This window comes from Hippichthys cyanospilos, chromosome 12, assembly GCF_059441005.1.
Source record: "Hippichthys cyanospilos isolate Australia breed blue-spotted pipefish chromosome 12, RoL_Hcya_1.0, whole genome shotgun sequence".
In the NCBI taxonomy this organism is placed as follows: domain Eukaryota; kingdom Metazoa; phylum Chordata; class Actinopteri; order Syngnathiformes; family Syngnathidae; genus Hippichthys; species Hippichthys cyanospilos.
In genome coordinates, this window is record NC_142380.1 from 1,685,163 (window position 1) to 1,968,050 (window position 282,888).

The 282,888-nt window shown below is 41.0% G+C and overlaps 22 protein-coding genes across 43 annotated transcripts; 6 read left to right on the plus strand and 16 right to left on the minus strand.

The window, feature by feature from the left end:
- Positions 1–1,442: 1,442 nt before the first annotated feature.
- On the minus strand, positions 1,443–4,535 carry shisal2a (shisa like 2A). Its single transcript, XM_088429868.1, has 3 exons — positions 4,261–4,535; positions 2,742–2,878; positions 1,443–2,660 (listed from the first exon to the last, which is right to left on the minus strand). The coding sequence occupies exons 1-3, from the start codon at positions 4,437–4,439 to the stop codon at positions 2,479–2,481; spliced, it is 498 nt and encodes a 165-aa protein (XP_088285994.1). The 5' UTR covers positions 4,440–4,535; the 3' UTR covers positions 1,443–2,478.
- A 2,998-nt stretch (positions 4,536–7,533) lies between these two features.
- slc1a7a (solute carrier family 1 member 7a) lies at positions 7,534–25,692 on the plus strand. 2 transcript variants are annotated; one of them, XM_088430489.1, is made up of 12 exons: positions 7,534–7,776; positions 7,896–8,077; positions 12,048–12,127; positions 16,981–17,196; positions 19,787–19,829; positions 20,009–20,240; positions 20,328–20,427; positions 21,121–21,354; positions 21,526–21,720; positions 23,349–23,483; positions 24,308–24,407; positions 24,836–25,692. In XM_088430489.1, the coding sequence occupies exons 2-12, from the start codon at positions 7,937–7,939 to the stop codon at positions 25,100–25,102; spliced, it is 1,743 nt and encodes a 580-aa protein (XP_088286615.1). In that variant the 5' UTR covers positions 7,534–7,776; positions 7,896–7,936; the 3' UTR covers positions 25,103–25,692. The 2 variants fall into 2 exon arrangements, with proteins under 2 accessions (XP_088286615.1, XP_088286614.1); XM_088430488.1 differs by having other exon boundaries at positions 7,534–8,077.
- Positions 25,343–36,908, minus strand: LOC148414344 (sterol carrier protein 2-like). The gene is made up of 16 exons (XM_088430490.1): positions 36,769–36,908; positions 35,691–35,748; positions 35,530–35,601; positions 35,242–35,373; positions 34,627–34,691; positions 34,414–34,540; positions 34,277–34,340; positions 34,117–34,203; positions 33,874–34,024; positions 33,215–33,362; positions 32,939–33,046; positions 32,301–32,454; positions 32,056–32,152; positions 29,893–30,022; positions 29,052–29,131; positions 25,343–27,696 (listed from the first exon to the last, which is right to left on the minus strand). The coding sequence occupies exons 1-16, from the start codon at positions 36,820–36,822 to the stop codon at positions 27,601–27,603; spliced, it is 1,623 nt and encodes a 540-aa protein (XP_088286616.1). The 5' UTR covers positions 36,823–36,908; the 3' UTR covers positions 25,343–27,600.
- A 678-nt stretch (positions 36,909–37,586) lies between these two features.
- czib (CXXC motif containing zinc binding protein) lies at positions 37,587–40,085 on the minus strand. Its single transcript, XM_088430281.1, has 8 exons — positions 39,935–40,085; positions 39,773–39,856; positions 38,993–39,049; positions 38,821–38,902; positions 38,726–38,757; positions 38,554–38,631; positions 38,386–38,451; positions 37,587–37,874 (listed from the first exon to the last, which is right to left on the minus strand). Exons 1-8 carry the CDS (start codon positions 39,938–39,940, stop codon positions 37,797–37,799), a joined length of 483 nt encoding a protein of 160 aa, XP_088286407.1. The 5' UTR covers positions 39,941–40,085; the 3' UTR covers positions 37,587–37,796.
- An 835-nt stretch (positions 40,086–40,920) lies between these two features.
- On the minus strand, positions 40,921–45,449 carry uck2b (uridine-cytidine kinase 2b). Of its 2 annotated transcripts, none has more exons than XM_088430277.1 (7): positions 45,317–45,449; positions 43,168–43,327; positions 42,796–42,892; positions 42,554–42,696; positions 41,595–41,692; positions 41,468–41,516; positions 40,921–41,390 (listed from the first exon to the last, which is right to left on the minus strand). In XM_088430277.1, exons 1-7 carry the CDS (start codon positions 45,419–45,421, stop codon positions 41,254–41,256), a joined length of 789 nt encoding a protein of 262 aa, XP_088286403.1. In that variant the 5' UTR covers positions 45,422–45,449; the 3' UTR covers positions 40,921–41,253. The 2 variants fall into 2 exon arrangements, with proteins under 2 accessions (XP_088286403.1, XP_088286404.1); XM_088430278.1 differs by lacking the exon at positions 45,317–45,449 and adding an exon at positions 43,399–43,634.
- A 585-nt stretch (positions 45,450–46,034) lies between these two features.
- aldh9a1b (aldehyde dehydrogenase 9 family, member A1b) lies at positions 46,035–51,570 on the plus strand. Its single transcript, XM_088430274.1, has 12 exons — positions 46,035–46,161; positions 46,339–46,548; positions 47,556–47,701; positions 47,834–47,963; positions 48,325–48,459; positions 48,643–48,839; positions 49,080–49,220; positions 49,304–49,492; positions 49,621–49,708; positions 49,814–49,955; positions 50,365–50,477; positions 50,927–51,570. Exons 2-12 carry the CDS (start codon positions 46,380–46,382, stop codon positions 51,019–51,021), a joined length of 1,545 nt encoding a protein of 514 aa, XP_088286400.1. The 5' UTR covers positions 46,035–46,161; positions 46,339–46,379; the 3' UTR covers positions 51,022–51,570.
- Positions 46,876–54,354, minus strand: zte38 (zebrafish testis-expressed 38). Of its 2 annotated transcripts, none has more exons than XM_088430276.1 (12): positions 54,211–54,354; positions 53,880–54,024; positions 53,676–53,739; positions 53,255–53,291; positions 53,163–53,183; positions 53,046–53,072; positions 52,900–52,967; positions 52,666–52,814; positions 52,345–52,568; positions 51,853–51,901; positions 51,736–51,776; positions 46,876–47,177 (listed from the first exon to the last, which is right to left on the minus strand). In XM_088430276.1, the coding sequence occupies exons 1-12, from the start codon at positions 54,256–54,258 to the stop codon at positions 47,169–47,171; spliced, it is 882 nt and encodes a 293-aa protein (XP_088286402.1). In that variant the 5' UTR covers positions 54,259–54,354; the 3' UTR covers positions 46,876–47,168. The 2 variants fall into 2 exon arrangements, with proteins under 2 accessions (XP_088286402.1, XP_088286401.1); XM_088430275.1 differs by lacking the exon at positions 46,876–47,177 and adding an exon at positions 51,242–51,660.
- Positions 54,355–54,897: 543 nt separating this feature from the next.
- prdx1 (peroxiredoxin 1) lies at positions 54,898–58,559 on the minus strand. The gene is made up of 6 exons (XM_088430280.1): positions 58,456–58,559; positions 56,947–57,062; positions 56,636–56,789; positions 56,423–56,545; positions 55,543–55,673; positions 54,898–55,237 (listed from the first exon to the last, which is right to left on the minus strand). The coding sequence occupies exons 2-6, from the start codon at positions 57,050–57,052 to the stop codon at positions 55,155–55,157; spliced, it is 597 nt and encodes a 198-aa protein (XP_088286406.1). The 5' UTR covers positions 57,053–57,062; positions 58,456–58,559; the 3' UTR covers positions 54,898–55,154.
- A 2,409-nt stretch (positions 58,560–60,968) lies between these two features.
- On the minus strand, positions 60,969–70,563 carry gpbp1l1 (GC-rich promoter binding protein 1-like 1). 5 transcript variants are annotated; one of them, XM_088429091.1, is made up of 12 exons: positions 70,408–70,563; positions 67,929–69,058; positions 67,046–67,160; positions 65,728–65,857; positions 64,994–65,331; positions 63,949–64,024; positions 63,678–63,874; positions 63,464–63,592; positions 63,016–63,171; positions 62,763–62,887; positions 61,993–62,095; positions 60,969–61,562 (listed from the first exon to the last, which is right to left on the minus strand). In XM_088429091.1, exons 3-12 carry the CDS (start codon positions 67,103–67,105, stop codon positions 61,389–61,391), a joined length of 1,488 nt encoding a protein of 495 aa, XP_088285217.1. In that variant the 5' UTR covers positions 67,106–67,160; positions 67,929–69,058; positions 70,408–70,563; the 3' UTR covers positions 60,969–61,388. The 5 variants fall into 5 exon arrangements, with proteins under 5 accessions (XP_088285217.1, XP_088285220.1, XP_088285216.1 ...); XM_088429094.1 differs by having other exon boundaries at positions 64,994–65,277; positions 70,269–70,416; XM_088429090.1 differs by having other exon boundaries at positions 70,269–70,416.
- Positions 69,722–72,455, plus strand: LOC148414351 (transmembrane protein 69-like). Of its 3 annotated transcripts, XM_088429095.1 has the most exons (4): positions 69,722–70,502; positions 70,681–70,818; positions 71,108–71,150; positions 71,737–72,455. In XM_088429095.1, exons 2-4 carry the CDS (start codon positions 70,793–70,795, stop codon positions 72,400–72,402), a joined length of 735 nt encoding a protein of 244 aa, XP_088285221.1. In that variant the 5' UTR covers positions 69,722–70,502; positions 70,681–70,792; the 3' UTR covers positions 72,403–72,455. The 3 variants fall into 3 exon arrangements, with proteins under 3 accessions (XP_088285221.1, XP_088285223.1, XP_088285222.1); XM_088429097.1 differs by lacking the exon at positions 69,722–70,502 and having other exon boundaries at positions 70,516–70,818; positions 71,702–72,455; XM_088429096.1 differs by lacking the exon at positions 69,722–70,502 and having other exon boundaries at positions 70,520–70,818.
- A 175-nt stretch (positions 72,456–72,630) lies between these two features.
- On the minus strand, positions 72,631–77,104 carry ipp (intracisternal A particle-promoted polypeptide). 4 transcript variants are annotated; one of them, XM_088429088.1, is made up of 11 exons: positions 77,028–77,104; positions 76,637–76,667; positions 76,278–76,548; positions 75,982–76,193; positions 75,646–75,865; positions 75,371–75,523; positions 75,109–75,276; positions 74,888–75,025; positions 74,543–74,665; positions 73,659–73,879; positions 72,631–73,568 (listed from the first exon to the last, which is right to left on the minus strand). In XM_088429088.1, exons 2-11 carry the CDS (start codon positions 76,649–76,651, stop codon positions 73,344–73,346), a joined length of 1,746 nt encoding a protein of 581 aa, XP_088285214.1. In that variant the 5' UTR covers positions 76,652–76,667; positions 77,028–77,104; the 3' UTR covers positions 72,631–73,343. The 4 variants fall into 4 exon arrangements, with proteins under 4 accessions (XP_088285214.1, XP_088285211.1, XP_088285215.1 ...); XM_088429085.1 differs by having other exon boundaries at positions 76,278–76,667; positions 77,028–77,084; XM_088429089.1 differs by lacking the exon at positions 77,028–77,104 and having other exon boundaries at positions 76,637–76,994.
- A 4,136-nt stretch (positions 77,105–81,240) lies between these two features.
- Positions 81,241–117,755, plus strand: LOC148414353 (SH3-containing GRB2-like protein 3-interacting protein 1). Of its 3 annotated transcripts, XM_088429507.1 has the most exons (28): positions 81,241–81,338; positions 81,825–81,887; positions 82,406–82,471; positions 101,180–101,384; positions 102,539–102,630; positions 102,979–103,493; positions 105,845–105,908; positions 106,258–106,303; positions 106,726–106,782; positions 107,058–107,115; positions 107,907–108,082; positions 108,200–108,211; positions 108,605–108,616; positions 109,412–109,436; positions 109,523–109,586; positions 109,682–109,752; positions 109,827–109,901; positions 110,336–110,401; positions 110,477–111,226; positions 111,760–111,881; positions 112,486–112,636; positions 113,855–113,966; positions 114,198–114,353; positions 114,457–114,589; positions 114,684–114,886; positions 115,461–115,525; positions 115,626–115,790; positions 115,866–117,755. In XM_088429507.1, the coding sequence occupies exons 6-28, from the start codon at positions 103,484–103,486 to the stop codon at positions 115,886–115,888; spliced, it is 2,616 nt and encodes an 871-aa protein (XP_088285633.1). In that variant the 5' UTR covers positions 81,241–81,338; positions 81,825–81,887; positions 82,406–82,471; positions 101,180–101,384; positions 102,539–102,630; positions 102,979–103,483; the 3' UTR covers positions 115,889–117,755. The 3 variants fall into 3 exon arrangements, with proteins under 3 accessions (XP_088285633.1, XP_088285631.1, XP_088285632.1); XM_088429505.1 differs by lacking the exons at positions 81,241–81,338; positions 81,825–81,887; positions 82,406–82,471; ... (5 more) ...; positions 106,726–106,782; positions 107,058–107,115 and adding an exon at positions 112,729–112,800 and having other exon boundaries at positions 108,037–108,211; positions 108,573–108,616; XM_088429506.1 differs by lacking the exons at positions 81,241–81,338; positions 81,825–81,887; positions 82,406–82,471; ... (5 more) ...; positions 106,726–106,782; positions 107,058–107,115 and having other exon boundaries at positions 108,039–108,211; positions 108,573–108,616.
- Positions 83,137–88,754, minus strand: LOC148414354 (phosphatidylinositol 3-kinase regulatory subunit gamma-like). Of its 2 annotated transcripts, none has more exons than XM_088429897.1 (10): positions 88,447–88,754; positions 86,576–86,687; positions 86,370–86,468; positions 86,091–86,271; positions 85,871–85,987; positions 85,636–85,778; positions 85,376–85,552; positions 85,190–85,264; positions 84,836–85,006; positions 83,137–84,756 (listed from the first exon to the last, which is right to left on the minus strand). In XM_088429897.1, the coding sequence occupies exons 1-10, from the start codon at positions 88,499–88,501 to the stop codon at positions 84,483–84,485; spliced, it is 1,404 nt and encodes a 467-aa protein (XP_088286023.1). In that variant the 5' UTR covers positions 88,502–88,754; the 3' UTR covers positions 83,137–84,482. The 2 variants fall into 2 exon arrangements, with proteins under 2 accessions (XP_088286023.1, XP_088286024.1); XM_088429898.1 differs by lacking the exon at positions 88,447–88,754 and adding an exon at positions 88,042–88,203.
- Positions 117,756–118,214: 459 nt separating the features above from the next.
- Positions 118,215–121,527, plus strand: dynlt5 (dynein light chain Tctex-type family member 5). Of its 2 annotated transcripts, none has more exons than XM_088429254.1 (4): positions 118,215–118,653; positions 118,752–118,831; positions 119,231–119,355; positions 120,641–121,527. In XM_088429254.1, exons 1-4 carry the CDS (start codon positions 118,547–118,549, stop codon positions 120,827–120,829), a joined length of 501 nt encoding a protein of 166 aa, XP_088285380.1. In that variant the 5' UTR covers positions 118,215–118,546; the 3' UTR covers positions 120,830–121,527. The 2 variants fall into 2 exon arrangements, with proteins under 2 accessions (XP_088285380.1, XP_088285379.1); XM_088429253.1 differs by lacking the exon at positions 120,641–121,527 and adding an exon at positions 119,417–120,575 and having other exon boundaries at positions 118,223–118,653.
- Positions 121,528–122,190: 663 nt separating this feature from the next.
- On the plus strand, positions 122,191–128,690 carry mier1b (mesoderm induction early response 1b, transcriptional regulator). 3 transcript variants are annotated; one of them, XM_088429250.1, is made up of 13 exons: positions 122,191–122,264; positions 122,948–122,972; positions 123,530–123,678; positions 123,771–123,938; positions 124,640–124,769; positions 124,852–124,919; positions 125,096–125,168; positions 125,262–125,413; positions 125,488–125,569; positions 125,651–125,745; positions 126,062–126,189; positions 127,170–127,297; positions 127,653–128,690. In XM_088429250.1, the coding sequence occupies exons 1-13, from the start codon at positions 122,256–122,258 to the stop codon at positions 127,958–127,960; spliced, it is 1,515 nt and encodes a 504-aa protein (XP_088285376.1). In that variant the 5' UTR covers positions 122,191–122,255; the 3' UTR covers positions 127,961–128,690. The 3 variants fall into 3 exon arrangements, with proteins under 3 accessions (XP_088285376.1, XP_088285375.1, XP_088285377.1); XM_088429249.1 differs by having other exon boundaries at positions 122,255–122,264; positions 122,927–122,972; XM_088429251.1 differs by having other exon boundaries at positions 122,255–122,264; positions 122,927–122,972; positions 126,143–126,189.
- Positions 128,691–129,246: 556 nt separating this feature from the next.
- LOC148414357 (nucleotide sugar transporter SLC35D1-like) lies at positions 129,247–132,279 on the minus strand. The gene is made up of 13 exons (XM_088429252.1): positions 132,039–132,279; positions 131,753–131,786; positions 131,592–131,678; positions 131,435–131,502; positions 131,162–131,233; positions 131,023–131,091; positions 130,771–130,873; positions 130,610–130,702; positions 130,395–130,462; positions 130,242–130,320; positions 130,091–130,173; positions 129,531–129,583; positions 129,247–129,462 (listed from the first exon to the last, which is right to left on the minus strand). Exons 1-13 carry the CDS (start codon positions 132,221–132,223, stop codon positions 129,452–129,454), a joined length of 1,005 nt encoding a protein of 334 aa, XP_088285378.1. The 5' UTR covers positions 132,224–132,279; the 3' UTR covers positions 129,247–129,451.
- A 1,036-nt stretch (positions 132,280–133,315) lies between these two features.
- Positions 133,316–140,445, minus strand: LOC148414358 (SERPINE1 mRNA-binding protein 1-like). The gene is made up of 9 exons (XM_088429459.1): positions 140,059–140,445; positions 138,692–138,878; positions 138,484–138,624; positions 137,539–137,610; positions 137,156–137,230; positions 136,828–137,005; positions 136,617–136,682; positions 135,545–135,730; positions 133,316–134,675 (listed from the first exon to the last, which is right to left on the minus strand). The coding sequence occupies exons 1-9, from the start codon at positions 140,318–140,320 to the stop codon at positions 134,616–134,618; spliced, it is 1,227 nt and encodes a 408-aa protein (XP_088285585.1). The 5' UTR covers positions 140,321–140,445; the 3' UTR covers positions 133,316–134,615.
- A 161-nt stretch (positions 140,446–140,606) lies between these two features.
- On the minus strand, positions 140,607–145,959 carry LOC148414359 (3-keto-steroid reductase/17-beta-hydroxysteroid dehydrogenase 7-like). 2 transcript variants are annotated; one of them, XM_088429461.1, is made up of 9 exons: positions 145,821–145,959; positions 144,501–144,704; positions 144,330–144,422; positions 144,120–144,234; positions 143,107–143,301; positions 142,924–143,028; positions 142,791–142,847; positions 142,609–142,707; positions 140,607–141,773 (listed from the first exon to the last, which is right to left on the minus strand). In XM_088429461.1, the coding sequence occupies exons 1-9, from the start codon at positions 145,853–145,855 to the stop codon at positions 141,636–141,638; spliced, it is 1,041 nt and encodes a 346-aa protein (XP_088285587.1). In that variant the 5' UTR covers positions 145,856–145,959; the 3' UTR covers positions 140,607–141,635. The 2 variants fall into 2 exon arrangements, with proteins under 2 accessions (XP_088285587.1, XP_088285586.1); XM_088429460.1 differs by having other exon boundaries at positions 142,924–143,301.
- A 446-nt stretch (positions 145,960–146,405) lies between these two features.
- On the minus strand, positions 146,406–154,720 carry LOC148414360 (discoidin domain-containing receptor 2-like). Its single transcript, XM_088429445.1, is given in 15 exon segments — positions 146,406–147,208; positions 147,333–147,482; positions 147,713–147,947; positions 148,018–148,236; positions 148,407–148,537; positions 148,812–149,327; positions 149,410–149,546; positions 150,207–150,285; positions 150,287–150,577; positions 150,665–150,848; positions 151,112–151,214; positions 151,282–151,429; positions 152,448–152,685; positions 153,727–153,829; positions 154,645–154,720. Coding segments are annotated over 15 exon segments (2,745 nt in total). The 3' UTR covers positions 146,406–147,073.
- Positions 154,721–157,884: 3,164 nt separating this feature from the next.
- Positions 157,885–168,139, minus strand: nos1apb (nitric oxide synthase 1 (neuronal) adaptor protein b). 3 transcript variants are annotated; one of them, XM_088430292.1, is made up of 10 exons: positions 167,670–168,139; positions 166,646–166,717; positions 164,026–164,115; positions 163,892–163,950; positions 163,524–163,632; positions 162,380–162,512; positions 161,479–161,597; positions 161,102–161,263; positions 160,553–160,721; positions 157,885–160,367 (listed from the first exon to the last, which is right to left on the minus strand). In XM_088430292.1, exons 1-10 carry the CDS (start codon positions 167,772–167,774, stop codon positions 159,835–159,837), a joined length of 1,551 nt encoding a protein of 516 aa, XP_088286418.1. In that variant the 5' UTR covers positions 167,775–168,139; the 3' UTR covers positions 157,885–159,834. The 3 variants fall into 3 exon arrangements, with proteins under 3 accessions (XP_088286418.1, XP_088286419.1, XP_088286417.1); XM_088430293.1 differs by having other exon boundaries at positions 161,500–161,600; XM_088430291.1 differs by having other exon boundaries at positions 161,479–161,600; positions 167,670–168,138.
- A 7,422-nt stretch (positions 168,140–175,561) lies between these two features.
- On the minus strand, positions 175,562–177,888 carry rgs5b (regulator of G protein signaling 5b). The gene is made up of 5 exons (XM_088429496.1): positions 177,750–177,888; positions 177,549–177,638; positions 177,380–177,435; positions 176,411–176,574; positions 175,562–176,323 (listed from the first exon to the last, which is right to left on the minus strand). Exons 1-5 carry the CDS (start codon positions 177,791–177,793, stop codon positions 176,114–176,116), a joined length of 564 nt encoding a protein of 187 aa, XP_088285622.1. The 5' UTR covers positions 177,794–177,888; the 3' UTR covers positions 175,562–176,113.
- Positions 177,889–220,315: 42,427 nt separating this feature from the next.
- On the minus strand, positions 220,316–244,527 carry LOC148414363 (BMP/retinoic acid-inducible neural-specific protein 3-like). Its single transcript, XM_088430317.1, has 8 exons — positions 244,287–244,527; positions 243,929–244,208; positions 234,450–234,652; positions 233,080–233,285; positions 230,199–230,304; positions 227,475–227,711; positions 225,554–225,776; positions 220,316–221,635 (listed from the first exon to the last, which is right to left on the minus strand). Exons 2-8 carry the CDS (start codon positions 244,174–244,176, stop codon positions 220,507–220,509), a joined length of 2,352 nt encoding a protein of 783 aa, XP_088286443.1. The 5' UTR covers positions 244,177–244,208; positions 244,287–244,527; the 3' UTR covers positions 220,316–220,506.
- Positions 244,528–282,888: the final 38,361 nt, after the last annotated feature.

A 282,888-nucleotide genomic window follows, 5' to 3' on the forward strand; every position in this document is an offset into this window, starting at 1 on the left:
CATGACAAGTGAATGATTGCAAAAACAGAAATAGTAGGCGACCTGTCAAAGGCTGCAATCAGTGACATCTTCATGAATGTCATTACAACGGTACAATGCGATCCGCGCCTGTTCCGATGTTCTGCAATTAGATGAAATCAAGGCTAAAATGTACAGTAGAAGAACAACAGGAGGAGTTCATGTTCACGTATTCCAGGAAGAGGCAAGAAACAATCCCTACCGCAGCCGTGCTTGAGGCAAAACGGAACGTCGCCGCCAATCGCTCGCTTCCCAGGCAGATGCTTTGATGCTTCGGAGATCGAGGGGCACGGATAGCTCGCAGCTCCGATGCAGCGAGAATTGAAAGTCCCATCGACAATTCTGTGTAAAAGCTTTATCTTGGCGTGTCTTAACTTGCTGCGGTGACACCGTTGAGGTGAAAGATTTGGACAGCGCTAGCAGTCAGAGCTGTCAACAGTCCGGTGAGTTCTCACTGATTGCAATCAGGGAACAGGTGTGGCCTGATTCAATTAGGCTATGGTGGTTGCCACTTCCTCCGTGGGGGAGGGGCACCTTCAACTATGTTGGTATGAACAGATAGCCATTAATTGAAATGTTCACCTAAGGAATGTATACTCAATGTGTTGGTTGTTGAGCCTCACCAGTTTGTTTTGATTTCTTTTCCCTTTTTGTTCTTTCCCAAGCCCTTAGATAAAGCTATTGACGCAGGAAAGTGTGAACTTGAACTTTCTCCCAGTTGTCTGAGATTAGCGGCGCCCGACTGTGCAGTTGGGCTTTTTGTCATGTCTTGTAATGTGCAATGCTTGCTGAAGGAATACATATCCTGAAGCGAACACCAACGTGTGACCTTCTGCTGTCCCTTGCAAACAAGAAATGTCAATCTTGGTTGGTCTGCGTTACTATTTTGCAACCTAGCCTGGGCTTGTTTTAGTATCTATCTATCTATCTATCTATCTATCTATCTATCTATCTATCTATCTATCTATCTATCTATCTATCTATCTATCTATCTATCTATCTATCTATCTATCTATCTATCTATCTATCTATCTATCTATCTATCTATCTATCTATCTATCTATCTATCTATCTATCTATCTATCTATCTATCTATCTATCATAGCTAGCGTGCTAGCTAGCTAACGAGTTAGCTTATCTATCCATCCATCCATCCATCCATCCATCCATCCACAACTGATTCGGACTTCACTCTCAGAATTCATACTTGAAAGTCCGAATTCACACGTCAAAATCTTCTGTCAAAATCAGAATTCCCGAATTAAAGTCAGAAAGCTTAAACGTGAGAATCCTGCCAACTGCCCCCTTCCTCCCCCCCCACTGGGTCTACCAAATAGACTCAATGTTCAATTCACTACACAGAAAAACAGTGCCTGGCAAGGCGAGACGTGTGTGTGTGTGTGTGTTTATTCACCACTGCTCAATCGCCGTTCACATCTTTAATTACACCTCCACAATAGGATACAATACATGAACTGTATTCAGAACGATAAAAAAAATAAATAAATAATACAAAGATAATTAGACATGAACACATTGTAGTCTGGAAAATACATGGAGCAGAAAAGTAATTTGCTTGTTTCTGACAGATGGAGGCACAGACTGGCTACAAATGAATGACGACCAAAACACAAGACATAAACTGGACATAAAAACACATGATATATAGAAGTGCAACTTCTACTTATTACAACAATAAAATTCAGTGTAACAGTTATGTATTTTTTTTCCTTTTTTTTGTTTGTTGTTGTCGTCTTTTGTCAATCCAAAAATTGCTTGTCATGAGACAAAGCATGAATAAGCTTGGGCAACACGTGTAAACTTGTACTCTTGACGATTTTGGTATTACAGCTGTAAAAAAAAACAAAACAAAAAAAAACAACTCACAAACACACCTAAGGGCAATTTGGAGAGTCCAATGGATGAGAGAAAAAAAGTTGTTTCCTTCTTGGTTTCAAGGACAGAACTAGCATAACGACTTTTGTGTTTTTATTTTGTGTTAACAATTCTTCGCGTTAGTTGTTAATGTTCAGTTATATCTTACTCTGAAAATGTATGCTTTTAATCTGGAATGCCGCGTCATAGTCATAGTTTTCCCGGAATTGATTGGCTGTCACACAAGTTTTGAGACCCGCGGCGCTAAACATGTCCTATAGATGTCGCCCTATCACCCAGTCACGCAAACATCTTTGAACGCAATTGAAACGCGTCGTTTGTTACGCCGTCCACGCAGTCGATCTGAAACAAGCATTATTTAATTGTACTCGTGCGGTCCTTCTCCGTTCTCCTCATGCATGAGCTAGAAAAAAAAGCCTTTTCTCCTTCTTTGTTTTTACTTTCTCAAAATGTCTAACAGGTGAAGCTGGCAACTGTGCTGTATTAAATGCCAACGTCCAATACGAAATAGTGAGAAAAAAAATCTTGTCCTTGCTTGTATTTTTCTACCACCGCTAAAAGGTTTTATGAAGGACTCTCCACTCTTACACCTGTCACCGTCGCTGCGAAGCATCTCTGGAACAGACGCTCAGGGTCTGGAGGCTGGTTATCGGAATGCAACTTCCTGCTCATGAAGTACTTCCTGAATCCTTGGGGACCAGTGGCATGCGCCGCTCCGGTCCGGCTGGGACCCTCTTGAGGGTCTCCTATGGAAACGCAGGGACTTAAGTGGCAACCGAGGCTTTTTTATTGGATTTTTTTTTAATGACTGAAGGACAAACACCAACCTGGCGCTTGTAAGGGTATGTTGTTGTCACGCCGATTTGGTTTGGTGGTGATAAAGAGGTAGCAAAGCACGCACACTGTTATGAGGAAGGCCAGAAGGACCACGGCTGCAAAAGACAGGCCAACAAGAGCCCATATACTGAGAGGAAAGGAGAGGATGCATGATAGATAGGAAAATACACAGTACACTGCTCCACTGTAATACAATGAATTGAAATATAATAGCTTTGCTTCGTATTACATGGCTTGAGGGGAAATGATAGACTGAGCAATTGAATTATGCTTTACATTAATTTTGCGACATTACAGGGGAAGTCGGGTCAAACATTTTCTTTACATTACGTTCAATGCAAGCTTTCTCGTCTAAACGCGGTATTCTGTTCAATACCGCGGTTAAACATGATTTCAACAGCATCCATCTCCGAGGGCCAATAATTTGCCACATTATATCGCAATTCCTGATGGAGTAATCCTGGCTCACCTGTTTTCTGAATTTGGTCATGCGATACGAGCAAGCTGCTCGTTACCTGAGCCCTGAGCAAATGCGATGTCCTTTTAAGTATTCAGTAAGAGACAAAACGGCCGCCCGTTCAGATGGATAAAAACAGCTGGTCAATTACATATATATATGTAGAGTCATTGGTTGATTTGATTGATTTTATTAGTACTTTACTGTATTACCCAAAGTAATTGACTACCGTAGCGCTTAATTAACTTAGTGCCGGTCATTTGTAGACTGTCTTTTAGCCAAAAATCATAATCAAATAAGTACCGGGGATTGAATGTGAGGATTTCTTAGCTTAAACTAAACATTACCTCAAGTAATTGACCCGAGTACCTGAAATGATCAATTACTTCAGTGCTTAAGTCCCTAAATTAACAAATAATGTCAGTAGTTAATTTATCATTAATGAATTTTTAATATACCATCTATTTTAAGACCCTGCTTAAGTCAAACATTCTTCGATTGAATGTCCGAATTCTTGACCTTATACTTAACTTTAGCTCCATATTTCCTCGAGTAATGGATTACTTTAGTACTTAGTCACTTACTGTAGCGCTTAAGCGCTTAAACTAATCAATTACTACAGTGCTTAAGTACCTAAGTATGGTAATTTTTTAATGACTGAATTTTTAATTCACTATCTATTTTTAGACCCCGCTTAAGCCTATCGTTAAAAAAAATATAGATCTATATGTAGAAATAAATCCTTGATTTCTTAAGAACACGTAAAAATATGTCTTTGGGATTGAATGCGCTCATGAGAAGACAATCACGTTTACACAAATGGAGCCGTATACAACATTATTGTAAAGAACATTTTTCACTTGACTTCTCCTCGAGCTTGCTTACTTGATCCCAATGGATGTTTGCGACTTTTTAAAATGTCGAAGAACGTATCTAAGAAAACGAATAATTTACAACGAGCAAGAAAAAAAATGCAATCAATTCATCTAATGCCGTAAAGACACCAATATCCAACGCCGCATTGCAAAGCGGACAAAAACTTTGGGAATTACCTGAGCCACCACATGTAAGCGTAATCGTGCGGATAAAAGCTTTTGGGGTCGTCGCAGCAGTACTTCAAGTCGTTGAATCCACAGCAGAAACGAGCGGCGACGTTTCCCATCTTGGGGCAGGAGAAAGCGGCCACGAACACGCCGTCCGTGCTGGTGTAGTCGCCGCATTCGGTGCTCATCCTGAGACGGCAAAGCGAGCCACAGGTGGGCGCGGACTACATTGCTGAAACCGGAGCCGCGTTTGTGAACGGCGGAGGGACGCTGGTCAAATGCACGCTCTCTCTCTCTCTCTCTCTCGCCCCTCCATCCCCCAGGCACAGGGAGGGGGTCCTAGGCTTACAAGGGAATTATTTTCTTGGTTTGTAAATTGGTATAAGGGGCACGGTGGGCATCGGGAAATTTGGGGGGTACCCAAACCACCCAACAATTGATCCTTGGAGGAATCTGCCAAAATTTGATTGATTGAACACCAAAACACACATTTCATCGAAATAAGCAAAAGCTAAGGAAAGGATCCATACATATTCATTACAATACGTAGGCTTGTATGTTCAAAGGAGATAGGATTGATTTAATTCCGTATTTAATCAATCGGTGAAATATTTTATTAATGAAACATTTATTTAATGAATGAAACATTTAACGAAAAAATATGTAATTTCATATTTATTGAATGAATGGAACATTTAATTACCGTATTTTCCGCACTATAAGGCGCACCTAAAAGCCTAATTTTTTTTAAAAAGCTGATAGTGCGCCTTATAATCAGTTGCGCCTTATATATGGATCGATTTTGAGATTGGGATTCGTAGATGGGGAATGAAGTGATAAAGTAAGATTTGCCTGTTTCTTTTTGTGTTTACAGTTGAACAATGTTGGTCATAATGACATTGAGTTAAAATGCTATTGAGAGTTATTATTTGAGTTCTTATTCTTATTACTTTGAGTATTACTTGTGATTGAAAACGTTTTAAAATATGTCATTAATTGAGGGTGCGCCTTATATATGGAAAATGTTTTAAAATGCGTCATTTATTGAGGGTGCGCCTTATAGTGCGGAAAACACCCGGTATTGCACGTCCGGACTCGTAAAAACGTAAAAAAAATATCATTTTCCAAACATTAGGCGAATTTAAGATTTACTTTTGAAAAAAATAAACCTTCTTTAAATCTTGCTTGGTTTTAATATTTTTCAATCAAATAAAATCATAATCGTCTAGAGTGACTGGAAAAAAACCCCCATTAAGATTCTATTTTCGGGCCATATCGTCCCCTGAATACACATGCATATGAATATCTTATAGTTCAGAGTGAATGAACTTTAGGTGTTGAACATGTCTGGCCATCAAAATGAATGAGGAGAACACCAGGCCGAACAGCTCGCTCTAATCCCAGATTATCTCTGAGTCCAATCCAGAAACTGGGGAAAAATTGGCAGAAGAAAGGGGATTATTTGACCGCGGTTGGGGGTTGTGACCAACAACCGCTTGTTCATAAACATTACTCACGTAGTTCTTCTCAGATGCCCGCCAAGACATACAAACGCACACGTACTGCTTATAATAATACAAAAAACGTACTGTAATCCACACTGAAAGGCTAGCAATCTGGAAAATTGAACTCCCTGAAAAAGGGTCTAACAGGAAAAGTCCATTTTTTGGCGCTTTTAACCATGTTCAAATGTTGATTTCTCACCCTAAATATTCCCAAAGTATTATTTTCCTTGTTTATTCTGCGCTCTCACCACCCGTGCAGACGAAAACGGATTGAAGTTCGCTGAGAAGGGGAGCTTTTGCACCGAGTCAGCCAAGTAAACAGCAACGCTTTATTTATTGCTTCCGTTTGACTGTAGAAATGCTGAAGTGATGTGCGTTTGGGAGCGCACAGCCGGACGGTCAACGTCAGCGCTAAATAATTCACACGCACGAGGAACGAACGTTATGAATACTGGGTTCCCACGCAGACTGATTTGATAGAAGGAGCGCGTGTTAGTTAGGGCGCTACCGACACCGCTTTGCATTTTAATGGCAGAAAAACGCCTTTTTTTTGGCCTCGTTATTCACTCGGTTGGAGTGGTCATAAAGTAGTGCGGCTTGAGCTGCAAAATGGGCGTGGCTCGGTAGGGGCAAACAAGCCATTTTACTTCCTGTTTGGAAAGATCGGTACCATAAAACTCATTTAAAAAAAAATGTGGCAAAAGTAATTTATATGCATATATTACGGTGGTAAGTATGTAAATTTCATGTTACAGTCCCTTTAAATGATTGACTTAAATTCCAATAGCTCAGATCAGAAACAGGTGATTTTTTTTTTTTTTTAACGGCCTCTGAGCAGCGAGTTGACTTGAGTGGGTCGCGAATGCATTGCGGCCTCACGTACAGTATTCGGCCTGCAGACGACATCGTATTTCCGAGCCCAAACAGAGATTACCTAGCAACAAATGCAGATGTGACCTGGGATTACAATTAGAGGAATAGCAACCATCATGTGAAAGGCTGTTATGGATGGAAATTATGCGATGTTTATTTTGCGCATAATTGTTGATTTCTTTCTGTCAAGTTTCATTCATTTCTCGACAGGATATTCCTAAATTTAGAGCACTGTATGAACTGTTTATCATTGCGCAACTGCGTTTACTTTATAAAATCAACAAATAATCAACATGTCTGCTCTCTTTCTGACAAGTTATGCACCAAAGCAGGAACCAAATCATAAAAAAAGCTTTTTGCAGCGTTACCCTAAGAAAAAAGGGCTGGAAATGACCATGTTTTCAGAGGAGTCATCAATTTATCAACAAAATAATTGCCTGAATAATCACTTATCAACGTAATCGTTAGTTGCCACTCTAGCGTGCATATAAATGTGTATTGTTGGAGCTTTTATACTTGACTTCACACTTTATATGTGTGTAATATATGCTCATAAACATATGTATATATACTGTACGTGTATGTATATATATTGCATGTAAATATGCAAATATGCACAGGATGTGTATATATCTACTGTATGTATATATATGTATTAAAGTAATCGTCATTGCGGTATTATTACAGCGAGCGAACTAATGTGACACTAAACTTTTCCTGCATTTGATTTTTGTGTTTTTCACCAATCCGCCGTCCAATTGTTCAGAGAGCCCCGTAATCCGGCCTTAGATGCGAGTCGTGCAGCACGGCCTAATAGGATCGCAGCATTAACAATAGCACCAGCTGTTGCGGGGCCCTCTGTCGGCCGCCGGCAAAAGTGTAAGGGCGGGGTTGAGGCGGCGCGGCGGCGAGGGAGAGGCGATTGACGGACGGATCGAGAGGTCGTCTCCGCGATGCTGTCAGTCCCATATGGAATATCCCGGGAAGCGGCTCCATTTCGGCGCGGCGGAAGGCTCGTTTGGTTTCGGTCTCGCCGTCCCGTCCCCGTTTATTCCCTGAAATTTGCCTTTCCCCGCTCTCGTTTTGGACCCCGGTACCTTCCCGCATAGGTCGCGCTCCTAATCTACCTGGACCGAGCGCTTTGCATGTAGGTCTTTACAGGTGGCCGTCGAGCGTGCGCCGCGGGCCCTGTATGGATGAATAATCCGCAGCTGGGGGGGTCTACTTTGGCGGATATTTTCTCCTCCGCGGGGGGGCTTCGCAAAGTTGCGGTCGGGACCGAGCTGCCGTAGGAGGAAGGGCTGAGGATGGCGGTGGCGCTGGAGGAAGTGTGGGGGCGGGTGAAGAACGTCTGCAAGCAGAACGGGCTCCTCATCCTGTCCGTGCTGGCCGTGGTGATCGGCTGCCTGCTCGGCTTCTTCCTGAGAGGCAAGCAGCTCTCCGAACAGGTCAGTGGCGTCAAACGTCCTCGCGCCGACCCCGCCGAGGAGTTTTGCCCCCCCCCCCGACGTTTCTCGAGGGGTCGGATGGCTCCGGGTGCTAATACGAGGCCAAAGCGACGGCGGGCGCGTGTTGGCGCGCTGGCGCCGGTTGCCGAGATTGCCTGTCGGACGCATCTATGGATCAGGATTCCCGGTGGGGAGATTAGGCGTCAATCGCTCGCAGTGACATCAGGTCAACAACGGACCATCATGTTCACTTATATAATTCGCATAAGTCAGAACGAGCGCCGGATTGAAAGGCCGGCGCTATATTCGCAATTCGCCGAGGCTGCGCTTAGCGAGCGCCGGGAACGGCATTACTATCTTAATGTTCTGCAATTTGCAGAGAAATGAGGAGAATTCTGAGCGGGATCGCTGCAGTTTGTCCATCACTGAAACGGGAGTCCGAATGAATACGTGATAGAAAGCGAAGAATATGTCCAATGCTAATACATCCCATCGTATTCGAAACCTCTGTTAAATTCCGCGCGCGAAACCGTGTCGTGTTGACGTCGGCCTAATTAGGGACGGAAGAAAAGATTCGTATCTGACAATTCCTTGAAGCATGGCGCCGAGGTAAAAAGCTGAAATATTGATTTTATGGCAAATTTGACCTTTTCGATCCCTGTTGATTTCACAGCCCAACTGTTATCATTAATATCGCTCAGTCCTGGGGGGCGCCAAGGGTGACCCCAAGGAAAAGGCTTGGATTTTGCCACGGGAAGTGTAATTGCAATAAAATAAGTGACTGCCCTCAAGTGAAGCCGCACCGTCCTTCCTCAGGACAAAATGCAATCTCCACATCGGCCAGAGGCGGCGCCAAAAAACGAAGATCAAGCCAAACAAAGCACAAATAAAGAACGGATCTAGAACTGTTAAAAGATGAACTCCCAAATATCTTTTTTTAAGGCGCGGCCCACGCGGCCGGGCACCAGTTGGTCCACGGACCGATACCGCCGTTCGGAAAGCTCTGCCGAAGACAGCTTTCTTGTAGTACAACACCGCACAGGTGGCACTTTAGATAATAACAGTAGCCCATACGGTGCTCTGCTGACCGCGTCAGAGTCGCAACAGACGCACACAATGAGACTCGGCCCCTGATGCCGCCTCACTAGATGAAGAACACAATCCAATTTTACAGTGAGGGGCTTTGTCAAAATGCCTTGACCTTAATAGGCTACAATACTCATCAGTTGACAGAGGCAAATAAATGACCAAGGGATGGACGCTTGGAGCTATCAGCATGGGTATGACGGAGTACGCTGGCCCTGAAGTGCAACTCACACAAAACAAAAAAATAAGCAAAGAAAAACGGTCATTGCAAACAAAAAACAAAAACACTTTAAAGGAGAAAAGCACACAAGAAATCTTTTTCTTGCATGCGTCTTTTTTGGTTTGTGTCTTTTGTCTTGTAAGCTTCTTTTTTCTTGCATGCGTCTTTTTCCTTGTTTGCTTCTTCTTTCTTGCGTGCATCTTTTTTCTTGTGTGCATCTTTTTTCTTGTGTGCTCTTTTTTATTGTTTGCTTCTATTTTCTTGTGCACTCTTTTAATTGTTTGCTTCTTTTTTCTTGTGTGCTTTTTTTTCGCGTTGATTTTGTTCTTTCACGCTCTTTTTTCACTGTTTGCTTTTTTTCTTGAATGCTCGTTTTTCTTGTGTGCTTCTGTCCTGTAAGCTTTTTTGTTTGTGTTTTGCACTTCAGAGCCACCATATATCTGGCTTGTAGTTGTGCTGCTAGAGTGACGTAGGTCTTAGTTATTATATTTCACTCAGTAATTATGTATGTGAGAGGTTTCAAACAGGGCCTGGTCTTTATTTTCATTTTCAGAAGAGAAAAAATACGTGGTAAATAATGCTTTTAATTGCAGCTTTCTATTTGCGCGCAGCTGGTAACCGTGGTGGAAGTGCGGAGAACAAGGTTGTGTGCAACTTGCGTTTAAGCAACTCTGCTGTTTCACCTTAATGACACACATGGTCCAGCAGAGCCGACGGTCACGTCATCAGTTCTTGAAAAATCAGGACTTGTTTTTCTCAGTAACTTGGTCCACCAGGAAAAGAGTGGCGTATTGCAAGGCCAATGGGTTCGTTCTTATTTAATCGCTCTTTCAAGTTTAGTTCAGGAAAGCGGCGGAGACTAAAGGGACCGACGTTTCTGTTTGGTTCTTCTTTTCTTTTTGGGGGTCTGAATTTTGTCTTTCATATTTCTTTACCAAAACTAAATTTGTTATTGTCTGTTAGTGCCCACATTTTCGCAGGTTATTTACCATTTTAATGAAAATAGCTGCGCGACATGGCCATTATTTTGGTTTCTTTGGAACTTTCATTTCGATGCAGCTGAGGATTCACTGATGTGTTACGTCGCCAAGGATTATTCGATTACAGTATTTTTTGTTCTCCACAAGAACCCGATACTTTAAAAGTTCCACGAGACGAGATGTCTCACGAGGTTGAGTCCAAGAGAGCAAGACCAGATGCGTTTTTTTGCAAAATTTGTAATATGCTGTAAAATACTGCCAAATGTACATTTTCCAGCTAGCGCGCAAATGTAAACATAATCTAGCGTCCAAATGGCGACAAACTGTCTTTGACTTGAAGATTTTCTTTCATCTTACACGACTTTAAATTGAGATTTTAGACATTTTCACCATTGACAATGGTCAATGAAACTAAGTGATGACCACAGAACATATCAAAAGTGATCGGTACAAACGGCAACCGTCAGGATGTCATCACTAAAGCAAGAAATTTGCGTCTAACTGCCTTTGAGAGGTAATCCGACATGGAGCGCCTGAGCGCTGCTAGCTAGCCGCTAACTCACGCTAATACGGCGAGATCTGATCCCATCCCTACAGATTACTATTGAAAATGAACGCCAGTTTCATTTGACTGAGCAAAACGGACGATCTTAACACCAGAGGTTCTCAAAGGAGATCGATTTAAAAAGGTAAACATAGCCAAATTATTTCCGTTAAAGCCTTGTGACAGCTGAGAATGCTACTTCCTTTTCCTGGTTTTACACGGCCTTCAAAAAATGATAAAAATAGCCTCCCTCGCTGTTATTTAATGATAATAATGTTTGTATGTTCTGGTTGTGTCCGTTTTGTTTTGCGCTTTGTGTTTCGTGGGGTGGCTTCGAATCTTACCGTTGCAAAGCGAACCGTTTTTAACGGGCTTCAACAAAGGCGACATTCTCACATGTAACGAACTGGTTCACTTTTTCCTTTCAACTTGCAGCCAATTACATATGTCAGTGTATTTCTTTATAAATCGGTGGTAACAAATGATTTAACCTCCTGCACACACACACCCAGCGAATACACTTTACACTTCCTGTGCAAAGTGGAAAAATGAGGACATAGTGTATGTTCCTTCGACAAACATTCGCACGTACAAAAAGATAGCCTTTGATAAGATCCTTCTATGTGAATGGAATAAACCGTCGATATTGTATTGAGGTATTATATCGTTGGTAAAAATGTGATCACAATATCAGTCGGGATCCTTATTAGATTATTTGTTTAATTATTACATCATGTTATAATAGGATGTTACAAAGGTGAAGTTGAGGTGCGAAGTTGCTCATTTGTCATAGGAAAGGTGTCATTAAGTTACCTTTATTTTGAACCACATTTCTTGTAGCGTTAAATCTTTAGTGTTAACTTATTAGATCAAAACGTTGACCCGTTGCTCTGGCTCAAATCCGCAACCAAATGCGCTAATTAACACAGCATTGGTTCAGTCCGACCCAGCACTGGATTAGCAATTTCACCACATTAGCATTCCATTTAACCCGGCATTTTTTTAGAGCGCTTTAGCTGAACCGACGTCGTAATGCAAAGACGACGAAAAGTCAGAAATGCACAAAGAATCCGTGAGGTTAGAGTTCTGCGCGAAAAAAACCAAATGACATGTTCAAGCAGTTGTCTGTTTTTCTTGCAGGAGGTCAAGTACTTTCAGTTTCCTGGAGAACTTCTAATGAGGATGTTAAAAATGCTCATCTTGCCGCTTGTTGTTTCAAGGTAAGGTGTTAGGTCAAGCACACTTTCGTGATCGTTATTTCAGTAGCCATACGAAACTAAGCTTTGTGTGTCTTGATTATCTCCAGCTTCCTTTCCATACTAATCATCTTCATACTTCTCCCTATAACACCACTAGCAATCTTGGGACACATGGCTAACCAAAAATTTAAATTAAGCACTAAATTGCACAATAAAGACGATATTGTAAGCACTGGTGCGAGATCAAGTCTTTAACATGTCGGCATCTTAGTGACGCCGACCAATAACGGACCAGCATCTCAGTGATGCCGACCAATAGCAGACCAGCATGTTACAATGTTGAGTCCTCAACTCAAACACTTCCAAATTGTTATTTTCCTTTATTAACTTTTAAGAATTCCTTTCTTATTCTGCGCTCTCGGCACCAGCCTCGTCCAATCAGATTAAAAAGGCTTCCAAGAGGTAACACCCATGCATGAGTAAGTACTTTAAATATACTGCTTCTGGGGAGGAGAGATTTTGCACCGAGTCGACCGAGTAAACAGTAATGTTTCATTTAATAGTTTCGAAATTTTTCCGTAGAAAATGTCCAAGTGGAAAAAGGAGTGTTTGGGAGCGCACGGCAAAATCAACGTTGAAGTGCGACCGTAATTTAACCACAGGCGGAACTTTTGTTAGCGGTATGGTTTCCCATGGGAATCGATTTGATAGGAGTGTTACTGTTACTGTGTGCACTTTCTTGACACTGCTTTTGCTTTGTTGGCACTCCAGTTCATTTTAATGTCATTAAAATGCCTGTTTTGGGCTTTTTTATTCACGCCGCCTCTGATTCCTGTTACTGATGGCGACAACGTTAGCTTTTTTGTAGTTTTAATTGTGGCGGTCGGCTTTAAAGCGAGACTTTCTGCTTATCAGTACCAAAAAAGCATAATTGATAGGAAATTAAATCGCATATGCGCCAAAGGAAATATTTCATCATTATTTCTAAGCATCCATTTAATGTATCTAATGTATCTAAAAAAAAAAACACCTCTGGTTGAGAGTCTTTCTCTGGAAACTTTAGATTAGAATAAAATGAGATAAGTTAGATCAATTAAATAATTCCTTAATTTAAATCGTGACCTCACTAAGAAGCACAGGCCACACACACAAGCGCTAACTGTAATTAGATTATAAATATGCGATGAGGGAAAAAAAGACGAAGAATGACCATTTTACGCCCAAAGCGCTTAGTTGCCTGCACGAGGTCAGCGATGTCCACCAGAAAAATTTTAAAAAAAAACAAGCTCCCAAAATAAATCAGGCAAACACACCGGTAACATGCAGGCCGCTTTGTGCAATAAGCTACTTACAATATATGCACTAGCAAAGTCTGGATGAGAAGTTAATCTATCCTCCCTCCTGCGGCCTGTCCCTCTAAATCACCGTTTGGTCTCTTCCTTTTATTTATGTTTAAAAGGAATCACAGCATATGAAGGCTTGAATGTGTGTACGGCAACCTCTTTTTTTTTTTTCTTCATATCGGTCTGCACGGCTCTTGTCAAATGCGAAGCGGCCATGACAAGAAGTAATGCGAACTAAGGAGCCAGGGGAAGCGACAGCGGTCTTGTAGTTACGTTTCTAAAGACAAACACGCCCCGCCCACCCCCACCCCCACCCCCCGCGTACATTGTGTCGTCTCTCTGTGGCCGAACGCTGCGGAATGTATCTGGTTGGTGATGCGCAGATCAGCTGGTTGACACGGCTTATCTCGGGGTGAAATATCTGCCCCGGCCCTATTGCCTGTCTGTCCCCATTTATTTTCTCCTCCCAACCATCTGCGCGCCAGCCAAAGAGGAAACCAGATTATCCCACGGACGCGTAAAGCAGAATCGATGGTCTCTCCACCTTCTGCGGTTGTGCTGGCCGACTCGCAAACTACCCTGCGCGTTCCGTTCCCGTCTGTCGACGCGTGCGCTCGTGCAGCGTTTCGAGTGTGATGGGGCCCGAGAAAATCTAGGGATGGATGGATGAACGAATCAACGGACAGACGGATGGATGGATGGATGGATGAACGAATGAACGGATGGACGGATGGAAGGACACTTGATTAGATAGATGGATGATCATCTGTTATACCCTAGATGGATGGATGGATGGATGGATGGATGGATGAACGGATGGACGGATGGAAGGACACTTGATTAGATAGATGGATGATCATCTGTTATACCCTAGATGGATGGATGGATGGATGGATGGATGAACGAATGGACGGATGGACGGATGGAAGGACACTTGATTAGATAGATGGATGATCATCTGTTATACCCTAGATGGATGGATGGATGGATGGATGGATGGATGGATGGATGGGTGAATACATGGATAGATGGACGGCCGGATGGAAGGAAGGATACTTGACTAGATGGATGGATGATCATTCGTTATACACTGGATGGATGGATGAATGATGTATGGACGGACGGATGGATGAACACATGAATGGACAGACGGTTGGATGGATGAAAAGAAGGAAGGACTAGACGGATGGCTGATGCATGATCATCTGTCATACACTGAATGGATGGATGGATGGATGGATGGATGGATGGATGGATGGATGGATGGATGGACGGACGGACGGATGAACAAACAAACGAACTGAATGGATGGATGAACAAACAAACGAACTGAATGGATGGATGGATGGATGAACGAACGGTTGGACAGACATGATTATTTGTTATACACTGTATGGATGGATGAATGGATGGATATTAGTCATAACATGAGGTTGCATGCTACACACACACACACACACACACACACACACACACACACACACATGGCGGCCTTGCGTGGCCACGCCATACTACAAATTGTCCTTCAACAATGCTTCAATGCGTTCTCTATTTTTGAAAAAAAGGATTAGTGTAATGCTCTTGCTCAAAGATACACAATGGACAGTAAGCCCCATATGTTTGAAACTCTTGTGGCAGGACTACAGCTTTTATACGTGGCGTGTGTACGTGTGAGGGTAAACAACGGATCCTTTCCTTCTAAAATAACGGGACCAATAGTCAGTAGATCAAAGATGCGCAGCTGGTGGTCCACGGGCCACATGGCCTGCTGGCACACTTCCGGTGGCCGCTTATCGCCTCTCTCAGACTAAAAGTGCTTAAAATGAGGAAATGATGGTACAGGTTTCACCCCAAAAAGCTCTGTTTCCACTGATGTTATCTACTCTACTCGTTTGGTCTGGAGAATAAAGGCAAATAGATTTCTCATTGGAAACGCATGGAAATGCATTATGTCAGTGAATGTCCTCACAAGTACAGCCATACAAACGTGCGTGTGTGTGTGTGTTACTGATATCTTTGTTTTTCACTATTTCGCCAACTGTTTTTCAAATCTAGTCCATGGGTGTCAAACCTATGGCCCGCGGGCCGGTACTGGGCCGCATATGGGTTTAATTCGGCCCCCAAATTATTTTGTCATGTGAAATACAGAAACGAGCAGAATTTTTCCTCAATAAATACATACTTTAAATATTTTAAGCTTAATAGCAATGTGAATGTTTTAATAATAGTCATGTTGTGCTTGTACTATTTGTGACAGTATAGATAAAAAAAAGAATAAGAAATCCGAAGTTGTTGTTGTTTTAAAGTTATATAAATATGTACTGTGATTTTATTGGTCCGGAAATAGACGTGAAATGGATTTTTTTTTCCTCTGTGAAAAATCTGATTAGAAAGTGAGTGGATCCCCTCTGTAGTGCTGATGAAAAATTGTGGGCTCCCTCAATAATTGCAATAGATAATACAAATGATAATAATAACAATAATAGTTATTTCGATAACATGTTTACTGGTTCTGTTTGGCATTTAATTAGAATGTTGCTTTAAGCAATATAGTTGCTGTAAAATGTGATTTTGACAAAATTGACATACAAAATTGGTAGAGCTATTGGAATGTTTTGAATACATCAATCATGTAGATTGTTGGAGCAACTTTTCACACAAATTGACAATTGGCGAGCAGATACATGGAATCAGCTGGGAGCTAGCACATTTTGCTCATCAAGCGATCAAAAAAAAAAAAAAAACGTAGCTAAGAATTCTTTTCATGATTTGTTCTGGCTTCTCGGTGTAGTACAATGACATCATCAAACATCTGGACCGCAATGTAAGTGAAACTGAGGTTGTGTGTTTTTTGTTTTTGTTTTTTTGGCAAAGCTACCAATCAAGCTTAGCTTGACTTTTACCTTATGATCTGATTTTGCAGCTGGGGTCTCATCAGCAACCAGGACGAGATCCTTTTACCATCGTAAATTGGTTTAGCTATACACACAGTAATACATTGGAAAGTCTTGTCGGCGCTCGCGTGCAGTTTCTGTGCTTCAGTCTCACAAAATGCTTCCAAAAAACAAGATGGCAGGTAATCATTAATCCATTAGGTTAGCTAAAATATGATCAACATCCATTATTGTTTTTTCTTTTATGTACTGCGCAATAACAGTACACCCTTGATGATGGAGATGAAAGCCTCTTGAAAACACTTTGGTGAAGTAAGACGATAGTTTTATTCCTTAAAAAACATCTTCATACTATTGGCAGCCGTGACGTTAGAATACGGCCGTCTCTTTTGTGGTGCGCACATCGGGACTGACAACATCAAGATCCAGACCTTGGACACAAGGATATTCGCATCATGTGCTTCTATATTATATACGTACTGTACAGTACACTTAAGTGTTTAATAAACACCATATAATGCACGTATATATTAAAAAAAAAATATATATATATATATATAGCATTCTTACAGAGGTGAAGTAACTTCTAGTAAAGGTTCCTTCTCTTCTCTCTGTCTTCCTTGGAATATTTGTTCAGTCTGATGTCGGGCCTGGCCGCTTTGGATGCCAAATGCTCGAGCCGACTGGGCATCATGACCATCTCCTACTACCTCTGGACCACCTTTGTTGCCGTGGTGGTGGGCATCATCATGGTGTACATCATCCACCCGGGAGGAGCCGCGCAGAAGGAGGACTCCGAGGAGAGCAAGAAGCCCATGACCAGCTCGGCCGACGCTCTGCTGGATCTCATTCGGTGAGGCGGATCGGCGAAGCGGCGCCTCCGCGTCGCCGCGTGTTTGAATAGTAGATTCCAGCCCGAAGGCGTTTCTTGTCAAGAGAGCTGACTAGGGAGCTGAAATTTCACCCGGATGGTGACAGCACGGCAGATTTCAACACATCTTAGTCATCGCGCCACCCGGGGCGCGACGGGAAGGAAGAAAAGGAGCCGGAAACGCTCCGGATAACGCCGCGCGCGGGAACCAATCGATCGGAGATCCGCCCGTGAAGTGAATGACTCGATTGGATTACGATGGGTTTTCCTACACACTTAGACAGATTATGACTGAAATTGCTGGACTACGTGCAGTCTTATGAGGAGTGGAGTCACGGGAGTCCTTGAGCAAGGAGGGGAAATCCTCCGCTCATGTGTGCCAGCGGGTTGACGCGCTAAGCTAATTAGAGCTGCTCAAGCCCAGCGGGGTGTGTTTGAGGTGAACTCGCCACTGTGTCAGTGTGACAGTAGGTCAACGGGCGGGACGCGTATATATCCATATGAAACGCATCCGAAGAAGGGGATGTTAGGCTTCTTTTGATTATTTTGGGAGGAAAACCCTTGGAAATATCTGCATCTTCGTCGCGGAAGGAAATTGCCTCCCTCCCGATGAATGAATGAGCCCAAGGCTACGCGATTCAACTTTGCGCCGATTATATGAGCGCGGTGACGTTTGCTCGCGGGCTCTCAGCGCGTGTGTGCGTATTGTAGAGGAGCACAGCTGGGCTTTGGATTTATCCGGCAAAGCTTCTTTAAAGCCTTCATCTATCATGCGGCCGTGCTATCTTGGTACATTCACAAATGGCCCAGAGTGTCTGAGGTTGGCGTGCCAGCGTGCGTGATGAGTACGCGTAATGAGCACAGCATTCATAAATATGGGGATGGAAATAGTACATTAGCCCCGTTTGCATTGTCCCGGATGCGATACGGACTTTTGAACGAATGCCCCTATTCAAATTGCGGTCAATATGTGCTGCGGACGTGTTGATCGTGCATTAATGCACCGTTTCGTAATGCGCTCCGTTATGATGATGTGTTTTCACAAAATCGGCCTTATGTCTCAGAAAATAAAAAGGGAGGTATCGCTAAGTTCACGTATAAGCCGCGCCGGACTTTGTTTATGCAGAAAGATTGTACACGGAAGGGTTTTACATGAACTCATGGGCCGTATGTTTGTCACCTCTATTGCATCTTATCGTTTTTGTTTTTTTTTTACAGTGAGATTGCCCCCTAACGGCTAGTAAAAAAATAAGGCAGTGACACCCCAATAAACTCCAGGGTTCAAAGTATGAAAAAAAAACAAGTAGCGGATTAAAGTCTGATATACAGTGTTGCCTCAACTTACAAATGCCTCTTGTTACAAACAATTCAGGTTACGAAATTGTCTCTAGTAACGAGAGAAAATTCAAGATACCAAAGGCGACATTATTGGCATATGTAATGCAATGTAATACGATATATTTGTTCAAATTTATAATTAATTATTACGCCAGCTTTCCCACGAATGAGACATTAGTTTTTTGCATTGATGTTTACGGTCTTCCACAAACATCACATTGACATTAGGTACGGCAGGCATTGTGCATATTCACATAAAAACACATATACAACAAACCGCTTTGGGCTGCCGCGTCTGACGGAAGCACTTTGCATGACCCTGAACTAAACTTCAGCAAACTACAGGCTCCAAATATTCCCCAAAATATATATGGTTGCTCCTGTGGATATGTAAATGATAAACACATACAAATTAAACATCCTAAAAATGTGTGCCTCTCTGCACTCATCGCCAACACGCCAGCACCATCTCAAGGCAATCAAGTGAACTGCGTTCATATTGTCAACTGCCACAATTAATATGATGTCTTTAAAGGGTTAAGGAGTGTTTTTTAAATCATTTTTTTACATCAGATATTTGGTTATTATGCACTAAAGTAATTCTAATATGTATTTGTTACCATTTTTATAATTTAATCATATTCATTTAGAGGGTTTAGGAGCATTTTAGGGGCTCGGAACGGATTAGGCTTTTTACATGTAAAAAGCGGCTCTAATTATGACAGATTCAAGTTACAAAGTTACTGGTTCAAAGCGGTACTTCGGAAGTACTAGTACCACTGTATACGGTATTAATTATACACTTAATCCCCTTTCAAATATACCTAGAACACGCCGACTCCAAACTAATGGCCGTAAGCTCGGTCGTGCATCGCATTGAATTCCTTGGATGACTCGATCCCGAGGACAAACGCGCCCACTCTCGGAACGTTACGGTAGCCCTCTTAATAGAGAAAGCGCTCATCGAGTATAAGGAAGGGCACTTCTCGGAAAATGAGTCCTTCGGTTTGTATATTGCTCTCGGCCATGAATTGAAAAATGATTTCCTGGTAATCAAAACAGAGAACGCTAGCAGTGCAGCGAAAATCGTTTTAATGAGCAGGTATTGAATGGAAATCTGTTGCGTTTTCAATCCGACTACGTTTACAGGAACATGACATTGAATGGATCATTGTTGGGATTTAATGTTCATCCGGCGAGGATTTTAATACGTTTATGGTCTTCTTCTGCGCAGAAACATGTTTCCGGCGAACTTGGTTCAAGCTACATTTCAACAGGTAAGATGAATGGCATTTATTCGCGGCATGTCTTCCTGCACCAAAACATTGATGTGAAGTTGAAATATCCCCGTTGAGAAATATATTTCCAGCAGGAAATCTTCTGACCGGAAAATAGATGCTGCGACTGATCCGATTTTGCGGTTGGAATTAAGTTGCGAGTTCTTTTCTTTGTCAAGTATCGAACCCGGAGAGAGCCCGAATTTATCCCGAAACCGACCGCGGCTCAGCTCCTGGATGAGACCACCACTCGGAGGGTCTACATCTACGGCATCCAGGATGACAACGGGACCGACGTCCAGAACTTTTCGCTGGATCTGACGCCGCCGCCGGATGTCATCATGAAGACGTCGGCGGGTACGAGCGAGGGCATGAACGTGCTGGGCATTGTCATTTTTTCCGCCACCATGGGTAAGTGGCTGGCGCGTACCGAATAAATATAAACGTAGGCAAAACGTAGGAATCGGGCCTGAACCGGACCGTGTACCGTTGTTCCAGGGATCATGTTGGGTAGAATGGGACCCAATGGAAGCGCGTTGGTCAACTTCTGTCAGAGTTTGAATGAGGCGGTTCTCAAGATCGTTGCCATTGTTATCTGGTAAGAAACACCTTCTTATTATATGCCGTGGGTGTAAAACACAGGCTTGAACCCGGTCCGCAAATAACCTCCGAGCCATTCGCGGCTGCAACGTAATTGCAAAGTAATGGCACGTTTTCAAGTGTTGGGCAAAGCGCGAGCGGTGCCTTGTGGCGGCGAGGAGGCGGGATGTAGCTTATTAAGTGTTGTAAAAAGAAGTATTTTATGAAGGAATGGAAAAATGATAATAGGACATTTACATTTCCATTCAGTTCAAGCAAAATGCGATTTGGGTTATACCGTAGAGGACAGATGTCCCCGAACGTCGGTCCGCGTCCCGTTCCAACTGGTACCGGTCTGCATGGGACGCACCTGACATAACGACGTTTTGGAAGTGATTTAGTATAACTTTTAACAGCGCATACATTTGGACTTTGTTTGCTTTGGTCTTTGTTTTTTGGCGCCTCCTCTGGCCACTGTTGATATTGCATTTTGTAGTGAGGAAAGACTGCGCGGCTTCAGTGGGAGCAGTTAATATACACCCCCCCCCCCCCCCCCCTCCCCTCCCAAGCATTGTCCAAGTGAAAAAATAGTTTGACTAATTTAGTTCGCTATCATTCTATTTTCATGTTACGTTTATACCGAAGATACACCCTAATGTAAACCTTACGCAATTCTGAATACATTTATTTTTTCTAATCCCTTGATTTTTAGGTATTTCCCCTTCGGTATTGTTTTCCTGGTCGCCGGGAAGATCTTGGAGATGGATGATCCGTCAGCCATGGGGAAAAAACTGGGATTTTATGCCATCACAGTAGTGATGGGCTTGGTGCTACATGGACTTTTCATCCTGCCTGCCATGTATTTCTTTATTACCAAGAAGAGCCCAATTGTTTACATAAGAGGAATTCTGCAGGCCCTACTTATTTCCCTGGCCACCTCATCCAGGTAACGTTCTTCGAAATATGCTCGGATACACTTATGAGGGATTGCTTCTCGGGCCTGGCGGAGTGTGCGGCGCTTGTTTGACGTCAATCACAAGTTTCGTATTCCTTGTTTGTGTCAAAAGTCAGCCACGAGGCATGTGCGGACATTTTGCGTCTTTTTTTTTCATTCCAGTTCCGCCACTCTGCCTATCACCTTCAAGTGCCTCCTAGAAAACAACCACATCGACAGACGCATCATCCGCTTCGTGCTGCCTGTGGGGGCCACCATCAACATGGACGGCACCGCTCTTTACGAGGCAGTGGCGGCCATTTTTATAGCCCAGGTCAATAACTACGAACTGGACTTTGGACAAATCATCACCATTAGGTAAGCGAAATGTTTGGGAAAAGTTTAGCCACAATGCAAACGCACCAGTAAGAGTTCAATGACCTTCAATTCTCTGTACCGAGGACAAAAAATGAAGGACGAAAGTCCGGGTGCATCACATTAAGACCATTGGACACCATTCGAGGACAATTGAACTGTCAGTCACGTAAGCCAAATTTGGACGCCCAGATGTGCATTTTTATATCGGACGGATTATTCCTAACAATATTTACCACGACGGGACGAGCAAGAGTGCAGATGTCGGTTGGCTGTTAGCAGCAACGGCCACTTGTTTCTAACAGCGGCTCGTATTTTTATAGCATTATTTTCAAAAAAAAGAAGCGAGCAAACTGAACCGACGTCCGAGTTCATCCTCGTTCACACACGTTAATATTACTAAAACCGAGAGGATCACGTGAGCCGAATCAATTTAGAGTGCACCGCTTAGAGAAGACGGAAAGGTACTCCATTTGTTTGTTTATTATTTGCGTTTTTTTGGAAATGTCACCAAATCATAAATTTGGTGAAAACACGGATGCTGCGCAACTTTGAGTATCTGTGGTAAAACGAACTCAAGCTGCGTCGTGAGGAAAAGGAAAAAAGTGCTTCAAGCGCATTCAACCTTAGACTGAGGAGGCGTTCACTGATCACTCACCATGTGGGAAATTTGAAAGACACTTAAAGTGCAAAAAAAATCTAACTTTTGGATAGGAACACAAGAAAATATGAAGAAATTAGCAATATGAGATTTCTTCTGTTTTGCAATAGTTTTTACATTGTCGCCAAAGTTTCGGTGCGTCTTATACGTAGTGACATTGAAAATAAAAGTATTTGAGCGCAGAATCAAGGCCGCCTGTGTGCGTGTGTCAAGAAAGCCTTCTTGGTTCAAAATTGGATGATTTTACCCCTTTACTTTTGGAGCAAAAGCGTAGAGCGTACTTGTGGTGTTTTCTGCCGCAGCATTTGAATTAATCACATCACATATTGAGTTTTCTAAATGATTAAAAATATGATGGGATTTACTAAGTACACATATACTGTATGTAAACGTCACACAGATTATGCCTCATGTGAGCTTCTTAGTCTGATCTGATTTCTGCCAAATGAGTCTGGAAACCGCAGCGACACAAAAAGTAGTCCAGCTCTCAGTCCGCCGGCACGCTCTGGCTCCATACCTTTGCAACAGGTAAACGAGTCAACGGCGGGCCGGGGAGGAAATCGAAATCAAAAAGCAAAAAAGTACGTCCCCTGATTTAATGGCATGTCCTCATGTAATAACATTAGGCTGACTTCTGCCCATAGCTTCAGGCTGTGCCCATTCCCTGGTAATCCCTTGGCAGTAAAACCCATATGACCTGTATGACTCATCTCTCTTGTCACGCCAGAATTATAATAATTTGTCCCCCTCTTCTCGTGCTGTTTGGCTGCTGACCGCAGAGCTCCGTGTCGTCCGCGCACGAACGCCTTTTTGTGTCCCGGCAACTGCTCCCTCGCTGAAAGATTGCCTGCAGCATTTACACACACACACATATATAAATATATATATATATATATATATACATATACATATACATATACATATATATACACATGTGTGTGAGTGAATAAAAAGTGCACCTTTTTTTCAGCATTACTGCCACAGCAGCCAGTATAGGTGCAGCCGGAATCCCACAAGCTGGACTGGTTACCATGGTGATCGTGCTGACCTCTGTGGGACTGCCGACTGATGACATCAGTCTCATCATTGCCGTCGACTGGGCTTTGTAAGTTGCGTACAGTAGTCTGACGCGTAGACAAATCTCCGGACGACAGAGCACCTTTCCACAGCTCGGAGTTTGTTTTTTTGCTTTAGCCATTTAATGTATGAGTCGCCTAAGTAAGTAATGTCATTTGCATAACTGTGCAGCGCCCAAATAACTGTTTGGTTTGCACTATTCGTCTCTTGTAAACAAATGGACTCCCCATATATATATATATATATATATATATATATATATATATATATATATATACACACATCACTCGCTGTCTCTACTGCAAGATTGATGGTAATAGGGCAATTTCCAAACACTTTCTAACTGATAAAAAAAAAAAAAAAAAGACTACAAAGAAAGCAATATCTATGTGATGCTAGCCAATTCTCACCAAGGGGCGCAACTCATCATCCCGACAGTTAGACTCGTCAATCTTTACAAACGCACCCAATAGCCCTATTTCAGAGTGCAGAAGTCATCAAATTCAAATCTGTCATGGTGCAAAAAATTAGAAATACGATTGATTACAGAAGACAAAAAAAGGTCAAGGGCGCAATATCCAGTGTGCATAAAAAAGGCTGTAAATAAAGGAGCTCAAGCCACATAGTGAAGTGGGTCAAAATCCCACTACAAGACACTGATAATACTGCCAACAACGAGGTCATGATTGCATCATCAACGGAGGTGCTTATTTTGTCACACGGCTTCCGCATTTTGGACTAAACGATGTGCATGGAAACTCAGTTATTTGTAGACAAGCAAAAAAAAAAAGCCCATTTTCCGTGACCTTTACATAACATGTACAAGTCAACCGTGTTTGATTTTTCACGCAGGGATCGATTCAGGACTATGGTCAATGTGATGGGTGACGCCTTGGCCACAGGTATCATGGCTCACATCTGCAGAAAGGATTTCATAAAAGAAGGCGAACAGGTAAGAGCTTTAACAAGGTCGTATGCTAAATTACAAATTCGCAGATTCATATAAGAACGTTTATCACAGTTTGTCTGTGCGTTTCACTTCCAACAATAACTCTTTTCTATCCTATGTTTTAATTCGCTTTAAAAAAAGGCAGGTAACGAGCGCACTGCAGAAGCACAGGACACAAGCACTAAGCTTGCTTGACCTAATGGATCGAATGGACCATTTTGGGCCTCAAAACAATTGATTATCAAAAATAATTCTTGATTAGTCTGGCGATGAATCGTCGCGCCTCTAAACGTAGGCTTTATGTATTTCGTTTTCATTTGACACCATCGTTTTCCCTTTTACTGAGAACAAATATTGGCAACACTAAGGTTGGGTTAAAAAAAAACAAAACAAATGGGTCATTCTTACGTGACGTCGTTCACCTTGCCCAGGTACCTCTGATCTGCGAGACCAAGCCCATGATCAGCATCCAGCAGATGATGAGCTACCAGAACCAGAAGAACGGCTGCTACCAAGCGCCCCCGGCGGGCGGCAAGCACGACCACCTTTCGCCCGACGTGGCCCGCCTAATCCAGCTGGAGGAAGGCATTCGACCGATCGAGAAGAAGAAACACGCTCACGCCTCTCATCACAAGAGAGCCCACAGAGACAAGGACCACTGTTCCATTGACATGAACGGTCTGGAGACTAACGTATAGAAGCCGCCCGTCCCGGCGGCTCCGGGCGCTCAGCCGCCGGCCCGGCGACGACGGACCGGCATGCACCTCCGAGGTCCCGACGGAGGTGGCCGACCTCCCGGCTCGAGTGACCGAGGGCTGCGAAGTGATTGAATGCAGATGAAATAGAATACAAAGACTTTTTTTTTTGTTTGTTTTGTACGGTATTTTAAAAACGACCTGCGTATTTGTGAGTGTACACGTCAAACATGTATCGTACGGTACCGTTTACGGTTTCTCTTTTTATTAAGGGTGACTCCGTTCAAAAGGAGAAAGGAGGGAGTACAGAAATGCTTATATGAGATGTAATTATATACATATATATATATATTAAAAAAAAAAACAAAAAAACAACCCTATCCTTCTGTGGACTGTGGAAAAAACTAAAACCACTAGCATCAGTTGAATATTGTATCGACCTGTTTTGGTATGAGATAGTATATTTTTAAACAGACTTTTTCTATGTTTTAATCATGAACAAGGAAATCATGCGTTGGCTGACATTGTTTCAACACTGAAACACACATGCAGTAAAATTAAAAACAAAAAACTATACAGAACAGTAGAGTGTTTTAAACCAAACTTTTTTGCCTCGGGGGAGGGGGGGGGGGTGTTGTTGTCTATTGTGATATCCTAATAATGTGACACACCCATTCATCTTCTAGAGCTGCTTATCCTCACAAGGGTTGAGGGCTTGCTGGTGCTTATCTCAGCAGCCTATAAGCAGTAGGTGGGGGACACCCTCAATTGCTTGCCAACCAATTGCAGGGCACACAGAGACCAACAACCATTCGTACACCCAATCACACCTAAAGACAATTTAGTATGTTCAATACACCTGCAATGCATGTTTCTGTGTGAGAAGGCCACGCGGGCTCGGGGAGATCATGCAAACTCCACACAAGGTGGATTTGAACTCATGTCCCTGAACTGTGAGGTGGACGTGTGTTTTATCATAAGCACACAACCATGCACCAGAAGCCCTCACACCAGATTTGCTACAAAATAAGATACAAATTCCTATTAACCCATTCAATGCCAAAGACGTATTTATGTGTCTTCGCAGAGTCCGGACATTCCAGCTCCGTTACTTTACATTTATTCTCTAATATTAGGGTGAAGGAGCTCCAGAAATTTGATTGGCATAGGAAGAGTTAAGATACAGGATTGATTTTTCAAAATTCCAGTGTAATTTTAATCCCCAGGTGGGCTACACTTCAAGATTACATCTATTAAAGGTGAGAAAAGGCTAGCAAAAGGCTAGCAGAAGAGGACAAGCGACCCTTCCAAGTGGACAAAGGAGATGGGGAACACCTGCGGCCAATCCATGGGTCGTCATCTTTGAACCAGGCCAACCAATTTGTTTGAAATGGAGGTCTTTGGAAATAATCATCTCACTTGGGTTATTATCCCAAGCTTTCTTTACCCCTGTTGTGAGATCAGAGCGCAGGACGTTGCCATTCGCTGCGTCTCCCCCCAGTTGCCGAGATCTTGTTCAAGCACACGTCCAAGGGCTGAAGGAAACACGGCGAGCCGGCTTTTCCTTTTCATAATGCGTCAAAGTCCGCTGGAAAAATATATACGCCGTCTGGTGGTTGAGAACAGGCGACTGGGCGGCGCTTTTTTGTGTTTTTGCACTCCAAACGGATGCTCCATATATCGAGTTAGAGGAATATAAAATCATTTTAAGCCTTGTACATGACATATGACTTATTTCACATTCCAATTTATGTAATTCAAACGCAGATATGTGAAAAAAATTGGTCTGTTTTGGGTTCGCGGTTATACGTTGACTCACCCTAATTTAGGGGTTGAAAATGAGGGGAAAAACAAACAAAAAAACTCGACTCAGAGAAATGCGGTATAAGTGAATCCGTTTCCAGAGTTTGGGGTGTACTGAAAACTTTTTTTGTCCAGGTATCCAAACACACAAATGCGAGAAGAAGGCATTCAAGAAAAGCAGATCTTTTTCTTGAGGAACAACAAAAATGACAGCAAGGAAGGTGCAACCGTGTGGTTAAAATGAATGAATTAGAGCTGAAACTGATTTAGTAGTTGTAAAAAGCAATTCTTTTCATTCTTTTCCCCTATAGGAAATCAACATCCGCTGTTGTGCGCTGCTCCGCTCTCAGACGTGTCCTTGCTACACGCTATGTCATCCATATGACAACAATACTTTGTATAGTGTCGAGAAAAATATTTATTCTGGACATTTTGATCCGACACTGACCCGCAACTCACTTGCATGACAACGCTTTATGTGCTCCACGGACCCTCCGCGTCCAGCGATGCCTTTTCTTTCATTCTGCCTTCTTCGTGTTATTTCATAATTAATCAAGTCTATTCATCAATTCTGAATGAGTTTAGCCTATATGGCAGTGGTAAAAGATCCGTATTAACTTTTTATAGCAGAATTATAATTGAAATAAGCTTGAGAAAGCATTTAAATCCAAGGTTAGAATACGTAGCCATCCCAGTAATCACAACTTGGCTTTTCCTGGTGCCACCTGGAGGTTCTGCAGCTTCATGGCCATGCCCATATTCCCAGTAATCTTCAGCTTTCCCTTGAAAAACGCCTGAGGAGATATAGGTTGAGTGAGGGACTCACATTTCTTATCCTATTCAATGATTTACAGTATGATACTAACAGAGGTAGCAGAATAAAATGCACTTCAAATATATATATTTTTTACATGTGGTGGGGAGATACGTCTTTAACCCCAGGGGGACATTTTGACCCAACTGGGGCTATTCGATGTTTTTGATATGTGATATAAAAGGAAAATTACACACAAAAAAAAATACAAGAAGGATTGCATCGATTGTCAAAACATGACAACTTTAAACATGCCACGCTGCCGTCCCTTAACCCTAAATGCTTGCAAACAGGAGGTTGAGATGTACACCCTATAGGTGTCAAATGTGACCCATGTCGGGCTCATTTACTGCCATTCAAAATTGGAAATATTGCCCATTTTGGACATGTTGAAAAGCTGATGTTTTATCATGCATTTCCCCCAATTTTTAAGTTAATCCTTTCAACGGCAACTGGAGAACGGGCCGCAATGGAAATTTTTGTGTTGACACCCCGAAACCACCGGGTGGCGCTAGCAACCAACTTATGACACTTGCAAGCCTTTCAATGACTTCAATGATTGGCTGAGACTGGACTTCATAATGCAAACATCTTCAACAGTCATAACACTCTAACAAAGATATAAGAAATTTTCATAATTCAATTTTATAAATGAGTACATTTACAGCGTAGTTACTTTTGCTTTTGTCGGCTTTTTAGAATTTGTCTACATAAAGAGTGTGTAGCCCCCCCCCCCAAAGTAAAATGATACATATATATGTATGGATAGGGCTGATGCCACCGAACACTTTGAGGAGTTGAAAATAAATATTTCTATATGACAATGTTATGACCCTTTTAAGGGTGACGATAAGGCCAGGCTAGTGAAAAATCCCCGGGCACCCAGGGTAACGTTGAATGTTTTGTGTTGTGGATTTTGAAAGCTTTTCTGGACAGTAATAGGTCATGAAGGGGTAATGTTTTTTCATTTGAAGACAATATAATAAAGGAGAGCCGGCCCGTAAAATTTCCCGGTAATATTTTTGATGTATTTTTCGGGGTATTAATGGCGGCTTCTGATTGCAAACGGCCGGTGATATAATGGCTTCCATTGAAACACGGATGAGTAAGATTCCCTAATGGCAAAGCCGTGAGCGAAAGGCATACTATCAAAAGAAAAAGAAATGAGACGCGGGTGTCAAACATGTTTTAGCCTTATGGAGGAAAATCTCTTCCCAAGCGGGCCGGACCAATAAAATCCTGCTATGTATTTATATAACTTTAAAACAACAGCTTCAAATGAACGGCATATACACAGCCGTGAAAGCAAAATCAGGAGAGAATTTTGACACATACCGTTTGAGCGTTCAATTTTCCAGTCATGAGATCCAGAAGATCCTGATCACTCATGGTCAAGGTGCAATCAGCCTTTGTGCCTGAAAGCAACAATGCCTTAGCGCACACTGAGCAATTTGCCTTCGACAGTTTTTTCCCCCCCGGACCACACATAATAACTACCTACTGTATATAGTCACACCTAACAGCTGTATATACCCATACGTTCCAAATTACTAGCTAATTTTTTTTGGTGCGCATAAAATATGATCTCTCCATTAACGACAAAATAATGGGAGCCCTCGGCTTGCTTCGGCCTCAAAATGTACAAAAAATGTACACATTGAATACATTCATCATATAACTGAATCACAAATGCTACTCGTTTCGATACAAAACGCATCCATTAGATGCAAATGAGTACTTATCGATGCAAAACCTTTGCATATGCTAACATACAGCAAAGGGAAACCTGGCACACATGAAAATGCTAATGAGCTAAACGCATACGAGGCAGCACTATATAACATGCCATTATTGTTAGCATGTATGGTCGTTGGATCAAAAAACATTTCAATTGAAGCCACACCGTCCTTCCTCACTACATACTGTAATGTTAACAATTGCCAGAGGTGGCGCTAAAAACCTAGATCAAGCCAAACAAAGCACAGATGAATGAATTGTTACAGGATAAACTAAATCAGTTTCAAAACATCACTCAAATTTGGTCCCTCCTTTCTTCCACCTGTAAAAAAAAAAAAAAAAAAAAAGCCCCTCCCCCACTTTCCAATGTGAGAAGCTGCTGAGTTAAAATTTAAGAATTCTGTGTGGCGTTTGTGAAAAAAAAAAGTTAAAGTCATACCTGATTCATTGGTGACGCAACCCTTGCCGTTTTTCACATCCACAAACCAGGTGGCTTCCTTCCCATCGGGTCCGTCTTTTACTCGAAAAGCAAACACGCCGCCAACCTTCTTGACGAGCTTTTCTCCTTCCTTCAAGATGACCAAAAAAAAAAACATTGACCTTTATTCTGCGTCATCCAATTAAAGCTTTAAGAGACATTTGTATTCTGGCCTCCATTAAATTGGCCCATCCATCTAACATCAGCCAAAAGTAATCGGTCGATATTCGTCTATTATTTCATCATTTTAATGGGATGAGGGCAAATGTCGACCAAGTCGGGTAAGTCAACTTTGAAAATAGGTCAACTAAAAATATCCGCCGGAACCATGTCTGCGCCACCACTTTGACATTTATTTAGTCTGATTATATATTAGATTAAATATGGGCCAATAAGAACGAGCCACTTGGTGAAAATATTACAGAGGCAACGTCGAAGACATCACTGCCGGTTCATTTTTCACACTATTTTCAATTAAACTCACCGTTTCGAAGCATGAAATACAGAATAAAACTGAGTATTACGCTGTGAAAGTTTGTTTTGCATTTTTCTTAAAAAGTTGAAGAAAAAAGAAACAAGATTTAAACCTAGGATTTTCAGCACATTGTTTGCAATATGAATACTAGTAGACATGGATGTTTTTTGTTGGAGTTGCTGTAAGAAGAAAACAGGCACCGCAACCTAAACATAGGGCGGAACAATATGGGATCGTCACGGACTGATAGTGTAAGAACTCGCAATTACATCCCCCACAATCACAAGCTGTTTTATTAAATCTTTTAGTTTGACTGAAGCTGGCATCTCTGTTAAACCTTTCTGACTTCATTAAATGGATCTTTTTGTTCAAATGTAACAATGGTTCAGCCTTGCTTTGTATCGTAAAGATCACAAGCGGTATTACAAGAACAATGTTTGGTCCTAAGTTATCAAAGCGTGACAATACCACAAATGCATTTTAATGAATGACGAATTGCAGCGCTGTCAACACGAGAAAGACAACCAATCAATAAATGGTTGAAAACTACTGCACACAGTCAGTAAATGGCAGAAGGCACATAATGGTCTGCATGAGAACGGCACTGGCGCATCGGTTTACCTTTTTTGCTCATGCGGCGTTCAATCATTTGTTTTCCCTCAGACATTGATTCGCCGCCTGGGGCAACCATTATCATGCTCCAAAGTACAGTAAAAGATGGTACATCGTGGACATGGGAAAAGTATTGAAGTTAGCGGTAAATACATTTGGAAATGGAACCAGAAACTGTAGTTTGCCGAATGTATATTATAGACAACGTAGTGTCCTTAAAAGGCACGAGTAGAGCTGCTCATTAGCTACTCGAGGGCAATAACTTCCTGTTCTTCTTCTTCTAGATTAGCAGACTGAACGTGGTTTGTGCTTGACTGCCTCCTTCTGTTTGAAATGAGCCCCTCTCAACTGTTGACAGGTTCCATTTTTTGATAACACAGCCCCAGTGCTTTCTAAGGAAGTTCCTTCTATTTTCCATGAACTAATATTGTTCCTAATGAAAACAAACTAAAATCGCTAACCAGCTACTAAATCACAAAGAGTTTTTAAGCACGCAAATAACAAGCAATGGAGTCAAATATGTCAAGACGATCTTTGTATTGTTTTTTTTGTGTGTTTTGTTTTTTCAGAGTACTGCTGTGGTCTGCTTAGCATTAATTGAGCATACTATCTTCTTGTCACTTTCTTAAATTGGAAATGATCCAAAACTTGTTTAGGGGGGAGTCTTACTCCATTGCCACCACTGCAAAACTGCGTACGTCTGCAAGAAAGGTCCGTGTGTAAAAAGGTGGCACAAACATCGTTACAGCGGCATCGTTCCAGGCAGACCTTTCTAAAGAGGACTTACCTGACTTGGTCAACTTTCCCCCCCGCAACTCAATGAAATTAGTCAAATGTAATCAAGTAGCTGCAGAAACTATTAAACCTAGCATGTTATACGCCAATACTGCACTGTTAACTGTAAAGACCATGTGGCTAGCTCTCACAAACTTTTTGAGCTTTCTCGTGAATTCATGTGAAGTCAGAAATCTTGCAGATTGAGGCTGATCAACTCGAAGCTGGCAAAGTAAAATAGAGGGCTTGATTTGCCATCATACCTGCTGCAGATGCTTTTCAATCTCCTTGAAGACGGCGTACGCTTTAAAACCCTCCAGGTTGTCGCTGGCGCTTGTGGCCGCTGCGCTGACGCGTAAACTGAGGAAAGCGAAAATGTTTTAGCTGACTCGACCTTAGCTCAAATAACGCGCAAGTTATGGCATAAAGGTGGAGGTATCTTGTATAACGTGACTTCTGTTACTAATCATTATCAACCCTGAAAACAAAACCCCCAAATTGGAGTTACCTGGGTTCCTGCGCGAATCCCATTCTGTAAAGCGTGACAACCACTGCTCCTCCTAAGCCAATGTTGTGCTGCAAGGCTACTTTAGCCCCAGGGACTTGCCTCCTGCCAGCCTGATCTCTGAGCTGCCAGCAGAGCTCAGCGCACTGGGCCAGCCCTGAGTCCAAAAACAAAATAATATTAAGGGCTGCAAAGTTAAGAGCAGCGATGCTGATTAGTTAGGCCGGCCTTGATACGGGAGGCAAAATGAGAGAAAGAGACATCATGGGAAAACTAGGTCAGTAACAATAAGAGCGTTATTTTTGCATGACTCATCCGCCGTACCCGCCTTACTTTAATGGCTTAAATTTGAAAGTGGTTAGTTGAGTCCAGATCCACAAACACCAACAAAAACGCTAAGCCTTCAAGTAACATGGGACACACGCCATCTAGTGGTCACTGACGGAATGGTTTGTTTATTTGAAATCTTCCTAAAACAATGGCCCAAGTGGGGGGGGGGGGGGGGGGGGGGGGGGGGGGGGGGGTTACATTCTGTGTTGATGACTTGAAAAGAGGCTTCTTTTTTTTATCCAAAGTATAATTGTATGGAAATTAAGCCCATTCTTCTGATCGTCTCTGGGAATAAACTAGAAAGTATGTACCTGTAGCTCCTAAAGGATGTCCTTTGGAGATGAGACCACCGCTGGGGTTGATCACATACTTGCCGCCGTATGTGTTGTCCCCTCTGTCAATCAACTCTGCTCCTTTACCTGTAGGGACAAGAACCCATCCAAGATTATTTTAGCTCTGCAACTGTACGTATATATTTGTGAACAACATACATATTGTTTTATTAAAGACAGTCTCGTTACAGAAAAAGACACTGCGGAAAGTTTTCATGGAGACGGCTACATTTGCACGCATTTATAAAACGGTACCTTCAGGGCAGAGTCCCAGCGCCTCATAGGTGATGAGCTCGTTAGCGGAGAAGCAATCATGCAGCTCCACAACATCGACATCGGCAGGCTGCAGACCTGCCGCCTCAAAGCACTTTTTGGCCGCCAGTCGGGACATGTCGTAACCCACCTAAACGAGGTAAGGAGGTCACTGTCAAAAGTGCAGAAGTTGCGGTCTTCCCGGTGTCAAATCCAGACGTCTCAGAATTAAGACTTCCAGTTGCTCCCGCGCCGTGACGGATGTCTGCTTAAGCGTGGTGAGAATTCGTCCTGGTTCTCACCACCTATATTGTAAAGCGCCTGCCCGGTTTAAGTAACTCTATGAGATCAAAGATATAACCGCGCCTTTTTCAAAATGTCTCTCTCTCTCAAACGAACCTTTACGCTTGGAATTGATCGGGATAGGGTGTAGTTTTCTTTTATGACTAATTAGACACGGTTCCATAATTAAGAAGAGGTCAAAAACTTCCTGTTCTTCGTTGTGGTCTTCTTGATGACCAGGAGACAGTGCCAGTTTTGTTCTGACTGCCCCCTACTGGTTAAAAAGTGAACACCTAAAACCGAGCTTTTCAAAGTCAACTTACCCGACTTGCTGAATAAAACCTAAAATATATGGGGAAAAAACAATGTCCCTTTCTCACCATTTTAATGCAGCTGTTTTCATCAAATGTAGTGGACAGGTCAGTCACCATCTCTTGGGCCAGGATCTCCACTGCTTGCTTCTCCAGACGGTGGCGCCTAACAAAGTTCTCGCTTGCCAAAACGACGGCACCGGCACCATCAGACGTGGGGCTAACCGGGAAATAAAGTATGACGATGAGCTATCATTATTGTATTATTTACACCCACTGAAAAAATGTAAGGAATGTCCGTGCGCATCTTACCAGCACTGCAGGAGGGTCAAATACTCAAACACCTTCCTGGAGTTAATTACCTGCTCCAAAGAGTACTCATCTTGGAACTGAGAATAACTACAAATAGAGAAGCATTCATATCTTAGCACCGAGCTGAAATCTGGCTCTTGAATGTACATCTGACACTCACGGGTTGTTGGTGGAATGTTTGTGGTTTTTCCAGGCAATTTTGGCAAAATGCTCCGGTTTACTTCCTGTAAATGACTCAGGTTAGACGCAATCAAGCGTCGGTTTCACACGCGCTCTTCCTAGAGATGCAGCAGGTACCGTATTTTTCCATGTGCTCCCTTCCGGCGTTGCCGAACATCTGCGCGGCTGCTGGAGCGGCGACCATCCCGTAACGGTTGATCATAACCTCCATGTGCTTGTCCATGGGATTGGTCCTATCCATGTACTAGAATTAAGAAAGATTTCACAGATTTTGACAGTAAAAACACTGACCAATTGCTGAAAATGCTTATTTTTTTATTTTTTTTTTACCTTAGCTGACAAAGAGCCCCTCTCCATCTTTTCAAATCCAAGTGCGAGCACACAATCTGAAAGCCCTAAAAGCAAATTAAAATTCCTTGATTAAATAATTTTTCAGATGTGGCATAAAGCTCTTTTATGCCCACTTTACTCACACACGCATGTGTGTATGTGTGTATATATATATATATATATATATATATATATATATATATATATATATATATATATATATATATATATATATATATATATATGTATATGGTGCAGCGTTCGTGGACCGCTAACAATGTGGGAAATCTCAAACACACTTAATCTAAACTGCAATTTACAGATATGTACACAAGAAAACATAAAGAGTTTAGCAAAATGAGATTACTTCTGTTTTGCTATAGTTTTTACATTGTCGCCAAACTCATTGCGTGTCCTACACACCGTAATAGAAAACACCACAATTTGAGGCCAAAATTAAGGAGGCATCCTATACACATATGCATCCTATATTTGGGGAATTGCGGCACATTATATTTTAGTTTCTTAAATCAATACACTTGTAAGGACATAGTAAAAAGGCAAATGTCGCCGAAAAGCAAGACTTTAGAAAAAAAACATCCTACTTTCACTCACCTCCTTTGATCAACTGCCTTGCCATGAAGAGGGCAGTAGAACCGGTGGAGCAATTATTATTGACATTAATGATGGGGATGCCGGTCAAGCCCAGGCTGTGGTAAATGGCTCTCTGCCCGCATGTGGAGTCTCCTAAGAAACGGAGAGGCAAATGATGAAAATTATTAGTACACGGTCAAGAATCATCGCTGAAGAACGTGGGTGAGAATCGCCATGGTGGGGTTTCAAAAACAGCCCTAAAGCGGTGAGATGCCGCCATGTCTGATGACTATAAATGAAAAGTGTTACCATAAACATATCCCACGCAGGCTTGTTCTATGGCGGAGTACGGGATTCCTGCATCTGCCAGAGCTTTTTGACCTGCAAAAGACCATTATGCAGTCAAAAATAGGCATAGCAATCAAAGTGTATTCCAATATTCTTGTGAATGGATGGTTGAGATGAGATACCGGCTTCCTTGGCCATGTCAGGGTAGTCATAGTCGCCTCGGGCTCCCGGCTTGTCAAACTGGAGCAAAAGGTCAAAGAAAAACATGAGCATGTTTGACTAACTAGTCATAATTGATATTTCTTCAACCATCTGTGTCAGTGACTTTGAGTGGCACAAAGAGCAATTTAATGTTATTCCAATAGTTATCAGAAAATACATTATTAGCCTCAATCCTGCTGAGGGGCAAACTGAAAATAGTTTTGATTGCCTCAGGGTTGTTCAACTTCGCCAGATGTTCGCCCGTACCGCTCTTGACGTAAATACATTTTGAACGCGACCTATGGCAACCTTTTGGTGAACTCTGACAACCCTGAGAACAAAAGTCGCTCAATATTTCCTCAACTATCAACAGAAATTCCCTTTCATTTCCATTTGCGATGATATGCCACTGCCTAACCGCAAATATGGATCTTGTTGCCCCTTTTTAACTGCAAACATTACACAAAACGAGATCAAAATTGTTTAAATCCGTAGCAAATTACATGGATTAAAACACACGAGAGTCTAATCAGAATAGTGTCCTGAGTTGCTGAGATTTTTTTTTTTAACAACACACAAGTCAAGAGGGTGCACAAGGCAATGTTTTACTGCGTTGAAAATACATGATGTATTTAAGGTCACAACAACCGGAGCACACGGGAGGCAAACAATAGAAACGTTTAGAACAGAAAACGTTAAAATTTAATGACAGAACAGTTTTGCAGGGCAAAAATGGCTCAAATGACCCTTTACACACATTCTGTCCTGAACATGAACTACGGACTGAGAGCGTTGATCACGTTGCATAACTATCAAACAGCAATATTAATCTCGCGTTAATCTCGAAGATCGAACAACAAAATACACATCTATACACGTTTGGAATCATTTAATCGGAGAATCCAGCAAATTGTGTACTTGTTTTGACGTTTAAAGAACTATCTTACATCACTGCGAACTTTTGGAAAAGCTGCGCAACAATTTTGTTGCCGCACATTCACGGTCCTTGTTGTGAAAATAAAAACCGACATTGTGCCGCGCAGCTTTCATTTCTTTTACCTTCGTCATGCCGACGCCGATGACAAACACTCGATTTTTGTTCGCAGGTGCCATCGTTCGACGTTTGCTATGTGGTGACTGTGGTCCACTCAACGCAAATGTCAGCTGTGCAGTGCGCACTACAAAAGCACTTCCGGGGTTACCGCTCGTGGACAAAGATCGTCTATTTTAAGTGGGCATCATAGTGATTAAGTTTACCCCCCCCCAAACACACACACACACACACACACACACACACACACACACACACACAGACGCACAAATACATTGATAAGATCCAGGATTGTTTATTTAAATAGAGAAATCAGCCGCATATTCGTTAAAAAGTTGATCAAATTTCTCGAAGTAATGCGCAGAGTGAGTCCTCTTATCAGCAATGAAAAAGACACTGGGGTTTGGTAAACGCTTGACAGTTTTTGATATCTTTGCTTTACGACAGGAAGGAAAATGTTTTCATAGCTAACAATCTTGCTTCATTACTTAAAAGCAATTATTATATTTAGACTTTTGCTATGCGAGTCGCCCTGGTCTTAATTCCTCGCTAAACGTGGGGGCAATTTTTAATATATTTTTGAAAAGCAAAAAATAACTATAATTATAACATTGTTGGTCCCCAATACAGTGTATATCTGAAATTAGCGCGTTCGTTCAAATAGCATGAAATTTTCTTTGATCGCTTTTTCCATTCCTTCATAAAATACACCTTACAATACACAGTACGAAGATTTATTTATTATTTATTGCTGATGCCTTAATCGACTATATCAAATTAAGGCATGGGAATTACATCTGAACAACAACAACAAAAAATCTGAATCCAAGATTTGTATCTTCATTTTATTGAAACAAGTTTAAAAAGATGACTTGAGCAATGCATGTATTTATATGTTCATATAAATTGACATCTGCCACAGCGCTGAAAGCCACGTTGTGCCCCCGACAGCTTTCGAATCCATTTGGAAACTGCACAATAACTTGGCACAAGCAATATCTGCAAATAGTGTTCATTCAAATGTCATGTGACATCATCAGCACTTGATAAACTTGTGCGTAACCTCATAGATTCCCACTGATTCCTTGACTTTCTCATCGTAGTCTGTCCAATCCTGAAATGTGCATGAGAGAATTTACATATATGGTATGAAAATGTGAAACAATCGCACAAATCACACAGTTCAAACATGTCTGAGTGCAAACCAATGAAAAAAAAATCAAGGCTACTTAGAACCAAGCATATTATTTAATTTTAAGCAGTTTTTAACCAATTAGGAGTCATTTTTGGTCATTTCAAACAGAATTTATTCCAATTTTTTGCCAATCGGATTTCTTAAAATGGATCTCAATTGACAGCTAGCATGGTACATATTAGTAATCGGGTGAGAAACTCAACACCATTTCATACTGTTAAATAATATATTAGGGTGAGAAAAGCGGAGGCTTTTGTCATGCAAACATGTGGGAAACATTGCCCCCTGGTGGTAGGATGACCAAGTACTTTACTTGATATGTACGGTGGCAGGTTTTTTACATCTTATATATAAAGACGTATACTGTATATACGTCTTTGGGTTTGAATGCGTTGAAGTACTTTAGCAGGATCCGCTAAGCAAAACTTACTTTTTCTAGTAGGTTTATTTCAGGAAATGCCGTACCAGACTCTGCGCCCTGTGCAGCAAAACCAGCCTGGAGTGTTTTTTTTTTTTTTAAAGAAAAAATAATATCCGCATTACTCGATAGGAAGTACCGATGTTGAACCAATTGCTAAATGTAGCTCGAAGTATTTACTTGTGGCTGGAAGTCAACAGGCTCCAGACCCCGACATTCGAACTGCACCATGGTCTTGAACGTTTCGCTGTCCTCCGCCTTAAATCGAGCAGACGTAAAACGAGGTAAGAGACATGTTTGCAAATGAAACATAAAAAATGATCAAAAGGGAGCCTTCAGGCTGCATACTTACGTTATATGGCGTAATGGTGTCTTCAAGGATATCTGCGTGAAAGCATATTTTATCACTACACTGATAATCACGTTCAAGGATATGTTAGCTCTTACCGATTGAATTTTCCCTGGAACAAAGTTTACATTTTTGCACCATGCTGGCGCTTCCCCTGCCCCCTTTCAACGGCGCACTCTCCTAAGCACACAGCAGACAACAATAAGTCAATATCGCTTGAAGGAACAACAAAAATAAACAACAGAGCAGCCTAAACAAAATCATTCTTACCACCAGGTTTATATACTGCCATTTATCAGGAATCTCTCCGCAGTTTCCACATTTGAGCTAAATATAGAGAAAAGCATGTTACAATGCCAAAATCAAGTTCTAATGCTTAGCGTGCTCGCCGCGCCCTTTTGATAGCTCTCAAAATGCAATTTTAACGGGGCAAATGAAAGTGCTCATAAAAACAAATTTAAGGTCATGTTGTCACGGTTGAGGAATTGTATTCATTTATAATTGTTGAGTGGTTAAAAAAAAAAGAGGGGAAAAAAAAAACATCATACAAGAGAGCCTGATGTACCGCTCATCCTTTTGGAAACGGATTTTGCTACTAGTTGGGTCATGGTTACCCCAAATTAAAAGCTGTAGTTGACAAATAGTCTTTCTTTAAGCGACGTTAAATCTGCTTTCGTCATTGGGGACTGCAGAGAATTTTTAGCCCCAGGAAGGATTTTGTGAATCGCAGAATTTGGCCAATTTTGACTTAAGCAAAAGCTCTACATTATTACTCGATAATCGAAGTATTTGTTGATGAATTTGATACAGATAAAGTTACTTTAAGTTGATGAATTTGATACAGATAAAGTTACTTTAAGTACTTACTGGGTTTGTATTCGTAAACAAATACTACTTTGATCTGAGGCTTTTTTTAAACACACCTTTCTGTGCAACTGCTTAAGTGCACTTTTGCAGCATTTATTCTCGGACTGTCAAATAAATGCAAACAGAACTTGTGTTTACTAGACTGTATTCAAAATCGGCGTGCTAGCTTGATAGATAGCCTACCTTCAGAAACCAGCGAAAGTCGTCACCCACTGGTCTCACATTGGTGACATTTTCAAGAGTAGCTTTAAACTGGAGCCCGAATTTCTGTGAAGAGAATGACAAGGAAACGTTTAGATGCGCTCAACGCTGTCAATATTTAGAAAGAGACGTGACTCAACGTACCACCATCTTGATTTTCCCTGCTGCGTTCAGGAAACCTCCGTAAATTGGGAGTATCTGTTAATAACGACTTGAAGTTCGAGGTTTGATTACGTGTCATGGAATGCTTTAATATTTGAAATAAAAAAATTGGTTATCAGCGTGGTGGTGGGACACTTGTAATTCGTTTTGAAGAAAAATACAAGACAACGTACAGACAGTCAAGTCAGTTTATTAAAAAAAAAAATCTTTATTCGTCAGTTTGACAGGTACGCAGTTATAGATGACGTCAACCAAGTCTTTCAAGTATTATCCAGCAGCCATACGGTATGATATTCAGGAAATCGGATCATACAGAACACATATTAAAAAAACAAATAAAAATCAAAGCGGTTTACTGTAATGTGAAGTCCAACTGGTAACTGGCATGGATATCTGCTGTGCATGTTAACCTGAGGCAACTTTATGGAGGCATTGCGGTGGATGTTGGTGGCTTATGGCCACAGATATATTGCTGCTGTATCAACTCCCCTTTCGAGTAACCTGAGTACACTGTATATGCAGTATTTCAATCCGACTAAATTCCTAATTGCGTCTGAGCTTTATTCGGGAACACCTTGTAGCAATTCTCAATGATTGCCATTACTACACAGCAAGTGGGTTACAGCTAATTACAGTAGCCCAATTATGTAACAGCCATGCCATAGCAAGTTCACACTGGTTATTAGCATGATTGGCAAGCCCACAAGCCTGCTAATTCCCCATTTAGTGCTTCTGCTGCAGAAAACGTTACATGGCAGAGTAAACAGATGCTGTTATGTGACGCTTCACAAGACCGGGGGTAAACACTGAAAAAGCATTAGGAAACAATACCGAGATTGTCATACAAATACAAAGTGCAATCTGAGTTTGTTCAAGCTTGTCTTCAAGTCGACATCCTCATCTGGATCACATCCACATAAACAGACCCCCAGACTAATCCAGGTTCAAGTTTCATCAAACACAAAAAAAAAGGTCTCCCCTCTTTTATTCATCATCAACACGAATTTGCATAAAGCCACAGGGGATACATTGAAACCAAAGTGTCCATTAAACCCGAAGGTCATTGTGAGACTAAGAGTTGTCTTTTTTTTTTTTTTAAACTCTCCTGAATGTGAATCCCAAAATTCAATTACAATGAATGTAACTAATAGCAAAGTGTAGATAGTAATAAAAAGGCATTTTGATTTATGATGCAAATCCTTTTTCCTTTCACTCATCTTAAATACAGTGGTGCCAATAGGCGATATTTACAGCGCTGGCCCGTCACCCCTCTTCGCCCCGGGAAGAGAGGCGCGGCGAGGTCAATGCGGCCGACTGCTGGACTCGGACGTCCGTCGTTGCCGCGGGGTGCTGTGGCCGTTGGTGCAGCCGTTGTGCCGCTTGCTCGGGCCGCCGTTGAGAATGTCTTGGATGTGCTGTACTATCAAGTTGATGGCCACTGAGGACAGAAAGACCAACGCTCAAAAACCGCCGCGGCGAGTGCACGCGCTTCAGTAGAATGCAGCGTAGCTTTACCGAGGTTATCCGCTCCGCGGGGTATAATCACGTCAGCGTACTTCTTTGTCTGGTGGAGGTAAACAAAAGAAAACGGTCAAGTACCGAAAGTGCGCGACCGCCGCCGCGGGTTGGCCGGGTCACCTACCGGCAAGCAGAACTCCTCGAAGGCCGGTTTCACAAAAGTTATGTACTGCGCCAGCACTTGCTCCAGTTCCCGCCCGCGCTCACCGATGTCTCTCAAAACTGGAATCGCAGTGATCCAAAGAGAAATAAGACCAGAAATTGGTCAAAGAACACTTAACGTTCAAAATTATTCATACTTGGTTGGAAGTGAATTTTTGCTGAACGCAACGAAAAGGTGACAAACAACTGGAAGAAATTGCGTCAATGTCTCATCGCCGTGTCATTTCCAGCCAGAAAGTCAAATCAAAACGTGGTCGGGGTATTTCCACTAACTTTCATCATATTTGATCTTTATCAAGGATAACATCCATCGTTGACAGAAATTGTCGCTATGAAAATACAAGTCTAGCTATGAAAAATAAAGTCTAGCAAATGTAACTTTGTTTTTGTAATGTAACTTCTGTTTTTGTTGCTAATCAGGCTGTTAAGATGGAAATTGTAACGACTGCTCTTGAAATATGTTATGTAAACACTGAAAACACATTTGACTTACTATTGTATGATAAAACTGAAGGATTTGGATTTTTTTCAATATTGTAGTAGCTTTGAATGGGAAAACATATCTACTCCGAGTTAAAATTGTTAACTTCATTTAACACTGACATGCAGTCTCTTGAGCATTCAAAACAACCTCAAAAAAGTGTTCATTCCGAGGCAATTTTTCTTTTTAAAAACTCAATCGTTCATAAACTGGGTCATTCATCAATCAAAATTCGACTTTATATCCAAAATGAATGCAGAAATAATAATTAGTGCAATCACAAGAAGCTACAAGAGAAACGTACAAAAAAGCGGCAGCAAATGTTTTTGTCTGTGCCAATCAAGGAAATGGATTAAAATCGAGGGGAAACGCAATATCTGGAGGGTAAAGGGGCATACTGTTACTCTCGTATAGGTATAAGGCGGTTTGCGTGCACACACCTCTACGGGAGAGCCGCGTGTCGGGGTCGGTGTCGACAAACAGCTTCATCTGGAATAGGTCTCTGATCTCCTGAGAGTAGAACATCAGGATGCCTTCAAAGAGGACGACGTCGGCCGGATACACTGTGACAAACTCGTCCTTCCTGAAATTCGCAAGATGGTTCCCGGTGTCATAAACGCCGATTTGAATGCTCGGAAACCGCGCCGTGTGCTCGGCAGCGATAAGAAGCACGTGCGCTCACCTGGAATGAGTGACAAAGTCATAAACTGGGATCTGGACCGTTTTCCCTTGAAGGATCTCCCTGAGTGTCTGCATGATCAGCTCATTATCAAAGGCATCTGAAAGAGAGGAAAGGAGAGGTGCTCAGCTTTTCTTAACCCGGGCTAGGGGGCACGTGGGGGGCCGCCGCGGCACGTTTGGCCACACTGGGCCAACAGCTGTTGGATTCAATCTCTGAGCGGCTGCCTCCGGGAAAGGCGCGCTGACTGCTGGGATTTGAAACCGGAAGACGGTTTACAGGGAGGTAAAGACAAGCCCGAAGTAGCGTTGTCGCACCTCTTTCCCCGTCTAATTTGCTCTGACGATGCAACATAGGAAATCGGGTCGTGTATACCTGGGTGGTCAAAGTTGAACTGGCCCTTCAGTGCCTTAGCCTTCTGGTCGGGGGTCAGAACCTTGTAAAAGCTGTCCTGGCTGAGGATGGCCACCTGCCTCTGGTGATGGTCAATCTTGTTTTGGCCCAGCAGCTCCATTATTTTCCCACAAACGGACGACTGAAAGCAGAAATCATGATTTTGACGAGTGATGTTGCCTTCTTAAGTCATAACAATCTGGTTTTATTAACTTGCAAAGGTTTCCTGTCCTGCAGTGTCCTCGTTGACCCGGACTACTAAACGAGTCTCCTGTGAATGCTGACTGGACACTCTGACTGCCTGAGGCCGTACTGCTGTTTTGTTCATCAAATTGAGCCACACAAATGTTAGATATTTCCCATCAGACCTACTGCAATGCTGATTTACAGGGAATAATTAGCACTTTTTTACAACTAAAACCTTTCGGTATATTGCGGTGCAGGTATACACCACTTTAAACTATCCTGGATGTCAATCAAAATGAAAAATTCTGGTATTTCAGTAGGTAAATCTATTATTTTGACATTTACGGGTGTATCTGATGATGTCTATTTCCATATTAATGGAGAACTATTGATCCGTAGCCTAATAACACAGGCTTGACAGAAATTTGTCATTTATCTGCATGGTGAATGTCTTAAAGCAAATCTAAAACAATGTACCGCAGCGAGCTAGCAGTGTTTCAAACAAGCAGGTTAAGATTACATTAAAGCATACACACAACCACATGATTTTATCTGGTTTGAACAGTTCTCATTTTTAAGACGAAATTAGCCGAGTCGCGCTAATTATATATAACTATAATCTTACTTACTGTGCTCTGCAGCTGGCAGTGAGTGCACTGGCTATTGTAGGTTTTGCTTTTGTTGATTCTTCAATTACCCATAATCACGATTGTTGTTGTATTAAACACAGGCTGGATCTGTTATACCAGTTTCCTAGTTGTTAGGCTTAAAAATTTCTATTTCAAATATTCCAGAGCTGAAATGCAGCTATGTAGTCATACTGGTTTTGCCAGTGTTTTCGCAGAAAGCAAATGTAACCAACCATTATGGTCAATATATGCATAGGTATGCTAAATGCAATTAGCGTGAAGTCAAATACACAAGGAAAAAGCAAAAGTGTTAATTGCTCTACTATTTTGTGTGTTTAACTAGCAGCACGGTACTTAACTATTTATTCCACATGGGAGGTACTGCTCTATTATGATAAAAGGTGATTTATGGGCTACAAAATTATCGTATATAATTTGAGCAATACGACATATTATCACTTCGATGACTTTCAGTTTTTAAAAAATGTAATCTAAGTCGAAACAAAATCTAATTTGCTTATTATACGGCTTTGTGGGTTACATGCGAATGCGTTTAATTTGGTATACGAAATTGATTGCAGGCTGATTACACGCGGCGTACGAATAATTTTAAAATTAAACACCAAGGATTCAAAACTGGTTATCTGGCATTACGTCGTTCCATTTCGAAAAATAAAGAACGTGCGTCCAAGGCGCTGCGTACTCCCTTGATCGGAACAAAGAGCCGCGAGTGCGTTGGCAAAGGGGAAATCTTCACAGCGCAGCTGTCGAATATGGGTCATTCGTTACTCGTTGCAAAGTCGGATCTATTTCTTAAAAAAAAAAAAAAAAAAAAAGATTAAGCGCGTTTTACAATTTCGTAGCATATTATACTACTCTATTTAAAGTCAAATTCACAAATGTTCAACCGAAGGAAAAAAAATGCTTGGGACTGTTTACAAACAAAAACGCTAGCACTGACCATTGTCTTTCATAGCCATTTATGCTAGCGTGTGATGGAATTTTTTTTTTTTACCCTGTCCGCTAAGCTAAAAAAAAAAAAAAAAACGATCCCCACCTACATAAGCGTCGGATGACGATTTTAAGTTTATTATTTTTTTTTGATAATTACATGGCGTTGTTTGGCGTTAGGTTAAACCAGGTGAATGCTGGGAGCGAGACAGTTAAACAGACGATCCAGCTGTCAATCAAGCAGCACCCAAGCCACGCGGTCAACCAGCAGCCGGCAGACACATGAGATGTGACACGTCATTTAACTCGAAAAAAACGAGTGGCATTTCTATAAAGTCGCCCAATTCGCTAGATACGATGCCAACCTTTCCGCTGGCGGTGCCCCCAGAGACACCGATGAGAAAAGGTTGTCGTATTACGTCGGTATTGTCGCCCCGGTCCCGGAGGTGTGTTTCAGAGTCGCCGGCCATAGTTGCAATGTGCTGCCGAGAGTGCGGAGCTAGAAGATCACTGTGCTTGAGCTCCTCCCACAATCCAACACATTGCTTTATACGCCAATTAAATTGGCTTCTTAACATTTATTTTGAACTCATTTCGTTTTATATTGTATATAAGGTTTTCAAATTCGGCAATTAAGCTGTTTTATTAAGACTTTTTATTCAACTGTAACTTCCGGGAAAGAAAATTATATCCAATCGTATGATACGTACAGTGACGTAGTGTGTATGCCCCGCCTCTTAGAAATCCCCTTTAACAGGCTAAAGTACAATCAGCGCTTTATGTGCTTGTTTCTATTGTAGCGGTGATTACTCTATATTAAAGTGGCATTTACCAGCGATTTAATGTGACATGTCTTTTTTCTTACACTGTTTTCAACTTAAAAAAATGTATCCAATCGGAGGATACGTAAAATGACGCAGTAGCTATGTCCCGCCTCCAAGTTCAAGCTGTATAACGATGTAAACGTAATTATTTGTTTGCATTCTTATTTCGACTGAAATTGCTGTCCATAAAACCAACAGCTAACGTGTTAATATTTGACCACATTTCATTGTGATGTCCGGCTCAAAAGTATTATATCCAATCGTAACAGACGTACAGTGACGACATTTCTATGTCCCGCCTCCAAGTTGAATCAACAGACCAGGATAGCGTAAATTCAATAAAACGAACCAAGTAGTCCTGCTTTAAATGTCGGCGTAGTCTCATGGTAGGTTTTTTTTTCCCAGACAATCCAACAATATAAAATCTTAATAGGAAGCGCAAATGTGTCTAGTTTGCTTGCTCCGGGTGTCCGCTTGTTGTCATGTTGCAAAAATGTGTTACGTGCAGACCAAGTTTTGCTCTTGTGAGTCGACGGTGTAAAATTAGCGTGTATGCTTTGCAGTTGACGGTGCAATTGACAGCAGCGGACCCACCGAGTTAAACATGCTCCAGAGGATCACTGCGATTCCGCGGGCCTTACCGTTGTCGGCCGCACTACGAAGCCTCTCCTCGGGCAACGCTGGTATCACAGCCCCTCTGAACTTCTGGGGTGGAGAAAGACGGACTTGCAAAGAAAAACGCAATGGAGAAAACGTCTTTGAGCCTGCAACAGGTAATGCAATTCTTTAAAAAAAACCAAAAAAAAACTGCCTGACTTTTATTAAGCCTACTATAGTCAAAAGTGTACTTTGTTAACTGAACATCGAAATGCATGATTACCTAAAAGTTAGATGGTTGCTGCCCTGGAGCATCCTGGTGTTGATTAACTAAATTCCAAGGGGGAAAGAAATGTGTCAATGATTTTAGTGAAGCAGTTGTTGTTGCCCAAATATCTGGAAAGTGTAATCAGACAATTTCAAAACAAATTTGAGTTTATTGTTCCACATTTGCAAAATATTCAGACATCTTCACTCCAAAATCATCCCTATTCTGAGATGGGATTATTTGGGTATGTTTTACTTGAGTATGTTTGATCTGTCCAAGACCCAAGTCTGATTTGTGCGCCTTGCGTTGCGTCTACATTAACTCTTAAGTGGACCAAAATAGACTGGATTTAAATGTGAGTCTGTCTGACCGCAAAAAGCGGAGTCACAACTGGGTCATGCAAAAGGACAATGATCCCACCGCTGGTAAATCTACAAGTGATTGGCTAAAAAAAGAAATGTGTCACAATGGCACAGTCAAAGTCCAGACCTCAAGCTGTTGAAATGCTGTGCGGCACCTTCAATTAGCTCAGCAAATCTAAAAGAAGCAAAGAATACAGTAAAAGAAGACTGGGTCAAAATTCATTCACGGTAACTGACAGATAACATCATAATGAAAAGAATTCATTCAAGTGATTGAATTTTATTTGCGGGGTCAAAGAAATGTATGTTTGTGTTGTTTATCAGTTATATTTTCTGCCTAAATCCAGCTGATTTGTATAAGAATTGAACTTTGTCCGCGAGGGTTGAGTCGAGGCAACCGGACTTTCCTTGTTTGTTGAGTGCTCGACAAACAAGAAAACTGGTTGCCTCGACTCGACCTTTGCAACTTACCATGCTGCAATGAATGGGAATCTACACAGAAAAGTCAAGTTTGTTTTGAACGTAGTTTTTTTTTTTTTTTTTTTTTTTACAGGTCGCATCCTGTGCACGTTGGAGCCATGTGATTCCTCAGAGGTAGACCAAGCTGTAGAGGCAGCCAAGTCAGCCTTTGGCCCTTGGAGTAAGATGTCTGGAATGGAAAGAGCAAGGGTGATGATAGAAGCTGCTCACACCATTGAGGTGTGTTAAATTTTTGCTCCTTACCTTTACTGTAGTCTGGTCCTCCTCATTTTGTAGATGAATTAATATTAGTCAATTATCAGTATGCCTGTAAGGCTTTTGTTTCATCTATGTTTTGCTTGTCACACACAGAAAAAAAGAGAGGAGATTGCTGAAATGGAAGTAGTCAACAACGGGAAGTCCATCACAGAGGCCCGCCTGGATGTGGACTCTGCACGATTGTGTATAGAGTACTATGCAGGGCTATCCAGCACTCTTGCAGGTAAGTTTACCCCAACATTGGAGTATACCCTCTTGAGGAATTCAAGGACAACTCAACTTGATATACTCCACACAGGACAAAAATGGCCTGAAGGGGGAAGCATCTTTTTTTTTATTTAGTGGGACATTTATATGGTTGTCATCTGCATAGAAGTGAAAATAAATTCCGTGTTTGCTTAAGATGGATCTCAGAGATTGAAAATGCAATGAAAACAGAGGGGGCCCTAAAATTGAACCATGTGGAACACCGTATGACAGTGAGGCATAGTAGGACACCAAACCTGCACTGTTTATCTTTTCAATTATTTTAATTATTTTTTTTCTAATGATTGCTTTTTTTGTCTTATTTTGATTTTGTCCAGGTCAGCATGTACAGTTGCCAGGTGGATCTTTTGCCTACACACGCAGAGAGCCTTTGGGGGTGTGTGTTGGCATCGGCGCTTGGAATTACCCGTTCCAAATTGCTGCCTGGAAATCAGCTCCAGCATTGGCCTGTGGTATGGGATTATTCCAAATAACTTCCCCAGAATGTATATTTGACCTATAGATGGCAATGCAGCAAGGTATGCAGTCAATTGCAACCTTTACATAAGTTATACAGGTAAAAAGTTAGTTTTAATTTTTTGGGGGTTATTTTGTTTTATTTATAAATTGATTTTCTCTTGCGTTTCATGAAACAGGTAACACCATGGTGTTCAAGCCATCCCCAGTGACTCCTGTGACGGCGGTCATGCTAGCAGAGATCTTTGCTGAAGCAGGAGCTCCAGAGGGACTTTTCAACGTGGTACAGGGAGGACAGGAGACAGGTAGCTTGCTCTGCCACCACCCTGATGTGGCAAAAGTGTCCTTCACCGGGAGTGTGCCGACCGGACAGAAAGTGAGTTTACTGTTATATGGTGGGTGGGACTTTTTTTGTGCAGGGTTTAGTTCATCTCCTCACAAACAAAACTATGGAAATTGGGATTAGTAGCAGACGAAAATATGGAAAGTTGGACTGAATTAGATCCGTTCCACTACACTCTTTGTGCACTTTATATTCTGAGGAAGAACAATGCACTGGGACTTCAATCCTTAGTTTAAATAAACAGGTGTCATATTTTTCTGTGTGATCCCACAGATTATGGAAATGGCATCCAAAGGGGTCAAACCAGTGACTTTAGAGCTTGGCGGAAAATCCCCCTTGCTCATCTTTGAGGACAGTGACATCGAGAACGCTGTGCGAGGCGCTCTCATGGCAAACTTTCTTTCTCAAGGCCAGGTAGAATCTGCTTCTCTTTAAGTCGTGTCACTAAATGAAACCGCAAAGTTGCGTTCTTTTGCGCTTGTTTGCTTCTATCACAGGTTTGTAGCAATGGCACAAGGGTTTTCGTCCAAAGGGGTATTCTGGACGAATTTGTGGATGAAGTTGTCAAAAGGACCCAAGCCATTGAGATTGGCGACCCGCTATTAGAGAGTACCAAAATGGGAGCATTGGTCAGCCGGCCACATCTCGACAAAGTCCTGGCCTTTGTGGATCAGGCGAAAAAGGAGGTACTGTATGGCTGCTTACTGCCTTTAATGGCAAATTCAACTTTATGGGCTTGTTTTTGGCTTCGTCAACTTTAATATTTGTTTTATTGTGGGACAAACTTCACTGACGTTTAAAAACATCTTTTTAGGGGGCCACTGTGCTGTGCGGGGGTGAGCCCTTTGTCCCTTCAGACCCTAAACTCAGACATGGATATTACATGACGCCCTGCGTGCTGGGTAAGCTTTGTATATTTTCACTTCTGTTCGGAATGCAGATTAAACTCTTGTTGTTAAATCTTTGCGGTTGAAGGTTTTTGTCCACATTTGTTATTTTCCTTCTAGCCAATTGCAGAGATGACATGACCTGCGTCAGGGAGGAGATCTTTGGTCCTGTAATGTCTGTGTTGACCTTTGACACAGAAGAGGAGGCGCTGCAGCGAGCCAATGATACCACCATGGGATTAGCCGCAGGACTTTTCACCAGGTTAGACTTAGATGAACCACAATGACGTTGTAATATGGAGCGGTGGGACTGCCGCAATCATCTCTACTAAAATTAGACACAGGAAAGCCCCTCTGACATCTTTTAGAGTTTTTTGAAATCAACAAACTTCCCATTTTACAATATACGTCAACAATGTCAAAAGATGTGCATTGAATTGCATTGATGTGCAATGAATACAGCCATTTCTTTCCCTCGGCGTAAAAGGCAGTGACAAGTAGAAGTTTGCCGCCATCTAGTGGTCGACATCTAAACTTTTCCCCAAATAAACCGTACAATAAAAGGATGTGGGTTGGTTCACTGTTTATATAAGGGGCCAAGAGATATTAAGGTGAGCCTTTTTTTAATATTATTATTATACTCTTTTGAATTTGTTCACGTGTTTATTCAGGGATGTGAAGCGAGCACACCGTGTGGTTGAACACCTCAAAGCTGGTTCCTGTTTCATTAACAACTACAATATCACTCCTGTGGAGGTTCCTTTTGGAGGCTTCAAAATGTCAGGTATGGCTTATTCTGAATCGACCTATTTTTTAAATACTACTTTTAATATTAAGTGTCAAAAGCAAAGTTCTTAAATGGTAAGTCAACTCCCAAATTGTTTTTGCAATAATGTCCTATGCAGCTCCACCAGTCTAAAGATGGCATTCTGATTCATTCTTTTAAAGACAGTCATTTAAAAAAAAAAAAAAAATGAAAACCTGTGGGGCAAATTCCACCGTTCTGTGAGGTGAATGTGTTTCTTAAAATTTCCTGTCAGTCAGTGGCAAAATAGTCACCCTGAGAGAAAAACAGGTGGGTTTTGTGGCTTAATTGATATTCAAAAAACACAGTATCAGTCAGATTGTTGTGTTTTGATGACTGGGGAAGCATAGAATATATTTTCTGAAGAATATTTTCGGGTTGACTTCCCTTTTTAAATATGAAGTTGAAATATTCTCTGTATTAATCAGGCATTGGGCGGGAGAATGGCCAAGTGACAATTGAACACTACTCGCAACTGAAGACGGTGTACGTGGAGATGGGTGATGTTGACAGCCTTTTCTAGGAACCACCAATCAATATTGAAGTGAAACACTGACTGAGTAAACTATATTAATGCTTCAGTTCACATCACAGGAATTTCTTTCAAATTGGAGTGATTGCGACACGAGCACCGTCAATGAGCCATCAAATAGTTTTGCACTTATATTTGAGGTATATGGTACAAAAAGACTGAAATATTTGAATGACTGACAAGCATTGTTGCGACTGCCAAATAGATCAATGTGATGCTTGTTTTATGATATAGAGAACAGATGTTTTGCAATGTGTTTTTTTTTTTTATACCTAATTTGCAGTTTGTCTTTTTTTTCTTGACTTTTTATGAGTGAAAAATCAAATACATCTTTTTAAGGCATTATTTATTGAACTCTGTGTGAAAAATATATGTGAATACACAAATACACGCAATAATTTGCTTTTACGTGCGCTGCTCCAATTACAAATGGCACATTGACTATCATGGAAAAACCCTTGAAATGAAATACTCCCATGTAAGATTACAATGAACAATGTTAAATGTTGTATGAATAAAATGAGGAACGGTTACATTCTATGATATCTGTGCTGAGTATCTTTTGGGTAAATGTCACACTTAAAGTGCTCTTTTCTTCCTTCTAATCTTGTGTATAGCTGCTGTCTTTCTCTAAAATAGACACAAAAGGTAAGCAAAATATTCCCGTCAGTACTTTTGTGTGACAGTGCATTGAATGCAGCATACCTTTGTCACATGTTTTGTGGATTTGTTGAACTGCCCAGACTCTGTGCGAAGCCACGTTGAGAGGGAATTACTTTATATAGATGTCACATCTCCAATGACAGCAGCAGATTAACTTACCGTCTCCAGAAGACTGCATATCATCAGCAGACATTCTCTTGCCAGAGCCCTGTAATCAAATACGGAGTTAGGGGGTATGGTACTTTAATCTTGAAATTCACAGTTTAGAAATGTGTTTTAAATTGTGTTAAGTAACTACCAATTTCTGCTTGAGGACACATAATGACTGTGATTGGATATAACCAGGATTTACTTAATGCACCGCAGGTCAGCTAATACTTTGGGGGGGGGGGGGGGGGGGGGGGCTCTATTAGGACCACGTTGTGTCTGTTTAGCTCAAAAGATGTTATTTTTTTATATTTTAAGTACGTATATGTATTTGTGACGTTAGTAATTTATGGAAAAGGTATAAATGAATGACATAAAACCAGAGTAGTTTGAGCGCTAGTAAAACATTTGTCAGTGGTAGGGTATTTCAGTGACCACTGCGTATTTTTCTTTTATTGATGAAGTATTACCAATAATTTTGGCCATGTGTGTAAACTTTTCTACCTCATCACTTCCTCTCCTTGAAGTGCTCATCGGCTTGGCGTCCTCCAGATGGCTTGAATGTTGGAGCTTCTCCAGGCAATTTTTCTCAGCAGACACTCGCACTTGTAAAGTGTGGAATGTTGTCTGAACATCACCTACTGTGAAGTGCACGGCCGTGCCTTCAAACCACAGGCTGTCACATGTGCCTTCCTTGAAGCCAAGTGGCTCGTAGTCCGCTGGAGTAACTTGGGAAGAACAAGAGTATCAGATGTTTGAGACACAAAAAAAAATCATGTCTTCTGCTTGTCACGCGGTTCTGCTTGGATGTTTGTGGTAGCTCACCGTCGTCATAGTAGTAAAGCTTCATGTTCATGTGGATGTTGTTGGGAAGGACGCCGAGGTTCTGCATGAGAAGGAAGAGCTTCCTAATCAGCAGCACAGATGCTTTCTTGGTGTCTTCCATTGTGACTTTCAATTCAACACCATTGTTCCTGTGATTTCATAATAATTCACCTGATTGACTCACCTGAGTTGAAGAAAAAAAAAAAAAACAAGCAAAAACATGTCCTTCCAAACCCATATATATCCATCACTGGGCCTGTTTTGGTGTACTTGATCTTGAAGCTGTAGGACTCAATAATGTGCTGAAAAACAGAGATAACGTAATTCTAGATTATACTTAAAACTCTTGAAAAGATAGAATAATTTTTAAAATAACTTACATTAGGTTTACGGGGATTGGTGTATACCTAGATTGTGCAACAAAACAACTGTCAGTGGTGGCTGTTTTGACTTTTAGCTGAGTTTCTGCCCCTTCTTAGTAGAAATACTGCACTTACCCCAATAAACACAATCTGAAGCTGTTGAGGATAACATAAGAAAACGTGGAAAAGATATAATTTTAAAGTATTTAAAATCTTTGTATACGTACATATTGTTTCTCCAGAGCATCAAAACAGCCAACCAGCCTGAACAAAGAAAAAAAAAATTGAATAAACATTTACTGAAACTAAGGATATTCGGCTGCTTCATTATTGGATTTCAATTCATATCACTTATCTAAAAACTGTAATTAAATTATTTCACATGTATCTTGTTCGTCTATGTATGCCAAAAGTGTGGAGTGCATGGGCTTGTGGAAACTTTTGTGTGGGACGTAGAAGAAGTTCTGTCTTCTCCAAAATGATTCTTCTCCAAAACTAGTACATGTGCCAAAAGCGCAGAAGCAAGGAAAATAGTCACAGTACACAATTCATTTATTATGTTCCCTGTAGGCCTAATCGTGTTAGATCACCATGAAATAATGAATATAAGTGTGTGATCAGTATTAGAAATGGAACTATTGTGAGCACCATTTGATGACTTTTCTGGCTCCAGTAGTGCTGCAGTCCTCCCGCAAAATCTTGATGCACATATCTGTTAAAAACAGCACAGAGTAAGAAGACAGTTCTACTGTACTGATTGTTAATCATTTACGGTTTAAACTGATTCATTTTGATATTTCATGTGTGAATTCACTTATTCCCCAAGTTAAAGCTCGTAACGCTGGTGATCACCTTCTAAATATTTGGAGCGGTAGGCATCTTCGGGGAAAATGCCTCTGAGGTAGGTGATGGAGGACACCGCCACCGCCATCATCCGCTTGACAAACACAAGGGAATCCTGCTTGTTCTTGAGGTCGATCGGAAATAATGCAGCCCACTTCAAAATCCACAACACACGACCGGACTATTAGTTTATTGTAATACAAGCCACGTAACCACAAGTTGGCGCTGTTACACCAAATACGATGTTACGAATATTGGTACAGCCTCGCGTTCGTGACGTACATCGTATAATAATTCAAATATGATTAAAAACTAAACCGAGAATTTGTCTTTCTCCAACCTCAGAAGCACCTTTCTCGTTTTTCTTAATCCACGAATCTGCTGCCATCTTCGTTCCAACGTTAGCCAGGTGTTGCTAATGCTAATTAGCTGTTAGCTTACGGCTCGTGACAAAATAGGCTAATATTAGCTACTATGTATATATATATCATAAACTTACGATACTCTATCAGCTTCTGCTTTGGAAAAAAAGCTTAGGTGATTTTTGAGCCACGTTCATATAGATTAGCATCGGCTAAAATTACAGCCCAGCGGTGCGTACACCAGTGTTGGCCGAAAATAAACTAATGGTTTCCCGCTCCTTGCCCTCCTGCTAGGTTTAATTTAAAGACTATTGTCACGTGACGTCAATAGACTAGTGAATTAAACTTACATTTTTAACTTTGTGTAGAGGTCATTAAAGGCTCACTATAAATGGTTAGTTTACAAAACATTCCACTAACCTGTTAAATAAATAAAATGTCTAAGATTTAACTAAAAGAAGGTTTCTACTCACTTTTTAATTGCTGACTTCCAAACGTGTGTATGAGGAAACCAGTGTAAATCTATTTAATAAAATAAAAACATTGTTGACGAACATTTAAAGAAATAACGACAGACAAGTAAATAAATAGAGTGTAAAACTTGTAGGGCAAGGAGGCACTGAATTAATAGAATATGACATTTAAGACGAAAAGATAACCAATGATGAGAGGCATCTTCTGGATTCATTTCCACATATTGTAAAGTACACAACATCGGTTTGACATCAAAGGTATTAAAGATATATGAACCGGTCAAAACAATACACTTTGGTCTTGAGTACACACAGGACTTCAAGCTGAATAAACTGTTCCCTAGCAACTCGTCCACAAACAAAATATAAAATGTTTTTTTTTTTTTTTCCTGCAATGTTATCTATATGAAATCTCCTAGCGCATGCCGCAGATTGTGGCCTTGCTCTTATCACTGCTTGGAGAAGAAAGCTTTGCTCTTCTGGACATCGGGTTTGATAGTGTCGCTTCCTGGTTTCCAGCCGGCGGGGCAAACTGTAATAAAAGACTTAGAATGAGTGCCAGGTGGTAACATGAAAGCATTACAATGTGCCACTATTACACAACTACAATGACATGTATATGCATATCAATAATAGGGCAAAAAGATGTGATTTGATACTCCAAACTATTGAAATTCCTCACAGAGAGGCCACGATCATTTAGAACCTTTTTTCCAAAATGGCAAAGACATAACAAGACCAGTAGGTTGTGAATTAACAAGTACATAGCGATGAGAAATGCATATAGTGTAACTTTATGCATAATTCTGGAATTTTCTGATATGAATAATGATGTACCTTCTCCGTGCTTGTCAGTGAATTGAAAGGCCTGAACCAAACGCAAAGTCTCCTCGACAGAACGTCCGACGGGAAGGTCGTTGATGGTGATCTGTCTCAGGATTCCCTTGTCATCAATGATGAAGAGACCCCTGGAATCCAAAGGAAGATGTTCCTCTTCATTTTTCATGTTAGAAACGTTTACTGGATAGTGCCTGAATAAAAGTAAAACATCTCCCCGTGCAATAGATCCTTTTTACATTCCACTGTATTTATTTTGTGTTTTGAAAATGCGGTAAAGTATGTGATTAAACAGACATTAGACCAACATTCTCTACGCTCTCAGTATTATTATTAATATCATTATTATTATTTTGGTCTTGTGTGAAAAGGCGACTATTATTCTGGGTAGTGCCCCCACTTTGTCCAGCAGATGGTGCTGTTAGTAATATTTTCTCACGAGCACCCATTAAATTTGTGAAAACCTATAAATATATTTTCCTCGTGATCCTGATAAAGCTAATTACTTAATGACTACATGTTCTGGTATCAACTTAATTTCCCCATTGAGTCTTGGACTGCATATCTTACAATAAGGGAACATACAGTGCGTGACATGAGTATCAGTCTGTTAAAAGTTAAAGTAAAAGTTAATTCAGATGCAATGAACAGCATAGTAGACATCAGGTTGTCTAAAACTACGCTATAAAACCAGTTTTCTTTTTTTTTTGTTTGCCAGTATTGTTTTTTTAATTGTTTTTTTTTTTTAGTTTTCCTGAAACTTTTTCATCATATAACTCTCTTCATGTAGTAAAATTGGTCCTCCAGTTCTACAGCTAACAATCTTTTCTTTAGTCTTGAAATGAATAAACGCAGAACCAGCACGGCATTGTCAACTTACCTGTAAGAAATGCCTTCATCCTCTTTTAGAACACCATAATCAGTTGAAATAGTGTGTCTCGTGTCTGACACCAATGGGATCTTCATGGCGCCCAAGCCGCCCTGCTTACGCGGAGTGTTGGTCCTTATGAAAGCATAAACAGAAAATGTAAACATTTGATGAAGGCAAAGGCACACACACACGAGTGTTACAAGTGATAATGTGATACAATACCATGCAAAATGGCTGAAGTGAGAGTCAACAGAAGCGGCGATGACCTCGCAGCCAATCTTCCTGAATTCCTCGGCCGCATCGCTGAATGCGATGATCTCGGTCGGGCACACGAAAGTGAAATCAAGCGGGTAGAAGAAGAAGACAACATATTTCCCTGCAACACCGCGACGACAAGCGATTCAGGAGGCGGGCGGCAACCATAACAATATGAATATTCATGTATTTTGCAGAGTGAAGTCCAGAGGAAAATGGAGATCAAAGCTATACATCGCTTGAATGAGACAGTGAATGAGCGTTGGATGAAGCGTTACCTTTGTAGTCGGATAGTTTGAGGTCCTTGAATTGACCATCTGGCATCACAGCCTTGGCTGTGAAATCTGGAGCCATTTTTCCAATTTGAGCTTTGCCTGCAGCCATCTTTTGGGAACTGCACAACAGATCAAATCAAGAAATAAACTATGTGTGTCATAGGTAACTGTATGTAGAGCACAGTTTGTGTGTAAACTATCAAGTTATACATTAAACAAACTGCATATCTTGCCTACCTAATGTATACCAGTTGTATAGCTACAAGCATGTGCACAAATATTTTGAAGGGAGGTGCTCGAGCAACCCCCAAAAAAGCACCCATCATTAAAATTATTTATACAAAAATACAAATATTAGACGTATATTAAAGTGTGGTATTGATTTCTGTTATTAAACGCAATCAAAACTTTAAGAAAATAAGTTAACGGCAGTAGTATAGATGTGCAATTCTCATACGATCTCAAAATAAATGCTTTTTTCTTTCAAAATACTTTAAGAGGCGCTCAAGGGTTGTTTATTTTTTTTAATTGATGAATGAAGAAAAAAACGAGACATGGCAGTGCACTTTTTTTTATTATGGGCAAAGGACGTGCATGGATACTATAAAATGTGCAAAGATAAATGGACAATTATACATAAATATATGATTTTATGCTGTATATACATGCACATTTATTAAATGATGGATTTACTTGCCATATTTAGTGTATTTTAGACTAATCAACATCAATCATTAGTAACCAATCTGTGCTGGTTGAAAGTAGGTTATCTAATGAACAGATTTTTCATTTAAAAGTGAAAAAAATATGGCAGCCAGTTGACCCTATAAATATTATTTAAACTGCTGTATACATATATACACGGATTTGAGTGTGTATTTAACATGACTTTTTATGAGGAGTAATTTTGAATGCGAAAGCAAAACAAACGATCACCGATAGAAAGCGGGGGATCCAGACCTAAGAAATAATTAAAAAAATACTTCCCTATAGTTTGTTGATCTAAATATATACTCTGCGTCAATACTAATCTAATATAAATAAAATAAATGCAAGAACAGGTTCTCGAGTCGCCCTTGTTTAATTGGTTTCTTTTTGGGAGGTCGGCCCAACTGAAAAAGAACTTTAATTGGATTAATTCGGTAACAACAAAAACACTCATTCCCACCATTACTTTCTTTACAGTACAGTACTCTCATTTGGTATTATAAATCTTAGCTCCAAAAAGTCACCGACAGTGAAAATGAAACTAATTGTCGGAACAGGATGCCAATAATTTCCGCGTTTCGAACGAGAGCTTCATAATTGTGCTACATGAAAGTTTATAACTGCACTCCATAAATAAAATAAACTTGTTTCTCAAGTTGAACACGTTCTTCTCGAGAATGACGCATAGCTTCAATAAAATATCAATACGCAGTAATAAACTCCTAGACACAAAAAACTGCTAAATATACTCTACTATACGTGTACTAAATGTAAACTTTGTTCGCACAGTTTTGCAATACATACCTTGTTGCAGCTTAGTTTGACTTGAGCTCTTGCGCGTATTCCGCAGGAAAGATTGGGAGAGGCTCACGTCCAGCGAGGTTTTTATATAGCAAACCACGTCTCGCGTGATTACGGCTCAAAAACGGGATCTCAGTTTTACACACTTCCCCGTTCACCCAAGTGAGCCCACACAGCATGACAGTGCACATTTTCAGGAATTTCGTGCGGTTTGGGAAATCACTGCAAAGTACAAAGTAACTGTGACGAAGTAACACCAAAGAGAAGTTGAAAATACTAATTTAAGGGTTAGGGAGCGAAAAAATTGCCGGGCAAGACTTGAATTTAAGTACGGCAAACAAGCGCTAGGATTTCTTTTTTAAATTCAATACAAAATAAATAAATAACTAAATAAGAAATCCAATACAATATAACAAATATAGGATCAGCATAATCGATCATGCAAGTATGAACAATAAACAAAATACAGTAGAACATATAAAGGATAATGCAGAGAAAGGAAATCAAAAGAAATAGAACAAATAGAATAGAACAAATAGAAATAGAACAAATAGAATAATATAATAAAACAAATAGAATATATATATATATATATATATATATATATATATATATATATATATATATATATATATATATATATATATATATATATATATATATATATATATATATATATATATATATATATATATATATATATATATATATATATATATATATATATATATATATATATATATATATATATATATATTTTGGACAGGAAACCAGGCTACCATGTTGATACTATCAGTGAAAAAAAAAGACTAACCCCACTTCAAACAGACAATAAATCTTTTGACAGTGCTAAGCTGAGCCCTCCCCATGACTGAGATTAAAAAATCAGATGATTAAAGAAAAGTACAATAGTCTTGATTGAAGAACCCTTCAAAGAAATCCACCATTTAAAATGTCCTTGGAGGGACCTCCAAAACAGTATTTTAACAATAAAAATGTCAAATGATATACAGTGAAACCCTAAAATTGATACATTTGTAAACCACGTTCACAAAAACTGCACTCAGTGTAAATATGTGGAGGAACATTCACACCATTTTGCAGGTGAATTTCCTTGCTGTTTCCCGACATGTTATTATATTTAACTACATGTTAGCGGTGTTTGATTTCTTGCATCACTCCGTATTTAACCGGTCCTGCATTTCCTCATTCCATACTTGGGTGAGAGAACAACGTCAAGCTTTGTGTTTAACCTTCTGAAGAACTGCAGAACCTTGAAAAAGGACATTCTTGCAAAAATATGATTTTCCTGAGTATGTATGTAAGTATCTAAGGCTACTCTTAAGTAAAAAATGTTTGATCTATTTACGATCTCCCTCCCCTGCATCCCATCTCGCTGCTGTCACTGAATGATGTCCTCGCGTGCTGTTGCCATGGACACCGCATCAAGGGCCGGATAAGAGGGTACGCGTACAATAACCACCTCCTGTTAGAGGCATCGCATTGATCATCTGCTATTTCACAATAAGCGTGTAATTGCTGCATCCGGGTGTATCAAGGGCATTCGCATGCTTCAGTTTCTGATGCACCCTAAAAACACTTTTTTTTTTTTTTTGTCAGTGGTAATGACAGATGCAGGTAATACAAATGCAGAGCAAATATATACACTATATATATATATATATATATATATATATATATATATATATATATATATATATATATATATATATATATATATATATATATATATATATTATAACAGGAAGTGAGTATTTTTGTCACAGTGTGAGACGGAATGGATGCCAGGTCCAGACATGTATAATGACGCAATTACACCATGGAAGCGATGGCTTGGTAAAAACACGCTTTCCATCACAGCAGGATGTGACAGAGTCGATACGCCACTCAAATTACTCTCTCTCACACACAAACACTTGCATATACATATACATATATAAATGTGTAAAAGTATCGATTTTTAACGTCGTAACATGATGCTAAGCGGGTGAAAAAATTTGTAATTCACAGAATTTCTAAGGTAAATTTTACTCTAAAAAGATATTTGGTCCCTGTCACAACAAAGTAAAATATACATAAGATTTTATTGTGAAAATTTCCACTGTCTTCAAAGTGGACGTTTTACTTTTAAGCTTATACACACACACACACATATGAATTACATCAGTTGTTCAGGAAATGACCAATCAAGGCTCAGCTTGTAACGTCAGGACTAAACTCAGAATTAAAAAAAAAAAAAAGCAAGCTATGATTAGTTGTTACCTGAGTGCCTGTGATGTCATTTTAAGTCAATAGCAAGTGGCAAAATGGCCACTGCTAAAAATTAGGTGGGCTTTGCTGCTTTAATTCATATTCTACAAACAATATTAATAAGAACACTGCGTTTGGACTTGTGCGGGGTTTTTATTTTTAATGACTTTACTTGACTGCTTCGAGGATGAGGACATTGCAATGAATCCATCTGAATGAAACGTCACAGTGAGCAGCTTGAAACGTCAGCTTTTCAGGAACCAATTTTATTAATATCATTAATAATGTGTCATCGGCATCATCAATGAAATGAGTTAGTCTGTTTAAAGCAGAATCAAGTGTGCATTCATTGCCCTTTTTCTTGATGAACACTTCAGGTCCACAAAGCGAGGAAGAAAAAGGAGGGGGCGGGGTCACAGAGCAGGACTGCAGTGAAGGAGGAAACGCAGGGAAAACAACGTCTGGCAGAGCAGAAATCTCCCCCTTCACTGGGATATGATTGGTTTTTCCCTTGTGCAAGAACAACAACAAAAAAAAAAAGAATCAAAAAATTCAAAATGGTGCTCAAAAAAAAAAAAAAAAAAAGATGAGAGAAAAGGGCGAGTGGCTTGCTGAGATGTGTTGGCTGTTTGCGTTGCTTTTCTTTTTGTTCCGTTAAAGCCACGTTAGGATTTGATGCAGTCGTCTTCGTCGTCGGAGGTCTGGCTGCTGCTACTGGTTTCGGACTCGGAGGCCTCCTCCACGTGCGCCTCCGCCATGCTCCTCCAGGGGGTGAAGTGGAGGGTGACGCCCCGTGCCCTGGGCAGAATCCCGTTCTTCTGCAGGCCGTTCCGCTTCAGCTGCGCGTACCAAAATGATGCAGATTGCGGAAGCTCAACACATTTTTTTAAACTCTCAGTGCCACGGACGAGAATTTCTGTCAAGTAAAATACTAAGATTGTGTGCCAGTGATAAAAATTCGTATTCCCTGTTTTTGTTTTGTTTTGTTTTTTTAAAGGAATGGATAGATGAGCTTGTGGCCAGTGCTCCTCTTAATATTCTGCCAACCGAACACTGTTGTAATGTATGGAAGACCGAAAGTGCTGAAAAATCTGGGTCAAAGTCACGTTCTACAGAAAACGCAAAAAAGCTCATTTTTTCCTTTTGTGCAAAATTGCTTGCTTAAACAGTGATTCCTAAAAAACAGAATATGCTCCAAATTGGTTGCCTTTTCAGATGACACTCGGCACCGAAAGAGTTAACATAGGACTCAAGAGGAACGTCGCTCACCTGCTCGGTTTTCGTCTGGTACTCTCTCAGCTCGTCTTCGGTCAGAGGCAGGAAGTTGTCATCGTTTTCTGGGTACTCCTGCCAGCCCATGGCCTTCAGCAACCTGAGCAAGCACGTTTCACAAATTTCTTTCTTTTAATGGAGGGACTTGGCTTGAATAAAAAACTATTCAGGAAAGCTAACAAAATAACACACTAAAAAAACATTTGTTAACACTGAGCGCTGCTGATATAAAAGAATGTCAATGGAAACTACAAAGGCGAATGATCGAATTTTTTTTTTAAATAGAATTTGGTGGGATTTTTTAAACTTTTTTAAAGAATGCAATTTGATGAGGTAAATGATTAAAAAACAACTACAGAAAACATAACACTGCATCTTAAGTTTTATAAAAATCAAAATTTCAATGGTAACTGTAGTGTGGTTTGACTCAATATTCCACTTGAGCGTTCGAGGTTAATTTGACATTTACTTTATATTTGCATCATTGTGATTTGTTTTTGAGTATTGCAGTTTAAAAATTGTTCAAACGTGGTCCTTTTTTTTTTAAATAATGCATTACATAAATACTGCATATTGGAAAAACAAACACCAAAACAAATAAAGTAAACCACATTTTGCAGAGGTGTACACTACTGCCCCCTGCAGCTGACATGAAAAAGTCTTAGGGGATTTGCCATTTTTAGCCCACGTTGAAATATCAAGTACTGCTTCATACAAAAGATGGAACATGATCCACATAAAAGTGTGCGTGTGTGTGTGTGTGGTACCGGTGCTCAGCCTCCAGGGAGCTGGACAGATGTTCCGTGTCAGAGTCGCTGAGGGAGTAGGACAGCCCGTTCTCATGGCACACATCCTCGCTGTAGGCTTTGGGCTCTGGGGTGCTGCTTTCGCCCTGGACACAATCACGCAACAATCAGGGGTCAACACAATCTGCATAATATAACCATTTCACATCTACCGCGAGTAGCGAACAATGCAAACAAACAAACAAACAAACAAACAAAAAAAACAGTGACTGACTTCTCCCGAAGTTCCCGGGCTGCTGCTTGTGGTCAGCTCTCCGGTGCCCTCGTCCTTCAGAGCTCGCAGGAACTCGCTCTTTCGGTCCGGACCGCGGCGCATCAGCTTCAGCCTTGATGGGGCGATGTCAATGGGGGGAGTCGTACTGGAAGGATGCTGCACAGGTGACGACGACGAGACCAATCGAGTTCAAGTCAATTGAAGGTTTACCATAAACAAGGCAAATGACTCCATCAGTTTTTTTTTAACTGTTCATTAAAATTTCTTGCCAAACAAGTGAGCATGAGCATAAATAAGCAACAATAACAATGCAAACATATCTGTGACTTTATCAACTTGACTTTTATGTTTTTGAAATTTAACTTTCCATGTCTATAGTTTTGGAAGGAAAAAGAAACCCTGGATTCTGAGTTGAGTTACAGGAAAAAAAAAAAAAAAACAATCTCACCTCTTTTGGGGTGTTGTGCTGTGGTGCACTGACCGGGGTGCTGGGTTTGGCGGAAGAGGCGGGGTTGGAGAAGACGGAATCTCGGCCAGACTTGGCGATGTCTCGAGCGCCGGCTTTCCACTGGGTGCTCTTAAAAAAATAAAATAAATAATGATAATGTTAACTGGGTTAGCAAGGACACTTTCCAGAGAAATTCCGACCACGGCAGTCTTACTTTGGTGGGGGCCACAGCGGGCTTTGGGACCAGATTCTTGTACACGCTGGAGCCTGTGATGGGAGCTTTAGCGCCGTTGGCTGGCAAGGCGCCGGCACTGGCGAAGCCCGCCGAGAACGCGGTGCTGGGGTCTTCCTTAGAAACCTTTTTGATCACCAACATTTTGGACACCATCTGCTTGCCGCTCGGAGGATTTTCTTGGGAGGGAGAAAATCTTGTTAGTAAACTGCGTTACAAACTGTCAGGCTGCTAATGGACTTGGAGCTCTTACCCCACACTCCGGCATGGGGAGCCACTGCTCTCAACTGAGTGCCGGGCTTTCCAGTTGTTTCAGGGTTGAGGGAAGGCTACAAAAGAAGCAGGACAATTGACTGTTGTGGAGAAAATTCTGGCATTCGAATAGTAAAACTGTGAATTTTGCATGTAAGAATTCAAAGGAGCAGAAACAGAGAAACACACCTAGAGGGGTTTTCTTTTCTTTAAACATTGCTTAGAAGCGAGTATAAAATTGGATAAATGGACGGACAAGTGGTTATTTAAAACGCTTGCAATCTATATCGCAAGATAGAACGCTAGACAGCAAGATAGCATGACAGATAGAATGCTACCAAGCTAGTAGAATAAGTAAAACGCTAGCAAGCTAGGGCGGCAGCAATCTAGCAGGATATGCCAGCGAGCTAGCATGAAAACTAGAACGCTAGCAAGTTTGCAGAATAGCTAGAACACCAGAAAGCGAGCAGGCTATAAAGAACGCCAGCGAGGTAGCAGGATAGATCGAACGCTAGCAAGCTAGATAGATAGCGAGATAGAAGGCTAGCAAGCTGGCAAGATAGAATGCTCACAAGATAAACAGAATGCTAGCAAGGTAGATAAAATGCTAGGAAAATAGATGCTTACAAAGCTTGCAATCGAGCTATGAGTTGGAAAGACATTATATTGTTAAGCTTCTAAATCACAGGTGTCGAACTTCGGTATGCTGTATATTTTCTAACTTTCTCTGTCAAACACACCTGATTCAAATGATAAGGATCATTTTCAAGTTCCTGCAGAGCTTACTAATGAGCTAATCATTTGAATCAGATGTGTTGAGTGAAAACCAAAACACATTCAAGATACCGGCCTTTAAGGACTGGAATTTGACACCTATGCTCTAAATGAACCCAAATTGGATGAAACCTGGATTTTTTTTAATCATGCTACCTAGCTAGAGCGAGCCAGATAGCTAGACAGCTATATAGATGCACTGTACATAACAATCAAATTGGAAGGAATCTTAAGCAAAGTTGTATGCAAGAAACTCAAACAATGCTACTCACAAAGTCCTCTTCCACAAACTTCAGCTTATCATCCTTATTGTCTTTGCGTTCTTCATTGGGAAACTTGTCCTGGTATGAGGTGCCCTTACGGGGATGGAAGTTACCATTGCGCTGCCGGTGCCCTCCCTGCCTGTCCCTGTCGCCACCTCCCCGCTTAGGGTGGCGTGCTTGGTGGTGGTGGTGGTGGTGGCCGTCCTGGGCGCCTCGCGGAGCTCCATGCCAGCTGGGGGTGTCCTTCCAACACGAGCCCCCGGCTAAGCCGCTGTGCCCTCCTTTGGCCACCCCTGAATCCACAGAGTCATGTCTCAGAAGTAGCGAGGGCTGCTGCCACCCGTCACCTAAAAGTAAAAGAGGAGTTATACTGCTAACCAACCACAGAGTTGGCTTTTGCCAGCTAAAATAAATCGTAGTTCCAATTTGTATTGTTTAAATCGTAAAAACAATCTCTGTTTTAATAAGGTCATGTTAAATAACATACATGATGTAACTGCATCGGGTTCAAGTCTTTAAATCAAATATTTGTATGTTGACTTATGCACCAAGTTCGACCAAGAAGGTTTAACTCTCGGTTCTTCTGAGAATGTCTCATATTAAAGTAAAATTTGTACTGCATGAAATACCGAGTTCCCCAAATATAGGGCAAACCCGAGTGTAGGACGCGCCTTTAATTTAAATACTCCTAATTAAAAGCTCGTAATTGCTCTTCCCAGAGTGGTTTTCTTCACAATTTTCACCTGTTGGAGCGCGCAAGGACCCATTGTTGAAGAAGCCATCTGAAGAGTTGTGACGGCGGCGGCTCACAGCATTTCTACCTTCCCTGTGGTGATGGGGCTCGCCTTGTTTATCGAGGGTGGCAGCAGGGGACTGGAAGAAGGGGCAAAAAAAAAAATTGTTGCAGCACAGAAAAGACCACTCAAAACAAGTCTCGACTTTCAGTTGGGAATGAGCAAAATGTGTGTGAGTAAATAGTAAGTACGAGTAAATACAAGCACAAAGCACACATCCCCACAACTGCTTTTACATTTGTAAACGGCTACAATTGAGGATCCAAAGATACGTATCCTTGTGTCTATAATGTATGTTAATTTTAGTTCATAGTAAGGTTTTAAAATAGTATGGCAGTTCTAAGACGTTTACCTCTGAAAATAGCTCTGTTACTTCGATACAAGAATCTCCATTGCTGAGATCAGAACAAATGCTTTGTAACCATTTTAGCACTGCTGTCTGTAGTGGCTAATTTACATCATAAGCAATTGTGTATCTATTTCATGTTGCTACACCCAAATGAACATCCCCAACTTAATTTAGCAACCACTAGAAAGCTAAAAACACAAACCCCCAAAATTTTCATCTTTCTTTATATAGCATATGACCCTCTAAAACCCCCTCTGACATGACACCATAATAATTAGACAATCCTTTATGCTCCCCGTTTTAAAAACGCCGTAAAACCACAGCAGAAACAATAGCATTAAACATCGTGCTCAATTACTGAACAAACAGAGCACTGTTGACAAGCAGTGACTATTCTTGTTACTCAGTCTTGAATGCATTTTAAAATCGGTCACCCAGCTGGGAAACATCCTGACCTACAAACATTCAACGCCATATCAGCAATAAAACAACTCAACAATGCTGTGCTTTGTGCACGCTAGATGTGCTCAACTTAAATCTGACAATTGCGATTCTTGACTCCCCACTGAGATGCAAAAAAATTCAAAAAGAATCCGGAGGTTGCCCTTTTACTCATTCGCCGACTACGGACGTCAAATATCCATTTTAACAGTGTTTACTCGTTCACTGCCAATAACGTTGATCAAAGGTTTATTTTAACTGGACTGGCAGTGAATCAGCTAATGAGGTGTTTTGCACAGAATTTAAAAAATAAAATATCACATCCTTGCCTCGATCATGCTGACCTACAATAATTTTGAACAGCAATGTCACTCCCCACACTAAATAAGGTGTAACAGCACATAGTATCAAAATGAGATTTGAAGCTCTGTCTCCTTGACTCACTCTCACATGCTCGCTCAATGTGTGCACACAAACCTTGGCAGGCTGGGGCGTGGAGAAGTTAAGCCAGGCAGGGACAAAGTCATGCTGCGCCATTTAGGTCCAGTGTTTCTGGTCAGTGGATTGAGGCATCAAACCTCATGGCCAGGATCTGACAAGAGAGATGACCATCGGGAATGTCATTTGAAGGCTGGCAAGCAGCGGTTTTATGCACGGACACGTGAAATACTTTCACACCTTCGAGTCAATTTGTTTTTAATGCATAAAGGGGCTGGAAGATTCATATCGGATAAATAGAAATTTTAGCATATCTGTTCATTTGAAATGTGAAAACTTCATATTCAAGGTTTATTTTTGCTATTCAAGTTTGCATTAAACTTTAAGATCTTCTGACGACCCTGGAAAAAAATCCAATTCATCAATTGATGTGATAAAACTATCTTCAGATGATTATGATAGTTAATAGTTGCAGTCCTTATTTGTTTTATATTAATTTTAGCTATTTGTCTTTATTTTCATTTAGCTCTAAGACCTGCTGATAACACTGAGACATATTGAGCAACAAAGATGTATATCTCGTTATATTATTTAGTAAATATACTTTGATTTTTTTTTTTTAAATCAACACGATGCAAAGTTCAGTATCAGCAAAGTTGTTCAATAAAAATATTGATGGGAAGCAAATAGAAAAAACTATAGAAAAACTGTCAAAAATGGTGAGAGCAAGTATGACTATTTTCAAACCTCAAGCATGAGAAAAAAAAAGGAATAAAATCTTTTGTATTCTGCCCATGGATATGATTTTAGACATTTGAACAAGAGTTGTATTTAATTTTTTTTTGGAAAGAACAAAAAATGAGGGAAAAGATATGGGTATGTAAAAAAAAAAAAATAATGTCAGGCAGAGTGCAATATTTACCCCAGAGTCAAATGCTCTGAAGTCCACGGCCTCCTCCCTTCGTCCGTCTGACCACTGTTCTTCAGGCCTGTTGGCACTGACAGACGGGGAGCGGCACAAAGACTACCCCTCTAAAACTCTGCCAGGACAACGCAGCCCCTTTCCCAAGAGGCAAATCACTTCGTCCAGGGTGGAACACAGGAAGATGGGTCAACAGAGTTGCGGGAATGATCTGGAATTTGTGATCCAGAAAACTGGCCAAACAAGGAAGGAGACGGATTTCCAAACACGAGAGGAACCCAAACCGCTCCTGAGCGAATCCTGTCCCCAGTGAGACGCTTTAATGTCGTTCAGTGATTTAGTTGGGACATGATCAGACTTTGTCAAACGGCAAAAGATGAACTTGATGAGAGGTCATTTGTCCCACTGCCGCGGAAGAGCTCGGTAGCGATCTCGTCAAGGTGTAAAAGGGGTTTGCCCACGCACACGGACAGCAGTTTGTGTAGCGGTTCCACTCTTGACACCAGTCGAGGAGAATGAAACGAGTGTTGTCCTGCCACACTGTGGGCCAGTAGGTATTGGCATCAAGTCAACTTTTACCGAATCATTTTAGAATCTAGTGACTCATGTGCAGAAAAGAAAAGGAGTTCAGGGACAGTCTTTTGGAGGAAACCCACGGCTCACCTCATTAATAGGGTGAAAAAGACTGCCGGAGTTGGAAGGAAATGATGCTTGCTAATTCAAAGTCACATGACAATGAAAAAAAAAAGAAAACCCTGTGTTAGCTACATTGCCGTCATTTTCCTTTCTGGTTATTGAAACAGAGAGCAAGAAGGGTGATTCATTATAAAGGTGTCTTTGTCGACGTGTGATTCACTTTCACATTTGTAAAATGCCCATTTAGCTAGGAGCAGTTTTCTGGAAGATGAAAGTTGAGGTAGCGCTAATATCATAGATATGCGCGCTCGAAAAAATGGTAAAAAACTCCCATATAGCCTTGTCAAAAAATATCTAATTCTTTCCTCGCAGAAAAACAACCCCCAAAAACCCAAAAGGGTACAAAAAAGTGTCCTTATTTGGAGCTTTTGCCTTGCTGAACAATTCTCTCATTACTTCCTGGTATTCCACTTGATTCTGCAAAGGAGCTGCACCTGCAAATCAAAGACTTCAGTCAGAAAATCCATCAACTGTAGAACATTTAAGTTTTGGCAAGATATGCCTCTGAAGATGTAAATTAAACTACTTACTATTACAATTAAAATCGCCACAAAAGTAGCGTTAATCAAAGCCTTTGAAACAATGTCTAAATATGTTCTTTGGAATCGAAACTAAAGACGCTGTGCTCTTAGAGCAATCACAGTACAAAAGTGGAAATATTTTAATCAAAGCCTTACAATTAACGTCTAAATATGTACTTTGGAATCGAAACTAAAAGCTCGCTGCTCTTGCGGCCATCACGCCGCCGAAGCTGAAATGTGTGGCGGCTCTTAATGAAATATTAATACCAATGCAAAAATATCCACGGCACTTTCTCACTTCTCCCACTGTGGGAGCAAAACACTATGGTAATGCAGTATCAAATACCAAACTCGGATAACTGCACCCTGCTACGTTTCGTCCATAAGTGTACGACAGTACAACTAAACTCTAAAATGAAACAAGTTCGTTGCAAACAGCATTGCACTCGCGCTGAACTGTTACGTAATAGCTTAACATCAATGAGTTCCCGACGCACACAAGCTACTACGGACAGCAGCGATGTTCCGCTGCAGGATTAACAGAATAAATATTAAGCGAAACGTTACCATTGTAGAAGGAAAACAAACGTGCCCCTTTACTCTACAGGGCACCGATGCAACACGCAGAGCACACGTTTCGCCGCGCTCGCAAGTTGATAAATGTTCAAAGGTGCAATTCGGACAAAAAGTGATTCTAACGTCTAAACTTATCAAAGCCTTTTACCTCAAGACAGAGCTCTAAAATCGACAATCACTCGGTTGCTAACTCATCTGTGTACTTAGCTACGCGAACATACGCCTAGCAAATGTTAGCTAGTAGCTGCAGTTACCTAGCATGTTAACTGAAGCCGAAAGCTGTGATGTGTAATGCAATGAGATCGTACGGCTCCGGGGCCTAACTCCCCACACGGTTAACAAGTTAAGACGTTAAATGAAATCAAAATGGCGATAAAGACAGATTTTAGCCGTTGTCACCAACGTATAGAAAAGGTAAATAGACCTGGAATCGTTGGAACAACACAGTTTCAAAATGGCTACCTTAGCAGCGGCAGCACACATTCATCAGCTTGCTAAAGTGCTAGCGAGCTAACTTGCAGCAATGTTTCCTGACCATTGCGCGTACCTTCTCCCAAGCAAAATGCTCTTTAATAGATACGAGGGTACATCAGGTAGTCCGATAGCGACGAAATGGCGCTCCGGTGCGAGTATAGCGCCGTGGTGGAGTGGCGATTGATGTTTGTTTGGGTTTTCTGTGCGCTTACCACTGGCGCTGGCACCTAGGGGATTCGAACACTCTTTCAGGTTGCGTTCAAGAAGTCACGTCATTATGCAACTGCATGAGGTCCCACTCTGTGAGGTACGCTTTTAACTGCTTGGGGTTGAGATTCGGGGAATCAATGAATAGAGCTTTAAAAACTCTCATTTGTTTGCGCACAAAAGTGTTTATTACTTGGAAAGATAAATATTTAAATTGCAGCATTTCTAGAATACGGAGGTGGTTTTTAGTAAACGTATGCGTTTGCTTTCTTGAACAGCACGCAAAACCTCCCCCCTCCATGGACAGACAAAATAGTCGATAACAGAATTTGTCCACTTTGGAGAAACGGGACGATTTCGTAGCAAGGACGAATTCGATTTGAGTCGGAAATGATCAGAAGCGATTTCATCAAAAGGTAAGATATATCGTAAAATTCCTCTTTGTCATTAAACAGAGAAAAACAAACCAAACTCCGATGTAGTAATCATGGTTGCAACGACCCGTGCTAAGCTAGCCGAAACTTCAGCTTTTATAAGTTAGTGCACATAATATGGATTGTTGCCGAACGATTGGCAACAATCCACTTCATATTTTTTGTCTGCATTGCTGATGTTACTCAATCGACGTGAAATTTGAATAGGATAAATGACGTTCAACTGTGCAGTGTATGTTTAGTCCCCTTTCTGTTGTCTATCTCATTTTAGATTGCAAATGTTTCGAGCTGCACCTCGTAGAAATCTCATTAAGGTAAGTTAAGGTGTGACAGAAAACTATTTTGTATATGAAAACTGTTTTTTTTTTCTTTTTTTCTAATTTAAACATGTGGTTGCATCGAATTGAACTCACACATTGTTTCTATCCCTTGTGTAGTGTTGATCAAAAGGATTTGCCCTTTGAATTTGCATCAAAGCAAGATTACACGAGGGAGCTGAAATTTCACCCGGATGGTGACAGTATGTAAAATCTCAACTTGGCACGCCCACTAAATTACCGCACTACAAGGAGTGTGCCACCCTTTAGCTAAAATACTGCAAGAACGATGTGGAAGAAAACAACCCAGAAGTTGTCAAAGTTTATCAATTTTGAGTAGTTTTCTTCCACATAATTCTCAGTATTTTAGCCCAGGGATGGCGCACTCTTGTGATAACTAAGGTGTTGTGCCATGTTATCATCTGGGTGAAATTTCAGTGGCTTCTTTTAATACTTTCCCTCTAGTGCGAAACGTCTTTGATGCTAAAGATATAATCACACTGTCAAAGCAATGCTACAAATCTGTATTCCTTATCTCTACTATACAGTATCAGGTATGACAAAGAATATTCTGCATTCTCAGTTTCCTGTTCGGAATCCTCAATGGATTGACAGCGCATCAAACCCAACACATGCTCGACTGGTCTCGGTGGTCTCTCCTTTGTCCAAACCGGTTTCAACCAACAGGCTGCTGTGCGTCAAACCTATCAACTGGGCTGGCTCGCGTCTCTGCCAATCAGACAAAAGAGACACTAAAGAAAGTTTTAGTTTGCGGGCCATGAGTCAGGCTCCCAAACCGGCACTGTTCCTTGGCGTCTCAGGGCTCCTTCCATTTGTGTCTGCTCCTGTCCTCATGGCAAGCACCCAGTCCTTCTACCCAGAAGTGGCTTATGCTCAAATGGTGTACGGCGCTTGCATCGTATCCTTCCTGGGAGGTGCCCGATGGGGGTTCGCCATTCCTGACGGAAGTCCCGCTCGACCTGACTGGATGAACTTGGGCAACAGTGTCATTCCGTCACTTCTGGCCTGGTTGGCTCTGCTGTGCAGGAACAACCTCGTAGAAGGCGCTACGGTGGTTATAATGGGACTGGGACTGTCTTTACATTATGACCTGACACTCCTGCCTGGATACCCCGCGTGGTTTAAAGCCATGAGAACTGTCCTCACTTTGGTTGCGACCTTTTCCCTGGTGGCAACGCTGATCACCAAGAAGGTCTGCAGTGAAAAGAAACTGAATTTTTCCAATTGAATATTCAAACGGTTAAAATTGATCCGCGTAAATAAAATTCAAACTTACTACTGGCTGACTGTGCTACAGCATTTTTTCGGTAGCTAGGTCACATTTCGTATGTTGAACGTTTAAGACGATGAATTCTGAACACTAGTCGTTTTCCAAACGCGCTCTTCAAACTTTACAGGTCACTTTAAATGCAAAAACATTGTCAAAGCTTTTGTCATTCACATTCACCGGAAAGCCTAGCATGCACAACAGGAATTTTATTCCACGGAAAATCATTTTTTACAGCAATGTTGCATTTGTATTAGGGTTGACAAGGGACAGCCACAGTGAAAGGAAACTGACACTTTTCAGGCGTTCCTCGCTTTCACCCAAGGTAAAAAAATATCGGGTGAATAATATGACGTGTCCAAAAACAAGATTTTTTTTCTGTTTGGTATGAAAACAAACAAACAAAAAAACTGTAGTAACAACACCGGTGTTGCAAACATTTTTTTTCATGTCTCTGACAAGGACCCTTGAGTGCCATTCTATTTCATCGATAAATAGGCTGAAATGGTTTGATAAGAATTTCAAGTAACAGCACACACTGTTGACAAATATGAAGAAGGCGAAAAACAAAGTGGTTTCATATCTTATCCTTAAACGATGCATCTCAGGACTTGAAAAATGACTCACGGTGATTCATGGAAAAAGAATGACAAAAAGATTGTTGTCAAACAAACGAGATGAAATATGCGGGTCAGTAGTCATTTAAAACCATTGGGGATGACTTGAAAATAGAAACACGATTTAAGCAGAAAAAGTCGGTGCACTTTTTCATCACGGCTGTAATTTAAGCTAAGAACTCAAATTACATGTATAAATAAATAATATGCAGGGATGTGGAACAGGTGTATTTTTTTTATGTTGATATGGGTTCTCTTGAGTCTCGAGTGAAATCGCCCACGTGATCAGAGCACGGCCAAGCCGCCGTCACAGCGGCTGGCGATCATGTTGCCCACTTCCGTCCAGGTGTCCAGATGGGGGTCATAGATCTCCACCGAGTCGATCGTCACGGGGGCTGAGAAGTTTCTGCTGGCGGCTCTCCCGCCCACGGCGTACAACAAGCCGTTCACCGCCGACACTGACGGCCCTGTGCGCGCTGTGGACATCGGGGCCACTTCAAACCACTTTTCCTGGAAAAAGGGAGCCGCGCAGTTGTGACGTTGACGTATTGAGAAATCTAATAAAACCAAAAACAAAGGTCAGGGTGATCGCACGTTTACCTGCTCTGGACAATATTTTTCCACCGTCTCCAAAGCGCCCACGGCTTCATTGCGACCGCCGACCGCGTAGATGCAGTTGTTGAGGCAGGCCACGCCCACGTATGCTCGACGCGTAAGCATAACGGGCAAGGCGCTCCAGCGACGGCTAATGGGATCGTACATCTCTGCTGAGCACAGCTCCGTGCCGTCATCGCTGATTCCCCCGATCACATAAATAAAACCTGAAAACGGCAACTTTAGAGGTGACATGTTCAAAGACACACATCTTGCCTCAAAAGGGAAGTCAGCTTAAAAAAAACAAAAAAACATCTCAAACCTTTTTTTGGAGTCAAGGACCACTTTTAGAAAGCACATTTTCCAAAGACCCCCATTGCAAACAGTGCTTTTTTATGCACCAACACATTCAATTTGTCATGTATATTTGTTACTTTTCGGCTATGTTGAATTTTCGAAAATATAAACAGCAAATTGCAAGCCTCTTTATAAAAAGCCGGGTCAATTTCTCCCATGCAGGTTGCTGCCAATTCTTTAGTATAAAAAAAACCTGCATTTTCAAATAAGATGCCTCTTTAACTTTGCTGGCTTCATCGCCTCGTTAGCAAGCAATTGGAGACAAAAAACACATTTTTGATCTTATTATACATTTTTGAAATGATTACATTTTTAAAACTATATTGGTTGGATTGATTGCTTTACTGTGGAGTCATGAATACTTTCACAATTTAATACAAAATAGAATTAAACTACTGTATACACTATATACATACATATATATATATATATATATATATATATATATATATATATATATATATACATATACATACATACATACAGTATATATACATACATATATACACACACACACACACACACACACATACCTTGGAGCTCGCAGCAACCAAAATAATAACGGGGAACTGCCATGTCACCTATGACCTCCCACTTGTTTTCTTCTGGGTCGTAACGTTCCATCATCCTCCCGATCTCAGAGCCAATCCATCCGCCTAAATGGGAGACCATGAAATAATTCAACATTTCATTGTCGTGTAATGCATTAACTCATTCACTGCCAGCCCACTTCAAATGCAACTTTGACGCCTTTCTCCGTCAACAGCAGTGGATGAGTAGATAGAGGTGAATGTTAATCCAATTTAGGATTTTTAGCCATCCACTTCATTAGGATAAAATATTTGTCATCATTCCAAGAATACCGCAGTTGTATTTACCCAGCGCGTACAGCGCCCCATGGCAGGAGCAGACGCCAACTCCACAGCGAGGGAAATTGAGAGAAGCCACAGCAGCCCATTGTTTGGTCACTGGGTCATATCGCTCTGTGCAGTCAAAAATCATTGAATCTTTTTCTCCTGGTGAAAAAAAATGAATACATAAAAGGTTGAACCTTGGTAGCGCACCCATTAAGTGACATTTGTGTTTTTTTAGCACTCACCTCCTACCACATAAATCATGCCCTCTAACACTGCTACCCCCAACCCGCTGCGAGCCTGATGCAGGGATGACACCGTGGTCCAGTACTGGTTGAAGGTATCGAAACGCTCTACACAACTTAACGCCCTGCTGTCACTCCACCGACCACCCTGTAACCGAGTGTAACCCCCTGCAGAAAAAAAAGACAACAAAGCTTTCAAAGATCACTTCACAGTATTCAGCGTACGAAAGGAAAAAAAAAAAAAAAGACTTCAAAAAAATACCTATGGCATAAACGTATTTTCTGGCTTTTCTTCTCGGTCTCATCTTAACTTGGTGGAGTTGGCTGTGCACTTTGTCTTTTGGAGACTTTGTGACCTCAATGTACTCTTTCAAAAGGGTCTGCAGTGCCACCCTCAGACTGAAGTCGGTCATGCCTTGATTAAAAGAAGAAATGAGCAACTTCAACATTAAATCAAGCAGAGCTTGTTTTTTTTTTTCAAAACTCGAAGTGAAATTGAAATGAAATGCAAGTGGAAAACGTTCAAAGTCTCCTCACCTTCTATATACTTGAATAACCTCTGCGGGGAAAGTAAAGGGAAGCGCACTGGTTCCAACACTTCAACCACATATTTTTTCCTCTTAGCCACGTCTTGGAGAACCCACTCCATGGCCGCAGTGAACACCTGGTACTCATCCTCGATTCTCAGCTCTTCGCTTCTCAGAAGCTTGATAATCTGATCTTTTGAAAGGCCCTTAAACTCATCGCTTATACAAACCTAATTAGAAGCAAATGATGGAGAGGGTTTGCTAATTGAACAAGGTAAACGTGGGGGTTGAAAATCAATCTTCACAAGTAAAAACCGTGATTAAAAAATGTTCAAGTGTGGTATACCTTTAGGAAGTGAACATGGATATAATTCTCGGAAAACTCCAGCAATTCCATGCAGGCGATCTGCTCCAGGAACTGAAAGATGCCCACACAATTGGATGGATCCATGTGGCCCTTGAGGAATTCACCGCAGATGGAGACCACCTCATTCAATTGCAGCATATCTGCTGCCAACATCAGTTCTTGAACATTCTCTACTGTCACATTGATAGTGCCTGGTGGGAAAAGCAAGCACAGATTCAATTACCTAAAAGTACTTTTGTAGAATGAAGTGGGTGCGTGTCGGACTTAAAGAATACCTGTATAAATAAAATCCAGCAAAATCTCAAAGACTTCAGTGTCTACCCCCAGAATCTCCACCTCTTCTTTGTCAGTCTCACTCATGCCGCCAGAGAAAAGAGCTGAAAAGTATGGGCTGCTGGCAGCGAGCACCAGTCGGTGAACTTTGAAGACTCTGCCGCCAACCCTCAGCTGCACATCACAGAAATCTGTGCTGAGCCTCATTTTGTTTAACTGGGCCAGGATGAGCCTTGCGTAGCGATCGGAGCCCAACACAGCCTGTTCAGAAGCCTGGGTTGCCATGACAGTAGGAACATCATCACCACAAGTGGATGTTGACACATATTTGTTGCAGGACATGACGGCTGATTCAGCTTACCATTTGGGCCGTCATTCCCAAACTACTTTTTCTGTATAACACAACACAGAAGGTGATACATTTAACACGAGACAAATTAGAAACATTTACGTGTATGGGACAAAACGGTTGCCTGAACTAGTCGAACTAATCCTCAGCAAAGATTTAGTCTTCCTCCCCCACGATTCATTGAGGTTGAAATATAATAAGACAGTAGCACTTTATTATCTTTCCTTTTGATGTATCAACTATAGGAACCCACTTTCCACAGCTGTTAGCATGCTAGTAAACCGCTCGCGTTGATAAAAGAAAAAATATGACAGTGACCTCCGATGGGACTGCTACTTTACGGATAACAACTGCGCTCTATAACAAAATCTATAATCAAAAGCAACGTTCAATCCGTACTCACCCATGAATTTGTTTATGACGATGAAGGCAACTTCCTAGTCAGTCACTCAGAATCGATTACTCTGGTCTGGGACTCAGTCTCCAGTCACAACTAATCAATGATATCGTTAAGTTTAGAGTGACGTAATGTTTTTTTTTTTTTGTCCTTTGTGTCAAATATCATGCATTTTATTTATTGTAAAATTTCTTATTATTATTTTTTTTTTCAAAATCTGACCTTTCACATGTTCTTTGTTGTATTGTGCGGTTGGAATTACGCGCGACTGGTCTGTATAAAAAGCAACGCCAGGTGGCAGTGTTTCAAGTAAACAAAAGCAAAGCAACAGCAAATGATGAAAAACTGAAGTAGAAACCTTGACAACACCCCAAAAGAAACCGTCCATTTGTTTTATGCTGTTGCATTTTTACCTCAACGTTTATTTTTGAACATTGCTGGCATTTACTTCAGCTACAATAAGCACTTCTGCTGCACACTTGTACACGTCTACTGCTTCTATTTTGTATTAGTGTGATGACTACTTGGTGTATGCTACATAGGCACTATAGGACCTATGTTCTTGAGCAGTCCAGGGGTCATCTGCCTCTTGCATAAAATCAGCCTGGGCCCCTAATAGGCACCAGCGCCATTAAGTTTCAGAAAAGGTTTTTCATCACGTGACACTATAGAAAAATGAAGAGACTTTAAAATCTTGGTTCTCTCCATGCTTCAAGTTAAAATGTACAAATTTAATGATGTTATATTAGTTATTACAGTCTGCTTTATGATTATTGTAAAGGATTTTGAACATTGGTTAATGGTTTGCCCCATCACAGGAAATGCTGTATTTTCTTTTCATTCAATCCACTATCATAATTATTCTATATGAACTTGAGGGTTTGGTCTGAGTCACCTTCTGGTTTCAACGCTGATCAGACAATGTTGAAAGATGAATGCCTCCCCACCCTCTAGTCAACCTCAATTGAGTATGAATGAATCTATGCAAGGCTGAGATGCGGGATGTTTTAATCATATTATTTTTAGCAGACGGGAGGTGTTAAGTGCTATTTTGCAATTCAAGAGTTGTTTTATGTTTTATGTAAGAGCATCTTTTGATTGAAAAACATGCAAGTGTGTTGTTGAATGTGATCACACATCACATATTATATTTCATTTGAAAGAATCCAGAATCCTCCCGTGTTTTACTTAAACACTTTTTAGCTTTTGGTTTTCATTTATTTATTTTGCTTGTCCTGGGTGCAATCTTACTTCCACTGACGTTTCTGTCTCCACACCACGTGAGCGCTGAAGTGATGATGGAAGAAAGAAAGGCTTTCTCGCAGGAGCTCATGAGGTTAGAGGGGGGAAAATAGAGTGAGGGCCATTCTATGGAAAGTGGTCACCATATAATTATCATTCTTTATGAAAACACATCGTGTCTGGGGTTCTGTCCTCTGGTCAGACTTTGTCTCCACCAGAAGTGAAAACATCATGAGAATTGTTTTTTACGGGAAAAGATAGTAGATAGTAGATTAGGATTTTAAAAGTAATTCCATGCCCTGAGTCTTTAGTTCTATAATTAGGCTCACAGACTGCTGTAGGGACTAAATGTTGCCACAATAACCCAAAAATTACAAAAGTCAGAATGATAGTCCTGTGATCCCCGACCATGGGCGCTTGATCTTTTTTTCCGTGAATTTCAAAGCTGAACTTTAGCAAATAGATTTGTTGGCAGATTGTCGCATGCCTTAAATCTAGGGCTGTTTTAAAAAATTGATAAAGAGATTCGAATTGATTTTCCTTTTCATAACCCGCTATTGGGTCAATAAATCATCAATTGATTTGTGACCCACATTAATTATATAACTGTTAAACCTGTGTACCCATTTAGAGGTAATACCTCATACCAGTACCGCCTTATTAGTTTTTTGATAAATCGCGTAACGTTATAGATATTATGCTCAAAAAATGATGAAAGATTTGGATTGATCTTCCTTTTCATAGTCCGCTATCGATTCATACAACCATAAAGAGATTTGTTCCAAACATTCATTGAATGATTGTTAAACCTGTGTATATACTTAGAAGTAATACCTCATACTGCCATATTTTTTTTCACTTGTGTTTTGATAATTAAAGGTACAATCCTATTTGGAAAATGAATGTTGAGAGTCTTTACTTTGGATTTTCAAGATCTGAACGGAGACAACCAGCCTTACTTTAAATTGTTGTTTTTTTGTGCACCGAAATCAATTGTAGTGAGTTATCTGTGTGCAAGAGTTGAAAAAATAAAAGTGTAAAGCTACATATGGATGTTATGGATGTCAACAATATACTGTATACATTTTGAAAGTAAAATTGGGGAAAATAAAGCCGGTCCCTTATCTAGAGCTATACCGTTTTTCACTCTGAGGACAATTATGTAGTGTGTGGGAATTTTCGCCCATTCATTCAAAAGGCCAAAGGTCGCTGAGGTTGGACAAGAAGGCCTGGCAACAGTGTCTGCTCTCAGTGATGACCAGTCAAATTCTCCCAAACCAAAGTGATCCAACCATGCCTTTATGTATCTTTTTTTGTCACTGCGTGCGTTAACACATGCTCCTGCTGGAAAGGACAGGGATCTTCCGAAAAGTCTCTCCGCACTTTTGGAAGCACGGAATTGCCCAAAACGCTTTGGTAAATGAGGAACAGGGATTCTGAGGAAACCACGGGGCCGAGTGCAGCTCTTGAATTGAGGATTTGTTTTTTGTTCCGCACAAATCTGCCCTTGTGTCTTCCCTTTCACGCTGTCTCTTGTATGCACTTTCGCACATGAGGCCTTAGCTTGGCACAGTGACGTGCCCGCGAGAAAGCAGGACTGTACAGTATTGGCAACAGATAAGCTTGGTGGGCATGCGGCAATATAATGAGCGGATTTAGATTGAATGAATTGGCGGTGCTAAATTAGTCCCTTGTAGCTGATTTAGTGTCACTGTTAATCAGTGTGATGCGAAGCTCTCATCCAAACGCGCTGGTCAAAAACATACAGCTTTTATATTTGCTTTGATTTCGTGCAAATACTTTGCAAATGTTCTGAAGTAGATCTTTCAGGCAGCGTTTTTTTTTCGTGGTGTGTTTTGGGGAATTGTGAAGGAGGGATGGGCTAACCACACATTCACTGTGCCATCGAGCATTGCGTTCAATCTAACTTTTGTACTAAAGTATGCAAAAGTATCAAGCCCTGTAGTTACTTTTAATTAAATAAATTAATGCAATCACTACCTTTTACTTCTATTCATATTTCTAATTGTTTGCAAACCATACTTAAAAGGGAAAGTTAAATTAAACTTATTTTTTAGAGAAAAATAAATGAGCAAAATCCACAAGCTTTTCTATATTTTAGGGGTTGGACATTTTGCCAAATGCTGTCGATTTAAAATGACATCATGGTTGTTCGGGAAATGACCAATCACAACTTAACTTACAAATGTCACATGACCAAAGAAGGCAGATGAGCTGTGATTGGTTGTTACCTGAGCAACTGTGATGTCATTTTCAGTGGACAGTTAGTAAAATAGCAGGCCCCAGATAGAAATAAAAACGGGTGGATTTTCTGCTTAATTCATATTCCAGAAACAATATAAATCACAATACTGTAATTGGACACATGGACCATTTTATTGTAAACATTTTTTGTTTCTTTGCTTCCATTTTAATTATAACAAATATTATAAGAGCATATGGATTATTTCAAATTTTCTTGACACAAATTATTACCCAAGAAGAAGCAATGTTTCAAAAAGATTGGTGAGATGATCCCTGCTTTAAACTTTTATTGTAGTTTCCTTCAATGGAACTACATTTGAATTGTTTAAATAAACAACAACAACAACAACAACAACAAAATATAATACATTGTTGATTAAAGTAACACCCTAAGTCTTTTGAGCACTTTTTCTTAAAAAAAAAAGCGTGCCAAAAAGAATAGTGTGACGTGTGTAACAGCTTTTTGCTGTTGTAGGAGAAAAGTGGAAAAAAAGAGAAGCGTGTCTGTCTTTAGTTTACAAGTTGCTTAGACAGGTAAGCAACAAGGCTTCCAGCGCTCAGCCTATGAGCCAGCTACTTCGTGAGCTAATGAAAAAGGAGGAGGTAAAAAAAAAAAAAAAATCCACGTTATCGATTCTACCTTCGACATAGCAACTGCCCCCGGATTGGGTGAATCGCTTCACGTTCTCGGCTTCCCATTGGCTGAGAGTCTGGGCTGAACGCGGAGGAATCGGACGGAGACAGAGAGGAGAAGTGACATGATTGGACGTGGCCCCGCTGAATGCCTAAACCTATTTTCCCTGAAAGCCTGTAAGTCATTTAATGGTCCCTCCACTCTTCGTTTAAACTGTGACAACAAAAGTAATTCGTCCAACTGCTCTCCCAGTTTGTACTTGTTACGACGGAGAACTTTCGAACACGGCCGAGTTCACGTGACCGTGTGCTGACATGAAAATGAAGGGCGAAGGAAATGGAGGAGGAGTATGTGTGTATTATTTTTTGAGAGGAAAGGGCGTGGGGGCTGTTTTTTTTTTTTTTTTTTTTTTTACTTTGAGAGGGAGGGAGAGCTCGGGGAAGAAAAAGAGATTTAGCTGTGTTAGTTTAACTGCTGTGTAGGCAAAGTTACTTTGCGAAGTAGCCCGCCAGGTTCAGGGGAATATTTCAGCTTGCGGGACATGTTCAAGGGCCCAATATAACTGCCCTGAAAGTAGTAAATTCACATGCTTTTTCCAGTTAGAAAAAATGTTCCTCCTGTCTACCCCACACGGCACTCCACTTTCTCATTTTGTTTTACAGTGAGGGGGCCCCATCCGACGGTCCTCGTCATGGGACGTTTCCACCAGAAGCATGCTGACATAGGTAGGTAGAGGTGAATAATCCATGGCCCGAAGCTGAGGCTCTCCTCGAGTACATCCCTGCCCTCTTCACCTTAATAATCCCTGCCTAATGTGGACCTTCTGTGAAGGCTGAAAGAGGCCACATGTTGTTCTTGGTCACAGTGGTGTCAACTGGGGACATTGCCCTAATCAGTGGTCTCCATTTATCGGTGTTTGTACAAGTGCTTCTGAGCTGATACCACTTCAAGTTTATTTTAGAAGATATTTTGTGTATTCTTTTTTTTTTTTTTTTTACATTACAATACCCCCTGATAAACTTCTGCGAATGAAACTGAGGATTCTCAGTACATTCCGATGTTTGCGAAATGTGTTTCGGTTACGCGATCATTTCGTGGACCCGCAAATGAAAGGATCGCGTGTTCAAAATTATCCAGATTTTCTTCGAGTGAGATAATGCGGACATACCGGGCAGGGTAAAAGGTTCCACAGCACATCCTGCTATTGTCTTTGTCACTTCCTCTCTCTTCCATCTGTCTGCAGACTGTCCTCCTATGCCTTCTACCACCGCTGAAGCCGGGACAAGTCTCATCGGAATACAATGGCTACGTAAGCTACAAATTGCTGTCATTGGGCTGGAAACATGTCCAAATTTGGTCAATTTGACTTTTCCGAATCGATTGGACGAATATTACTAATCTGTGCCCATGCGCATTTGGTACTGTTTTATAGACGTACGACGATTAATCGAGAAGTAATCAGTTACCAAATTGATCATTTTATTTTTGGGAATTGTTAAGAGACCTGAACATTTCTTTATTTGAAAGCACGCTATCGTTTTGTTAACAGCCCTTAAAAAAATGCAAGCATCTACAATAGAAACTAATTATCACTACATTTTTGGGCTGATCATTCAAAAAAATCTTTAAATGTATAGTCAGTTATGTAAAATATATTTCAAGAGGTGGAATTTCAAGCATGAAAAAATCTGATTCATCAGTTGAATGAATTGAATATTAAAATAACTGGTAGTTACAGTTATAAAATTAGTGATCATAAGTTGTTGGGTTTTTTTTTGCGATCAATGGTGTGATTATACTTTAACAATGCAGTTTTTGTGCATGACCAAAAAGTGATAGTTTTGGAAATGATGACAACTACTTGGTAATAGTTGACCAATTACCATGTTTTGATTTAGATAACATGTAATTTAGTCACGCATACCTTCGATGAACAATAGACTGCGGGGGGAAAAAAAACAGCACAAGATGGCATAAGATGACAAAACCCTCATCAGTTTATTGTCTTTCAGCAAGAAAAAGGTCAGGATCTCACATTGCTCAGCTTCACCCAAGGCATTTCCTCCATCCTCATCTGGAATTTATTTTTTTTCTCGCTATATGAGGCCAAAGTAGGTTTCATCCGAAGTAGGAACCTCAAGAAATACATTTTAGTTTCTCACTACAGAGTTTTGTTTTTCACAAACTTGGAAAAAAAAAATGTGCCAAGTTAAAGAGATTCCTCGCGCCAATAGTTATGTAGGCTGCATGTCATGAAACACATTCATAGCTCTAGCAATGCCACAATTCAAGTAATGGAGGCAGGATACTTCCGGACCTCTTCCCGGTCAAAGGAAAATCGGAGGCCATATCTTACCGACACCACCAAAGAGTGCATTTTTGTGGCGCATGTCGACCATTCGTAACAGCATAACCTTCACACCACCGTCACACGTTGCAACAATAGAAATACTGTTGGATTGCACTTTCTTCAAGCTTTCATCTTGTGGCAAGTTTGTAGAAAAAATATAGAATACAAAAAGCTTATACTTCTTCGAGTAACAGAATATAACATACAGTACTTCAGATTATGTTTTCATCAGCACATCAGCAGGTGTAGATAATTGCCCTTGGCTTGCCCAAATGCATGGATTGGGCAAAACAGGCATGTGTTTTTGCTCTCCATCAAGTGCTTTGGTCAATGGGTATATAACATTGATTATGCTTTTTATAATAGTTTTTTTTTTTTTTTTTACACGATGTTAATGCTACATAATATCCACTGTATGAACGGGGCAAATTGTCAAGATGCACCACAATTTTTTTCACATATTCACAAGTGGTATTTACCCAGAAAAAGGTTTGGTCCACCAAACCAGGATGACAGAAACAGCCCGTGTACAGCACCATTTTCTCTGCACCAAAGCACTAATTAGTAGTAATCTAACGTGTTTGTGTAAGCTATTGTTCACTTTTCATCGGCGAGCTCAGTTTTAGGCAAAAAAAATCTCTGGCGACGTCAGAAAGTCAAACAGAGATGCGGCGGCATCCGCTGTCTGAGCAATTTTGCGCCCGTCGACATCTCCACCAAAATAACGTCCGACAAACAAACAACAATATATGAAGTACAATTTCTTTTCGGAAATATTTAACAGTCTCTTGAAAACTAAAAAAAAAAAGAATAGAAGCTGACATTCAAGTTCCGGTCCCACTTCAATCTGTGAACTTTGCGTTCACAAAAACTGATGGAATCACTTTAGTGCAACATTTCGAAAATGCACCTCCATGCAGTCCTTCTCGCAGGATACAGTAAACGCGTCCTTTCCGTAATCTCGCTCCGTTTACATTTCTGGAGCGGCTGGCGGGAGTCTCACTGTCTGTGCGGGAGTCTGTAAAAGTTTGTGCTCCTCTGCGTGTTGCGAAGGAATGGCGGGCGCTTTGGCGTGGACTGGGTGAGACAGCCTAACATCCAGGGCGTCGTTGTGTTGCACTAAAGAGTGCAAGCGGTAGTGCAGGACAAGGTCTTTCAGCGAGCAGTGGACGTCGTAGGGCTCGGCAAAGCCGTAGCCGTGCGGCGTGCTGTAGATCATGCAGTGCTTGACTTCTTCGTTCACCCTGAAATCGAAAACCGCCGATGAGCGCCGCGCCAAAATTTCAGCCGGTTCCTCGTTCGGTTCATTATCGAGCCACTCACACAACAGAGCAGGCGTAGCAGCCTTGCTTGCTGCTCTCGCGAATCAGGAACGTTCCGGGATCTTTCCCCCGAAGCGTCTCCTCGGCTTGCGTCCTGCTCAGTTCGCCGACGAACCAACTCGTCTCGTCCTGATGCGGTAAATTCTTCTCGTCTCCTTTCAACACGTATGTACTGACGAACAAAAGCCAACTTTGCATTAAAACTCACATTCACACCCAGCCCGGGGTTTTTAATTGAAATATCAATGACAGTAAATGAGTCACTGCCAGTTGCGATTAAAAAAAAAAAAAGACGACGTCTATAGTAGTCCGTCGATTAAGCTCATGACAGTTTCCTTGTACGCTTAATACCTACTCGTCAAGGCTGTCCTTTAGTATCCCGAGCCAGTCGTTTATGCGTTTCTGCCGCACGCCTTTGTGATTGAGCCAGCTGCATGTCAAAAACAAAAAAACCAAACATATTAGACGTGCCTGATTTAGTTGATAGCTTTGTTGTGCACTACGAGGTTATGACAGCACTCTTCCACTGTAGCATACTCACTTGAGGTACTGGTCTCTGATGTTGCGCAGCTGGATTAAATCTGGCCTCAAACTGTTCATTTTCCTGTCAGTCTCTCGGTAGTCTTCAACCTGGCTTCGTAAGTCTTCCTCCAGATGGATCTTGCTGTCATAGATATCGCTGAGACGGCACTTCAGCTTCTCGTAGTTTATCAGAAAGCTAAAGAAAAGGAGGTAAAGGCGTAAGTAACAGTTCAGGATTTGGACTAATATTTATGTGGTCAAAGGGTTTCAAAGCGGCACCTCTCAAGATCTTTGTCCGCTGCCTCGGATTGATTGTTCCTCTCAAATTCCTCCCCGTAGCGCTCCTGTTCACGACACTGCTCCTCAAATATCATCATCGTCTCGTTGAACGCCTCGATGGCCGTTTGTTTCATTTGGATCTCCTGACGTCGGGGAATTTAGACGACGTTAGTCAAACCGATTTGAGCTCAGACCTTTAAAACCGCCCAGAATTCATTTCGGCCCCAGTTATTACCTGCGAAGTCTTAGTGAACGCTTCATAAAGACGATCAAACTCCTTCGATTTCTCTTGATATTGACAATGGACCTCTTTAAGCTTTCTTCCGGCGACGTCGACGCTGTTCTCCTTCACCTGATTGCGAAAACAAATCTGATTAGGTATACTTTTCAAATCCCATACATTTTAGAGTCCGCGGTAGTCACTGCAGATCAATGCGAATCTCGAGTTTCCACACCTGTTGGAAGCGAGACACTGGATGCGTGAGCATCAGGTCCAGCGTGGCGTTGTACTCCACTAACGGATGGTGCTGATAATGCCAAATGAGCTCCACCACTGACGTAAACGTGAGTGGGTCCGAGAAGCCGTACTTCCCATCGCGGTGGTAAATTTTGATCAGTTTATTATGGCCATCTTTCCTGTGAACCGCAATTTGTCAGAGAACTTAGTGTCAAACAGGACCAAAAAAAAAAAAAAAATGACAACGCATTTCTATGCGGTTTTAAACACGTTTTACCTTAACGTCAGCGTAAAGTCCCCCTGCAGCTTTGTGGACGCGTCGCGTACGAGGAAGGAACCGTCGGGCGTGTCACGAAGCTTCTCGTTTACTTCATCCCTGGGGGAAAATCAGTTCACAGATTAAACACGGCGCCAAACGAAAAGAGCGATATCCCAAATAACAGAAGTCGACATGTTTAGTTAAATAAGTGGCGCTTCTTTTACCTGGTTACATCTCCCCAGTACCATTCGGCATCCTGTAGTGAGTTGGACTGTGGGGAAAGGCAGTTATTGTTCATGGCGGAAGACATTGGCTTTGTTGACCTAGGAGGGAGAGCTGTTAAGGACACAAATGAGAGGAAGTCAAGGATTAGGACGATACTTAGAAAGCGCTCTGCCGGTTCAAAACATATATTTATCTAAAACGCCTCCATGATGATAAACAGAGATCATCTCACACCTCCTACCCATCTAAGTCTGTCAGAGCCTTGCCTGGTGGCTTGTCGGGGACAAGCCCAGGCATGTTTCCAAAAGATGTCACATGCCAAATCATGACTGACACCCAAAGGATAGTTGTTGCACGAGTTTGTGTCATGACTTCTCACGAATTTGAATTTGTGACAGTTGCCCACTACTGCGCTCTAATTTTCTGACTGCAATTTAAAAAAAAAAAAAAAAAGACTCATCAGGAAATACGTGACAATTGCGACAAATTCGTTACGTTTGGTCATCATCGAGGTCGCGTTTTAACCGCGTAATAGAGTTTGAGCACCGTTTTTCAAATATTGAATTGACTAATTATGCTTAAACAGGGAAGTCGGAACCAAATTATATTTTGAACTTCATGACCCATCTCTCTGTAATTACTGCGGTCTTGCAAATCCCCACAAGTTTTCCAACAGCCTTCAAGGAAAAGAACATCTGAGTCGGCCAAAAGTCTAAGCGCTTTCCTAAGGATGAAAAAGGAGGGCAAACCGCATCAAGAGAAGGTGAGGGGCGATACATTTCACGTCAAGACAAAAGTGCCTTTCATGGGGCAGTTGGGTAGGCGACAAGCGCTGCCTATGAGGAGAAAATGTGGGTTTCACCCACCATCCCCTCGTTTCTGCCCTTAAAATAAACAAAAGTCAGGTGCAGCAACAGTTTTTTTTTGGGGGGGGGGGGGGGGGGGGGGGGGCAGGCTAAAAACCAAATTCTACCGCTGCTCCTTGCCCCAGCAAAATTAAACCTGCACACCCTTTCCTCTTTTTCTTTTGCCTGCCAAGAAATTATGCGAATTCCAAAAACCACGTACCAGCCATCAGCATAGAACACAGCCAGAGCCAAGTCATTATCCCCCAACTAAGGAAACGAATTCATCATGATAAAGCAGACGGCTTGGCTCCATTGTAAATAAAGTCTTTTGAAAGGCGTCACTTATAAGGATAGTCGTGTCATAGATCGTTTAGATGCGTGTCATTAAGCCGTGACAATCACGGTGCATTCATTACCAAGTTTTACAAGGTAACGCTGGCAAAAAATAATAGCAGTGCAATGCAAGGAAATATAAAGAGAGACCGCGGTATCGATAGCATGAGATGGGTCGTCTAGCCGAATCGCGTCTAGCCTACTTTGCGAGCTAGCACTAATTAAGCACGGCTGGCTGCAGAGGAGAACAAAGCGGTCGTTTCATGCGGTGCCCATTGACGCACCATATTTCCTTCAAAATGTTCCTCGTGCCTTGTCATGGGTGTCCACGGAGTCCTCGTACGGTTTGCGAATGCATCGGCGAGACCCGACGGCCTCGCTCGTCGTGAATTAGTCATACGTGCTGGGACAAAAGAAAAAGAGGCGAACCACTGCGCCTGGTCCGCTGAGGTATTACGTAATTGGCAAGCGAATTGCGCTATGCATGCCTGGGCAATAGCACCGACGAGGCGCAGCGCCCACGACCTGACCATTGCAAGCTTTTGCTCACAATTCGATACATTTGGCAAATGTCAACCCGAACAGTGTCATTACACGGCACCATTAAAGGGGAAAACAAAGAGAACGGGAGCTGACAGGCGACGTTTGTCCCACTAAAGACAGACAATGGCTGCAGTAGTTAGAATTACCTGGTGGTGCTGGATCCATCTCGATGTAGAATAAACCTTCGGGGGGATAAATCATTCCTGTTTCGCAAGAGTAGTCCAGTTTGCTATTGTTGTCTCAAAGTTAAAAAAAAAAATGCAAAAAAAAATGCACCTTTGTTTATTCGCAACCGAGCTTATACTTTCAAAATCGTCCTATAATCGATCGGGCCAAAACAAAATCCTCGCGAGGAGTCTGATTATTTAAAGCATCCGAAATATATTCAGTCTGTGGACTTTGTTATAGGATGCGGAGTGTCAACCTGTATCTTCTACCAGAACCGTGGTCTCTGCTCGTCTTACTTCGTCGAGGAAGTCGAGCGAATTTAAAGGGCAGTACTAACATCATCTTGGACGGGTCCAACACGCTGTCACGATAGGGGTGTTATGTTCCACGCATGCGTCACAACTACGCGCAATAGTCATAGTTCGAACTATTTTTACGGATCAGAATGAAGCAGGCATCTCCGAAGACTATGTGTCGAAGTGGATTTGGTTTTGCGTCGTTTTAGAATATATTTTAACTCCAGGCTACGGTAACGTACGGTGGTACGTTCCAGACCTTTTCATTCATCTTCCCTCAAGCTGCACTGGAGCAGCTAAAATGGCTTGCATGGAATGAATGAAAGATAAAACGCAATACATTATTCAATATAAACAATTAGTTGAATGTTTTGCGTTTTAACATCCACAACAACGAATTACTGTAACTGTCATTTGCAAGTTGCTTCAAATTACTCTGTAGATCCACCTTAAGTGGCATTATGCTGTACTGGGCTTGTTATTATACCTGAACATTTATTGTTTCAGCCTTTCATAAGGCATCCAGGAAACGTTTGGTTTGTTCTTTTGTCTCAGTGATAATGGTGTCGCCTACGTAGTTCTCAAGTGTGTTTTATATTCTTGTTAAGCTTGTCAAACACGTTCAGCAGCAAAATTGTCAACGTTTGCGCATGTGTGTGTTTGTGAGACCACTTGTAATTATCGCTGAGCTCATTCAGTTGGATGCACAAACGGCACAGCCTTTTACTGTGAGATTATAAGAGTACCCGGAAATGAATTTGACCAGAGTATTAGCGTCGAACGTATGTGCCCAGGTCCAATGAATACAGTGGAAGCGTTGTCGTTTTCCCATGACGAATGACACAGTGCTGTAAATTTAAACAACCGGGGCCTCTTCCCCCAGCTGATGTTTGTGGCTGTAGGGAGAGTGAAACAAGGCCTGCATGCTCAGAGGTCTGTCTCCGTTGGTGTCCGTACGTTTATGACCGGTCCCCTTTTGACCCGAGGACGTATAGAGTCAGGGAGGTAATTGCCTCCAGCATTCCTTTTTCCCATCAGTAAGATGCTCCTCTCCTCTTTCCAGTATCCACTCAACCTTTAAAAGTAACTGGTCTGAAAAAAATAACATATTTCGGTGTGAGACAGCTGACAACGTCTCAGAGACACACGTTCAACATTCAAAAAAGTTTCTTTGCCACTTGTGCGCATATGAAGCTGCCAGACTAATGGCATGCTAATTCATGATCAGATATACGGTGTACATGCTTGTCGGTATTCAAATTCAGCAGGTGTTACTGCCTGTTGGAGGATGCGCGTGCGTGTGTGAACGCTCGGTCAGCAGTACAAAGCGTTAGTGTTTGCTTTTGTTGCCTTCCACGCCGTTCCCACTTTGAGAAGCCTCGAAGCCTGTCACAGCATGTCATTTGGCAGCTATCCCTTCCCACCCCCATCCACCCGTGTCAGAAGGCCACACCGCTTGCCCCCTTAACTTCTGGGTCTGACCCGTGTGTGACACATTTCACTACCGCCGCACTCCGTAACGTACGACAGCACCGCCGCTCCAGATACGTCAGGCGGAGACAGGGAGGCGCGGCACGATGATCTCTGGAGATATGTTGCCCCAGACTAACAGTATTTAAAACAGCCGGAATATTATTCGTGTGCCTTGCATTCGCTTGCGTGCCCCATTTGTGCACGCCGCGGTTGGGGTTAGCAACAGATCACTTTTAGGATAAAACCTTTAGGCGCTTCACCACAGATCTAGGCAGTCCTGATGGGATCAGTGTGTGCTAATCGTAAGATTAACGCAAGAGGCCCGCCCGCTGCCTGCTGGCTGGTGTGACTCATCTTGATACCCACAACTGCAATATGCTAATGAACCTTGGAAACTCAGAGTTTAAGGATAGCAAATGAACAAAAGCATGGATAATTTGTTTTTCGTCCTTTTTTTACTCTCCGTCTCCGTGAAATATTTTTTCATACAAGTACCCCCAGCTCTTCACGAACTAATTTTGGGTCGACAAAAAAAAAAAAAAAAAGACTGAAAACAGATTTCCGTGCCATTCCTGTCCCTTTATGATGTATTACATTTTGAAACCATATTTGTAGTGTTATATTTAGGCAAATTGTATTCACTTACTCTAGAAACTGAATGAAGTACGATCATCTGTTTTATTGGTAATGACAGTGTTGGTAATGACATTGCGCACTCGTATAAAACAATATAAAGGCATACAATGTTTTGTAAAGGAGTCACGATGACACGATTTAGCAAGTTGCTGTATGTTCCAATTAATTTGCTCCCAATTTGAAAATGTACTGCTGATACTTGCAGAGACAATGTTAAAATCTCACATATATCCTGAAATGCCTTCACGTACCCTCAGGAGTACTCATACACCATTTGAAAACCACCAATCTACATTATTAGCCCAAAAGCAGATCAGCGCTAGCTAAAACGTAATGTATGGTCATTTGAAAATGAGCTGTTTTCACTAGATGTACTCAATTCTGTGGAATTCGATTTTGTTTGTTAATGCTGTCGGGAAATTATGAACATTAATCCCTACATTAATCCCTTACCACGTGTTAAATGCTGCCACCAAATTTTGATAGTAATCTCCTGGCTTTTTGGAGTAATGCTCGTTTAGCTTTAGCTCACTAACTGTGTCAAGGAATATTATTGAGCACCGGTTTCCATATTTCAGTAGCTTTCAATGTAGGGCACATTTTATCTGGATTTGCTTTGTTTGTTGTGCATCATCAAAAGACACAACACTGAGAAACCATATCGGGGATTAGTGTAGTTCACCAGTGTTTGTATATGTGTCATGGGCTCGCAGTGTAGCCCAGGGTGAATTGCACATCTTAACAATCTGCCGTACTGTAGTGTGCCGCTATTCACGGCCATTGAAGGCATGCATAATGGTCTTGGCAGAGTGTGCGGCATTCACCATGGAGAGACTGTGGGGTTTCCCTGGTTGGTGGCCAGAACCAGCACACAAAGCATGCAGTAGTCCTGCCAGAGGCAACTCAACTGTGGGCAGAGTGTTGGATGGCTATGGTCTGGCCCCCAGGATCTTGTCATTGTGGAAATGTAAGTGGGGACAGTGTCTGAATGGAGCTGAAAACCTTAGATGACCAAAAGTATGAGCTTCAAATAGCCGGCCCTGGGAAACATAGCTTGTTCTTTTAAGGAGGTCATAGAGGAGCCAACAAGTAAGAAAAAAAAAATAAACACAAAACCAATGTTTGGTATAGGGAATGTCAAATTTGAGCATCAGAAAAAAATGATTTACAATTTTTCCAAACATTCCATGTGTCAACATGTCTGACTTTTGGTTAAATCAAGCCGCTTCTGTCCTCTGTTAATTTAGCATGCAGTGGTCATAGCAGCCGCTCATATTTTGTCACTCCTTTCTGCCACAGCCTAAACTTACGCAGGGAGGTGACAACTGAGGAACTCATTGCAGACCACCGCGTTACCAGCTTTAGTCAATGTCTGAGTTATGTCGTGGTATGAGGGTCCACAGGTCTTCGACAAGACTTTTTTCCGTTTGAAGTCGTGTACATAACGCCTGACCGTTTAGAGGCGCAAATGTTGAGATGCTGGATGAGTTTGCCGTTTCTGTAATGCCTGCTATACGCTGGTTACAAAGATGACATTTTTATTTTTCTACAAATTGTAGTCGAACGTTTGTCTTAATTTAGAGTAATAGATTAGCATTTAGCAACCACTGCAGTGAAAATTGGTGACATTTCTAGAACTATCACTTCACAAAAATAGGGTTGAAAGCTGAGGTGTCAAACTCATTTCTGTCTTGTTATGACTGTGAAACAACAGAAATGTTTTGTTTGCTTTTCTTTTTATATGCCTAAAAACATAAATATTAAACTGCAATGTTCTTTTATGTGCTCTGATCTAAAGACTTTTTTACCTGTGGGTGGAACTAAAATATACAGACAGTCAAATACCCAATTCAAACTCATGAAATCTGGAGCAATTTGCTCACATATTGTGAATCAGTCTGTGCAGAAGTCTTCTTGAGACTGTTATTTTTTATAAATCTATCGCCGCAAAAACATTGCCTGAGAGCAAATTGATTGGAACATGAAGCAACTAATTGCCGAATTATCTTATAGCGAATAAACGTTGGATACCTTTAAAACATAAATAAAACAGATGATGTCGGCCATTGGTGAACAGTTATTTTACAGGCGCCGCATCATTCCAAAAACTTTGGGAACCGCAGGCCAAATCATCACTAATGTTGCGTTAGTTCATTTCACAACCAGCATCTCTTCAGCCCGCATTAAGTGTCAGTTTGACTGGGAGCGCGAACGGTTCCCTGTCTCTGTACTGTATGCGCCATATGATTGGTGTGTAGTCTGCCTTCTGCCCGGAGTCAACTGTGATAGGCTCTGAATTCCCATGACCCTGAACAGGATAATTGGTCGAAAATTGATGGAACAGACAATTCCCCGAGATGCGCTGAAATAAGAACTCCGATTTTGTGGTCGGCGCATGAAACAATAAAGCATCTTGTTAGTCTTAAGGAAGAGGAGTCATTTGTTTTGCCCCCTCCCCACTGCGCGCGCACACACACACTAACCAGGCTTTCACGCACAAACCAAGAAGCTGAGACCTCTTTTCAAGCTCCTCGGCAGTTGCCTCCTTCATATAAAAGGATACTACTCTCTTGGCTCGGCAGCCATCACATCAACACTATAACTCTATTAGGCACAGCTCCAGGACACACTAAGCAAGCAATAGCCCACAATGGCATCATTGTCAGCGGGGATTGCATCCATTGTTGTTCATGATACAGGATTTATTCCCCTCCTCCCATATTGTGACCTTCACCTCTGACCCGTGCTGCCATCTCACATGCTCCAGGAGTGAGCTTGTAAAGGTTTCTGTCTTGTGTGCCTGAAACGCCCCTCCACAATGACACAAGATTGCTAAGTGGCTTCTCTCCACAGTTCTTGCGTTAGGATGATTCAGGTTGGTGTCAGCAAGGAGAAAATGAGAGGTGTGTGTCAGGAGGTGTGGGGAGAGGGTCGGGGGGGGTTGCCGTTCTACCAAATGCCCCTTATAAAAGGTCAGTTACAAGGCATGAGAGGAGAGGAGCCTCTTAAATGGCTCTTTTCTCCCCCTGGCCAGGGCAGAGAGTCTGTATGGTTATTTATGAGCGTGTGGGAGAGCGCGAGGGTCTGCAATGAAACCCACCCGCCTCTTTGTTGCCAGGACTGGGCTGAGCTAAGGTTCTTGTCATTGGTTCACTTCTGTCATATATACATGTATACACACGCAAGTGCTCACCCACTATTAAGGACCCCTCCCAGAGCCGCAAGGACAGAAGAGAGGACTCTGTTGCGAGGCAGATTTGGAGAGTGAGGTGCGCTTGACACAAAAGCTGTCAGCACTTTGATACGTGCCACTCCTGCAATAACGTTGGGAAATTTGCACAGAGTACAATTCCGTCTATTATCCAACTCTCTAGCTTGGATCATAAAATCATTTCTGTCACCGCATGAAAATGGTTCTCAAATAGGGGTGCGCGTACACTGGGGCGTACAAGAGGGCACTTCAGGGGGTACGTGACATTTTAACAGAGTTCATGCAGGTGTCATTGTCATACTTTCTTCGCCGTGACAGAAACTGCGCAGTTTTCTTTTCAAATCGGAAGCAAACAAATTGGAACATGAAGGAAGTCGTTGCAAAAATGTGGGACAGTCTCCTTTGAAAAATGTCACATCCCTTTAGCGTGTTAAGTTTTATACAGATACGCTGTGCCATTAGTGATGCAATTATACGGTGTGCGATCCAGAAATAATAAACATACGTCTTACGCGATCTATCTTCTGGAATTGCTGAATAAAATACGCTGAGAGATACCCCCCAAAAAGTCCTGTTTTTCTCCTTTATTGATGTTCCTGATCATTTCCGTCCTACGTTTTTGAAGCGATACATTATTGATCATCGCATTCGACAAAAGGCGATATTTGTAAAAATGCCACATTTCGGCACGGGTAACCGGCCCGGCTCACGATCGTCTATTCTTAATTCCTAATCATAAACACAACCAGGGACGGGTAAACCTTTCAGCACTTTCCTTGAAATGTGGACGTATCCGTTCATGCCACCGCTGCATTCTGCCACTGTCACACACAGCGCTTTTTCCCTTCTCTTGACAAAAGTTAAATTAAGCTTGAATTTCTCGCCGGAGTTAAACGGTCATGATGTCATGGTTTGAGGACAGAATGACTCGTTTTGTCTGTTGACTGAGAAGGCCTATTCTTGCATGTTTGGGTGGGAGCATGCATATAATTGCAGTGCGGGATTGCGTGAGGGGATTGGGGGAGGGAATGAGTTAGCACGCAACATGAGTTTTGGCCTACAGTTTCTGGTGCCGGTGCCAAACTTGTCCAGAGGGCTGATGTGCGCGTCGCCGCGCCGGGCTCGTTGCGCGCTTCTCCGAGGCTCGGCCGTTCCAAGATGCGTCTTTCATTCGCACATGCTGAATAGTTTAAGGGAGCCCAAGGCCACTTTGACGCAGCGGACGGATCGAGCTTTTTGTCCGTTTTAACGGATGCTGGGAAGTTGCCAGGCTCTGTGAGTGTGCTGACAAAATTCATCTGAACGTCCATTTCCAGAAAGATTTGTCACATTGTTTGCTTCTCAAGTTAGTTGTTAGGGAGCAACCAAACCGCGGCGCACGTGTTGCTGCCATTTCAGGATTACGCTGATCCAAAAATCTGACAGTAAAAGAAGAGAATGGAAAGCTTTGTCTGCTTTTTCATATCCTCTCAGTGGGAGGTAGAAAGGCAAGACCTCCATCCAGACCAGGGTGGTGTTGGTGTTTGGGGGGGGCTGTTTGAGCAGGGGGGTCTCTCAACTGCCAACCAGATGGGCTACCAAGCCATGTGCATTTAGGGAGATCATATGGGATAACCCCACAAAGACAGATTGACATTTTGCTGACAAAACAAACCACCGCTGTCCTGCACGCAAGTCATGCCCTTCCTCTCATGCGCGGCCATACAAATACTTTAAGTGGTATTTGCTTACTTAGGTCTTAAGGAAGTTATTTCAACATGTGTTAAGCACTCACTATGGAGCCATAACAATAAAGAGGATAGCACAAAGACTCTTGCATGAAGGAGACATCCTTGGACCACAACCAAAGCAACTCGTCTCATCCTTAGCTTCGCTTAGCTTTAGCTTAGCTTTTACCTGGGAGCCTAAAAGTCATTTTGGGATGTACTGTAAAATCCCTCGTATAATTTACACCCATGGATAATACGCCCCTCAAAATCAACCCGAAAAGCACTTTTCTCTCTTCTTACTTTATGTTTATTATAGTCGTCTGATTTGCTGGTATCCTTGAGCTCTGCTAGCTGCTAATGCTGTCGGTGCCGCTAACGCCAGAGCGGGGGCTCAACATTATGTTTAACATCTACAGTAGGTACCCTTGAATATCTGTAAAACGCTTTTGACTTTTGATTTTTATGAATCCTTGCTAAATATGGTTGTGTTTCATTTTATTCATGGGATTTTACGGTATGTTCCAGAAGGTTCAAGAACCATTATCTGTTTGATTTCACTTTGTCCTTGCGTTGTCAGGGACTTCTGACAAGATTGTGCATCAGCAGCCACCACGACCAGCGAACAACCTTGCCACATTTGTCATTTTTCTGTTACTGTGAATTTACAACTACAATTCTTTTGTCCCTGTTTAGTCGTTGGGTTTGGCCAAAAAATACCTTGGAAACTGCCGCAATAATGAGCAGTTCCACGGATATGAATGGTGGGATGAACTAAAAGAAAAAAGTTTTCTCATCTTCCGTTTTGCTGATACTTTGTTTGAACCTGCTCTTTCCCCCCCAGCCACTATATTTTTTACATTGTTTGTATGCACATTTTATACCAGAATGTGTTGATCCAAAATGCTAAGTTATCATTTGTTTTCATTCTTTTAACTCTAATTTCGGACTGGCTTTTCATCTTTCGCTCATTACTAATATAGATAAAAACCGTACCATAAAACATGTAGACACGATCATCAGCAAACCTGAAGGATCTCACCTCACTCGACCTGAGTTACAGCAAAGACAAATTTACATTGCTCTAATGTTAGACTTTCCTCAATATTGGTTTTTGAAATTGCAAAAACAACGCTGCAAGGCCACAACACTTATGAATTGTCATTCATCTCATAAAATCATTCCCATGCTCTTCGTATGTTACCTATGTTATCTGCTATCCGTCAAAGTAATTTAATGTAGGAATTACTTTCTATAATATATGTTGTACATCTACCGTAGCCTACCTATTCGAAACCACAGAGAGCCCGGCACCATGTGCTGGTCACACGAAGCTGACTTTATGTGGCCAAGCACGGCACAGATGGTGTCAGTGTGACCCAACTATCAAAACAAGTGAAGGTAATGATGTCAATTAAATGAATAAGATTGCTTGGCATCTCAAATGTAACCTGCCTCCACGTTCAGCCTGTAAACCCCACGGAGGCAACACAAAGATGAGCTTAGCGGTTTGGTTCAATCATCAAACGAGGATAAAGGATGTCACTTGAAGGTCATAGGCCTCTTAAGCTTCTATTACCACCTACTTTTGATAATTATGACTGTCAGAAAGGGTTAGTTTTTTTGTCAGAGCTGCAAATGTCAAGGTAAACAAACGGGTCACTAACAGGTTTAAGTGGAGCGGCCGAATCGCGTAATAGGTCGTTCTAAGAAATGCATGCCCTGCCAGATAACCAGGCAGACAGGCCGCGAAGCAAATCATGCAATTCCCAACCTCGTGTAGTCCAGGAGGTCGTTCGTGTCACATTGTCGAACCCTTCATGATATTTCAGTTTGCGTTGACCGCAGAGATTGTTGAGTGTTCTATCTCAGTGAGGTTTGGCTTTTGCATTGGGTGATCCATCAGTTTCAAGCGTAGTTTTAGCCTTACATACCCTATTTTGCAGACTACGGGGTCTAGTTTATTGCTCTGTTGATCGGCAAAGCCGGACGTGGTCGGGGTGGGGTCATGCCAGTGGTGTACCTTCTGTCATCTAGTGGAAGAGGTCTTGAACCGAATAGAATTTATAGTCATTATTTAACTGAGATTTCAAATATAAGTTAATAATAAATACTGTTTAAAAACCAGTGAGCATCGTGAACAAGAAAAAAAATCTAAAAATTGCACCTGAGTATATAAGTCACAGGACCGGCCAAACTATGAAAATAAAAACTGCAACTTAATAGTCGGCACCTTGTTTTTTTTTCTTTTCTTCCTTTTCCCCTCCCTCCACAACTTCCTAGCCCACACCGTTACTCTTAGTTTTCCATGGCCTCTCATTCCGGAGAAGTGTGCAAACTAAATAAATGAACGACACCATCCGGAAATAGGCTTGCAGCTGGAAACGGCGGGCTGGACAATCCCTTGATTAGTGCTGTCAGAAGGCTTGTAGAAAGTGCAATGCACCCATTGGTGATTTTGTGCTAAAAAGAGACCGTGTTGGTAGCTAGTCAGAAGGGGTAGGAACGGTTAACTTATCTTTAGCCCGCGAGGTCAAAACGCGATATTAAAGAGGAGCAGATGTCGGCGTCCGAACAGAAGAAGGGATCGCAAGGCGCCGGGTAAATGTTGTCAGGCTTGACCGGGGTCGTGCCGAGGTGTCGTGACGATAAGAGTCGTGCCAGTGGGTTAAAAGCGGGGTCAATTGAACGCCTCTTCCCTGCTGCCAATCACAATCGTACCGCGGTTAAGACTGATGACATGTCACCAGCTTCTGTCACCGGGGAAATGATCCGTCTGTCTTGCTTTTGAGGATTTGACGGACTAAATATGCTCTGGCCGATTGAGAAAATAACCTTGAAAGGCGCTGTGACGGATCTGTAATTGCGCCTATTAAATGGCCGGGCGAATGCCCCGCTCGTTTTTACAAGGAGAGGACAGTCTGCGTGAGTACATCTCACCATTACAGTCAAGTAACATGAGATGGCAAACCGCAACACCGCTAAATCAGTAAAATGGGAGCTCGCAGTCACTGTAATTTGGGAGGGAGCTGGTTAACCACTCTTCATAATGGATGGTGTTTCTGTTCAGCCCAAGGCGTCGGAGCTGAGGTCATATGCAAACCAGGCAGATCATGAGTCTCCACTTTTAATGCAGTGCAAATTATTTTCTTTGATCAGGTCTGTGCAAGAGGTTTCAATTTTTGGAATGTGCATTTCAAATGAATGGGACAAGGGCATCTCATTATGTGTGTGTTTTTTTTTTTTTTTTTTTTTAAAGCTCAAACACTCTATACCTGACCAAAATAAAAGTACCTGGATTTTCGCCATTACATTTTTTAAGCAAATGTCTGTTTTCCCTCAGGGTGTCTTATTGTCACCTCAAAAAACCTTTCTACATTTTACATTCAAATTACTTGGCGGATGCTGCTTTTAAATGTGAAGTCAACCACCAAAATTGTATTTTACAATTATATGTTCTATGCAATTCCAATTAGTCTAAACACTGTATTATTTCTAATATTGTGCTAGTGGAACATAATCGGTGGCTCGGTGGAGCAGTGGTTAGCACGTCCCGAGTTCAATTTTCAACTGGCTTCGGCCTTCCTGTGTGGAGTTTGCATGTTCTCCCCGAGCCCGTGTGGGTTCTCTCCGAGCACTCCGGCTTCCTCCCACAATCCAAAAAACATTGCGGGTGTATTGGACATACTATATCGTCCTTAAGCATGATTGGTTATGTGAGCCGCTGTTCGTCTCTTTGTGCCCCGCCTACTGCCTGAAGTCAGCTGGGATAGCAACCAGCAAGCCTGCGGTCCTTGTGAAGATAAGCGGCAATGGAAAATGCAATGATGGGATATTAATTATGGCAGGCTATTTTGCTATTGAATGTTAAATAAAAATCACATCACTGTTGCTCAAAGCTCATGTAATGACCAATCATGGCTCACCTTGAAAATGTCACATGACCACACACAGAAAACAGCTAAGAGTGAGGGCCTGTCACCTGGGCCCTAAGCAACTGTCATTTTTGACAGCAAGTGGCAAAATGGCCGCCCCAAGAGATGTTTAAAGTTGATGAATTTTGTTGCTCGATTCATATCAACGCAATGTTCATCATAATGTCATCTTAGGTTCAGTGGCGGCGCATAGAAAATGCTACGGAAAAGAAAATGTTTGGGTTGACGTCCACTTTAACAGCAGACAGGTCAGGGATCCCCAATGTTTTTGAAGATGAGAGCTACTTCTGTGTACTGATTATTGTGAAAGGGTGTCAGTTTGATACACACTTCTGAAATAACAAAATTGCTGAAATTACCTTTAATAGGGTTATTATATTCAGTGTTGTGATTTCCCACAATAATTGGGAAATTCATTTTAATGTGCAACCGTTTTCCAAATAAATCTCTGACAATGTTCCCATTTTCAAATGATTGCATCTGCAACATTCCAAAGAAATCACAACGATCCATTATTGGCAATCTATTTTTAGAAAAGGCCTGCTTTCTATCTTTTGGTCTGCAGGCATCACATTTGTGAGCCCTAACATGTTGTTTGGTTCTTTTGGTAGCTGTTTTATATTGTTATTTAAAGTAATAATATTTAGAAGATGAATTGCAAAGATATTTGTGCAAATTTGAAGTCTAACAAGTATTTGACTTTCAAACTGTAGACGTCACAATAACTGCCGTAATGATAACTAAATGACTGACAGAAGCTCAGCTTGTGTTAGTTGGAATCCTGACGACTGCCTAGGCACCCTTGAGCAAGGCTTCTTTCCAATTCCCCACCCCATCATTCGAACATAAAAAAATACCGTTACATCATAAATATATTTAGTCTTGTGGTTAACCCTTCTGCCTCAGTTCTAAGTTTCATTGTCACAATTTTGACTCTGACCTTCCTTAATAGTTTATTTGCATGTTCTTCCTTCTTGTCTGCTTTCTGCCACATTTCAAAAACGGAATTTTCCATAGGCGTGAAGTTAATTGTGAATGGTGGCTTTTCTATATGCGCCCTGCTATTGGCTGGCAACGAGCTGGCAATTGGCTGACTGGCTCTCAGCCAAAATCATCTTGGATATGGCCTAAGCTTACTCATGACCTTAATAAGGACAAACGCTAAAGTAAATGGATGCAAGGATGGATCTACATATGTTGTCAAACCAACCACCCATAACAAACATTCAATGTAAATATTACTCTGATGAATGCTGTACAAGATGACATCACTTAATTTCCCACATCCAAACAAACGTGGTGAAATTCGATGAACATATGAACACTAAAATCGCAGTGCCTCCTCTTCTGTTTTCATCTGCATCCGTCTTTTCATTGGGTCATCGCAACACAACCTTGTGTCGTCTTTTTGTGGGTGTGAATGTCCCTTTAATGCATTACATCATCTTTTTCAGCTCTGGTTTCTCCTTACCACAGTTCAGCCTTTTCTACCCGGAGACAATTGGTCAAGTCATTGGTGTGTAACACTGCCACCTTCGGATCCACCTGCAAACGCCTTCTGACTGCCTTGTCGCAGATTGGTTCAAAAACAGAATTACTCGAAATATCGAGGAAAGGAATGGATTCGCATGCATTTACACGCCATTCATATTTTGTCAGGTAATTGTCAATCTAATGCGCAAGATGTGAATGACGTTGATTGGGCGTATTTACAGTTTAGTCGGTATTAGTCTGCCATCTAGCGGCAGAACGCAGGAGCTCGGCATCTTACGTCATATGTATTGCATTTATTCAGGAAAACAATATCTGCTACAAAAATGTCTTGAGTCTGCTCTAGCTGTCAAATTGATTGTATAATCTATTGCTTTATATCTCTTCTAGGCATATGTGTGCGCGTGCGTCAACGTTTCTTTTGTGCAGTCATGCGGCTAAGATGACATTCACGGGGGTGTACCTTTAAGAGCGTTCCATGATTACTTAATGCCTCTTTGTTGTCAGCTTCGATTACCCCCCCGTAAAAAAAAAGGCAGTTAAAAAGATTTTAGCACGATTGCATTTCCTACGCCAAATATTTTCAAGCAGAAGGATGGGAGTAAATGTAATATGTTCATGCCGATTTTAAAAGAGCAAACTATATCAGCCAATCATTTATATTGCACAACAACATAGGGATAATATCCAATAATCAATTGTACTGTACAAATACACAAAGGAAAGTGCCTATCACTGGTTAACTGTATCCACATTGCCATTCGGTAGGTGGCAGTGTTGAGTTTTCCTATGATTAAAGATTTGCAATACAATAAATATAGTATTGTAAAATAGTAATCCAATTCTCCTGCCAACATGAAGAGATCGGCTGAGGTCTTGATATCAAGCTACAAACATCTAATACACTTGAATTAAATGCCGTTAATTCACATGATCCACATATTGCGATATGTTCATATGAATGCGCACACTTTATGGGCCACGTCAAACGGTACATTTCTCGAAGCTTTCTGCTACCGGTGTTCATTTTGTTATACTCTCCTTGGCTAAATCCGTGCTGGCATGACTTCTGACCCTGTCCTGGCATCTTACGTAAGCGAAGCTTGTTAAGGAAAGCACAAGGGACGAGCCTGTGGTCTGTTACTGCAGGTTAGGTAAGCTCATTAACGGTTGCCCTGCTATGCGAGGTAACAAGAACTTCAAACATGACATTTTCACCAAAAACATGATTAGCCCTATTTTTTATGCCCAATGCAAGCGTGGGAAGTGCAATCTAACTGTGCCTGTGGGTGACATTTTCTTTTATTTGGTATTTTTCCTAGATGTGCACATGGAGAAAGGGTAGTTTGCGCTGTTGTGAGAGTGAACACAGCTGACTTACTTCCTGGTCAATGAAAGTGGCTCCACTTAATACGTAAGTAAATTAATTACGTAAGTAAAGTAATCAAGTAAATCCAGTCCATTATTCAAATCATGACTTCATTATGTGTGTATAACAATCATTTTATGTCACGGGTAAACTTGTAATGACGTTTTATTGGATTGGGCCTGTTCTGGTCATCTGGTGTACAATGTGTTCTAGCTGTAAAATTATGGCCACGCTGTTCCATACAGCTGTCTGGATACCTGAAAAAATAAAACTATTGCCGAAATTCATATTTATGCAAACCTAATGCACATGTGTCTGTTTTTTAATAGTTTTATAAATACATGTGTAACCTCCATGTGTAATCTGCATGCATTTGGCCGATGCTCCTGTTAGATGGCAGCCGAAGGCATCAGGGGACACGGGCCATGTGACCACGCATGCAGGGATTGGTTCAGTGCAGCTGTGACATCAGCAAAACACCCATTCCCTCCCACCTCATCCTCAGTCTTCCTCGCTGTCCTTTACCGCTCTGTGTTCCTCCTCTTCCTTTCCTCAGCATCTCTCCTCAAAGAGATGGCGTGCGTCGGTGCCGCCAGTGCATCCGGGACCTAGCGCGCAACTGACAGGACCCCGTATTCCAGGATTGGCTCAATAACCCCACGGCTCTCTTGTTCGACTCTCCTCTTCTGCCTTCCCCAAGCTGCTGTGGTGCCCCCCCTCCCCGCCCCCATACATGGGAGTTGGGCCTCTGGGGGAGGATAGAGTCAACCGCCGCGCTTTGCCGGGGAACCGTGCACAATTAGCCATGCCCTGCCCAGGGATCTTTTGACCAGCTGGAATCATTTCCGATTTTGTCCATCTACACACCAGGGGCAGTATAGGATGAAAATCTGGAACCATGATGCAAGGTAATCTGCACACTCCCTGTCTTCTTCTCCTCGCGTACTCCTCTTGCCCTCTTGTGTCCTGCTGGGCTATTAAGGACCCAATTCATTGATCTGCTCTATCATGCAGTGTTGACGACGAACATTCGGGCTGCGGCTTACTAAGCATGGTAACGGGTCTGATGTGCATTGCCTAGCTGTGTCCGGCGAATGCAAACGTGAGTGAGGTGTGGTTAAAAAAAAAAAAAGATGGTGCCCTGGTGCAATGCAATCCTGCTGGCGTCCTGTCATGCACTGATTGATTATCGTTATCGCTGTACATACTTGCACGTTATCTATCCTATGAAGGTTTTTTGTGCTGTATGTGTATTTAGGTTGGATAAAGTTACTTACATACTAAATACTTGACATACTATAGTAACTGTGGCATGGCTAAATTGTATACTGTACACTAACCTTAATGAAAAGTGCCTTTCATGCAATGCTACGTCAGCTTTGCTAGCATGCTAATGTATGGCAGCTAAAATTAGCAAATGATCTGCAGTTAGTCTCACGTGGCGTTATATGTACTTCCTGAGCTTGAGGGTATTCATATTCCTCTCGTAGATTTTGAGAGTTGCTCACGTCCCTAATCGCTCTCATCAGCACGCTGTGTTCCATTCGTCATACTCTCAAATACTACTACTACTAGTAGTGATAGACTGATATGTTTTTTCAGATTCCTGGTACTGAACTAGGCTGATAATCAATATTGGAGCCAATATTTTGGGTCACTTTATGTCATGTTGCAGCCTCATTCCCAACTGTATTAAATAATACAAGATTCAAGAGTTTTATTTTCAGATGCACAGTAATATCGCATGACAAAATTCTTATTCCTCCCCGAGTAGACTACATTCCATAATTGAGCAAATAGTAAGGTAGGCGATAAAACAAGCAAAAAAAAACAAAACGATAATAGAGCAATGTGGGCAGAAATTTGGCAGCAATTACAGCCTCAAGTCATTTTTAATATGACGCCACAAGCACAGCCATTTTCAGGTCTCTCCAGAGATGTTCAATCGCATTCAAGTCTGGGCTTTGGCACTGGCTGGGTCACTCCAGGCCATTCGCCGATTGGTTCTCAAGCCAATTCCTTCAGATCTTGGCTGTGTGCTTCGGGCTGTTGGCCTGCTGAGAAATGAACCCTCTGTGTGCAGAATTTTGGGATTATTTTGATACAATTCGGAATGATGCTTAAGATGACAAACTGTGGAAAAAGTGAAGGGCTGTGAATACTTTCCAGATGCACTGTAACTCTTGTTACAAAACATTGAGTTACATCTGTTTGAATGGTAACTTTTGTCATGGTGTGAGGGTGTCCGCTTCACCTTTGCTGGCACTAAGCAACTTCGAGGAGGGTGGCAAGAACCCTAGCACACAAAAAACCACAAATGTGCAGATTGCTGTAGGTCATATGTCACTTCCGCTTTACCACATTTGTTACAAAGTGGGCTGTTGGTTTTACCTAAGGAGACTTTAAATGCTTCCTGAAGTATGTTGACTCCAATTCATTGAGTTTGAATATGATTGGTTAGTTCTGACATTACATACATAACATACATTCATACATAATATCCTGGTTAAAGAATTATGCGTACATTTGTACACAACTTCATTTATTTTGACTTCCCCGCTCAAAAATGTTTTCAAAGATTCCAGATCAGTTGTTCAGGCTCTATGTAACATGAATAAAAATGGCAATCGCATCCTTTGTATGGTCTCTGCATGCTTGGAGCCCGTGGACACAAGGCCTCTTTGCTGTTATTTCACTTGAATTACACTAATGAAGTGTGGACATCGATCAACAATTGCTTGTGTTTCCTTTCCATCTCATAAGTGGATTGAGTCTGAATGGCTTCATTTGCTGGAGAGGCAATAACCATCTGCATCTGTTCTGAAGCAATATAATCAGAGGTGCACAGATTTTTTTTTTTGGGTTTTTGTTTTGGTGGGTTACTTAGATGAGTACCATGGCATAGTATTTGCTACGCGTGTGAATACACTTTCTATCCACCCCTCTTTTATTAACAATCAGTTTCTGATCATGGGGGATGTAGATGGAAGTCCAAACACTATCAGTCCATGAACACACTGCTATTTCTTTCCCAGGAACATGGCGACAGACCCCATTCTGTACCCCCCATGTGATTAGGTCGTGGTGCATGCTTTCATCTTATAGCTGCAGGAAACATGGCGTCTCCTCACACTTTATTCACAACCAACTCCAACGGACAATATCCATGTCTACCACTTTACATGTTGCACACACAAATGTGGGATGATTTATATAAAATTATTCTAACAATGCTTTCTTCCACATATATGGGTTGTAGGATTGAAAAAACGAACCAGGAAAGCCTTGGGGTTACGGAAAAAAGACAAGGATACAGAGACGACGTAAGTTACCTCGCATTTGGCGCTGTGACATTTGGAAAAATACTGCTTGCAAGCTATGTGTAACTAGAATTGCATGCCTGTAGAAAAAGATAATGTGTCCGAATGTGGGCATATTGCAATTTTCACATTTTGCCTCTTTATCCAGTGGGAAAGTCACTAGTTTCAATGAAATTGTTTAGGTGCACTTTACCAAAAACAAACAAAAAAAAATAAAAACATTTAAGACAGTCTGAGTGTTAATGTATTGAGTATGATACATTTTGTGCAGATGAGACTGTGTTACTATGACCGCAAAACTCTTGAAAAGCTCTATTCATACTATTTATGTCTCTCTTTTGATTTCAAACAGGAGCTCACCTGACAAAGAAGCAACTGGAAGTGGAAAGAAAGGAAATGTGTGTATATGTTGCCTTTTGTTGTTGTGAACATCTCTGTGTTTTTCAAGGTCTATGAAACTTCCAACTTTCTGTATGGAGTTTGCATGTTCTCTCGTGCTTGCGTGAGTTTTCCCCACATACTCTTCCGACACGTAAAAACAACAGAAGCATGCTTGTTCGTTCAGTTAAAAATTCTTAACCGTCCATAAGTTGACCTTAATGATGTATAGTGATGTTTATTCTAGGCACAGGTGCATTGACAATCTGTCCAGATAAATTGCCTATTTGTAATTCCTAATTTGTCCAAATGAAACCCCAAATTTGTGAGGACAGGCTGACTCAGAATAATGTAGTTTTTCCTGAGTAAATATTTCTTTGTTCATCATTTCTATTCTTTGTGACATTTCCATGATGTTGAGCTTACTTGTCATTCTGTACAGAAAAAGACAAATGGAGCACCCAATGGTTTCTATGGTGAATTTGACTGGGACAGATACGTGAGTGTTCACTGCCAACTTACGCTTTGCTGATACCTCTTTCACCGTTATTTTTTCAGAACACAGCAGGCATGTGATCACTGGTTGTAACTGATCAGAAGCTCACCAGTTCAGTGAACCTGTTTTTCACAAGAATTCACTCAAGCATTCTTATCCTAGTAGACTGATTTTTCAACCAACTTTTCTCATTATCAATAAAATGACCAACTACAGAATTCTTGTGAGAACAGCAAAGAAGCTTTTAGTAATTCATCATTTTTATCCTGTTATTTCAGGCATCGCCTGATGTGGATGAGGAGGGTTTTAGCCAACGTCCTGGGGACGAAGGCGATGATATCCTTTTTGCGAGACCAACATTTATATACATTTTTGAAAATAAAAACGATCCTGTTAGTGTCTAACAATGTCGGACAACTATTCATTCTCACATTCTCACCAGCACCGAATGAAAAATTAATCCGTGCCAGAAAATCAGGCAGATGTACCACTACACCATCAGTGAGTGCATTGACAGCAGTCTCGTCTAAACAACGCAGAAAAAAAAATCAATAGTCCATTTGTCTCTTACCACCAAATCACCTATTGTGTGCACCTATCGCATAGTGTGCTTCATTACATATGGATTGACTTGTCTCGCAAAGCATCCGTTCCCCACTGACCTGAGGTTCAGCAGCATTTTGGATTTTGGCTCCTGCGCTGCCTGTCGATAATAATGCAACTCAGGGAGACGGCATTCAGTTGAGAAAGCGTTGTTCACTTCAGGTACAAAATTGTTAAGTGGGACACTGCAGACACTCGGCAGATGTTTCACTCCACTGCAGCAGCAATACGGAGATGTTTGGACTCCCAACATACATTTTGTCTGTCATGGCGCCGAAACATTTTCCTGATGACGCAAACAATATAATGTCCCCCAAAGTCAATAGTTAAGTCATACTTCATCCTATTTTTTTAAATAATTGTCAGGTTCAGGCAGCCCACAAAATGTAATAAACAACACACAATGAAGGAAGACAAGAGGCTTTTGATTGAGATGCGTTTCTCTGCACGCAAAGCTTAACATCTCACATTTGGAATCTCGGAGAAGGTTGAAAAGTTTGTTTTTGTCCTTGACAAATGTTCACCAGCTTCCACGGGAAAGCAGTTCTTCTCCTCCAGCGATTCAGAGGATGATGAAGAAAGCAAGAAAAAGTTCAAAATCAAAATCAAGCCTCTGGTGGCTGAGAGCGCCAAGTGCATGCCTCCAACTGTGGACGAACTCAAAGCCTCAGTGGGCGGTTTGGCGCTCTCTCCGTCTCTGGTGAGCAAACTTGTTAACGATCCTCCTTCGTTTGATCTTTTAAACACTTAATGACTTCTGTTGTTGTTTATCTCTTTTTTTTCATCCGTGTCTTTATTAAAACCGATCATCTTTTAGAAGAGAAGTCCGGTAAGGCATTTCATGTATTTTTTTTCTTTACTCCAATACAGTTTGCATGAGAACTCCAAAGAGTCTTCCCTTTGCGGCGCTAGCCACAAATGACCTTTGCAGCCGTATTTTGCACGCTCGATGTCTGTCAGTGAATATACTATACAGCTTAACTTTTACATAATGCATACAAACATAACACACAAGTCTTGGTGGTGACTCAAGTAGTCTCACTGGAACCTCAATGAACAGCATTCTAATCTCTTGTGTGCTATGAGTCACATTGCATTATAAAAGCTCTGTAGTTTAAGTAAAGAGGAGCACTGTGTGCAGTTTTAGTCGTTGTACAGTTGACTGATTTGTCACTCGCTTTCTGACCCAGGTCTGTTCTCTCTTCCTTTTTGCTGGTCTCAGAGACGCAGCCCGGTGAGTTTGTGGCATCGTCAGCCGACTGTTTCAAAGCAGACACCCCGAAACCTCTCGTCTCTTCCGCGGGGCGGAATTTAACGAGGCTGACAATCTTTTAGCCACCCTCAGAAAAGTGATGACAATTGGAGGTAGCTTGGAAGTCATCAATTGGAGGATGTGAAATATAAAAACGAAATAATCAAATCTCAAGCGCTTTTACAGTATGCACATCAAATAGAACACTTTAAACAATTTGGGGATAAACTTGATGTTTTTAGTCCTGCAAATATTCGATCAAATGTAATCAGTTCTATATGGTAAATTTCTGTAGTACAATTTTGTGTGAAATGGCTATATTTGCTCCCAGGCTAAACAGGAATAGAATAGAATAGTACAATTTACACTTCGATTTACTCTGATTAATTCACTCATTTCCAAGTGTAAATTTTATATTTTAACATTTTACTCTGTAGTCTTTTTACAGTAAAATGTCGACTATGAAATTTACTGTGTAGCCTTTGTGATGCTCAACTATTTGGTGCTTCATTGGCCTATCGGCTAACCCGACAAATGTTTGATGTACCGAAGCAAAGTGCCACATTTTGGGGTATAAATAAATGGTCCCTGTATACAATATGTGTTCAGGTTTATACAAATGAACTTACAGAAAAACAAAAAAATAACTGTCAATCTTACTTGCCTGCATTTCAAATTGTCAACAAAATAATTCCATGTTCAAAATAAAATGATTTAGAACGGCGATATTGCCTTGAAAGTCTGTCCAATTTTGTTTCTGTTTTTTATTTATTCAAGGGACAGATAAAAAGACACCTGTCATGTAAGTGCATCTTTGTTGAATTTGTTTTCTTTTTGACGCTGATTTTACAGAGCAGCTATTGATCTGTTGATTGACGTTCCTCCTAGGTGAAGAGATCGCTCGACCGAGACGCTCAACCCCCACGCCGAGTCCGGCCCCTGATCTCTCGAGGTCTTATCAGTTATTGAGTAACCGAACTAATTATATTGAATTAAATATTCGTAATTGTATCATTAACTACTGATTTTACTCCATTGCCTTTGTAGTGAGAAAGTGCCACACAACACCCCTGCCTTCTTTGGACATCCCTCAGTAACCCAATACGCCAGATATGATGGTATTTGAACTCATACCACATGAATACATAAAAAACTGTTACACAGGCAATATTCTTCATCATCATTTCTGCAGTGGTTCCTGCCGATATCTGGGGCCGATCTCGGCCAAAGTCGGAGTCACCTTTGAGCAGGAGTTTCCCGACGGGAGGCAAGTTTTACTTTATTCATTGTAGTTTATGATTATTTTTTGTAAGTATCAAGCCTTGAAGCCTTGTTCGTATACTGCTGGTTTAAAAGAAATAGAAATTTGTTGATAAGCTAATTCTGCTGACCTACCACTTAAAATGAAGCCAACTTATTTTTAGACGCCATGATTATGTGAGCAATGCAAGGAAGCTGTCTTAAAATACATATTACGACATAAATTAAGGATACATGTGTTGAAAATGGCAAAATTGATCATTATAACTTCATTAGCTGTGCCACGCAATGTGGACAAAAAAGAACGTTTTGTTTTATTTCTAACAATATATTTATCGCCGTTCCGCTAATTACGGATGCCCGGCTAGCTCGTGAATAGTGAAAATCTCCATATTGACATCTATTGAACTCGAGCAATGTTATTGAAAACGTGTGTTGCAGCTCCTCCTCCACTCCCTCCCAAAAGCTTGATCTCCCGGAGTCAAGGCTATTCTTCACAATCTGCTGGTAAACGGCCCTGGAATTGTATGTTGTATTCATTTGAATTGCAGCCGTCTAAGTTCGCTATGATTTTGTTTGCAGTTGATTTACCCAACGGGAGAGCAACACTCAGCTCCGCCCCCATCTACCCGAGCGTCCCGTCCCCCTCTTCCTACCTAGGCTCCCCGGCCCCTGACCTCGACGACGTGTTCGGCCCCGTGGGTAGCACCTCGGAGGACCCCGCGTCCACCAGATGGGTCACTTTCACAAACGACAGACCCCCGCCGCCAGATGAGCCGGCTCCGCCCCCTCCGCCGGATTCCCCCGCCCCAGACACACCCTCGTCCACTCCGTCCACCCCGTGCCGCTCGCCGGGGCCGCCTCCCAATGAGCCCCCGCCTTCTCCTCCGGTCTTCTCTCTCGAGGCCTTGCCTCCTTTTACGCCGCTGGACTCACCCCCTTCCATCACGCTCGGACCTCCTCCTCCGGATGAACCAGCTCCTCCACTGCCTCCTTACTTCTCTCCCGCATGTTCACCAGCGGCCTGCCTTGATGAGGAGGCGATTGATGAAGAGGTGCTGCAATTTGCACATTACTCGCCCTCCCCAATATCAATAAGTCCCGTCCCTCCTCTGCCAGCGGAGAGAAGGTCCCCTCGAGCAGGGGTTATCTCACCCCTGGTTTTGGGAGGAACGGGGGACAAAAGGACTCCTGAGGGAGTGCATCTAAGAGATGACATCTCAGACTTTACCGCTTCACCAAGAGAGCTAACGCCGAGCTTCCGTGGAACGCCGCCTCCCCTTCCTCCAACCACATACCGATCTATTATGTCTTCCCCTGGGCCTTACTCAGGTAGCCGTGAGTATTGGGATCTTCAAATGAATATTTTCTTCCAGGGTGTCTTCAAAATTCTTCGAAATTATATAATAGATCAGTGGTTCTTAACTTTTTTTCAATGCTGTACCTACAGTACCTCCTGTGAAATTTCCTTCAGCTAAGTACCTCCTAACGCCAGAAGATCATATAAAACTTGAATAAAGCCATACAAATGTTTTGAAAAGGAGTCAAAGTATAGGAATAAATTGCTTTGTGTTCCCGTTAAATTGCTCTCAATTTGAAAAGACAAATGTACTATTCCGTTCATGGCATCAAAAACATTCAATTACATTTGCTAATACCTAGAAAACCTCACAGGCTCCCTGAAAGCCTCCACCCCCATTTGAGAACCACTAGTATAAATCATAGAAATAACAAACAGTAATCCAGTTTAAATCCGTACTGTAAATTTGATTTTTAAAAAAAGGGAAAAGTTTTGATTTGAACATGAATATCTCCTCCTTTGATATAAAGGCAGTGCTAACCTCAGACACTGGTATGTGCCTCAGGCCCGTCTTCGCCGGCCCGTTCGGCCACGCCACAGTCTCGAGGCAGTCCCGTCCCTCCTCCTCCTCCCCCGCGGCCTTCCTCGCGGCCAAAGTTGCCCCCCGGAAAACCGTTCCCGGACCTGGTATGTATCGCGCTCGGGATGCATCATTCAGTTTTTTTTTTAATCAATTTCAATACAATGACCCAGTGTTTTTCAATTATATTTTGCAAAACAAAAAAGCAATATGTTAACTTTTAACATAACTGCTTTTTACAGCATTTATGTAGGTTACAGGTTAGTCTAAAAATGAAAGAAAGTGCATCAAAATGCCTGAAAAGAAAAAAAGATGCCAATCCTTATTTTATTGCAATTGCACTTCACATGGCAAAAACAAGGCCTTTTCCCTGGGGTCAACCCACCCTTTCAAATTTACCTGGAATTTTAAATAAATAGTTCCCTGACGTTAAGGCAATATTATTAGCCATCTTTTTTTTTTAACAAGGGGCATGCAGATATTCTTCAAAATATCAGTGTGGATCATTTGTCCAACTGATAATCGCTTTATCCCTAATAAATACCATGGAGAGATAAAAGTGACGCAAACTCCATCAGTCAATCTTGCATACATGAAACCTTGTTTACACACGACAGAGAAAACTATTGCACCGACAAACACAAATTTGCGACGCTCATTCTCAAGCCGTGGCGTGCTAATAATCACCCAAAAAGTACCTCATGCGTCCAGGCTCGACCCTTCAGTCCTCCAGTGTCCGGAAGCCCTCCGCCTTTTGCGCCGCTGGCTCGGGCAGAGAGCTCCTCCTCCATCTCCTCCGTCACCTCACATAGCGCGGCGTCCACGCCCACCTTAGGGAGGGACCTCAATCTGGCCAACACAGGTACACTCCGCCCGCGCGCGCGCGCATCCATCTTGCCCATCATGGTGTCGTTGGATCACCGTCAAGTGTCTCTTCATTGGTCTTTCCTGTAGTGTCTACTCATTCAGAAGCCGCGCAACCTCTGCTCTGGTTCGACCACGGCAGATTTTATTTAGCTATAGAGGGTGAGTGGAGTCAGGCCGATTTTATATGCATGTATGTGGTAGACACTTTTAGGCATAAGCAAAGTAGCTGAGTTTGGCTTGCTTTTAGCGTACCTTTGTGTGACAATTCCAATGCAGTTTCAACTAAATAGCACTGCGCTGCTTGATTCAAACAGTTGTAATTCGCACTTCTGTGTCATAACCATCCTCATCGCTCATCCCCTCCTCATTTCCTGCTTGTGAATCTTTGTTCAGTAGCGGTGCCAGACTTTTATTCTTGGGAGGGGCCGTGGAGTGGCATAAGGGGGTCAGCAAAACAGATTCGGAAACACGCTGTTAAAAATATTTTATGTTACATTATGTTGCGATCAACACCTATTTTCATGAATTAATTTCCAGCAAACGATGAATAAAGTTTCTATCTATCTATCTATCTATCTATCTATCTATCTATCTATCTATCTATCTATCTATCTATCTATCTATCTATCTATCTATCTATCTATCTATCTATCTATCTATCTATCTATCTATCTATCTTGAATAATTTATCTTGAATAACGTTTACACACATGCGCACACCTAGTCACTATATTGACAGTTACACTTTTATTAAACATATATACATCAGTAAATAAAACTGTTTTTTTAAGACCAAAATCTCATATACTCCTACCTTTACAGATATTTTTTTTTTTGGTCAAATTCTTTAATATTTAGGTATTTGTTTGTTTTAAATGAATTAGAATGAATACCTTGGGGCTATTTTCTTCACGTTGAGTCATTGGTGTTGCCATATAACATATCAGTGCTTTTTGTAACTAGCTAACGGTTGCAACATTTTTTAGTAAACACTATAAAGATATGATATTTCAGATTTGAAGATTTAACAATTCATTTGAAACATATGTAAAATAGTATCTTGCAGGCTAGAATGGCAGTCACAGAGTGTTATCCAAACTCCACGTTGATCTTAAAAAAATGTCAGGGAAACTAGACCGCTGTGTCATGCAGAATGTTTGCTCTTACAAAGGCGTTAAGTAGAGATTTATCTCTTTGTGTTTTTCCCATTTAGGATGTTCAAGAGGGCCCAGCCCGCTTACCATGGGACCTCAGGACACTCTGCCTGTGGCGGCTGCCTTCACAGAAACTATCAACGCTTATTTCAAAGGCGCCGACCCCAGCAAGTAGGCCCGCATTTTGCCTGATCAAATTGAAATTGAAAAATGTTGTCAAAGAAAGCGTGATTTTATAAAATAATTCCATAAACCTTTTTTAAATCAACAAAACAATCTATTTGAACGTTTTTGGTTGCAATTGGATTCAAAAATCACAGTTCAATATTGAATTGAATCATGTATTTTTAATATAGATGATATTCTCTATATTCTTATCTATTCTTTTAATCTGGCCTGCAGGTGTGTTGTGAAGATCACGGGGGAGCTCGTGCTGTCCTTCCCAGCAGGCATCACCAGGCATTTCGCCAACCACCCCACTCAACCTGTCCTCATCTTTAGCATCAGCAACTACACCCGACTGGAGCAGGTTCTCCCCAATCCGCAGCTGCTGTGCTGGTAGGAATACGCAGCAGCACCAGACGCACATTTTGACCCCCCCCCCCCCCCCCCCCCCCCCCAAAAAAAAAAAAATCATTTTTATCCTTCCGATCCCTTTTAGTGATTCCCCAACAGACAGCGTGGACACCAAGGAGTTTTGGGTGAATATGCAAAATTTGATGAGTCATCTGAAGAAAGTGGCTGAGCAGAAGCCCCAGGCGACCTACTACAATGTGGACATGATCAAATATCAGGTTCAACTATCATACCATGCGTTTGCCCATGAAGAAATCCATCCTTTCATGCGGCCACCCAGCCATCAAATCCGTGTGTTCCTGCGTGTCCCAGGTGTCAGCGGACGGAATCCAGTCCACGCCTCTAAATCTAGCCGTGAGCTGGCGCGGCGACGCCGACAACACAGACCTGAGAATAGACTATAAATACAACGGCGACGCCATGGCAAGCCCAGCTCCGCTTCACAACGTCCACTTTTTGGTTCCTGTGGATGGGGGCGTCGCCAAACTCCAAGCTATGGTCCCGCCTGCCGCCTGGTGAGGGCTTGCCACTTGCCACGCCTTTGTTGTGCCCTCAATGTATTGGACACAGAAAATTCTCCTTAGGTGCGATTGGCTGCTTGAATAGTTGTTTGTCTCTGTGTGCTCCGCCTACTGCCCAAAGCCAGCTGGGATAGGCACCAGCAAGTCCGTGACCCTTGTTAGGATAAGCGGAAAAAATGGATGGATAAATATTTTAGCTGAAACTAGAAACAGTACGCAAGTAAATAAGTAAGTTATTTGAATAGATAGGGTTATTTTTAAACTCACCGATCCTGATCCTGTATTATTTACTTAAAGGGACAGTGTGTACGATTTTCATTTAAAAAGGAATAAATCAAACGATTGTACATTTCAAAAAGTTGCAAATGTATGCCTTCTTAAAGAACATCGGTATGTTTTCAAAATACTAACCATGAAATGATATTACATGGGGGGCGGCACTTCTCCGAAGGCGGCCATGTTTGTTAAAGCTACGGACAATGGTAAATGCAGCACCCTGCTGTCCGTAATGAAAAACGGCCTAAATCTCCCACTCTATCCCTTTAAGAATCGAATCTTTCTTTTGAAGGAATCCAGAGCAGCAGATGATAACGTGGAAGATTCCCAGCCTTTCCAATAGGTCGGATAACGGAGGCAAGCTAACGTTTCCATCCTTTCGAGCGCTATTTTTTCTATCCTCACCTATTTCTTCCGCGACATAAAATCCGTTCTGGCTGCGTTTGTTTTCCTGCAGGGGTCGGGGCTCTCCTGGGCCGCTTCCAGATGACGGAGGGTCCTTGCAAACCCTCGCAGCTGTCAGTTCATTTCACCAGCGAGGGGAGCACCATGTCCGGTTGCGATATCCAGCTGCTCGGGACCGGCTACAGGCTATCGCTGATTAAGAAAAGATTTGCTGCAGGTCGGTTTCAGCCGTTCGTCTTTATAAATCAATTGGGGGGAGTCATACTTTTCTAAAAGCGTTTTTACTCCACAGGGAAATATTTGGCTGATAATTAGCGGACCTGCCCATGCGCACAAATGGGGGAATCTGCATTTTTGTGGACTCTGAATCCGTCCTCACTTTCATGTATTTGAAACTTTATAGCATCCATCGGTAGGAAGATGGCTGCCGATTGTATGCAAAAGTTTTATTCGGTTTGCTACTTGAAACACTTTTTGGGGCCCGGTAATAGATTTGGGATCCATACAGTGATGCAGCCAAAACCCCCGACTTTTGTCTAACTTCTCTATGTAAATTTCCTGTAAAAGATAGATTATATATTATGACCATAATCTTAAAGTGGAATATGTACAAAATGTGTATGGAGGTTTACTTTCGAATGAAATCTTATTAATTTAGGGGTTATTTAACTCTTTCAATGCCAAGCGTTATCTGCAAAGGCGAGCCCGGACGATTTTGAGCATTTGACGCATTTTTCAAGGCCGACAGAATATTGCATTGTACGATTGTTGATGGTACCGTAGGAAAGCTTGGATTCTAGAAAAAAAAAGTCAGATTCTACCTTATTCCCTTCTTCATTAATCCCTGTTTGAAAACAGGACGTTAGAGTGACATCAAGCTATGTGAAGATGTGTTTTGTCTTGTCACTGGCACACAACCTAAGTATTTTACATGACAAAATTTCTCGTCCACGGCATTGAAAGAGTTGATAAAAACGACACTTTTTATCCCCGTCTCCAGTCCCATTTAGTTTTGATAACGGTCTTATACGGCTGTGCTTAATTTTTCTCTTTGCAGCCTTGGGAAATGGCATGTCATAAAACAACCGTTTTTGCTGCACAAATATTCATTGTTTTATCATTTATTGATACATAAAACTTGAATTTGCTGTCTTCTGGCAAGGCAAGAAGCAAGTTGGACTCTCGAATTGCCCTAAAGTATCACAGAGATGTTTCAACTGTGTATGAAATGTAAAATAAAAAAAAGCATACACTGTAAGACAGTCTGTCTACATAGAATTGTTTTGAAAAAATCCACTGTGGGACACGTGCAATGCAAAAAAATAAAAAAAATAAAAGGTAGAAGAGGACCTTGGCGGCGTATGATCGATTATATTATTATATTAGTATATTGAGCCGAGCCTTAAAATGGACAAGGGTAGTGCCATATGTTGGAAAAAGGAGTGCGTAATTTAAAATGTTTCAAATGTTAATGTTTAAAATTTCATGCTGCTTGATAACTTATACACAAAGGTATCTGCTGTGACTGCTTTAATTTTCACACGGTTGATTCTATGTCGAATCATTTTTGATTTTTCAAATAGCAATATCAAACTATTTAAGTGTAAAAATGTAGATAAAGAGATATGATTCAAATATTTCTGTAGGAATATGGATATGTGTTTGTGCTTGTTTGATGTCATAAAGCACTTAAGGTTATATGAAATAACATTCTTTCTCCTCATTATTGTTTACCATGTGTTTCCTGTGCAAAAAAATGAAAGTGTTACTCTTCACAAATAACTCCGTCGCATGAAATCTGCATTGCCGTTCACCATTTTTTGTTATTGTGATGCTTCTCCATGTCAATAAGATCTTCATATAGTGTATTATTGTATAACCATCTGGCATGTTGTCTTTATGTTCTCCCACTCCCTAATGGCGAGGTTTAATATATTTTTTATTATTTCGTTGCTTCATTCCAGAGAACATTTAACTTAAATTGCTTCTATTTCCTTGCCTTATTTTTGAGCATATTGAACATGATTTGTTTGAATGGCTGTACGTCCTTAAAAACAACGGAGAATATGCAAACATTTAATGTACAATTCCCACCCAAAGATTTGGAAAGTAAATATGTGAAAAAGTCAATATAATGTAAGACCTGTTTTTCTTGGGTAATAAAGCAAAGAAAATACCGAAAGTTGTACATTTGTGCTGATTTGAAAGTACAGCGTGGTTTTTTTTCTGTCGTGTAAAAAAAATAAGAAAAATCACTGACAGAATTTTAAACAAAACATTTCGGAGGCGACGTTTCCACGTCAGTTCAGCTTTTGTGAGGTTCAACGCATTTTTTTTTTTTTTTTACTGACGCAATCTTTTTACAATACACTATAACAATTCCTCGCCAAAAACAGTAGAATAACACAACAAAATGTAAATAATAATAATAAGAAGAATAGAAACAGAAACAAACAATCTGACATTTTAGATAAGCATAACCGCAATACAATGAAAAAATATAACTGACAGACTTCACTTCATCAAATGAGAACAACGTTTCAACGTCACTAAGCGTTACGGAAATGACGCAGTTGCGTCGGTTTTCTCGTGACTGCGGAAACACACAATTCCAAGAACAAAACGTTTAAACTATGTTTTTAGTAAAATGTCAAGGTGAATACTAAATATCCGAAACACGCCAGTGTTTCAATTCAGTGACTGGAAAAAAAGGAAAGAAAATTAAAAAACGCGATTTCCGTGAAGGAAGCCCCGCCCCCGAAGTACAGTTGTCATGACGACGATTAACTAAAACGTCTGTTGGCATTACAAACGTGTTGTTGTGGTTGACATATTCGAAAGGTATAGTTGGTTTTCAAAAAAAAAAAAAAAAACATGACCATGATGCAAACGTGGCAATTTGCAACGTGATTTTGTCGGTAGTTTTGTTTTCAATCTCTTATTTTGTTTGGTGTTTGAGTTCTTTTTGCGAAAATGTCTGAAGCGCATAAAGATAAATCTGTCAGAAGAGACAAGAAGACCAGCAAGGTCCCATCGGAGGGAAGTCATGGAGTCAAAAACACCGGTGGCAAGACCAAAGAGTGAGTCGAACCTTCTATCCGAACAAACTACCCCTAAAACCTTTCATTTCAACGTAAATTCCTTAACCGATTCTCTTTGCACATCACCTGTTTTTCAGTTCTTTAAGCAACGTTTCCTGCATAGATGAATACCATGACGAACGGACGGTTGTCACATTTGAGAACACCTACCAGCTAGGTCATTTTGCACACTTCCAAAAACTGTGTTTTGACACTTGTATATGTTTACATTTACCCGTTAGACTGTTAATTTTTTTGTTGTCTGCTCAATTAAAAAAAAGAAAAGAAAAAAAAACACTTAAAAAAAACTCAACTTTATTTTGGGCATTATTTTAAATGACTAATTTTGCCGAAATCTCATCTCGTCACTAATATATATATATATATATATATATATATATATATATATATATATATATATATATATATATATATATATATATATATATATATACCCAAAAATTGAGATACTACAAGTAAAAGAAAATCAGAAAATGATTATTATGAGTATGCACCGCTGAAAAACACAGTACGGCACTAGTTCATGTGTTGATTATTTTGGGTGTTCTGATACCAGGACCTCGCAGGCGCTTCCCCGCCCCTGTCGCTTTGGCGATCATCAAGGACGTACTGAAAAGCTACCTGGAAGAGGAAAAATACGAAGTGGAATGGTCGCGGCAAATGTCCAAAACCATATGCGAGGTAAGCAGCCGCGACCAAGAGACGGAATGGCCTTTGATTCTTTTTGGGTGTCCTCGTTCAGGTGATAAGAAGCCGCGTGAAGGAACTGATGATCCGCAGATACAAGCTGGTGGTGGTGGTTCACATCGGCCAGCTGGCCGGGCAGAGCATGCAGATAAGCAGCCGTTGTCTGTGGGACCTGTCCACCGACACCTTCGCCACGTGGTCGTTTAAGAACACTTCTCTGTACGGCGTGGCCAGCGTTTACGCTCTTTACTTTGAGTGAAGCAAGACCGAGTTGAACAAAGATTTAAAAAAAAAAAAAACTAACCCGCATTCAGTCTTTTTTATTTTTTATTTTTGCATATAAATCAGTGATAGTTTCTTGAGAGATGGCGCGCAATCAGCAGAGCATAGCAAGGTCGCTCCTTCTGCAGCCTCTCTGACAGCAGCCCGCTACCAAGGCTTGGTCTTGCTCACGCCGATGGCGACCCATCGCTGGCGATGTGTTTGCGGTTTTGAGGAGGTCCAGATCCCCGCTACCTAGTGACACAAACCACAAGTCAAGCTCTGAAAAATACCGTAATACCCGAGTATAGGACGCACCCTAAATTTTGGGCTCAAATTCGGGTATTTTCTGTTCCATGTATTAGGCGCACCAACACTTTGGCAACAAAGTCAAAACTATAGCAAAACAATACACAAACTATACACGTTGCTTTTTTTCCCCTAATTTTGTATATGCTTTTAAAGGCGTAATCATTAAAGTTAAGATTTTTTATTCCTTCGACCACGCGAGTTGTTCAGTGGCATCAATTCTATCCATACGCATGAAGGTTAAATTTATTTACACCCACAAAAGAATTGAAAAATGCTATGGTCTCTCTGATTTTTAATGTTCATGTCATTAACTGGTCTCCACCGCCACCTACTGGCTTGAGCTGAAACACAAGTCAACAAAGAATTTTCTGTTTGCTTATAGTTTGCCCGGCCCTCAGCGTAATGTTAGAAAAATCGCAGGAAAGTCAGTGTCATAAATCCTATTGAAATGTATCTCAAAAACTGTACTTAAAACGTAATAATATCATTATTATTTTGGTACACAAAATCTCGCATGTCCCGCTACGTATTTTAATCATCTGCTGGAAATTTCAGCTCCCTATTGTTTTTTTTCCCCATTGATTCTTTCACGATAACATCAAAAAAATCCAAAGAAATTCCATCATTTGTAAAAGGGTTAATTCAGCGTTTCAATCAAATAAATCAATCTTTGAAAAAGTTGATTTCTTTTGTACCGACCATCTAGGAAAGCGTTTCCGGGCATTCGTTTCCACCTGGATCCTCCGCAAGTGAACACCACCGCCCTCAGCAGCGCCCGACCGCACAGCCGGAGTGCGTTTGCCTTCCCCGGAACCTGACTCCGTCCCGCACACCGCACGCACAGCAGCATCGCCATCAGGAGGGCGGGTCTCATCCTACACTTCCACAAGACTGACTTGTTGATCCCCCTGACAAAATGGCTGCCCTTTTATTCGCAATGTTACACAAACCCCACAGGAAGTGGAGTCATTTGCCATAATTACCTTTTTTTTTTTTTGAGAGTAGGTGACAATCTTAGTCATTAAACGGATCATAACATTTTGTAAATGTTAAGGGGACATAATTGCAGGGCTTTTAGTAGCTTCGATTATGCAAAACGTTTGCACTAATGGCGCATTCGGAGTATTCCCGGCTCTCTACATAGCAACATCCAAGAGTTTGTGGATACTATCACGGACAGAATCTGTGATTCTGAGAAAGGACAGGTGATTAAGTTGGAGTGACTCATGGGAAAAAAAAAATGACAGTATGGAAGATTAAGATTCAAAGATGTAAACAAGCGGGGGGAAATGACGCATCATGACGAGGTTGTTTTGAACTTTGGCTTTTCGGGCTTTCGTAGGATTAAAACGGAGGTGTCAAAATAAGTTTTATCAAGGATCAAAGTTTTAAGTATGATCATCGCGCATTTGGACAATTTGGAATCCAACATTCGGCATTTGTCAGAGCCCCGCCCCCTTTCCGTCATCGTCGGACTGTCATTTCTCAAACCGTACTAGATTTTAATTGTCGGTCCGTCAGCCCGTCCGTGTATTTTTGCCCAACCATCCACCGCCACTGACGGTTTTTGCTTCTGGTCCGTCATTCGTCAGGCGCTGGTCTACTTCTGTCTCCACTTCTACTATTTCTTTTTTTCCGTTTTAGAACTTACACTTACAGACCATGTCTGTTTTTATTTTAGCTAGTTTTAAATTTTAGCCAGAAACCTTGAGTTTGACACCTGTGGATTAAAATATTGTATTTTTAAATGGCGCATCCGTATTTCAGGTTTTATCAAATTACAACAAAATATTAAAAATTGTAAATTTGTCTTATAAATCACCCTGTGGTGCGATTTTGCAAACGTTCAAATTCTTTATTTCTTTTTTTAAATGGCGAATTAATCTAATTTCTTCATTTCATTGCCTGGTTCCACTCATAAACCAATCCACAATAATAATTTATTATGACACTCGAGGACTTTTATAAATTATAATACTTCAATTACACATTGACAAGATGTGAATGTTGAATTAATATCAGTCAATCCAATTGAGCATTTACATATTATATTGTATTGTAATCTCTGCAGTAAATTAAGGCCTTTGTTTCTTTGTGACAAAAACATGACGCGTGATCCGTCCACATACACAATGGCAGAAGGTCCGTTCAGTCACTCAATTTGTCGTACAACGAACGAACGAACGAACGCACGAACGAACGAACGCACGAACGCACGAACGAACGAACGAACGAACGAACGAACGACGTCTGTCCTTGCGGAGTTCGGGTGGGCGGGGCTCGTCATCCGGGTACTCGCGTGACCCTGCAGGATCGCAAACATGGCGGAGGTAAGAAAGTGAAGTAAATAATCGGTAAAAAATAGAAAAATATGTCTAGCCAAAACGAATGCTTTCAGTCGCACATACGCCGGGTGTATTTTGTGCATTTTAAACACACGGAATGCCCGGCGCGTTGCTTTCTTTTTTGAATAATTAAAATTTGTTCTTATATTAGCATGTTTAGTAAAGTTCGGATTTGGCTAGCGTTAGCTGCGGCGTTAGCGACTTTGCGGTTTTGTTCCGAAACAATCCATTATTACTGTATTGGATATTCGGATAAAATTTATTGCCGGCTGATATGTCGTGTGATTGTGCAATTTAGCTGGGAGTTCGTGTGCCTTTTGGTGCGTGATGACGTTACCACGCGTAACTTAAAAGCGTTAGCTTGCTATTTAAATCGAGTTAGCGTCCAACTTCCAGTTTCGCGATAGTTTAGTAGAATAAACGCACGCGGATTGTTAAACGAAAGCAAAGTGTTTAAGCCCCGTTACTAGCACGATTATCTTTTCTCAACTTATAAATTGCAAACGCCTGCAGGAAGTAGTGACTGTTTGCACGTAGCGCTCAATGGCAGGCGCGCTTTTTGGGGACTCTTGTTTCTGTTGTGCAAAGGGGAAATGCAGCGTCTTCATTGTTCCAATAATGCCTGTTCTTTCGCTCTTGATGCTTAGCAAATTTGTTTTTCCTTGCAGTCCTCCCTTGGGAATTCGAGCCCAGGTATGTATCGTTGATTTTGCATCATCATTTTTTGTACGTTAAGGAACTATTAATTATTTTATAGTCGATCAGGTTAGTGGTGGTTTAGTTACTGTAATTCCCTGAATGTAAAACACACCCTTAAAAATGGTTAAAAATACGCTTTATTGAAGAGTCATGAATACGTGGGGGTCCGTGGACCCCACTTTGAGAACCACCGCTGCACTCTTGCTTGAATCAGCTGGAGAACCATTACATAGTCTTCTCAACTTTAGTCACAGTCCTGTGTGTGAAGATGGACTCGGATGTTGGTTCAGTGCGCGCTTCTTTAAATGATAATAATGACGTAACAACCTCAGTTAACACAGCTAAATGCAATTGTAATTGAGTTGCAGTTGCACTGTTCACCACTAGATGGCAGACTCCCACTTCAACGTGTGCTTCGTGTAATGTAAAGGTTATTGAAAATTTCCATAGTCGTAGCGAAGTAGTTAAAAAACTGATATTTATTTTCCAAGTTGTTTCCTACCTTAGGTCAGTCATATTTGGCACAAAAAATGTCCCCATCTTGCTCCTAGGGGGCTCAGCGGGTTCCGTTGACCATGACTTCGACCCATCAGCGGACATGCTCGTCCATGATTTCGACGATGAGCGCACAATGGAAGAGGAGGAAATGTTGGAGGCCACCGATGAGGCCAACGCAAATGAGATTGAAGATCTTGCTCGTGTAAGTTTACACATCATTGGTACATTTTTGTATTTATTTAATTTTACCGCTGCTGCCTCACAAGCTATATTCTTCCATCCCTTTCTCTTTAGGAAGGAGAAATGCCCATTCATGAGCTCCTGAGTCTCTACGGTTACGGTGGTGCATCACCAGCTGATGATGATGAAGACGAAGATGAGGAAGATGAAGAAGAGGATGAGGATGATGAGCTGGACAACGACGAAAGCAGCAGAGGCACTGGCGAGCTAAAAAGAAATGAGGTGTGTTGATGGGTCTGAAAAGTCTTCATTGTGTTGTTTGCCTCAGTAACCTTCTTTGCTGACTTTAAAATTTATGTCAACACAGTCATGCCTCTAAAAGTAGACTCACTTCATCATTTTAACTACACACCATACAGCCGTGATCTATGTAGCCACTAAAGTCAGGTGTTGACTTATACTGTGACACAGTACTTTTTTTGAGGTAATTAAGTATTAAAGCATATGATTACTTCGGATTACTTGAGTATTAAGGTCGTAAAGTGATTGAGAAGTCAATTCATTTAGTACCCCTTATTTTTAGACCCTCCTTTAGTCAAAATCCTGAGGGAAAAAAATGCATGTGTTTAAATATTTGTGAATGTCTGGTCATAAAAAATGCAAACGTCCCTCTTTGGGATTGAATTTGTTAATTTACTGTAGTTAGATGGACAATGATCCATTATTGGATTGCAAGATTTGACTATGTTTGCAACCTGATCTGATGTACCTGCGCAATTTCAAAAGCTACATGAAATTTTGACAATGTCTCCAGGTATCCGCATATCTAATTTAATGCGTTCTAATACCATCAGAGAAACAGTAGGCTTTTGTTTTCAAATCGAGAGCAAATTGATTGGAACATGAAACAACTCGTCCCAAAAAGGTGCAATAGTGATGCTTTTTCCAAAATTAGAAGTACTGAGCTTCATGTGTAATTTCAGGATGAAGGCGCGAAGAGCTCGACAACACCGGAAGAGGAGGCCCCAGTGACCACGGAGGGCCACGCGCGTTCAGTACGAGGCCTCGGCACTTCGGAACTTATTCGTCCGCAGAAACACAAGTACTTTGAAAGTGCGTGGCGTCTCATCTGGCGTTCTTCCCACGAATCAGATGAATGTTTGTTTATATCCTCAAACGCGATGTTGTGCATCAGGTAATAATGATGCAGAGGAGGAGTCAGATGAAGATGAGGATTATGTTCCATCCGAAGATTGGAAAAAGGTATTTTCATAATTCTCCGCAAGTGACAAACATTTTTTTTCCTCTTTGCTGTACTCTCCAGCTGAAGTTTAAAAACAAATGATCCGATTCAGAGCTGCTGAATAATTCCACCGTGATAGCGGATGAAATTTCATATCTTTGTGTACACTACTGTTTTTTGTCTCCAAATCCAACAGGAGATCATGGTGGGCTCTATGTATCAGGCAGAAACCCCCGTTGGTTTATGTAAATATAAAGACAACGAAAAAGGTGAGAGTGTGAAAATACAAAGCGAAAAGGAGTCCCAAGTGACAGCGGCACATTGAGTATGGATCTCCCTTTTTCCTCTCTTTTATTGGGCAGTTTATGAAAATGATGATCAGCTGTTGTGGAACCCCGAGTGTATACCCGAAAACAAAGTGGTGGCGTTCTTGGCCGAGGCGTCAAGACGCACGGGTGAGGAGAAAGGAGTGGACGCCATCCCGGAAGGATCCCACATCAAGGATAATGAACAGGTTTCCATCCGGACCAGATTGTTTGATTCGATTTTTTGGGGGGGCTAGCAAATGAAAAGTCTATCCCTCCCCAGGCATTGTACGAACTTGTGAAATGCGACTTTGACACAGAGGAAGCTTTAAGAAGACTTCGGTTTAACGTCAAGGCAGCCAGAGGTGAGGTCTCGCTTGATTTTCAAGGCCTTTTTCCACCCCCGCCGCTCGTAAAATCGAGCGCTAACGTTGTCGTCGTTGCAGAGGAGCTTTCTGTCTGGACCGAAGAGGAATGTAGAAATTTTGAACAAGGTCTAAAATCCTATGGAAAAGACTTTCATTTAATACAGGCCAATAAGGTAAGGCGAATGAGTGAATCGATTTTTTTTTTTCCATTCATAACAAATGATTACAATTGCTCTAAACGGAGAACAAATATTACGTTGAAACCCATGACACAATTTTAACAAATCCACGACCAAAACGTGAAATATGCTGAAGTGTAAATTCAGTTACATGAAAATAAAACCCCCGAATATTTATATCGTTAACACAAGATGGGGAAAATAAATCTTCTGCGCATGTGTCCATAAGACAGTTTTTTTTGTTCTGTTTGTGTATATTGTGTTGGCGATGGTAATAATGATTTCATGTCCGCTGCATTAAATTTTCCAGGTGAGAACTAGGTCTGTAGGAGAATGTGTGGCCTTTTATTACATGTGGAAGAAGTCTGAGCGTTATGATTTCTTTGCACAGCAAACCAGACTTGGAAAAAGGAAATACAACCTTCATCCCGGGGTCACGTAAGTTTCTATTATGATCGCTTCCAAAACACAAGCCAAACAAACAACCGCATCCGCAAACAATTCACACTTGGGCCGCAATTTCGGATTGTTTTCAAATTTAGTCTCGATGTTTTTGTTGGTGAACTCTTTCGGTGCCCGGCGATATCTGAAAAGGCGAGCCCTAGAGCGCCAGACGATTTTTGAGCCTTTTCATGCGTCTTTCAAGGCCCGCGGAATATTGTCTGACATTGGTAGTACCAGATGAAAAATTGGATTCCGTTCTTTATCTAGAAAATGAAGTTTTTTTTTTTCTGCACAGCAGTGACTTTGACGCTAATATTTTTTTCGTAGCATCTGAAACATTTCAACAGTGCTTCCCTTGGATTAAACATGAACAAAAACAGCGGAAATGTGTTTTTGATGTCAAAATAACATTTTGCATATGTATGTAACAGTTTACGTATGTAGTATACTGTATAACTACGTTGCAACAGCGCTCAGTTGGCTAAATGTTAAGAGTAGCACTGGCCATGAGTGTCATCTATCCATTCATTTAAAAAATGTTGTTTTGGTATTTTACATGACGGAAATTTTCATCCAAGGCACTGAAAGAGTAAAAAAAAAAAATGTAGGTCAATTTGTGTAAGTGAACTTTAAAATTAGGTTGACTAAAAATATTCTTCTCGAAGCTACGCCGGAAGCATGTTTGGGCTACTGTTTTCCACAGGGACCTTTTTTGCGGACGTACGCAGTGTTACAATGGCGGCAAGGGGAGAAGACTCACCCCAGAAACAGGATATCACTAGTGTGGGATCATTTCTACTTGAAAAAAATTTCAAAGTTGAAAGACATAGCACAGCAGTAATTAGTCGAGTACAAAACAAGAAGAACAGGAAGTTATCGACCTCATATTAGCTAACTATAGGCAGCCGGTCCTAACTTTGAAATCAGCACGGACGACGCGTGTAACGCGCCCTCCCGCCGCCGTGTGCCACCAGAGACTACATGGACAGGTTACTGGACGAGACGGAGAGCGTGGCCTCCAGCAGGGCGGCGTCGCCCCCTCCCACCACGTCCAGCAGCAGCGCCAGCCACTCGGAAAGGGAAGACAGCAGCGGTCACAACGGTGAGCTGGGTTGCGAAACGCAAATGCACGAAAATATGCGAGATGGACTTGATGACGCAAACCGCCGACGGTTAAAATAGAAATGGCCGTAGTGTACTTAGTTGGCAGTCTTTCATGGCTGACAACATCACTATTAGTCGTAAAACATTACCGTGACTATCAATCATACAAAAATCATCTCGCGGGCCCGTATACACACATTTGAGGGCCATATGTTTGTCACCGCCGATCCACAGTCAGGTCGTGTCTGCCATCTAGTGGTGAACACTCTTACTACAACTTCAAACAGATCTTCTGCAGTTTAGGGAGCGGGATCATTTTCAAATCCTAAATGGCCACGTTTGATTTTCGGCAGGTATCGCAGGCCACGGTTCGGGCCACGTCGGAGACGGCCCCCACGTCGTCCCCGTAAACCAAGCGAAAGCCGAGGCCGTTCAGTCCAACGGCCCCTCGGGCGATTTCGCCCTCCCCGCGCCCGACAACAACTCCAACGGATGCAGCCGCCCCGGCTCGCCCAGCCCCGAGCGAAACGGTTCTCCGGAACCTCCCCCGGACCAAAGAGACACGGACGCGGCCCTCGACAGGCCCGCCAAGCGGTTCAAGATGGAGACGGAGCCTTTGGCCCACGGCCAAGCGGAACCTAGCAGAACACAGGAGAACTGAAGGATCGGCGAGACCTTGAATGACCCGGCCGTGTGACGAGTCGACCAAAAAAAAACAACAACAAAAACGCCGTTGCTCCTCCGGCAGGTAAAAAAATTCTGCCGCCTCCCGAGCCCATCCATGTAGCGCCAAACTTGTACCCGCCCTCTCGAATGACTTGACTGACTCGCATTTTGCCAAGAATCTTTTTTTTTTTTTTCTATTTGTACTCAAAAGACAAAAAAAAAGAAAAAAAAAACAATTCCCACGAATATTTTTTTACACGAGATATTTATATTTTTTAAACAGAAATGTCTATAATGGGTATTTGCTTTTCAAGCCATTTGAACATTTGTGAACGGCAGAGAGTTGAAAACGACATTTTGCTTGAGCGGCACACTCCAGTTCACGTTAGTTGCACTTTCATTGTACATTTCTGTGGTTGAGAAGCAGCAGCAAAGATCACCTTTTTACTCGCGGAAATAAACCGCCACAGGTTTGTTTGTGTCAAGCCCGCTGACATCAGTGATGTCCCGTATTCTGACGCATTTTGGGATTTTTTTTTTTTTTTTTTAACGCTTTCTTTCTACGAGTCAGAATGTCGGTGATTTCTAAGCTTTGTATAGATTTCTTACATGCGTTGGTACATTTTCAAATGAACTGTCTTCATCCGTTTTTCCTCTTTGTATGCTTTTTTTTTCAGAAGCGCGTTGCCTCTGTTGCCCTGAAATATATGTCATTTAAAAAAGTAGCCATTCCTTTTCTCGTTTGATTTTTTTTTGAAGGCGATTTCAACATTCTTTAGGTTGACTTTTAGTTCTCAAGTTGCTCGGTTGAAGCAACTTTTGAATAGGGCTGCACAATTCATCCAATTTGAATCGCGATCACGATATTGGCTCCCGCGATTAATTAAGCTGATCCTCTGCAATATTAAAAAGTTGGCTATGCTACATTGTCATCCTGCCACCAGGGGGCAATGTTTCCCACATATTTGCGTGACAAAATCTTCTGCTTTTCTCTCTAATATTTTATTTACCAGTGTGAAATGGCATTGAGTTTCTCACCTGATTCCTAGCTGTCGATTGAGACCCATTTTGAAAATCCGAAATTGGAATAAATTCGGTTAGAAATGGCCGAAAATTTGACTACTAATTGATTAAAAGTTTGCTTAAAAGCAAATAGTGTGCTTGGTTCTAAGTAGGCTTCATTTTTTTCATTGCTTTGCGCTCAGCAACTAAGTTAACTGTGTTGACCTGTGTGCCAAGTTTTTGCCATGTCTTGGCTGAATTTGTTTAATATTCACTTCATTTATTTATTTTAGTTTATTATCATTATTTGTAAGGATCAGCTTGAGGAAGCAAGGATCTGCTTCGATATCAAAAGAAAACGGCAGAGTTAATACAACGCATACACATGCAGAAACAGTCAAAGTGTGATCATAAATTGAAGGCACTTCATAATAAAGACGAAAAATTGACGGGGTGTCTTTCTTTCAGGTAAGCCGCTTGAGATTCACGCCTTTTCTGTTGAAGATAATGGAAACCGATTAGCGTACAGAACAATGCGCATTAAAGGTGCAAAACGGTCTTACTTGTTTGCTCATGTGTGAAGGTGATAAAGGAGTACACCAGACTTCCGGCGATGCTTCAGGAAACATGACAAAAACGCAAAACGCCAGTTCAACGAATCAAAAGTTTTTCGTTTTTTTCATTCTATAAAACACTACATCTTTTCCACAGTAACTACACAAAATATATGACAAGTTAAATAACAGTTTGATTCATTGTTTTAGACATTATTTTGTACTTGATAACGTAAGTTTAAGTTGTATGATGTACCACGACCACCTTGGACAATATTCAATAAAATAGTTAACCAAATATATCCGTACTAATATTTGGCAGAAAAAGACTATGCAACTTGCTAAGTTTTATGTAGAAGAAGAAGAACAGGAAGTTATCGACTTCAAAGCAGCTCCGTTCACTACAACTCATACTCAACCTTAGATAAAAGCAAATCACAGTTTTTGTTTTTTTTTGGGGGGGGGGGGGGGGGTGATTAGTCAAATATTTAATAAAATAATTAATTTGAATCAAAAAGATTTGATCGCGACAGCTCTAATCTTGCTACGTGTTTCAGAAGCTGTCTCACCTCACGTGCAATCCGACAAAGTTAGTCCAGGAAAAAATGTAGTCTCCGCCCAAGACCATTCCAACGTAGGTTACCACGATATTCTGCAACAAACACCCGTGCGCTAACGAGGACACTTACATCATTATAAAAACATAATCAAGCGCTTTACCTTGATGCAGCCCACAATGGAGGTGGTGAGTGGCGAGTTGTGCTGAGTGCACAGCATGACGGAGTACATTAAAATGAATCTGTTGAGGGATACGTGACGACTTAGAAGCGTGCTGGAGGTGCAGTCCGTTCATAAAAAGGAGTGAAAAGTTACCCCGTGACGCAGGAGAGGACAAATTGCACAACAAATAGCTGGTCGGACCATCCGTCGTACTCCAAACTCTGAAAGGTGGAAACAAGGAATGGCTCAGCTAGGAAGAAAAGTTGATTGAATTTATTAACACCCACAGGATTTGTTACGCTATTTCCAAAGCATTGCTAAAAGTACCCTAGCAGTACCTTAAAGTGCAAAAACAACAACCATCACACCATTTTCAAATCTCCGGAGTAGCACGCGTACGCCACAGTGGGTAAAATCATGATCAGAGCGTTGTAGTACAGAAGTCCAAATTTGCCCAGGTCCTGCAAAAAAACAATTCCAATCAGTAAAAAAAAAAAAAAAAAATGACGACGCGATGCTACAATCTCACTTTTGCATCCAGTTTGCTCTTCATGTAAGCGCCATTGGCTGCCGTAAGCACGTTGTTCAGCATTATGAACGCGTAGCCTTCAAGGTCGAAGGCGAGGTCGGCGCTACGAAGCATTTCACGCAAAACGCAGCGCGGGAAACGGCTCCATTAAAGAACAACTTGCGGAAATCTCATCAAGTCTTTTCACCAAGTTCTACATACAAAAATATTTCCCAAAATGTGAAGGGCGTGAAACATGGTGCAAACGCTCACCTGGCCGCTATCAACGCGCCGAAGATCATCGCAAACACGGTGGCTTTGATTGTCGTCGAATACGTCTTTCTGGCAAAAAAAAAAAAAAAAATGTGAATGTTGTACTAAGCGAGTGACGTTTTCATGGAGCGGAACTTGCCTTAGTAAGATGCTTTCACACAGCATTGTAAATAAAATACTGAACCTCCTGAGAACTGTAAACATGGGCAAACTAATCGGGAACAAAATGGAGGATTAGAAAAGATGCCTTGCGTCGTGATACATGTTTCCACCCAGACGTTTTCGTTGTTTTTCTTTTTTCGGGCAACAGCTTGGCCCTAATTTGATAAGAAAACCTAACAAACACGGAACAACAACAGGAAAAACAAAACTGCACATCTTGGTGGAAAGGGTCTAATTCTACAAAACCCACTTGAGTCGCTGAGTCCCAAAAAGTCCGGAAATTTGATTACCGGCATGAAGTAGTGGTAGCGGAAACATCTGCAGGGGCAAAAACAAGTTTCCCTGAAATGTCTTCGTTTCCCTTCACGCGCAAATGCGCCCGTCATAATTCAATATCGAAACGTCACCTTGCGCGGTATACTTGAGTCCAAATCTGGAAATGAAATGACGCCCAGCATTTTGCCAAGCCTCAGAATGACCACCGTAGCCAACATCTGTCAAATAGAAGCAATGGGGCAAAGTCAACAAAGTCACATGACCGCGTTAGCGATGCACGGGAAGCACTCACTTGACCGATTCCAACACATGTTGATGAGGGAAACCTGTAAAAATACACGTGTTCATTTCCAGTTAAGTGAAATAACTGAAAATTGATGATATTCCCCGCGCCACTGCCACCTACTGCAGTGGATGTGTAATTACATTTCATTCTACTGCAGCAAAAATAAGCATGTTTTCAGTAACGCCGGATGGCTTTGGTCTCCGCAAAACGTTATATTTTCCATACTTTCCGCTCGAAAACAATTTTTGTGTTTGAGAGCGGCAATTATTCACTCCTGTACTTTGAACTTTACCTGTAGCTGCTTAGGACACTTTTGTTGACAACCACGATGAGAAAGGAAGTGCCTCCGTAAAAACCTGCAGCCAGCAGTTTGGGAAGCACCGCGGAGCCGTCAGCCAAATTGTCGCTGCTGGTTCGCGGCGATGCTGCTTTGGCCTCGGGGGACGATTTTCGTCGCCGCTTCTGCGGCTCTGACATGACTTCACTCACGTCGCCGCTCGAAAAGTTAAAGTCAACGCGGAAAAGCTGCACTCTAGTGGGCATGCGCAGTAGAGAGCGGAAAGAAGGGGCTTTGCGACCAAAGCGGAAATGATCGACCGGTCACCATCTTGACGAAATGTCTTTCTTTGGTACTCAATCCGTTTCAACTGCTCGATTTGTTCCAGGCATGCGGGATGGACGAGCGCATGCGCCGAAGCGATCAGGTTTTCGTCACTGCCCGACTAATCTCAAGCATGTGCTATGAACGCATTTATTTTGAGCAACGAAAATTACACACGCGTCGGATAATTAATCTTAAAATTACCATCTAAAACTCACAAAAACAAGGATATTGCATAAACAAGTTAAGGCAAAAAAAGCTTATCTTTAGATAGTGTTGTATAAGTATTTTTTTTTCTTTTGGTAATATTTGTGGTACTCAGGCTGCGCATAACCATCCAAGTATCAAGTACTACAGTCGATAAACCCTCAGAGGCACAGGGAGAGCGTGCAAACTCCACACAGGACGGCCGGGTTCCAGAATCAGCAAAATGTTCAGTCTTGGATTTTCAGTTTTGTTTAATCTTATTTTGGAGTGCAGTTTTTATATACTTTTTAAATGCAGTTTCAAGTTTACTTGAGTGTAGTCCTGCTTTGATTGCCATCTCCATGTCTGCCTCCTCACATTCTTGTTTTAAATTAATATTTGTGTAAATATCATTTTATGGTGAGAAAGTTTAATTATAAAAACAAAAACAAATCACGTTACTAGTTGGACGAATGATTGAAAATACCATCGTTTATTAACCTAAAACTACCTAAGTATCAGCGATATTGACACCAGTATTTACTTATTGATAGTATCACACATATCTAGTCTTGATCATGTTGTATAATAAACAGTATAACCTGATTTTTTTCCCTTCAATTTCCCGCAGCTAAAAATGATACAATGATCATGTGATCAGAATATGGACTACTATACTGAATACTGGATACAAAACACAGGGAGACATTGTCCTAAAATTCACTACGTTTTGTTTTCCGCAATATATATAATGAAATCACTTTCCATATACAGAATACATATTACACTTCTAAAGCAATTTATTAGAACAGGGATGTTTGCACAAAGTTTACCGTCATGTGGCTCAAACAGTCGTACAAGAGAAAAAAAACAAAACAAAAAAAACAAACTTCAGCCTCCAGTGCCAGCGCATCCCCAGCAAATCAAAGCACGGCACCGCATTTCAAAGTACTTTGCTACACTTAAGCCCCTCCCATTGACCCGATTCATCAAAACACCACGTTGCCGACAAATGCGGCTCCACACAATAGTTTATATTACATTCTGTAGATCGTGATTGTTCCACAACAGCCGACGTTATGCATCATAAAATAATAATAATAATAATAAAACACGTAAAAATATGCTCGACAGAAACGGGTGGGAGTCTTCGGAGGGCTGGTGCAGACCAAGACCAAGATTTTTTTTTTTTTTTTGGAGATGCGGCCGGCACACGCCCAACCGCCCGCCAACCCGCCAAGGGTTTGGACCGATATTTTCCAAGTAACTAGCAGTTCAATCACACGCTCGCTCATACGCACTTCAGAAGAAATAAAAAAAATCAAAGCGTTTGCTTAGTGGTCCTGAATTTACAGTCCGTATGAGCTAAGAGGACCAGCCTAAAGATACACACATCCTGCAAACAGGCGGCACATCTGGATCAGGGGATACAAAGCATTACTAACCAATGACCCCCCCCCCCCAAAAAAAAAATATATCAAGAGGCATTTACTTTCACTGCACAACAAGCAGAAAAATACCAAGTTTTTTTCTTTTTTTTTAAACTGTCGACTGTCCATCTTCATTTTGTGCCTCTCAAAAAGAGATCGCCAGGAGAATTTTCACACTTGAGCTAGCTAAAACATGTTTCGTATGTAGTGTAGCGCTACCACGTCAGTGTGTGAAGTTACACCGGGAGGGGAGGGGAGGAAAGCACTCCACTTCAAAGGCTTCCGGGACATCATAATACTGAGCCCAAATATTCACACTCCAAACCCCAAAATGGCAGAAAAAAAAGGCATAATTTTCAAGCGGCACAAACGAGCCCGAATTATGCATAATCTCCGAGGGGAAAAAAAAAAAAAGGAACCAAAACATCCCTGCTTAAATATTTTAAAATACAAAATGTCAGTGTAACAACAGGTCCGTTTTGCACTTTTTTTTTTGTCTTGTTCTCAGGTAAAATTTGAAGTCCTTTGGCGCCAGTTGGAAATGACTGTCTCTCTTTTTTTTTTTTGTTCAATTTTTTTTTAGGGGGATTTCTTAGATATCTGAGAATGTGTAAGCATGCAAGCCTCGTAAACGGGGGCGGGGAAGGAGTCTTCAGGCCAGGGCGGGGAAGGCCTCGGGGTCGTCCACGTTGGGGACCGACGCTCCGCTTGCCTGGAGGGTGGAAAAAAAAAAAAAAAAAAGCCTGAGAATTTTCCACGCAACACAGCCAAAACTTGATTATCAAATTACTGGAAGCGGTTCGCCTTTATGTCATGTCATCTCAAATGCTGCCTTGCAACAAAAGACGCAAAGGACATAAGCCCCTCCACTCAAGGCGGAATTTTCACGCACGTGTAAGTGGGTACCCGTATTTTTAAAACGTGAAAAGGATTTATACTTTACATATTTAAGATAAATAATACTGCGGTACATATACTAAAATCTTAAATGATTAAACCTGATACAGTAACTGTGCTGTTATCCTTTCCCTTGCCATTCATTTGGCTGCAGTATCACGGAGAGCCGCAGTTATATTAACGGCGCCCGGAAGTCCAATTAAAGCGAAGCCCGTAGCTTCGATACGATATACGCCAAAATTAAAAAAATATCAGCCCCGATAATCGGCCCGACTGATAATAGGTCTATCTCTAGTTAGCCGCCAGTTAGCTGAGGTTGTTATGATTTTCAACAAAAGAAGCGAGCAGGCAGAACCGACGTCCGAGTCCGTTCTTGTTCATGCACACGAATTTGACTAAAACCGAGAGGAAATATATTCCATCCGACTCGCCGCGACCTTTTTAATTGGTAGCATATCCCCACGTATTCAGGAATCAGAAACTCTTCCTTTAAGGGACTGACAAGCAAAGATCCCATCACATCGATAACTTAGGTGGGAAAATCATTCGCGGACGAGCCCCCGTTGTCAACGCGCGCCCGCGCAGCTCGCAGCTTTTCCACATCGTTGCTTTTCAGCTTAGGCCTTTATTATCATTGCGGCAGAGCGAGCACATTTTCCCCTTTGTCGCGGCCGGCGCCCTCACCTTTTCAGAGCGACCTCCGCCACGCGCCGGCCTGCTGCCTCCCCCGCCGCGGCCGCCCCTGCCCCCGCGAGGGCCCCCGCGCCCGCGCCCGGGGCGGCCCAGGTCTCCGAAGTTGATCTCCAGCTGAGACGTGATGTCGTTGGCCGGTTTGCGAAAGTGGTGGTCGGCGGATTCGTCTGTAGTGCCCTGTGGAAAAGGAAAAACAAAAAAAACGGCGAGCTCGCATGACTGTCGCCATTGGCATTAGCATGCATCCGTTTACGTCGAGCTACATCAACTACCGTTTTACACATACATAATGTTATATGTACATTACGCGCGTAAAAGTGAACACTCTTGAAAGCAGAGCTGCCTGTTAACCTATTGTGAGGTTAACAACTTCCTGTTCTTTTTCGCCTTTATTCTGGGAAGCTCCATGCTCTAATATTGTATTTTTTTTCCCATTGGCCCACTTGGTGTTGCACCAAGACAAGCAACGGAGCCATATGTCGAGATGGTCTTTGCATGTTTTTTCTCCCCATTAGGTATTGCTGTGGTATGTCTTTTTCACTTTGCTATAATTTGAGTATTTTTTTTTTAAATAGGAACTTATCCCAAACTTGTGACAGCCCTCTTTTTATTTGGTCTTTGTAGAAAAAAGTTGCTCAAACATGGCCACTTTGAGGTGGTTATTTTTAGTTGACTTACCCTACTTGGATGACTTTTTTTCCCCCTTACCTTACTTAAAACACAGTACAGTGCCATCTGTGTTTGATTTAAGAAAATTCGTAAATACATTTGAAGTGGTACAGCTCGGCAAATTATATTCAGCGACTCCAAAAGATAACAGTAACGGGAAAGTGATAAGAATCAAATTTAGAACATTTTGCATATAAATATAACATATTTTAGAAATTTTGTTTCAAGTTACATTCAGGGTTAGGGTTATTTGGGGAAAAAAAAAGTGTATTTCTTTTTCTGCTGATACCTGAAAAATCTTGTTAAAGTTTCCGAGGTACGTAGCCCCATTTTGGAAGCACGGCCCCAACAGTGCCGACCATGAATACTTTATTCAATGTGAGGTTGCAAGCACCTTTTGGTACAGCGTTTGCGCGTCTACTTCCGTTTCCGAGGCGTCGATCAAGGCTCCGACGGGCCTCTGAAAATTCAAAACAGAAAAACGACGGAGCTTCGTTAAGTTTTCAGGCACAGGCCGAGGTCGCGCTAGCAGGAATTCTTTTTTTTTTCAGATTCTCGGGAAAAAAAAACAAAAAACCAAAGGCCGCGCTGCCGAGCGGACTCACATCTTCACTCTTGGATTTGTGCAGCACGTATCCTTTCTTCCACTGGCTGTCGGCGCCTTCGTTGGCCTTCCGGATGTTGAACTCCACCTTGGTGCGCTCCTTGTCCTGCATGGCCTTCCACTCGTCCAGCGTCATCTCCCGGGGACCTTCGGGTTTCACTTCTTCCACCTCGTTCTCCCTGAAGAGCCGGTCAAAGTTCAACGTCTGAGCTGACGCCCGCTACCAAAAACGTCAACGACCGTATTCTGATCTCCGTTACGATGTCGGGACAGACTTGCTGGTTCGAACGCCGCCGTACCCCGACAGGAAACAGGAAGCGGGGACTCACTTGTTCTCGGAGCCGGCAGGTGCCTGCTCCTCTCCCTCGGGGCTGGTCTCAGCCGCGGGACTGGGTTCGGCCTCGCTGAAAAATAGGAAAAGCCTCCTTTGAACTTGCATAATCGAACAAAGGTGCGATATTTGTAATATTTGGATAGTGTGTTTGATAGTTTGGTTAGCGTTTGAAGAATAGAAGGGCAGAAAATTCGATAAGGTGACGCCTGCATTTAAAAGGGCTTTGGCTCACTATCACTATTTTCTATGCAGCAAAGGCGTCACAGGTTTGTTTTGTGTTCCAATTAATTTGCTTTCAATTTGAAAAGCATGCCGTTCCCGTCGCCTGTAACAAGCATACATTAGATTTTGTCAAACCCCGGTAAAAGCTTCACATACCCGGCTTCTTCCTTCACATTTCCCCAGTTGTGTGAGCCGCTTCCACTCCGCTTGTCCTCGCTTTTCTGATTCCTGAAGCAGAGATCATTACAAAAGTCAAATATCAGCAAACACGCAGCGACGTTTTACACTGACGCGCCATTACTCGCGGGACTTGCACACGAGTGAAACTTGAAATTTATCTCACTCAAGGGGGAATTCAACTTCCGCTTGCACATCACACTTAGAAGCATATGACACGCAAACAAAAACCGATTCAGGGTGGTGAGGACAATGCCTTGCTCAAGAGCACCCCAGCAGTATCAAGGAACGCGACTAGCATCTGTTCAATTTCCACTTGGCATTCCGAAATGAATGCACAAAGATATTTAAAGTGCTGTTGCCCTGTTGCATATCGGAAAAGGTTCAAAGTAAGTCCAGAAGCTAGTTACAGATTTTCCTTTTTCATCTGGTTTTGCAAAGAAAAAAAAAGCTGACACGGGCTTATGTATTTTGTATGACTGCAAATAACTATTATTTTAATCAATGAATATGTTGATTGATGAAACACATTTTTGAAAAAACAAAAACAACATAAAAAATTGATCATTTCCCACAGTATACAAATATTTTATTTTGAATCAACACAATGATAATCTGTGTGCTTTCATGAACAGCTGACATAGTTTGACAATAATTAATATGAAATAAGCACTAGACAAGGGTGTCAGCTACCCTCCATAAACAATGTATGACAAGAATTTGATTATTTTCATAACTATGTTAAAAGATTAATTGTTGCATCTCTGGGATCCGTAAATATTTTTCAAAGGATTTATTTTTAAATAAAAATATAATTCAGAAAACAATAGAAAACTATACATGCCATACAATTTTACGTTAAAAGATTTAGTTTGAGCAAGTAGGAGGCTAATAGCGCTACTACGGACACACAAAAATACTCACGATTTGTCAGTGCCACTGTGTCTGTCAAAGTCTCGTTTTCCACGCGAGTCGAAGCCTTCTCCTCTGCCCATGCCCCGCCCCCGTCCGCCGCGCCCACCTCGCCCGCCGCCGCGCCCCCTCGGCGGCCGATCTCCGGAGGGCCTGAAAATACGCAGCACGAGAAGTTCAAGCGGGTCGGTTCCCCGCGGCGCGGCGCGGCTTTCCTCACTTGTCCGCAGAGAAGTCGCCGGCGCCCCCTTCTGGCTTGTCCTCGGCCGGTTTCTCAAAGCGTCGCTCGCGAGGCGGTCTACGCTCTGGCCGCTTGTCTCCGGGTCGCCCCTCTCCTTGGCCCACGTGATGCTGGGGCCCTTGGTGACCCTGCTGTTGTTCTGGCCGTCGACCCACTCGCCGCATGCCTGCCGATCGCAAAAGCAGCATCGTTTCAAATTGTTCCCATGAGGTTTAAGAATAATTAGAATAAACCTTGTGAAAATCAGTTTTCTGGGTTTGCCTCCCGTTTATAAATGTAGCGCTGTGAAGAGTGGGTGACTATTTAGTAAAAATGGCCTTTGTTTCATCATCATATCTAAGCGTATAGAAAGTATTAGGCCGCAACTGTTGCGGATTATTTTTTAGGTTTATTTGGGAGAATACATTTTTAATGGGTGATTGATGGGCTTATTTAAAAGTGTTATCTAAATGCTTGGAACAAAAAAAGGTTATGAACAACAGGCAGAAGCAATTGCAATCATCTATTGTCAGAATTTCTCAAAGTCAAATTCTCAAGGGGTAATTTGATCAAAATTTATGGGTCTCTGGACCCACAAACCTTGAGAACAACGGCATTTTAACTCATAGGGGCAGCAGTTAAGTTCATAAAACTATGTACGAATTTGCAACTGATGTTAAAAGTCACACTTACTAAAGCTATTCAGCCATTTCAGCTGTAAAATGTTATCATGCTATCTATATTTCTCAAAAAAATGGCCTTAATGTATAATTAATACCTTTGTTATACCACTTTTCCAATTGTTGACTGAAAATGACATGTTCTCAAAGCTAGGAATTACAACCAATCACAGCACAGCTTACTAACGTCACATGATCAAAGCTAGAAAAGGCGTGAACTGCGATTGGTAGTTCCCCGAACTTCGTCGCGTGACGCTATTATCAATCGACAAAAACTTTTTTTTTATCTTTTCATTTTGAGTGAAAAAAAACCCCCACCTGTCAAATTTACTATAGCTATCATATTTTTTTTTTTTCTGAAAACTGCTACATACGTTTAGCGTATCCACAAACGCGAATCGAATTGAAAATTGATGAAAGTCAGCGTGGAGGCGAGCACCGAGCATCACCCGGAGCAGCGCGCACATTCCACCAGGATGCGACCGGTCACGCCTTCTCGGCGGCGTGCAAGAGCCGCTACCTACGACCTACGGCGTCCCAGCACCTCCACGTGTCCTCCCAACAACAATCGAGCAGGCGGGCGGGCTCCGGTGCTGACCTCCCGCCGAGTGTCGCTGTCCAGCAGCAGCTAGCATGCTAGCAGGACGGTTGAGCAAAAAGAAACAAGCCGCGTCCGCGTTTGTTTACCTTCTTTCTTGAGCGGTGCCGGAGGCTGGCTCTCCTCCTTGTCCTTCTTATCCGCCAGCGGGTTCTTCCGGTCCTTCTGCGACTCCTTCTTGGGCTGCTTGGCGGCGTGAGCGGCGCTTTTAGCCGAGCCAGCGGCGGCCCCCTCCTTCTTCTTGTTTTCGGCCGCTTTCAGGATCTCCGACGGGTCGGACTCGTCGTCCGGTAACTGGTCGAAGCGGTTGGTTACGACGCAGCCGAAGCCTTCTTGCAGGTGGCCGGGCATGATGGCGCCCCTTCAGCTGGATTCACCGCTGATTCGACGAGGCTTGATGCGAGCTAGTCGCTGGATGCTGCCAACAAGATGGCTGGGAGAGCGAGCCCCTTCTCTTCCGGTGCGAGGCAACATCCGGGACACTGGGAGATGCGCGCCAATCTGAGCGCGCGCCCGCCCGCCTCTTAATGTTTTTATTGATATTATGCGATGACGCACTTTCATGTCCTCGGAAACTAATCTGCATTTTTTTCCCCCGTGGGCTCAACGAACGGAACGCTCAGTCATGTAAATGGAATTCACACTTTTTATTCTTTTTTATTATTATCAACATCATATCTTCTATCTTGCTATTCAATAAGTGCCAAAAGAAAGCCTGCTATTATTTTCGTTTATTTTTTTCACAATTGAACATTTTTTTTCCCCACACCGAAAATCCCAATGCTTTGCCAACAGGAAATTAAAAAATGTTCTAATTCTTGTTCTTAAAATATTTTTGCATTCTCAACTGAGTCTCATCTTTCCAATGTCAACACATGTAAACAATTTCCGCCTTTGAATTGTTTTTTTCCCCCTCCACATTGTACCCAACATTAAAATGGTCTCTTTATTTCTATTACAATTGCCCCCCCCAATCAAGATATTCCATATTGTTTGAACTCTTTCCACATGATTCCACAGTCCAATATTATTCCATATAATTCAAAATAATTATAGTTTTCCACAGTCCAATATTATTCCATATAATTCAAAATAATTATATTATACAGTTTTCCAAAGCATTCATCATGCTTCCATATTTTTTCATCCATAAATGAGAATTCACATGCAACTTCGACTATGGATTTTTTTTCCTTTGCCTTACGAACATTTTTGTTTTTACTGAGCTCTTACGAAGATTATGAGAATCAGAATACTTTCTGCTTGAATCACAAAATCACATCACACCCGCTCGGGGTTCAGCTTGCGAAAGGTCACATGACCAAACTCAGAAAACGGTCAACATTTCATGTTTTGTGTTAAAACTGTGGCAAAATCTCTCATATTTTCTTTGTTTTCCGGGGTACATTCATAAGTATGATGTCACTCAAAATAAACAAAAAGTAAATCCCAACCCCCACAGCCATAAATACGTTTCACATGATATTTACGTCATAGAACACGTCCAAACAGGAAATTGAACAGACTTCCATTTAAGCGTTGTTCAAGGCTGGAAAATGATTGAAGTAAAAAAAAAATAAAAATAAAAATCTGGCTAGTGATTGAGGATAAACTCTCATCACATGAAAAAACCTAATAAAACGAATGAAATGCACGGCAGGGATTTTCAGTGAACCTTTCCATGATATCCATCTATGCCGTTATGCTGCACTTGTTTTTGGTCAGCCAGTCTCCTCCTGATGTCTTTTTCAAGTTGAAGAAGTTTCTCATAGAGCACCTCGCACATACTTTCGTCAATATCCATCTGACACAACACAAACAAAGGGGTGAGAAAATAGCATTAGGAAGACAAAAATAGTTCTTCTTTTACAATGAGATGCTCAGATTATATTTTTTGAATATAATAGTTGGCTTAACCTTTTTTTGGTTACTATTGACAAGTTCCTCAAAGTACACAGTAACCCCATTGAACTAATGAAATATTTGAACTGTGAAATATTTTTGCAGCCATATAGCTTCAGTGCAAAGCATTTTTGTTGGGAGGAGGGAAAAAAAGGACTTAAAATAGTGTTGCGACAATGTTTATTTGATTAAACTATGCAACTTCATCTGTATAGCGGTTTCAGTTGAACTATTTGGAAATTAAAAAATAATACATTAAACACCATCATCTACAAAAAAAAATGTGAAGTGGCCTCTTTGGCAAATCAAACTTAATTTTAAATAAAATTTTCAAGTGATTGACAGGTGGCGTATGACAGTTTGGATCTGATATAGCGGAGATTTGATTTTTAGGATAATGAAATTGAACATCCTACCGAATATAATATGTAAAATTTCTTTGACAAATTTACAGTATATTTTTCGGAAATAGTTACATCTTTTTTAATGGATTTTTTTTTAAACAGATTCGACTTTTTTAATGTATTTGGGATTGGATGTCTGGACTCCAAAAAATGATGTCTGTGATGGACTGTGACACTCATTTAATCTCACATTTGAAAAAATATTACTGTAAACTGAACTCTTGAGACGTATTATTCCGTCTTTGGGATTGAATGAGTTCATGCATTTGCAAGATACACCGTTTTAATATTAATCGCAAACATTAACGTGAGTGAAATCTGCGAGGTACTTACTTGCCGTGGTTCCGTGTAGTTTGCACCGAGTCCTGATGTTAAGCTGTGATATTTTGCCCTTGGGTCCAGAGATTCCGGTGTTTGAAGGAAAAGCCAATGCTGCGGAAGTCCAGATAATTTCACATTTAAATAGCGTCCGTTTCGGCATTCGTTTTGCTGGGTTATTTGACGGATTGCCATACCAAAGACCCCGCTCCATTATGTGGCGTGAGCGTGAAAGTATTAGTGAAGATCCGGATCTGCTCGATACAGAAAACACCAATGACGTTTCAGGGGAAAAAAAAAAATAAAAATAAAAAGTCACAAGGCACTCACTAGCCACATGATGGGCATGATGAAAGTCCAGAAAAATGAGGGCAGGATACCATAAGTGAGATTGGTCATCACCAGTCCCGGGCATATGACAGAGGAGAAAAGCCCCTGGTGAAAAAAAACACAAAAAAAAAAAGGTTGAGATGCGAAAAGGCTCCCCCAAAAGAAAGCAAAGTTTTGACAAACCCGGCTGTTCCCGTGTCTGTTGAGGGCCACGCTGAGCATGTCGGAGGCATACTTGGAGGAACTGTAGGGCTCCATGCCGTTTTTGTGCTGGATATCCTCAATGCTGAAGGCGGTGCGGCGAGCGTTACTCGAAGAGGTCCACACCACACGCGACGTGTGACCCGCCTCGCATAACAGAGGCTCCAGCTCCCGGACCTTGAACACGCCATGTACGCATTATTGAAGTGTTCCCCTCGGGAAATTTGGTTGTGTGTCCTGACATTTTTCTAGGGGTGCAGTTAAGGATTATTTGAACTCATTTACTGCCGTTGACGGCTATAGACGTCAAAGAATCATTTTCACGGACTGTGCTAATAATCTATAAATCTCTCAATTATTTTATCTAATCGTGGATTAATCTGTTTCAAAAAGCAAGTTTTGGTCTGGAACTTTCAAGAACCGTTAACTACCGTTAATTGGTAATTTACATAATTTACAGGTAATTACTTTTTTTTTTTTTAGTTTTTTTTATAGGTTAATCTAAAACTGAATATATATATATATATATATATATATATATATATATATATATATATATGATTTTTATAATAAAAATATACACAGAAAATGCAGAAAAACAAATATATAGAATATATATATTTAGTGATATATTAAAAATAAATATATAATTTATTTATTATTTATATAATGTATTATTTTTAAAATATATTTAATACAGTATATATATTTTTTATAAGATATTAAAAAAAAAAAAGGTGATGTGAAATGCAGTATACAGCAAGTGACAAAATGGCCTCTATCGCTGATGGATAAAAACATGTGGATTTTACTCCCTAACTCAAATCCCACATGTGCAATAATAATAATAAGGAACAGTATATTTAGATTAGTGGAGCACATACAGCAAATGATGACAAACTTTTTGCTTTTTGCTCCTCTTTGCTACCTTTATGCTCTTCGAGTAGTTAATAAAGCGCAATATGAAATATTCCTTTGTTTGGTTGTATGAGTACCAGGAGGAAATGTCCAAACAGGTTTGTGGCGAAAACTTCCTGCAGCCCGTCAGAGTTGACGCGGTCCTGTTGTGTTAAAAGTCCCTCTGCTGTCGCAAACATGTTGACGACGTTTCTGTTGAGGGAATGATGCGCATTAAATCAGCGTACACACTGTCCAAAGTGGCCCTTTAGCCTTGACAAATAAAATTCGTCAAGAACTGCACTTACTTTGAGAACAAACCTTTGAAAAAAGCCTTGATATCCACCTGTGGATTGGGCATTATTCCTGCATTTAAATACAAAAAATCTATTCTTTTATACCTGCGGGGGAAAAAAAAATCTAAAATGAATACATGGAGTGCGTGAGAGGTCCACTATTTGACGATGTAATGTACGGACCTGGTTTTGATTTCTCGGGCGGCAGCGAGCACCGACTGCACGGAACCCACATCGAGCTGCACTAGGTCCACACGGGCCTCGGCGTGAGACGCCGCCAGGGCGGAGCGGGCGGCCTCGGCCCGCTGCGTGTTTCTGCACGCCAGGCACAAACGCAGCTGGACGTGCTCGGTGAGAAGCCTTTGACATAAGGCCAGACCGATACCGCTGCGACAACAAGACACAGAGCAAAAAGACATACAAAGAATTACAAATATTGTTGTTGATGGAGTTGGGCGCTGATTTTGGTACCGGCCTGTTAAGTTCATGAAACAAATATTAGAATTTGGATTAAAGGTCGACCAGTGTTTTTATTTGCATTTAACTGTCCGTGGATTTTTCACTCGCTTGGCCTTATTATCACTCAACTTGGGCTGATTTGGAAAGTCATAACATTGTCAAATATAAATATATATTTACTTTCAACCCCCTCAAAATGTTCAGTGGCATCAGCCCTATCCAAAAATGCGACAATAGCAAAAGTAGCTACACTGTATATTTATATATTAATGAAATTGAAATGGGAAATTTTATTACGTCACAATTTGAGTACCATGACTTTTGAAGGTTTTGCATTGTGGAATCCAGGCTAAGCCAATCATCGAAGTCATTGAAAGGCTTGCAAAATGTCATAAGTTGGCTGCTAGCGCCACACGGTGGTTTTGGGGTGTCAACACAAAAATGTCTAGTTTGCCCCGTTTGAGAGTTGCTTTTCAAAGGATTCATGCAAAAATCGTGGGAAATGCATGATAAAACATGGAGTTTTCAATGGCAGTAAATGAGCCAGACATAGGCTACATTTGACATTTGTACCTCTCAGAATTTAGAAGGGACAGCTCACATATTGATAATATGACATTTGCAGTTTGGTTGTATGATCTTCATAAGCTGAGCTGTGATTGGTCATTCCCTGAACTCTAAACAATTGTGATATCATTCTCCCATGTGGCAAAAATGAGGAATGGATAGAACAGGTGAATTTTCTGTTTTATTTTTTATTCCACAAAAGCAATACCATTCAAAATTCAGTGCCTGGACTGGCGGAGGTGCATAGAACACATTAGAGCAACTTCTAGAAGTCATAATCCCTGCAACTTTGTGACGCGTTTTGCATTGTTTTAAATCACAATATTTTCTTATCGCGAACTCTTTATAAATCGAAGCAAACTAAATGTTTACGTTTTTCGACGAGCCTTACGAGCTTTGTTGACTACATCTTCTAATGTTTGGTATTGATCACAGTCGCCTGCCTTAGATATGGAAACGTGCACACGATTATCTTACCTGTTCGCACCAGTTACAATGACAACTTTCTCCATGTTGGACTGGTGATTATTTCCGTATTTACAGGTTATTACTAATGAATAAAATACAACACATGACGCTTTAAAAAGACGGACAGGTCCTGTGGTCCCATGGTCCGATCACGATGTAAACAAACGAACCAATCCACGAGCACGGGGCGGACCATGGTGTGAACGGTTGGCCAATCAGTTTTGAGCTACGGCGAGCGACGAGTTTCAAAAGAAACATGTTTGCGCAACTGACAGGGAAAACGGAAATACTGTTTTGTTTTTTCTTTCAGGGCTGCACATTTTAGTAAACTTTATTCAGCTATCATAAAAGGTAGCTTTGGCTCTATTATATATCAGTTGAAACCCATTAAAAAGACATGATTTTAAATCACTCGATCAAGTCATAACAATTTGGAAAAAAAATAAAAATGTACTTTTTGTGCCAGGCCCCGTTTATTTATTTATTTTTTTTGTAGAAGAAACAATTTTATGTGCTTAAAGCCTAGACATGTTTGATTTCTTGTTGCACTCCAATGGAGCAAATTATTGGTGCATTCAAATCATGGTCATTGGGTCGCTTTGCAGCAAATCATTTTATTAATAAATATAAACAAGGTGATTTTCAAGGCATTACAGATTGTATTCAATATATTGACAACATGAAAAAGCCCAAAAACTTTCTTTTTTGAACAAGCAGTATTTATATTCTAACCCTGAATGTTGATTTGTGTGTAACGTAGAAACTAAAACAATTATTTTATTGGCATTCAGCAGATTAAACAGGTCAAAATGCCCCAAAGTATCACATTATTTTCTGACTTCAATTTTTTTCCTGCAAAGTAACAAATGCTGAAACATCGTGTCCCCAACTGTGCTGAACTTTTCTTTCAAAAAACAAACAAACATCTATACATTTTATGGGCTATACAGAATATAGGATTTATGAAAATACTTAATAAAAGCTGCACAAATGTGTTTCAAGTGCCAGTAATAATAACTTTAACCTAGAAATAGAGGCCAAAAGGCCAGTAAAAAACAATAAATACATACCGACTAATTGAGTATGATAATAGAGTATAAAAATGTATATTCAGTTAGACTCTGAACATTTGTTATATACAGTCCCTTTGTCGCAAACTAGTTTAAAACAACTGGATAACATTTGCAGGGTTGATTGTTACACAACGTTGCTATGGAACAATTTTTGACTCCGCTGAACAGACAGAAATGATCTCCCTCCTGTTACGCCAAATTCTCCACCAACTGACTGTGTATATCCTGAAAGCTCGGCCGCTGTTTAGCATTTCTCCTCCAGCAACTCAGCATCAAGTCATTATACACGCCATCGGGACAACAAGCCGGCTGGGGCAGGTAGACCTGGAAATATGAAAACAAATCATCTACAAATATGTAATATTTCTGCTCAAACTTACATTGTGTGTTAGATACAGCAAGTTCAAATCACAATGATGGAAAAGATGTTGACATTTGTGAGGCTCACCTGTTTGCCCTGGTCCCTGAAGAACTCGCCTGTGTTTTCAATGACCTGCTCGTCGGAGAGATGGGCGTAAGGTTGCTTTTTACATAGAGTCAAGATCTCCCACAAAGTCACCCCGTATGCCCACACGTCACTTGCCATTGTGAATTTACCCTGGAAATCACAAACAAATCAGATGGAAGATCTACAAAAAAAAAAAAAAAAAAAAATCTGTAAAATAAAATGAGCTGTTTTGTACAAAACAGCGCCCACCAAAATTTGACCCAAAATGCTCCAGAAAATCTGGTCGAATCAGGATATCTGATCCAGCTTTTTTGGGAGTTTTTCTCCATGTCTACAGTTTTAATGACGCCCTGATACGACTGGTCGCTCAGACCACTCACCAGCAAAATGCTTTCCCAAGACATCCAGCGGATTGGCAGTACGGCTCGCCCCTGGATCCGATAGTAATCTCCGCGGTACAAGTTGCGACTCATGCCGAAATCTGCAATTTTTATGGTATACTTCTTCCCCACCAAACAGTTTCGTGTGGCCAGGTCACGATGGACAAAGTTGAGCGAGTTCAAGTACTTCATACCGGAGGCTATCTGCACGGCCATGTCTATCAGTTTGTTGTAGCTAAAGGGCAAAGGTCAGAAAGAGAAAACATTTTGATACGGAATTTAAAATGAAAGCGTAGCGAACTTACCTGACCATCCCCTTGTCTTCTTTTTCGTCCTGTCCTGCCTCACAGTCCTCATCAACCTCCTTTAGTTTGAGATCGCGGAGGAACTGATTGAGGTCTCCGTTCTCCATGTACTCGGTGATCATGCACAGAGGGTCGCTGTCCACACACACGGCCAGCAGACGGACGATGTTGGGGTCCGTCAGGCGAGACATGATCCGAATTTCCTCCAGGAAATCATTCCTAAGGTTCGGCACAGAGAAATGTATAGTGGTATCTCCACTTATGCAATTAATTTGTTCCGGAAGTAATGTCGTAATGTGAATCTTTCATAAGTAGAGCATCTTTTCGCTGGTGTCTCAAATTATTTGCCAACAATTTTGCCTTAAAATGAATCATAACTGGGCAGTTACCTCGCATTCTTGTTGGCATCTTCTCGCAGTGTTTTAACAGCTACGAGTAAGGATGCTTGCTTGGTAGTTTTTTCTCCTGATGAGACGTCATCTAAAAAGGCCTGCATGCCTTCTGCTTCGCACAAGTGCACCTAAGAAACAAAACGGAGAATAATTAACCCTAGCGCAGTATTTTGTCCTATCCTTTGATCTTTACATCAAAGATATTTCGCTTCCAAGGAAAAGCAACGAGGGAGCTGAAATTTCACCCGGATGGTGGCATGTCAAAGTCCAGCATGGTACAACCACTTTGGTTATTACCCTGCTAGGAGTGTGAGAATGATGTGGAAGAAAACAAAAAGCCAAAAACCATCAAAACACTGCACAACATTCCTAAAAGAAAAAGAGGTTCAGATCTACACATACTTCTCCAAATTGTCCCTCTCCCAGTTTCTCTTTGAATGTGAGCCTGTCCCTGGGGAACTCTCTCATGAACGGATCGACGGCAGGAAAGAGATTGAGGTTGACGGCTGTGATGGAGTGGCTGTTGTGCTCTGGCTCCTGCAGGTTGATAATGTCCGCTTCAGCATAGTGGGGGGCGCCGTCGGAAACGCCGGCCGCAACGGCTCTGTTGGAACTGCTTGGTCCTAATAACACACAGCGTAAAAGTAAAAGAACCCCGTTTGTCTCAAAAACCACAATCGCGACCGTCGCAATAAAGGACGCGACCTCACCCAGGTGCCCCGTGAAATGCGCAAACTCGGGCAACCTCCGGATGAGGCGGGAAGGCTCCTGGTAGTCCGAGCAATGGGGGAAGATTCTCTCATAGGTGGAATTGGAGGCGGAGAGAGAGGATGACATGGACGAGCGCAGGAACGAAAAGGCGCGAGTCTGAACGGCAAGACGCGCTGTCAGTTCCTCATCCAGAATTCGCCGCGAAGCCTTTATCAGTAAAAAAAAATTGTCATTTAAGGATCGGTAATGGATACTTGGAAAGACCTGCAACCAAATGATTGTTTCGCACCTTTTCAAGCATTTTTTGCCACACCTGCCGCCACAGGATGATAACGATGACCGTCAAAAGGATGGCAATAATAGCCACCAAGCAGCCAATCAGGATCCTTGTATTACTGTCATCCACTTTGTGAGTTGGATCATCTCCTTAAAACAGATGGGAAACAAGTCTTCAAATACTCATGTACAACTTATTGTTTGGATACTTGAATTATTTAGCCATTGGTACAAGAAAAAAAATAGGAAATTGAGAGATAATTTCGGATATTTTGACTGACCGTAGTCATTTATTTATTTATTTTAAATGTATTTTCCCAGTTTAATGATCAAACCAGAGCTACTCAAACCTTGACTAAATATATAATTTGCACTTGATTGCAAGAAGAAAAATGTCTTTTTAAAGTTATGAATTTTACATAAAAAAACGACAGTACAATAATACCATTTTACTGCCGAAAATGTGTAAATTAGTTATCAATTAAATATAGACTCAAAATGAAGGCCTTACTGCTGGAACTGTCTAAATAGATTGAGTATTTCTTTGTTTACTATTTGACTGTGAGGAGTCTGAAAAGTTACCAGCAGGGGTCAGTGTCTGCACATACAGAAAATAAGCTAACCCGTTTAAGCTTCTCGATGCAATTAGCTGCCCCTAGAGCACAGCTTTTGCACCAATTCTATTCGAGCAATGAATTCTAGATGCATACTGGAGCATTGGTTTCCCCGTGTTTCGTCAAAACCCCGCAAAACATCTGGCACAATCTCAGGGGCCTTCAGTTTGAAATCAGTGAGATAACCGGACCTAACCTGGCAGCGTGTTGGTTGGGTGTCCATGTTTTCGAGGAGACAAAGATGTGTTGTACACCGCAGAGCCTGTCAGTGAGAAGATAGAAATGGAGGAGACATGCATTCAAACGTGATCTGCGTAGCGCGGTACCTGACTGGAAGGCGACTTCGCTCAACAGCATCCAGAGGTCACTGAAGTGAAAACGGCATTTGATGGCCATGGCAGTGCGGTCCCCGAGGGGCACGGTGACAAAACGGGCACTTTGGCTCACGTGGTCTACGGGTGGCCTGAAGGTCACCGGGTCAGATTCCCAGTTTGAGCCCGACCGGAAATAACAGGTGGCCTGCCTGAACATCCGAATCCCTCGACTGAACATGTTATTACAGTGGACCTGTGGAGGAGAATTTAAAAAATGCGAATTTGAAGTTTATTTCTTTTTTCATCTCTCAAACTCCATTTCTACATTTTGCCTCGTTACCTTCACTGAAGTGAAGTTTCGGATGCGGTCGAACTCAAAAATCATTTCCACGTAACCTTTGGGGGAGCTCCTGTTGCTCCAGCCCACGTAATCGTAGCCGGGCCACATGCCGTAGATGTGACTGTGGAGAAAGTCGTCCATGCCCCACGTTCCGTCGGTCAGCTGGCCCAATCCCTTTGTCAATCTGGCGGCGATGCCATGAATAGATATATAAATAAACAAACATACAATATCTCAAGAACAGGAAAAGAACAGTAAACCCTTCCTTGGTCATGTGACTTGCTCGCTTCAATAGCTCTTTTTTTTAAGAGAAAATTTAAAATATTGGTCAGCACAGCATATTATAGTCAAAAATAGATGGTTGGATTGTAAACGGTATTTAAATATGATACTTCAAAGGTGCAACAAAAGTTTTTTGTCCATGCGTCGTGTGTAGAACTCCCTTACTTTTGGGCCGATGCTCCGTCGTACACAGAGTCATTGAAGTAGACATCCAGGCTTCGATAGATCATTTGGTGGCCCTGCGGGATGCTGTAAGACATCAGCCCATCTAAGAGCGAAACGGTTAGTGTAACGGCTGCAAAACTGATATTTTGATCGATGTATGAATCACCAACCCAGCCATTCGCAGCCGTAGAGCTCCACTCTCATGCACACTATCAAAGAGTGGTCGGTCACCGGCATGAAGCGCACATAGCGAGCGATAATGGGAGGCTCCAGGTCCTTCAGCACGACGTCATATGCGTTCCTGTTTCCCTCGATCATCTAATGGAGGGGAGGAACGTGAGAACGCGGGTGTAAATGAGAAGCAAACGAAAGCGAGTGCTGTACACGGCTGGAGATTCGTTCAATGACCGCTCACAAATAGGACAGCTCAGCACCCTCTAGGATGCTTGATGGTGCATTGGAGTTCGCCCAACCGGTCTACAAGTGTGGATTTGGAACAGGCGTTAGACCTTGTCCCTCGGGGAGTCCTGTGGAGGGTGCTTCGGAAGTGCGGGGTACCAAATCCCTAATACAGGCCGTTCGTTCCCTGTGCCACCGATCTTGGAGCCGAATCAGTTTCCAGTGAGGGTTAGACTTCGCCAAGGCTGCCCTTTGTCACAGAGTTTATCTATTACACCTTATGGACAGAATTTCTAGGCACAGCCGAGACGTTGAGGGGGTCCATTTTGGGGGTCTCAGCATCTTTGCTATTTGCGGATGATGTGGTGCTGCTGGTTTCTTCAGACCTTGACTTTCAACGCTCACTGGAGCGGCTGGCGGTGTCAAGTGGCTGGGATGAAGATCAACACCTCCAACTCTGAGACCATGATCCTCAGTCGGGCGGAGCGCCCTCTCTGGGTCGGGTATGAGGTCCTGGAGGAGGTCATGTAGGAGGGTAGAATTGAACAGGAGATGGAAAGGCGGATCGGTGCAGCCTCTGCTGTGATGCGGACGCTGTACCAGACGCTGTACCGATTTACCGGTCAATCTACAGTCCTGCTCCCACTTATAGTCACGAGCTGCGGGTCGTCACCGAATGAACGAGATCCCAGATATAAGACGCCGAAGTGAGTTTCCTCTGCAGGGTGTCTGGGCTCTCCCTTAGAGATAGGGTAAGAAGGTCAATTATCCAGGAGGGGCTCAGAAGGTTCCTGATAGATGCTTAGGGGAATCCTCCAGACCCCGAATGCTTTTGGTGCGAACGGAAAGGGGAACTCAAGCTACCAGGATACAGCGAAAGCTTTACAACCGTCCTATACTGTATATGCAAGATATGCAATGAGACGGACGCGCTCACCTGTCGTCCCTTTCGATCACTCCAGCCCACCCAATTGCTGCCGTCGCGGCTGTACTTGATCTTGTATCTCTGGGCAAACTCATTCCCCATGCCGTCGGCGTGGCGCCCCTGCGTGCCCACCAGTGTGATAAAATGCAGAGAGCGTAGGTCCACCTGGAGATATTCCTTAAGGCTGTCAGATTCTGACAAAACATCAGGGCACCAGGCACCGTCTCCGTCCCCGTTGTCAAAATCAAGTCTGCATAGAAAAAAGGAATTTAGAAAGATAAATAACAACAAGGTTGGATACTAATGACTTTCCTGACCACAGAGAATTTCAAAATGACTCTAAAAGCAGTTGAAAATATATTCTGATCGACTCGAATTTCGGGTTATTCATTTAACCCAAAAAGTTAGTTCAAATGAGTAAGCTCATTTTTGGAGAGTTTCACAAAATATCGGCAACTTAGTACATAGTACTTGGTAGCGTGCCGTCACATATTTTTCCCTGTAAAAAATATGCTTATCCAGGTATCTAAAATGGAGGCAAATATTGATAACTCATTAAAAAACCAAGAGGGGGTTGTACAAAACCCAACAAAATGTGCTTGTTTTTTTACACAAACACCCTCATAATTAGCTTGTTGCGTTGCGACCCCAAAATTTGGTTGTCTAAACAAAGTAGTACCCGATCTTATTTCTTTGCACTCAGTGAAATATTGTTTTCATGTGGTATCTTTATCTGATTTGTAAGTTTAAGAAGAGTACTTTAAGTGGTATGCGTGATTTATTCAGCGACTCGAGAAGATGGATTGCATAGCACAGCATAATACATGACAACATTCTTACAAAGAAAGTAGAACTTGCGGGCATTCTTGGGCCAGATCTCACTGACAGTGAATGCTCTTAACTGAAGCTACACCATCCTTCCTCGCTACAAAATGTAATATCAACAGTGGCCAGAGGCGGCGCCAAAAACAAAGATCAAGCCAGACAAAGCACAAATAAAGTATAGATCCGTAACTGTTAAAGAATAAATTCAGTCGGCTCCAAAACATTATAATTTCGGGTGCGGCCCAGTAGCAGTTGCCGACCTCTGCTCTGTAAATATTATATTTCGATTCATGTTTTCTGTCCAGCATTCCCGCACATTCCAGTGACCTGCAACCCTGTCAGTTGGTATTTGGACATGAAAGGAAGATGTGGTAACCTTGTGTTCCATATCATCTCTGCAGAGGTGAAACGAAAGAAAGGTTTCACTATTGAAAATGACCCTGAGATGAAATAAACGAGACCATACCTCCCAAATTTTGCAGCAGTCGACTCTGACCACTGACTGGAAGCGGAGATGTCTTCATCCTCAATCTGCCCCCCAGTCATACCCAGAGGATAACGACACGTTTCTGCAAAGGCACAAGGCATCCTTGATACGCCAAGGCGCTCGCATACCGTATGGATTTGTATACAGTCGGTGTATTTACAAGTCAAGTGTGGAGGTGAGTTGTGTGTGTTTTTTTTTTTTTTTTTTTTTGCCAGTCCCCTTCCTGCGGCCCTGCAAGGCCCCCGCAGCCGAACAGAGGCGTCAGTGTGTAAACGCCAGTCTCGGGAGGCTCGCTCTTCAATGTTCGCTCCTTTTTCCAGAGCTCCGCCACAACCACGTGAGACACATGTTTGACTTTCTAACGTCAGGCTTTTAACTTGAACGCCAAATCGAACAAAAGCTTAAATGTCACAGCCGCGACTTTTTGTACCCGCGCCACCTCGCCGGCAATTACGAAACGCTGTCGCTTAAGTCACTTTCCCTCCAAAATGTCTGTTATATTTGAGCGGCAGGACAAATCTGCTTTATGCTGTGAAAATATTCAAAGTGGGCTGAGTGCGTAGCTGTGTGCTGCCCACGGCTACGCCTAAAAACCGCTTGTGAAAGGTCTGCTTGTTCGGACGATATTTGCTGTCTTACGACGGGTAAACCGCACACACATGCGCGCGCCGGCCTGGATTTTTAGCCCACCCGCCTGATATTGCCTTTGCCGCCATATCTCCATTATGCAAAGGTTATTTTAAGATCATCCGGCTTGCGCATGGAACGTTAGCTAACCGAATACTTTTACAGATCGGCAACATCTGCTTCTGTTGGGATTTGACTCTTGTAAAACTCACTGAAATCACATTGCGCGCACACACACACACACACACACACACACTAGAAGAAGAATACCTGGGTTAACTTGACAACGTGCTGCAGCAGCCAGCAGGACAAAGAGAACATGACGCGCTACCTCTTTTCTGCCCATGACCTTTGTCGTTTCCCGAGCAGTTGCACACCTGCATCGACACAGAAGAATATCGAGAAAATATACGCAAACTCGAGGTGTCCTCAAACAGATGAACTGAGCTCAATTCATTACAGTTATAGTCAAAGCGTTTTAATCGCATTAATCTGATGTTAAATCTCTAGTTTGACGCTTTCTTCATGCTGATTAGATCGGCTTTTGTGCATCAAGCTTGTGCTTGAGTTGGAGGCTCATGTTGTGGGTGCGAGGGTAGTTTTGGGAGCAGAAGCAAAACGTGAAAACCGAGGCGTATTTGAGGGTTGTGAGTCCGATGACCGCTAAAATTAGATGAAAAAAATGCCGCAAATGACACTCTTTGTTAAAGGTAGAGCTATATGCATTATTTATTTAGCCTGCCACATAAATGCGAAGCATCCAGATGGCCACAGCTAACGTTAGCAACAGAGATGCTAATGCAGTAAACCATTGCCAAACTCTTTGCCAAACTAAACACGAATACACAAGTCTGCGATGGACACGAGGGATAATATTTCTATATATATATATATATATATATATATATATATATATATATATATATATGCACGAAGACACACTAGGTTCTTAGTAATCCTCTGATGTCTCCTTACAGCAGTCCTCGATGTGATGAATGCCGTTAAGATGCAAAAACTGGCCTATAGAGGAAACTAGGCTACCTAATGAAAACATAAAACATGATAATGTGTTCCAAAGTAATCGTCTGCTGATCCGGCCTTCTGTGAGTGCATTTCCTCTCGTCTTTATCTGTATTGTAGGACACAAACTTAATGCAAAGATGGTAGCCAATATCAACTTTAAATATCAACATGGATACAATGATTATAAGAACGATATACAAAATATGGATTGGACTTACTCGTGTTAGTCTTTGCTAGTCGGAAAAAAAATCCTCATCTTCCACTCAGTGAACTGCTCTGGACTTTACGGTGGAAAGAAGAGGGAGAAAGAGAGAGAGGGAGAGGAAACGGAGGCTGGTGGAAAGAAACGGAGAAAATAACACACTTTGGGGTTTTGAGGGGGAGGCCAACCTCCCAGAATTCCACCTGATTCACAAATGGTTGAAATTATGGTGTGCGCGGGCACACACGTGTGTCTGCCGTTCTTGGATGGATACTTGGACAAATGCTTTGAAAGACAGATTTTAAGGTTTCAAAAATGACTGAGATTACAATTTGCGTTCATTTCATTTGAAGATAAAAGTTGCGCCCGCGTTTCCCACCTGATTGGAAGCGTGATTTTAATAGTGACGTTAAGGGACACAGTTTGTTTTGATTGAAATTAAAGCGGCTAGTTTTCCTTCTTAACTTTATACTAGTTTATAATTTAAAAAAAGAAAACAGACAGTTGTTAGAGACTTGATAAAAATACAGTTTGACTAATTCCTAAAATAATTGCAGTCTTACTTGACAGATGAAACCACACATTTTTGCACCGGTAAAATTCATAATTATTTAACAATATGGCAAATTTGTTTTCTGTAATCTGTATTGCGTATCTGTGCTTGTCTGTATTGTGTATCTGTATTTGTCTGTATTTGGTACACGCAGCATCCATTTCAACCTGTTGTGCCTGGAAGGGGGCTCCTCCCACCTGAGGTCCCTTCTGAAGGTTTCTGATTTTCCCCAAATTGGGGTTTTGGAGTTTTTTCTTCCCTTTCTGGGAGCTTTGAGCAGGGGATGCTGTTGTGTACCTAGAACAAAAAGATGTCTCCGTACGACTTGACATGACCTCTTTTCACCCTTTGAGACTTTGGTAATTCAGGGCTAAACAAATACATTTTGATTGATTGATTGAATGATAATCAGCAACGTTTATAAATGTAACTAATACAGTTGGATACTTGCAGTCACACACAGCGCTCCAGTTCAGCCGGGGGTTTTCGAGAAATTTTCCTTTAAAGCCGCAACGGTGAGCGCATGATTTGACCCGGGGCTTTCCTTTGATCCAAAAGAGAAGAGCGACGACCCGCTCAGCTCTTGTGGCCAGAGAGAAACAGCACTGGTGTGAGGAGGTGGGCTGTTATAACATGAAATGAAAGTAGTAGTCAGCTCCTGGGGGTCCACCCACAATCGCTATCAAGTGTCAGCAGCTGCGCTACAGGGGTCTGTACGCTGAGTGTGGGCAAACGAAGTGGCGGATTTTCATATTTTCCATCCAATTTGCAGTCTTAGCTCAGTGTGACATCAGGTTCCTCAACTTTGGAGTTGTTGGCTGGCCAGGAACAAACTTGAAGAGGAACCTCTTAAACTCTCTCACAAGGAACGGCGGAAATTTTCTTGCCCGACATTTTTTAGATTTTGGAATATGTATATCATATATGGTTACTTCCGCTTCATCTACTTCATAATATGTTCAGAATGTGAGTCTATTCTTATATTAGTGCCTTGTTATCGCTAGCTTTTACTGCCTTTATTGCCTACTATCGTCTACTTTATTATTTGCTCTATTGTGTGGAATGGAAGTCTGCTGGGAAATGAACAAAGTAAGAATTTTATGACAAGAAAACTCTTGAAGCTCAAATGATTTCAGTGGCCATCTCGTGTACAAAAACAAAACTTCTTTTAGGACTGGAACTCGCTTATTTTGATGCTTTATTCATCTGTTGATTATTTTGTTGATTAATCGAAATTTAAATGGATCATCTTTTCATTTCCACGCCTTAATCTGTTTTTTAAACATCTTTTTTTTCAGATGGAACCGAACTAATTATATTCATTTACAGGTTGACCGCACTTGAGGCTAAGAGGCCGAACCTACATGATGTGAGTGAGGAATGGAAAATCAGGGAAAATGGAAAAGAAAAACAGACAGGATACACAGGAGAGGACATTTGAGGGAGAACTCAACTATGTCCACAATTTAGTCATCAAAAGCTGTCTTGCATTCATGCATGCAAAACTCAGAGTGACAGTTAGCCAGCGGTATTGCAAGGCACAGATTTGTTTTATGCGCCATTCCAAAAGTGCTCCCATAGAGCGCGGCAGAAGCCTTACCGCAATATGGTGTTAATAAATCATGCTTAGCATGGGGGCTGTAAAGACCACACAAAGTGTGATGTTGCCTTCAGCAATATTATACGAAACTAACCCCTCCCCCCCGTTCCAAAAAATAAAACAAGACAACCATTCATGTCTAGAAACTCATGTTTCATTTTCTATGCCAAAAGCAAACAGGATGTCGGTCCCCAGTTTTCTTAAATGAGAGACAAAAAAAAAAAAAAAAAAAAATCCTCGCTGGATGTGTCACACGTATTATAACCACAGTATGGTTGGTATGGCAACAAGCATGAAGCGCCGTGATGTCGCCAAGGCGGGAAGCCAACCTGTTCACAATCGGGAATATACACACATATATTACACAAGAGTCTGTGACACAATTTGCACTTTTGCAAAGCATGCTGAACGTTGAAGAAGAAGCTTTGGTTTTCATGATTATGCTTAGCAATTGCGACCTTGTTTTCAAATGAAATGTGATGAGCAAAATTAATCACTTTCTTCATCATACGCATCATTCAGGAAAAACTCAGCAATTACCCGTACTGCGGTGACCATAAAAATATAAATGCATTTCTACTGATAAAGGTTTTCCTCAAAATAAACAGCATCTTACACCAAATCAGCACGCCAGGCAGTATGAAGAATTACATACAATTAAAACGCCGTCTCATTTACAGCTTGTGCGAGTGTTGCTGTTTTTGCCCCCCCCCCCGGATGTTATATTGTTCCCAGCGTGAAACAGGCAAAATGTCAACTAAACATTCCAACATACTGGAAAATACATTCATACATACGTAAGATTCATACAGTGAATGCTAAAAATAAAGCCAAAAAAAAAAGCATATGCTTTTAGCATTTAGCTAGGCAAATTCTTGTTGGAACACGTTTGCAAATACAGTACATTCAAACACCGGTTCAAAATGTTTACCCGACGTTGGCAGGTTGATGCTTCCGTCGTACTGAACTGTCTGGCAGCAGAGAGCTAGACAACGTTTTAATATATAAGTGTAGACAATCTTCAACTTAGCTAAAAACACAAACATTTCTTTTCACATTAGCGTTTGCAGAGGTCTGGATAGTTTCATTCTTGCTACTTCTTTGACATTTCTTATTCAACATGCACGTATGACAAGTGTGATTTCAAGCCTATAACATTCACAATTTTAGACGTTTTGTTCGCGTAACATCTTTTCACTGCATCAAATGTAAAATATCAGCAATTTTCATCCGTCGTTGCAATCGTCATAGTTTCGTCAGCCCGCCACGCCCCTTTTGGCTTGCAAAGAACAAATTTGCATTCTTTCTCTGATTGGCTGTTGGCCAGTAAATGCAAGATAGAAGTTTTATAATTTGTAGTAATACTAATAATAAAGACGTTTTTTTTAGTAAACTCAAGCTAAGCAATACTTTGTTTTACTTGTAGTGTATCTGACAGATGAAACGTAGACAAATTTAGACAGATGCTAATGGAATCTTCTTTGATAGTTATAGGGCAAGGAGATGAGAACAGACATCCACCGGTTGGATGTCTAAAGCATTACAATGTCATTCAGTGGACATGATTGTTAATTGAACTCCTGTCCCCTGCATTTCTCAAATGTGGTATATTAAACACGATGGTGTAATGGACTAGGGTTAAACGCCTTTGCTGTTTTTATTTTTGTGTTACACTTATATTACTGTGTTGTGTTGCAGTGTAACTGCAGAATCGCAGACATGGTGTTAACTTGAAGAGTAAGTACTAAAATAGAAAACATACTTGGTGTGAGTGAAGACAGGAGTAGTCCAGCACCGGACAAATGATGGACCAGAAAAAAAGTCAAATGTCACCCTCTAGTGGTGGCGGAAGTTGGGCAAAAATTCAGCGACGGACTGACGATTACAATTTCGTCCGGCTTGAAAAGAAATGGCGGACCGACGACGGCGGAAAGGGGGCGGGGCTCTGACGAACGACCAGCAAAAAAACGTAAGTCGCCCACCTCTGAGAAATTCGCCCTAATCTAGCCGAGCGGTTAGACTCGGAGTGACCTATTTGAAAACGTACGCTTTTGCAATGCGGTTTACTCTGTGCCTCTACCTCTAAACGGCCATCTCGTCGCCCAAACAGTCCGACAAACTCTCCGTGTTCAACACGTGGAAGAGTCGAGCGGCGCCGTCCGACCCGACTCCCTCCCCGTGCCCCCAACTGTCCCGGTCGTCGCTCTCGTCCGTGTTGGATTCATACTCCGATCCGATTCCCGATTCCCTGAACCGGAGGAGCTCCAGCGCTCCCATCACCCGCTCGCCCATCAGCGGACTATCGTCCGGGGGCTCGTCGCCGGGCGTCGCGGCCGCCCCCGGGCTTTGCTCCTGACCGTCTGGACCTCGCGAGGAGAAGCGGAAGCACTCCAGACGTACGGCGTTGGCGCCGAGGCCCAGGGGACTGGTTTCGGCGCCCGTGGTGCTTGAAGAGCGGGACCCCGGGAGGAAAGACACCCAAGCGCTCTCGCTGGCCTGGTTCTGGGAGAGAGAGCCCAGCGGGCCCGTTGAAGGAGATGGTGTGAGGGGTTCGCTGAGCGTGCTGGCTGGGCGCGCACGAAAAGTGATCTCCAGAAGACTGTCCTGGGAGCCCACTGGGGACACAAATTGAAGGACGTTTGTGAAACAAGACCAGGAGGAAGTGGACCTCCGTAAAATAAGCAACACATATGATTGCGTCCGTACCATAAATTGATGGTGCGGTGCATTTTATAGTCGGAAATTTACAGAAGGTATTTCGATCCACTGCTACCTTGACCTATAAATCTAGTCCACTCACTTGATGTTAACTGTCCACCAGCTTTGAGCTCAAGTTCCTGGATCTGTTTGACCAGCAGGGAAATGTGCTGAAGCAAGTCAGTGTTCTGCTGCAGCAGCCTCTGGACTCTCGTTTGGGCCTCGCTTCGAGCGCAAACCTCCACAGAAAGCTGGCCCCGCAGCACGTGCACCTGAGCAGAACAAAACAAACCCAAATTAGCCGCGTAAATTTTGGGCTTTGTTTCTCGTCTGGTGGGATTAGTGTCTCATCCCATTCTTATTAGATGATAACAAAACTGAAAAAAGAAATCAAAATGAACATTCAATTCACAGTGTGGACAGGATTTTGTCCATTCCTTTGATCTTTGCATCAAAGACATCTAACATCACTGGGAAAGCGCTGAAAGAAGACACTAGGGAGCTGAAATTTCACCCAGATGGTGGCAACATGTCAAAGTTCAACACGGCACAAGCCATTAGTTATCACACTACCGAGAGCGCGCAAGGCCGACGTGCAAAAAAATGACCCAAAAAGGCTCAAATACTGCACAAGGGTTAAATGGCTGAATACCTGAGCTGATGCCGCCAGCGCCTGTTGCTCCTGCTGCTGCAATTGCTTCTGCAAGAGTTGCACCTGGTGCTCCGAAGCGCTGGGGGCCTCGGCGGCTGACTGAGCCGCACCAGAAGCTTTGGCCATCGGGGAATTCAGCAGAAGAGAGCCGCCGTTGGAGCCCTGCAGCCACAGGACATTGCATATTTTGATATTTTTTTTCAGCCGGATCTCATATTCTGCGGGCGTACCAAATAAAAAGTCTGCTGCGACTAAATTGTCTGAAAGCATCCATAAATGTCACTTGGAAGGGGGCGGGGGAAAAAACTCTGCTGGTGTTTGAATGGAATAACAAGCGAGGGGCACTAAAATGATCAAGTATAATTTACGGTCTCTACCTTCCTATTATTACCAAGGACCTGTTTGTTCCTCTCCTGGTCTGATGAAGTGTTGCACTCGATGCTCTCCTCTGTTGTGGCTTCAAGGTCGGTGTCCTCCGACAACGCAAACCTCTTGTCTGCTGCGGGGAAAACAGAAAGGGGCATTTCACGCCGTGTTTTCACCCGCTGGTGGACGGCGAGTAACTCAACCGTAGAGCCGCAAGAGCGAACGATTTAATCAATGCCTCGGTGGCGCTAACGCGCAGATGCAAGGAGGGCGGGGCAATAAATCCTTGATCTTAACATAAAAATATCAAGAAGCACATGAGATTCATTGTCTGGACCTATAAATATGTCAAATTACGTCTTTGGGGTTAAATGAGTTTATTCGATTTGAAGATTCGCTAAATTGTGAAATGGAGATTTTGCAAAAGTGGCAGAATGCTTAATTGTGCCATTTTAAAGGACAGTCAAATTTTTTTTTAGTTATTTTTTGCATTAAAAAGTTAATATTTCGCATATAATTATCTCTTTTAGTAAGAGACATTTTTAGACACTGATTTAGGCTAACACGAAAAAAAATATTACTAAAAGAGTTAATTATAGACAAATTATTAACTTTTTAATGCTAAAAATTTCTAAAAAAATCGACACGTTAAGACTTGAAAAAATATATATTAACTTAGTATTAACTTTTTAATGTTGACTCGTAAGCACTAAAAAAAAATATATATATATTATATATATATATATATATATATATATATATATATATATATATATACACATATCAAAATAAATAAATGCACTATCCCTTTAAGAATGTTATGCACAAGCTGTGAATGTTACGTTGATGTTTAACCTTTGACAACAGCGGCATTATTTCTCTGCAGCAGGAAAAGCGCAGACTGTGTGTCACCTGGCATTGTGTCAGGCTCCTCCTCCTCCTTCCCCTCCTCGTCCTCCGGGTCGTCTGTTTTCTTCTGCAAGGTCAGCTGGTGGCACACGTCAAACGCCTGACCCACCGTCCGCACAATGCGCATGGCCTGCGACTTGGGACGGGGGAAGCAGAAGAGCAAGCAGAAGAGCGAGCTAATAAAGGAACCCGAGAGCGGCGGTGGGAGAGAACGGGAGAAGCTTTGACTGCTCCTGTATTGATTCTGCTGCCACGCTGATGAATTGGTTGGCTCACACTTAAGTAATTACGTCCTTAAGTCCAGATTTTATGAAAGGACGTTAAAAAAACAAACAAACGACACACCTATTTTACATTAAAAGAGACATTGAAAAACAATTTCAGGTGTCTTAATAACCCTTGCGGCATTATGTTACAAAAAATGGACATTCCTTTGATTTTTTTATGATATCATAAAAGAATCGATGGGGAAACAAAACCCTAGGGTGCTGAGATTTCCAGCAGATGATTAAAAATGTCAAATTTCAAAATACAATGATTCTGACATTTCTTTGTGATTGCAGATGGCCGTTTAGGATTTTATGTACAAAAATAACCATTGTCCAAATTTTGGACCATATAAAACCATTATAATTACCATTTCTGATATTCCTTTTAATAGAATTCATGACATTGATTTTTCTGCAATTTTTGCAACATTCCGTTGAACAGCGATCAAACTATGTCCGCAAATTGAAAAATCTTTGTTGACTTGCGTTTTCACCCCGAGACAGTAGGTGGCGGTAAGGACCAGTTAATGATCGGTTAAGGCTTCCTTAGAAAACAAAATAAAGATATACAAAGTTTTGCAAAGGAGGAACGATAACGCAATTTAGCAAAACGTTTCTTCATGTTGCAATTAATTTAAAAACTCCCATCGTTCTCCAGACAATGTCAAGCAGAGAATAAAACACACACACACACACACACACACACAGATCTCATTTCTCTTCCAACTAAGATGATGAATATTAAGCCTCATCTTGGAGATAAATATGTACCTTTGCCTCTCTGTGTATTCATCACTATACATACGCTTGCTGGACTAGCCATGGTTTTGGTTAAAGTCCACGTGAATGGACTGGAACATGAATAGAATTCATCTTACCTTTCTCTTTGACTTGAAGACATTGCAGCGGAAGCTATTGCTTTCTCCTTCTCGCGCTATGTAACTGAAGATCTTCAGGTCTTGTGCATCGTGTGAGACATAAAAAATTCTGGTGACAGAAACAAAGAAAAACCAAGATTTTATTTATATATATATATATATATATATATATATATATATATATATACATATAATTATTTCGGCCTATGCGGCCCGGTACCGGTTGATCCGCGGACCAGTACCGGGCCACAGACCGGCGGTTGCGCACCTCCGCTCTAAACTACAGCTTACAAAGTTTAAGAAACACATGTCAGAATTAACTAAATATAATGAAAGATTTAAAACGTTTCTACAAACCCGATCCCCACCTGAATATCGGATCCTGCGTCACCAAGATCGTACTCTCGTCCCACGACCAACCTTTTCGCTGTCAGGACGAATAAAAGCGAGACTCGGCGTTAGCATTCAACGTCGCCATAAAACGTCCCTTCCCGAGACCGACCTTCTTTTTTCTTAATATCACTTTGACGAAATCCGTGGAGACAACGATGTTGACCTTCTTTTTCTTGATGTTCTTCAGTTTGAATTCGTACTGCGGAAAAACAAAAAACAGTCGTTAGCGTTTCAAGGTCGCCCAATCAAATTAGAAGAGGTTGAAAAACACGCCGGCGGAGGGAGTGATGAATACCGCGCACTCCCGCCGAGACGGCTCTCTTCACTCGGCTCCAGATGATATATTGGAAAGGAGAGACGGGATGGTCCAGATAGTGGGACGCTTTTGATGATCGTCCTCTCAGAGGAAATACAAGCTTGAGTAAACACGCCGGCCCTTTCCGTTTCCCCTTCTGGAGTCGAAGCTTTCAAATTGAGACTTCACAGCGGGCGCTCGAGACGTTTGGCGCGCTTTCATCACCCCGCATGAATAACGGCGGCGTTTTCCCGATAGACGTCCGGGCCAAGTCGCGCGTCGCGTTTGAAAATATCAGACCGCGACGCGGCGCACTCGGTCAGTCCGGGATATTCCCCCACGCCTAATATTCGAAATGCGATTCAACAGATGGCAAAAAATCGAATATTAATTGTGATGCGTTTTCGTAAAACACGGCTTATGTCGCAAAATAAAAATGGAGTTGTTTATATATTCTAATTCCACACTTTATTTAAAATGATATATACGTAATACGTGGAGGTTGACAAAGTTACAGACCTGTGTAACATCGTTAAATTCCAACCATCAGGAGGAATGATGATGTTTTCTTTTGCCAATGGCCAAATAATTGGAAAATAACATCAAATAATAAAACATCATCCATCCTGTCTATGTGTGTGTGTTCTCGAGTTTAGTTTGGAAAAGCTGCATAATCTTCGTTGTTGCTATCGTTTGCTGTGAGTGCTTTGCATTGATGAGGTAGGCTAAACCTGAGTTGCTTCTGCGGGAAACAAGCACTTTCTTACAAAGAAGGCATATCACCCTATTTTCAAGTGAAATGAACCTTAAGTTGGACCAACACCACACACACATACATGCACACCTACACACACACACACACACACAACAGGAGCCTATTAGGTTCTGCAGAAAACAATGACAGCCAATAAGCCAGTCAATTATTTTCTCTGTTCAATATCCTGTTGAAGGCTATTTCTACAGAAATATAAAAACTATATTTCTACACAATTCAGAATGAATAAGATGTAACTATGAATAAAGACGGAAATGATGGAGAACTGCAGATATTACCTGCATATTCGCTTCACTTCAAGCATTGATTGTGAGTCACTGTATTGCGATGCAGCAAAAGGGAGGCTCCTTACAATAGAGCTTTGTTTTATGAGGTTTTATGCGGTAAAATGTCATACGGCGTGTGCAGCACTTGAATGCATTCGGTGGCGTCACCGTGGATGGGAGTGCCATGAGCGGGATGGAAATGGCTTAACTTGTGCAGTATTTTGACCATTTTGGGTCATTTTCGCGCATATCGTTCTCGCAGTATTTTAATCCAAGGGGCGGCATGCTCTTGGTAGTTTAATAACCAACATATTTTCAAATACGTTTGAAGATATTTAATACATTTGAACCTACTTGTAAAAATGTTTAAACGTACATGCTAGCGTGTTTTTCTAGACGACGCGTAACCTGGAATTTCGTACGTGTTTTTAAACACACTTGGCGAGTAATGATTCCGATTCTCATCCCGAACCTAAAATGGCAAAAAACCTCGTCGGAACTGAAAGCGTACATGACTTTGGGGACATTTCGTATATCGCTGATGTTAGCGCAATCCCCGTTTTTCCAAAATTAGTTCATCGTGAACGTTACCTCTTCAAGACTTTTGAATTTCGATCGTGTTTTTAAACACATTTGGCGAGTAAGGTTTCCGATTCTCATCCCGAACCTTAAATTGCAAACAACCTCGTCGGAAATGAAAGCGTACCGTAACTTTTGGGACGTTTCGTATATCGTTGGTGTTACGTTACCTCTTCAAGACTTTTGATTGGATGATCATTTGAATATGTACTGACCAACCTTGAATTTCGGGGGAAAAATATCCAATTCACTTTACGTTTCAGTCCCATTCCAGCAGCATTTAATTTCTCGGCCACGTTTGCGCCTGAGGACAGCTGACCGAAAAAGCGACATATGAAAGGATTTGGAAAATGGAGATGAAATTTCCTCAACATATGCCAATAAGGCATCACTCCCCCAGATGTGGATTAAGTCCTCGTGGCGTGTCATCGAGGACGCGGCCGACCTCTTTGCCGCTCAATAAGTTGGGCGTGAGATTAGATCTCGCCGCTGACCAACAGACAGTAAATCCTGTCCTCCAGCGCGTCTCCCTAACACCGCAGTGAGAAGTAATTGCTCTGCAGTCGCCGGCCTGCCCTGAGCCTCGAGAGATGTTGATTTTTCAAACGGGCCGGCGTATAAACCTCGGGCATCAAGTCGGAATATGGATGTCATTTCGGAGCTCCCGAAAGATTAGAGGGTGCGTGGAGAATATGATTTGGCACAGCTGGATGAAGGGGGGGGGGGCGCAAGGTGTGACATCAAACACGGCCGTCAGCAAGCGCACACACTTGATCGATTTTCTCTGCGGGTATGAAATATTTGCCCGTCTTACTCGAATTCTTCTCATGGCGGCAACTATTTCCATGCGGCTGCCAGGGCGACCCACTTCCAAGCTGCCGATGTACTGTCAAAATACAAAGGGAAATCCATGTCAGAGAAAATCACCGCACACTTGTTACTCTACTGCAGTGCGATGGGGGGGGGGGGGGGGGGGGGGGGGGGGGCATGCAGATGACCCTGGCTTGGTTTTTTCATGTGAAGTGTAATTGCAATAAAATAAGCCTTTTCTTTCAGGCACTTTGATGCGCTTGTTCTTTTTTTTTCCTGTTTTAGACTAAGCTGTAACCAGTATAAACGCTGTAAAAAAATAATTAACAGTTGATCTATATTGCTTTGTTTGTTAATGTTAGAAAGGATACAGGTTTTGGTACAATTTTTACAGATAATATTCTGATTTATAGTCAGCTTGTCATGCACTTGGTTAATTTTTGTTTTAGATTAAGCTGTAACTTGTATAAACACTGTAAAACATACTTAATATTTGATTTATATTGCTTTTTTTTGTTAATGTTAAAAAGGATACAAGATTAGGTACACATTTTTTTTAGATAATAATCTTATGTACAGTCTGCGCCTCATGCATGTTATTTTTTTTTCAGTTTTAGACTGAGCTGTAAACTGTATGAACACTGTAAAAAATAATTAACAATTGATTTATATTGCTTTTTTTATTTTGGTAACGTTAGAAAGGATACAGGTTTAGGTATACTCATATCTATTATATATAATAATCTTATTTACAGTGAAGTGGAGGGGGGCACAAAAAGTTTTCTCTCCTGGGGGGGGTTGGCAAAATACAATTGAAAAGCACTGTTCTGGTGTCATATTGCAGCATCGCAAACTTATTGACTTCAAACAAAATTGGAGGACCGAAATGACGAGGGCAAAACGATGGCGACGCCAACAAACAAGACGCTTAATCATTCAGAAAGACAGAAAACGAAGAGTGACTATTTGTCACAAAATCGTTCCACGATGAGCAAGTAGGGGGTGTGCGGGGGGTCGTCAGTCGTTACCTTTGCTTCGAAGCAGACTCCATGCTGGAACACCTCCTCGTTATGCATAGGGATCCTCAAATCGAGGGAGTCGTCCACCAAATTATACTTGGTCACCCCTGGCATCGCTCATTTATCGAATGAACGCCCACTCGACACTTAGTTGGCCTCGCGAGCACGGATGGGCATCTTCCTCTTCACTCCCTGGAGGTCATCCGGGTCGAGATGTTACCGCTCCAGACGGATCGATGACTTGGGCTTGTGGAGCTGATCGGTGATTGATGCGCGCGAGAACCGAAGCCCCCCCACCTCTCCCCCTCCCCCTTCCCCCCCTCCGGTCCTTTCTCGGAGGCACGACGGATTTACGCTCTGCAGACGAGTCTTGTTTGCTTCCAGTTCTGCATCCGGCGTCCGCTTGTTGCAAATGCGAAACGTTGACAAAGCGGCGAGCGCTTATCAGCCTTTAAAGTGGGAGGAAGAGAAGAGGCAAGTGTCTTTTTTTTTCCTTCCCCCAGCACAGCATGAGTGGATGTTGTTTGTTTGTGTGACATCTAGTGGTAGCACCAGGAACAGACTGTACTCGTTTGATTTATTCAGTGCGCCTCAATTATATTTTGCAAAGCCCCCCCCAGGAAAGAGACACCCACCCCCACTTTCATAAATGAGGTGATTATCTATAACAAACGTATGCCTAAAACATTTTTTTATATTGACAAGGAAAAAACATTATAAAACAACTTTTAACTACTGTAAACTACTTTTTTTTTTTTTTTTTTGTTAACAGCATTTATTCAGGTTAAAAGTGTGTCCAAGCATATGGCCTGCGGGCCGGTTATTGCTTTTTTTTCCAGTTTTGGACAGTAATAAAATATACTAATAAATTATTAACGCAAATGTTTTATGATTAATCATGATGTTGTGTTTTTACTATTTTGGACAGCAAAAAAAAAACCCAATAAATTTGAAGTTAATATTTTAAAGTTTTTTTTTTTGTAAATTCTTTTTCATTGGTCCATCCCACTTTGGAATAGATTTTGCCCCATAAGGCCAGCACAAACGACCCCCATGTGAAGTGTAATTGCACATCCGCGGCACTAGGTGGTGCAGTCACACTCTCATCGTCATTTAAATCACATTGATGACTAATGTGATTTAAAACAGCTTGTTTTATACATTTTTTCTTTGGGTTGAATTATTTTTAAAGATATTGGTTTACTGTGTTCATGTTCCAGATCTATTTACATTTATTATTTATTGTTTTTTGTTTTTTTTCCTCAGAATCAAATGGTTCAGTTGGTTGACAATCTGAACACTTTTTATTTACAATACCTGTTCAGAGATCTTAATGTGCCAGTGCTTGGCGGTCATGCGATATACAAAATAACAACCAACAGTTCACGGAATTATTATTACTTCACATTATATGTATGAAGAACAATGAACACTTTGGTTAATAGCCAGTATTCCCTTTTTATTACTTGGTACAAGATAGTTGAATGATGTGTTTGGGTAAATGTCACATGACCAAAATGCACATGTCACGTGACCAAAACTTGCCCGTAAAACCCTTGTAAAAGCGGAATATTTGATTCATCTATTTTATTGGATGCATTATATCGTGCACCCATGATTTCCGTTTTATCTTTCTGTCCAGCAGGTGGCAGCAAAGCTCTTTGTTTTGGCAAAGGCCAAATTAACCAAGCAGAAAAGTGCATGTCAAACTCATGAGAGGTTTTGCTCCTTCACCTGTGTCATGCAGCCCCCTTAGCTTTTTTTTTCTTGACTGTGTTTTACTTCTACCATCAAGGTCAAAAGGAGCAGAAGACCCTGTCCACCTTTCCGGGGAACAAAGTGTCCTGGAGAAATAACTTGGAGCGGGCAGAAATGCTCTCTCATATTCACAAGGAGGCCTTCCCATGTGAATGACTCATATGGAGTACCTTTTTTTCCTTTTTTTTTGTCTTACATCGTCTAATACTGTCTTACACAGGGCTCGATTACGGAACACGCATTCAATTTTCAACAAGGGTCAAGTTTATCTTCTTATCTAATCTAACCACCCAAGTGTTTCACCGCCATGTCAGAGCGGTGTGTTTTGTCTGAAGTAATTGCAGTGTCATGATACACCATACTCAGAAGCGTTAGTAATATTTCGAACCTCGAATGCCACTAAAGGAGATTACGCACATGAATTGAGTGACATTCAAAATAAGCTCCTTTCTGATTGTTGCGTTCTATTTAGCCGCGTTGCATTTTATGGATTCACGACAAGGCCCGAAAGGCAGATTGTCCCCATAGTAGAATGGTTCGACCCGACTGGTCCACCTCTCGTTACCTGTCGAGAAAATGATTTATTTTTGTGTCCCAAAAGAGGATAGTTTAAAGTTGAATATTTTTTTCTGGACAGATATTTATTCGTAATTATTTCTTTTTCAGAACAGGTATGACGCTTTATGTTCATTATTTTTGGGGCGGACAAGTATTTATGAATAGTTAAGTTAATAATTTATTCTGTTAACAGATCTCCACTGTAACCCCAAAACAGGATGCTCCATATTTAATATTTTTCTGTGGACAATATATATATATATATATATATATATATATATATATATATATATATATATATATATATATATAAATGTTTATAAATTAGGGTATTTCTTTTTGACATTAGATTTCTTCTATGATCCAAAAGAGGACACTTTTGGTTGATAGTTTTCTGTGGACCAATGATGACAATAAAGCTTGAAAGGGTCAAAGGTTTGATAAATCAGACACTGATTTTAAAGCCAAAAAGCTTTGCAATGTTTGGATTTTTTATCGTTCAAATCATCCTTAAGAGCAGCAACAAATTTATTAGGAAAAAATGCACCTTTTTAGAGTTAGCGTATTTATCTTGCGAGGTGTTATTTTGACACCTTAAGTGCAAGAAACGTACGTCAGCGGGCATCAAGTCCACTTTAGCTCTGATTTACTGAGTGCTCCCAGGATCCAAATCAAACAAAGCGGTACAGTTTACACACTGAATTAAGCTCACTCCTAAAAAGTCTCCTAGTTACCCGAGGTCTTGGCGACGCTCGAATTTAGGTCATGGCTTAGCAATTCACATATGAACTGCAGCCTTGCAGTTTTAAAATTTGAATGTAGCCTGACTTCTATAATCCCTCCCAAAAAAGCAAGTCTCTCACCGAAGCCACACGCCACAACAACGCGGATGGATTTGCTGAATTCCCGAGGCCCCGCCTCTGAAAGTAGCTCTTGTGTTCATCCTTGTTTTGTCATGTGATCGGTCCCCTGTCCTTTTTATAAAATTTCTTGGGTATTCTGCCATTGTGTCCATCTACAATAGGTTGCTTTCTTCAGGCTCGGTGGTTTCATCAAGTTAAGTCAGAGGTATAAAATTATATTTTTTTTTTCTCCATTTTGATGATACTGCAGTGGAAGATCATTGTCACAATAAAAGAAAAATGTTTTTTAATTGCAAACCCAACCTTTAAGTAAATACTTTTTGTTTTATATCTTTTTATAATTGTTTTCCTTACACACAATATAAAATAATATATGACAAAACAAACTAACATACATTATACATTTATTACAGTATGAACAAAATATTAACTATAATAACATTAATGCCACATTAAAACTAATATATACACACTTATTGATGGTAAAAATATTACAATATTCACAAAATAATATATAAATAATAATATTACAGTAACTTATTTCAAATAAGAAATACTGTGTCCATATATTATAAATATATGAATTTGAGTTGATTGATTGAGTTCCAGCACTTTGAATATTGCCATGTTTAAATCATTAGTTTTGAGAAAAATGCATTTAACATTTTTGCACATTCATTTTTTAATGGCGTGTATCGTCTTTCGTAATATACTTGAATTACAATTTGCAGCTTTTGACTGGCCGTATTTTCCAATAACTCAAGACTAATCTCAGCGCATGCGCCTAATTTTGTGAAAACGCCTCATAAATACATAAATAAATAGGTTTTTGAAGCACAAAACATACAGAGGGGGAAAAAAAAGGAGCGGTAGGGCTGCATCTGACAGTGTCTTAGTGTGAATTGGCAAGCGGGCAATTTCGGCAGCTCGTCACATTTCTAATGACTGCCTTCAATTCTGTAAGCAAGGATGAGAACACACACACACGCACACACACACACACATGCAGGGCAGAATGACTAAGGTCAGTCACATGTCAAAACGTCAACATGTTTCATGACAGAATAATGTAACACGTGTTTTATTGCTCAATGTGACTCCGGCTTCAAAAATCCATTGAAATAGCCCATGAAAACATGATCTTTCATACGATTCGTTAGCGACTAGTTTCACAACATAGCTTTTATAAACGCATGACGAGTCTAAATCCGGCAGGGGTGTTTCGGGCGAATCTAAAGTCAGATAAATAAAGTTGCATTAAGCTGTCTTTGAAGATTTACCCACCTTCGGCGGGTCACGGCTGTCATGGGAAATACACAATCAAAACATTCAGGGTTGGCGTTTTGAACTCGGGAGGCATTTTTATCTTTGAATTGATTACTCACAAATATTTACAAAACGTTTGCAGGACCCCTAACTGATGTGTGTTAAGCAAGCAGCGATTTTCACTGTCCAACTTTTTCTCTGGGAGGAACTAGGCGACATTTTAGAGTTACCGTCACTTATATCACTGCCCATTGTGTCTCCAATAGATCCATGCTAGAAGGACATATATGCTTTGATGTCTTACTGTGGTGATGACTCACCAGATTTGTTGTGTTATGTCACTCACAATACAAGGAATAAAATCCCGCTTATATGACAGCAGAAAGACATAACGTCTTAAATGTGGATGGGGGAGGGGCAGTGGGAAAAGGGGCCAGAATAATTGTATGTGTATACTAGTGCCCTTGGGGTGTTAGTCCAATAGTCCAATGTAAAATAGTAAACTCAGACCAGCTAAGATTGACGTTTCTTGCTAGCGAGGGACAACTAAGTTCCCACTCTCGTGTTCGCTTCAGAGCTTTCAGGGAACCTTGAGCTGCCAGTCCAGTCCAACCAACAGTTTTAAGACCACTTGATAGGGAAAGAGGGATATTGTGGCATTTTGAAAACTCCTTGTCCTCCGGGGGACGAAATCCAAATAGCGATTGTTTTGGAAGCGGGCCGATAAGTGTGATCGACCTTAGGTTCGTAGCATGAAACTCCGAATGGGCTTCAGTTTGCCAAATTAGCAATGAATCCTTTGAGGCACACCTCCAACTGCTAGGAATAGCAACAATGTCCCTGGGTCACTTTGACCCAGGGGCGTATTTAGTCACCCAAATGTGTCTGAAGTGTTTATGATCCAAATCTGGTATTTTGTTTTAACCAGTGATATATGTTCATTTCTCAAGAAGAGCAATAATGTCTCAGGGTCAATATGACCCGGAGGCGTGCGCAAAGTGTTTTTTCATCGCCCCCCTGGGCTGTCGTTTGGACAGCGCCGGTACAAACCAATCCTGAAAACCTCCAGTGAACCTTGTTCAGTTTTGAATCATGTCTATGATCATTACCATCCATGTTCACAAGGCCTGGCGGTAAACTTTTTTTTTTTAATCCAAAACCTAACTGAAATGAAACCAACATAACAAGGCCAGCCATCTGTTCTGCAAGGGTGTGTTCCCTTGGTAACCTGCGAACCACGACTACAGCGCTTTGTTTTTATACCACACTTATACATTCAAGCTCTATTACCGGCGCTATTAATCACCAGTCACATGGAAAATATGATTTTTAAATGAGGAATGCTGGCTCATCTCTGCCGGTTAGGTGGGTGTCCATATGGAGCATGTGTAGAAATAGGGCTCCATCACCTGTGGGCCAGATCATGTCACCACCTCCATAACACTTCTATGGACTCTGTTATGAAACACGAAAGCGCTTCTAACGTGTCTGTCCATGTCAAAGGAGTCTGCAGCTTGAAAAATTGTTTATCATTTCCTGCGGGGGAAAGTAACCAAGCACAAATATTGAACTATAACACTGAATTGACTAACTAGGCTACTTACATGAGTAGATACTTTGTCAATACTTTTTGTCTTATTTTTGAAAATAGAAATAAATACTCAGTCTTTATTTGAACAAAAAAGGCTCGACAATAGGACACCAAAACGTAAAAGAGGAAGAGATCATATAAAATCGGAAAAGTCTAAACATATTAAAATCTGATCTTGTATTATTGCTGTTATTATCTTTTACAGTTAGGCTTGGGCTCGTAGCTCTAATCTGCAGTTGCTGTTAGCTTAACTTTTGACCACAAATCCTCAATGCTGTACATTCAAATCGGGTGTTTTTTTAAATTTTGCTAAAAAACATGTTCTCTCTCACTCTCTCTCTCTGTTTATCTCTAAAACTCTGAAGCAAACACGAGAGTGGAAGCTTAGTTGTCCCTTGCTAGCAAGAAAAGTCAATCTTGGCTGGTCTGAGTTTACTATTTTACAGTCTAGTCTGGGCTTGTCTTTATAGATTTCTCTGACACAAGCACACTGAACTAGACTTGCGCCAGCAAATGATGCGGCTGTTTTTATGCCAAGCGCAGTCTACTTTCTGCCACCAAATTGTCAGGGGTGCGGCGGATCATTCCGAACCTGGAACTTGCTCTTGCATGAAAATGGAGGTGTGTGAAATAGGATCATTACTTTGTTTTATCGCCTGTTCTCAATTATTGTCAAAGTTTGACGCAGCCCCAAATGTGAGTGTTTGCTTAATATGACTAAGAATTTAAAGAGAAGACTCATTTTCCAGGAGGATTCGACTCATGTTAATGATTGTGCCTCTGCCTCCTCAGGGCCTGATTATTTGAAGAGGATCCTACCTTCGCAGTCTGCACGCGTGGGATCCGAGCGGAGAAGTGCGGCTCGACAATATGAGGGTCTGCAACACAATGAAAGAAAGCGGCTTACAAACAAAGCGCCGCTGAGTCAGGTGGTGAGTGGTTTCCAAGGTAGAAGACAAACTCGCTCGCCTCTGCAGGGCTCACTATAGGTGACTCATTGTCTTCGTAGTGAGGCCCCTTCCTTCACGACACTTCAAATATTGACAATGAGCAGTTTTTGAAATTTCTCAGTAAATACAGACTCTTTGATGCTATTCTCTTGATGTATGTCATTAATATGAGGCATCCAATATTTACAAGACTGTAAACATTGTTGTATTGTCAGTATATGTTAGTATTCATACAAATAGCAGGGCTTTCGCTTCTGTACCCACACAACAGGAAGTTCTCTCTATTTTTTTCAGACTTTCACACACAGGTCATGCAAACAAACTAGAATTATAGCATTTTTACAAAGAAAGCTTCAACTGGCTAAAGCATCAAAGGAAAATTTCAGCGTCAAGTGCAGTGTCTTCGGGGTGTAGTCAAGATTTGAAATAAAACAAAGACATCCTTTAAAAATAATTGTTGAATCAATTCATTGTTTCAGGGAAATAGAAGTTCATGAAACAAATTTTATGTTAGGTAGCTTATTCAATTTCACTTTTTGTCCCCCACACTAGAACGGTTCGACCAAGCTTGTTAGGTGCCACCTCTCGTTACCTGTCATGTTAATGATTTATTTTTGTGACCACATCTCTACTATGATCCCAAAAAAGGACACCTTAGCTTGATTGTGGTTTTTGTGGACCAATACAAATGAAGTTTGAAAGGGTCTAAGGTTTATTAAATCAGACACTGATGGCATATTTTAAGTGTTTTTTTGTTTGTTTGTTTGTTTTTAGAGCTTTGCACTGGTTAAGGGGTACTTGACTGAAAAGATATTTCTTAGGGGGTACATCACTGACAAAGGTTGAGAACCGCTGGTTTAGTACAGTGAAGATGGTAGGAATGCCAGAAGACTGAGAGGAAATGAATGCTTGGGGTTTTCCACCTCTTGTAAACACTTTATTTGATTCCTGCAAATACGTACATTGTTTTTTTTCTTCTTTTTTTTGCATTTGCCTGAGACTTTGTCTATTTTTTTCACTTTCTGCTGGATCTGTAGGAACATGAAATACAAATTCACTGCGCCATCATTTTATTCCTTTCGTACAACGAACCGGCGACACTTTTTATTTTGTGCGTTTCACTTTGCACAATAATGAAAAAAAAGACACTTCCACAAAAAGGGTTGTAAAGCAAATATTATTTCCGTTATAAATAGTTTAAAAGAATAAATAACACAAACAGAGTGATGGATTTGTTGTCTGAACGCAAATCTGCTTCCGTGTTGATGCCACGCCGGCTATCAGTCTCGTGCGGGGATATGTTTAGAAGTCTCTCACGAGCAGCTCGGTGAGCATCCTCGCAGCTTTGCGTCCTTCAGTTTGGACTCCAGTCTTCTGAACCTCGGGCACGACTCCTCGGTTCAGGTATTTGTTGCGTACCTTTTGGCTAGGCGCCGTTAGCTTACACGCTCGGCTCCGCGGGAAGGATCACATCTGGCGGGCGTTGGCCGAACAGTTTTTGATGAAGTCGCTTAGTCGGTCTTGACCGCTCTGCTGGCTCAAGGACTTGAGGAAACGAGGGTAGCAGTCCTTCTCCATCAGGGTGTAAATTTTGGCTTGGGCCAGATCAAAACATGACTGGGTGGGAGTCTCGATGTTCTCCTTGGTGATGGCTTTCGTCACATGATCCAGATTGACCTGTCAAAGGAGTTAACAATCTGAGTTGTTTTTTTTTTTTTTCTCATACCTCACAAGGGTGCTCATTTTGGGGCGGGGATCCGTTACCTCTCGGGGCGCGTCCGTGCTGATGAACTCGTCAAAGATTTGCTTGGCTTTTACGGACATTTTCGAGGGTTTTGTAGCTCTGTAATCCTCGCACGCCAAGTAGAAGGCGATATTTTCCTCGCTGAATTCCGACACGAGGAAAGCTCTGAACAGGCACAAACCGTCTAAGGAGAAGAGAGAATAAAATATCAGAACGACCTTTTGCCGTCAACAGCAACAACATTAGACCTGCACAAGTGAAAAATATCCAAATACTGCACTGCAATGGCATTACATCATACTGGGAGGTGTCTCGACTATTTTTCTCCTCTAACATCCTGAAAATTCGGCCATATTAGAAGCCACTCTCAGAAAGACGCTCGAAAACAATAGGAACTATAATCACAGTGCTAGTTTAATCATACACTGAGATTGACATTGGAAATGAGCAGTTTTTGTTTTGTACTATATGCCATTACAGAGCTGACTCACCCATTCGGCAAGCTAAGATAGATTTAAATTTAAGGCACCGCCCACTTCATATTACTAGAAATGATGTAGCAGTTGAAAAGCTTTTATTTGCTGCATTTGCATCTGGCTAACTCATTTTGTGTCCCATTGATTTTACATGTGTTAAATCGCCCTCAAAATGATTATAACCAACAATTAATACTCTGTAACTTTGTGTTTACGTATATGCTAGTAAACTCTGTTCCTGACCATTTCTTTGGTCAGTTTCTAACATAAAATGTTGCCTAGTGTGCCTTGTGTGTGTAAGAATTTCAATAATAAGAAACGGTGAAAAAAAACCCCGTCAAAAACGATCTTTTGCAAAAGAGGACGAGCGCACAAGTCTGCTTCGATTTATTATAAAGATTATAAAGAAGGCGGTTACAAGTTTTACAGTCATACCATATAGGGAATGTGTGTGTGTGTATATATATACACATACATATGTGCAGGTGTACCTAATGAAGTGTCTGCACTTACTTTGACTGGAGAGCAGTTTCTCAAATGAATCTTTCCACTTCAGGCGCTCGTCCACACTGCAACGGAAAACGAAAATACGTAAGTGAAACGGTAAATCACAAATGCAGTGTTCATTTTTAATCACTAACAACACACACAAAAAAAAAAAACTGAAGGAGATGTACCTTACCTGTGAGTGTCACTTTTTTTGGGCTGCACAGGGACGGCGTGATCCGACTTGTGCAGCAAACTTCCGAACAGGGCTTTCAGCTCCTTTGCCCTGTGATGACAAAGCGAAAATGAAACATGGGAAATGGGAAGGAATCATAAACCGCACCAACGCGCGGCCTTTTTGTCATCCGAACGGCAAAAGGAAATACGAACGGCTCACCTCTCCAGGCAGGTGATGGGCAACAATTCAAGTCCTCGACACATGATGAGACGTTATCCGGCGGGCCGATGGATATTTCCGGGGCGTTTGTGAAAGGCTGGCCGCGTGTGGGATCGCTCTCTGTCGGTCTATCCGTCGCGTGTGAGAGGAAGGGCCTTTTTATAGCGTGGCCCGCTCGGTGACATCACGGCTCTCGGCCAATGCGGAACAAGAGCGGCGGGAGGATGAGGAGATTTGCATCCAGACTGCAGCCGCACCGAGAGGATAGATGGGGGTAAATTACACAATCGTGTGCATTCATTTCACATCGGGGCAGCGGGAGCAGAGTCTAAATTCAATTGCCACACGTGATGTCATAATCAATATCGTGAATACATTCAAAACAAAAATGATGACATACAAGCGTTTACATGTTCTTAATATAGAGTCATTTACATACGGCAAGGTTTATTTTTCTGCCAAAATCAATGGCCTCAGTTCGGTTTTGGTATAGTTCAAAGATATATACTTTCATCCTGTTCAACAAGCTTTAAGTCATTCAATTCCAAAGACATATTTTTATGCACTTTTAGGACTTCAGATGTTCTATCGCAGATATTTATATATTATAACCATACTAAAGGAAGTAATAAATTACATGAGTAAACAACTGGTTTCTTTAATAGTCAAATATCTTATGTACTTTCTTGTGAAAATGGATAAATGTAGTTGTGTGTCATCTGCATAGCCACGATGACGTTCTTAGGAATTTGACTCAAGGGGCACAAGGATTGACCCTTGAGGGACCCCACAGGGTGTGACCACTCCATCAGAAACTCATCCCCAAATGATTTCTATCCTCCAATTTCAGCCTGCAGTTTGTTCCGTTTTATCCTACCTAAATTTCCAGCCTGTTCAAAAGATAATTATTGACTGTATCAAAAGCTCCACTGAACACACATAATATTTAATTTGTGTCATTATCTGATCATTAAATATTCAACTATCATCATTAAAATTGCCATTCACAAGATAATTACATGTCAATGAAAGTTCTCGTCTTCTCCATGACACACGCGCACGCGTCAACAGGAAATGACCAATGAGTATTTCTTTTTTTTACATTTCTTTTCCTTAGTACAAAGCAGACAAGCTAAATATAGCCGGAATACAATATTACGTTTGAGCAAACCTATTGTTTAGTGCAGAAGGAAAATCTATTTTCGGCATGAAGGACCATTAGCAGGAAGTTCATAGAATCTCAGGAAAGGGTGACGGATAAAAATGACTCATTGAAGGTGTCTGAGCCAATTTCCTTTGCAAAAGCTACACTATATATATATTTTTTTGGTCTAAGCTGGTCAAAAATGGCCAAGAGGAAGTAACTGCTCAGACACGTCTTCCAATGCAAACAAAAAAATGAAGTATACTTTCTTTTCAAAATGCCCAGAAGGAGAATGGGGAAGAAGAAAACGGATGGATGAATTAATTATGCCTGATTTTGAATGAAAAAAAAAACAAATGAATGAAAAAACTCATTAATAAAGTAGTGGCGAAGGATGAGCGATAAATTAATTGAATGATTTTTTTTCAGGAAGTTGGTAAGTTTTATAAACATGACAGGCTGCAGGGTGGCTTTACAGGACAATTTTACAATCGTTACAGACAAATCATTGGAGGCATTATTGGAAGTTTTGCACAACAGTCATTTTTATTTATAAATAAGTCTAGGCTAATTCAAATTTAAAATAAGTACTAGGCTAAAACTCATTTAAAATAAGTATGCTTTATTACTGTCTGAATTTTTTCCCACAGAAAATATTAATCTTGTTTGTTAGGTATATTTAATAAAATCGATTAAAATCATCATTTTATATATATATATATATATATATATATACATACATATTTTTTATTTTTTTATTTATTTATATTTATTTATTTTTCTTCAGTCATTCTGGGGGATTACGATTGTTTATATATATATATCAATATATATATATATATATATATATATATATATATATATATATCTATCTATATATATATCTATATCTATCTATATATATATATATATATATATATATATATATATATATATATATATATATATATCTATATATATCTATATATATCTATATATATCTATCTATCTATATATATATATATATATATATATATATATATATATATATATATATATATATATATATCAATATATGTGTGTGTGTTTAAAAAAAGGGTCATTTCGCCCAGTAACTAATTTCAGGTTTAATTACATACATCATAGGAACATATTGTTTTCCCTTGAGATATTTTTGACACTTCTTTATGCGGTTAATTACTAAACTCATTGACCTTGGTGCAAATCAGGTTGTACTCTTGTCTTTCACCTTGTGACACCTTATTGTCGGCTGTTGCGCACAACATGTGCCCGTTTTCATTTAGGTAAACAAATGGCATAATATAAGCTGCTTCTCCGGTGTTATCTAACAGGAAAAGATGCAATGTTTGTGCCTTTTGTATACTCTGGTCTCATTGTGCCCGGTGACACAGTTACATTGAGTCAAAGATGACCGCATTTTGTCACGACGACAATCTAGGTTAGGTGAAAGTCACAAACATCGCCACGCAGGCACGGTATTGCATAAATGGTGGTATTGGCTCACATTTAACAAAAGGTAAGACTTAATTGACTTCATGCTCTCCCGTAGTTTGATGCATCACAATACGAATGACCTGAAAGGAATGGGAACAAAATGAACAATATACTGATTGAGTTGCTTTGAGTTGCTTTGGCTCATACTGGGTTAAATGTGAGCAGTAACACTGACCTACATTTCTCACCTAAATTACATGCCTAGAAATTATATTCATTAATTCCTTGGTCCATTTAATTTTATTATGTTCAGTTTGCCCTGGATATACTCAAGTGGATGTCAACATGATTCATTTTTATGCAATCTTCACCTTTCGCTAACATGTCAAGCTAATCTACACCCAGGGCCTTCAGAATCAGTAGTGCTGGCCACTTTGAAAGTTTATTGGTCGCAGAGTGGTCGGCACGTCTGCCTCACAGTTCAGAGGTCCCGGGTTCAATTCCAGCTCGAGTTTACATGCGCTCGCCGCGCTGGCGTCGGTCCTCACCGGGCATTCTGGTCTCCTCCCATTTTCCAAAACATACATAGAATTGTATTGGACACTCTCAGATCTCCTTCCAGTATGGTTACACATCCTTTCCGCTCCTCATGTATTCATTTGGTAGAAAAACCATTGCTGCCCTAAAGGATTGAGGGAGAAATCTGGCAACGATGCAAACAAACAGTTTGTGATAGTGGGGGGTGTAGGTGCGCTTCCATGCGCTTCCAAAAATGACCCCATGCTGTTCTGTCCTTGGGTCGGGTTATGGCGCCTGCTGTTGTTCCTAGAGCTGCAGGAGATGTGCCGTCCGCTCTCACCCCCCATTTATGATAACTAGACATATAGTTATATTTAAAACACACTGTAGGTCGTTAAGAACACATTTATTTGGGTTTTTAAATTTTATAATCATTTCATTTATTTCTTTTTCATGAAAAACAGGCTATATCTCACACATTGTCCCTCCAACTCATATTCTCATGTTTTTCGGAGCATATTTTTGGTATCTTGGATCTAATATGATGCTTTATTAAAAATCGCAGTCAATACGCTCATTCACTGCGTGCATCCAGCCAAGCAAGCCCTATCATCACATCAGCAGGCTAATGTATTTTGACCGTGAAGACTCGCTCATTGTTTTTTTGCCCGATCCGTGTCTAAATATATCCAGCTTGTCTCGGTCTAAGAACTGAGTTCTTATTCAGAAAGGAGCCCTCGGGGTGATGCGCAGGACTCATCCATGTCACGATTCTGTGAATTTGGGCCTTTTGAAGTCCGACGGCCTACTCTTGTAAGACTGCAGCCTGGAAGTGTTGCACAATGTTTGTTGTCGTGTCAAAATGTTTTATCTTGATACTCTGGGGAAAGAGTCACCACTTCCTGTTGCTCTCCTGAACGCATGGTCTTAATGAATTGCCTCCGCCTTGTTTCTGGAAGAGCGGACCTACTGTGGAATTCCCAAATAGTCACTCCATTTCCCAGCTGACATGAGCCAAGATTTTATCTGGATGTCATCCAAAACAACGACAAAAAAAAAGTTTCCAGCATGAGTTCCTCCTAGATCTCGTTTTGCGCCTGTAAGTTTTATTTAGAGTGGAATACGTTTAAAAATATTTTCGTTTGGCAGAACGGTTTTGTGAATCGGTGATTCCATTTGAGGAATTTTAACAAGTTTTTTTTTTTGGAGGCAATACCAGAAGTGTTTTCATTTAACGATAATAATATGACATGATTACGAATTATTATTACTGTTATTAATGTTTTATGCGTCAATGGCCTTTCTGTTTGCTAGATGCATTGGTTCAGATTTTTTTTTTTTTTTTACGGGACTTCCTCTTTAATACGTTTAATCATCTGCGTCTCGAATCAATTTATTTAATCAGATTTTCTGTGTCTTTGCCATGCCCGCGAAAGTATTGATTCTGAAGTGCTTCATAACAGACAGTTATGTCAACGAATACCAGCATAAACTTCTGAAATGACAAATGTCATCAAATTGACTTTAATGAAGTTCCCCTGCATATCCAGTACATGGCATATGGCAGGGGTATCTATCTTATTTTAGCTTGTAGGCCGCAAAGATTTAAATCGATGGGCGAGACCAATAAAATCAAGGTATATATATAACGGATTTATTATTCTTTTTAATACATTCTAAAATAGTACAAGCACAATATCACGATTAATAATAAAACAAACATTGGTATTAATCAAACATTTCAAGTTTTTCCTTTATTGAAAAAGATGTAGCTAATTTTATATACTTTACATTAACAAAAACATCTTGCGGGTCGAATTACTGCCTTTTGAGGGCCAGAAACGGCCCGCGGGCCGCACCTTGGACACCACAGACATACGGTATTGAGTTCTAGGGCAATTTATGTAAAACTATTACTTATCCTATTTTTGAAACTATAAGTGTTAATAATCATGCTAAATGTACAGAAACAACATGTGTTTATAAACTGAAATATTTCAAAACGTTACAATTTTGTGGAATCTGAATGGGTAAAAAATGTACAATTTTCTTCTCTGTGTCAGAGCATTCAGAACCTGCTTGAAATATACCCGAGACTTGTCTTGTGTTTGTATTGTTTAACGGCACGAGCTGGTGTGAGCTGCAACAGGCTTTTGCTGCTCTTAAAATTAAGTTCCCATTAATTTGCGGGACGCAACCGTACTTTTGGTCTTCATTTTTGGAAAAAAAAAAGAGCGTGTCTCATAATTGCGGAATGACGGTAATTTACGTGCATACATTTAACTTCTTGAGCTTATTTGGAGCTTTGCTGGTATGCCTAGACTGGGCCCGCATTTGTTTAAGTCCAGTTTTGGATGCATTAGGTCCCGTTCAAGAGGAGCCATCTGGACACGGACAGAGGATCCATCATCTGCATATTCAGCCGCTGAACCATCTCACAGAACAGGTGGAGGCATAGCTGATGCATTTCAACGAAGAAGCTCAGCTCAGAGTTGGCGGTGGAGCGCATGATGCTATCTGCGCGTTATCAAATGTCAACTGGACATTGATCATGCGGACCGGCCGCGGCGAAGAAGGCAAATCCATGTTAAGCGGCCTCAGCATGAGTAGAATATCAATGACGGCGCATGGAAAAGAAACTCGGACCCAGCCGTCTCCCTCATCACAAGCTCTTTGGATATCATTTTTATTGTTCTGACTTTTATAAAAAACATGCAAGAGTTGTTCTCCTACAATGACGCTAACCTAATTGGGACTCCATCTCATTGAAGGTAATAATCTGTTTGGTAAGTCCTTCTATGAATTATGAGTCAGAAAAAAAAAATGGTTTTCCAAAGAATACCCGGCAGGAGACTAACAAGTTTGGACTCACTAGCACAGAAACAAATAAGCTTGCAGGAAGGCTCGCGAGGCGCCAGCAGGATGTGCGACACAAAAGCTAATTGGGTACATTGCCGTAAATGGGCTTGTGTGAGAGAGAAATCTGATTTATAGGAAACGCCTGTGCCGCCGTATACCGCTAATGCGCCCACTTTTATTCTGAAATATAACCGCTCGCCGACACAATAGGTTGAGCGGGAGCAGAAGGCGTCAGTAAACAAGGCGCAGATGTCACCTCGGAATGATGAGGGCGCCGGCGTCTCTTTCATATTTATTGTTGCGCTTATTAGATTGAATTTGTTGCGCAACGTGATCCTTTCAAACCTTGTGTGCAGAGATGGATGCAAAGGTTGAAAGATTTCAAACCTGCGCACACAAGAGGTATATGTAGTATGCATACTACATTTTACACATTTTCTTTTTATCGTATATTTATTTGTTTTCGACTGGAAGATATGCTCAGACAATGTTGAACACACATTTATCGACGCGATTATTAATAAAGTCACATAACTGGTACGCAGAAATCGCATATTATCACGTGCATTTGCATTTTCACCCATGACAACAACCGAGCCTGAGCTGAAATGTGTCAAACTCGCGGACACAAAAGGTATACTTCGCATACATATGGTTATGTATTAAAGTGATGTAAGCAACAGAGAGGGAACCAGAATGTATTTTTTTGTATTCCCTAGAAAATTCTTGGTTTGTTTTAACTCAACCTTAAATTCTTAGTGTAATACAATTAATTCTCAAGATTGCCTTTTTTATGGTTTGTCACATTTACAGCACGTGGCGCTGAAGTTTGAGAGGAATCCTCGGATCTCCAAAATCACCACTTTACAGGAGGCCCCCAAAATTGCAAGTTTTTTCAGCCATTACTGTAAATTGTGAAAAAAGCCATTTTAACAATTTTTGGTCAATATTTGGTTAAAAATAAATAAATAAATAAAAATAACAGACATGTATAGACTGAAGGCTCAGGGAGCGCATGCAAACTCAACACAGGAAGGCCGGGGCGAGGTGGATTTGAACTCGAGCCCTGAACTGTGAGGCGGGCATGCTAACCACTGCTCCACCGAGCCAGCAATTTTCGACCTATACCCACACTGCAAAAGGTGTTAAATTCGGGTTACCCCTCTTGGGGCTGGCTTTGCGGGTGTGCAAAAAAAAAAAAATCAAACTTCAATTAAACTTACTTTGAGCCTGAAATGAGAGCCTAAGATGATTTTGGGTTTTGGATGAAAAATAGGTCAATTAACGTTGATTCAATGTGATTTTGTCAACATTGAAGTTGATTAAAAGATGGCATTGGAGCTATTTTGTTTTGATTAAAACGTTTGTAAGGTTGATGTTTAATTAACGTTGGATCTATGATTGACCTTCTCTTTTTTTTTCTTCCTCCAGCAAAAGGGCGGGAGGGCTTCTGAGTGGGACAGGCATGCCGTAAATATTACATAATTACCTCATCACAATTACCAAATTACTTTACATGATTGCACTTCCTTTTGTTTCACGCTGGTGTTTTTTTTTTTTTTATCTATGGTTGAAAAGCAAACGTTAAATCGACATTTTATCAACCTTGGGCATAATTTAACACTTAAGTTTAAACTGATAAATCTAATGTTTAATTTCGCAAAATGTACACAGGTACGCATGTGTCTGATAGTTTTCATATATGCAGACGCATCTCATGTCTCATTTGTTTGTTTACTGGTCCAAAAATTGGATGATTATTTTTGTACACAATACACAACAATCACATTTTAAAATTGTACATGTTGTAATCATTTGCTGGAAATTTCAGCTCCTTCATGTTTTTTTTTCCATTCATTCTATTATGTGATTGTTAAAAAAAAAAAGAAACTTCCATAATTTGTAACACAATGCCAAAAGGGTTAAAAAACGTTTCAATAATAATTGTAAAGTCAGCAACTTAGCCTTGGTAATATGACTATCCCTTTCATTTTTAATGTAATGGTGAAAAATTATTTATATTTTTACAAAAAAAATCCTGATAATGTAATCAATGTGTGTGAAACTGGAAGAATGGGACTTAATCCATTTGATGTCAGTAAACAAGCCAGATGCAAACGTGGACGATCATTTCGCATTAGCGGACGACTGAATGTTTTTCTTCAAACAAGCCGTACGTGACTTTACCTTGCAGCTTTTTTTTTTTTTTTTTTTTTGGGATGGAACATGAAAGCCCATCATCCCAAAGCGTGCCTGGCAACATTCAAGTAGGGAAAACGGCGGCGGGCGGGCGGGCGGGCACTCTTCTCCGAAAGTAAACCTGTATATGCCGCTCATTAGACTGCCGAGTCATGCTCGCAGCGTGGTCCCAAAGCACGCAGCGAAGCAAGCGCTGAGCGAAATTCTTCGCAAAACGCGCTGGGGCTTGTGTGCGGAGGCCGCTCGCTTCGGTTCGCGTCTCATTTAGCTAAACAAGGTCAATAAAAAAGGAAATGGAAACACCTCTCAGAAGGATGTGGCTTATAGCCCAAATTATTTGAGCGTGTTTAATGAAAACCATTGCTTGTGTGTGTGTGTGTGTGTGCGTGTTTTCGGACATACATTTGACCTGGCTTATAAGTCGAAAAGCTTTCGGGAGCGCTAAGATTTTTTATTATTTCTCGGTGTCTGTCAGCGACGGACAGTTCGTTGGTCCCGACCGAAAGTAAAGAGAGCGAGAGAGAACAAAAGACTTTTAAGGTGGGAATTTAAGGCGGCGTATACACAGGAAATATTCAAAGAAATAAACCTTCACAAACGCAGCACATCAACAATAAAGTTGCCAACAAAGTTAAAGCTCAGGTGAGGCGCCGAACACAAAACAAGGCGGATAAAAAAAGCCTTCCAAAGACTGTGACATTCAACATTCTATTCTTAAACACACTGACAAACTTCTCTCCAGTCCAACTCCAGTCCTTGATGTCGTGCGAGATATTTCTGCTTTCATCTGTTTTTAGTTGTGCATTTGCAAAGAGATAACAATCTAGAAAGTTTTTTTTTTTTTAAATAATTCAAAAGCTAACATACTTATTAAAATCTTCATCCAAGACAGCAAAATTTACACATAAGGCTTTTGGCTTCCACATGCACCCTACTTGATATTTAGATTATTTTTTTATATATATACTCGTGTATTGCGTCGAGAGCCAATCTTGTGTCTTTAAGGAGTGCCCGTCTCCCTCATTAAACTCACAAACAGTTTGGTAGACGCGAAGGAGTGAAGAAGCGCTGCACCAGAGTGTTGTTAATCTCTTACCTAGATTTCTTTTGTAATAAATTTGAATTCCGACTGTAAACTGATTGTTAGCATGTTTGGTCAGCCACAGGCTTCACTTTATTAAGACTTTCGGGCCGCTAATATAACCGCGACTCTCCGTGAGAAAACAGCCAAAGGGATGGGAAGGGATAACAGTACAGATACTGTTTAAGGTTCAATCATTTAAGATTGAAGTAAATATGTGGACTGCGGTAGTTTGATGTCTGAGGAGTGCTCGTGGGAAGTACTTTTATTGTTAACTCGTCTGTCTGGCATGCAGGAAATCTTCAAATTTTTTTCATTTCTATAAAATCTGCAATGCACTGAGGGCGCGAAGGGGAGGCACAAAGTAGCGAGGGACTGTACGACAAAACTCATAATACGAAAGCCACTCTGGAGCGGATTGATTTAAAAAAAAAAAAAAACAACATATGATGAAAATAAGGCACCGAAAATAAGTGAACGTTGCACATATTGCGTCACTTCGTATCGCAATATAATCGATACTATCACTAACCTCCAGCTATGTAAAAATGATAGTCCAATAGTATCCCTAAAACATCACAAATTCCCTCAACAGTGATGGGCGAAACTTGAACTTGATTTGTTCCTTTTACTGGTTGCACATTAAAAAGGCGAACACAAAAAAAAAAAAAAAACAAGACAATATGTACTACTGAGAAGGAGGTGTCTAATACAGCTGATAAGGATGAAGGGAGAGATTCACACAGCACGCCGCTTGTACGGCAACAACGTGACACTTGTAAACCCACTCAACTCTGTGAAAATCCAGCAGGAAGTCCGTGTTCTGTGTCAGCTCAAAGCGCTATAATAAGCAATTTATTTGTTTAAAAAAAAGAAATCACAAACATTGGACCCCTTAATTCCCTTTAACGCCAATTAGCTTCCCATTAGGAGACTTATAAATTTCTCATTGTTGCCATTAAAGCATTAGGCTGACAGCTGTGTGTGAGTTTATCATCCTAAGTGAATGTGACAGGAATGACCATAAACTTTCCCATGTTGCCAAAATTCGGTCATGTGACTGCCAGCCACAGTCATGTGTGGGAATTGCTTCCTCCCCTTGGGATGGAATACCATGGTTCAGCGAGCGAGTGCAACCCTGCTCACTTGTGTGGAAATATCCTTTCGGGGGAGCTGGGGTGCAATTGGGGCTGCGCAATTGATCCAATTTTAATCGCGATATTGGCTGCCGATATTAAGCTGATCATCAGCGATATGAACATTTAAAAAGTCAAAGACTTTTTTTTTTTTATTTAATCATGTCAATTACAGCACTTTGCCCACCCTACCAACAGGGGGCATTGTTTCCCACATGTTCACATGACAAACTCTTCTACTTTTCTCTCCCGAATATATTATTTACTATTCTATATTTCTTATTTTAATGACGTTGAGTTTCTCACCTGATTCCTAATATATACAGTGCTAGCTGTCAATTAGACCCGGTTTGAAAAATCCGATTGGAATTAATTCGGTTTGAAATGACCTAAAATGACATTTTGATGGCTAATTGATTAAAATTTGCTTCAAAGTAAATAATGTGCTTGGTTCTAAGTAGGCTTTTTTTTTCATTGGTAGCACTCAGCATGTGTTGCCCTGTGTGACAAGTTTTTGCCATAATTATGTACTTTATTTTAGTTCATTGTTATTATTATTTGTAAGTATCAAGCGTTGAAGCCTTGTTTATATCCTGCTTGTTCAAAAAAAAGGAAATAAATAGACATGTTGATGAATAACATGATGAAAAATCGTGATTAACAATCGTGATTTCAATATTGACCAAAATAATCACGATTATTATTTTGGCCATAATGGTGCAATGTTTTCTAAATATTATGGAATTCTGTACATCTCCAGAAAGTCAGAGAAAACTCCAGTGATGAAACAAGTCAAAGTAACGCAATAGAGAATCAATTGAGGATTTTATTAGCGTTATCTGCTTTTGCAAAGAGTGGGAAGGTCAAATTAAATCAGAATCTGTGAAGAGAAGCAATATCCACCATTCGCATCCTCTGCCTATAGCGTCAAACCACATCCTCAAAAAAAATCAGGAGAGCAAAAATGGAAAATTAGTAGACTCCTCACTAAATAGGAGATAACTCCCGCTACAAATTAAGTGAGCATTAGTCGCTGTTTTCACGAATGTTCGTGTGAAAAAAAACACGCGATTTACAATACAGTTTTATTGGTGTCTACCGCATTCATGCATTTCCCTTTCTCGCCAGCTGGAGGCAGCATAGTCACGTCTATCCATACAAAAAGTATTGGGCCACAATTCCACACTTGACATCTACAGAAGAAAAAAAAAATGTTTGTCACAGGCATGCTGGAAATGAAAAGGCGCACTGAATTAATTCCAAACAGAAAAATACTTTGAACTGCACATTATTAAGATGACATTGTGCACTCGGCACAGGCGAATCAGTAAATTCCAAGCCTTAGAAACATTTAGCAGGCTTTTGTGTCACATAATAGGATTGTGTGAGCATGTATGCCTGCGAGCTACTATGGATGCAAGTTGCATCACACACATACACACGCGCGCGCGTCTGAAAGAACACAAACAGAAAGAGGAATGTGTATTCTGTCTTTATGATCAATTTTCCTACCCCGAAGAAATCCTTGGATACTTTGGAGTGTTTTTCTTGCATCAAAGGATAACATTATCATACATTTTTCCATAGTCGACAAAAGTGGCAAAGTCTATGACGCGTTCACGCTTGATCGTTGCGCGGAATTATGCGCGCGTTGGATCATGTGTGCTTACAGTTGGCTTGAATTACAAACATTTGATTATATGTATCCTCGGAATGCACATGAACAAAACGTTGCCGTCAGCGATATTCTTGCATTATTACGTTCGATAAACAGAAGCGCTTTTGCCTCGCAGTTGGAGTTTCGGGGTTCGAATCCCGTTGGAGTTGACGTGTTCTTGCTGTGCTTGCGTGGGTTTGCTCTGCATACTGCGTCTTCCTCCCACATTCCGTAAATTCAAGACGGAATTTCCCATAGGTGTGGATGTGTGCGTGAATGGTTATTTGGCCTGCGATTGGCTGATAAATAAGATGTCCGGGGTCACTCCGAGTCAGGAGAGAAGGCTCCAGCTCACCGCTGAAAAAGCTACGCTTCCTCTCCATCTATTTTCAAGCACGGCTTGAAAACTAATGGGAATAAATGACGGTGCCGACTGATGATGGAAGACTGCGTCTTAATATCCTATTTCTGCAACCCAAAAACACGATGGCCATATATAGGAGTGTCATTTTGTTTGTTTTTTTTTTGCTTTACTTTCGGTTCAGGTTTTTGTGAGGGCTCAATTAGAAAAAAAAAAAAAAAAAAAAAAACGTTATTTGATGAGCAGCTTTGTTTGCTTCCGCGAGGTTGATAAGAATGTGAATATTTGTGCGATTAAAAGCCAAATAATTGGAAAATGAAAACATGGATCTGATAATGCCGCCCATAAAAGTGATCTCATGACTAGTGATGGGCTTTTTGACGTTTAAAAGACGAGGTTTTTATGTTTTTTTTTTTTGGGTGGGGGGGTTGGTATTTGAACCCTTGTGGCATTGTGTTACAAATTACGGAAATTCTTTTTTTTTTTTTAATGAATCAATGGGGGTTTAATGAAACTAGGGAGCTGAAATGAATTGATTAAAACATGTAAAATTTCAAAAAGCAATGATTTTGACATTTTTATGTGGTTGCAGTTGGATCTGCGAGATTTTGTGTACAAAAATAAAAATTGTCCAAATTTTGGACCATATAGAACCATTATAATTAAAATTTTTGAGATGCATTTGAAGATGATTGATTTTCCTGCGATTTTTGTGTCAGAAAAAAGAAAATTCTTTATTGACTTGTGTTTCACCTCAAAACAGTAGGTGGCGGTAGAGACCAGTTAAAAGTTTTTTGTTAAATTGTCACATCACGTCACAGACTACAAACACAGAGCACTGCATTCTCCATTTTTTTTTTTGTGGGTGCTAATAAATCCAACCTATATATCTGCGAATACAAATGATGCCACTGATAAATTTGAGTGGTTGAAGGAAAAATTGACATATCGCCGACACTCGCCGGTTGGCAACGTTATCCAAAAGAATATTTTGAACCCGTTTGCGACCACAGAGACTTCAAAGGTCAATTTGAAGTGCTGTCAAAATATTTTTTGAACAGATTGGCATTGAGTGAGTTTAAACGACTGCATCGGGCATATATTTGCTTAACATTAGTTCCGGTCGTGATGTATTTCCGTCGGTCACAGTAAAGATGCACTTTGCTGACATTTTTGCACGCTCATTATGTTGAGTGCTTTGCGCTCCGCTCTTCATGTATAGATGCGATGTACTTAGGGATGGCAACATGTTCGCTCGCTGGCCCACTCTATTGTCATTTCAAAGGCAAATGAGTAATCAGTTTTCATCGTCGTACGTCAAACTGCTGAAAAGTTTTTAACCGGAGTAATAAGGGCGATCGCGCGAACGTTTCACAGGTTATTTTGCTTAAGTGCGCACAAGCATGTGACTGTGGTTCTCAAATATTTGAAGGTACTCCAGAATTGAAAGAAGACATTTTAAAAATCTCCTATAAACATTATTGGATTATTGTTTCAGGAAAGTATGCTGTAGCCATACAAGAAGGTTATTGAATTTCATTATTTTAGAAGCTCAGATCCCCCATTTTAGAATGTTCAGCCCAACTTCATCAAAATGTCAAGTTTATGATTTATTTTTGTGAACACATCTCTAGTATGATTCCGAAAGGGGATACTTTAAGTTGAATTATTTTGTGGACAATTTTTTTATAGGGTTTTTTTTTTTTTTTAGAACGGGGCTGAAATTTTATGTTGATTATTTTTGGTGGAAAATATTTATTGATAAATTTATTTTTGAGCACAGATCTTTACTGTGACCCCAAAAAAGAGGACACTTCATGTTGAATATTTTTCTATGGACAATTGAAAAAATATATATATATATACTTTTGAGAATATGACAAACTATGTGATTAATTTATGTGGAAAAATATTTATTAATCATGAAGTTAATGTTTTATTTTTGTAAACAGATCTCTACTGAAATCCCCAGAGAGGACGCTTTATTTTGAATATTATTCTGTGGGCAAATATTTATTTATAATTATTTCTTTTCGAGAACAGCTCCGACACTTTACGTTGGTTATTGTTTGTGGACAGATATTTACTAATATTTATGTAATTTCTTTTGACAACAGATTTCTTCTATAACCCAAAAGAGGGCACTTTTTGATTATTTTTTGGGGGATCAATACAAGTTTGAGAGGTTATAAAATGTAATAAATCAAATACTGATGACATGTTTTAAGTCTTTTTTTTTTTTTTTTTTGCACTGGGTACATGGCTGAAAACATTTCACAGGGGGTACATCATTGAAAAACGGTTGCGATCCACCAGCAATTGGGCTCAATTATGACTCATAGAAGGAGAAGAAAAAAATCCGGATTTGGTCGACGACGCGGAAGCGATTGGTGATCAATGCGCGTTTTTTTGCAATTTCAAGAACGGCCGACGAGAGCTTGCATCCGGCCACTGTGACTGAAGCCCGTCTCCCGGCATTATTCCGCTCACTATGACACCGGCGTGGAAACAGCGGCGAAAACCAAGCAGGAAGCAATTCTCCAGGCCCATTAAAAAACACACAATCCAAGAAAGTTCCATTCAGTAAAAATAGTGTACCGCATGTACCGCAGCCTAAATAGTGTCCATAGTGACCTCCAAGTTTATTACACGCCTCCACTGCTGCAAGTGTAGCTATTATTATTTTAAACCGGGATTTGAGGCAGAATGCCAAGTAATTCTCCGTCATATCAGAAAAGAATTACAGCTGTATGGGGAGAAAAAAAAGAACAAGAAAAAGGCAAACTACAGGTTTGCAATGTTCAGTTTTTGAACACATTCATCAGAGCACTTAAGCTAAAAGGGTAATTTCATAAATGGGGATAAAATCCATTAAGGTGATTTGTCTAGCTTCCGAGGAGAATTTCATAGTGTTTTTACTCGCAAGGAGCAAAACACGGGCGACAAAGGAAATAGCTCAATAAATGACTGGAGGCAGTCGTAGGATCTCCCGTGCTGCTTGGTGATATTATGTTGTCCTGTGTCCCCCCCTCAGAGGAAACCGTCTTCAAATCTATATGGTTATTCTGAATGATGGCCGTTATGCACTCCTAATGGGAGAATTTTCTTCTCCCGTTCCTGAATGGTCACACACACACACACACACACACACAGATTTGACGTCATCATGATGTGAGGCGGGCATGAGCGTCTTTGAATTTTGCAGTATGGAGGAATGACTTGTTGATTTTTTTTTCGAGGTGTTCGTGCGCCTCATGTGGTCAAGTTCTTTTCTTAGATCCTTGTTTTTTTTTGTGTCAGCAAGGAGCTCGCTTAAGGATATCTCCAAGCGTCACATCATTTGATGCCGCTCTTAGGGTATGATGTCGTGGGGAGAAAATGTCATGAAAAGGATGAAATGACATAGTCCTTCAAAGAAAGCAAACTTTTAAATGGATATATTCTGCTTGAGTAAAAAACAGGGCTTATCTAAAATTATAGTGTATGGAAGCTCAAACAGAGCCACAAATAGAATTAATTTTTCAAAAATTATCCTCCTGAGATCCAGCCCATTCATTTGCGTCCATTTTGTCTCCACAAAACCGCAAAGTTAATTGGAAACGCCAGAATGTCCTTCACTGAGCACACTAGGACTTAATAGCTGGCTTGAAGGAGTCAAAACATATATGGCAAAAACAAATGTCCATGATGGACATAAATTAATAGGCTGGGTCTGGATGGTGGTTTACACAAAACACATTTCACAGTTTACAATTAGTGCTGCTGTAAAGACATTAAAAAAGATAGATTAATTACAGCGCAATTAATTAATCTATTAATCTATCAGATTAATTATTTTACAAATAATTGCTCCAATTAATCTATGTTTAATCTGTCCTAAAACACCTAGAAAAAAATCCTCAGTTAAAAAAAAAAGAGATTATGTTATTATTTTGGAAGATTAATAGATTTATATACTGTACAATAAAAAAAAAATGAATTTCATCTGAAATAATCCATTAAACAAAGGAAGACAAATGAAGATGCTATATAAGTATTTATTTCTAGTTTGAACAACTATTTAACTGCAGTATTCTGTCAGTGTTATGTTGAAAATATCCATGCATTTTCAGTTGGTGCTAAACATGTAGGCTTGTTCAGTTTGTTGAAGTTGCGTTAAGCAACCCATTAAAAAAATGCAAAAAAAAAAAGACAAACTTCCATATATCATCTTTCTGGATAAATACGTGATATTATGACCCATGTATTATAATCCGATGCGGATCCGATGCGGGATATCCGTGACAAAAATCGTCTTTTTTGCTCATTTTTTAATAGCTGTGTTGAATCATCTAAAGAGGACGCTGATTTCACACGGTTATGTACAAGCTGCTCTCAGACTACGTCACATTATAGCAAGTTTTATTTTATCCATCTCTGCTGCCACACTTCTGGTCTACATGTTCTCAACAACAACTCATATATATTTTCCGTCCTTCAAATGTATTTTTTTCTTTCCATGAATGTCGGTGTTGAGTCACTTTAAGAGGACAGTGATTTCACACTGTTATACAAGCCGTACACAGACTAGACCACATTAGACCGAGTGTTATTTATTCAGTGTTGTCCCATAAAAAGATATGATAAAATATTAACAAAAATGTTTGGGGTGCACTCACTTTTGTGAGATGCTGTGTACTCTCAGGCAAAGTCAACTGAGATAGCCTCCAGCTCACTCTTGACCCAAATGAGCACAAGCGCTATCGAAAATGGATGGATGTATCGGGCTACGAAATCCTGTCGCTTTCAAATGACTGTAAACGAAAACAGTTAATCTGTGCAATACTCATGAAAGGATAATGATCAAGCAAAAATAATCTATAGATTATGTAAAAATCTATGGATTGTTTTTATTTTTAAAATAGATCATCTATTTTTGTAGAGTGAGTATGTTTATTAGCTGTGTCAGGTTCGGGCGACCTAGAACATTTTGTAAATGACAAAGAGGAAGGAAGACAATGGCCTTTTACTCGCGAGGAGAGCGGCCAGGAAGCTGCATTTTTGTCAGAGCTCCTTCCGGTCTGGTTACACTTTATATCCGCCCCTCTGTAATTCGGGAGGGTTTGCCGTAGTTACAAAGCCTCTCGCTGCCCTAAAAGATTTGGGGTTGACATTATGGCAGCAAGATAACAATCAGTTTCTGATAGTGGGGGAAGTTGGTGGAAGTCCATTCACTATCAGTCCATGCTATCACTGCTATCGTCTTTCCCAAAACACGCCGACAGACCCCGTTTTATTCGGATGCACGTTTTTATTAGTGACACATGTCTTCCCAGCAGATGAGTGAGAATAAATCTTACACAAGGTATCCTCTGGAGATCCCGAATAAAACACCTACAGTCGAAAAAACGTCAAAAATCACTTTCAAAAATTGTTGAGAACCACTGCTCTAGAACAAAGCCTACTTTTATGAAATATGTCCATTCTGAGTAACGGCATTCATAAAAATAAGGCTGCAGGATTGTTTTTTGCATGACATAAAATTTTAAATGTTTCTGAAATCCGTGCAGTTGGTGCTGTGTTAAATTATTTGTATTTTTTTTGCCATTTCCCAGGATGTCTGCCTGGAGCTGTCCAGATTTGATAATTATGAAGTATTCTATCTTTTTTTAGGGTCATTATCCATCTGCCATTGCGGTCATAAAACAACCCCCCCTCCCCCACACGCACATTTAAGATTCCAGGCACCAAATGAGAATATTTTCCAGCCCTGTCGGAGGCGCAGCGCCGAACGTGAGTCAGTCGATTGCAACGGGGCTTCAAATGTCAGTCGCGGAGGCTGCGCAGCGGCTGCAACCCGGGAGTTCTTTAACGACCGCGGGACAAAAATCCACAGTCGGTAAAGTCACTGGGGTGTCCCGGCCTGTCGAGGACGAACAAGGACAGACGACGGAAGCCAGCAGAGGCCGGGGCTCATCGTAATCCGCCCACATGCATGTTAGCTCTCACTTTACCCAGGAGAGCTCTTATGGCTTATCAAGACAGATACGCAGGCTAAGCCAGCGCTGATTATGTTTAATTAAGAATCACTTGCGAATGCTCTCGGTGGATGTAACATCTCACTGACGGAGGATAACATGCCTTCCGGGTCACTTTGAAGCCTCCCTTGTGACCGCCGTAGCCACGTAAATGATAAGTACTGATCCGGCGCCAAAAGGAAACATTGAGATAAAAGAAAGGGCTCGGTATCCGGCGGATACCACGTAATTCAAACGGTATTGACTTTGCGTCGGGTGGATATTGTCAGATGTTCCGTCGACTGCGATTCTCGCGTTTTCTCTTCTCCTTGGGCCCTATTTTCACGCCAGGTGTATGTCTAGCAAAAACGAGGGTGAGGTTTTCTTTGTTTTGGCACTTTCGCAGATGTGAGCAGTGAGAAACGGGGGCTTGCGCCGTTGTGGGAGTAAACGCAACTGACTGGCTTCTGGAAGATGACACCAAATCGCTTTCGGGAGGTTCGCAATCCATCCGAAAAGTACATTTCAAGACCTCAAGACCCAAGCGGAAATTTGATCACATTAGTTGGAAGAGCGGTTTTCTACGTCTCACGAAAAAAACCCAAGAAAATGCAGGGACAGGAAAGAGAGCCACTGGACAGACACTCAAGAGACAGGGAACATGAAGACACAACCCAGCCAGGGCACTAAGTCCAATCAGGGCCAGGCAAATCAGGTCTTTTCACCGTGGCAAAAGGAGTTTGAGTTATGAAGGACATGGAAGGTCAGAATCTAGGCAGACTGATTAGAGGGAGAAAGCTCAACATGGAGGACGCAAGAAGCAGGAAGAAGAGGCAGGCTTCCATACCAGCTGGGTGATTGGTTGCACCTTGTGGTGATTAGGCTGATTGGAATGCGGTCAGACAATTCGTTCAAAATGGACCGACTGAAACTGGCATATTGTAACCTACAACATTATTAGCAATTATTATTATTAATGTTTAATGCATCAGTTGCCTTTTATTCTGTATGAATAAAATAACTTTTATTCAAAACCATCGGCGCACACTTGATTGTCAGTTTTGCGAGTATATGCTATGAGTTATAGGAAACTGCTGATTATGACCCTTGAATTAGTATTGGTAATATAAAATAAAAGTTATTTTTGAGACTTGAATACACACTTGAAATACATCAATTTTCTGAAAACTCACCGTGCGCCTTATGAATGGATGTCGAATTGAAAGTTTGACTCGTACGTTGCCATAGGTCCCCAAAATGTCCCCAGAAATACGGTATACTGCTGTACGAGCAGGGGAAAAAAATCCATTACACCAGTGGTCAAATGTTTAGCAAACATTCATCATCTTCTGGTGATATTTTGGTGAACATATGGGACCTTTTACAAACCCTGAGATCAAAAGAGATACTAGGGTTAGGGTTAGGGTTAACCCTAACCCTACTTATTGAGGCCACGCCTTATAATCAGCTGCACTGTATAGTCAGAAATATGACAATCTTTCAGCACGGCCTATGAAGAAATGAAAAGAAAAAAGCAGCAACATTGGACAAGAGTCCAAGCCTTTTATCAAATAAGTGCTTCTAATAGCCAAATGTTATACGTGGAATTCTCATCATTCACACTAAACATTTCATCCCCTTGACCTTTATCTCCTTCCGTAGCTCACTGGGTTACTCTTACAGCGCCAGAATTCAGGGTAGGATTCTTAAATCACTCCATCAGTTTCCAAAAGAATTATGAGGATGAGCTTGGTGGCCAAATGTGTCATAGTCAGCCTGCGTGTCTTTGGTGCTTTTCCATCCGTGAAATAGAGCCAGGACAAGTGGCTCTTACTCGCCTCTCCTCTTCTTCCATAATGCTTTAACTCCTTAAGAGAAGAGATGATCAGTGACAAATAAGAAGACGATGTCATCATCTCTCAATCGGACTGTGACTAAGTGTGAAACAATGTCAAGTTACAGAAGCACGTGAGATAAAAAAAAATTGCATCGATTGTCAAAACATGACCGTTTCCAATATGCCGCGCTGCCGTCCCTTCTAAATGCTTGCAAACGGGAGGTCGAGAGGTACACCCTATTGGTGTCGAAATTAGCCCATGTCAGGCTCGTTTACTGCCATTCAAAATTGGAACTATTGTCAATTTTGGACATTTTGAAAACGCGGTTTCATCATGCATTTCCCCCGATTTTTGCGTTAACGGCAACTCGCGAACGGGCCGCAATAGAAATTTTTGTGTTGACACCCCAAAACCACCGGGTGGCGCCAGCAGTCAACTTTTGACATTTGCAAGCCTTTCAATTACTTCAATGATTGGCTGAGCCTGGACTACCACAATGAAAAGGTCTTCAAAAGTCATAATACTCTAATTGTGACAGGCTAAATATTCTTATTCGTTTTCAAAAACATATAAATACACAGCGTAGTTCCTTTTGCAACAGTATTATTGCATTTTTCCCATTTTTGTACGTAAAGGGGGCGTAGACTCCCTGCCCTCCCGAAAAAAGAAATATATATGTGTTTATCAATAGAGCTGATGCCATTGAACATTTGGAGGGGTTGAAAGTAAAAATGTATTTCTATTTGGCCATGTTAAGAGCCTTTCAAAGTCAGCCCGATTTGGGCGATAATAAGGTACGCTGGTGAAAAATCCCCAGGCACCCAGAGGTTAAACATAGGCAGCAAAGGGCGGACATGCCCGAAATGTCAAACAAAATGATCCACTCAACCAATTTATTACCCCCCCACCAAAAAAAAAATAACGGGTCTCAACGGGTTCCCTCCACAAAAAACAAAATGGCTGCCTCATCTTACCGCTACAATAAGATCAATACAAGCTACCGGCAATTTTCATTTCAGAGATGGAGCGCTCAAAACGCATCACTTAGATGAACTCCCCACGCTATAATGTGGGAACCACAGTAAAAGGGAACCGAAAAAGGTAAAACGCTAGACCGTTTTGTAGCGCTATCCCGCAGGATCGGAATAGGTATTTTACTGTCGGGAGGAAAAACGCCTTGTGTGACAAATGGTTTGAACTCCTCATCAAAGTCTTCCGCCCGTCGCATCAATGCTTTGGAGAAACCGATCGGAGACAGCGTTATAATCTTTCCTTAGCTTCCGGTTTTCTTTTAAGTGAGGGAACGGAGACAGTGAGGTGACCTCCAATCGTGGCGGTAGAAACGCTGATATTTCTCGGACCGACCGGCGGGAGCAGGGAGGTTACGGCATCCTTTAGGTGATCAAAGGCTTTTGCCGACAGGGATAAGATCTTACTGGCCGCTGCAGAGGAAACACTGAAAATTCATCAGCATGTTCAGCAATGACACATTTGCCCATTTAGATAAATGATCATATTTTTCAAAGAGTCTATTTTTTTTAATCTTCCGAGTTGCGGCATTTTGAACTCTTGTACTTTCAGAAATGTTACCTCCTAGCTTGACACCATATGTCAAACTGTGTACGTTTCTTTCTGTCTCCTTGGCAGGCAGCTTCCAGTTTTTTTGTCTGTATGCCGCCGCTACCAATTTGCTCACCGTATTTTTTGGGATTATAAATCACCCCTTTGTTTGGTTCGGCTAGGCCGCGACTTATACTCAGGTGTGAATTGCAGTCGTAGTCTTGGAGATGGGTGTTGGTCTAATTTTTCAAGGGTCTTTCTCTCGTCTGAGAATCAAAGGCATTTTTAATTGCTCTTATCTGAGGCAGGCTGTCAGGCAGAGGAGAGAGGGAGAAATATAGAATTCAGGAGCTATGCTGCTTTACCGCTGTCATCTGCTCAGAAGTGAAATTCATTTCAATGTAGCAGAATTTGTTATTTCTTTGTTCTAACCTGAATATAAAAAAAGGGATACAGATCTTTTTGTCGACTTTTTTTAGCTGTATCTATTTTTATACATATATACTAAAAGTGTAACAGTGAACATCTCACAATCTAACTTGATTCCTATTTTTGGGTCTGATCAGATTCAGAATTGATTTTCGATTCAATTAAAAACAAATTTCTGCACGACGCAAACAATCACTATGCTAATTCAGTCTGCTTTGTAGGACAAAATAACAAAGGGAGACGTGTTTTAGTTTCACTTAAGATTTGATTCTTAAGGAACTTTTTTTTTCCACAGAAAGAGCATGTGGACATCCTGCTACACTTTGAAGCTAGCTCATAATTATTTTCTCCCGCACTTGCAAGTTCAAACACACAAGTACAATTGACGAATAATCATTTTCAACTTGTGGTGAAATGATAGCCTACGTGACTGGGCTAATAGCCACGGTTATGTAAGGTTATATAACCAACGGAAGGTTTGTCCAAATATGGCTAGATTCGCTGTCCTGCGATGTCTCGACAGGATTATGAAATGTTTTGATTCAAGTTCCATGTAAGCGAGTGTTGCAACAATAAACGGGGGGCTCGTTCGTTCTACCAAGCTGTGTGTGGAAGTGACTGCAAGTTTTCTTGGTCATTCTCCAAACCAAACAAACTCACAAGTATGTATTTGAAAATACAGTGGATCCCCGTGTTACAGCGTCCCTTGCTTACATTCTTTTCATGTTGCGATGTGGAATACGGAGTTTTTTCATCCCCTCTTTAGGTATTTTCCCTGTTTCGCGACAAAACCAACTGTCATGACCCTAGGGGCTTGGCTGTATTTGTGTTGTTTCGTCTCCATCTGCAGGTTTTTAGGTAATTTCTCATTCGCCTTACGAGCCAAACCACAGAATGGATTAATTTCATAGCACTGGGGCCCACCGTATATTCAAGGATATGGATTGACTAATCAGGAAACTCTTAAGTTTTCCAATAGCCAGCAAAGCCCTGTGCGAATTATGTTGTTACGACCACCTCTCCCAGGAACAAAGAACCCTTCTCCCCAGCTAGCTTGCTAGTTTAGCACGCAGCCTCCAACGGGGATTGACTATTTACTAAGGCTGCAACAATGAATCTATGAAAAGTTAATAATTAAAAGTGTTGGCAACGAATCTCAGTATTGATTCGTTGTGTTGCGCGATTATTTCATGAGCGCTTCACTAAAGATATTATCTTGGTGAAAAAAAGACACAGATTCCTAGGCCATTTTACTGTGGCAGAAAATATGCCATTTTTTTTCACCGCTTCTCCCGGCGCCGCAGATGATGCCTTGCAGTAGTCAGCAGGCGGATGATGGAGTAACATTATATTCAGGGTCCTCATACATAAGCCTCCTCAAGGTACTGCTATAAAGGCATCGTCACATCAACTGTGCAACCTGTCATATTTAATATTTATATTTAGACCCGAATGTATTTGGAAAATGAGAATTTGAGTGATTTATGAAAACTGCCTCCACCTCCTTAAAATGACCACCTTTTCCATACTTCCTCTGATTATTCTGACAGAAGCTGACTTGATTTTCACCCATCCAAAGAGTCTGCTTCCATTACAAGTCTAATGTGAATCTCACCAAGGGTACGAACCTTGTCGTACCATAAACGTAAATATGAAGTGCAAACTATTCGTATTTACATTCACAAAGGCATCTCTTGGTTGCATATTATGATAATGAGGCACAATTCTTTCTCGAGAGTATTTCAGACTTGAGAAGATGTTTGAAAGCGTTTTTCTTTCCCAAGGATTCTTTCTGCAAGCATCCATTTCATTTGTCCTCTGTGGTTCCACGAGCCTTTTGATGTTATTGAGCTTTTCATTTCTTTCTTTGATTCGTGATTTGACCACATGTACGGATTCTGATGAAAAAAAAAAAAATCTACCTAAAGATGGTTTCTTTTACTCGGAGATGTGTAAGTGTGTGTGTGTGTGTATGTATGAGGGGGGTGTAAGTCCTGATTCAATTTTGGAACTTCATTCGTATCGCGAGCTCTCAAACTATAACGTGAACTGAACGGCTAATTGAAGCTTTCGATTGCTCATCGGGCTTCAATCTTAGGGATAATGTATGCACGTTTTTGGTGATGCTTTTGTGTGCCATTTTGGGTCAATTTCTTTGATAATGACGATACTTTGGAGCGACCTCTGCTGGCAGAAGCAAGAACTGTGGAATCCTGTTACGTAATAAAGAAGAATTAACGAAGATTGCTATACTATTTACTGTTTACTTATTTATTTTTGTGGTTAAGCGGTGGTCAAACTCTTAAAAAAACATTGTGACGAACCAGTTTTAACATTTATATTCATGATTTTCAAAGAAAATATGGATTTAGAGTCACAGGTCATTAGCTTGCAAGCTACAGTCATAATTTTCATAATCTTCAAACGCCGATTACCAAAGAATGGAGTAAGGTAGAATCTCACCTTCTTTTTCTTGGTAAAGAATGAAACCCCATCTCTCATTTGGTACCACCAATGTCTACATATACAAAGCAATAATCTGTCCGCTGTAAAAGACGCGTCAAACCTCAAATTCGGCTATCTTTTCAGATAACGTTTAACACGGAAAGAATGAAAATTCCCTACTCCGACGGCAGCAATTCAAACTCAACGCAATTTAGAGTCGCACTCATACGAATCGCTAAACGCGCATCCATCTTTTTGACAGCGATCTTTCTCCGTAAATCCCCGGATCTAATAGAGAGAGACTTGCCCCTCTACTCCGTTAGTATGTTGGCCGTTCATTTCCCAGTTAAATGCTTCAATGTCGGGATGTGCTTCAAGAAAGCCAGTCAGTGAAACGTAACAAGCACGTCTGAAATCCAGCCAATTTGTCTCCATTTGCCCATCGGAGCGCTTTGAGCATCCCTGTGATCCGTTGGGCGGACGTCTCTGTGTGAAGATGACTTCACTGAGCCACAAAGAGGAATGTGACACTTGAGCGCGGCTTTGCATCGCCGTGCCGACGCGGGGTTGAAGGTGGATGGGAGCCCCGGTGAGTGCGTAAAAGTCACCTGTATTGAGAGTAATGAATCCAGAGAGAGGAGCGGACATCTCTTTCATCTTCGCGAGGACTTGAGCCACTCTTTCTTCATCTTTTGGGGGGGAAAAAAAAGCGCATGCTCATGGCACGGATGTGGTTAGCGGCAGAAAGAGAAGACGTGTCTTATTGACGAAGATCTTTCACCGCTTTACCTCGTCGCTGGCCTCCGTTGTTTTGAAGCTGATGAGTAAACGACAAAGCGCACAGTGCGGGTTTTTCTATCCAAGTGGGGACAGCCCATTGACATCGTGCATTTCCTGGATCCTAACCTTGAACCGTCACAATTTTTCTAACCCTTAACTTGTGGGGTTGACCAACATGGTCCCCACAAGTACAAAAGGTCATCACAGACAGTATAACCTGGAATGTACCAACCACGGAGCAAAAAGCAAAGGCACGCACACCCACACACACACAAGGGGGGGTTTCTATCATAGTGAGGGCATACCCATGACATAATGCCTTTCCAAGCCCCTAATCTTAACGCTTTCAGTGCCAAGCGTTATCAGAAAAGACAACCCCTAGAGTGTCATCGATTTCGAGCATTTCGACACATTTTTCAAGGCTGACAGAAAATTGCATCGTATAACTATGTCAACATATGAAAGATTGGATTCTATTCTTTACCCAGAAAAAGAAAGTCAGATTCTACATTATTTCTTTCTTTAGTAATCACTGTTTGAAAATGGGTCATTTGAGTGACACCAAGCTATTTTGGACAAAAGGGAGAAAATGAGCTTTTTTGTGAAAAGATGTGTGACTTTGACACTAATGTTTTTTTTGTGGCGCCTGAAACATCTCAAGTTCTTCCATTCGATAAAACATGGACAAAAACCGTGTAATGTATTTGATGACAAAATAACGGTTTGCGTACGAATATAACTGCATTACAACAGCGTTCAATTGGCATAATTTTAAGAAGAGCGCTGGCCACAAATGTCATCCATTAAACAAAAATTCTTGTCACTGGCACACAACCCAACTATTTTAAATGACGAAAATTCTCGTCCACGGCACTGAAAAGGTTAATCCAAAACCCTAACCCTCAAAGAGAGGTCCGAACTTGTGGGGTCCAACAAAATGCTCCCTACAAGTGCAAAAGGACCCCACAAAGACATTAAAAACAGGAACCAATAGAAAACACACACACCAAAAGACAGAAGAAGGTAACATTTATTTTTGCTCGAAGCAGCCTTTATATTGACCTTGATTAACCAAAGGTAAAATTAGGGATGAAAGCATCAAATGGCCAAATTGGATGCCCGCATGCTGCATCTGGTTGGTTGTCAAGGAAACAGAATTTAAGTTACCTGATGCACTCTATAGTTTTCTTCAGATTGAAACCTGGAAAAGTGTAATTTGCTATTTAAATGTGGCTTGTAGGAATGTTAATAATTAGACATTATGAGTGCACACCAAGGAAAAAATTAGTCATAAAAATATTAAATACTTGCATAACTTAGCTCTTGATTAATAATATATGTATTGCTCTTTAAGAGGCCATTTTTTAAGGAAAGAACTAAAAAGAAATCTGTCGAAAAAGGGAAAAGGAAAATTGACTGTGACAAGCACCTGTAAAAACATTCCCCGTTAGCGGTGTTCTTTCTAATTATTTGTCATTTGCATAACCACGTGAATTGATTTCTCATTGTTACCGTTTTCCAACCGGACAATTTGGAATAGATCTAGGCAAACAGTGAGGATTAAGTGTTTTTTAAAAAAAATTTTGATAAACATGTTTTTCAACTGCTTTATTAACTTGAGCAAAAATAAGGCAAAAACAGCAATAAATGAAAAGACAAAAAACATTTTATACCCATGATTATATCTTAATATACATAGGGTATTTCCCCGGGGTACAAGTCGGGTTTTTCCCCTCATTTTTAACCCTCGTGTAGGGGTGGTCTACTTTTAACCCCTTAACTAAAAACAGACCAAATTTTTCCACATATCTGTGTTTGAATAACATTAATTTATATCTGAAATAACAACAAGTCATGTACAAGGCTTAAAATGATTATATATACCTCTAATTCGATATAGAAATTGTCTGTAGTGACAAGGTATATTCCCGGATAACAGGATTTGTGCTTTTTTTTCAGCCGTTTGTCCTAACAAGATGGCAAAACAAACAAACAATGGAAACTGTGTGTCAAGAGAGTCTTTGCATGTGTTTTTTTTATTTCTTTCCCAACCATCGCCGCTGTATGCCTTTCAAACTTTACAATAACTGAAAATTATTTTTGTCACTCTGTTTTTAATAGGAAATGATCCCAAATTAGGGATATTTGTGGAGTCCTTGCCACCATTACAGCACTGCATAAGTTTGCAAGAAAGGCCCCTGCAGAAAAGTGGTGGTGCAAACATGGGTCCGACAGAGCTGTTGCGCTGGGTATTTTAATTTGATCTATTTTAAAAATGAACTTACCACACTTGGTCAACTTTTTTCCCCAACCCTAATTAAAAAATTAAAAAAAAAATCTAACTAAAAATAAACCTGCTCAAACCTAATTTTAACGGACTGAATTAAAAAAAAAAAAAAAATCATATTTTGGGTATTTTCACCCTAGTAAATCCAGAAGATTTCGTGGTAACTGAAAGTTTAAAAAGCATCCACGCTATTGCCAGTACTGGCAGTATTAACCGTTAATAATGAAATAATTCCACAGCAAATTGAAATTGTGAGCAGCGATGGGAGAACAGAACACGAGCGTGGCGGTCTCGGCACCGGCGAGCGGTCATCGGCGCCGCATTTACAACAAGCTGCGGGCGACTGACGGAATCCTATAGAGAGAACTGCAACCGTCCAAATGAAAGCCAGAAATCTAACTATGCAAGTGAGCTCGCATAAAAGTCATCAAAATGTTGCGTTATTGGCTTTTGAGTATTTGCTGCCGTGTTTTAAAGAAACTGCCGGAAACAAATGACTTTATTGACAAGATATTGTTTTTCTGCAACCGTTTCAAGCGCTCATTTTAACGCGCTTGGGAGTTTAATCGGTCGCAAGAACAGGAAGTAAAGCAACGCGTTGTATATATTCATTACGGCCGAAGACTACTGTTAGGTAATGAAATCATTGAAGGCCGTTCCCCCCTCTGACAAATGCTCAAGGTGAACTACAAAGGTTCAGGGTGTGTCAAAGTGAAAGAATGATGCGATTCCCTCAGTCTAAAACAATCATTGAATCATTTGTCATCCTCAGGAGAATTGAGATGCAGCTACAGGGCACGGAATGAGTAAGAAACTTGCCACAGTGCTGAGTGAGTTAGAGAAACTTCCAGGTGCAAAAAAATAAACTTTTCAAAGAGGTTTGACATAAGCCGGAACTTGAAGAAGAGAAATTGCATCCAAAAGTTCCGAAGGTTTAAACTAAAAGGATTTACTGTACACAATTCTGTGCTATGAATACATTTCGGTCAGGCCACTGCTGAACATGCGATCACATGCACAGAAAATCGGATTTAAAACACAAAACAACAACTCTGAATAACATAAATGTCAGGTTCAGGCCACTTATAACGTTTAATAACCGACAAACACGAAGGAAGACAACGGGCTTGAATTGTTTTTACTTGCGAGGAGAGTGGAAAAGTGGAAAGGTCAGGGAAGATGTTATGGCAGCAAGGCAATAATCGTTTACTGATACTGGGGGATGTAGATCAAAGTCCATACACTATCAGTCCGTGTAATCACTGCTATTTGCTTTCCCAGGAACTATTCTTCAGATGGTACTCCCCATTTATCATCTTTATTCTTTATTGCTGATTGAAAAGGTTGACTGATTGATCTGATTGTTTTGTTGAAATTCCCTTTAGCGCAGCTCCATCTAGTGGATACATAACACAACCCCAACCACTACTGCAGCTTCTATTCCATGTGCCTTACAATGCAGAGTGTCTTATATATGAAGAGTTTTAAATAGGCCGCTCATTGAAGATGCGCCTTATAATCCAGTGCGCCTTATAGCGTGGAAAATACGGTATTTCAAAATAAATAAACTCTGCTTCAAAAAACAAAAGCCACATTCACTAGAGAGAGGATGCATGAAGGATCCAAGAAAAATCAAAACTTTTATTTGGACTTTTTTGACCTTTATTTAACCATGAGTGTCACATTGAGATTAAATATCTCTTTTTTTAAAGGAGACACCTGTGTATTGTAACAATAACAATGAGCCTATTACAGTGACAAATTTATACTTTGTTCAATTTTCAACGCTTGATTAAATGTCTGCAATTATCTGACGCTTCTGTGACAGGTGCAGCAAACGGAATATCCTGTCCTGTATGTATTGCATCAGAAGTGAGAGGACACAGTAGGATTCAACACGTCGGCCGATGGAAAAAAACATGCGTCAAAGCCGTTCAAAGCGTCAAATGAGTCAAATTTCCAATCTGGCGATGCTGTGCGGTCCTGACAGCAAACTGATGTTGTGTCAAATTGAAGACATTTGCAATGCGAGCCTTGTTGTGAGCTTGTCAGCAAACTTCTTTGAGCTGTCACCCGAGTGTCGCTTAGCTAGTAAATTCACTATGTTTTGGTTTTCAAAATGGGAGTCTGTTTGTCAAGTTCTGTCTGTTCAATTTATTGCTTTGCTGTCCTGGAGCATAAATGCCTCGCATTTACAAGCGGGTCCTTTTCATATGAAAAACGCTCGGGCGCCGGCCACTTCACTGCGGCACAGAGAGTAACAGAAGAAGTGCCGTAATATTCTTAAATGACTTCTCAGTGTCTCCATGGAACACAAAACGAATTATAATGAGAAGAAATTGACTTGTCCCCCCAAAAGTAAAACTCAAATTCAATAATAAAAAGTCAAACAAAACAGCGCAAAACTCATGACTGGGGGGAAAATGACTTGTGACAGCACGGCAAACCACAATGAACAGACGCTCTCTGACAGGAATCACTCAAATAAATACAAGATAACTTGATGAGATAACGAGGCACACCTGGACAAGATGGAGTGGCTGAAGGGAGCTGATTGATTGGTAGACGCAAAGCACCACCATGATGAGACCAGCAACAAACAAATATAAATAAATATATAAATACATAAATACTTAGGACTTATGCACGCAGTAAACAATTGGCTTATCACCATGGAAGTCAAATTCGATATTATTAAGCTTTCTAAAATCGGTGAAACACCAACGAACAAATTGTTCTTCCGATTGTTATGTTCCGTTTTGCGGTTTTGTTGACGTAATAAAAGTGACGGTTGAGATGGACCCCGCCTCCCCGGGCACAACGCTCGCGCACCGGGGAGAAAATGGCCGCCACGCCGTTTCCAGTTGCACGGCCCTTCAAAACAAGAGTTCACTATAAAATAAAGTGACGTGCGAGAACAAAGTTTATCAGACAAAACGGGGGCAAAAAGGGGCAGAACAATAGCGCAATACTTTACAGTACAGTACATATAGAGTAATATATATATATATATATATATATATATATATATATATATATATATATATTTATATATAGTAAAGTGGGCTAGTGATTTTTGTAGTCAGCTGTGCTAAGCTCCAGCTACCCTGGATAGGATGCGCTGTAAAAAATGAATGGACGGATGTCTAGACAGCACCGTCATGGATCGGTTGGTGATAGGAAAAAAAGCCAAGAACGAAGCAGGGAAGGCCATAAAGATTCTCCCGCACGCTGTTCCGATAAAGCTTTGACTTTGCAGGAAACAGGAAGAGGAAACTAACCTCCGGACTACGTTAGAGAGGGCAAGAGCTGCATGTACTATACGATACAAAAGCCTTTAAAGTTCCGGATAAGTCGTCAGATTGAATTTCCAGAGCTTGCAGCAGATCCTCTCTGTGTGTATATATTTTTCAACCTTTACAACTACTCAAGCCGGCTTTCCTCTTTCGAAAAAGCATTTTCCACATTTACGGAATAAATAAGTTGAGGGCAAGCCGTAGCAAGAGAATTAGACTGTCACTGTCTGGCACTGTGTTGCCAAGAATAGAAAGTCCGTGTGCGGCTCACCCACAGCCTGAAATTGCACTCACGCTTAAGAAATAAAAAAATCTCCTCTCTTGTCCTTATACTGAAGAGCAATGGTCCTCTGGTTGCTTTTTAGATGTACTTGAAGGTCATTTTTGGCTCTAAAAGCGGCATTTATCCAATAAGGCCATGGGGTAAAAACACACTTTAGCGTTTGACCGACATTAAATTGATACGTAAACTTGGATTATTAGTCTTTTTTTTTTTTTTTGGGTCAAATTACCAGAGGTGGGCATTTTTTTGCTCGTTCGACATTTGTCATCCGTCAGAGCCTCGCCCCCTTTCCTCCATCGACTTGTACCACATGGTAACAAAAGCATATTTTCTTTAATCAAGCAATAACCTCTCTTATAAGTTATTCATACCGCATCGCCATCAAAATCCAAGCGAAGAGGGGTTGAAAAACAACATCTCGACTTATACTCATAGAAATACGCTACGCGCCGGATGTTGCTTCCGGAATCCACCTCACCACATGGTAACGAAAGCATTTTTTCTTTACTCGAGCAATAACCACTCTTCCAAGTTATCAACACGCCGTCACCATCAAAATCCAAGCGAACCGCCGCCCCAAATGTAATCCGTCGATTCCGATCTGTTCCCAAATAACTTATTCGCGCTCGGCGCAAACGTTCACAAGCTAACGGCGGCCACGCGATAACGCTCGGCCGCTCGCAGAAGTCAGATTGTAAAAAAAAATCGAGTAAAAGTCAACGCTTACATCTCTCTGGCCTTCCTCAGGTTATCCGAACCTGACTCGCCCTGCCTCCGAGAACCAACGTGCGTGTGACTCAGCGTGCGCGCCGCTGATCTAAAGCTCAGTGGCATTACCCGGTCCACAAGCAAAAAGACACCATGCGCCCGGACCATATGACTGGATTCTCCGTGACCCAGTTAAGGCGAAGTCTTTGCCGCTCGGCCGTAGTGAATTCTCCCCTAATTGAAGAGACGGCCCGGCGAGCGAGGGGGGCAAGCAACTTTCAAAGGGCATTCAGGTAGTTTATTTTCACCGGAGGTGAGATTTGTCACCCGCCCACGTGACTTCGGCGCCACTCCAGCGCACCGAAACAATCCTCATCCGCTCGTTCATTCCGCCGGCGAACAACACATTTAGAGAGATCAATGGCTTGTGATTTTCAGACGTAATTACTACATCCAGCTCAGGTTTTCTAAGCTGTCCGCGGATACGCCGCTTTCCTCCCAATAATTGGCCACCAGGTCCCCAGCTGTGAGATTACCGTCCGTCCAGATATGGCAGCTTCTGCTTTCTAACGGTCCCCGTGGGCCGGAAGCGCTGATTCCAATGGCTTTTATTAAAGAGCTTATTCCCACCTAATCACAAAACGGTCTTCAGATGCTTCTTTTTTTTTTGTTTTTTATGAGGAAGTCACAGTTTGATTAATGTGATCAGGGAGTGTAGAAAGTGCTCCCGGGCTCCAGGCAGCCAACAACGCTGAATAAATGAAGCATACTAATTGTTTGCTTGAGAGTTGGCACATTAATACCATTAAAAATACAGCACGCGCTATATGCGGCCATTTCCTGCAAAACATCGCATGGGACGAATATGTAGCCGGTCGTATAACTCTGCGTTTGGTCAAACCTCAGAAGTAGGGAAGCTACATTAGGCTACATTATTTTGTTTTGCTGTAATGATGTTATCCCCAAAAGGGGTGGGGAAAAAAGAAGCATGTCTTTTTTAGAACTTAAGCAGATTATAATGTGTTTTGGGGGGTAAACATTTGAAAGGGGTGTGGAACGCCGCGGCGAAGATCTTAATGAGATGATGAAATGTCCTCCAAACAGTTGCTGCGTATTACGCGGCATATTGTCACTCTCTCTCAAGATACATGAGATGTTAGTCATACACACAGAATATTATGAAGAACAAAAGGCGTGATTATCTGGTGGAATAATCAGATTCTCAAGATGACAAGCGCTCCCGAGTTCCTGATTAACGGACAATTAGACAGTTGTGCTGAAGAGCTACTTGGAGTAGTGCTTCTCAATCTTTTTTCACTCATATGTCCCCTGTGAAATGTTTTCAGCCAAGTACCCCTTAACCAGCGCAAAGCGCTTTTGAGTTAAATTAAAAAAAAAAGACAACATCAGCGTCTGATTTATTCAACTTAAAACCCTTTCAAACTTCATTCGTATTGGTCCACAAAAAAAGAAAAAAGTCAACCTCTTTTGGATCATGGAAGAAATCTGTTTTCAAAAAGACATAACTTAATTATTAATACATCATTTTCCACAAAAATATCAATATAAAGTCTCAGACCCGTTCTAAAAAATATATACATATGACTAAATATTTGTTGGCAGAAAATATTACAAACATCCTGTTTGGGGGTTGGATTAGAGATCTGTTCACAAAAATAAACATTAACTTAATTATCAATAAATATTTGTCCACCAAAAATAATCAACATAAAGTGTCAGACCTGCTCTGAAAAAACTATTAGAAGTAAATATTTGTCAACAGAAAATAAACACAAAGCGTCCTGTTTTGGGGTAACAGTAGACATCTGTTCACAAAAATTCATACTTAACGATCAATAAATATTTGTCCCCCAAAAAATAATCAGCATAAAATGTCAGACCGGTTTTAAAAAAGAAATAATTAAAAATAAATATTCGCGCACTTAAAAATATCTGCTCCCCACACCCCCCAAAAAAAGTAAAAAAAGAAAAAAAACGTGTGGAACACAGTTATCAAAAAGAAATATGAATATTCAACTTTTAGGATCATAGTAGAGATGTGACAGGTAACGAGTGGTGGCACCTAACAAGTTGGATCGAACTAGTGTGGGGGAGAAACTGCCTTTTCACAATGATGAAAATGAATAAACTACAGAACATAAACTTTGTTAAATGAGCTCATATGATTTTTACTGGATTTTTGCATTATTATTCAAACCCTCGATCAGAGCCTGCAGTTCCTTCAAGTACCCCCGTTTGAGAACCACAGACTTAGAGGACTCATCGGGCTTTCCGGAGATATGAAGAGCAGATAGCGTGTACCTCTTGTGTACAAGCCTTGTAAATTCCAAGCAACTTCATTTTTCTTCTTTTTTTTTTTTCTCCTTAGATGTTGCAGGTTGGAGCTCCGGTGGCCCTCAGCGGGGTTTCTGCTCTCACCCCCTCTAATGCTGAGAGTTAAAAGAGGATGACGCTGAATCAGGAGTCTAAATCCCAAATCCCTGGTGGTGCAAACCCCAGGCACGCTCCTGTTTATGCTGCGCGTATCAGTGATCTGCGAAGCATTGTAAATCCTCTCCATCTTCTCTTTCATCTGCATACAGCTCCTTGATCCTCGCTGTGTCATTAGCACTTGGGCAATAATGAGCGGGTGGGGTAAAGGGAATGGCAGCCTTCGCTTTGTATTTCCTCTGCGCGTGTGTGTGCGTGCGACAGAATGACTCGTTATGGAAAGACTTTATGTAAATCCGAAAGCCTCTGTTGTTGTTAATCATGGCGAGGAAGTGATCCCGGCCATTTTATTGTGCAGCTCGCAGCTCTCCAAATGAAATAAGATGATGGTGTTGATTATGGCTGATAGCGAGAGGAGCAAATGGCCAGGACTGAATTATTCCGAAGCATCTAATCAGTAACTTCATTTGCTTTTATGGCACAAAGGTCCATCCTTGAGGGCAACAATCCATAATTTGCTTTGTTGACGCATGCGGGGATTTTTTGCTTTACGGTGGTCTAAATTCTGGAATCTTACCTTCTTTTTTTGGATTTATTCACTCATCCATTTTCTACAGCCGCTATTCACCCATCCATTTTCTACAGCCGCTCGTCCTCACAATCGGCTTGCTGGTGGTTCGACTTATAACCGCATAACTCGAAACAGACCATTTATTTCATATATCTGTGTCTGAATAATAAATTAAAAATAATATGATGTCATTTAACAGGCTTAAAACGATTTTATATGGTTGATTGGATGTAGTCTCGCAAAATTCCCTTTAAAAGCCTCTTGTTAACATCGAGGCTGTGTGGGTAATCTTTTTGATGTATTATGAAAAGGAAAAAACGGCTTGACTTGTCTCTGTCAGCTCTTGGACGAGTGCTTGAATAAGCTAGCACGGATGTCGGTGGGTGGGTGGGGGGTAGGGGGGGGGGGGGGCATAGCAACCTTCCACGCTCTGATTTCACACCCATCGTCACTCCGGTAAAGAAATCTTGGGATAATATCCCAAGTAAGATGATCAGCAAATCATCTCATTTGCAAATCATTTTAATAACAGTTTTGTCATTTGAATAACACACACCAAGTGTTTTTATGGGACATCCACAATCTATGTAACCAGTAAAGTCAGGGATAGACTTTATCACGACTTTATAATCACATTTTTATACATTTCACCCAAAATGAAGTAAAATAAAATGTGTGTGTGTGTGTGTGTGGGGGGGGGGGGGGGGGGTAACTTGATAGCATTAATCTCTGTTACATCTCACTATAAAAAAACATACAATTTTTTTGTGTTTAATTTATATTTAGCTGATCCAATTATAACTCAATGCATAATTTAAATGCATGATGGACAAAAAAATATGGCATCACAATGAAATTACTTGACATTTGAAGAAAATGTTTGTGCTGGTGAATCATTTGTGAGTCACATGAACGAGTTCATTTCCATAAAAGCGGAGGGGAAAAAAATTGTCAGGCAAATCTATCACATTAAGAGAACAGCTGTTAAAAAAACCCAGATAAGCAGCCCGTGGTATTTCACGCTGCTGGAGACCTGTACAAAATACCGTTTGTGGTGTTCCTCCCTGACCTTTTCCTGTCATGCTAATGCAGTAAAACACTTCTCATTCAAGGCAATACACCTCCTATGTCTGCAGCTACTATGAGCAGTCAAATCAAACGCAGTGTGGCCACCATCATACCCTGATAATAACCCTATTGAGAACCTGCTGAGAATACTTAAAAAGGAAAACCTATAAAGCTGGCTAATCCAACAGCCCAGTGAGAAGTAGCCACGCATGCATCCATTCATCATTCTTTATCATGCTATGTACAGTCAAGGTCGAGAAAAAAATTATACATTGACATCGAGGTATGCAGTTAATATAAATAAACAATATTGCACAAAAGTATTGCATGCATGTAAAAATAGCAGAGAAATAACACATTTAGAAAACTACATCACTACAAAGACAACCAAATGGATGTAAATTTAATGTATATATATATATATATATATATATATATATATATATATATATATATATATATATATATATATATATATATATATACAGTATATCCATTATATCCTTTTGGTGTGGGTGTGGCCTCAATTTAATCAGAAACTAGTTTGTGATTAACTATTTTTTTCTCCTAAATTTCTTTACTTTTTGTTGATTTTCGCACTCTAGATGTGATACTTGTTAATTCCAAATTTGTCGTGATTAATGAATGAAAAAAAACGCTGCTGATGAGAGTGTTTATCCCAAGTGCTTTATTATTGAAATTCGCCACTTGTCTCTCGTTTGCAACCCCAATTTATTAATTAATTTATTTATTTTACTGCCGTGATCGGCTTATCAAAAAATAAAAAATAAAAAACAAAGAAAATACCAATTTGATTTATATTTTTGTTAGTGGCTGTAATGGTAACTTGGAACAAAAAGCAAAAAACTATCAGACCCGACTGTTGTAAAGCGTACAAATTGAGAAAACAATTCTGCTGACTGTTGGAATCATGATGAGCATGGAATTGATTGTGTGCTATTAACGCCTATGAGGAGCATAATACTGAAACGGAGGGTTTTAAACTTCTTTGATCCATAAACCTACAGTGACATTAGCATTGATTTTAACTGCACACAATTTATGTGCCACAACAAAGTCTGGTTTCGTCCAATAAAATCCCAATTACGGCCCTATGATTGACTGGCGACACGACGGAAAACGAATGATAGGCAGCTTAAAATAGAGGAGAGTATAGACTTCAATATAGTTCTTTCTGAGCCTCCAAAATATCCATTCTAAATTACATTTGGTATTAAGGAAGATAAACAACACAGCATATAAATAATAAAAAAAAGAGCTTGTCAACAGAGGAAGGATGATAATATGGTGATATTATATATATATATATATATATATATATATATATATATATATATATATATATATATATATATATATATTTTAGCGGTACTTACAATACTACTAATTTTGACATAGGTTTGTATTGTCCACCATACGATGGAACGCCGGAATGGATTAATGTCGTATGGCGGGGGTCCACTGTAGAAGTAAAACTGTCGAATGAACTTTTGGCCACCCAGGTGACATATAGATTTAAAATACACTAAAGATTCTTTTCCAATAATATCCTCTCCCCTCCCGCCCCGATCGGCGGATTTCTGTGTGGCGCTGACATATCATCAGCTATTATTCGGGATGCCTCCCATGAGCTCGTTCTCTCGGCAAACTCTCCCCCCATCATCGAGGCCCCACCTCCCCTCACCAGCAGCACGCTTGTTAAACAGACACTCACATTAGTCGAGTTCATGTTCCCTCAGAGACCCGCGCAACTGCCAAGCCAAAGCAGCCGCTTATCACTCAGCCTCTACCCCGCGTTTGAGCGTACAAGCGAGCATGTGCGCGTAGCTGCTCGCACGCATTTATAACTCTCGCCCTCAAATAACCCCCCCTCCCCCCACGTCTACCTTTTTACCAAATTGCAACATTTTTCTTCTCCAGTGGATTGCACGTTTGAAACGGTTGAGGTCTGCTCCGGGAATCCATTAGTTCTTGTAGACACATGCAGATTTTTCAGGTGCTCGGTGCTTTTATCGGAGCGTGCAGTAGATGCAGACCTCAGCACAGGAAGTCTTAGGAAGATGGTGCTTGATACACCCTACGCAGGTCATATCAGTTTGAAGTCCGTGTCAAGGAAGTCTCGGGTCTTTTCTTCATAGTTGAGTTCAAACATCAAATGCGGAGCAAATCTGCAGTGTCTTGCAAACATCAAATCCAGACTTGAAAAGTCAGCAGGACAGGTGATATATAAGACTATAAAAAATCTGAGCCTTCAGGACGGGTCCGGAAAAGCGCCCCGAGAACACATCAGGACTTGATCCATTATGCGGCAATTAGTAAAAGAAAAACCTTTTTGTTCCAATTAAAGCTTTGGTGCTTTGCCTAATGATTTAATCTTTATGGGCTCGTTTTTGTCCAGTTGTAACAGAAAGTCTGCATCCTGCTTGTTATTTAAAAGTAAGTCTAATTTGGTTTGCAGCTGCTACTCGCCCGTTTTAAAATGTATGTATAATTAAACAATTATTTACACAACGGGGACCAAGTGACACAATTGTAGAATCGGTGGAGTTGGATGTTCTCAGATTGGAATCAGGCCCCTTCCAATCGTGAAGAAAAATGCTGAGAATACACTTGAGTACACAGGTCAAAAGTTCAAAATACACCAATCAAAATATTGAAAAACACCCTCTGAAAATGTATAGCTACCCTGAAAGAAGAAACAATTATATATGGTATAAAACAATAACATATGGTATAAATGTTGTGCATTAATCATGGAATAAAGAAAATAACAGTTGAAAATAATCCAGTGGAGTAATTGTCAGTTTTAATCATAGGGAAGAAACGTCGCTTGAGGGCCCAAACATATATTACCGTATTTCTGTGACTATAATTCATTATAAGAATTTATATTCAGTTGTATTAGGTTACTTTTTATTTTTTGATAACTGTTTTGCGGGCAGTAAATCACACTTAAATTCATTTAATGATCCCCAAAATTGACAGTGAGCCCTATAATCAGTTGTGCCATTATCTATGCACGTCAAAGTGAATTTAACTCTATCAAAAGCAAAACTCATCAAATGCTCACACTTAATTAGCTCAATGAGCTCAAAATTAAGAGGCGCGCTGGCCATGAGTGCCATCACTCCATTAAAAATAAAGTATAAAAAAATAGTAGTATAAAAAAGTATATAACAAGTATTTTAAATGATGAGAATTAATCTTTCTGGCATGGTAAGAGTTAAATAAGCATTTGCTTTACTGGTTTATTTCCCTTAATGTGCATGAATGCACTTTATAACCCGCTGCACTTTATCGCCCAAGCGTGCCCTATAGCTGAAATTTTCCATAAATACAATTGTTCATTGTACTTGCGCCTTTTAATCTGAAGTGATTTAAAGTTTGGAAAATATAGTACGATCTTATTTCCCGCGGTTTACTTCCTTTTTTACGTGCCCACGGTTTCCGTATCTATAGTTACCTGTACAAACGAGTTGTTCTTGTCTTCAGTGAATGTCACTTGAAATGTCTTTGTAAGAAAAAAAAACAAGTAATTAAAAAAAATTCGCTAAAGGGATCCACTGGAAATGGAATTGGGCACTAGGAGAAAAATCCACACCACTTCACACAATCCAAACAATATAATCCGTAATCAACTGTCTGGAGACGCCCCAAAACACCCTCCAAACAATCGAGACCAAAGCTTGGATGATAATCACAAGCTGTGAAAAATACACCTACAGACCACCTACACTTTGAGAAAAAAATAAAAAAACAACCTCAAAGTCAAAGATCATCTTGACATGAATGGCACACAAACACAAGCAGCAGCCCCCACAAACATAGACCACCCACTACACTACATAGCAGATTATTTACATATTGCAGAAAACATCAAAACAACAACCGAGCGCCGCTATCACGCACAAACGCTAGTTTCATCAGAGGCTGTCTCGGCACTTTCCATAATCATATCACTTTTATCGTACTTCAACTCGCACCATAACGCATACGGTGGAAAACCGCTGCACACAATCACACACGGCGACTCAACAACACACAGTCAATTTGTTGCACCTATGGGAAAATCCGGTGACGTCCGCGGCCTTCCTCCGGGAAACCAGGTTGTTCGGCAAGACAGCTTAGGGAAACAACAGTGACAAAAATCACAACAAGTCCATCAAGACTAAAACCTTGCTTCTGTTGTCGTTGCTATCTCCGATGAATAGCTTTTTGCTCATAATAAAGCAACGGATACGTCTTAGCCACTTCGCCACGTTTGTTTGTACAACTTGAAAAACATTCTTTTCATACCTCAAGAACGTTCATTATAGATGAATACAGATAAGTCAAGGTTATACTGTTGGAGGAAGATGCCGTATTTTCAGCACTATAAGGCGCACCTAAAAGCCTTAATTTTTTTTTTTTTTTAAAGCTGCTGGTGCGCCTTATAATCAGGTGCGCCTTATATGTGTATCAGTATTGAGATTGGGAGTCGTAGATGGGGAATGAGCTGATAAAGTAAGGGTAACCCTAACCCTAAACCTAACCCTTTACCTATTTCTTTTGTGTTTTTACATTTGAACAAGGTTGGTCATATTGACATTGCGCTATTATGCTATTGAGAGTCATTATTTGAGTTATTATTGTTATTACTTTGGTAAATGGATTTTCACTTATATAGGGCTTTTCTACCTTGGGTACTCAAAGCGCTTTACACTAACTAGTACTTTGAGTATTACTATATTGTGATTGCAAAAGTTTTAAATTGTGTCATTCATTGAGGGTGCGCTTTATAATCTGATGCGCCTTATATATGGATTCGTAGATGGGAACGAACTGATAAAGTAAGGGTAACCCTAACCCTAACCCTAATCCTTAACCTGTTTATTTTGTGTTTTTACGTTTGAACAAGGTTGGTCATATTGACATTGCGCTATTATGTTATTGAGAGTCATTATTTGAGTTATTATTGTCATTACTTTGAGTATTACTATATTGTGATTGAAAAAGTTTTAAAATATGTCATTCATTGAGGGTGCGCCTTATAATCCGGTGCGCCTTATAGTGCGGAAAATACAGTACCTAACTTGATATAAATATTTTGACTTAACATTTTTTTAATGGCCTCGGAGAAGAGCAGCTTTTTCAAAAGTGGTCAATTCTCATTAATGTTTCAGGCCAACCGTAGCTCAACCGCATCTGCTCGGCGAAGTCAGTACATTAACTCTGGTTATCAGCGAAGCCCACTCAATATCGCATGTCTCCAATCAAAATACAAACCGCTCTGTATGCTATGTGAGTAAAACCGCAAGTGCTTTAATCTGCGGAGAAGCATGTTGGGGGAATCTTGATGAAGCTTTGTCTTTGTCTTCAGACGCAAAGATCGGAATCAAAGCCGCGCTGTATGCCGGCGGCTCCTGTACGGGCATCCCCCGGGGGATTTAAGCTAATTTTGCGTTTGGTCCGAGTCGCTCTCGATCCCTCCGGCGGCACTGTCCTCGTCGCTGATAGCTAACCCGCTGCTGTTTGATGCTGGTCATGTCCCACTGCCTACCAAGCTCATCTATCACAGTAAGTGTGAATGGCAGTCAGGGACGGCGGAGGATCAGAGGAGGGCTGCTTCCAACCCTCCCCCCTCACCAACTATATACTTAGTAATCTGTGCCAAGGCTACTGACTAAAAGGAGAATGGAGACCTTGTGTTTGAGGCTCCAGATGGGGTACAAAAAACAACAACAAAACTTTCCAGTGGGGGAAATATTAACAATGTGAAGCTTGCATTGAACACGCTCATAAATTCTTTTGATCGATATTCAAACAAACATATATATGTATATTTTTTTTTGTGTTTTATTTTAATTACAGCATTACCCTAAGCAGCCACATTGTGCAGTGATTTGAATTCAATTAACTAGCTTCACAGGAGTTGCAATGGTGCGCTGGCTTGTAACAGAAAGAATACTATCTTTGTCATTGCCATGGCAACTACGGATCACCTTCCTTCTTGGTCTACAATAACGGCGGACCATCTCGGGCAGCGCTCAAATTGTGTGCGATGTGTGTAAGCAAGTTTGTCACAAAGATGGAGGAACCCAGAAGCACAATGAAATGCAGCGCATCAAGTCAAATTGAGAAATTGAACAATGCAGCTGCATTAATGTTTGAACTCTATTGAAATGCTATGAGAGTGACTTGTGAATTATCCTAGGTCCGGCAAAAAGAAATTATGAAGCAGAATATTTTTATTAGGTCTATAGCTTGAAGATTTTATCTGGTCGCGTCGGTAATTTCTGATAATCACATCGAAATTGTACCGTTTTGAAGGCAAACGGGGCAAAGCATGCTGCTTTTGTTCCTTGTCAATCGAATTGGATCGAACCCCCCACGTGTGCTTGGAATCGATTGAGCGTGCTTGTCGTCTGTAGCGTTTTCACACCAGTGAGAAGCATATAATTGAACCGGATGATTTAATCATCTTTAATTCATAAAACTACATTGACATTAGCATCGTTTTTCATTGCACGTAGCTTATGTACAACAAAGCCTTGAACATTGTACGTTTCACTTGACAACAAACGGACCCAGCTGAAAGAGGATGCAAGCCAGTACTGTACGCAGCGGGAAAATAGAAAACACAACAAGGGCGCCATTAGCTACATAGTTTGGTCGCCTCGTACTCCACGTAGCTCGGTTGTCTGGCGCTGAAAGTCTGCAGGGCGGTGAGGATCCGGGTTACGTCCGCACTGGAGAGTTTAAGTCTGTGGCGCAGCAGACAGGCAAAGAGATCGGCGTGGGGGGCGCCCGGAGGCGAGAGGCGGTTTACCCTGTAGCGCAACTCCACCAGCTGCAACAGAGCCGAGTCCTGTGATCCCTGAGTGTACGGGTAGTCGATCTGCAGAATCAAGTCCTGGATTGCCTCGGGATCAAAATGCATGCTGTATCCGAACAGCTGCATGCTGTTCACTTTCATGTAACCGATGTTGTTGGGCGGCTCTGTCGCCTCCACGGGCTCGTAGTCCGCCGACGTGTTCTTGGATCCCGTTGCCGCGCCCTCCTTGATTCGGCTCCTCAAGTAAAAATGCACCGTCTCGAAAAAGCTCTTCCATCTGTTTCCAAGAGACAACGTCCAGTTATAGCAGTCCAAGGGAATGTCCAATTTGGTCCGCTCCCAGTCAGGGTAGCCGTGTTGGCCTATGGGCATCGTCCAGCTCTCGGAATGGCTGCCTCCAAATGGGTTCACAAATAGGGAAAAAGCTGGCTCGAGGGTGCTGTTCCTGGTGAGGCAAAACTGCAGGGCTAGTCCAAGGAGCATGTGAACGCGATTGGATTTAACCCGGTTGCTCTTTAGGGTCAGCAGCATTCGCTTCCTCCACGACGGATCGAACCAACTGTTTACCCGCACGTCGTTGCTTACGAACACCGCGTGCAGAGTGATGCGTGGATCGCGTCGCTGAAGGAGATAGCGAAGCTCCATGTCGTGCAAGTCTTGGTCACTTTCCAAACCCAGGTAAGGGTCAGTAGGGTCGGGCACCGCGTGCCGGCAGACCCCCTGGTTCAGGGTGAAGCCGGGATTGCAGTTGGAGCATCTTGTGCGGTTCTCGGTCGAGCAAGATGAACAGCGGGCTCCGTCGCCCATGGAGCATGGTATGAGGCCTTGGCAGGGGGGGTGATTATAGGGGCAGGAGCATCGCCGACTCTCGTCGTTGTAGACGCCCACTTGGTTGTTTTCACTGCAGTACAAGATGGAGAGGGTGTAGCTCAACCAGAAGTGCAGAGGCCTGCGAGAGAGAATCACATCTTCTAAGTGTTTGGTGTGATCAGATGAGGCAAAACTGTTAGCCTCCATCCAAAAAAGTGCCTAAAGACGTAAGAGGCGTTGGGTTACAAGGTGCAATATCAATCAACAGGCCTATATTTGGAAATTTCCAAACATACGGGGTTATGAGACTTACACGTTATAAGGAACCGTCTCAATCAACGGGACTGTTTTCGGAAATCCGTACACAAGGCTTACGAGGTTATACAACGCACCGGCGTATAAGGCCCAGTCGGAATGAATAGGACAGCGAAAATTTTCAAAATTTCTATGTATAAGGCGCACTGGGTATAAGGCGCAATCTCATTAAGTAGATTGAGTTTTGAAAATGTCCGTAAAGGCACACCGGGTGATAAGGGGGGTGAATCAAAAATCCGACATCCATAAGGCGCATGTAATTAAAAGATGTTCTGCCAATACTGGAGAAAATGAAAAGCTCATAAATATACCTTGTAGTAAAAAAAAAAAAAACAAAATAAAACACACAGTACCCTCAATTTGTTTAACTGATTATAATTTTCAATGTATTTTGGTGGAAGGTAATAATTACAACACTGTAATGCCTCTTAATTACAAGGGCCACTTATCTCTGGTTTCTATCTTGTAAATGTCTTAAACAGAAGGGTAATGGCTGTGCATTTCATTTTAGTCTGATTAAAACATACAGTTAACATACTCTTTAGCATTTTGCAAATTAAGCATATTTTCAGAGATAGAATTAAGGACAAAAAATAACAGATTGACACCCGTACACACAGCGGAATACGCTTAATATGCTTGTTTAATAACGACAGTTACGCATTACCATATGATACATGCTTCACATAAAAAATATCTATTGGATTTTACATTTACAATAAGACTTGTGAACACATGGAAAATTTAATAAACCCACACCATAAATGTTTCACCGGGGCACCAACTATAAAAGAAACAGATGTACCTACTGACCCAAAACCAATATTGTCTTTATTTCATTTTGCAAGCAGCGAGTGTGTAATAAATAAGTATAATTGGATTTTAGAGTGAAGTGCTAGTGTCTAAATTTGACTAGTAAGCTGGAGGCTTGTACAATTTCATTCAAATCCTTTCCAGGAGCAACCAACAGACTGCAGTCATGACCACATTGGTTGTGAGAAGATGCTTGAATCGAGGGATCTACGGTGAATGCTGAAAATGGAGCAAAAAAAAAAATAGATTGAGCAGTAAAGGATAGCAGGAATGTAGCCGTGGCTGAATTTCTTGAAAAACGGTTAACAGAAAATGGACTGCATTTATGGAGCACCTTTCTCACTTCAAACTACTCTGAGTGCTTTTACAGTGTTGACTTGTTCACACAGTAATGGTGAATGCCGGAAATAAAGAATATGGCTCATTTTCCAGCTTGGGCTGGAATTGTCACCTTTAGTCCGTATTTGGCTTAGAGCTACTTTGAAAAAATGAAGGGAGGAATTGGAACTTGAATCAGGAAATTTTAAGATGATTAACAAAAAGATAAACACGTCCCATGATGCACTGAGTGTTAAAATAAATGCAATATTATTAGTTCGAAAGACTAAGGACCTGGCGGTTGATTAAACGTTTGCAAAGTATTTAAGAAAGCGGCAGGATGGTGACTGTTTTCAGACATAATTTTTGTATTTGGCTCTTGGAGTTCGAAACCCAATAAAGACAGGAAATTGCTTTTTCCGCAGTGACGTGGTTTCGCACAATCAGGAAATTAGATGCTTAATGATGTGAGAAACGGCATCTGGTGTGGAGTATTTCAGCGGCACTGATGGGAATGTTACTTTTTAAAAGTAAATTTTAGTTACTCATTACTCGCACGAAAACTTAACAATAAAAGTAACCTGTTAAGTCAAAATATCTATTTTCGGTCCTCTGAAAAACATGGTTTGCATCTTTGTGGTTTTTTTTTTAAACAATTTTTAAAAGACATTTGAAATGAGTGGACTGACCAGGTAATCATAAATCTCAGTATTTTTTTTCCCAAAGGACATGTACTGCAACACTCCCACGCTCAAATGCTAACGTGAGCAAACGTACATGTAGAGAGGGTTGGGGTGTGGGCAGACAAAACAGATGACCTTACATGCAAAAATGGGTGAGGTGGGGGTTGTGTTGGAAGAATGTAGATAATATTGCACAATAGTTTTAAATTAATGTTGCAAGGAATCCCTTTGTGTGACCTTCTTCTTTGCAAATAATTGCAATGCATCACATTTAACATGCAATAACGACAACGCCATTTAAACTACAGGGAAACTGAATTACCGTATTTTCAGAATATATGCCACCATTTTTTTCTCATGATTTGAGCCCTACAGCTTATAGTCCAGTGCACCACCAGGAAACAATCCACTGGTAAAGCAAAAGTGTGTATCTGTTAAAGGTGTCAATAAATGGAACAGCTATGAAATATAACTAAAAAATGTGAATCAATGACAGCGCTTAAAGTGTAACATTGAAAATATAAAAATGACAAATAAAAAGATTTTTAAAAATGTACGTTTGAACTGCTATTTTATGTTATTTCGCCATCCATCTATCTTTTTTCTATGAACACGCTGGTACTAATCATGCGGGCATGTTCAGTCCGAAAAAAGGAAAAAAAAAACTTTCATAACCATCTTTCTGCGTAAATATCTGATGTTTGGACTTCCGTCTTATAGTTCAGCGCAGCAGATGAGCAAAAAACAAACAAACATTATGTTTTTTGTTTTGCTCATCTTTTACTGCTGCTGCTTATATACCAGTGCGGCTTATAGTTCAAAAAATACGGAATATTACTCCGCTAATTAAAAAAAAAAAAAAACCTAGTTTAAGAGGCCTTATTACCAATACACGTATGAGAACCATTTGTATGAGTACAACAGTGTGGGAGAAGTTGAAACTTCCCACTCGTCGCACTCTTCTGGCATTTGCTATTTACACAGCCGTCAGCCCGGGCTGGTAAAGCTCCGATAATACCGTCAAATATTGAATATTAGTGGGAAGGCAAAAGTGTCCCCATTCCATGTCAGCGCCGTTTGCACTGTTCCAAATTATACTACATATAGGATTTAGGTTAGAAAATTGGGTTTTATTTTTTTTTGAGGGGAACTTTCTTTCTCCTCTGTTTAGCTCAGGGATATAAATCTTAGACAAAAAATGATAATTATTTTGCCAAATGAATCTGATTAAAGGAAAATAACTTCAGGCTGTTGTTCCACGTATTAGGAAAGCCACAGTTTGTAATGTAGGAAAAAAAAGATGCGACTGCTGGTTATAAATCAATGTACACCTCAGATAAAGAAAATTACTTTATAAAGAGTGTGAGTTTAGAAGCCAAAAAGCTTCTGATAAAAGCAAATTAAGGTACGTTTCTATCAGGCTAATACATGTCATTTCGCTGAGAGCAGCTGCAAAAAAGTCACAGATGAGAAGGAATTTTGAAGCTTTTTTCGCCTCAGGAATCCCAAGAATCTCTCAAAGCAGAAGCCTCCAAGGAGAAATGTTTACAGACGTAGGCTAATTTTCAAATAGTTTTGTTTTGCGATGAATGATTTGGGACCATAACTTCAGTTCTGGTGGCCTTACTATTTTACTTCCTTCTAAGTCGGACTGGTCAAAAAAAATGTAATCTCCATCAAATAAATAATAAATTGATTTTCTACACCTCAATGTGCTTTACATAAGCTAACATTCAGCCAATCACAAACACGTTCATAAACCAAGGTAAAGTGTTCCGAAGTAATGATGCTTCTGCAATAAGCCTTTCAAAAATGCAATGAAACAAACAACTCTCGATTGTGTAAAAGCAGCCGTAGCGCACCTTGGAAGCACCTTGATTTTCAGGCCGCTGATTAAAAATTCCACTTGTTTCTGTTTTGCATCTCACCTCGGCCGCTGCAGGATGATTTTGGGCTGTTTACGGCACCTCTTGCTGAGGCTGAAGAGCTTGTTGACGGTGCGGCGGGCTTTGGTGAAGAGCTGCTGGCTGCTGGTCTCCAGTTGCCTGTAGCGCTGGAGAAGGCTGGCATCTGTCCTCCATAAGTGCTCCACAACAGATGTGTTCACAGCGTAATGCGTTGGCAGATTTCCAACAAAGCTTTGGAATTCCTCTGGAAAGCGAGAAGAGCGTAAAGGTGCAAAATCAGCTCGTGGTTATTTTGCAGAGAAGGAAGTCAGAACTAAAATAGCGAGCTGAATTTTTCTTACTATAAGGCAGAACGTATTATAAGGTGCCGCCTAAATAAAGAGGGATTTTTTTTTTTAGGGATTAACATCTATTGGGTGCTATTGTTATAAAGCTAGTTTGCTTACCAGTGCGCTAACTTGCTAGCTTGCTAGATGGATGGATGGATGGATGGATGGATGGATAGATAGATAGATAGATAGATAGAGCTAGCTTGCATATTAGTGCGCTATCTTGCATATTTGTGCACAAGATTGCATATTTGTTCACAAAATTGCTTGTTTTCTTGCAATAGATAGAGCTAGCTTGAGTATAGTGTGCTAGCTTGCATATTTGTGCGCTAGCTTGCTTGTTTTCTTGCGATAGATAGATAGATAGATAGATAGATAGATAGATAGATAGATAGATAGATAGATAGATAGATAGATAGATAGATAGATAGATAGATAGAGCTAGCTTGCATATTAGTGCGCTAGCTTGCATATTTGAGCACTAGCTTGCTTGTTTTCTTGCAATAGATAGATAGAGCTAGCTTGAGTATAGTGTGCTAGCTTGCATATTTGAACTAGCTTGCTTGTTTTCTTGCGGTAGATAGATAGATAGATAGATAGATAGATAGATAGATAGATAGATAGATAGATAGATAGATAGAAGGCTAACACCATGGAGAGATGCCAGAGTTTGAACCTACAATTTTAGAATTGTGAAATCAATTTGCAAAGCACCATTCTGCCTAAAATCCTAACAAATCCTTCAAAGTGTTTTTCAATCATGCTCGAGGGATCGTATAACCTTGAATTTTAGGTTACGCCTTTTTATTCATGCCCCAGAACAGATTAGATCAGATTTTCTGCAAACCTCTGTGTAAATTGCTCGCTAAATGCCAGTTGAGGCTGCTAATCCAATCAGGGATGGGTATGTTGCGTTTATGCTAATGATAGCTTTGTTTCAAAATGATGCAATATTACATTATTAAGTCCTAGGACACAAGCTGGGCTTTGTTTGATCGGTGGACCATTTATTTGCGCACAAGGCGATTTGCTCGATGCAAAGCTGCGGGAAATTACAAGAAGGGCACAAAATGAGGACAACCAGCCTTCTTAGTGGAGGTCACGCAATCAATTAGCGAGCTTGACACCGTTATAGGTACATTAGCAACCCCCGGTGATAAGCGCAGTCACGTTCTAACTTCACCGGCACGCTCATGGCTTCATTTAAGATTTTCCGATTGAATTAGTCAATTAATTAAATGTGTTGATGAGTGACTCACAGCTAGACTTTTGTAAAACAATGTGGACCGCAAGCGGCTTTTATTTTCCAGGCAGTCCAGGCTCCGGTGCCTATAGAGAGCCGCATACTGAGATCTGACACTTTGAGTGGCAGATCTTTTGATTCAGACCGGCAACACATGACAGCCGAGCAAGGGTTTCGAACAGGAACAAGACATGGCTTTTCTCTTCATGTTAGCGCTCAAATACAAATCTTCTTCTTCCAGCGAGCAAGAACTTAAAGTTCAGAAATTTCAAACAGAGGTCCTCCCGCCGGAGCTTTTCGATCGCACTAGTCACGCTGACATTTTCAAATGATATACAAGGGCAGCAATAAATCAAGACCCCTGACTCACCGGATGCCTCGAACTCCTCGTTTGTCCGCCTCCAGGCCTCTTTGATGCGTACTAAGTTGTTTTCCAGAGTGTCCAGGTCGGCGCGGGGACAATTACATTGCGGAAAGTCCACGTTGCACGCACACCAGCATTCGCTGTTTTGGCACATAAAATGACCCTCGGATTTACAGCCGATGTAGTTGAGAGCCGCCTGAATGAAGCGGCTCCGCAAGTAGCTCGGGAGGACGACCTGCAGCCCTGCGGAGCGTGAAAGACAGGGCCAAGGCAATTATTATACTGCCCCATGAAAGATGAGAGAATGAGGCTGCTTCTTGTAATTATCATCAACAAATCGCATGACAACTGTGACAAACTAATTGTACGGCTAGAGCCAGGCCTGATGGATTTTAGTCTATTTGGAGCCAATATCTATTTCGCCGGGTGTTCCTTTATTACATGTAACACGGGCACGCCGGTTTATTTTGCCTAGCATTTACACCATTCCGCTGCCAGCAATTCTTGCTAAAAGGCACCGAATGTTCTGCTGAAAATAGCCTGCTGCAAAATTGATCCGTGAGCAATTATCCACACTTATGACGGCAAATGTACATGGATTGACTTTTTAAAAGGCGTACTATACATTAAGAGCCCATTAAAATCATCAATGTGCTTTCAACAGTGTTCTCAACATATCTTGAATACAGCACAATGAGCTTGTCAACAGGGGACAGGGGAAGGATGGTGATATGGTGAAGATTTTATATATATATATATTAGGGCATTTTTGAGGCCATTCTGATATTTAGCAGAATAAAATTATGACATTTTTACAAACTGTCTAATTAATTTAAAAAAAGTATACTGTATTTTTCCAAGTACAAGTGGAGGTTCTGTGGTGTGTATGTATGCACTAGGGCTCAAAGACGGAGGAAAAAAGATAACAAAAACATCTCCTGTGTAGAGGTTGGGGCTCGCGATCATGTTGTGTGCGATACGTTTGGTTACCTTTGAAATTGTAGTGATATAAGAGGATTGAATAAAGACTACCATTTTTTAAATTATACTAATCTGCAAGCTGCTTAGGTTTTGAGGTAAGTCCCAATCACTGCTATTCATATAATAAGCAAATAACATGTAGTTTACAGATTACTTTGACCAATAATGTGCAGATAAGCACTGCAAGAGCACATCATATTTTTCAGTTACGTTGGTGGCCAATCATTATCGGTATTTATATAACAGTCACAGTGACTGATGGTTTTTTCCTGCGTCTTCAAAAACGATTTTGACGTTTCCACCCTGTATCCATCTTCTTATGAAATGGTTTGCGAGCCTCCGGTCAATTTTAGCCTCTCATCTGGAGGTGCGTCACGATGCCTGTTGTCAACAGCTGCTAGTTAACAATGTCGGGGTAAGAAACACTAGCACAGGCATTCTCTGTCGGGAAATCAGCCGTGGGGAACGTTTATGGGTCGATTCCACCACAAAGAGTAACTTTCTGCTGGTATTTTGCTTTTTGAAGAGCTGGCAAGGCCTCAAAATACTCTGAAAATGCCATAATAATCCGGGTTGTTAGTTGATGTTAACAGCGCACACAACTTCAACATGTTGGCCGCAGTGGAAGGAAAGACATCCCAGAATGCTTTGTTGTGGGGGATGTGCAAGCAACGTATACCGGATCAAGCCAATCACTGAGTATAGTATAGAACAAACTGTATAATATGACGTATAAGACAATACATTAGTAAATAATCAGACAAACTCGTATTCTCCATTTAGAATACAGTATACCAGAGCTTGCTTCACGTTGGCGCTGAAGGTACAGTGTTATATTCCCTCTCTTGACACGGGTCGTTTGAAGCTTAGCTCTTAATAGATGAGAGAGGAGCAAAAGATTGAAGTCTCCTTTGACCGGTCTGAGGGCGCCCGGATCATAGATGTCGTGATCACGGTGTGTATGATGTCACGCACTGTTTGCTACCAGCTGGGTTTGAATGTGAACAAGCAACTGTAGTTTTTACACAACTGATAGTTTTTTGGCAAAGAACACACATACAAGGAAAATTGGGTCAAATTTTCTTGTCCAATGTGCCAATACTCTCTTCCAAAGAAAGCTGAGGCCAAAAACAGCAGGCTACAGGATGTACAACATAAAACAATAAAAAAGGATGGGGAAGTACAAACTATGAGGAAAATGCACTTGCCACAGGAACTCCTCAGACATCAAACTACCGCAGTAAACATATTTACTCAAATTTTAAAGGACTAAACCTTAAACATTAACTGTGCTGTTGTCCCTTCCCTTTCCCATTTCTCAGGCTGTAGTGTCACGGAGAGCCATGGTTATATTAGTGACGCCCGGATGTCTAATTAGAGTGAAGCCTGTAGCTGACCAAACATGAGAAAAATCTGACTTTACACTTGAAATTCCAATATATTACAAAAGAGACCTAGGTAAGAGATTTACAACGCTCCGGTGCAGCGCTGCTCTTTCCTGCTCTTCCTTCGCATCGACCTGACAGCGTGTGGGAATTTCATAGGGAGACGGGCACTCCTACAAGACACATGATCTACTTGTGCCCTCATTGTCAGTGGATATTTGCCTTAAATATTGTCACATTTAAAAAAGTCAGGAACCCGCATACACCTGCATGACAATTCCGTGGGGGGTGTAACGCTACTTTATTCCCCATTAACCGCGAAAAACGAGGGAATACTGTATTATAAGATTGAGAACTTTCTTACCTTGTAGCTGAACCTTGTTCTCTGGACTGTGAACAAGAACAGAACTGACGGTGTCCAGATTGTCGTAATTGCTGCATCCAAGTGGCCCTGTCCTGGTTTCTGTTACCTGCATGCATCAAAAAAAAAAAAAAAAAAGAAGCTAGAACATGTCATGTCAACCTTATATTTCATCGCGCGTTATTTCATGTCCAGTAGATGTGGTTTTGCTAGCAGGGTGACCTACTCAGCTCTCCTCGCCTAGCTTCTGGTGCAGTCAGTTTTCCATTTCGAAATAAAATCACAGTATATAAGCCACACTCCTAGAATTGGATCAAGACACTGTCACAATCTCAATGCAGACTGTCCAGATGTCCTTTGTAAACATGTGTACACTAGATTGTTTTATTTTATTTTTATTGCCTATAGAATGTATTGAATCTGCTAAACCAGCGGTGGTTTACCCCACCCGTATACTGTCGTATAAGCGGTGTATGCTTGGAACCCCAGCTCTGGAAAAATACCTGGTTCTTACCTTTACATATGGAAACGTGCCAATATTGACAAAATATACAAACGTATAGACAATGTACCGACGAAATTACACACCCTTTGTTTTGATTACAGGCTACTTTAACATCTAAATGTGGATTCACCTTGTTTGTGCAAATAAATAACCTAAACAGCCCATGAAAATCAATTTGTACCTCAAATTACATTCACTGGCAAGTAAACCGTGAAGAAATCCTGAAAAGGTATCCGACGTACAAGCTTCTCCTCCTCAGCGAAGCGTTAGGAGGAGGAAATCTACTTTGCCGTGACCATCCAACATCAGACAGACTCATTGCTAACTACATTTCTCCTGTAATTGACCCTGCTTGGCGAATCTAGAAATTTGAAAGCACACATCTGCAGAGGCTTAAGTAACAAATCCTTCAACGTCGTACAATATTAATGAAAGGATATCAACGGAAGCTTCAGTTTCTATATCCCTCATAAAGAGTGATATCCATTCCCCGGCACCTTCGTCTTCTTCCTCCGCTCTTCATCGGATGAAAAACAGCCCGGCTGGGAATGAATGGAACGATATCGCTAATCGATCAAGCCGACGGATAACCATAAGAAGATGTTTGTGGGGTAGCACTTGTCTTCATCAGCAGCTACTCACTTTAGCATCTACGTTTTACCCTCGGGCTGATGTATGCGTCCTCTCTAATAGCTACTTTAGATGTTAAAACGGATGATTGGTGTTTCATTGTGAGGCCTTGAAACCGCTGCACTTGTCCAGTCCTCTTAAGTTCCCCTTTGGGATTGGCGAGCACATAAATATTCATTTGAATTTTACAATGAAGTATTGCTTTCCATGTTACGGTTTGCTATAACTTTATGGGATTAAGTTGACAAACTTTGTTAACTGAAGTACACTGTAAATCTCGCAGGCGCATCGGGCTAAATAGTGTAAACGCCTCACGTTAGGTGCACTCATTAAATGTGTCTATCACCTGATTTATTATGTAAATGAAGAGTTTCACTTAAGCGGTAGGATGAATCTGTCAACCGAAGATGCTATTTCGTTATTTCGTTGTGAATTCAAGCGCTCTTTCGGGAGCTTTTTCATGATACTCCGGGGACATGGTTTTGATTGTTAACAATTATACAGAACATTTAGCATTTAACTGAATCATAAACTCACTAACCAGTTCAGGAAGAGCTGCAACAGAAATGGTACCACATATTTCGGACAATAAGTCACGCGAAATATCCTTACATTTTCTGAAAAATTGAACGCACGTATGACGGTCAGTTGAATTTTTTAAATCTTTCACATTAACCGTGTGCTATGAAAAAATACAGTACTTTAGATTTGTTTACAAATATTACATTAAAGCAACAATCTTAAAACAACAAAATCTAGAATTTGAATTGAGCAAAGTTTGACTAATTTGCTGCGTGCAGTAATGTGCCTTATATCCCGATGCACTTTATAACACGGAGATCTGTTTATATGGACATCTCACAAAATAGACCTGAACCTTGGAAGCAACCTTGTGCACCTTATACCTTCTACCCAAAATTGAGAAATGAGACCTTTTCATTGCGACTAAGCCTTATAGCCCGTTGCATCTCATACATAATAATTTCCCAAAACAAACTGGTTCATTGATAACCTTAGAACCAAGTCCGGCTGTTGACCCAGTGTGCCTTATACAAGGAAATTCCACAAAATAGACCTGTTGATTGCTACTGCACCTTATAACGCAGTGCAAGTTATAACACTCTATGCCTGATAAGGAAAAAAAAATTAGACCTGTTAATTGAGACTGCACCTTGTAACCCATTCCCCCATATAACCCGGCATGCCTTACATGATGAAATTTTCCCAAATTGTCTCGTTCATTGAGGCTGCGCCTTATAACCCGTATTATTCGCGGGTGTGGGTTACATGTGTAAAATAAAAAAAATGAAATAGTTCACCGCGACAGTTCGCTTTGTAACTCGGTGGGCCTTATACGAAGACATTTTCAAATATACACTTGACCATTGATACTACGCCACAATATCTGGTGCACCTTAAAACCCGTTGCGCCCTATAGTATTGGACACACCCGTTCATCAAAACACACCATCCAACCCAGTGCAGATTTTGGTCTAAAAAACACGGTAGACTGACTACATTCGAGCGTTCTTTGCAGTGTCTTCTTAGTCTGTTCATACACGTCGCTGTGACACATGCACGCAAAGGGTATTAATATGTCGTAGCATTGAGAATTTGAAACAAGCTCGACTAGTTAATGCCCTCCAAGTAACTATTACGCCGGACAGCGGTCCCGCTGCCTCGCGGCAGGGCAGATGAGCCGCCCCATCTCCCAACACGCTTCTCGTCTTTTTACACGTCTCTACATACCCGTATGGCAGTGGAGGCGATCTGGAGGTGGTGAAGCCTGCGAAGGGTACTCTCTCTGTCGGTGAAGTAGGAAGCCGCCAGCTGGTGAAGCGCCTCCAGCGTAATTGCCCCGCTCGTGCTGTTGCTTTTACTGCCCTCAGCCCCCGCCACCGAAGATTCCTGACCCAGCTTCCTTTTGTCCACAAATATGGTTAAGGACTCTTCCCCTGGTGACAGTCACACAGAGCGAACGCAAGCTTCATTAGCTCCGACCGAGCAACGCTAATCACCTTTCATTAGCATCTGTACATATTAGATTGAAAAGTAGTAATTAGGTACTGTGGGGGAACTGGCAGTTTGGATGAATTGAGGGTGAGTCGCAAAAAAAAGAACCGATCATTTATTCATCATCATTAATCACAGTCATCTCGTTATTATTATTATTGTGTCACGTTTTGTAGTGCCATTGCTATCAAAGCATATTTGATCCAGGTCAAAATACAGTGGACGCGATTAGAAAAAGTAAGAAATCTAAAACTAATCTTTGCTAAGAACGGCACTGTCTTATCTTTTTAACAACAATTTTAAATGAGGTTTATACGATGCTTTTCCTCGGAAATTTTTAATGTTCTGTATTCCAGGTAGCTGGAGTTTATTCCGTCACACTTTGGACGAGAGGCGTGGTTGACTTCGACAAATCCCCAGTCAATTGTAGATGAACTACCATGGACAGTCGTATTCACACCTTAGGGAAGGAGCCTAACTATCTAAAATCGCCTGAAGAGGGAGGCAAAACAACATAACCACAGCCAAGCCCACAGGTCATGGCAGTTGTTGAAGCGGCAAAGTGGAAAAAAATGCTGTAGACAAAAATCTAACGTGAAAAAAACGGGGGGTCCACTGTATATGGGTTTTCAAATTTTGTGTTAACCAAAAATGACCGCTAATTTACTCACACAGACGTGTAGTTTTACTTGTCATTTCTTGTGTAATGTCTGGCTCCATTTTAACGATGATAAAAGATCCTTGAACACAGACGTTCCATCAGACTTTAAATATTTCATTTTTGGGCCAGCTAATGCAGTACATCTATTGTAATCATGTAAACTGAAGAACCACTTATGAAAACTATATATATCTAGTGCTGAATATCCATTTTGAGTTGCATGTTGTTTGTAACACAGGAACAAAAATGCAAAACATTACATTTTATACCTATTGCACTATTCCGAATATTTTTTTTTCAATGTTTTTTCACAGAACAACATCAAGAAAAAAAATGGGATCAGCTGACTATTACCCGCCTTAATAATGGAACAACATCAGATTGTAAAAAGCGGCGTCCCGTATCCTGAAAAGCGAGAGATGCTTTCCGGAGTGTTTTACCGTACCTCCTAAGGTGGCGGAGAGGAGGAGATGGGTGCCATATTTTTTGATTAGACTCTCGGTAATTGCGCGCAGGGTCGGCCGTCTTCCCAGCTGGCGGATGGTGTGCATGAATTCGGGGTCGAGGGGCAGAGCCAGACCGCGGCCGCCGCCGAGACTGTCTCGTTTCTCCACCGCCAGGCTGTTGACCTTCCATCGACCAAACTCCCTGGGCACATACACACACGCATACACACTTACTTGGCCGCAACCTATGGTGGCATTTGTCATCTCCTAGTCACTCCGTGAAGTCAATGTTACAAAGGTCATAGCGGGTGGCTGACGGTTTCCTATTATATTGGTACTTCTATTTTTTTCCCCGCCTACCATCTTCCTCATCCAATTAATAACAAATTGCAAGATTTGCATCCTTCATTCTTCCCAGCGGGATGCGGACGTTTACGTACCTTTGGAATTTGCTTCTCAAACCTAATGAGTCGAAGACTGCAACATAATCGGTTTAGCTTACCCAAATCTGACACTGGATAAGGAATGTAAAGTGACATTAATAGACCCTATCCAATGGGTGGCAATCTCTGCCCCCCGCACCAGAAGTGCGAGGACCTGATTTGAAAGTGGCTTCAAACGTCTTAAAGAATTATTTGATTCCGTGGTTGGGCTTATAAAAGCATATAAAAAGAACAAAGAACAAATGAATACTGTAATTAAACCTACCGATGGTATTTTACTATTGTGGGTGTTTATGTATATAGCTCTTTTTTTCCTTCAGTAATTGATTTTCCTGGCCACAATGCTGTGAAATATTGTCTAAATAAAGCTTGGGAGGATGTTGAAACCCAGTATGCTCAGGCACCGATTTTATACAAAAAATGTCCTAACTCATCAACAGATTGGTACATCGTGTGAATTCTTTGCCGTGACGTTATAAAGGATGTTTTTACCACCGGAGTCCTGAATTTACCCAGCTAAAGCTCCTATGGCCCCGAGGGGCGTATATCGGCAAGTATTATTGGCAAACAGTTCTTTTGATTTTGTCGGGATGCGAGCAAGGTTGCCAAGATTGGACAAAAATGTCGCCAGAGGTCATCAAAATGTCACCGGAGGTTATCAAAATGTCACCGGAGTTCAATGGTTCTGCCCCTGTCTCTGGAAAATTTTGAATGTGTTGCAAAGAATGTCCTTGTGATAAAAGTAGTAAATACAGTAAGTACACAATTTTCCAAATATTCCTAGCATCAAGAGCAGCATAAAAAAACAACAACATAAAAATAAGTTATCCAAATGCTATTTCTGAGTGAAAAAATGATCGAACAGTGGAGTGATTTTGAAAGAAGTAATATAGAAGTCAATTGTTATTATTTCCAAAAATGTCAATGTGAATGAATCTAGAATTCTTTTGTTTTGGCTCGGAAATGTTTGACACGTTGAAAATCACATCTGTAGTGAATTGAAAAGATCACAACATTTAGGACGTTTGTCGTGAATCTGTTTATGGGTTAGGGTTAGGGCTAACCCTAACCCTAACCCTAACCCTGTTTATGCTAAACAACCTTTGAGGCAAACGCAGTCTGAGAAATGAGAAATATAACATTTTGAGAAAATCCTGAAGTTAGAAAAATAAAAGCTCCCGTGGCGTGAATTTTTGGAACGTATTGAGATGATGCAAATTTGAGGAAGTTGAGATGATGCAAATCTGATGAATTATGCAAGAGGAGATCCATGTCAAAAGAAAGGGGAAAAAAAAAGAAATAATGCATGTGTGAATTCACAAAAATATAACTTAAAAACAACATGTCATGGCTTTTAATGACGAGAATACTGTACACGTGTTTTGCTACTGCGGCTCAGTATGTATTTAGGAACTTCAAAGAGGACGGCAACTTTTAACTCGCCTCTTTGATAGCCACTGTACAATATTCAATATTTCACTAACTTTACTAATCAATATCCATCAATTATGACTTCAAAGTTTAAATAACACTTCAAAAGTCTGGGGGCAAAACAACATGAATTTAATAATAATAAAAAAAAGTGTCTTTAAAAGCTACGCAGGATATAAAACGATATAATGCGGTGCAAAATGAAGACAAAATAATTGGATTGAGTCATTTAAAATACGGCGCAGTTTCTAAGGCAACTGATGTGTAATTTGAGGTGTATTTTTGAAGCCGAATCCTTTAAACTCCTTTGAACAGAATGATTGATTTTCTTGGGGTTTTATCTCTTCCAGTCAAGCACGGGCTGATGAGACGCAGGTAAATTAGCATGCGGCCGTCATTCGGCATCAAAAGTGAGACGGCGTTTTCCAGCTGAACGTTGATTACAAAGCGCCGTTGCCATTGTGAGAACGCAAAGTCAAATTGTTGGTCTTTCTCGTCAACAAATCACGCTCGGACTGAATCGCTTCTAATGGAGTGGCGCAGACCACTCTGGAAGCCTTTGTAGAAAATCGATTAGTCGGATCGCCCGGTCCGAAAGGACACGTTCCCAAATGATTATTAGATCATGGTTTGTTCGCTCGGAGATATAAAAGCTACCTCAATCAGGATAAAGTGCGCATGAGTCCAATTAGGGGAAGTGTCATTGGAAGAACACTTCATAATGGCGTTCTCGGAGGATAATTATATCTTGAAAACATGTCTTTGGAGGGGATGCAAGGCCAAAGTATTGGCTCGCGCTAGGATGAGATCACCGGATTTACTGATGAATCCGAGTTTGGCATTTATGAGCGGCGAGAAGGTGTCCCCGCACGGAATGAGCAAAATGCCAATTAAATACAAGTACTCGCAGAGGCCAGCTACACCCACTTGCTTACTTCTTCGACCGGCATGCTTAGGAAAAGACCTCGGCGAAAGCGACGCCGGGGCCAAAGAAAACCGAGGAACTCAAGCCAAAGCCCGCAAGCCCGTTTGACATTAAAAAGAGTTTAGGATAGAACTTTAGGATGTTTAAATCAGGTAAATAAAATGGCTCGTTAAGTTTGGCCCGTTTCGACGAAGGAGCATTTGTTAGATGAATTAAATGAGACAAGCAAATCTTTTTTCCGATAAATCGTTGGTCTTAAGAAAGCAAAAATGAAAGGAAAAGGCTTTTTAACCTAGATCATTTCAATCTAATATTAATGAACAGTCAGGTCTTACCATAATTATGGTAATGGGCGAGTGGGAGTGTGAAGGGGGCGGGATCATTTGGCTGTTGCTTTTGTGAACTAGGCTTGTAGCACATTATTTTCATTCAAAGAAGCGAGCAGACCGAACCAACGTCTGAATCCATGTTCATAAAGAGACATGAAGATGAGATTTATTTTGCGTTATGAATCCTTTAAGCGCTCCAGTTTGTATTGTTCATTTACCTGTGTTATCCTTTCTTGAATTATCTGCTTTTAATGTGGAAGGTTGCGCTGTATTTCCTGTTTACGTCAGGTAGTTCGATCAGTGTAACAAATTTTACCTTTTTGGTTTCAAGGAAATAACAGTTAAGGGACCCAGGTTCAATTCCAGCTGGCTCTTGCTTCCTGTGTGGCGTTTGCATGTTCTCCCCGAGCCTGGGTTAGGTTCTCTCCGGGAACGTCGAGTTTATTGGACGGACTAAATTGTCCTTTGGTGTGATTGGGTGCCTGAATGGTTGTTTGTCTCCGTGTGCTCTGCAATTGGTTGGCAACCCTTTTAGGGTGTCCCCAGCTGCTGCCTGTTAAGAATTCTTCAAGCGCTCCACTTTGTATTGTTTACCTACCTGTGTCGTCCTATTTTTATATATCTGCTTTCAATATGGAGGCCGCGCCGAATTCCCGTTTACCTTCTCTGTTCCGTCGTCTAGCCGTTAGCGGTGTTCGCGTTAACAAAGGTTGTTACCATTTTGGTCTCAAGAAAAGAACTAGCCGTCCACGTAATCGATCCGAACCAAGAATGATTTCTTTTCCCAAACCGCGGAGAGCCGCAACGTAAGAGTGAAAGAGCCGCATGTGGCTCTGCTGACCCTTACGCTAACTGAATCTCCAGCAGACGCATCTTGCTTGCGGAATTCATGAGGTTGTTTTTATGTTTGGTCTTACCAAACCATTCTGAGATGACTTTGGGCAATTATGTTAGCCTAACAATTTAACAACTGGAGTTTGGAGGCTGAAAGCACAATTTCACAAATCTCAGTCTTCGTATTCGAGGGCAAACTCTTGGAAAAAGCTGTCAAGGCGGAGTTTCTCGCAAAATGTTCTCGCCTGAACCGGGCTGTTGTTGCGCGCTCACGATAATGAAACACGTTCATTTACCGCGTCTCATCCCGACACATTAATCCCACCATTCTCATTGTCAACTCAAATAAACGCTGAGTCGCGCACAAAAAGAAAACTGCAACAATTTTGCCGGGAGGACAAGCAATTTGCGCATATTAGCGTCGCGCCGGAAATTGCTTTGGAGATGTTGTTGTCTATACATCAAACTTCAATGACACAAAAACTCCCATTTTCTCAACGCCGTGTCAAAACATCGCCCAAGACAGTGTTTCACTATCCTCGTTGAGTCAAATCGGCGCGCGAGCCGTGTCGGCTGTAATTGGGGATCGTTCCAGTACCCCCCGGAGACACGCAAACATCCCACTAGGCCGTCTTTCCGCTTCCATCGCTGTATCCGTGCGCACGGAGTATCGCGGACACGAGGAAGGTTTTAAAAAAATGGAAACGCGTCTCATTATGCGCTTCCTGGACACAAATGTCAGTGAGTGAAATCTGTTATTGTACAGTATTCCACTCCCACTGTGCCACTAGCTGCTTTCTCCTCGTAAGTCTCTCTCTCCTACTGGGGGACAATCACTGCCGTGAGGAAAGCTGCTCAGCGGGGAAATAATTGGGGAACCAGGACAATGTGGAGTACGCCATTACGGCCCATCATCATAACGAGCGAGACTCGCCGTCCGTTCCCGATGGACGGAGAAAGACCCGGCTTCCGTTTGATTTGATTCCGTTTCTTTGCTGACAGCGATTCCGTCAGCAGGCGCGTATGGCAAACGGAGGATTGTTTGCTATAAGAATGGGCTCCATCCTCAACGTGACAGATTATTACATGCGCTGTGAGCAATCAATTGTGATGAAAACAACTCAGCGGAGAGAGAAAAGGTGAAACGGGGGGAACATCCAAATAGCAAATAGGCCGGATGACTGGCAAGCACAACATGTTGGGATCGCTAAATTGTACAACTGAGAGGTCAGAAAGGTAGCGGAGAAACGCTGGCCTCGTACTGGGCGAAAGTCGGTAGAATTCCGTAGTTATCCCTTCGGGTAAAATATACACTGAAAGAGTCCAAAAGGATCATTTGTGCGCCAAGGCACCTTATTTTTTCAGGTATAACTGTAAAAGTCATGTGTTAATAGAGCCCAAATAGTACCTTTGAGGAGGCTGCCCAAGTGTTTCTCCCTCTTTTTATGATTTAAAAGGGAAGTCAACAGTTTTCTCGCAATAATGTTCTATGCGTCGCAGTTAGTCCAAATTTGGCATTCTGATTCATTTGTTTGTGGAATATGAGATAAGCAGCAACTCCCACCCGTTTTTATCCATCTTAAGCAGTGGTTCTCAAAAGGGGGGTACGGGTACCCCTGGGGGTACTGGAAGGAACTCCAGTGGGTACTCGAGATTTTAAATAAAACAAACATGCCAAAAGTCCTTTATTGAAGTAAGTAAATAATTCTCCCCATACTAAAATGGTTCCTGCCACCTCTCGTTACCTGTCAAGTGAGTTATTTTGGTGAACGCATCTCCACTATGATCCCAAAAAAGGACACTTTGTTGAATATTTGTCCGTGGATAAATATTTCTTGACAATCTATGTTGATTATATTTTGGTCGGAGTACGTCGTTTTTTTGTTTTTTTTTAGCATCTAGCGAAGGAATTTGCTTCCCACAGAAGCAGCTAAAATGCAGCTTACTACATAAATGCAAAGCACCCAGCTCCGACTAACATGCTAATGTAGCAAGCCATAGCATTTGCAAGTCTCCAATGGATATGATGGACGATGTTTTACTTTAATGTAAATGTCTCATTATTTGGCAATTTCCCCCCAAAAAACTGTGTTGTTCCTTCTGACAGTCAAAATTCCAGGTTGCACTTGAAACTCATCCCAAATCCAGCAGAATATTAAAGAAGTAGTTTTTCCCAAACAAGCATTTATCTTGTTGAGCGCATGTGGCAAAACAGCCACCCGTCATATTGATGAAAACAGATAATTATGTTGTTTAATTCATATTCCATACATGCACTATAAATTAGTACTGTCAAGAGATTAAAAACAATGAGATGAATTACAATTTTAAACTGATTTAATCAATCTCTCTTTTTTTTCCCATCTTCTGGCAGCAATAATTTATATAATGGAATATGAATTAAGTGCCAAAATCCACCTGGTTTTAGTTATATGAGAAGTGGATATTTTGCCATATGCTGTAGCATCACAGATGCTCAGGTAATGACCAATCACCTCTACGCTTGATCACATGACCAACCTCAGGAAACAGATGCTGTGATTTCATTTTCGGTAAGTTACAAAATTGTCACAAAATGGCCGCCTGAGATGATTGAATGCCAGTGGATTTTGCACCTTAATTCATATCCCGCAAACGCAACATGAACGTTCAAATCCCTAAAACATTTTTTGACTTGACTTCCTCTTTCTATAAGATTTGATGTTTTCCTCCAAAAAAAGAAAAAAAAAATCTCATTTGCCGAGCAGCACGACACGATTGAAAGTTTTGTGAAAAGTGTCCGCGTTTCAAGAAAATCATTGCGCTGTTAAATAATTGGTGCGTGGCTCAGAAAACGTATTAAAGATGTTTTTTTTCATTTAAAAGCATCATATCACAACAGCATCCTTTAAAAATTCCCGTGATGAGCGTGAAGCCGCTTTTCAAAGCTGTGTGACACCGGAGTCGCAAAAACTCTCCAAAGACACAAATCCCTCTAATCCCTAATTCACACAGAGAAATATTTGCAGGGCATCAAAAACGCGCAGATGAAATTTCCAACACTTTAAATATCTAATGACTGTCTATTTTCGGTGCGTTGGTGTCTGAAACCTGATTCCATGATGCTACTACTATATCCCGGCTACTGTTGTGGTGCCCTTGAGCAATTCAACATCTCCACCAATCCCAGCTCAGGAGGTGCACACTATTTGTGCAGCCCTTTCACGCTGACATTTTTCCCTGCGCGCGCGTGTGCGCGTGCTCCGAAATATACACAGCAGTGTACGTTGAATTCCCCCTCCAGCGATAATTATCCATTTGTTCCATAAAGAATATAAAATAAAAAATGTCCCGGGAGGTCATGAAGTGATTTTTTTTTTCTCCTGCTGAAATGATCGAGAGTGAGATGGTAAACCTTCAGGGTGCCCTAAGGTGTCAAAATGACCTCTGCAAAAATATGTGGCGTTTCACGCTAGCCGTTTCTCGCCGTGGCGGGATAGAGAAGAAAGAACAGAGCCTTTCCGCTGTAAAAAAAATTCGCATCATCCCACGCTGCACAAATGACCGCTGACATTGTTGCTGCTATGGGTATAATGGGAGGAAAACTAGGATTATTCTCAGGGTTTAAAATGAACTGTTTTGATTAAATAACCAGTTAGAGCAGTGGTGTCAAAATCGTTTTAGTTTGCGTGCTGCGTAGAGGAAAATCGATACCCAAGAAATCATAACTTTAAAACAGTGCTTCTCAGTTATATTTTGCCAAGCCACCTAGAAAAGACCCCCCCCCCCACTAAGATTATTATCTATAGAAAATTAAATAAGTATTCCTAAACCTGTATCATTTTTAAAACTAACAAAATATAAAAACAATAAGAATCAACCACTCAGCAACTGTTAATGATTTTTTACAGCATTTTACAGGTTATATTACAGCTTAGGCTAAAGCTGAAAAAAAAAAAACAAGTGCCTGAAAAATCTTCAGGGTAAAAGACAGTGGGGAATCTTGCAACTAATTGTGACTTTTGAGAGTTAGCATGAGAAAGCCATGGAACATCTTTTTTCATACATAAATAGTTTTGCTCAAATTAATTCCTGTCAACACCCTAGCAACAATTTACAAAGATATTGGACCATTGATCACTAGCGCTATTTCAGACCTGTTCTGGTAATAGGAGACAATGGTAAAACCACCTAAAATGAAAATTAGCAATTAGAGTCCATTTGTTAAAGGGACACTGTGTAAGATTTAGACTGTTTTCATTCAAAAGGAATAAATCAAACGATTATACATTTGAAAAACTTGCAAACAAACGTGTTCTTAACGACCAACAGCTCTCCTCCGGAGCCTGCCATGTCTGATAATGGTAAACGCAGCACAGCCTGCTGTCCGTAATGAAAAACGGTTCACATCTTACACACTGTCCCTTTAAAGCCAAATTCTGGCACTAAACCATTGAAAAGGGAAACACAAAAGTGGTCAAATCCCCAAAGACTTGGCAGGTTTGAGATGACTGCGATTAGCTATTGCAAAAAAAAACAGCATGCAGGATGAGTGAAGATTTCATCTTTTTCAGTGGGAATATGTAAAGGCGGACTGGGCGAATTTGACATATCTCAGCGTTGGCAGGTGTGATACCTGCCAGGACAATCCTGAGAGTGGGCAGGCTTTCAGTCTACATGTGGACAGCAGCAGCTGCCTTCACTGATTAATTCCACTCTGGTTTTCAATTCCATGTTAGGTGAAATGAGAACTCGCATGCACACGCAGCACTGCCCCTCAATGCATCAATTATACAGTGGACCCCCGAGTTACAGCATCCCTAGCGTATGTTTTTCTTCACATTACCAAGTGGAATACGAGGTTTTTTCATCCCCTCCCTACGGCATTTTTCCCGCTTTACGGCATCAACAACAAAATTCAAACTTGGCGGTCAGTGTGACACCACGATCGTACGTCACTGCATACGTCACTAAGATACTGGTCTGTTATTGGTCGGCGTCACTAAGATGCTGGTCTGCTATTGGTCGGCGTCACGGTGTCACTAAGATGCCGATATGCTAAAGACTTGATCTCGTATTTATTGTGCATTTTAGCACTTAATTCAAACTTGAAATGGTTAGCTCCCAAGATTGCTAGATGTTAAAGGGTGAAGTAAGAAGATAATTACTATGGAAACGAAGCTGGAGATAATCAAGACATACAAAGAAGCCTTGTAAATATAGCCGAAACTAGCTTAAGTCACGTCACTTCAAAGGTAAATAAAATTTCATTTTTCCTTTGTCTATTTCATTATGATGATATTTAATTATATACATGTATATCATATATAAGTAGTACTTACTATACTATTTTATTACAAATTTTTAATACGTGTGTAAAACACTGAGGTTTTTACCAGGGGTTTAGCTCATTAGCATGAGTTTCTATTACTCGCTATACGACGATTTCGCCTAACGATCTAATTATTTTCGTACGGCGGGGGCCCACAGTATATCCGTATTCTACGCACCGGCTTACGCGCATACGCCTCTCTCACCTGTAGATCTTATATCTGGTACTAAAGCCTTGCTGGTGCCTCTCCGCAGCCTCCGTGAACTCCAAAGACTGTTGGAAGGGTCCTTTGTCGGACAGGAGCCATGCCAGGGAGGCGCCGGCGGCTCCGGCGGGAGCCTCCCCGGCCCCGGCGCCGGCGGCCCGCGAGATCCAGCAGCAGAGCCAGAAGCCCAGAGCCGCGCTCGTCCATAGCAGAGACAGCCGCTTATGAGCGATTCTCTGACGGCTCATGCTTCACCCAACGACACCTCATCCTCTCTGGACTGGGAGTGTTGAAGAAAAGACTTTTCGGAGCGCTTTCAACGCCGAGCGAACCACTTCGAGTGTTTCACGGTACTCACCGGACTTTGCAAAGAGGACCAAAGGACGGGCTCGCTAGGAAGAGTTCTCAAGTTGAATCCCGCTCCAGTTCAACTTTGTCACAAGGACGCACACGCACGTGCCCCGAGCGGTCAAGCCGCAAAAACGCTCTTCATTCCGCAGATCCCGACATCCGATGGCTTCATCCCAATCTGGAACGGCCTTGAACGCTGCTGTCAAAGCTCTTGTTTTCTCCCCCCCCCCGCCCCCCCTCCTATTTTTCTGCAAAATTCTGCGCGCACACTACTGCAGCAGCTGTTCTCCTCCTCCTCCTCTTCCTCCCTCCGCCGTGTGAGCCGCTTGGTGAATGAGCGGCTGCTTCGACACAGAGAGCTTTTTCTCCTCGCCCCCCCCCCACCCCGGCACCCTCCCGCCCCAACTCTCTCCGAGTGAGGGAGAGGGTGATGTCTACGGTCTCGGTGGATTGCGGTTCTAAGGACGGCGTGATGATAAGCATCAGGAACGCTTCCATCAGTCACCACCACCTTCTCGTGACGATTCGGCATCGCGCTGCGTTCGGCCGGCAAATAAATGTGTTAAAATGAGTCTCGTAATAGGCTCATTATCTCCCCCATTTTTCCGTTTTATTGTCCCGAGCCGCAGCTGAGAGCTTGCATGACTAAAGAGACCTCACATGAAGATGACATGCACGTTGCCGGATTGAGAGTAATTACTGGTCATTATAAGACGGTGGCCTTCTTGACACATTCGGGTTGAGGAGGACTTCGGCGCTCAATGATTTCTCGAAAAACCGAGGAGGTTTGGAAAAATGTCAGTCTGTAAAAAAAGGCTATTATCAAACCTGGAGCACCGCCGTCACCCCCACCGAGATGGTGACGGGCGAGACAGCTGTAGGAGCAGGTGTGCGTGCAGATATTTTCTACCTTGCTTGCAGCAACATCACTTGACAAATCTTTTAGACATGTGAAAGCTTAACGATATGATATGCTAAAGCCAAATGCCATACACTTGCAAATGAAGGTGGTGGAGACACACTCGGGGCAAAAGTATTGGGCTAGCTTCGCGATACGCGGGCAGGAGCTTTTATGATATTCCCGAGACATATACGCAACAGTTAACCGCATTGTTTCGACATACGTTTATATAACTTTAAAACTTTCATGCTTTCCAAAGTAATTCTAATACGACATCGCTTTTAGTCATAAAACTTTAGCATTACTAGGAACTCATTCAATGCCAGGGACGTATTTTCACGTCTTCCAGACGTCCAATACCAGATACTTAAGTATCGATTTAATACTGTATTTTCCGCACTATAAGGCGCACCGGATTATAAGGCGCAACCTCTATTAATTACATATTTTAAAGCTTTTTCCGTATATAAGGCGCACTGGATTATAAGGCGCACCTTCAATTAATGACATATTTTAAAACTTTTTCAATCACAATATAGTAATACTCAAAGTAATCAGAATAATAACTCAAATAATAACTCTAAACTCTCAATAGCATAATAAATCAACGTAGATATGTTCAACTGTAAACACACAAAAGAAACAGGTAAATCTTACTTTATCACTTCATTCCCCATCTACGAATCCCAATCTCAATATTCATCCATATATAAGGCGCACCTGATTATAAGGCGCTCCATCAGCTTTTCAAAAAAAATATGGCTTTTAGGTGCGCCTTCTAGTGTGGAAAATACTGTAGTACTAATACAACATCACATTTTGTCCTAAAAAAACATTAACATTACTATTAACTCATTCAATGCCAATGACGTATTTTCACATCTTCCAGAAATCCAATCCCTGATACTTAAGTATCGATTTAATACTTAAAAATCTAGGAATTAAAGTCCTTAATGTACTTAAGTATCAAATAAACACATGTTGGGATTCGAAAAATAAAAAAAACGTGAAAATACATCCCTGGCAGTGAATGAGTTAAACATGTTTTTCATTTATTGAAAAATTCAGCTCATTTTTACACTTCATCTCTCGGGCCGAATTACACCCGTTTGCGGGCTGGATCCGGCCCCGGGGCCGTACGTTTGACAACCCTGGACAAGAGGGAGTGCAGGAGAACATATTGAAAAACGTTGACTTCAATTTAAAAAAAGTCCAAAAGGTGCATTCATGAATGCCGAACGGAGTCCTTCATTTGGAAGAATAAAAGAACCAGCTGTCCCGATTTTTTATTTTATTTTTTGCTTCTACGCGACTCTTTATCATTCCATCCGCGAGAACATCCCCGAGGTCCTTGACGTGGAACGAGAAGGCCTGGCTCGCAGAAGCATTCATCTTGCCTCTGCCAAACTATTTATTTGGCGCGCTGCAATCAGGCTGCTTGTATGTTTTCTTTTCCTCCTATTGGCCGGTCAGTCAGACGTATCCATCAGCCCGCCTGATGAGAAGTTGATTTGGGTGTTCTGAGGGCATTGTGCTTACAGAAGCTACACCATTAAGCTCCCTGCGGACAGATCTCGGGCACACAAAGCGCCCGCTTTGCAACATTTTCAAGTGAGACCTTTTAAATGCCTGAATAGGTTTGTTTGCTAATTAAAAAAACAAAAAAAAAAAACACCGGGTTGTGTTCAGGCTCTTCTTTATGACGCGTGATTGGACGGTGTTTTTGAGGCTTTTGTCGTATTGCCGCGCTTGTCTTTTGAATGCCTCCTATAGGTGCTTAGTGCGTTTTAATCAAACGGCAGTTCATTTTCCTCCTTGGTGCAGTTGTTTGATCAGGTGTGAACACAGTAATCAAACTCTGGCGAGGATCAAATCAACTGCAGCGCTCTAGGTGGTCCCCGTGGCATTCCAAACAAACGGCGGCGGTGCGGCGAGGAAGAGAACCACCGCGATATGATCCAACTGGCAAATTTACAGAACATTTCTAAATGGCCCGGTGACATTATTGTTAGCGCCAAAGTGCACGTTTTCATTTCGGGGACTGATAATTACGGAAGCCTGTGGTGGAAACATTTTTGGCCGGCGCACTCCATCCATCCATTTTCTAGAGCCGCAAGGGTCGCAGGCTTGCTGGTGCCTATCCCAGCTGACCTCAGGCAGCAGGTGGGGACAGCCTAAACTGCTTGCCAACCAATTGCAGGGCACACAGAGACAAACAACCATTCAGGCACCCAATCACACCTCAGGACAATTTAGTATGTTCAACATACTCGGCTCGGGGAGAACATGCAAACCTCGCACAGGAAGCCAGAGCCGGCCGGAATTGAACCCAGGTTCAACTGTAATGCGGACATGCTACGTGCACGGCTAGTTATTATTTTGAGACCAAGAAGGAAGTATTTGCTAACACGAACACCGCTAACAGCTAAATGCAGGAAGAAGGTAAGCGGGAAGAAGGTAAACAGGAAATACAGCTCGACCTTCCAGATTAAAAGCAGATATTTCAAAATAGGATAACACAGGTGAGTAAACAAGACAAACCGGAGCGCTTGAAGAATTCATAGCACAGAATAAATCTCACCTTTATGCCCCTGTTTGTGAACATGGATAGATTCAGACGTTGGTTCGGTTTTCTTGTTTCTTCTCATCAAAATAAGGCGGTCCAACCTTAGTTAACAAAATCTGCTGGAAGCAACTCCTCTGCTTGCTAACGCTTTCACCCTCTCACTCGCCCCATAACAATCATTTTATATGTGTTTACGGCTCACATTGCTGACATGTCCGTGGAAGCCGGGTCAAAATTTGAATGTCACAGGTTGCCGACCCCTGAACTAAAACAAACAAAAAAAAACACACACACAAGACTCTTTTTAGTGGACAGTTTTTTGAATAATTGGGTCCCTTTAAAGAGCCAAAAGTCACATTACCACTACTCACGTTCAACCTTAGTAGATTATTTTTAAAAAATAGGGGTGATGGAATAAAACTGATGATGAAAATAATTAATAGAAAGAGTCCCAATATTCGTTATGAATGCATATACTTGTAATACATTTGGACGTATATATATTCATCATCTCCCACCTATCATGTGAGTCAAACAAACGTATTTATGTTCCTGGGCGAGACTGGCTTTCTTGCGTCATTTCTTCTCCGCTGGGCAGATTTGGGGGGGGGGCGTAACCCTTCAATGTAGGGACACAAGTGATCAAACTCATACGCATTCATCTTAAAGCGCGGCAGGAAGCCGAGACGAGGAGAGGAAGCTCATGGGGGGGAAGGAGGGGGGGGGGGGGGGGGGGGGGGGCGTCAAGAATGAGTCAAATGAGAGATGACACGGAATTCAAATAAAGAGGAAAAAAAGGCGAGAGGCTGAAGGAAGCATGAGCAAGGGAGGAGATTGCTGGATGGCGGCGAGAGGAAGTTGGGCATGTCAGACAAGGAAATCAGGATACAGAGAGCAGGAAGCAAGCAAAATAGTGAGGCGAGAAGAAAGAAAGTAGGGGGCTGGAACTTTTCAATTACGGCACTCGCAGACAACAAAGACCCAGATTTCAAGAGACTATAACAGTCTGCTGCCCAGAAGGAGAAGCTCATTTATCCTCCTTCATTTCTTCTATCTATTCTCTACACAATTTACAAGTTGGAATATTTAAAGCGCTCTTTTTCCCGCACCGGCAAACGCCGGCTTTCCCGTCATTACATCTGTCCTGACTGCTGGAACTAGATACGCGGGAGGCAAAAAAAAAAACAACAACAACAACCCCAAACTGCCGTATTCTGTATTCAGTCCCCGCCGCTTTGTTTTGTGAGCTAAGTGAGACCAAGTCCAAGAGTCTGTCAGTAGAACTGACAGGAACTATAGCTATTTAGACTTGGAAGATGTGACCTCTTGATATTGAATTGACTGCGCTAATTTGAGATAGAGGGTGGGAAAAAAAAAAAAAAAAAAAAATCATTCCCTGTCTTCCTGAGGGGTTCCTGCCAAAAAACATTAACGCGAAAGCCGATCGATGGGAGCAGACTATTGATCGCGCCTCGTCATGGATAACAGACGCGCTTCTCGCAGCCCATTTAACACTGTTTTGCGGCGAATATGACATGCATAATGACAAGAGAGCCGGAAGGGTCCGGACCAAGGAGTCTCCCGTCCAATCGAAACGGAGCAGCAACCTCCGCTTACATAATTGCGTTTTCTATTGTTGTCAAAAGTGCGGATCAAACGCAAGAGTCTAATTAGAGATTGATTTGCTGTACCTGCCCGCCCACACGCGCACACAAACACGCCCAGGGCTGTCAGCGGCTATGGTACGACTCCCCCATGACCTGGACATCTGCGAGTTGTGTTCATCTCAAGATTTTATGTAAATGAGTAGACTCATATGTGGCGCTGGATGGACAGACTGGCAGAACTTGCCCGCGCACGTAATAAAATGGCACGTGAGAAAGTCGGAGCAGCCGTTCTCAAATGCGTCGCCAGGGATTTGAACTCCCATTGTGGCATTATGCTACAAATTATGGAAATTCCGATGATTTTTTTTAATGATATGAAAGAAAAAAAGAATCAATCTGAAATTATAACATGATAACGACCTAGATCACAGGTGTCGAACTCCAGTCCTCGAGGGCCGGTATCCTACATGTTTTCAAACCTTTTCCCTCAAAAACACCTGATTCAAAGGATTGGTATCATTTTGAAACTCCTGCAATTCTTGCTAATGAACTCATCATTTGAATCAGGCGTGTTGGGGAAAGAAAAACGGAAAACATGCAGGATGCCGGCCCTCCAGGACTGGAGTTCCACACCTATGACCTAGATTATGACATGAAGAATTTCAAAATGAAAGGATTCTGACGTTTCTGTGATTGCAGGTGGGCGTGCGAGATTTGGTGTACAAAAACAATCATTGTCCAAATTTTGGACCATATAGAACCATTATAATGACAATTCTTGAGATGCATTTTAATAAGATTTATGACTGAATTTCCTGCAATTTTTGCAACATTCTCTTGATCAGCGAACTATGACAACAAACAGAAAATTCTTTGTTGACGTGTTTCACCTCAAGACAGTAGGTGGCGATAGAGAGCTATGGCTTACAGCGTCATCATCAAGTCACAGACTACAAAGACAGATACCATTTTTCAATTTTTTGTGGGTGTTGATGAATTTAACCTCCATATGTGCGTAAAGAACCGTTATTTGAGACAATAAAAGGACCTGTACCCATTCCAGCCTCACACTAATACTGAGAATTGATTTTTTTGTTCGATTGCCTACCTTATTATTTGCTCGGTAATGGAACGTAGCCCGCTCGGGGAAGCGAACAGAATAAGAATTTCATTGCGTGGTATTACTACGCATACGACAATAAAACTCTGGAATCTATTTTGCATAACCCTCCAGACCTAACCTTAACCTTTAGAAGAAATGGCGCTGGGAAAAGCCAGTTTATTCCAGGAGGACGACGTGAAAAGATGTGACATGGCAGCAGCGTCGCCTGAACGCTAACGCGGCGAGTCCGCTAACACGCAACGTGCCAAAGTACCGACAAGCCAGGAACGGCATTGTGATTTCATCCCGCGTTAGAAAGAAAAGATTGTGGGTGGGAAATGGTGACAGATTCGAGTGCACCTTATGTGATGTAAACAGCTTTGGCAGAAGGCACACACATCTCTATTTGTGGCGCTGACTTTTGTTGCTTGGCATCATCTCAGTTTGTTTGCTCAAGAACTCCGGAGTTGTGTTTCTCCTGGCGCCACACGGCGCTGTTTGGCCCACACTTAGTGTGATTTACTGAGTAATTGCTTCCTTGAAACCTTTTATTGTGAAAGGATAAATTGTGGCTGATAAGCACGGAGGTGTTGAGGCAGATCCGTGGGCACGCTTGTACTGCACTCCCATTTTCCACAAAGTCATTCCAAAATGGAAATGCCATGTATGTTGGCAAGTTGTGAAAGTGACAGAGGGGAGGGGAGGGGGGGAGGACTTTGGTCTTAAAAGCCATATTTTTATTCGGCGCTGCAGAATGGACTCTGATTTAGGGTTGTAACTCATTCCAGTGCAACTCAATTCCTTTGATTTTTTTTAATATCATAGAAGAATCAATGGGGGAAAAAACACCAGGGGGCTGAAATTTCCAGCAGATGATTTAAACATGCAAAATTTCAAAACGAAACAATTCTGACATTTCTGAGTGATTGCAGCTGGACGTGCGAGATTTGGTGCACAAAAATAACAATTGTCCAAATTTTGGACCATATAAAACCATTATAATCACAGTTTTTGCGATGCATTTTAATACGATTTATGACATTGATTTTGCTATGATTTTTGCAACATTCTGTTGAGCGGTGGGTCAAACTATGTCAGCAAACAGAAAATTCTTTGTTGACTTGTGCTTCAACTCAAGACAGTAGGTGGCAGTAGAGACCAGTTAATGGCTTTGTTTTAAAGCGTCATCATCACACCACAGACGAAAAAGACAGGCCATACCAGTTTTCTTTTTTTTGTGGGTGTTAAAAAATCAAACCTATATATGTATGGATAAAAATCATGCCACTGTACAAGTGGTTGAACGGAAAAAAAACTATTCATAAATAACTTTAATTATTACGCCTTTAAAAGCATCTGCAAACTCGGGAAAAGAAATGCAATGTGTATATTGATTTTTATTTTCCCATTAGCGTCGCTTGTTTATTATGTTTAATTATCATATCATTTAGTTGTTAACGGTTACACATCCGCACTGATTAAGGAAAGCTGTTTGAAAACGGCAGTACATCGCAAATGCTCTCTCGGATTTACGTGCGAACAGGTTGTCACATTAGCAGTTGTTTCAGCACATTACACACACTTGAAGTTATTGAAATCAATTAATTATAGTTTTTCTTTTCCTCTTGTGCTGTGTAACAATACATGGTGCTTTTTTCTTGATGTGCTAAACAAGCTTGTTTTCAGCTCCGCTCACGATGGAAGGAGTAAAAAACACACACGCGCGCATCAACAACGACTAATGGAAGTGCAAATGGATGAAAGAGGAAAAGTAATGGCATTCTCCAACATGTACGGGGTCAACGTGGTTGAGCGAGCCGCCGCTCTCTTAGTTATTCAGGTCAGGAAACACATATGTCCGAGGCTTTGTCAAATCTTTGGCTTCTGTGGCCCAGCTGCTATTTTTGCTCCATCCCTGCGCATGCCCTTTCATTCTTGAGTCACACAGGGGCATTGCAGGGGCCGACCTAGAATACTAAAAGGCTGTCACAAAAAACAAGACGTGAACATCTGTGCGCAGCCAAGGTAATTTGTGAGAAGAAACTGCTTTCCCAGTTACTGCAATTTCCAGAGCTGCTTATCCTCGCGAGGCTTGTAGGCTTGCTGGTGCCTATCGCAACTGACTTTGGGGTGGCACACGGAGACAAAAAAACCATCCGCGCCCCCAGTCAAACCCAAGGACAATTTAGTATGTCCAATCCACCTTCCACGCGTGTGTTTTGGAGTGTGGGAGAAAGCCGGAGTGTGGGTGAGAACTCACAAACTCCTCTCTCCTTGGGGAGAACATGCAAACTCCACACAAACAACTAACCGCTCCTCCATCAGTGAAAGAAGCAAGCAGACCGAACCAACGTCTGAATTTATCCGCGTTCACAAACAGTGACGTTAAGATGAGATTTACTCTGTGTTTAGAATTCTTTGAGCACTCCAGTTTGCATTCTTTACACACCCGTGTGATCTTATTTTGAAATACTTGCTCTCAATCTGGAAGGCCACACTGTATTTCCTGTTTGTGTTCTTTGCTCGTGTTTACCAAGGTTAATCACCTACAAGGTTGTTGAGAATTTTTCAAGTGCTTTAGGTTTTAGAGTTCAGTATACCTTACCTTGAAAATGTGTTCTTTTAATCTGGAAGGCCGTGCTGTATTTCCCTTTTTATGTTTTTTCCTTCCCGAAATTGATTGGCGTCCAGTTTCGGGTCTCGTCGCTCCAAACGCGTCCTACAGATGTCGCCCTATCACCCAATCAAGCAAACTTCATCGACTGCAATTCAAATGCACCGCTTGTTACACCGTCCACGTAATCCATCCGAACCAAGGAATATCTATTTTCCCAAACCACAGGACAAAACCCCCGTTCTGCGCTCTGACACCGGCCCCGCTCGTGCAGATGAAAACGGATTGAAAACGGCTTATGACGACAGGAGTAAGACCGGAGTACCGCCTGTGCAAGAGCAAATACACGCCGACCTTTTCCACGTCTTTTAGTTATGTTTTGGTTGCGGAGCTGAGGAGGAGAGATTTTGCACCGAGTCTGCCAAGTAAACAGCAACATTTCATTTATTAGCTCCAACATTTTACTGTAGAAATGCTGGGGGCCAAAATTTGTGTTTGGGAGCACACAGCTTGGACAGTCAACGTCAGACGTTAATTATTCATCTGTGGGTGGAACTATTGTCAAGAATACTGGGTTCCCATAGGGACTGATTTGATAAAAGGACCGGGTGTTAGTGAGAGCGGTATAGCGACATGTTTTACATTTTAATGTCAGTAAAACGCCAGTTTTTGACTCCGTTATTTATGCTGTTGGATCAGTCTGTATTGGGCTGCAGGGTGGCGCGACACGGTAAGAGCAAATGAGCCGTTTTACTTCCTGGTTAGATAGATCTGTACCATAAAACAAACATAAATCGCCAATGTAAGTTATATGCACATATTACACAGTGGAAAGTACTTAAATATGATCTTACGGCCCCCTTTAAAGAATTCGTAGTTTTTCCTGACAATGCATACATTTGTGCATGTAAATAGATTCACATAATTGTCCTACATTTTTGAAGACTGCTACAGTGGTGTTACTTTTTATAAACTGCACAAATTGTGTTTCATGTTTGTTTATGCCCTGAACTAGATGAAAGAAAATCTGCCTTGGATACAGCTTGTACATTAACTCACATGTTTATTTACATATTAGACCAAATTCCCCTTAGTATCCAATTAAAAGAGGAAGAGTTAGTTAGTATTAATTCAAGCAGCCGAAATTGATTAGTTATAAAAGTACAAATGTATGTACATGACTAAAACTGTGATGGAGTCAATGGAAACTGGGAGTGCTATTTTCTTTGTTTCTGATAGTTATGTAAGAAAATAACCCAAAAATGGTCAAAATACTGCAAGAGTGTTGAATACGTTCACATATATTTGCAAGTACGTTTTTTTAATATAACACCACAAGCTTGGCACACCTGCAAGCACTTTGAACAGGTTCGTCCATTCCTCTTTGAAGTACCTCTTAAAGTTGGATGGGGTGCATGGATGCACAGCCACTTTCTGATCTTACCTTAGATTCAAAGTCTGCCGCTCTGGCTGGGCCACTCAAGGACATCCACAGAGTTGTTCTGAAGCCGCTGCTTCGGAACAACGTCCTGCTGAAGGATGATCAACGGCCTCCAGTATGAGGTCAAGAACGCTCAGGGGCAGGTTTTCAGATGCCTCTGTCCGTTGCGGTTGTTCGTCTTTTTCTGAATGCTAACTAATCTTCCAGTTCCTGCCACTGAAAATGCCCAGAGCGCATAATATAATATAATATAATATAATATAATATAATATAATATAATATAATATAATATAATATAATATAATATAGATAGATAGATAGATAGATAGATAGATAGATAGATAGATAGATAGATAGATAGATAGATAGATAGATAGATAGATAGATAGATAGATAGATAGAGCTATAGCTCCTATGAGGTCAATAACTTCCTGTTCTTCTTCTTCGATCGTTTTCTATTTTAGATATGTTTTGAGGTTGACTAAATGCAGGACTTCCAACTAAATTATTTCGTATTACTGGCCATTTTCCTGTGAAGATCTTTTCAAGGCCCCAAATACAGCCGGAAAAAAACATCATTCACCGTTAGCCACGTTTAAAGACGCCGTTGTATTGTTTGCAACATGTTATTTGCATGCGCGGTTCGATTTTGGCGTGATCGATTCCGGTTTTCAGATGTTGAGCTTTTCATCAAAGCGCCATCGAAACCTCGCCGCTGTTAGTCTTTTTTGTTTCCTTTTGCCTCAGCATTTACTAATGGGCCACAAGTTTAAAATCTGAAGCCTGAACCTAAAAGTGTTCGTTTTCACTCCCTCGGGGAAAATGTATGATTTTCCATCTGGAGTTGTTCTTTGCTCATTTTGCTCATGGAGAGTCAAATATTCACTCTGAATGAGATGTGCTTTTGGTCCCTGTCAACTACAGAGAGAAACAGTTAATCTGCCGAAGGCTCTTCTGTGTTTACTGGATGCTTGCTGACGGTTTCTGCTAGCTGCTCACTACTGAGAAACTTGTGTACAGAGGCTTTCATTGAGAATTCCCTCTGAAAGAAGCAGCCTGCTATGTATCTGCAAACGACACATTGATCGAGATCAGACTGACCAAAACATCTATCGACCTTAAACATTGTCTTATTAGATAGCGTATTTTCCACACTGGATTGTAAGGCGCGTCCTTAAAGAATGGCCTATTTTAAAACTGTTTTCATATATAAGACACACTGCATTGTAAGGCACATAGAATAGAAGCTACAGTAGTGGCTGGGGCTGCGTTTTGCGTCCACGAGATCAGTGCTTCCTGGGGGACTGGGGGGTGGGGTCATGTGAAGCATAATTGCAATAAAAAAAGAATGTTCAGCATTTTATTTTTTAGTCTCGGGCACTTTGATGCACTCGGTTATTTTTTTTCGGTCTTAGACTAAGCTGTAACCTGCATACATGCAGAAAAAATAAGAGTTGTTGAACGCGAAATGAAGAATAAAGATTAAATAATAATAAATAACAATTAAATAATAATTTTCAACATTTTATTTTTTAGTCTCAGGCACTTTGATGCACTTGGATATTTTTTCAGTTTTAGACGAAGCTGTCACCTGCATAAAGACTGTAAAAAATAATTTCAAAGTTGTTGAACGGGAAATGAATGAAGATGGTTTGTATTGGGTTAGTTGTTAAACAAAAAAAAAGTTTCTAATTGAAATGCATAGGTAATAATAGAAGAATTTACATGGCAATTTTTTTTTCCTCAAAAATGAAAACACGCGATTTAAGCACTTTATAAGGCAGATTATAAGGCACTGTCAGCTTTTGAGAAAGTTGGACGCTTTTGGGTGCGCCTTATAGTGCGGAAAATGTGGTATCATCGTAAAACTCAGCAAATTTAGGGTAACTAGAAAATACTGTTTACATTTACATGTCCCTCATTATAGTGGTACTGTCCCATCCTTATAATGTATGCATAAATATGGAGCACATCATCTTGATTAATGAAGCACACCTGAGAGCTTGGTAAACACTATTTGCATTCATGTCGCGATAAGCGGGCCAGACCCAGAATAGTTCATCTTCAATAGAAGCCAAAAGCAGCTGATGAGACTGGTCAGGCATAAAGCGTATTTGGATTCTCATGGATTTTTTTTTTTTTTTTTTCCTTTTAAGACTCACCAAGATTAGAAAGTCATCAATTGATTCGGACCAAAGCGAGTGGCAGTTGACAGGTTTGTTTCGATTAAGACGGACTTTGTTGTGTTGGGCTCCATTTTAAAGCCGTTTTTTATGAGAGGAATATTGAAATCATGTCAGATTTCATAAAATACCCTCTAAAAACAGCTGGGTAAAAAAACGTGGTAAGGAACTTTTTGGGTTAAGTGAATAACCCAAGAAACAACAGCCTCTTTTTGACATGTTTTTTTTAACTCAACTGTTTTTACGGTGTAAATTGTAGAAGACTTTTTTAGGTATAATCAAAATGAGGTGATTTTAATTCATTACAAATCTCAATATATTAATCTCTGAAATGTTTAAAGTCTTTACAGAAACACATGAATCAAAACCTACCAAATTCAGGTCAAAACTTGACAGTCATAAATTTACGCATCTTTTGTTGGGAATAACGCGAAAGAAAAAGTTTTGTTAACCCTAACCCATAAAAAAAACAACAACCAAGAAATCTCAGTCAAATTGACCCAAATTGTGGATCAGTCCATTTTTGACCCAACTGTTTTGGCAGTGTAAACGGTTTTGCTCAGAAAATGGCCATTTTTGATTGGATTCTACATTTTGGTCTTTTTGAGGATAAATGCTGAGGATTGCTACGATTTGTTCTCTTTTTTTTCCCCCCGTTATCTACTTTGCAGCGAAGTCTGATGGAATTATCGATACGATGCTCCGCACGGCGCTCAAACGCTTTGTCTGTGACTTTCACACTGTTAGGTTAATCTACGCTGTCAGCCTTTCAAAACAACCGAAGGACACTAAAAATAGTTTTTGACTCCACCTAAGCCTCTTACTTGAATTTGAAGTCTTCGTCTGTTTCATGCGCTGGTCTTTTTTTTTTTCTTTTCTCCGTGTGTAGCTATCTTTTAATCTGCGCCTCGGCTTCTTCTGCTTACTTCGACGTGTGTGAAAGGTGGCTAAGAGGGACGGCTGTAAACACTCCTGTTTGTCTTCCCGGCAGATAGTTAAGAATCTGAGAGCGTCAGCACACAGTAACAAGGTTTCTTCTGTCTCGTCTGCTGCACAAGTCATTATATGGAAATCCCGTCCCTCTCCCGCGTCGCTACCTGTTGGCCTCATTAACCCGCGTCGTAGTCTGCGTGCGTCCGACGGAGCGGCACACTCGTTTTCATACGCTATAATGTAATATTTAGTTCACGGGGTAAACTTGCGCTGTCCGGAGAATGAAGTGTGTCCGATCCTTTGCCTGAAAAAAAAGAAGGGATATGGATATAATGTATGAGTGTGTGGGAGTGTGTAAATTTGTTTTGAGTTTTGGACTATTTGGGGCAGTGCGGTCATTTAGGCCAGTCGTTGTTGTCGCGCACTGCCGAGTCAGCGGTTGAGGATTAGGATTTGGGATTAGGAGTTGATTTTCACTTTGGAATTTGCCCTGGCTAAGAGTTGGGAGCCAGACTTAACTTGAAGAGTTGTCACATTTAAGATGACAGCCAATTCCACAAGCGCTAATGCTTTTGAAATGAACAGTGTTGATTTAGGGTGAGGCTGACCTCGGATTCAAATAAAAAAACAACAACAACTAAACAATTTAGTTGAATGGATTTACACTGCATGTAGAAGCACAGGCTTATGTTATATTCTATTCTATATATCTGTTATATTCTGCTATATTTTTCTATAACTCAAGTTTATTTGCACAGCCCTGAATCAGTGAAGTCTCAATGGGCTTCACAGGTGAAACGAAGTCATACCGAGACTTCTTTTGCAAAAAAGACGTCGTATAGAGACTTCTTTTCATCGCAGGTACACAAGAGCATCCGGTGATCAAAGCTCCCAGAAGGGGAGGGAAAAACTCCAAATCCCCAATTTGGGGGAACTCGGAATCCTTCAAAAGGGACCACAGGTGGGAGGAGCCCCTTCCAGGCTCAACAGGTTGAAGTGGATGCTACGTGTACCAAATACAAACACAGATGAACACATTGTGCCAAATTAGGCAGGAGACGTCCAGTGCAAAGATGTCTTTCACAAGGTACAAGGTGTCAAAATCCAGTCCTCGAGGGCCGGTATCCCGCATTCAAATGATCAGCAAACTATGCAGGAGCCTGAAAATGATTCTGATCATTTTATCAGGAGTGTTTGAGAGAGAAGGTTTGAAAACACGTAGGATACCGCCCCTCCAGGACTGGAATTCCACACCTGTGCTGTAAAACATAGTAAAAATCCTCTAAATTTCCCAAGAATCAATAGTAAACTTTATAATCAGAAGAATCATTTATGGATGTCGAATTAAAGTTGGAGAAAGTATCGCAGGTCTGGATAATCCCCCGCCAAATTCAATCAATTAAACAAGGAGACAGAAAAAGAGGCTATGGAAGTCTTGTTTTTGGGTTTGGACTGCTATTCAACTCTGCGGTATTCTGTCGCTGTTTGGTTGAAAATATTCATCCATCCAATCATTTTCTTTAAATATGCTGGTGCTAAACACGCAAGTATGTTGAAGATAGGATGTTGCTGTAAGGCAAAAATAAAACTTCCATATACCGTCTTTCTACGTGAATATCTACGTGTGGTTTATCCATTTCTTTTGCTCAATTTTTGCAGCTGCAGATTATATCACGGTGCGGTTTACAGTGCGGAAAATACTGTAAATCCGACACAGGTTCGGCCGCACTTTTCGATCATCTCATTTCTAACGACGTCTGACATGCAGTGAATGGCTACAGTAGATGTCCATCCACATTTTTTCAAGACCTAATTTTGAGTTGCAGTTACCCGGTGAAGATTTGCCAATTTTTCTTTTTGCGCCGCCACCGGGCAAAAGCAGGCAACGTGGGAATAAAATATGGACAGATAGAAGTCAGAATCCAGTCAAGGAACAAAGAAGTTGATTCCCAATCCCCACATATGTGCCATGATCACATGGTGGCCATTTATGCTGTTGATTAGTGGCTGAACATCCAGGAGGCGAGTCTGTCACAAGCCCGTGCCAAAAGAGTGGCGAAACGCGAAAGAGGAGGAGGAAGAAAATTGGCTTGAAATTGCTTTTCCTTCGACAGTGATAAGACTGAATGAGACGTTATAGTCTGTCAGCATTTAAATGTTAACTTTAGAAAACTGTGAGCGCCTGGTAGATGGAATAGCGTATAGGAATTGCTATATGGCGTTTAATTAATTTGCTAAGACATGAGAACATTTTAATTCTTCAATAATATCTATTCAGTGATACATGGAAACCATTTAGAGCAATAATTATAAAACACATATTGAAAGTGAACTCCAATGGGAAAATCTGCACTGGGTTGACTTCATTATGCTTCCGATGAGAAATAAAATGAGCGTATTTTTAGGACTACAAGCCGTGACTTTTTCCTCATGATTTCAGCCCTGCGGTTTATAGTCCAGTGCGGCTTATCCATGACAAAAATATTTTTCTTCCTTATAATTTGCTGCTGCGGCTTATTCGGGTGCGACTTATAGTCCGGAAAATACGCTACCATATTCATTTTAGTTATAGGACACAGTCGTAAGTCTTTTTTTGGGACGGAAATTTTCAAACGTACATATAACGTAAAGCACCGTCTTTTCTGGTCATAAGGTAAAAGTAAATAGGCATACATTAGGCACATGTGTTTATATGATGCACTGTTGATTTTGGAACGTTTGGAGTTCTGACGAAGCAATTTGATTTTGGTTTTGATTTAATTTGAGAACAGAGTCCAGAAGCAGAGGTGAGGTGAAGAGTTGCTTTGGGTAAGAGCCTACAGGACCGTGAACAGCACATGTTTCCTGGTTAATGAATCATGATGGTGCCAACAGCGGAGTTTGGATGCACTTGAATTGGACTGTGTCAGCTTTGTGGCCTCAGAATGTTAATGAGAAATTCACAGTTGGAAAACACATCACATATGTGGAGCAAATCGCAAAAAGGTTTCGCGTCTCTGTTTGTTTTGTCTTCGGAAGGGTGGCGGTTATTTACATTTTTTTTTTTCCAGGAGGGAAAAAAAAGGAACTTGATGAAGCTCTTTTTATGAAGAACTTTGTGCTTCTGTTGCGAATAACCAAGCTCAGATCTTAGATGTTCCCAAGGGCAAAGACTTTCAAGCAATAGCAACTTCACCGTACTTTGATTTCCATACGCTCGGAAATGGAATATTCCAAGTGTATTGTCAGAGCAAATTAAGTGTCTTTGATTATTACCGATGAGATTATTAAAGATCAAGGCCCATATTCGTAAAGATTTCCAATGATCATTTCATAGTTCCTTTGGCCCCAATACTGGATCTCAACATATTATTGTGATTGGACATTTGGTTCCTTCGAGAACTGATGACTAAAATATTTATGATGTCACTCGCCTATGTCAAACTTGATTGAAATGATAAGCTCGCCAGCAAGGTTTGTAAAAGCCTGAAGACGATCCTGATTATTTGAATCGGGTTTTATAGAAGGGAAACGTCGAATACATGCAGGATTTTGACTCTTTAGGACCGGTGTTGTCTACCCCTGATTTAAGAGATGGGACATTAAATATTGCCTTCAAAATATCATGTAAATAGTACTTAAGCATGTTGGATATTTTACCTAATGTTGCTTCATTGTGTCCTTGTTTGCCTGCGTCCCTGCGTCCTAGACGCATAATTTTTGACGGGGACGAACACCTTCAAATCAAGCTGCGTTCATTGGACACATTGTTTTTGACATCAAAATATTAATCATCATCTGTGGAGTCTTGTATACACTTGACCGCCTACAAACATTTTTCAAAGCTTTGTCTGCCATGTTTGTTTTGATGTGGCAGATCACGCTATTCATTTGTACCTGAGATCTCGTTGTCATGAGATTTCGTGTGCGGTTTGATATCGTTATTCTAATGATCTCCACTAAGAGGGTTTATTGGGCGCATTGTCTTTGACTTCAAAATGTTAATCATAGACCACTTTTTTTGTTATAAACGTAACCACTTACAATCATTTTTTTAAAACTTCATCCGCCTTGTTTCACGCCATCTCGTTTTTGCCTGAGATCACCTCTGCGGTGAGAAATCATTATTCAAATGATTTTCACTAAGAGGGTCCATTGGACGCATTGTTTTTGTCTTCGTGACGTTAATCATCGTCCTCTTTTATAAACTTGACCACTTACAAGCATTTTTTGAGACGTCATCCGCTATGTTTCACGCCATCTCGTTTTTACATGAGGTCTCATCACGAGATTACGTCTGCAGCGTGAAATTGTTATCCGAACGATCTCCACTAAGGTGCTAGCAATTAGTCGATAGTGAAACGGTTAAAAGGACGTGGATGAGGCAACAAAGTCGTCTTTACTGAGAGGCTTGAGCAATATTGAAATGTCACAAGAATGCGCTGAAACATGCACACCATCAAATACGTTCCGAATGTGATTTCATTTGAAAACACAATACGCTGCTCGTTTCACATGGAAGGTAAAAATGAGCATTTTCAAGATTTATTCAAAAAGTGTAGGTATATCATTCAAACATTAAATGGAATTGGGTCAGGATGTAAAATCTACATAGTACATATCTAATATGTTGAGTTTCAGACTCAAACGTCTTTTTTTTTTGAGTGGTTAGTTCTCTTGTACTATAACATTTAAATATAACATCGCATGCACTCAAGCGGAGTCTAAAAGCCGCAGACATTTTTCAGGGTCTCGATTGACATTTTTTTTTTCGTTTTGCCTTAGTGGAGTGTCGGTTGCAGAGAGCCTGAGTGCAGTTCAGGAAGGGCTAGATAACTATCATCGATCCCTCTCATCTCAATGCGCGCTAGTTGTGGAAAGGGGACATCTGAGAGCAGAGTACACATATGTGAAGTGTACATGTCTTGAGTGTTGGTCCCACCGGCTGCAGCTTCATTTGCCACACAATAGAGTAGTAATGGAAAGAAATAATCAGAAGTACGGCATCAGGAAAATCTATACTACGTATCCTCGTCCAACCTAATGACAAGAGTTCTACCCGCGGATTTAAAATGTGAAATCGCGGCAGGGATCTCGTGCGTCTCAACGGCGTGACAAGTCTTTAAGCCCTGCATCCTTCCATTTAGTGATTTCTCATTAGGACCAAGCCAAGTTCAAAACCGGCACCAGCGTGAAACTCATCTACATTCCGAACGTGCAATCCAAATGGGAGTATGACATGAATGAACGCTGATGCAAGGCACTAGTCCCCATGCTTCACTAAGCTAAATTAAAGAAACGCTTTGTGTATACAAACAATTACACCCCCTGGACACAAAGGATTCAGACTCGCACAAGCATCTCCTCTGCACAATAGAAAGGGAACCATCAAATGACACTCCCTGGCCGGCTTCTTCGGTAAACACCATCCACAATTCCGAAGAACAAAACCTCGTGCTTGCCATCAAGGTAAATACTATATTAATTATGTATTATTATTATGTATATTATTATGTATTGGGGGGTATATGGTATTAAAATAAGTGCATCGAGGGCACATTTATATACCTGAACACGAAAAACTACAAGCGCTTGAAGAATTCTTAACACTAAATAAGTCGTGTTATTGACCCATCATGTGAACAAGGATGGACTCAAACGTTGGGTCATTCTGCTGGTTCTTTTTTTGAAACCAAGAAGGTAAAAACCTTGGCTACCAAAAGCTAAATGACGAAGATAAACGTGAAATACAGCACGGCCTTCCAGATTAAAAGCAGATTTTTCAAAATGAGATAACACAGGAAGGAAAACTACAAACTGAGGCGCTTGACGAATTCTTAACACTGAATAAATCTCATCTTAATGCCACTGTGAACGCGGATGATTCAGACATTGGTTCGGTCTGCTTGCTTCTTTTAATGAAAACAATGTGGTACAACCTTGTTTAACAAAAGCTGCTTTGTATGGCAAACTTATCTTCCGTTATTTTTTATATCAATAATTCAATTGTTACCTTTGTACTGTAAACATATATATTTATTTCTTTCGCTCGAAGTAGCTTTCCTCTGCCGCTTCCACCGACTGGAACTAATCTGCATGCAATACATGCACTTTAAGGAAAAGATCCACCAACAGATCAGTCACGTCCTGTAATGTGATGAGAATTACCCCAACTCGGCCGTACGAACTTTGTTATTAGAGCCTCGTGCGCAGAGTAATTTCCCGCATTTATTTATTGACTCTTGGATTTTACAGTTGGCAGTCTCGTTGGTGACAGGGTTCCAATTGCAATTTGTTCATTAAAGACGAATCGAGTAGGAATGCAATAATAATGCCACATCAAATTAGGTTCAAGCGCTTTCCATTTAGCCAGATTGTAAATGCCGCGAGCGCGCACCACCGCAGTCCGCTTATTCTCATACGTGCGCACGCGGAATAGCATTTATTATGGCATCATAGCACATATCCGTTGTTTCGATTTGAACCTGGGATAATTATTCGTCTTTGTTGTTTTCGCCGACGTCGCTGCGAAAACCCATTCACGGCACTCTGATGCATTGGGCTTGTGACGAATGCATAACGGCGTCGACTAAAATCATGCAATACGGGTGGGAGTGCGAGAGCCAAACAAGCGTCAATTTGCAGTGGGAGATGCATGTTGGAATCACATTTGCATGACTAGGAATACACCCAGAGCTGAATGACTCAGTACTGGCATTGACACGGCCGCACTGGCAACACTCCTTCTGCATGGTGTTCTCGCAAGAATTTGATAAGGCTGTGTGCAAAAATTTGAGCATGATTTTACATTATTAAGCAGTCTTTTCCCTGGCACGTAAGTAACGCTCTACTTTTATTAGATGTGTAAGAGCCACACGTCTAAACCACCGCCCAGTAACACAGCAGAATGTATGAATTGGAATAAATATATAATAATAACCTGCAGTAAACATCTGAATATATATTAACTTTTCGCTTAGCCTGAATTGTGATTAACATAACGACAAGACGGGTGGTTTACTTTCTTTTGGTATTTTCATGCACGTTCGGAACGGATGTTTGCGCCGTTGTGGGTGTGAACAATGGAGGCGATTCCTCCTTTTTGCTTTAACCCTTGAGCACACTTTACGAATGATACAATAATCATCAATTAATGGTTTTAAAAGATGACACTTATTACAACAGTTGTCAATTAATCGCATTATCAATCAGCTGTCGATTAATCCATTAATTACAGGTCACAGGTTTTTTAATAATTATCAATTAATGGCTGTAAATGATGACTCAATTATGAAAAGAGTTGTCCATTATTCTCATTATCAATCAGCTGTCGATTCATCCAATAATTTTGACAACTCTAACAAACATATATGCAAATATATTTGAATGCTAAATAATACTAAATAGCATTTTTCTCAGGGGTTTGCTCATCATTACTTCATGGTGTTAGTGGAGCAAACGCTACATTTTTAGCATTTACCCTGGACATATTTAGTATTATAATATAAAATATTTATATTTGCAAATATGTCCCAATGTACTTGAAAGTATCTTTGAATGTATTTTGCATGTAAACGTTTGAACATACTTGCACTTGTTCCAAAATATTTTATGTAAGAAATGTTTACTTCTCAGCGGCAGCTCCTGGCTTCAGTCAAAATTGGCATCATTTCATACATAAGCATTATCTTCTTACCTCAGAGCGTCACCATGGCTCCCCGGCAAAAAAAGTTTCCTTTTGCTGCAATGATGTTAGGAACACAAGACGTAGAAATCAAAATGAGCAATAGTTTAGACCTGACAATGTTTCTCTGCTGCTTGTTTGCTTCTCCGTTTGGAAAAGGTCATCAAAATTCTTGACAGGTTCGGGATGGTGTTCGCGGCGGGCGCAAGCAGACATATTCAAAATAGAACGTGATGTATTCATATTCGTAACGTAGGAGCGGCCCTTTGACCTCAACAAAAAAAGTTTCAAGTTGCACTAACAGTTTGAAATCAATCCCATGACGCTCAATGAGTATCGAGCAGATATTTCTGCTGAATTAATTTCGTTATTACAGGTCAATTAAGGGATTATGAGATCCCCTCGAAAATGGAGATCTCAAGGGGTTTATCATCATTGTTATTCTCAACTAATGAGATCTTGCGAGCGTGCTTCAACAACTGTCGCGCATTGGAGTACCTTCAAAGAATCAAGTCAGAAGCGAAATCACAGTTAGCGATTAATTTAGCACGAAATACTTTTGTGCTTGACAATATGAAGAGTTCTTACTTCTTCTTGTTCGAGTGCCTCTCTTTGTTTCCATGGCTACCTTTCAGAATGTCACAAAGACATATACGTAGGGAAGCGAGGGTCATTGTGGAAGTCGTCTTGATAAGTGAAAACCGAACGGAGAAAAGAAAATCCTGCAAAAGAGCTGGGATAGCTTCGCTATTGTTACACCAAATTACTATCTAGGAGCTTGTTAGAACAAATAAAATGCGATATTAGGCAGAAGGCGACTCGGTGCGACAGTGATTGGCACGTTGGCCTCACAATTCAGGGGGCCTGAGTTCAAATCCACCATGCATGTTCTGGGTTAGGGTTAGGGGGGGTTAGGGTTAAGGCTTACCCCTTGACCCTAACCAGCTTCCACCCACACTCTTCCCTCAAAGTGACTTTTTGCCAGTTCTAATTTCAGTTAATTTGATAAACATAAAATCTAGTTTCAATCAGGTTTTTATCAATCCAAACATTTTTTGTTCATTCACAATATTTCTTTTTCAAAAGTAAATTGTAACGGTTTAATTAGAATAATCTTGGCGCGTATTTATGGATTACAAGTGGGAGAGCACTGCAAAACATGACGAATAACGTCTCACTCGACGTCTGTTATTATGCACCTTGCGTATTTCCAAAAGGTCTAATTAAATGATGAGTTTTCATTCTATGTGTACTGGGCCCTCTCCTGTTTAATCCTTTATTTGATACCAGGTAATGAAAGTACTTTCATTACCAATTAGAAAAAAAAACATTGCTCCGAAGGTCAAGGCGGGGTTAAAACGAAGTTTATGCAATGGCATTCCTTTCGGTCACAATTTGTATGCGCGTCTTGTGTTTGTTTCGACTTGGAGGCCATTCGCAATCGTGTTTGGCCAAATATTTTCAAATATTCAGGACGGGTCAAATGCAGACGATTAGTTCTCGCTGGTGGAAGCCCTCCTCGGATTTTAATTATTTTGCCTTAAGGAGCTCCCTGATTTCTTTCAAGAACATTTAAACCCATAAAATATTTCATAAATGAATCATTTAGGCGGTTTGGGAAATGAAACGTAAGATGAAAAATCAATATCGCTCTCATGTGTATGGATAGAATAAATTCACGCTGGCTCATTTTAGATTAAAAACTATTAGATGCCATACATGAAAGGTAAGCCTGAAAGTTCAAATTAAATCTACATGTTCCCACACCTAAGCGGTTATAAAATAGCATGCAAAGGTTTTCTCTCCATCCGTTTCAGTGCAAAAGCTTCAACTAAAGTTTGTACGGTCCAAGGCGTGGGGTTATTTTTCACATGCATTCAAATACGGAATTATGCACTAAAATTCACAATGAATATTATATAGTAAGCACTCGCGCTAGGATCGAGTCTTAAGCATGTCGGCGTCTTAGTGACACGTGACCAATAGCAAACCAGCAGCTTAGTGACGGGTTGCAGGAAATAAAAGCAATTATCTAAAAACGCCTGAAGAGGGAGGCAAAACAACATAAACACAGCCAACCCCATAGATCATGACTGTTTTAGGTAAAGACTGCCGCCATAAAGAGGGGACAAAAAAACATCGCAGTCCACGTCGTAGAGTGAAATGAAAACATAAGACAGAGGGGCTTTTGTCAAATTCATTTTCAGCTGTTTTAAAAAAGAAAAGCATTTAAACTTCAGATCGTTTTATTACGGCAAGATTAGTTTGCGTCCACGTGCACATTGCCTCGCACTTGTCTCGAATCCTCCCCGCCCCCTCTAAAAACACAACAGTACATTATTCAATTCACGATGAAAAAATGCTTCTAAAGGTACTCTCGTTTCATTATTTTAATAACACGCACCATGTGTTATAATTGGACAGCCATGATCTATGTCACCACAAGACTTATAATTGCATTTTTGTAAAACCCGCCCAAATTGAAGTTAAAAAGGGAGGGGCAACTTATAAGCGAGGTCAATTCGTACCCTGAGAAATACGGTCGTTAGTTGCAGCCCGAAAAAACATGGACCATGGACTATGCCTTTATATTTCCATACTCTGGAATGTATGAATTCTGTTGCCATTGTTTTTTTTATGGGCTACGATACGTATCGGTGTAGATGATTGACACCCTTTCCAGATTGAGCCTGAAAACTCGCGTAGATTGCGCATGCACACATCAGTTATTTTTCTGACTTACACAAACTACAGACTCAATCAGGAAACACATACATGTCCACATGTGAATTTTACTACCATCTGCTACTTCATTTCATGGGAGTATTAGGAGAGGCAGCAAGCCTCATACATAAAAACATGTCCTCATCAGGTATGCCACGGCGCCGGATTGTGTGTTAACTTTCTCGACCCTGAGGTGAATTCTACCTTTGCTGTCTCTTCTGGTCGGCCCGCGTCTACTGTATGGAGCTAATTTAGTTAGCGCACCTTCTCCAATGCGAGTATTAGTTTCAGGGCCGCCGGGATTGGTCACGGGGGGGAGGGAGCCAAAACCTAGCTTAAAACGCTCTCACATGTTCAATCGGGTCCGGCGCCGCTCAAGTTTTCCGGCTTTGACCCACTTTCCCGAGTAGTTACGCCGTGTCTTTTGAATTATTGCTGCAGAGTAATGAACGCGAGCCGTCACTCACAAATTGGCGCTCAAGTAAGCGGCGCATGTGGCGGTCTTGGTGTTTAGCGATTGGGAAAAGAAAATAAATGAAATTTTGCTCCCGGTGCGACTGAGGTGAAGGTTAACCACTTCATGTAATGAGGAGCATGTGTGTGTGTGTAAGAGGGAAGTTATGGTGAAGGGAGAAGAGTGATGGATAGACATGGACAAAAAAAAAAAAAAACAAGGTTCTGAGCGGAGTATCCACGACAACGTTGAGCGTGTTCCGGCATGTTTTGTGGTGACAAGAAAGCGGGCCATGAATGACAGATGGAACTGTAAAGTTGAAGGGCAAAACTATCCTGAGTCATTGCGTTAATTTTTCACTTTGACAAAGATATTAATCATAGATAGCTGTAATCGGTGTCCTTAAGAAACATTTGAATAAGGGCCAGTAAATGACATATCGATATTCCCATGTCAATGTTTTCGTATCAGACTCATTCAAATTACTCAAACTCTATCATATCTTCTAAAATACTATTATAGTTCCTAATGTAGTATGATATCCTAGAAGGTTACGATCAACAGATAATCATTTAGTCAACTCCATTTTGAGTTCAATTTTTTTTTGTACAATTAACTCATTCAATGCCAGGGACATATTTTTACGTTTTTTTTTGTTTGCTTTTTTTAAGTCTAGACATTAAACCCCAGATACCTTAGTATTAAATTCTTACTTAAGTACATTAAGGTCATTAATTTCCAGATACTTAAGTATTAAATCAATAATTATCTGTGATTGAATGTCTAGACTCCTAAAATTAAATGTGAAAAATGTCCCTGGCTTTGAATGAGTTAATTTTTTAAACACATTCAAAGATACATTCCCAGGTACTTAATTAGTAATCAAATGCTGTAGGTAATTATGTACACGTAACACAAGTAACACAAGTAATTAAAAGTAATTGATTACCATAGTACTTGAGTACACAAAGTAACTGATGCCTTTAGGAATTAAATCATTTAATACCGGCCATTTTTTCACTTACATAAATAAATAACTAGGATTTAATGTATGAGCTCTTTAAAAAAGAAATGTGTCAACAATTTTTTGAGTGACCAACTCTTGTTTCAAGACAAATTGAGTGTGTGATTCCACTGTTGAACTCTAGGCGGCCCCACGCTTATTTATCTTGAGATGTAAATTTGAAAGAAGAATAAAGCAGGAAGTGTTTGAGCAGTGTCATTTTTGTTGAAAGTTGTCATCCTCTGGAATCCGCCTTTTACATCGACAGAGACGCTTGTAAGTTTGATTTATAAACTGTCATGATTATTAGTTTGTATTGTGAGATGATAAATTTGTTAGTTTGGGTAAAACAGGCTTTGTTTACCTTTACACAGTGCGATGCCATTTTGAACTAGCCACTGCTTGGCTCTCTTTTAGTCCATAAGTACTTTATATTAAATATATATATTTTTTTCAAAAGTATGTTACTTTACAGATGTTAAAAAAAATCTATTGAGAAATAAATAAACATGCAAATTTTAGAGATTATTTAAATTGGGATGGATTTCACTTAATTTAGCTAAATTAAACACGTTTTATTTGTGCATGCTGTGGTTTCAGTTTAGTATTCAAGCGATAAATGATTGGGTGGATGGAAGCTGTAAATTTCCTTCCCTTAAACGGACCGGTGGACTGGCTTCCACTAAAAATGACACAAACGCACGTGACTTATTCGAGTGACACGTGAGAAGCCTGTCAGTCACACAGAACTTTTTTTTTGATGAATGGGTTGCACTTGAACCTGCATAAACCTCTTATGGGCGTCTTAAACGTGCTGTAAATCAAAGCAGAGATGAAGGCTGAACCTCAATGCCGTGTGGATGCGCAGCTCCCTATGGAACCCTGACCTCGTCGCAACTTCCACAAAAATAATTTACCTATACGGAAAAAAAAAAAAAATGATGTTGAAGACATGCAGCTAACGTGATAACTCACACAAGCAATGGCGCGAATTTAATTCTAAACATTGAAAGCCATGGCACATTTTGTACATAACTTTCTAAAGTTGGAGAATAAGAATGACCATTTATTTGATATTTTTCTCGGTTATGTTTTCAAGAAAGCCAGACATATTTTGTTTGGCGCATCCCGAAATATTGCTTCAATAATGTTTTAGTATAATACCGATATATTTATTATGATTTTTAAACAATTTAAAAAGAATTAATATTATATATTTATCACAACATAAATATATAAAAAATTAAATACATCTAATTATTGATAATATAATACAAAATTATCTCAAAGTTTATAATAATATTAATAAAAATTAATAAGTGATATATTCTTTAATACAAAGATAGTAATATTCAGAGAATCAACCATGTTAGCTCAATACATGCTAGCTGTGTTAGCTGCTATGCTAGCTGGTTAAAAACAAATTAAACTAACAAAAGATAAATAAAAAACAATGGTTTCAATGTCTTTTCTAATAATTTGATTCACAGTAGCTGTGAGTGAGATTCCATTCTAGAAAAAAGATATGAAAAATAGAAAAGATTACTTATATATTTTGATGGCTCTTTACTTGATGTAGATTCTGCTGTCATGAAGGTCTTTTTTTCCCTCTTGGTCTGAAATGTTTTAGCAACACAATATTCCAAAGCAATTACTAATATATAAAAAAAGATACGTTTTTGCAAAAACCACGGCATAAAACGATAGGACATTTTATGGTTTCCTTTGGTATGCGAGGAACACCTGGATTCTGATCCTGAAACTTTGACGACATGAATATTGCTTTCCGCATTTTAGTTGACTAATTTCCACTGACTTAAAGGTCACATCTCATCTGACGAATAATATAATTTTTCCACAAAGACTACTTAATTGGTTTGTGAGCCACCACTTTCACATACAAAAAACACTGAAATGCAAATTAATTTAAAATGCTGCCAAGCAACATAATTTAAAATACTTAGTTATATAATCTGGTATATTATGTGCTAACCTCTCACCGAGACCTGAAGTGTTTTTAAAAGATATCGCATGCTTTTAAAACGGTGGTTCTCGAGTGCTTTCGCATTTACTTTCCAGCGTGCATCCCATTAGCAAGAAATAATAAAAAAAAAAGACCTCAAACGTTCCAAGCTCTTGAACAGAGGACACGATTTAGCGTGAAGCATTCTCGGCCACGGTTGTATTTGCGATTTAAGATTTCAGTTTTTTCCCGGGTCCGTGAAAAAGCTGATTGAATGATGTCGAATGCTTGCTTTTTTTTTTTTTTTTAAACACACATATGTATTTTCCTCCCATATTTACAGCACAGCTGACATAGTCACACTCGGTTAAATACATATCGCTGGCATCCAGGCAAACATTTTTAATGAGACAAACTAAGACGTGCTTGAAAAGCGACCGCCCGTCGAAGCGCGTAATCGTTTCTGTCTTTGTTTCTGCGTATTTTTGTGCATTCGCGTGAAGGTTAGCGGCTTATTTGCCCTGCACTTGGCCACCCCAAATATTGTAATGCGATAATAATAATACAAAAAAAAAAAATCCAAAGGTACTTTTGAGATGTACCATCCATCCATAACCGTGTTGCAGGACGCATGAAGCATCCACAGGAGATACACTAACTGACGATTTGACAAGTGTGACATTTGCAAATACATCTCTGGGGGGCTGTGAGAAAACACATTTTCCTTCCTGACAGACACTGATGAAAGCTTGGAGAACATAGTTGATTTTCCCCCAACGCGTGTGTGCGTCGGTGTGTATTTCCGTCACTCTCCGTCTTGTCACTCGGGCGCTTGTGTGACTCTCAACTTTAGGCTGCTTGACTGATTTGTGTCCACTGTCAAACAAGGGGGATCATCCATCTGTGTCGCCGCTCCTGTTTTACCTCATCGCACCTCTCCACTTTGGACGACATTCTCCTGACAAGCTATTGGCGTTGCGGCGTTTTTATCGCGAACGCGACACAAAGACGGGACTTTTGGGATACATTTGATTGGGCGACTCAGACCGCGGACAAATAGATTTTTCTATTGCTATGGACAACAACTTTTTCTTATAGATGAACAGCTGTCCCCGGTCGAATCCCATCTTTTGTGTTTTCAATCAATGACAGTGTTTGATTTCAAAGTAAACGCTCTAAAGACAAGCAGAAAACGGGTACTACTCTTCTGCGGTAAATGAGAACTCCTGGAGACATTACAGAAGCTGTGACACTGAATAACATTTGTACACAAAGAATATACAAAAATTAAATCAATCTAATCTTGAGTGAAGTTATCATAAGATGTGTATAGCTCTCCCTCCCCCACACAAAATGTTTCTCCAGGTAATGACCACATTTGCATGTGTGTTGATGAAAACTGACGATTTAGGATGTGAGCTAAAATCCTTCTGCCCATCGGCTCTCAATTTGAATTCATAGGCTGAAAAGCCAAATGCTGGTCATGCCAGTGGTAAATCATGGATTTTTAACAGACTTTCTATGTCCATTCTGTGTGCAATTTCAAAGTCATGTAAAGCCACACGTGCTTGCCAACCCACTCGTTTCCGGGTGGTGTCGAGGTGTTGATTGTTATCTTGTCTGTTGCTTGTTTTCTGGTTTCTTTCTGACCTTTATTGAGATGGCTCAGTTCTTGCCAAGTTAAAGTACTTTTAAACCCTTTTGATTGTTCCGCAAATTTGATCATCTCGCTACCTTGCTAGATTCAGACAATGAATACGTTTTATTTGCAACAGATTAATTTTAATTTTTTAATTGGACTTTATCATGGACCATCCTGGGTACCTTTTATATTGTGCTGTCACTGGTAATGCTAACATTTTTTGCGATGCGTTTATATGAACTTTGCGGTACATCGAAACGACCTGAAAAGAATAAAAGTTCCTAACGGCGACATTAATGAGCAAGATTTTTTTTAATTTCCTCTAAAACTCTTCATATGTGAAACATTGCATTACGTTACCCACATTCATTGTGAAAATGACAGCAGCGGGAACTGTTTAAAACGCCTCATCAGTGATGCATCAAATTCATGAGCTGAAAAATGACTGCAGTTATTACGATCCTTGTAATAATTCATTTTACACGTCTGACTTAAGCATTCCCCAAACATAGGATTGGGTTCATTGCTTGTTTGTTCTCTATTTAAACAAGCTGCGGCAATCTGTCACCGCAGACAGGGAGCATCCTCTCATCTTTCTTGCAGCAGGAAGTTCACAGAAAACAGCGGTCATGTGGCCTTGCCCCGCGTCTGCTGCCATCTGGAGATGCTGTCACATAGAGACGGATGTTTGGGATTAGAGATAGATCAGTGGCCACAAAACCACAGTTAGATGTAGGATTTTTTTTTTTTTTCTTTCTCAACCATCATGTTCTCCCCAGTGGCGTAAAAAGACAATCGCTGGTTGCACAGTTTTAGTCAGCTCGGTGTGCTCACCTTTTTTTTCAGCTCGTCTTGCAGAAGTTCTCCTGAAATTGCGATGTACTTTTAATGATGTTATACACTAGTAGCACAGGAAGAGAGGTAAAAGCAAGTCAAATTGAGCCTTGTGCACACACCTTGCAAATTATACATGTTGCATTTTTATTTTCTAAATTTGTAAATGCTATAAAAGGTGTAATTATTAGTTATGTTTGATTTTTTTTATTCAACAACTCTAATTGTTCAGTGGCTTCAGTTCAATCCATACATACAGTATGTAGGTTCAATATATTAACACCCACAAAAAAATAAAATAATGCTATGGTCTGTCTTTGTAGTCTGTGACGTGATGACACTTTCAGACGTTAATTGGTCTCTACCGCCACCTACTGTCTAGAGGTTAAACACAAGTCAACAAAGGCACAGTTTTACCGACGCTCATCGAAATGGTGCAAAAAATGCAGAAAAATCAATGCCATAAATCCTATTAAAATGCATCTTAATGATTGTAATCATAATAGTTTTATATGGTCCAAAATTTGGACAATGATTATATTTGTAATCAAAATCTTTCTAGTCCAGCTGCAATCACATAGAAATGTTAGAATCGTTGCATTTTCAAATTTTACATGTTTTAATCATATGCTGGAAATTTCAGCTCCCTGGTGTTTTTTTATCCTGTTGATTCTTTCATGATATCATAGTAAGTTTCAAAGAAGTTTCCATAAATTGTAACAATAACATCATACATATATATATATATATATATATATATAATATATATATATATATATATATATATATATATATATATATATAGTGTGTCAACTTGGTAGCAGAAGTTTGCAGATTTGAAGCGTTGCATCTGCTTCCTATCTTGTTAAATCTGACTGATAATTATTGTGAGAATTCATTAACATAAACGGTGTGTTCCTGTTGATGAATTTCTTGAATTATATTCCAAAACTAATTAAAGGCAGGAGTGTGTCAAACTGTTAGCAATTATCACAGAAGCTCTCAGTTTCAAGTATGCTGATGACCCTGGTCTATATCATTTTTACAGATGGCTGCGATAGACTCAAACTCACTTCGGCCCTGAATAGGTGGATGGATGGATGAATGGATGGATGGATGGATGGATGAATGGATGGATGGATGGATTGTCAAATGCATGAATGAATGACGCATAGACTGATGGATTGACGGTAATACATAAGGAGAGATGGATGCATAGACAGATGGAAGGACTCGCTTGTATCAATAGTTGGAGAAAAAAATCTGTCTCGTCAGAATGATGACATCATAGTAGCGCAATAGGGAAGCGTCCTTGTCAAAGTCATCTTTCCATTCAGCGCATTTTGAGCAAATTGGCTCTTGAAATGGTCACCCAATCCGACACGATTTCATTTCCATATCAATTAGAACATTGAGAGTGAAGTGGAAATTGTTGCCAATAATCGTTTGCCCGTGGCACAGGATTTGATTTCTTTGCGATTGGAAAGAAGAAGATAATGTAAATGTGACAGGTGTGATCCACCCCCGCTCTTTACGGTTTAGGCTATTATGTTCTATAGACCTTCTAATTAGCCCGTAAAATATAGTTCATGTTTTGATCATTGCACAAATGCTTTGGGAGGTTCTGTTCCATACTCCGTCTCTGACTGCGATGTGTTTGGTGACACACTGAGATTAAATGGCAAGTACGCTGAGAGTTGCTGCACTTTTGTGCAGGCGTGACCAATGGACAATGGAACAGGGACCAGGGCAGCTGTGCGAATAATGCTTTCCATAACTTTTGTGGCATCAAAGGCAAATGTGTGCTGTTCCTCCATGTTATATCCATTTTCTGTGCTATATAATGTGAGTGTGTATACAGTACTGTATATAGTTCTTTCTATCTATCTATCTATCTATCTATCTATCTATCTATCTATCTATCTATCTATCTATCTATCTATCTATCTATCTATCTATATATATATAGGGTTAGGGTTAGGGGTTAGGGTTAAGAGGATATATTAATTAATTAGGGTTAGGGTTAAGACGAGACACTCAAGATGGCTCACAAGATTGAGTCTGACTAGACAAGATGAGATTTTTATTAGTTTTGTAGTATAATATAATGCCAAAAATATTTTTTTTCATTTTATAATTATGTTCTTATCTATATAAGGTTAGGGTTAGGGGTTAGGGTTAGGAGGATATATTTATTTATTAGGGCTAGGGTTAAGACGAGACACTCAAGATGGCTCACAAGATTGAGTCTGACTAGACAAGATGAGACTTTTATTAGTTTTGTAGTATAATATAATGCCAAAAATATATATTTTTTCATTTTATAATTGTTCTTTTTACTGTGCAGGCTGCAACAAAATTAACGATTTAACCCGCAAATGAAAACGTGAGAAACTTTGACTCGACTTAAAATGTTGGCCATGTGCAAATAACATTGGGCTTAACGGTAATTAAATTCTGCCCTCTTTATTATTTTCCTGTCAGTAAATCGTTGAATAAACACTTCATTTCCATTCAAGCCAGACAGTTTTGCACATTTGCTGAAAAGGAACCTCCGGGACTGCAATAGTTTAAAATACTTCATAGCTTCGCTATTTCTGGAAATAAATCAGCATATCATTCAGGGGCATCTCTACTAAATATTTGGCTCACACCCTTCATATCTCCAACCCAGAACTTACTTCCAGCCAGTCACCTTGAAAACTCACTCTTTCCATTCTGGCAGACAAGAAGAAATCTCTTGCCCGTGGAAAAATCTAAACATTCATTTGCATTACAAATGATCGTTATGTCTCCTACGTAACGTGTAGACGTCGAGATTTTGTTGCGGTGGCAGTAAGATCGACTTGAAATATTTTGCGGCAAATTCTGCCGTCTTTCTGCAACGCTGGAGCACATGGTACGAAATAATTCATGAGGCTGTTTTGTAGTTGAAATGCCTTGTTTTGCTTAGTTTCCCACCTCGTGTTGACATGGGGTAAAACTAATCACTGCTAGGAGCCACCAGAGAGCCGTGTACTTGTAAAACAGAAGACCTACAACGCAAAATAAATGTGCGCTTCTCAGCTTGAAAACAGCAGAAAGCTCAGATGTGCCAGATGACAATCTTTTTCTCACACAAAAAAAAGGATCATTTTATGATGCAAAATTACCAATGTTGCCTCGTAGATATATTTGCGCTCGTGGCTCAATCTTCGGACCAAACGCTGTATATTTATCTCGCAATAAACGCGCTACCCATTAAAAGTGCACAGTTAACATCAAGGCAAATTGATTGTGCCGCAATTTGCATTCAAAACATTGTCTGAAAAGCCGCTTTGATGTTTCTTTTATTTTGACTACTGCGGGTATTTTTAAACATCTCAGATGGTGCTGTCTGGGTGTCGAAATATCCTGGTGCGACACTGTCGTTGCAAAAAAAAAAAAAATCATCTCGGAGTGCGCCGGCAGCAGTAATGGTCATAAAAGAAGAGAAATGTCTCTTTATGGAGAGGAGGATGCAAATAGAGGAAGATGATTGGCGTTATATCATTTCTCTTTGCATCATTTAATAGCCTGGCCGCCGCCGAAATTGACATGCGAGGAGAAGACGGCGCCTCGTGTAAAATAAGCGGGGCGTGGACGTTAAGAACAACATGCGATTGTCATCTTTTTAGATTTGAATGCAACAATATGGGCGGCGTCGCCTTTGAAATAAGAGCGGATAAATCATTTTAATGACACACTAGCTTGTTATAAGGAAAATTGCACCTTTGTCAATGCTGCCCAGAGTAAATTCTGACCCGGTCCACTTTATACGCCATTGTTTGGCAAACGCTGGGGCATATTCTGCTTTGGGATGTTTAATAGCCCAGTGCACAAACGCATTTGTCTTGGTTAATTTGAGGAATAAGAAAATACAGCTTTTCCTTACTTGTTCAGTCGACACCCCCTCCCCGTTTTTCTTTACTGCAATTTGTGTGGATTTCACAATATGGCGATTAAAAGTCGACCCCCGACTTTAGTGGTTACATAGATCATGGATGTCCAATAAAAACACATAGTGTGTGTTATTAAATTGATGGAATTACACTACTTTCGGAGGTCTTTCTACATTGTATATCAAGTAACATTCTGTTTCGGGGTGGCGGTAATAAAAACAATACTACGAGGCAATCTACGCTTATGCTGAAAAGGAATTTGCAACATTAAATGATTTGAAGGATCAAATGCTTTATTTTTTGAGCTGAATATTAATTTGTTCCGTTTCCATGTATGGATATAGCTCTCAGACATGCTTCCTCCTCGTCATTTTTTCAAATATGCTCATTACTCTTTGCTGATCATCTTACTTGGGATACTTTCTTTACTCAAGTGACCACTGCGTGGTTGACATCAGAGCGTGGATGTTGTTGCATGAATGATGTTTTTTCAGTTTGTGGACTTTAATTTGAATTCCTTCTAATTTACTGTCACCTAATGTCCCAAAACCCGGTGCGCCTTATAACCCTAACCCTACAATTAATGACTTAGTCGTCTAACATATGGAACTTTCCAAATATGGACCTCTTTAGTGTGACTGCACCTTTATGGCCCGAAAATTATGAAATACTTAATGACTGCAATGAGATTAGTTAAAAAATGTAAAGGTTCCGGCGTACACTGTCATGACCTGCAATCAACTTAAAGCTTCAGATGTTCGCGTCTGAATCATCCGTCCGGATCACGATAAACGTTGGGCTAGTGCACACAGACTTAGCCTTTTCAATGGTTTTATGTTGTGATTTTTATAGAATAGGACCTGGTATACGAGAGAGGGATTTGAAGTCCTCTTAACAGTTGTTAGTTTTTATTAGTCAACAGGACTTTGCTTTAGGTGGCCATCTGCACGGTGAAAATGAGCCATTTGCTTAAAGGAGACATCAATTAAGTCATCGGGGTAAAAATAAATATTTGATGCATTTGTCCGCTTGCGAATATTAGGTCCTTCAAGTAAAAAAAATAAATAAAAGCGGCAGAAATGTGTTTACCCTACAGAGGACGACAATGGGTCTATCAGAAGAAAAGCCTTCTGTTTGTGATTTCCCAAGGCATAATTTCCCTGTCACTACGCCATTTGATTATAGCTTATCTATCCCGCACAACATAGCGGAAATCATATTGGATTGTGCTGGGCTTTATTGTTTGCACAAGTCCACCTGCTACACAAACCAACAAGCGGATGATTTGGCACAGACATATGATCCCTTTCCCACACGATTGAGAGAACATCTGAGCCCTTGTTTCCCTGCTGCCTTCCAGCAAGAAACATTTGCCATTATTGTTTTCTCTCGCTGAAGAAAGCATGCCATTTTTTTATTTTTACCCCTTTGATTCCAACATGTTAATTTCATTCTTTTGAATGAAGTATGGAGAGGTTTAGTTGGGAGAGACACCGCTGAAAAACGAAGCCTCGCGACGGAATAATTAGCGGTCGTCGAGAATGAATTTCGACGAAACGAAATTTCGTTGGATCGTCGCAAGGGCGGGTATCGGGTGAAGTCAATTTTGTGGGAATAAAATGGAGGTAGTCGGGTGGATGATGAGAATTGAGGGTGAAAACTGAATATCATTGCGGAGCGACTTACATAAAGTTTTACTCCATTCTGTGCAAATCTCCCCGGTGTTTAACAATGTAAGCAAATCACGTACATTCGAACGGCGCTATGCAGCGAAAACAAGTTCGCCGACATGGCCACTGCATTTGTAACCATTACTTTGACAGATAAACTCGGAGTTTACACTCGAGGCCATATGCGACTTCCCAGGGCTGCCTCCTTGTTATCGTAAATGATGATAATGTTTGTGAAAAATCTGAAATGGTGAGGAATACATCCATTTTCCGTACCTCACAATTTCCTTTCCGGGAAACACATTTTCTTTCATTAGCGATCGGGAATAACAACTAAAGTACTTTATAATCTAACTGTAAATAGCATTACTAATGGAAACATGAACTGGACGCAAGGACAGAATCGCCTTATAATCAGGTCTACCTTGTGTACGGATTTGAAGTGAAGTTGAATAAAGTTTCATTCACGATACCGCTTCGTTTCCCTTATTGTGCAGACATGAGACTGCATCTTATAACCTGACGTTCCTGAAAACCCGGTGTCCCCTATATTTATGAATTTTCAAAAATAGACCTGCTTATTCCACCCACCCTACCTTAAAACCCAATGCGTCTCATAACCGCATGCCGTATAAAGGGAAATTTCCAGAAATTGACCTGTTTATTGCTTGTGTCTTACAGTCACAAAAATTCAGTATATATAATAAGAAAACATTATATTTCATGTAAAGCTACATAATATTTTGCACAGAATTGAAATGCATAAGGCCACTTCTGTGTTACATTTGAGTTCATTTCACAAAAACATTGTTAATTAACATAATCATCTAATCATAATACACTATGACCTTTGAGGGTATGGAACACCAAAGAAAGTCATCTTAAAAGCTTCTCTAAGGGTGCATTAGGTAAGTTTAAATGTAAAAATACTTATTTTTACCCCAGATGTTGTTTTGATGTGTAAAAGAGTCCCACCGCAGTCATAGCAACAACCGCAATAAGCCTATTTAGGCACTTACAACAACCGCAATAAGCCTATTTAGGCACTCGTAATCATTCGAACTTGGGTCGCAGACTCAAATGCTGCATTCGAGGAAGGTGGAAAGTCAGATTCGTCCCGCTCGGACCGCCCCGGTTTTGACCTCAAAGTGGTCGAGGTGAATGTAAACAACAAATATGACTGACAGAGATTGATTGTTTTTGGTGCAAAGTCGGGGTTCTTTTTCATGACTTTGCTTGGGTCAAAGGTATTTGAGTGCAATTTTCCTAGTCCTATTTCCCACCTTACTTGGATGCAGCATGAGCGTTAACATCGAAAAGGCATTTGTAAAATGAAGATGGCTCAAAACAACTTTTGAAAATAGATGACACTTTGACATATCAATAAAGTGGTCTCTACCGCCACCTACTGTCTTGCGGTGAAACACAAGTCAACTAAGGATTTTCTGTGTGCTGACATAGTATGACCGCCGCACGACGGAATGTTGCAAAAATTGCTGAAAAATCAATGTAATAAATCAGATTAAAATGTATTTCAAACATTGTGATTTTAATGGTTTTATATGGTCCAAAATTTGGACAATGATTATTTTTGTGCTCAAAATCTCCCACGTCCAGCTGCAATCACATAGAAATGTCAGAATTGTTACGTTTCAAAATTTTACGTGTTAATCATCTGCTGGATATTTCTGCTCCCTAGTGTTTTTTTTCCCATTGTTTCTTTTATTATATCATAAAAAAACACCAAGGAATTTCCATAAATTGTACCATAATGCCACAAGGGTTAAACGTTCATTTTTCGAGCCATTACCTCCCTGACTCCGAAGATGGTTTTGAACAAACAAAAGCCAGCAATACACGTGACGACATAATCCGAATGAATCAATCAACCTTGCAGCTAGCAAGGCTCCAAAGTTATATATATATATACATTCACAATATTGTAATGTGAGAACGGTGCATTACATAACGTAAAATTAACATTGCAAAGTTAAAATTTCTTTTAATAAGCGTGGAAGAAAAACAATCCCTTCCCAAATAATAGACAACACCAAAAACAATAAATAATTGCAATTATTTGTTAGGCACTGCGTCCCATCAGCGCTGCTGCTATAATGACTGTGCAGACTGAGTAAATAGATTCTCATTCGATTTAAAAATCCTAGCGGGATACTTTTCGCCGGTGTTCCAAACAGAATAACGTCAATTTCGGGCTTGCTCTTCAAACCAAAGCTTGTCTTTAATTGCAGCTAAAGCCGGAATAGCACTACTGAGCCGGGCAACCGGTGCTAGAACATGTTGCCACTTTTCATCAACAAAGCACTTAACTGTGATTTAATGTGAATAATCACGAGGCTGAAGAGTGATTACAAAAATTAATTGATTGACAGCAGTGGTTAAAATTTAATGCGGTGCATTAAGTAAGATTGCAGAGGGTATATCCATCCATCCATCCATCCATCTATCCATTTTGTTGATGGTCGTGGGGAGCTGGAACCTATCCAGTGTGCTGCTTTCCCCTCTACTGCTGTAACGCTTGATTTCCCCTGTGGAGATCAATAGAGCATTATCTTATTCTATCCTGTCCTGTCGCAGTTGGCGTTGTTAACCAATCAGATTCAGGAGAAAAGGGCCTGCTAGCAAAACAAACCACATGGGCATTTTTCTGTCCTCTGATGTTCTACTTTATATGAGTAGAAGCTGGATGTTTGACTTCTGGAATAGGGTCTTTCCAGGTCAAATCAACCCCAATCGTTGTTCTAACCAAGCCAATTTTGATCTTGGGGAAACTTGGTGTACTTGTTGATAGTGATGGGGGCGACACGAAACTAAAATTTTAGCTCAATCAGGTGAGGGATCTTGGCACTACGGCCCGCCAAATTTGGACTTTTTCGGCAATTTTTGCCCATTGGAAAGGAAATTGATTTTACAAACTCGGATTTCGATCAATAATTTGGTCTTGAATTTGACCGCGTGACCTTGACATGAAAAAAATCGCTCACATCTTCGATAAAACATTAAGATTTTAGAGATGAGACGAACGTTCTAAAGTTCGTTCCATTTATCGAACGCCAATATATATTCAATGTATTAAGGGTACAGTAGATGTTAATATCTTTCATGAATGTCTAACCAAAAACGTCTCGAGAATTTATGCGCGATAGTTTTTCATTTAAAATGTTGTCAAGGTCAAACGATCCACAAGGTCAATATCGAGGTGAAATTATTGCTGAATCCTCCAACCCTACGATTGTGCAAAGCTTTAAAATTCCAGCTTCATTCTTTATTTAGTGCTCTTTAAAAGCAAACTGATTATCAGCATATTTACTGACACGGTGATATGTTATTGAGAAATAAATAGGACCACTTGAATACCCACTGAAGGCCCA

Coding starts and splice junctions, on each gene's coding strand:
- gpbp1l1 (XM_088429091.1), bottom strand. CDS start 67,105: ATGGCGCAGCATGACTTTGTCCCTGCCTGGCTTAACTTCTCCACGCCC. Junction 64,025..64,993: donor AGTTTGTGGAAGAGGACTTT/GTGAGTAGCATT, acceptor CTTCTTTTGTAG/CCTTCCCTCAACCCTGAAAC. Junction 63,593..63,677: donor CCGCTGTGGCCCCCACCAAA/GTAAGACTGCCG, acceptor TATTTTTTTAAG/AGCACCCAGTGGAAAGCCGG.
- LOC148414357 (XM_088429252.1), bottom strand. CDS start 132,223: ATGTCAGAGCCGCAGAAGCGGCGACGAAAATCGTCCCCCGAGGCCAAA. Junction 131,679..131,752: donor CATGTGTTGGAATCGGTCAA/GTGAGTGCTTCC, acceptor TCTATTTGACAG/ATGTTGGCTACGGTGGTCAT. Junction 129,584..130,090: donor TTTGTCGGATTGCACGTGAG/GTGAGACAGCTT, acceptor TGTTTCCTGAAG/CATCGCCGGAAGTCTGGTGT.
- LOC148414353 (XM_088429507.1), top strand. Junction 109,902..110,335: donor CAGGAGTTTCCCGACGGGAG/GCAAGTTTTACT, acceptor CGTGTGTTGCAG/CTCCTCCTCCACTCCCTCCC. Junction 114,590..114,683: donor TGGACATGATCAAATATCAG/GTTCAACTATCA, acceptor TGCGTGTCCCAG/GTGTCAGCGGACGGAATCCA.
- rgs5b (XM_088429496.1), bottom strand. CDS start 177,793: ATGTGTCGAGGACTTGAATTGTTGCCCATCACCTGCCTGGAGAG. Junction 177,639..177,749: donor CCCATCACCTGCCTGGAGAG/GTGAGCCGTTCG, acceptor TTGTCATCACAG/GGCAAAGGAGCTGAAAGCCC. Junction 177,436..177,548: donor AAAAAAAGTGACACTCACAG/GTAAGGTACATC, acceptor TTTCCGTTGCAG/TGTGGACGAGCGCCTGAAGT.
- czib (XM_088430281.1), bottom strand. Junction 39,050..39,772: donor ACTTTCGCTGGTTTCTGAAG/GTAGGCTATCTA, acceptor CTCTATATTTAG/CTCAAATGTGGAAACTGCGG. Junction 37,875..38,385: donor AAATAAACCTACTAGAAAAA/GTAAGTTTTGCT, acceptor TGCACATTTCAG/GATTGGACAGACTACGATGA.
- aldh9a1b (XM_088430274.1), top strand. CDS start 46,380: ATGCTCCAGAGGATCACTGCGATTCCGCGGGCCTTACCGTTGTCGGCC. Junction 48,460..48,642: donor AGCTCCAGCATTGGCCTGTG/GTATGGGATTAT, acceptor TTCATGAAACAG/GTAACACCATGGTGTTCAAG. Junction 50,478..50,926: donor TGGAGGCTTCAAAATGTCAG/GTATGGCTTATT, acceptor TGTATTAATCAG/GCATTGGGCGGGAGAATGGC.
- shisal2a (XM_088429868.1), bottom strand. CDS start 4,439: ATGAGCACCGAATGCGGCGACTACACCAGCACGGACGGCGTGTTCGTG. Junction 2,879..4,260: donor GCTTACATGTGGTGGCTCAG/GTAATTCCCAAA, acceptor CTTTCCTCTCAG/TATATGGGCTCTTGTTGGCC. Junction 2,661..2,741: donor CATACCCTTACAAGCGCCAG/GTTGGTGTTTGT, acceptor GCGTTTCCATAG/GAGACCCTCAAGAGGGTCCC.
- LOC148414358 (XM_088429459.1), bottom strand. CDS start 140,320: ATGCCCGGCCACCTGCAAGAAGGCTTCGGCTGCGTCGTAACCAACCGC. Junction 138,625..138,691: donor GGCGACTTCTCTGCGGACAA/GTGAGGAAAGCC, acceptor GCGTATTTTCAG/GCCCTCCGGAGATCGGCCGC. Junction 136,683..136,827: donor ACAAATCCAAGAGTGAAGAT/GTGAGTCCGCTC, acceptor TTGAATTTTCAG/AGGCCCGTCGGAGCCTTGAT.
- zte38 (XM_088430275.1), bottom strand. CDS start 54,258: ATGGCAGCAGATTCGTGGATTAAGAAAAACGAGAAAGGTGCTTCTGAG. Junction 54,025..54,210: donor ACGAGAAAGGTGCTTCTGAG/GTTGGAGAAAGA, acceptor TGGATTTTGAAG/TGGGCTGCATTATTTCCGAT. Junction 53,184..53,254: donor ATGCTCTGGAGAAACAATAT/GTACGTATACAA, acceptor TATCCTCAACAG/CTTCAGATTGTGTTTATTGG.
- nos1apb (XM_088430291.1), bottom strand. CDS start 167,774: ATGCCAGGGGTGACCAAGTATAATTTGGTGGACGACTCCCTCGATTTG. Junction 162,513..163,523: donor TCTTCAAGTCAAAGAGAAAG/GTAAGATGAATT, acceptor CCCCGTCCCAAG/TCGCAGGCCATGCGCATTGT. Junction 161,601..162,379: donor GGAGCCTGACACAATGCCAG/GTGACACACAGT, acceptor TTTTCCCCGCAG/CAGACAAGAGGTTTGCGTTG.
- dynlt5 (XM_088429253.1), top strand. CDS start 118,547: ATGTCTGAAGCGCATAAAGATAAATCTGTCAGAAGAGACAAGAAGACC. Junction 118,832..119,230: donor TGAGAACACCTACCAGCTAG/GTCATTTTGCAC, acceptor TTCTGATACCAG/GACCTCGCAGGCGCTTCCCC. Junction 119,356..119,416: donor TGTCCAAAACCATATGCGAG/GTAAGCAGCCGC, acceptor GTCCTCGTTCAG/GTGATAAGAAGCCGCGTGAA.
- LOC148414363 (XM_088430317.1), bottom strand. CDS start 244,176: ATGAGCCGTCAGAGAATCGCTCATAAGCGGCTGTCTCTGCTATGGACG. Junction 234,653..243,928: donor ACCAGATATAAGATCTACAG/GTGAGAGAGGCG, acceptor GTATGTGCCCAG/GGAGTTTGGTCGATGGAAGG. Junction 225,777..227,474: donor CGAGGAGTTCGAGGCATCCG/GTGAGTCAGGGG, acceptor CTCGCTTTCCAG/AGGAATTCCAAAGCTTTGTT.
- LOC148414344 (XM_088430490.1), bottom strand. CDS start 36,822: ATGGCACCTGCGAACAAAAATCGAGTGTTTGTCATCGGCGTCGGCATG. Junction 35,602..35,690: donor TGACATGGCCAAGGAAGCCG/GTATCTCATCTC, acceptor GGTCTTTTGCAG/GTCAAAAAGCTCTGGCAGAT. Junction 27,697..29,051: donor GAAAATTGAACGCTCAAACG/GTATGTGTCAAA, acceptor ATATCTCCTCAG/GCGTTTTTCAAGGGAAAGCT.
- prdx1 (XM_088430280.1), bottom strand. CDS start 57,052: ATGGCTGCAGGCAAAGCTCAAATTGGAAAAATGGCTCCAGATTTCACA. Junction 56,790..56,946: donor CAAACTATCCGACTACAAAG/GTAACGCTTCAT, acceptor GCGGTGTTGCAG/GGAAATATGTTGTCTTCTTC. Junction 56,546..56,635: donor CACTTCAGCCATTTTGCATG/GTATTGTATCAC, acceptor TGCTTTCATAAG/GACCAACACTCCGCGTAAGC.
- mier1b (XM_088429249.1), top strand. Junction 124,920..125,095: donor CATCCGAAGATTGGAAAAAG/GTATTTTCATAA, acceptor CAAATCCAACAG/GAGATCATGGTGGGCTCTAT. Junction 125,746..126,061: donor ATTTAATACAGGCCAATAAG/GTAAGGCGAATG, acceptor TAAATTTTCCAG/GTGAGAACTAGGTCTGTAGG.
- slc1a7a (XM_088430488.1), top strand. CDS start 7,937: ATGGCGGTGGCGCTGGAGGAAGTGTGGGGGCGGGTGAAGAACGTCTGC. Junction 12,128..16,980: donor TTGCCGCTTGTTGTTTCAAG/GTAAGGTGTTAG, acceptor ATATTTGTTCAG/TCTGATGTCGGGCCTGGCCG. Junction 20,241..20,327: donor CATTTTTTCCGCCACCATGG/GTAAGTGGCTGG, acceptor CCGTTGTTCCAG/GGATCATGTTGGGTAGAATG.
- LOC148414351 (XM_088429095.1), top strand. CDS start 70,793: ATGATCAGAAGCGATTTCATCAAAAG. Junction 70,819..71,107: donor AGAAGCGATTTCATCAAAAG/GTAAGATATATC, acceptor ATCTCATTTTAG/ATTGCAAATGTTTCGAGCTG. Junction 71,151..71,736: donor CTCGTAGAAATCTCATTAAG/GTAAGTTAAGGT, acceptor CTGCATTCTCAG/TTTCCTGTTCGGAATCCTCA.
- LOC148414359 (XM_088429460.1), bottom strand. CDS start 145,855: ATGGAGAAAGTTGTCATTGTAACTGGTGCGAACAG. Junction 144,423..144,500: donor GCCCGAGAAATCAAAACCAG/GTCCGTACATTA, acceptor TTTCCCCCGCAG/GTATAAAAGAATAGATTTTT. Junction 142,708..142,790: donor ATAATGGAGCGGGGTCTTTG/GTATGGCAATCC, acceptor GGACTTCCGCAG/CATTGGCTTTTCCTTCAAAC.
- ipp (XM_088429085.1), bottom strand. CDS start 76,617: ATGTCCTGCAACAAATATGTGTCAACATCCACTTGTGGTGATGATGTT. Junction 73,880..74,542: donor TGGTTGCTGCGAGCTCCAAG/GTATGTGTGTGT, acceptor TGCCGTTTTCAG/GTTTTATTTATGTGATCGGG. Junction 73,569..73,658: donor AAAAATATTGTCCAGAGCAG/GTAAACGTGCGA, acceptor CCCTTTTTCCAG/GAAAAGTGGTTTGAAGTGGC.
- uck2b (XM_088430277.1), bottom strand. CDS start 45,421: ATGGCCGGCGACTCTGAAACACACCTCCGGGACCGGGGCGACAATACC. Junction 41,693..42,553: donor CACGCGGCTCTCCCGTAGAG/GTGTGTGCACGC, acceptor CTGCGATTCCAG/TTTTGAGAGACATCGGTGAG. Junction 41,391..41,467: donor CCGCGGAGCGGATAACCTCG/GTAAAGCTACGC, acceptor TTCTGTCCTCAG/TGGCCATCAACTTGATAGTA.
- LOC148414354 (XM_088429897.1), bottom strand. CDS start 88,501: ATGATTTATCCCCCCGAAGGTTTATTCTACATCGAGATGGATCCAGCA. Junction 85,988..86,090: donor CAGTGTCTCGCTTCCAACAG/GTGTGGAAACTC, acceptor TTTCGCAATCAG/GTGAAGGAGAACAGCGTCGA. Junction 85,553..85,635: donor GCGGACAAAGATCTTGAGAG/GTGCCGCTTTGA, acceptor CCTTTTCTTTAG/CTTTCTGATAAACTACGAGA.